This window comes from Crocodylus siamensis, chromosome 3 (assembly GCF_052110815.1).
Source record: "Crocodylus siamensis isolate JL-2025a chromosome 3, ASM5211081v1, whole genome shotgun sequence".
Taxonomy (NCBI): domain Eukaryota; kingdom Metazoa; phylum Chordata; order Crocodylia; family Crocodylidae; genus Crocodylus; species Crocodylus siamensis.
In genome coordinates, this window is record NC_143397.1 from 218,142,148 (window position 1) to 218,422,211 (window position 280,064).

General features: G+C 44.1%; 5 protein-coding genes and 1 long non-coding RNA gene across 15 annotated transcripts; 3 read left to right on the plus strand and 3 right to left on the minus strand.

Annotated features, from left to right (window-relative positions):
• Positions 1 to 8,870: 8,870 nt before the first annotated feature.
• On the minus strand, positions 8,871 to 10,745 carry LOC149869461 (uncharacterized). 2 transcript variants are annotated; one of them, XR_016441476.1, is made up of 2 exons: positions 10,627 to 10,745; positions 8,871 to 10,519 (listed from the first exon to the last, which is right to left on the minus strand). It is a non-coding gene; the product is annotated as an uncharacterized LOC149869461 (long non-coding RNA). The 2 variants fall into 2 exon arrangements; XR_016441477.1 differs by having other exon boundaries at positions 10,623 to 10,741.
• Positions 10,746 to 11,097: 352 nt separating this feature from the next.
• LOC149869462 (neural-cadherin-like) lies at positions 11,098 to 94,954 on the plus strand. The gene is made up of 33 exons (XM_090040363.1): positions 11,098 to 11,435; positions 28,953 to 29,147; positions 31,351 to 31,576; positions 33,877 to 34,081; positions 36,002 to 36,113; positions 40,168 to 40,417; positions 41,142 to 41,284; positions 42,202 to 42,374; positions 42,751 to 42,919; positions 43,635 to 43,805; positions 48,340 to 48,512; positions 48,643 to 48,810; positions 50,843 to 51,092; positions 55,330 to 55,457; positions 56,980 to 57,166; positions 57,316 to 57,459; positions 58,939 to 59,222; positions 60,613 to 62,230; positions 63,625 to 63,718; positions 64,955 to 65,139; positions 70,430 to 70,662; positions 72,023 to 72,300; positions 75,822 to 76,036; positions 76,420 to 76,547; positions 77,952 to 78,079; positions 78,206 to 78,323; positions 78,413 to 78,593; positions 85,819 to 85,985; positions 86,242 to 86,506; positions 88,523 to 88,703; positions 90,085 to 90,338; positions 91,587 to 91,741; positions 93,639 to 94,954. Exons 1-33 carry the CDS (start codon positions 11,102 to 11,104, stop codon positions 94,038 to 94,040), a joined length of 7,914 nt encoding a protein of 2,637 aa, XP_089896489.1. The 5' UTR covers positions 11,098 to 11,101; the 3' UTR covers positions 94,041 to 94,954.
• A 1,151-nt stretch (positions 94,955 to 96,105) lies between these two features.
• INTS8 (integrator complex subunit 8) lies at positions 96,106 to 145,460 on the plus strand. 2 transcript variants are annotated; one of them, XM_090040364.1, is made up of 27 exons: positions 96,106 to 96,293; positions 99,297 to 99,471; positions 101,058 to 101,198; positions 102,447 to 102,518; positions 104,355 to 104,406; positions 105,391 to 105,573; positions 106,814 to 106,921; positions 109,987 to 110,142; positions 110,686 to 110,786; positions 111,365 to 111,506; positions 112,568 to 112,638; positions 113,634 to 113,809; positions 114,755 to 114,888; positions 116,392 to 116,502; positions 117,918 to 118,119; positions 119,265 to 119,386; positions 120,470 to 120,654; positions 122,236 to 122,269; positions 123,375 to 123,431; positions 123,536 to 123,597; positions 132,494 to 132,612; positions 136,189 to 136,292; positions 140,272 to 140,322; positions 144,315 to 144,388; positions 144,470 to 144,534; positions 144,906 to 144,949; positions 145,192 to 145,460. In XM_090040364.1, exons 1-27 carry the CDS (start codon positions 96,164 to 96,166, stop codon positions 145,306 to 145,308), a joined length of 2,988 nt encoding a protein of 995 aa, XP_089896490.1. In that variant the 5' UTR covers positions 96,106 to 96,163; the 3' UTR covers positions 145,309 to 145,460. The 2 variants fall into 2 exon arrangements, with proteins under 2 accessions (XP_089896490.1, XP_089896491.1); XM_090040365.1 differs by having other exon boundaries at positions 144,447 to 144,534; positions 145,192 to 145,286.
• A 146-nt stretch (positions 145,461 to 145,606) lies between these two features.
• Positions 145,607 to 167,769, minus strand: CCNE2 (cyclin E2). Of its 3 annotated transcripts, none has more exons than XM_090040367.1 (12): positions 167,656 to 167,769; positions 165,927 to 165,958; positions 165,702 to 165,822; positions 165,443 to 165,502; positions 163,565 to 163,716; positions 159,636 to 159,771; positions 157,174 to 157,320; positions 155,898 to 155,993; positions 154,638 to 154,772; positions 152,857 to 152,968; positions 150,887 to 151,041; positions 145,607 to 146,897 (listed from the first exon to the last, which is right to left on the minus strand). In XM_090040367.1, the coding sequence occupies exons 2-12, from the start codon at positions 165,938 to 165,940 to the stop codon at positions 146,796 to 146,798; spliced, it is 1,230 nt and encodes a 409-aa protein (XP_089896493.1). In that variant the 5' UTR covers positions 165,941 to 165,958; positions 167,656 to 167,769; the 3' UTR covers positions 145,607 to 146,795. The 3 variants fall into 3 exon arrangements, with proteins under 3 accessions (XP_089896493.1, XP_089896495.1, XP_089896492.1); XM_090040369.1 differs by lacking the exon at positions 167,656 to 167,769 and adding an exon at positions 167,498 to 167,565 and having other exon boundaries at positions 165,443 to 165,499; positions 165,927 to 165,962; XM_090040366.1 differs by lacking the exon at positions 167,656 to 167,769 and adding an exon at positions 167,498 to 167,565 and having other exon boundaries at positions 165,927 to 165,962.
• Positions 167,770 to 178,137: 10,368 nt separating this feature from the next.
• TP53INP1 (tumor protein p53 inducible nuclear protein 1) lies at positions 178,138 to 197,946 on the minus strand. 2 transcript variants are annotated; one of them, XM_090040371.1, is made up of 5 exons: positions 197,799 to 197,917; positions 189,841 to 190,032; positions 189,333 to 189,616; positions 188,492 to 188,837; positions 178,138 to 181,504 (listed from the first exon to the last, which is right to left on the minus strand). In XM_090040371.1, exons 3-5 carry the CDS (start codon positions 189,442 to 189,444, stop codon positions 181,255 to 181,257), a joined length of 708 nt encoding a protein of 235 aa, XP_089896497.1. In that variant the 5' UTR covers positions 189,445 to 189,616; positions 189,841 to 190,032; positions 197,799 to 197,917; the 3' UTR covers positions 178,138 to 181,254. The 2 variants fall into 2 exon arrangements, with proteins under 2 accessions (XP_089896497.1, XP_089896496.1); XM_090040370.1 differs by lacking the exon at positions 189,841 to 190,032 and having other exon boundaries at positions 197,799 to 197,946.
• A 31,975-nt stretch (positions 197,947 to 229,921) lies between these two features.
• NDUFAF6 (NADH:ubiquinone oxidoreductase complex assembly factor 6) lies at positions 229,922 to 256,403 on the plus strand. 5 transcript variants are annotated; one of them, XM_090040372.1, is made up of 9 exons: positions 229,922 to 230,080; positions 235,271 to 235,370; positions 237,935 to 238,057; positions 241,871 to 241,927; positions 243,839 to 243,941; positions 246,845 to 246,978; positions 248,588 to 248,689; positions 255,810 to 255,866; positions 256,256 to 256,403. In XM_090040372.1, exons 1-9 carry the CDS (start codon positions 229,935 to 229,937, stop codon positions 256,382 to 256,384), a joined length of 951 nt encoding a protein of 316 aa, XP_089896498.1. In that variant the 5' UTR covers positions 229,922 to 229,934; the 3' UTR covers positions 256,385 to 256,403. The 5 variants fall into 5 exon arrangements, with proteins under 5 accessions (XP_089896498.1, XP_089896499.1, XP_089896501.1 ...); XM_090040373.1 differs by having other exon boundaries at positions 229,941 to 230,080; positions 235,271 to 235,374; XM_090040376.1 differs by lacking the exon at positions 229,922 to 230,080 and adding an exon at positions 231,193 to 231,238.
• Positions 256,404 to 280,064: the final 23,661 nt, after the last annotated feature.

The window sequence follows — 280,064 nt, forward strand, 5'->3', positions numbered from 1 at the left end:
TCCACTGAGGCACCTGTAGTTACTGATGCCCTAACCAAGATCTTCTTTCAGCTGGGTTTTCCCTCTGAGATCCTGACTGACAGGGGTGGGAACTTCCTGGCAGAAGTGATGAAGTTCCTGTGGGAGTGCTGTGGGGTGAAACACCTCAAGACCACAGCCTGCCACCCTCAGACAGATGGGCTTGTAGAAAGGTTCAATGGGACATTGAAAGGTATGCTAAAGGCCTATGTGGACTCTAGCCCCAATGACTGGGATGAGAAACTTCCATATTTGTTCTTTGCCTACCAGGATGTACCCCAGGAGTCCACTGGGTTCTCGCCCTTTGAGTTGAAGTTCAGAAGGTGAGTTAGAAGTCCTCTTGATTTGGTGAGAGAAGAGTGGGAAGGGAAAATCTCTTCCACTAAGACCTCTGGTAGAATATGTGCTCAGCTTTCATCAGAAGCCTAACTGACAAGATGAAGGTGGCGCGAGACTCCCTGGCCCAGGCCCAGGAGAAGCAAAGTGCCTGGTATGATGAAAAGGCTCACTTATGTACTTTTGAACGAGGTGATAAGGTCGTGGTTTTCCTGCCACTGAAGATAGACAAGCTGTAAGCAGCTTGGGAAGGTCCTCATGTCATCCTGGACAAGTTGGACAATGTGACCTACATAGTGGCCAGGAGTGAGAAAAAGCCTAAGATAGTTCATGTGAACATGCTTAAACCGTACTTTAATAGAAGTGATGCGGTATTCTGGATTTCCTCAGTAGAAGGATCACCTGAGGACCCAGAGGAGCCAGTCATATATGGTGACTGGGATGGAGAGGCAGGAATAGAGGAACTCCACCTGCCAGATCATCTGCCCTCCCAGGACAAGGACAAGCTGCTCGCAGCACTCAAAGACTTTGAGACGGTGTTCTCTGACAAACCAGGTAAAATGAACCTGGCGGTACAGCGATGGCTGCCCACGTCTATAGAGTGTATCCAATCCAGACTGTACCCAGTTAATGAGAAGGTGAGGCAAGAAATAACGCGAGAGATCACAGAGATGAAAGGGTTAGGGGTAATCCAGCCTTCAATGAATCCCTGGGCCAGCCCAGTGGTACTCGTCCAGAAGCAGGATAGGTCCATCCGGTTATATGTGGACTACCAGAAGCTGAATGTGATTACCAACCCTGGCGCTTACCCTATGCCCAGGACAGACTCTTTACTTGATCGCCTGGGCCCAGCCAAGGTTATTTCTACTCTCCATCTATCCAAAGGATTTTGGCAAATGGCACTGGATCTGAATGCCATAACCAAGTCTGCCTTTACTGCACCTGTGGGACTATATGAGTTTACAGTTTTACTTCTCGGTATGTGCAACTCTCCCACATCTTTTTGAAGACTGATTTAATAACCTGTTATGAAGGTGTGAGCAGTTTGGCATGGCATACATGGATGACATCGCCATCGTCAGTCAGGACTTTGAATTGCACCTGATTCATCTGATGCATCTGACCACTGTTAGGCAAGATCAAACAAGCTGGTCTTAGTGTGAAAGCCAAAAAGTGCCAGCGGGCACTATCTGAAGTGGTATATTTGGAACATCGTGTGGGTGGAGGGTCATATTGCTCCCTTAGGGGACAAGATTGAAGCCATTAGAGACTGGCCTCCACAGACCAAGAAACAAGTCAGAGCCTTCCTTGGCCTGGCTGGAAATTACAGGCGGTTTGTCCCTGGATTTGCAGCGACGGCAGCTTCCCTACATGAGCTGACCAAGAAGGGCAGCCCTGATCCAGTGGTCTGGAAGCAGGGGTGTCAGGAAGCATTTGAAACCCTAAAGGCTGCCCTGAGCAAACAAAAGATCCTGAAAGCACTGGTCCATGATAAACCCTTCTACATAGGTACCGATGCCTCCAACTCAGAACTAGGAGCTGTACTCTTACAAGAGCACCAAGAGACACAGCACCCTATGGTGTACCTAAGCCGGAAGTTAATCCCTCAGGAGTGGAACCTGTCATCTATCAAGAAGGAGTGTTTGGCAATCATTTGGGCGCTGAACAAGCTGAGGCCCTATTTGTGGGGGCACCAGTTCACCATCCTATCAGACTATACCCCACTGCAATGGTTGCAGACAATGCAGAACACCAATGCCAAGGTTCAGCTATGGGCCTGGCAGCTACAGGAGTTCAACTTCACCATCGAACACATCAAGGGAAGCCAGAATGTGATACCAGATGCCCTGTCATGAAAGGACTTTGGGTAGTGGGTCGGATGGACTCAGACCCACCTGAGAGAGCTCTGGCATTGGAACTCCCCAATGTGCTTTCATGTTCTACATGTATTATTGTTATGACTAGTCTTATGTGTTGTGTAATCTCGCTTTAGGTGTGAAAGGTGACCCAAACGAAACACGCTTATACCCATAGCTCTGTAAAGCCATATGTGCAAGGTTTTAAGGGGGTGAGGGAGAGTGTGGCAAAGGCTACCTGTTTCTCCCCCAAAATTCTGCTCTGTGACAATTTGGTTAAGATAGGCCCTACAGAGGGTACACACTTTACTCTATTTCTTTAGGTAACCTGAGCTGGATATATTCCTGAGGGAGGGGGGAAACCTGGTCCCTCTGCCTACATGACTGGCACCGGGGGGCTTGGGCTCCCTGGGGAGCTAGAGACTGTCAGTCTGCCCAGCAACCAGTGATGCATTTCAAATTGGTTGGCTGACAGCCAACAGGTGCTGGCCTCTGTAGGACCAGGCAAATGAGGTCAGAAGGGCTATATAAGTTAAGGACTGCCCGGGAGGAGGGGGCAGCAGCCATGAGGAAGACTCAGAGAGAGAAGAGCTGGACCATCTGAAACTTGCGCGCGCTGTCTCTCTGGCTCGCTCACAACTTGTGATCAAGGAACTGCCTGCCTCCAAAGGGAATCTCCACCTGCCTCTGGATGATACCTGTGAGTAAGCTACCTGACATCTAACTATGTATATAGCTTGCAGTAACTCAGATGCGTGATCAAAGGCTGCCCCAGCCACTCAATTTGCTTTTTTGGGATTTGTCTGATATTACTGTAACCTGTACCGTATTCCAACCCTACCCCTTGTAAGCAGTAAAGTTCTCCTTTGTACCTAGTGTGGGAGACTTATTGGCAGTGGGTCTACATTATGCCTTGGGGTCCCCTTGGTTCAGCTGACTAAGGGAGACCACTACTTGTGCTTCTGACTGAGGGAAGCATCCCAAGTTCTTGAAGTGAATCAAGTACCCTCGAGGGCTACTAGGCCTGTGTTTCCCAGGGTGCACAGAGTCAGAATCAAGCCCATTCCTAGGTGGTGGCAGTGTTGTCCCCAGGCTAGAGGGTGTGCTCCAGGAAGGAGCTCGGACCAGGGAGGCACTCGGAGTCTGGAAGGTGGTTGGGTGCAGTGAGGTGGGTGACTCAATGCAGGAGCGCCCCCTACTGGCCTGCCACAGGAAGGAGGTGAATTATGAAAAGTTTTCAACTTTGTACTTTGAGAAATTAAACATCTTACTATTAATGTTTTAATTCTTGTTCACATTTAGTGGTAGTATACATGGCATAATGAACATAGCTCCTCATGCGCAGGTATTTAACAGGAAATCTAAAAGGAACTATTTGTTCTATTCATTACTATTTGTTTTGACTGTCTTCTATGACTGATTTCTCTCAATATATGTATTTAGTAGTTTCTTCTCCTCTGGTAGTATTTTCATAGGTGCAAAAAAAAAGAGTTAAAGCCAATGAACATAGCTTACTTGAGACAAACTTTTACTTCTGCTTTCAAGACCTCAAATCAGGAAGGAACTTTCTTAGCTCATGGTAACATAACCTGCTTGTTCTGATGTTACAGTATTAAATTGTTTTTTGTATTTTCATTTTGTTCTTTGCTTGCACAATATTTTTCAAGCAAGTTAAAAGACTGTATACAGTACTTCAAACATTTGCCTCTCTTGGGGAAGAATAGTACTCCTTTACAGCATTTGAGTAGTATCCAGCCTATCAGCAGTGGATTCATAAATCACAGTGCCTGTGACTAGCTATGTTGAGAAATTGATAATAAATATAAAGTTTACCAGCAAAGTAAAAGATGCTTCATATCAAATTGCTGAAGAAAAAGAAATTCAAGAATGAAGGAACCTGAACTACTACTCTAATTGAAGTACTGAACGAAAACATTTTGCTTCAGCTAATCTACTTGTTTTATTCAATCTTTATCTGTAAAAATTATATTTGATTCCTGCTATTGTGTTTATAGGGCACTACTAGTACAATGAGGGCATCTGAAATCAGATTGTGATTTGTAGGATTTTACTATATTTTTATATGAAACTTGGAATCAATTAAATTTAATCTGGATTTCTAGAAATGCTTTCACACTAAATGGTCAGAAAAGGTTAATAGTAGTACCATAAGGGGCGGTGAGAAGTAGCAGCTATGCTGCTAGCCTGGCTATTCCTGGCACATTTTGTGCTTGTTTAGCTGGACTGAAATTTGAGCTTAATGGAGGAAGTATCTTTGCATACTTGCACACACCTTTATTTAAAGGTCATATTCAACCGGGGGGGGGGGAGTGGGCAACGGAGTCCCCCAGGGCTCGGTCCTTGGGCCTGCGCTGTTCAATTTCTTCATCAGCAATTTGGACGATGGGGTGAAAAGGAACCTGTTTAAATTTGCTGATGATACCAAAATTTGGGGTGAGGTGAGCATGCTAGTAGGGAGGGAAAGATTGCAGCAAGATCTGGATAGGTTACAGGAGTGGGCTAACATAAACAGGATGCGTTTCAATACTGACAAGTGCAGGGTGCTGCACTTAGGCAGTAGAAACCAGCAGCACACTTATAGAATGGGAAACTCCCTTCTTGAGAGCGCGGAGGCAGAAAGGGATCTTGGAGTCATTATTGACTCCAAGATGAACATGGGCCAACAATGCGAGGTCGCGGTTGGCAGGGCTAACCAGACCTTGTCGTGCATCCACAGGTGCATCTCAAGCAGGGCCAAGGAGGTGATCCTCCCCCTCTATGCCATGCTGGTCAGGCCACAGCTGGAGTACTGTGTCCAGTTCTGTGCGCCCCACTTCAGGAGGGATGTGGACAACATTGAAAGGAGGGCCACCCGCATGATCTGGGGACAGCAGGGCAGACCCTACAATGAAAGACTGCGGGACCTAAACCTGTTCAGCCTTCACAAGAGAAGGCTGAAGGGGGACCGGGTGACTGTCTATAAACTCACTAGGGGGGACCAGAAGGGTTTGGGGGAGACACTGTTTCCCCTAGCGCCCCCTGGCATAACAAGGAATAATGGACACAAATTATTGGAGAGTAGGTTTAGATTAGACATCCGCAAGAACTACTTCACAGTCAGCGTGGCTAGGAGCTGGAACCAACTTCCAAGGGAAGTGGTGCTGGCTCCTACCCTGGGGGTCTTTAAGAAGAGGCTTGATGCCTACCTGGCTGGACTCATTTGAGTCCAGGTTTTCTCCTGCCCAGGCGGAGGGATGGACTTGAAGATCTACAAGGTCCCTTCTGACCCTACTTGTATGATTCTATGATTAAGGCTGCAGCCCTTCTGTACTCTGTTCTTAACTCTGATTTAAAGTATAATGTTGCATTCTGGTGCATTAGTGTATGATAACTGAGACATATTTGTGTCAATCAAAGTCACCGATTGTGTTATAAAAGCCATTGCTGCATCCTCTTGTTTCCAGAATTTTGTCTTTTCATCCTAATTTCCTAGTTCTTTCACTGCTTTATAATCTAAAGCAGTGATTCTCAACCAGGGTGATCAGCACCCTGAGATGTCTTGAGACCCTTTCAAGGGTTCCGCAGGATGCCACACAGTGTTAGTATTGTTGGGTTACGTCCGCATGAGAATGGACATTTGATTCCCCGGGACAACTAGCGGTGCTGCACCTTGTGCTGCCACTACTTGTCCCTGGGGAATGTTTGTGCCACGCGCCCTCTGGCATGTGGCAGGTTACCCCAGGTTGGGTCGGAGAGACTGGAGCCAGCACTAGGCTGGCCTCAGCAGCCTTGCCTGGGGGCCTCCTGGGGCTGCAGCAGTGACAATCCTGTGACTCGGAGCCTGGCTGGCAGTCAGAGCAGCCAGGCTTTGCTTTTGAGTGGTGCGTGTTGCCCCCTCATGTGCTGCTCTGTTGGGTTTTTTGGGCAGGTTTGTTTTTGATCCCTGGATATCCAGGGGGGCCAAAAAAAAGACCCCCGTACTGCTCCCTTGCAGCATGGAGAAAAGCTGAATGTGCTTGAAAATATGATTCACAAGCATGAAAATATGATTCACAAGATAAACCCAGAGATTTCAACGAGGAATCCATAGTGTTAAAAACATTCTGACCTGTTGTGGTCTTCTCTGTTTTTTGCAACAGAAGAATTGCTCTTATTTTTCCATAGTCAAAAAAAGAGTGAAAACTAAGAGCTTGTATTTTCTCAGGAGTGCCTTGACTCTAAAATGCTTGAGAACCACTGATCTAAAGCATACTTCATGTACTATATGACTGCAAGTAACTTAGATAGCAAGGTGACAGAAACTTTAGCATTACTGTACTAGTTAGAAAAAAAAGGAAGTTTTTCTGTCTGAATCTAAAGGCTTATTTTAAAAAGGATCATTAAACCTAGAGAATGCCACTGAACTGTACAGCTGGCCTGTCCAGCAGTCCTGATTGTACCATTGGTCTCAAGACACAGGGCTATTCAGTGGGATGATTTCGGAGCCTCTTTTTGTTCCAGAGTCTTTAACCTCAAATTCAAAAGTCTGTAGAAAAGGTAAGTATTCTTCAGAAAGTTCAGAAAGTTAATGGGATTTTGAAGTGTATGCTGCTTCCTTGGTTGTGAAGCTGGCTTTGGGTTTGGATTTTTTTTTAAGTTTGTAACTGCCAGTGAAATTCCAGTTTGTTTTACACAGTTTTTTATTGTGTTCTGAACTGTGTCATTGTGAATATAGACATTATCTGTGTTTAATGTTTCTCTTTTGCTTTGTCTGTGAGCCTTCCAGTGCTCTTATGATATAGAATATAATTAGTATTTTGATTTTACTGATGGTACTAGTAGAAATAAGTTGCCTGAGGCTTGCTAAAGAGCTCAGCAAGAGAGAAAACCCAAGAATCTTGACTGTTAGTTTTCTGCAGTTCACATTTAAATCCTTGCTAAAATCATTAGCTTTATTTAATTTTTCTAACTTAGTAGGGCCTGAGAATGTGTAGAAAAATAAAATGTCATCATTCCTTCATATTACTAGACTAGAAGTCAAAGTAAAAAAGGTTTAGAAATAGTTTGTGGTTCCTCCGCTTTTTTGTATCTTTAAAATTTTGCTGCTATCTCATTCCTCATTAGATCTTAAGAATTGGTTACTACTTCCACTTGTTTGAACAATCTGACAATTGCTTGTTCTTCTAAGCAAAGTTTGATGTCTGTCCCAGCCACCTGCAAAGTATTTGGGATTGAGAGTGTGGTCGGGGGTAAAAAGGTAAGAAAAGTTTATTGACTTAACAAAAACACAACTACGCGTAGTAACAAGACAAACAATGACAGACCAGAACAATTTGCATCAGCAACTTATTGGCAAGTCCCCTCTGATGCCAGATGCACAGCAAGTTTCTCTTTCCACAAAGTGCAGCAAAGTCAGGCGTCCCTGATCAGCACTGTCCGAGAGGTACCGGGAAGGACCCTGGAATTCAGTCCTTGGCCTCCTTGAGGTCCACGGGCTCACTGATCCAGGCCAACAGCTAACTAATCCTTTCACAGAGCTGTATCTTTCTTCAGAATTATTTCTGGATATTCTGGCCAATTTATAGCTTATGAAGGGTACTGATAATGTCCAGCCACTCAGATTCTTTTTACTGCAACTGTCTTTTGACTGACCAATAACAGTACAAGCCTTGCATTCTTTTGATAAGGTAATTTTAACTGCACCACAGGGCCTTGCTACTTCAAGGCTTTGCTAAATTTACTAGGCCTTACTTTATACAAGGCCTCCCTACATCTTAAACTTTAATTAGGCTTTTAGCAGCGACACATAGCTTAATATCTAAACAAATACAGAAAAACAGTCTAATCTTCATAGAGCCTTTATCACACAGACATAATTTCAGCTGTCACAATGTCTACTCTAGACATTGGTACAATGATAGCTGGCAGCAAACAGCTGCCTATCTTAATATTCTTCTAGTTACACTAACAAACATTTGAAAAGAAAGAGGGAGGATGTGTTACTGGAAAGAACTCAGTTTAGCCAGCTGTTTGTTGGTGGTTTGTCAAAATGTGTAACTAACTTACTATTCACATCCAGTGTCTGACGAGATTTTTTTTTTTGTGGCTAGTCACTATCAACTTTGAAAAACCTTGCCATGACAGCGTTACAATGATGATAAATTTAGTAATTTTTTAATAGTTGGAAGTGATTGGCATTGCACCTTCAGTTTAAAACTCTATCGATTATGTCTTTTAATCAGCCCAATGATTCATGGTTCAAACATGATTGAGCCAGCAGTATTTGGTTTCCCAAGTCCAAAAGCTGTTCACTATTTTAAATGGTGATAACTAGACATGGATTTTTTTTCCATCTGTTATCATTGGAGGTATACAACCCCAACATTTGGACTCTTCCCTGCTCAACACCTATATTTAGATTCTGTAGGCTTCAGCCACATGCTTATTCCATCCAGTAAAGAACAGTGATATGGGTGCACATTGTGATCTAAAAAGGCCCCACTGAACTTCAGCTCTTGTACCCAATAATACTTCTCCAGTTCACCAACCTTTTCTTTAGGTTAGAGATTTTCATATAGAGTCAAGGACACATTAAGGTTAGCTCCCTGGAAAGCACCTTTTCCTAAAGCAAAAAGTGAAAACTATCAAACTTTTGTCTGTTCCTGTGGGAGAAATACAAAGTACCTTGGGGAATGAAATTTTAAATAATAGAGGTGTTTGGGACAGCATATTCTAACGATATATGGTTCTCAAAGACATCGGGTCAGGGGTTGGATCCGTAATGCAAAATTCCCAATGAAATTTGTAGAGGGGACTTTAGAGGCCCGTCTACACATTACATTTTCTGTGTTAATCATGACATAAATGGCCAGGGTGCAATACATGCACCCAATTTAAGGCACCATAAAATAGCAATTCAGCCAAAAAATATTGCACAGAAAGAAAATTTGTTTATGGCTGGTTTGTGTGGTTCTTTACATTAAATAGCTTATTGTCCAGCCTGGCTCCAGGACAGTGCTGGGTTGTGGTCCACTGTTTAGACTTTCTGATGCAGAGGAAACCCAGAATCATGGTCCTGGGCTCCCCTTTGCTGGCAAGTAGAAAGGGCACAATTGGGAACTGATTCCTGATTCCACATTAGTGCTTGCTGCCATGCATGTGTGGCATGACAGGAGGCATGATGACATCTCATAGCACCTGAATGTGTGTCAGGGACCTAAATATCCTCTTACAGTACTGGTAATTGTTTTGACTAAGACATTGAAATGCTAATTAGCTAAACTAAAGCTTGCTTGCTATGGATTTCGATTCTCTCTCTTACAGAACAATAAAGTGATATGTTATAAGTATAAAAATGAAAGAACCATACTAATTTTTCCCCAAATATTACTTGCTTTCCAAAAGACCACAGACAACACCAGCTACTTCCTGCAGCAAGAGTTATGTAAGTATTTTATTTAACATCATTTGCTTACTGTATTATAAATCCATAGTAGTCAAATACTCTAGTCAGTATTTGATTACATAATTGCCATTTGCTGGTTCAGACCATAGGTCTGTGTAGCTCAGTCCTGTGGCAGAGAGCAGATGTTGAAAGGGAACTGGGTATGAATAGGGGCGTTTTTCCCCACTGTTTCTCTCATTTGCAGCCTGCTGCATTTAAGGTCTAGGAAGTTCTGATTCAAAGGCCATACCCCTAACTCCCAGGCTCAATAGCTACTTATGCTTCATCTGATCGGTCTGAATCTGGCTTAACTGTCAGCTTCCTCAACATCTGGAGCAGCTTCCTCAACAAGTTCCACACCTAAATTACAGGTTGTGTGAATAAACTTCCTTTTGTTGAAGGCAAGCTTCTTTGGGCAGACGTGATGACTTGTATTAAACCAGCTGAGTAGTTAGAAAAAAGTTCTTAGCAAGCTTTTGGGAACAAGCATCCTTCTTCAGCCATAGGGAGTCTCTGCTGTTCTGATCTCTCCAAGGAATAAAAGAAGCTGGTGCAGCGGATGAGCAGGGGGTGGGAAAGGCCTGTCAGCATTTGCTTGCCCGCTTCTTGAGCTTCACTCTGCCCTGCTGGCTTCTCTCACAGAGCTGTGTGGCTCACCTGTACCCTTCTGGCTACACCGTCGGCCCAGTGCATCGCTGTCCAACCCAAGGTGCAGAAAGCGATGGGTGCAGAGCAGATCTCCTGCAGAGAGGCCAAGGGACCTGGGCTTGTGTAGACTGAAGAGAGGAAGGATCTAATAGCAGCCTTCAGCTACCTGGTTGCAAAGGATGGAGCTGGACTGTTCTCAGTGGTGGCAGATGACAGAACAAGGAGCCGTGGTCTCAAGCTGCAAGGGAAGTTTAGGTTAGAGATCAGGGAAAACTTTCTTACTAGGAGGGTCCTTAGCCCAACACAGCTACAACCAAAAATCCTTTTGTCGAAGGCACTACCTACTCTCTTTGCGTGGCCCCTAGTTCTTGTCTTGAGGGACAGTAAATAAATCCCTCCTGCTTTTCTTTTTCCCCCTTAGGATTTTGTAAGTTCTTCCCGTGTGCGCTCTCGAGCCTCTTTTCTACAACTGCAAAGAGGTTTCTCCCTGCAACCCTCTCCCCTCCGCACCCCTGCTCGGCCTTGCCGCCCTTCTCTGGACCTTCCCTGCTTCTGCCCTTGCTGGGGCAGCTCCTCTCCCCTCCTCTCTCGCAGACCACTGCTCCTTTGGAGACTTCCCCTGCAGCTGCCCCCGGACCAGACAGCGGGACAGCAGGTCCCGCCGCACCCCCGCCCGAGGAGCGCTGTGGAGGCGTTGCCGGCGGTGGGCGTGGCCAAGGGCCCGCCCCGAGCGCTGATTGGGCGGCTGGGCCGCGGCCGCACGTGGAGGCGGAGCGCAGAGCAGAGCTGTGAGCCCGGGCTGGCGGGGCGCTGCGCGGGGATGGGGATGGGGATGGGGCGGCTGCGCTGCTCCCGCGCCCGGCGGCTGCTGGCGCTGGCGCTGGCGCTGATGCAGCTGCGCGGGGCGGCGGGCCGGGCGCTGCTGGGCGGCGGGCGGGTGTCCTACACGGCGCGGGCTGGGGCCCGGCGCGGCGACGCCGTGTTCACCGTGCCTGACACCCGCTACCGCGACGCCGGCGCCTGGTTCGAGGTGGCGGCGCCCGCCGCGGCCCTGGGCGTGGAGCGCGGCTCCGGCCGCCTCCACCTCACCCGCGAGCTCCCGCCGGGCGGCAGCGCCGAGGTGCTGGTGCGGGTCCGCCGCCGCGGCGGGACAGGTAAGGGAAGGGGCCGGGGCCTGGGCCTGGGCCCCCGCCGCCGCGGGCCCGGGGTGCCGAGGGACCTGGGCTTGCTGTGTCCGAGAAGACTGAGGGGCTCTGATAGCAGCCTTCAGCTACCTGCAGGGGGTTGCAAAGGATGGAGCTGGTCTGCTGGCAGTGGTGGCAGATGACAAGACCCGGCGCGGTGGTCTCATGTTGCAGCCAGGGAAGTTTACGTTAGAGATGAGGGAAAACTTTCTGATTAGGAGGATAATAAAGCACCAGAATAAGTTACCCAGAGGGGTTGTGGACTTTCCATCCCTGAAGGTATTTAAGCCCCTTGGCTTGGCTGATCGAGTTGGGGCTGGTCCAGCTCCATTCAGCCCTTGCAGTCTGTGCCTCTGTGATGAAAATCCTTGCCTCAGAATTAGTTGAGGGGAGGCTAAACTTTTTAAGTTATTTCACTAGAAATTGGAAGCGGAGGTGTGCACTCTTTGGCTAGAGCTTTCACAGATGTTGATGTTTTTTGCCCAGGGTCCCAAGGGTTCCACCTCAAATGAAGTATGACATGTTACAAAAGTAACAACCAAATGCAAATCTACTGAAGTACGCATCAGACTATGTTGCCTATTAACACAATGCAATGGTGTATATGGGGAGGGGCGATAGCTTCAACTAGAGATTGTTCTTTATACAAACATTCAGCTCAGCTGTGGAATGCCATTTGCCACAGCATAAATATCACTATGTATTTCTGAAACTACTTGAAGCAGGTGGTCTAAAACCAAGTCTAAAATTTCTCGTCAATCTAGATAGAAGGTTGAAAAGCCAAATTTTTGTTAGTGTGCGTGTTTGGTTGTAATGAAAGCTGAAACGATATTTTACAAAATTATTTGCACAGCTATGATCTGTAATATGTGGTACCCTTAATGTTATTTCTATCACATTCTGTGTGTTGATAATATATTGACAAGACAGGAGCCTCGGGGAGAAAGAAAGAAATTCAATAATTAAATAGGACAAGGTCATTTACACACTCCTATTTGGGACTACTACTAATTGTCAACTATTATGCAGAATTGCAAATGAAAATATTCTTCACAGATGCTGTTACACCATCAAGATATCTGATTTTATACTTTTCCAAAAAAATAAAGATTTTTTTTTTTTTTATAGTATCGGAATCATGTAGTTGTGATGGGCCAGGAAATATACAAGTGGCAAAGATTTTTATGGGTGATTTCTTAGATCAGCTGCATTGTTGGAATAGCTTTAGCTAAGCTTTTGAATGTGGCATGCTTTGCTTCAGATTTAATTTTTTTTCCTTTAATTTTTTCATATGTTATATTTTTAAAGCAATACTTTTGTACTTTAGATGGAAAAATTAATAAACATTTGCTCCATTTATCTATTTTGCTTTGGTTTTTATTGTAATATACTTCCAGCATATGATAATCCTTAAAGTTTTGTTCAGTAAAATTAATTAAACCAGTTGCAAGAACAAAGTATGTAATGAGTAATTGAAACCAGCTGTGATTAATAATTATAATCTATATCAGTGTAGCACCGAGCAGCCTTCATCATGGATCAGGACATCAGGACATTTTTGTGGTATCCTCTACCAAAAAAAAAGAGAGAGAGATTCCCCCTCATCCCCACCCCCACAAAAAAAATCCCAAAACAACCAAGCAGACAACAGAACAGGGAGAATATAACCGGGATGGGGAAAAGACAATCTATTCGCTGATCATGAATCGAAATTCCATTCCTAGGATCTGACAAAGCTGGTTGTTGCCTATGAAAATTCCTGCTTCCGAACCAGTTATTTAGTCTCCTAGGTGGCACCTTGCTCTATCTTTTGCTTGTCTTCAGACTTAACATAATTAACCACCTCTGTACTTGTGAGTGAAGTGTCTGATAGTTAAAATATAGTAAGGACTGAGTATTTTTGACTCATCAGAAATAAGCCTGTTTTTTTTTTTTAAAGAGTATTTTTCTAAACTTACATTTAAGAAAGAACAGGGTAGAGTATATGTTAAAGTGATGGTTGGGAGCTCCTGTTACGCTCTTTCTGACACAATTCAGTGATCTCTAGAGTACCGGCATCAAGCACTACATGTATATGTCGCAGGCTGTGGTTTGAAGTTGGGTTCTTTGGATTCTTTCTCTAAATGTGCCAAAATGCTCCCTTTCTCTTCCAATGTGAGGTTTTAGAACAAGATAAGATTATCTTAATTCGAAAATTAGAAACCTGAACAGGATAACTGATAACCAGAACAAAGGTCCTACCAAACATGCTCTTTCTTCCTAGAACCAGACTGGTTCAGACCATATGTAAATACCACTATGATGATGCCTTCAAACTCAGGTGTTGACAGAGGGAGTTTTGATCAGCCTAAGCCACTTTAGTAGCCATAGGTCATTAGATTGAACAGGAAGTCTCAGGATTAAGGTTAATGGGATATCCTGCATGTATAAGTCTTTGGAAGAGCCTGATTGTAAAGAATTATGGGCATACAAGACCTGTTTTTACCGCATACAGGCAGTAGCCATCTGGTAAAATTGTAGTCTCCCAGAAAAGTAGAAAAAAAAGTTTATAGGAGGAAAACTTGAACCTTTATCTAGTAGAAAAGTGTTGCATAGTGTGCAACAAGTTTTTCATAGATTTCATAGACATTAGGGCTGGAAGGGACCTCGGGAGATCATCGAGTCCAGACCCTGCCCAAAGGGCAGGAAGTCAGCTGGGGTCATAGGATCCCAGCAAGATAAGCATCCAATTTACTCTTGAAGGTGTTCAATGTAGGTGCTTGAACCACCTCCGCCGGCAGACTGTTCCAGACCTTGGGGGCTCGGACAGTAAAGAAATTCTTCCTTATGTCCAGCCTGAAACGTCCAGCCTGAAACGGTCTTGCAGGAGTTTGCGACCGTTCGACCTAGTCATCCCTTGGGGCGCTCTGGTGAACAAACGTTCCCCCAGATCCTGGTGGTCACCCCTGATAAACTTATAGGTGGCCATCAGATCACCCCTGAGCCTACGCTTTTCCAGGCTAAAGAGTCCCATGGCTCTCAGCCTATCTTCGTAAGATCTGTTTTCCTGACCTCTGATCATGCACGTGGCTCTCCTCTAGACTCTCTCAAGCTTCTTCACATCCTTTTTGGAGAAGTTCTGTTTATCTAAATATTTTCTCTGCCAAACTGAGTTTAAAAATAACAGGAGAGAAAAAGATCCTTACAGCATTTTTTTTTTTTAATCCTCAATGGCATTTTTAAATAGATGGTCTTGAAGCTGTCTCTCCAAAGCTCTGAATTGTCATGGCTACAACAGCGGAAGGTCACCTAAGATCAGTTTCAAATCTTGGGCTCTGAGAAGAACTCAGTATGTGTATGTGACTTCTGTGTTTCGATCTGTCATCTTAAAGGCATTGTGGAACTGTTTTGCCACAGAACATGTAAAATTAGCTGGTATTAATGTCCCCATTTGTGATATTTTATACCTGTTCTGCATGTGAGTTTAGGATTTACTTTATTGTGTTTCTAGATAGAAGGTTAGTTATACACTTACAGAACTGGAGGCCTGAGGTTCATACTTGTATCTTTACAATAGGAAATTATTTAGTTTAAATGCACTTGAGTAAATGGGCAGTTGGCTAATTGATCATTTGCTTGTACAGATACTTAATTGGTATGTATAATTGCAGTACACAAGGATGTAGGAGCATATTTATGCTCTCTTTGAATGTGGACCTTGATGAGTCTTTGTCCTTGAAATTTGGTCCTTAATGGAAGGGAAGCTTGGTCACAGTTTTCATGTTTCAGGCTTGCTTTGTAAGTTTTCTGCCACTAGAGTATTTAACACTCCTCAGCAGCAGGGACTCATTTTTGGTTGTCTTTTCTTTAAGTAATGGCATGACACAACCCTTCTTATTATCTGAAAATTAATGAGACTTCAGTAGGCAGTAATAAAATCATAGGGCTGGCATTAATACGTATTGTTACATAAACAGCAACTGCTCCTAACTAGTATGTAACATTGTAAAAGAAAGGCTGTAAAATAAGTTCTGGGCTGGCTGGACAGTGTTTGAGTGAAAGCTTAAATGGCTGCATTAATCTGAAAAATCACTTACATATAAAGTCCACATTGGATGGACTGATGGCAATGATATGTTTTTCCTCAGGATTCTGCTTACCCACCTTCATGCAGGATTCCAATAGAATCAATGAGTCAGAAGGGACCTAGACAGATCATGTAGTCCAACCCCCCCGCCATGGGCAGGAAGGAGCACTGGGAGTGGCAGGGGTCATAAGACCTCAGCCAGGTGCCTGTCCAGTCTCCTCTTGAAGAACTCCAGGGAAGGTGAGAGCACCTCCTCTCTGGGATGCCTATTCCAGGCTCTGGACACCCTTACAGTGAAGTAGTTCTTCCTAATATCTAACCTAAAGCTATCCTCCCTCAGCTTGTGGCTATTGTTCCTGGTGACTCCAAGGGGGGCCCTGGTGAACACACTTTCCCCGTAGTCCCTGCTGGTGGCCCCTGATAAGGTTGCAGGCAGCCACAAGATCCCCCTCAGTCTCCTCTTGCAGAGACTGAAGAGATTCAGGTCCCTCAGCCACTCTTCGTAGGGCTGGCCACGGAGGCCTCCAACCATACAAGTGGCCTCCTCCGGACCCTCTCCAGGTTCTCCATGTCCTTGAAGTGTGGCACCCAGAACTGGACACAGTACTCCAGCTGCGGCCTAACCAGCATCGCATAGAGGGGGAGCAAGACCTCTCTGGACCTGTTAGCGATGCCCCTGTTGATGCAGGACAGGGTGCGGTTGGCTCTGCCTATTGCTTCATCGCATTGGTGACTCATATCCATCCTGGAGTCAGGATTGACTCCAAGATCCCTCTCCGCCTCTGTGCTGCTGAGAGGGTCAGCCCCTAACCTATAATCATAATGCTGGTTCCCTCTCCCCAGGTGCAGCACCCTGCACTTGTCTTTGTTGAACCACATCCTGTTCAGATCTGCTCACTTCTCCAACCTATCCAGGTCTGCCTGGATGCGGTCCCTGCCTGCCGGTGTATTCACTTTACCCCCCAGCTTGGTGTCATCAGCGAACTTGAACAGGGTGCTCTCCACACCCTCGTCCAGGTCACTAATGAAGATATTGAATAGCACCAGCCCAAGGACCGAGCGGACTCCACTGCCCACACCCTCCCAGGTCGACAGACCCATCCACCACCACCCTCTGGGTGTGCCCCTGAAGCCAGTTTGCCACCAATGTGACTGTGCATTCGTCAGTGCTGTAGTCCCTCAGCTTGCCCACCAGAATTGAGTGGGACACTGTGTCGAAGGCCTTCTGGAAGTCCAAGAAGATGACATCGACTTCCTTCTTCCTGTCTAAGCTCTTTGTTACCTGGTCATAGAAAGAGACCAGGTTAGTCAGGCAGGATCGGCCTGGCATGAACCCATGCTGGTTACCCCTCAACATCACTTCCCCTGCAGGGCTCTCACAGATGTGGCCCTTGATCATTTTTTCACAGACCTTCCCCAGGATAGAAGTGAGGCTGACTGGCCTGTTGTTGCCAGGCTCTTTCTTCCTCCCCTTCTTGAAAATAGGTACATGGCCCTTTTCCAGTCCTCAGGGACTTGGTCCAAGCACCAGGAGTCCTCGAACAGCCGTGCCGATGGCTCCAGAATGACACCAGCCAATTCCCTCAGCACCCGCAGATGAAGGTTATCCGGGTCCGCTGACTTGGACACATCTAAGCCCTCCAGGTAATCCTTAACTAGGTCTGAACTAACAGTCGGGGACTCGCACCCTTCCTGGGCCTCTCTGTGCTGTCACCCAAGAGCACCCCATTGTCAGCAGACAGGAACGTGGAGACAAAGAACTTGTTGAAGAGTTCTGCCTTCTCTCGTGCGTCCGCCACCAACTGCCCTGCCCTGCCCTGCCCTGCCTCGTATGAGTCCAATGTTACCCCGAGACTTCTTCTTGCTACCTATATACTTGAAGAAGGACTTTTTGTTATCCTTAATCCCAGAAGCTAATCTAAGATCTAGTGCTGCTTTAGCCTTCCTTACCAAATCCCTACAAGCTCGGGTCAGGGAGGTGTACTCCTCCTTTGTCCCTGCCCCCTGCTTCCACCACCAGTATGTTTTTTTCTTTGCCCTCAGGCCAGCCTGGATATCCGCCCTCAGCCATGAAGGTTTCTTGGACCCTTTTCCCGCCTTCCTGCACAGAGGAATTGTGTCCTGCTGCGCCCAAAGGATAGCCTTCTTGAGGAAGGACCACATTTCCTGGACCCCCATACTAGCTACCCCCTGGGCTCCGAGTGCCTCCCTGACTACTGCCCTGAGCACGTCAAAGTTAGCTTTCCTGAAGTCAAGCATTTGCGCTGTGCTAGTTACCCTCCCCACCTTTCTCTGAATAGCAAACTGGATCATTTCATGATCACTGTCCCCTAGCCGCACCTCTCCCACCAAGTCGTCCCCAGAGGCTAACACGAGATCCAGTATGGCGTTTCCCCTAGTGGGGACGAGTACCTCCTGCATGAGGTGTAGGTCCTGTACACACGTCAGGAAACTTTGTGAGTGGCTAGACCTGGCTGACTGCTCCTCCCAGTTGATGTTGTTGAGGAGTTTGTGGTCCCTTGCAGCGCTATTCCCAAAGGCACAGAATCGCTGTCTGTCTCAAAATGTATTCAGCATGCTGGGCACCCTGAGCGAACTCAGAGGCCCTGAATAAAACTGTTAGAGGCATTTTATGGTTTACAGACAAGATGCGCGCGCAGGTGGGAATTTTCCACTGTGAAAGAAAACAAGATATCAGGTCAGTTTGAGAGACCCTTAATTGGTTCAAACTGGTTTTTGGGTATGTGCTTGTTTTTGAAACGCTAACTAATCCTTGATTGCTTCAGACTTTAAGACGACTAAGGTTTAGTCATTCCAGAGTCTTATCAGGCTGTGTTCGTGAAATGCTGAGTCTTGCTTTGTAGTTGATTTCTACAGTATTATCTATGATCTTGTTAGAAAATTTCTACAGTGTCAGGGTAATTCATATCACCATCCCTTGCACGCACGGCCTTCCTAAGCTTCCTGGAAAATTCCAGATCCAGCTCTTCCTCCTGATGTGGTGGCCTGTAGTAAACCCCTACCATCAGATCCCTCTCCCCCCGCCCTCCTTGAAGTTTGACCCACAGGGTCTCAGTTAAGCCTTCCTCTGGTCCCATTTGGAAGGTAGAACTGGTATACTGTTCCCTAACATAGAGCGCAACCCCCCACACACCTTTTTTCCCTTTCCTATCTCTTCTAAACAACCTATAGCCCTCTATGTCTACTGCCCAGTCAAAAGTTTCATCCCACCATGTCTCCACTAGGCCAGCCAGGTTGATTTTACTACTTGCAAGCAGGAGAGCAAGCTTCATAGATTTCATAGACATTAGGGCTGGAAGGGACCTTGGGAGATCGAGTCCAGCCCCCTGCCCAAAGGGCAGGAAGTCAGCTGGGGTCATAGGATCCCAGCAAGATAAGCATCCAATTTACTCTTGAAGGTGTTCACTGTAGGTGCTTGAACCACCTCCGATGGCAGACTGTTCCAGACCTTGGGGGCTCAGACAGTAAAGAAATTCTTCCTTATGTCCAGCCTGAAACGGTCTTGCAGGAGTTTGTGACCGTTCGACCTCGTCATCCCTTGGGGCGCTCTGGTGAACAGAGCGCCTCCTGCTCGTCATCCCTTGGGGCGCTCTGGTGAACAAGCTCCTCCTGCTTGTTCCCCATGCTTCTTGCATTAGTGAAGAGACACCTTAATCCTCCCGAGAGAGCCCCGGGCCCCTTTCTGAGAGACAGCTGTTCCCTTGGTATATACCTGAGCTCTTACCTGGGCAGGTCCTATACCTGGTTGAGTTTTCTCTCACTCCTGTGGATCCCCATTGTCCTGGAAATAACTTAAAGCAGTATGTAGTCATTGCTAGTTGCTGGCAGCGGAGCAATATGAATGTATTGTAAATAATACTTAAATAGGAGTTTCACATCATGGTATTCTTAATTTAATAGAAAGAAATAAGATATGGAATGCTAAGCTATTATGGTTATAGAAATGAAATCACACTACCATGCTGAGTTTTGCCAAAAAGCAAGATGCTCAGTATAAATGTACTAATGAGGCTTAAGGCTTATTATAGCTATTGTATCTTAATTCCAAATGCACTTTTTTAACACCTGAGATTTGTGTTTGTATATCCCTGCTTTACCAGGACAGACCTGAGCTATAAATGGGAGATTGTACGATTTTTTCTCAGGACACTGATATGTTCTGTTCTTTCTATTCCATTAATCAAAACATGGGAGTTTACTAAAGTTTTGGTAACGTTGGAGTGATACTATAGCTGTGAAGGTCCAGGAAATATGCAAGGATTTTTATATGCAATATCTTTATTGTATGGCTGTCCAACTTCTAAGCTGTTGGGGGCTGAATGCCCTAGAGGCCATACTAGCAGGGAATGCTCACCCATGGGCCACACCTAAGTGAGTCATAGGCCATCTGGGTGATGCAAAAAAATTGCGGTCCGTTTCTTGGAGGCTCGCAAAGTATCACAGACACACATACATTAGATGGCACAAAAGGTGTATTTGCAAATAGGGTCAGAGCAGAGTCAAAAACTCAGATTACTCTGAACCCACCAAGGAATTTTGCAGGCTGTATTTATCTTTTTCCTCCTGGGCACGTGTGCAGAAACAGGAACTCTTACAGCTCACTTCCGTTTCATACAAGCATACATGTGGTTACATCACTACATCCATCACATGTATATTATAATTAACTACTTAAGTATGCAGGGCGGAGAGGTAAATATGCATCAACTAATTAAGCATGCTCAGAGAGTACTATAGGTCACCAAGAGTTTAACCACACCCCCCTTTCAAGGACACAGTCAGTTGAATTCCAGCTTCTGTAATCTGCATGAGAAAGGTTAGGGAGAAGCTGGGGGAGAGTCTGCGATTTAAGAAAAACTGTGGCAAGGCTGGCCAAGGAAAAGAGTCCTTGGCAGTGTTTCTTTCTTATTAGGTGCGAGATGCAAGCTGTGCATTTCTAACAATACTCCATTTCTAACATGGGCTTCTTACTATATGGATGCCCCGCACCACAAGCTGTAGTGAATCGGCCCAGCTCCCCTGCTCTCCCCCCACTGCTGTACCATGCATTCTTGCCCCCTACCCCGACTGCTGTACAGTGTGCCCAACTCCTGCTCCTCCAGCATTGTTGCTGAACTGTGAGCTTGCTCCAAGCTCATCTTCAGCTCCCCAGGTCATGCTGCGTTGCACTTTCTCTGCCTCCTGAGGGGTGGGTGCAGACACCAAAAGCCAGAGGGAGGGAAAGCCCAGAGCCTCCAACTGCTGTTGCATCTGGAGCAATGAGGGAGTGGCTGTAGGGTGGGAGCTGAGGGCTGCAATTTAATCCCTCATGAGCTGCATGTGACCTGCAGGCTGCCAGTTGAATAGGACTGTTTTATTGAACAAACTGCATGGTTAAGAAAGATTTTGATATAAGGTCTATATTATATTTGGCTTGTCTAAGTGAATGATAGTGGCATTTGTTTAGGGTTTCATGGCAAATTGATTCAGGACAGAAGTTAATATGCAGTCCTTCAAGAAAAATGCAGGTATTGCAGAAGCAACCCACAAAACACATCTGGAAGGAAAGCTTAATCTTTAAAAATCATTTTTAGGATTATTAAATAGTAATTCAAAAATGTCTCTTGATTTTAAAGATATGTACCAAAAAAGTTGATAATTGAGCATGAGGATTTTAGAAGTCAAGTCAGTAGTGTTCCCTCCCAGGCTCTGAATACTCTTAAATTGTATTAATTGCAGAGGCATAGCAAAACAGCTGGGTGCCCAGAGCAGCAAGACACATGGGGGAAACAGCAGCTTCCAGTCGCTGTCATGCCTCCAGTGTCACTGCTTGGCTGCAATGACAGCTGACATTTTTCCACACACCTTCTTCCCCCAAGTCAGTGTCCAGGGCAGGTGCCCCAGTCTCACCACCCTATTTATGCTATTGTAAAAATTTAGTGCACTATCCCTAGGAATGGTCAGCCATGCTGTCTAAATACAACCACAAAAAATCCTTTATTTAACATTTGCGATACCCACTGGAATGTGTATAAATTTACTTAAAAAAACACAGGTTGAAACCACCTGCGTTACTTAAACAACAACAAACATGCTGACTGGAGCACTGAGAATCTGCTTTCATCTTCATAACCAGTACTATAAGAGGACTGATTTCCTGTACTTTGATTCAGTATTGGTCTGTTCATGCTGAGCCTCTTCCATTTTCTTTCTTCTCTCAAATAAGCATTTACTACTCTCTCTTCATAACAAGCTAAAAGTATTACTGAGACTTTCTTATGTATAACTCCTAGAAAGGGATGAACAATAAGCAGATTCTCCACTGAGCTGGACAAGCTGTTATGCTAAGACCCCTAGCAGGTATTAATATAATGGCCAGGTTGGGATCTGATGCAATGTCTGTGTCCTCTGTTTCACTAGGACAGGAGTGTCAAACTCATTTGGCCCCAGGGACTGCATGGGCTGGATTGGTCCCATGGCCCCTACATGTTGGATGTATCCAGCACATGCAGCACCTGCTCCAGCCGATCTGGGATTGCACTCCATGCAGTCAGCGTCCTGAATGCAGAGCCAGTCTGGGGCACACCACATGCACTGTGTGAATCATCTCTGAGACCCAGGGCAGCACTGGGGACCAAACGATGGGGTTCTGTGGGCCAGATCATCTTTGACACCCCTGCAGTAGGCCAACCAGTGATCTCCTTCATGTCTATATAAGCTGCTCATACCAAGTCCCATGGTATTTAAGGCTGTTACGGATGTTTGAAAATTGAATGCAACCTAAACTTAAATAAATGATCTAGTAGTTTTGACCAATGTTAGATTAATATTTTTTCCTTTTTATATACACACAGTAATTTTCTCTTGGCTTTGAAGATTACTTCAGGGAAAGAAAGCACCAGCTGAGTTTGCAAAATTACTTTGATAAATTGCATAGCATAATTAATTTAAAGTAGCTCTATAACAAAAACATTTCCTATATATATAGGAAACAGAAATAATTTATTAACCAGTTTGGCAGGTCAGGTGATTCTGGCCAGTTAATTTTTGTACCTACTTTTAGAAACGGATATTAATTTAAAATAAGTTTAGGTCCTGAAAGTGTCTGTATTAGTCTCGATTGCCATAATCCCATCAAGATTAATGCTATCTTTATTTTCATCCTGATCTGCCAAAATTTTGAGGGAGACGTGAAGTTTCAAAAGCATGTTCACATCTACCAGTTTAGTTCTAATCTGTAGTAAGAAAAAATAACTTTTATCAGTTTCCCTTACTTTTTTTAAAGAAGGAAGATAAATAATTAAAGTTACATTTGGATATGTAATTGATTTGAACCCGCACTATTAACTGCTTGCATTTAAAAATCCAGTCCATTGTATGCAGACTCTAAAACTAGAATTTTTCTGTTGGCCTTTCATTTAGTATAGCTGTTATATGGAAGAGTTTAGTCATGCTGGAAGTATCTGCTTTAAGCTGCTGAGGTTTTGTGAGCTGTAACTGTTTAAAATATAGCTGACTTAATAATAAATTGATGCCATTGAAATAATTTCTAATTATTTTTGTTCTACCTGAACTCTAGTCAGTATTTATGTAACGCTGAAGTTATTTGTGCTTTAGTTCTTTACAGGAAAATGAGCTTCAAGCAAGACTGCACTCAAGTATAGCCTGTTCTTTCCCTGTGTGCCCTGTGCACATTTTTGTTTGAAAATCAATGTAATTTCTTTCAGTGGAAACATTCTGATGCAAGAAGAGAAATCAGCCCCTTAATTTCCTTTTTTTCTATTATTCATATTGTTACTCTTAATAAAAATTGTATCATACAAATATAAAGCAAAGAGTTTTATCCTGTCAGTGAACTTGTTTCACCGGATGATTGATAGTGACAACAATAATGAGTTGGAACATCAGTGGGCAAAACTATTTTGATTTGGTTCAAGGTTACTGTTGTGTCAGTTGCACAAAATAAAGCACAGTATCGATTTCACTGTTTTGACCCATTAACGATTTTGCTCTTCTAACAGTGGAGAAACTGGTGCGCCACTGCAGAAGTGTATACATCAGTATAACTGTTTTTGTTTTATTGAAACAAACTCAACCATTTGGTAAAGTAGCTGCTGTACATCTGTAATAGAATCCTAAGCATATTTGATTAAATTGCATATTACTGAAAGAGCCCTCAGTTTACAAATGCCACAGTGCTATTTCCAGATAACTTGCCAAACAAGGAGCAGAACAGTTGTGACTTGACTGATTTACTTGCTTCTGAAGTCTTAAAATGTTTGCTTTAAATGTTGCTTCTGTCTACCTCTGACCTTTCATAGTAGGCTTCTAATCCATTCAGTCTAAACTAGAATGGGATGCTTCATGGCTGTATGGATGGCTTAGGATCTTAACCACTTTTTCAGGTTGGTACAGATTGCTTACCAATAGAGAGAAAATAAATCTCTCTCTTTTAGATGTTGAACATGTTGACTGCAAGGTTTGGAGGAGAAAGCCTCAACCATAGAGAAGAGAAATCCCATAGCAGAGATTTGTTGTTTCTTCTGCCATACTTCACCCTTCTAACCTCCTCCTTCCTTTCCTACACAACAGTGTGCGCACTTGTGTATGCACACACAGAGTTAATTCCTTCTTTTGCAGGATATCACCAAAAAATCTTGCATTCTTTGGAAATTAATTCTTTAAAAATAACCTGTAAGCTGTCTGCAACGACTGATATTGAGTTGTAGAAGATAAAAAAATATATATTTTTTCTGAATTGAAATGAAATTCAAATCAGAATTTTTTTCCTTGTCTTCAGTTTTATTGAAGAGGGGAGATAAAACATTTTTTAAAAAATCATTGTCTCAGAGAATATCTAATGTTGTTGGAAGCCAAAATTACATTTTGCGCAGCAGTAGTGAAAACATAATTCATTAATATTTGTATACTGAAAGCTTTGCAAATTGCATTTTGTTAGCTGTAGTCTGCAATATCCGTTTAGTGTGTGTTAAAATAGAACTGATATTTTTACAAGATCCGTTTGTTTTACCATGATTGCTGGTATTGCTAACTGCTGAAAAGCAGCATGTTTTATTTTTCTTCATGTTTTATAATGAAGGGAGACCATTAAAATAATAGTTTTTAATAGCATACTTAACCTGGAAACAAAGCACATGTGATATTTAGATTGGTACTACCTTATTAGGGGTGTGAAAACAGGCTGTATTCGATTTGGATTCAGATTCGGCCTGAATCGGGGACAGTGATCCTATCCATTGATTCAGATCACTGTCCCGATTCGATTCGGCCAACACTGTGATGCTGGGGTGGATGGAGTGTCCCACAGGAGCACGGGGGGGGCCCCGCATGCTCGGTAGTGAACCTGGAAGTAGACCGGAAATACTCCATTTCCAGGTCCACCTCCGAGCACACTGGAGGGCCTCCCCGTACCCCTCCAGCTCCGTGATTGGCTGTGGGGGGACCCCGGGTGCCCGCCCAGACCCAGGAGGCACCAGTAGCTGAGCCAGGGATGGGGTTCAGCGTGCTCCCTGGCCGACCCAGAAGTGGACCAGAAGTGCTTCTGGTTCACTTCCAGGTCTGCTGCCAAGCATGCTGGGGAGCCCTCTGCACTCCTGTGGGATGCTGCATTGGCCCTGCCATCACAGTATTCATGAGCTGCCTGGTACCTTGAGGTATGTAGAAAAAACATTTAAAACTGTGTCTATATCTGAATTGCCAAATCTTTCTGAATCTCTCCAAATCAACTTGGAGGGTTGAATCTCCGCTGAATCGAATCAGGGACTGAAGCTTCGCACAGCCCTATAGCTTATGTTTTGTGATTAGGGACCTACTGAATTTGGGGTGGCTTCTCTTTGGTTTTCACAGTCTGAGCATGGTGCCTGCCACCATTTTCATGGTCCGAGTGTGGCAGCTTCTCTCCCCGCCACCCTCTGATTGGCTGAGAGGTCCTGGAAGTCATGCCCATCCTCAGAGATTGACAGGTGGTACAGAAAAGTCTGCCTCTGTCTGTGTACAAGGCCCCTGAAGGAATACTGTCTTGCATGGTCCATTGCTGAATTGTATTCCTTTAGTAGGAAAGAAGTTAACTGGCAGGTGAAAAGGTCTTATCAAATCTTCAATTCAAATTTAGCTTGTGTATTATTTATGAGCAGCCTTTAATGGTTGGCAAGGTTCTCTGGATGAATGTAGCAGGTAAATAGTGGAGAGGTACCTGCGGAGTTGGATGTCAGGCAGGTTATAGACATTGGATTTATGACACACTATGTTTAGTCCATTGTTTTTTGTATCCAGGAGGTTGATGAAGTGAAGTTCATAGGCTCATCTGTGCAAAGTGTTTTGTAAATTCCCTTTGAGGATCAGGACTCAGAGATTGGAGAGAGAGTGGTTTTCTTGTGAGAAATGGTAATTAGGTATTCTTGTCTTTAATAGATTTCCAATATGTGGGCATTTCACAATTTACCTGCTGCATTCATCCCATCCCTCCCCCCCTCCAACCTGTCTCTCACCCACTGACTCCTCAATTTACATTTTTACTGACTGGCTTTCCTGCATACATACCAACCTCTGGGGTCTTTACTATTCATTCCATCCAGAAAGAGCACACACTAGCTGCAGATGCTTCCGCAGCCCTATGAAGGGTTTTTAAACCTGAAAGCTTGCTAATAAAAAAAAAAAAATGTCAACTATTTAGTTGGTCTAATAAAAGATAACAGATTTACCCAAAGAACCTTGTCTACCTATGTCCTTAGACATGGCTGCAACCTATATTTCTTTAATGGTTGGCTCTTCAGTGACCTCAGTGAATTGTGTTACTAGTGAGCAGGTATCATCTGCCTGCAAACGCACAACTATACTGAGAATGTTTGGCAACTTCATCAAGGCAAAATGTGCATGGAAATTGCCCCTCCAAAACACTGGCCTTCATTCTGGTGATGGCAGAGTATACGGAAGCTTTCATTGCTTCCTGAACCACATTTGCTCAGTGGACGTTTTGACATTGTAGGGTGGTAAATTTGCTATGCATGACTAAACTTGCTGACAACTTGAGAGTGAGAATCTGCAGAATGAGAGAATCTACAACTCATCCTGAAGATAAGGCCATTTAAAACATTCAGTCATTTAAAGTATGCACACCAAGGGCTTATGCTGGGCAATGCTTAATTGTTCTAAGTTAATCATAGAATTAAGATTAAATGAATTAAGGTTTTATGATGCAGGGAAAATGCTTAATTAGATGTTAATAAAAATATTCTGTTCTGAAAATGATTATTTTAGGAATAGAGAACACAGTGCTAAATTTACAGATGACAGAACCGGGGAAGTAAGATTCATTTTACAAAGGCTCAGGGTAAATAGGAGGACTAGGTTATGAATGGCAAATAAAATCAGTGACAAAAGGTGCTACAGAAACAGGAGGAAAAAAGCACACAGCTGGCAAAAAAACAGCTTCACTGTAGGGCTGCCGAAAAGAATTGGGGACCTAGGGCATGGTGCAGTTAGTGTCTCATACAAGAAAAAAAAGCAGTTTTGGGTTGCAAATAGTGCTTCTGTTGATACAGGATATGACAGTACCACTCTGCACTTAATTAAGCATCATTTGGCATGCTCTATCCAGTTTTGGGTACTATATTATAAGGAGGAGGTAGAGAAACTGGAGAAGGTCCAAAGGAGACAACAAAGATGACAAAGGAGTTGGAAAGCAACACCATACAAGAAAAGGCTGAAGAAACTGTACTCTGGATCCTATTCTCCCTATTAAATAAATCAGTTTAAGAATCTGTATGATTCTATTAATCCTGCCTGAGTCCTTGAAATACAGTTAATGCGAAAAGTAGATGCATCTTCCTTCTGTTTGTTGCTTCTTGTGACTGATCTTTGATTGTGTGTTGCAAAGACAGGCATGTTTTGAGGGTTCCCCCTCTCCCCCCACCACGTTCTTGAGCAAAGTAGAACAAAATCATACTTGGGTATGTACTAGAGGTGCACCAATACATCAGCTCATGTCATCAGCACTGATAAAAGGAATGTTGACATTATTGGCAATCAGCCTTTTTTGGCTGATGTGGCCAATAATGTCACTGATAAATGCCGTGTGCATGTGCGCAGCTACAGCATGCATACAGCCAGCCTGGCAGCATGGAGATCAGCATCTGGCTGGTAAGTCTGTTTGGGGTGGGGAGGGTGGTGGGAGGGAAAGGGCATGGTAGGGAGGGGTGGCGGGAGGGAAAGGTCATGGGGGGGTAAATAGATTCCCTTTCAGTGAGGGAGTGGGGCTGGAGCAGGCGCTGCCCAGCTGGGGAGGGGCACAGGATGGAGCCGCAAGAGGCTTGTCCAGGGGGTGCAGGGAGTGGGGGGCAAATGTTGCTTTGTTCATCCCCAGAGGAGCCATGGGGATCTGCACAGGACGAGGGCAGGCTGCTGCTGTGGACTGGGGCTGGGCTCTTCCTGGTGGGGGGTTTGGGCTGGGGCTGCAGTCAGGGTGGGTGACAGCAGTGCTGCCAGCGGAGGAAATGTGGGGGGAGGGGGGCTATGGTAAATTCTGGGGTGGCCATAACACACCCTGTGCACAGCCCTGGCCCAGCCCCCCCCACACTAGAAAGAGCCTGCAGCAGCAGCCTGCCTTTGCCCCATGCATAGATCCAGGGGCACATGCTTCTTATGGCTCCCCTGGGGGTACGTGCAGTGTTGGGACCCAACCCCCCTTCCCCTGTGCCTCTCCCCCTCCCCCAGCATGAGCCGTGTGGCTCTGTCCCAAACCCCAGCTTGGCAGCAGCTGCTCCAGGCCCCCATCGCAGGAGCCTGGATCTGTTCCTCCCCATGCCCCTTCCCCTCCCAACAGACTTACCAGCTGGACACTGTTTTCCAAGCTGCTAAGGTGCATATCAGTAATTGGATAGCTATCGGCTGATATGGCTTGTTAATAATCGGCCATCAGTATTGGCCGAAAAAATCTTTACACCCCTAGTACCTACTAGGTGGAACAGGATCTGGCCCTAGGTGTGTGTTAGCTAGGAAAAGGAGACTAAGTAGAAGATATAGCAGTTTTCAAATGGTCTTAAAGGCTACCATGAAGAAGATGGTTTTCCCTTTCTGCAGATGGCAGTACATGAAGCTTTCACTGAAATCATTTTGGTCAAAAAACTTTACTTGATCCTAGAAGAATACATACCAATACTCTACTTCTTGTGATGTAGCTATCTGGTATAATTTAATGGGTTACATGTATCGGTAAATTTATTAATTAACTTAAAATCCAACTGCCAAAATATCCATGTCTCTGCTGGGGCATTGCCTGTACTTTCAGATGTGCACAATAGCCTTTTGTTTTTATCTGTAAACCTTTAAATGCCTGGCTAAATTCTTGAAACTCATCTTAGATATGACATCTGATACTGTTTTCATCGATGTATGTTTTGCAGAAGATGACTGGTATTTGTGTCATGTGACAATTCTTTCCCCAAAAGAAGAACTTCTAACTTGGGGTATGTACCCATATCCCTATTTAGCACGTGTTGATCCTGATGCTCGAAAAGGTACTCTGATTTACCAGCTTGCTGCCTATTACACTAACAAAGAAAACTCCAGTACTGCGATAACTTATACACTTATTGCAGGTAAATCTCTTTTCAAACACCTAGAAAGTCTGCGTGATTATGAGCGGGTTTTTTTTAACTATCCAATTTTATCATGTAGTTAAGGCTTTACTCTTGAAAATCTATTACCTAGATTGATGCGGGGGGCGGGGAACCTTTTTGGCAGGCATATCAGAAATTAAGCCCTGCACCTTCCCCAGGTACCACTCTAATCTGCTTCCCTCCCAAACTGCTGCTCTGCTTTCTGTTCTCTGCCCTATATACCACTGTGCTACGTCCCTCCCTGTTCAGCCACATCTCGCACAGAGGCTACCCATACAGCTTGTGGTATGCCTGGTATGGTTGCTTGGTAAAAGTCAGAGGTAATGAATACAGTGCAAGTGAAACAAGCCTGTAGAAACAAGTCTTTCAGTTACATATACCCATTTGGGTTGCTTGGTTTAGATTTTAAGTTTATTATGATCAGTATTGAATTATTAGATTCTTACCCATCCTCTTTTCCCCTGTGCCCTTTCTTAAATATAGAGGGTAATTCACAGTCTTTCTTGAAAGTGTCACACTAATCCTACTTCCACTTAAAAAAAATATCCAAACATAACTGATTTTGTGTTTGTAGGATTAGAAAAGGGTAGATGAAAATAATTGGTCTGGTGTATATAACCTTAAAATCTCTAGGAAGAACAGCTTGTAAAAGGGCATTCCTTTGGCACATATTCAAAAGAAAGGACTATAAAACCTATGCCTTTTTAAAATTTTGTCATGGTTTGTATTTGTGGCAGAATTAGCAACACATTCTTCTGACTAATAGCTATACAAGCATATTTGTTATATAGAAGGTCCAAATCTTTTTGTAAAAGTAAAACTGATAAATACAGTTCTTGTAAAGTTGCCCACTTGCACTAAGATTCCCAAATGCACAGAACATGCACAGTAATGAGTAGTGCAAGTTTTCCCCATTGTATTTTGTGACATCATATATAGAAATAGCATTTTAGATAAATTGTCAGGCCACTTCCCTTCCTTTTCCCTTTCGGCTGAGGCTGTAAGGAAAGCTGTCAGTTCTACTGTATGTCAGGTAGTTTATACAAAATTCTGGCAAAAAGAAGAGGGAATCCAAAACTGAAGACTTGTCTACAAGGGAAACTGTTTGTGAAACCAGTCATAGGGCAAAATTAAAGTGCAGTAGCTGCTCTGAACTAGTTTCCCGTGCAAATGGTTTTGTGTTCCACTGACGACTCATCTACACAGGGGGTGTTTTGCATGTGTTCCGGGAATGGGTGCTTTAATTAGAGTGGCGCTAAGAGCCACTGTTATTAAAGCACCCACAGCATCTCGTGTATCAGTGTCCCAACGCTTCAGAAAAGCGCCGCCACCGCCATAACTAAAGCTCGTTGAACAAGCTTTTGTTAAAACGCCCCTGCCGCCATTTTGAAGCATGGGGACGCTGATACTGGAGACATGGAGGCTGGCTGGAGCGCGATAAGCAGGCTTGATTAATTGGAGTAGCCCCCTGGCTTGTATAGCCACACTGGGGTTCTAAGGTAATCTAATTCATCTTAAGTAAAAGCGTAAATTTTAAAGTGGGTCTAATTAAGCTGCATGGACACTCTTCATAATCAAAGCAACTACAACTTGATTTACTTTGCAAATGAAGTAAACTAAATTGAATTATGGCCACTTTAATTCTGACGAGAGCATCCACACAGAGGATTTATGCGAGTTGACAAGAGGGATTTTAGCTGTCTTTGCTGTGCTTTTTAAAAACACAGGAAAGTAAACAAATTGGCAAATAAAATAGAAATGGAGGCTGTTAAAAGTGCTTGAACTTTGTATTAGGTCAATTATCCTTCTCAGAACTGAAAATAATCTTTCCGAAAATGAGTGGAAAAAGTCTTCCTGATATGTACCAATTTAATATTGTCCTGTAATGCCATAAGCCTGAAGGCTGCTGAGATGTTCAGGCCAGCTCATCTGAGAACTAAAGTTAAACCCTTGATATTTTTGTAGCATTTCACAGTGCAGAGAAACTTGGCTATTGGTACCAGGTCTCCTGTCCTCTCATGAGGTAATGTGTATTAACTATGCGTCTCAAAAGTACAGATAAGTGAAAAGTGTAATAATGGATATGGATGTAAGCAAAGGCTTGAGTGAGGCTGAAATGTGAAGATGTAAATAGACTTACTGTGAAGTCTCCTTCAGAATGGCTTTGTGTATTTATTGATAGGTGGAGAAGACCGATTTGAAGTGGAAATGGACACAGGTTTTATAAGGACCACTGGTTTACCTTTAACTTGGAACAAGGAATACGTGGTCACTGTGCAGGCCACTGACGAATTTGGCAACACAAGCTCTTATGCCTCCATTTCCATCCTGGCTGGCTGCAGACCTCCCCAATTTACTAATGTGTCCTATACTGTGTTTGTTCCTGAAAATACTCCAATGGGAGAAAAGTAAGTGGAAGATGAGGGTGGGTAGATAGCAGCTGTCTGAGAGAAGCTCTGTGGAACGTCATACAGAGACTCTTGTTTCTCATTCAGAGAGGATTGTATTTACATGTTTCTATCTTGCATTATGAAAAGAGATGCTGCTTTTGAAATAGAGGAGCATTGTAGCCTAGTGGATGAACAGCTTGGTTGGGAAAAGGAAGGGCGGAAATCCAAGCTCTGGCATTGATCTGTCTGAGATAAAGAACTTAATATTTTACTCTTGCACCCACCCCTGTTGTCTCTCTAAAAGGTACATAGACTTCATTGATTTTATAGACATTAGGGCTGGAAGGGACCTCGGGAGATCATCGAGTCCAGTCCCCCTCCCGAGCGGCAGGAAGTTAGCTGGGGTTATAGGATCCCAGCAAGATAAGCGTCCAAATTTCTCTTGAAGGCATTCAGTGTAGGTGCTTGAACCACCTCCGGTGGCAGGCTAGTCCAGACTTTGGGGGCTTGGACAGTGAAGAAATTCTTCAGTAGGTCCAGCCTGAAACTGTCTTGTAGGAGTTTATAACCATTCAAAATTGTCATCCCTTGGGGCACTTTGGTGAACAATGGTTGCCCCAGATCCTGGTGAACACCCCTTATAAACTTATAGGTGACCATCAGATCACCCCTGAGCCTGCGCTTTTCCAGGCTAAAGAGCCCCATAGCTCTCAGCCTGTCATCGTAAGGTCTGTTTTCCTGACCTCTGATCATGCATGTGGCTCTTCTCTGCACTCTCTCAAGCTTCTCCACACCCTTTTTGAACTGAGGAGCCCAAAACTGGATGCAGTACTCCAGCTGTGGCCTCACCAAGGCTGAGTACAACAAGAGAATGATGTCCTGGGATTTGCTTGAGAAGCATCTATGGATGCAAGCCAGCGTTTTGCTCACTATACTAACTGCAGCATCACATTGAAGGCTCATATTCATCTTGTGGTCAATCATGACCCCCAAGTCCTTTTCATCAGTAGTGCTAGCCAGTGTAGCACTACCCAGCCTATAAGGATGCTGCAGGTTTTTCCTCCCAAGGTGGAGAACCTTGCATTTTTCAGTGTTAAACACCATCAGGCTTTTGATGCAACAGGCACAACAAAAGCTATCTGATAGAACCTTTCAAGAGGAATGGAAGTATATTTTCTCTAATGATGAAGGCATGGAAAAAAATTTATGTAGGCAGCTGGCTGGCGGCGTTCCTGCTGAAATGATTACTTGGATGAAACTATGATCTTGCTGTGTTGTACAATGGGTTAAATGCTCATTGCTTTGAATAGGAATCTTCTTCACCTAAATAAACACCTGAAAATGCTTTTAACTGTTCAAAAAATGGGCTACATTGCAAGTTGACAGTTTCCTCTTTATGCTTCTTTAATTACAAAGCTTCTGAATGATGAAAATAGTCTTTTGAATGGGTATTATGTCTGAACTGAAACCGCTGAGTCTCTAGGGTAGTCCTCCATTGCCTACAGAGTAGCTTTGCAAAGCAACAGCAGGTGACACCAACAAGATGGGTCAGTTTTATTGTTGCCTTTCTAAAGTGTGTGAGCAGCATGGGACTATAAAACTTTGATCAGTAGAAGGGTGGGATGTTGGAGTTATTTTGCAGGGTAAGAGAACTCAGAATAGGCTAAGAAGTCAGTACGACCTATTATTCACTCCCTTCAGGAAGTTCTGAATGAGAAGATGTGCCATTTTTCCTTTTCCCGAACCTTAGAGAGTGGGAGTTTCACATATGTGGTTGTCCTAGCATGCAGGCTGATGTGCAAGACAGAGCCTCCAAAAAGGGCATGACAATGGTGTGCTATTGGAAATCTTAGCTTCTTCCCAAAAGATAAGGGGAAGGAAACAGAGAGCTGGATTTCCTACTAAGCCACTGTCCCATTGGCAAAGTTCTCTCACGTCACCCCAGGCCAACCTCTTTTTCCCTCCTCCCCAGCTTTCTTTCATATCTGTCACTGGCTAGCTGGTATCTGATAAGTCTTTTAAGATTGACTTGCAAAGAAAAGTGGAATTAAATATATTTAATTCATCAGACTGATAAATGAGGCAGAAATAACAGCTCTCTGCAAGTATTAACTGGTGGAAAGTGCTTATGAGGGAGAGGGTGTTATGAAGCTGGGCAGTAGGGAGCAATGAGTTGAAATAAAGAAAAAGTAAACTTATCTTGAAGCTGTTAGCAGATAGCTGGGCTAAATTGTATAATAAATTGCTCTTTCTCCAACTTCTGATTCTCTCAGTGAAACAAAAAATAACTTGTTTAATGGTTGTTCTGTTCTTTACAGCATAGCTGTCATTGAAGCTATTTCTTTCCAGAGCCAGTCTCTTTCATACACACTGCTGATGAATCCTAGTGGTCTGTTCAGCCTGAACCAGGAGAGTGGAGAGCTTGGCTTGATTCATACAGTGGACTATGAAAGCGAGCACCATCTCTATCATTTATTAGTGAAGGCAATGGAAGTTGAGAGTATGCTTAGCAGTGTAACTGAGGTATGATGCATCACTGCATGTCATGTTTGCCATTTCCTCAGTCTCTATTACTGCACTTAGTGATGTGATATTCATGATCAGTGTTGACATGAAATCATGTGTAGCCAGAGAGAGAATGCCATTAAGTTCTAAGTGCTACCCTGGGGCTTGGACCTGAGTTCAGCTTCTGACTTTGGAAAATAATTCCTGTGTTAACTGTCTTTGCTGTGCTTTTTAAAAACACAGGAAAATAAGGGTAATGATTCTTCTATACATCACAAGAGTGTTTTGAGGAAAAATTTATTAGTGTGTGTGAGGTAGTCATTACACTGATGAAAGCAATAAGCCCCTAGATAGGTATGAAAGCTAAGACGCATTTCTGTGGTACCTTTTGAACTGCCACTTGCAGAAATATTGCTGAGTAGATATAAATATGTATGTGACAAAACATGCAGAATTTTTTCTAGGTTCATTATGACTCAAAATACAAACATTTTTCTGTACTTAAGGGTTCAAAATAAAACCCAATAATTAATGTACTTAGATGTATGCACTTTTTAAAAAAAAGCCAGAATATTACCTTGATTTTTTTTTCTGTGAAACTAGGACATTTTTCTAAATAGAGGTACAGCAGTACATCGGTCCCACATTGGATTGGCACTGATATAAGGAAAATTGACTGCATCGGCAATCGGCTTTTTTTTGGCTGATATGACTGATAATGTCACTGATAAATGCCCCGTGCATGCACAGCCGAAGTGCAGCATGCAGGTGGCCATGAGCACAGCCCGGCAGCATGGAGAGCAGCCAGGTCTGGCTGATAAGTCTGTTGTGAGGAAAGGGGCCGGGGCGGGGGGAGGGGGAAACGATGACACACATCAAGGGTTCAGCGGTGAGGAAAGAGGGAGTAGGGCTGGGGCAGAGGAAGGCACTGCACAGCTGGAGTGGAGCGGGGGATGGAGCCGTGAGTAACTTGTCCAGGGAGGTGTAGGAGGCGTGGTTCCTGCTGCTGCATGCACCCCGGGAGGGCATGGGGGGTGTGCCCCCAGATCTCTGCAGGGGACAAGGGTGGGCTGCTGCTGCAGGCTGGGGACAGGGCAGTGCCGGGCTCTTTCCGGTGCAGGGGTAGGGTCAGGGCTTTGCTCAGGGTGACAATGGCACTGGGAGGGGGGCTATGGCAAATTTTGAGATGGCTGCAGTCTGCCATCGTAGCCCTCTCCCAGCACTGCTGCCTCCCAGCCCAGCCTATCCCCCTGCTGGGAAGAGCCCTCTACCTCCTTGGCCCCAGTATGCAGCAGCAGGAGCCGCTCCCCTTTGTCCCCCAACCCCCGGATGAGCTGCTTGCAGCTCCATCCCCTGCTCTGCCATTGCTGTGCCAGCCCCGCTCCCTCCCTCATCATGGGGGCCTCAATCTGCCCTTTCCCTCTCCCTTAGCCCCTTCCTCCACCACAAACTTACCAGCTGGACACCACTTTCCAAACTGCCCAGCTGCATTTCAGAATTGGATTGGTATTGGCCAATAAGGTTCATCAAAAATCGGCCATTGGTATTGGCCCCAAAATTTTTCTATCGGTGCACCCCTAGTTTTAACGTATCCTGTTTTGATCCTGGGTAAGGAGAATGCCTCTCTCCAAAAGCGGACTGGGTTTGAGAAGCATCATATCAGAAAAAAACCTTGGACACTGAGTCTTGTATATTCTAAATGTTTACCTGTCCTGCATTATCTCAAGGGTAGCGTGCTGTAGTTCTAAAACAGGAAGGAAAACATTGTATAGAATGGCATAGAGTGTGCCATCTTAAGTAGTAAGAGCCAGTGTGTCAAAATGTTCATATTTTAGATAGCAAGTAGCCAGTCCTGGGCCATTGTTGAGGTACAGGCTGTCATTTTCTGTTAGTTTTTTTTCTTTTGTGTGTTCATGATTATTTCTTTCTGTGTCACAGGTTATGGTTTACATTGCTGATTACAATGACTGTTTTCCAGTATTCCATGACTCCATTTATATCGGAAACAATGTTCTTGAAACCATCCCTGTTGGCACATCTTTGCTGCAAGGTGATCATGTCTCCTCTACCTCTTTCTCCTTTGTCACAAGCTTAGGCTGCAGTCAGCTATTTGATGTGTTCAGGATTTTACCATGTGAAAGCTCTCTTTCACCACTTTTATAACAGATGGTTCCATTGTCAGAGAAGCAAGGCTGTTGACCATGATCCTTTTTCTAGAGCTGGAGAATGGTCTCCTGAGATTCTGGAACCAAGACCCTTGAGTGATTTGAAAATGAGGACTGAGATCTTGAAATAGATACGATATTTTATGGAGAGTTGGTGTTGTGGGTGGAGAACAGATAAACGTGCTTATGGTAACTTGTATTGACAAGGAGGTATTCTGGGGCATTTTCTGCTAATCATAGTTTTTGAGGGCTGACAGTTTTATTCCTAGTTATTTTAGGCCAGCCAGGGAGGTGATGGACCTATATAACCAAAGTTTGATTGTTGTCCATCAGCATCAAGGTACAGTACCCTAAGTCAGGGATCAGCACTGTTTTTGGGCAGAGTGACAAAAACATCTGCAGCCCCAACTTGTAAGATGTTGGCATGGCAGGGGTGGACAGCAGGGGAGCCACAAGGATCCCGATCCTTGTTGCAGCAGTGCAGCCGCAGCTCCTTCCCCACCCTGAAGTCTGTACACCAAGCAAAATGCATTTGCATGCCATGCTCTAGCACCTACCCCTGCCCAAAGTGGCTGTAGATGGTGGTATCGTGTCACCAACTTCTGTGCAAGAGTTTAGTATCTGTGAGGAATTCAGAAGCACTGCTAAAATGCAGATTGGATTAACCAACTGAATATTTTTTGCCTTCAGCTATAGGAGACCCTAGTTATGAAATCCTCTTTGTACCAAAAAGCACGGCCTGTGTTTTTTTGTGTTGGGCTTCAACTAGATCCTCATCCATGAACTGTCTGGGGGTCTGGGTTGCTGACAATGGTGTTGTGTTTTGGGAAAGATGAGCAGAGAGCTGTGAGTTTTCTGTGTTTCTTAGAGGCTCCATGTTTCTTAAGACAGCATGGCAGTATCTGATGCTGTTGTCTTGATTTTTATTAAGATACACAAATCGTGGGAGTTGAGCTATTTGTCTTGGGGAAGGAAGTCTTTTAAAGAGCAGATCGCAATATTACAGGCTGTTGTGTGGTAAACATTGATCTGGAGGTGTTATTCCACTCTTGTTATTCCAGTCAGCTAGCAGTTTAATTTTAAAGTACAGGCAGTCCTCAGACTTACAATGCAGTTTTCAGGAACCATTTGTGTTGTAAGTCAAAAGGTTGCAACTCAGAACCAACTTTCCCATAGGAACAATGTTACAAATAGGGGATTGGTTCCTTTACCTCTCTGGACACAGCTGCATCCAGCTAGTAAGTCTGTTGTGGCGGGGGGCAGATCAGCGTCCTGCAGCAAGGGATGGATTGGGGCTGGGGCTGGGGCAAGTTGCCCAGCCGGGGAAGAGGGGATGCAGGGAGGGGATGGGGCAGCTGCTGCTGCTACGTGCCATGGGTGCGGGAGGGTGTGCGTGGGGGGGTGCCCCGGATCTGTGTGGGGCAGCTGGGGCTAGGGCTATGCTAGGCTGCACTCCAAGCAGAAGGTGCTGGGAGTGGGGACTCTGCCCTCCCCCCGCTTGCCCAGCTGGGGCGGAGGGGTCTGGGATGCAGGCACTGCACTGCCTCAGACAAGTGGCATGCAGCAGTGGGGGCCACTCCAGCCTCTGAGGCAGTCCACTCACCTGCCATACCTTTGTTGTTTCTAGGCAGGAGTTGCCCATTTTTAATGCCTTGATACCAAGGGCATTATACATAGCTCCAGCTTCCACTCTAAGCTTGAGCCAGTTGAGAGCCCTAGGTCAATCCACAAGCAGCTGACCCTTTCACTCAAAAGCCACTCCACCCCACCCCCAGGCCCCTCTGTAAATCATTTGTCTCACATGTAGCTTGCTTAGAGCCCCAGAAATCTAGTATAAAGCAACCCTTTATTTCACTGAGCCCCTCCACAGACCTCTCCCCAGAATCAGCTTCACTCCCAGGGTTTTTCCAGGCCTTTCCTTAGTCACCCATACTTTCAGCGGTTCTATTCAGGGGGCTTATCTAGTCTGTAGGCCCACAAAGTCTAAACCCCTTCTGTTTAGGCTGACCTGTGTCTTCTCTGGGCCCATGTCTACCCAGCCTCTCTCAATAAGCCATCCTGGCCTTTCTTTGGGGCCTCTGTATACATGGTCCCTTACTATAGGCTGGCCTTTCCCCAGCTCCAGGCCTTTAGCTCCCTCCTAAGGGATCTGTATCTCCCCTGGCTCCCTAGGAACCTCCTCTTTCCCCATAGTTCCTACCCTAGCTCGCAGATGTTCTGGGAGCAGCAGTACTCAGGCCAGGTGATGGTTCATCCTTTGGCTTTCCAGTTGCAACTGGCAGCCCTGCTCTCGTCTTGGCCATGACTACCCAGCCCTATGCCAGTCAGGCAGGTCTCCTCCTAGGTGCCATGTGACCACCTGATTGGGTCTGCTCCCACCTGCAGGCTGGTCTGCAGCCTGCTGAAGCCCTTAAAGTAGCAGGCACCCAAAGGTGCACTGCCGCACAAAGTTATGTTTATTATTACATTAAATGTATATTGGCAGTGTCCTTGTACTTAAGGAAATTGTTTTCTTTTAGCACTAACACCATAGTTCATAAATGTTGACTCACATGTACTGCTCAGTATTTGTATTTCAGTTTGACTTCTAGGTTTTTCTGAGCTCATAAAATGTTTGAATTTGCAACCCTAGGGAAGTGGTCAGCAACCTACGGTCACTGAAACCTTTGAATCCAGCCCAAAGATGGGGGCTTTGGCAGTGGGGGGGATGCCTATTGCCAGCACTCTTCCAGTGCTACTTAGGGGACAGGTAGTGGTGAAAGCAAGGTCCTGCCACCCATCTATCTCCAACCTGGAATGAGTCATTGTGGCCTACAGCCACAATGGAAATGGAAAAGATTGCCTCCCCCTGTCCTAGGGGATTGTTTAAATCTAAGCCATCGGTCTTCATTAATAGAAACCGTTGATATCCATAATTAATTTTTTAAGCTATTTCCAAAGAAAAGTAAAAAAGCACACATGCTGAGGTCATGGTAGCACCCTTTTTTAAATGAAATGGAATGCTCCTGACTGAACATCTTACAAAAGAATGGAAGTGAAAATATATTGCTGCACATGGCACCTTGGCATTTCACAGGCTCTCAGCATTCATTTTTCAACTTTACTTTTCCCTTTTGTATTTTGGGTGAGTAGACCTCTTAATTACTGGTCATTGTTCCATCATAAGTTATTGCTGCATTAGTTTGACCAAGTTCCATGTGCATATTTGCACATTTGTATAATGACATTTCGGGTATTATGGCGGAATATTTACTTTTGAGATTAAAGTAGTCAGTTCTGTCAGTTTCTTTCATGAGTTGGTTTAAATTGATACCAACTCAATATGGTGTGATGTGAACCTTGTTTGTTTGGTGAGAAATCACATAATAGTTAAAAGATGAGTTTCATCTCCTGGAAGTGACTTGATGCAGTTATGTAGACTCCAGCTCCTTGTCTCTGAACAGATGGAGCATTGAATATGCTGAATAAATGCTTGGTGGGGAAGAATGTTTAATTACTCCTTGTTACTTGAAAAGGCAAGTAATTAAAGTCCTTTTAGTGGTAACCTTGCTTGGAGCCAATTAAATTGACAGATACCTCCAGAGCGCAGGGGGTACACTGTTTATGGCTGATATTGTTCAAATCACTTGTGTAGTGATTGTGTGTTAATATCAGTATTGGCCAATTTTGCTGAACTACGCTCTTCGCACTTCTGAAACACTGCTCCCAGGCAAATTCAAACTCCTGTAAATCAAGATGTTTTCTAGCTTTGTTTGTTTGCCTTCCAGTCTTGTGTTGCATTATCAAACTTTGCTAACAAAGCGGTTTTTTTCATTCGGACAGCTTTTGAGGGTGCTTGTTCACAAGTTCTTATGCAAAGTTTTTGGTGCACACATTGGTGTAATAACCCAGCTTCTGTGAATGTGTCCTCACTATTTTATCTGAAATCCTCTCTTGCAGTTCTTGCAACAGACTGTGATTCTGGCTCCAACTCTGAGATTTCTTACTTTATTCAAAGCGCTGATTTTTCCATCACGCCTCAGGGAGTCATCAGTTCTAAGCAGCGGCTGGACTTTGAACGAGCAAGCCATATGTATGAGTTTGTGGTGATAGCTGTAGACAAAGGGCACCCTCCTCGGACTGGAACTGCATCTGTGCGCATTCAAATGACCAATGTAAATGATGAGGCACCCGTGTTCTCTCAGTCTGTGTAAGAACAGTTCAAGTTCTAGATTATTTTGTATATTGCAGTCATTGTTTAAAAGAAACTGCGGATTGATAAACACCTACTCACATTCCAAGTGCCCTCAAGTTACTGAGAAGTTAGTGGCATGCATTTGTGAATGAGAGCTTAAGGAACTGGGCAGAAACAGTTTGCTTGCTTGCTTAAAAAAAAAGACACTCGCTACTCAGAATATAGACTGTTAGACACTTCTGTTTCCCCTCTACTACTAGATATGTAGAAAAAAAGAAGCTGTATTTAACAAAATGAATGAAAGAGCCAAGTTCCTGGGGAATCTCTTTGTACATTCTAGCTAGTTTCAGTTATATGATAACTGGCTCTGTAAGACAGATTGAAGTGTGGGTTATCTAATACTTTCTCAAAACAAATTTTAATAGAAAAATTGTATAGCAAATTAACTAGATAGAGCTTGTTCTTACATATGAGGTATTAGATAGTAGATTTTTTTTTAACCTCCCCACCCCCAAAAATCCTTGGAAAATGTATGTCAGATTACAATCATAGTGCAAACTGTAAGTCAAAACTAGATTTAAGTGTACAGCCTTTGAATAATTTAGTTTTGACTTACAGTTTGTACTATGACTCCCAAAAAGGTATATAATACCACATTCTTTAAATTAGTTAGTGTGTTAGCAGAAAGCTAGTTCACTTGATAGTACATGTACTTCAGTTGCTTCCTTGCTTCCATCAGTTACAAAACATTCCTCTCAGAAGATGCTGGTCCCAGTACATTAGTGGCTACTGTATGTGCCAAGGATCCTGATGGAGATGGGGTATTTTACCTGATTACTGGTGGCAATGAAGAAGGCAACTTTGAACTGGATAACAAGAAAGGTAGGAAAAGAAGCTTTCAAAGATTTACCTTATCTGAAACTACTGAGACATTGCTTTGTCCATATCAGAAACAACTCTTGTTGTACAGGCAGTCCTTGGACTCGCAACACAATTGGTTCCTGAAAACCATGTCTTAAGTCGAAATGTTGTAACTCGGAACCAATTTTCTCATAAGAATGTTATAAATGGGGGATTGGTTCCTGAACCAAGGCCTGATACCCTATTTTCACCAAAAATACCCCAGAATTTTGTACTTCATCAAATATAGATGAGTAATATAGCTACATGAATATATTTATATTGTAAATAGCAATCATATTGATTTGGAAGGACTTCATTGAGGTGACTTTGCTGAGCATTTAAAAAGGCTCTTGGTTGGACTTTTTGAAGGGTTCTTGCCTGGAGTCTTCTCAGGAGTCTTGGCTGTAGGTTTTTCTGGAGTCTTGCCTGCTTTCTTAAAGAAAGTGTCAAAGGCAGTTTGGACAGATGTTCTCCAAGGAGATGAGTGATGCAGCAAACTTGTTCGCTGACCTGGCGTCGTATCAGATCAAGTGCTGTGAAGTCAAAACTGATGTCATAAAGTTGAAACGGTGTCAATTTATTAATGTTGTAAGTGCAAAATTTTGAGTTACAACATTTTGCAAATCGAGGACTGCCTATATTTCAATGCATAATTATGAGAGGCAAAATAGCAACTTTTTTGTATAGTCTGTAAACTGTACTGGCTTCCTTAATTCAGAACTATTTCTCTCATGTACTAGAGACTACCAAATGCATTGAAATATTTGAGTCACAGGCCAAAGACCAATCCTGCACTTTCAGTCAAAATCCAAATCCACCCCAACACTGAGTGGCACAAAAATGACACCTTCTGGTTATGTCCTAAGTAAAATTGCAGTTTCTTCTCCAATATGTAGGCATCATTAAACTTCGGAGAAATCCTCTGCCCAAACTAAAAGGACCACAATACATATTAAACATCACAGCAATAGATGACAACACTTCTGGGGGGCCTACTCCACTCAGAAGCTTTGCAGAGGTTATTGTAGGAATTAATGATGTTAATAACAACAGGCCTGTTTTCAGAGAGGTAAGCTGCCATCCTGGAAACCTCTTTTTCATTATTGTCACCTATGTAGATGGTTATATGTTAAGTTGGCAGTGTAGCAATCTCGTCCTTGATTCCTTGAAGTGGCTAGTTTTAAAGGGCAATATTTAAGGTATACTAGATCTTCTGTAATGAAATATACCTCTAGTTTTCTGATGTTTTCATCATTTAAATAGCAATAGACTTTTTATAAAAGAGTTGACTTCTCTAACATGCAGAGTAATTCAATTCTATATTCTTCAAAACTGTGCTGAAAAAATAGTGACACTTAATAGGTGATTTCTAAAGCCTTGTTTGTTTTTGGTTTAAATTTTGTATTTGTATAATATGTAAATACAAATATATAAAATATTTTTAGTGCACCTACTACAGTGATAGCACCTGGGTACTAGAAAACCAGCCTCCAGGCACCTTTGTCCTGAAGGTAGCAGCCTATGATGCAGATCTTGGACTTAATGGAGAAGTGAAATATGGGCTCATGCACAGAGATGGAGCTTCACCAGGCTTTAACATTGATCCAGATACAGGTGATCCATTCTCAACTTGTTGCATTAAAGCAGAATACAAATGCTTTTATGTGAGTGTGGGTGCATGCTTTTCTGGTATATTAACAGGGTATTGTTATAACAGTGCATAGAACCATAGACTGTGTTTCCAGACATAGAAACGATATCAGGGACAGTTTGAAATGGATTCTGATGAAATTACACACAGACAAAAGCTATGGCTTTATCAGAATCATAATAATGTCACCTGAGTACCAATCTTCAAAAAAAATCTCATTGGTAGGAAGTTTATGGCAAATGCAACAAATCTTCATGGCAGATCTTTAAGTGACATAATCACCATCTGAAAGAAACAGTATTTCCCTCAAACAACTATGTGGCCAAGCATACACTGACTGAACTGACAGACAAGCCAGGGTTAAGGTTAGGGGGAGGGAAGAGTCATCCTCATTTCCTGGGATGATGGAGAATTTCAGAGTAGTTTTAACTTTATGTTGAGACAAAATTAAGAATAGAAATGGACAATGGGTTGTGTTTGGCAGAGAAGTGTAGGTGCACTTTTCAGTTAGGGTCAGCATTCACCTTTGAATGTTATAAAACTTATTTCTAAACTGCTTAATGTCTCTCCCATATGCAGACTGGGAGTTCAGAATATCATTTTATATATACACACAAATGTTGTGGGTTTTTCCATAGCCATGTACGCTTGACTTACAGAAAGTATTTCTGTTTCTAGGAATTATCACAACCACTCAGAGTTTTGACCGAGAGAAGCAGAGAGAGTATGCACTCTCTGTTACAGCTACAGATCAAGCCCAGGAGCCATTGACTGGTGTGTGTCAGATCACCATCTTCATTGCTGATGTCAATGACAATGACCCCAAATTTGAGAACAGTCACTATCAATGTGAGTGATTTTAACCAAAAACCCTTTATTCTGACACTGGAATATTAATTCTTCACAGATTAAATTAATTTTTTAAAAGTGCTATTGATGAAAAATATTTTTTCATGCTGAAAGTTGCATCCATGTTAAAAGAGATCTTTTTTTTTGGTGAGCATTTTATATATGTGGCTCATTAAGATAAAAATCCTGATCCTGGGATAAAACCTTCAGTGTCCTCTTCTCAAGCATAATGTTAGTAATCCGTACTTTTTCCAAGGGATAGTTATATTCTGTTGTCTGCTGCTGTGCTGCAGCAGACATAGATATTTTTATTGAGGCCAAATTAAAATATAGGGGACAGCCAGACAGGATAACAGAATATGTGCATATCTTTTCTTTCCTAAAATCTTATATCTGGGGAGTCATTTTACTACAAATATCCTTTTCTGCAATACTAATGCCTTGCCAGTTATTCCCCATTTTGTGTCTACATTCATTTTTTCCCTCTTCTGAAATGTAGTCTTCTGCATGTGTCTATTGAATTTCATTTATTTATTTTAGGCTATTTCTCTATTTTATCAAAACCATTTTGAATTCTAATCCTTTTCTCCAGTGTAGTTGCAACCCGTCCCAGTTTGGTTTTGTTTGCAGATTTTTGTAAGTGTACCTTCTATTTCTTTAGGAAAGTAGTTAATGAAAATATTGCTTGAAACTGCAGGTCCTTTTGTTTTCTACACATGTCCTTCCAATTTGACACCTAATCACTGATGATTACTTTTTAAGTATGGTTTTTCCACCAGTTTTACACCCATCTTGTAATGATATGCAAATATGTGGGACTGTAAAAATTCCTTACTACAATCATGTTCTATCATTTCTATTAGGTCAGTTATGCTGTCAAGCATAAAATTGGATGTGTCAAGAATAGGGTATGCCAAACTTAATCCATGTTGGTTGTTTTTCACTTTTTCCCCTAAGTGCTTATAACTTGTTTAATAATTTCCTTTGGTATCCTTCTGAGTCTGAAATTATAATACCCCAGGTTCTCCTCCTGATGCATGTTTGCATCTCCAACTCTTTGGTACATCATCTGTCTTCCGTGAGTGCTGCAAGATTAATTGCTAATGGCCTAGAGATTGAATGACCAGTTGTTTGAGTACCCTTAAGAAATTGATAAAACTAAAAACTGAAGAGTCTGTAATCTGACCGGAAGCCTCTGATGACATGAGAAGCCTTTGAGGGAAGGCTAGAGAATTTATCAACAGGTTTTAGGTGCTTGTGACTAGATGAGTTTGTTAAACCCATTCTAAAAGCATTAGTGTAGACAGGGAAAACTGTGGGCTAACACATGTTAGCTAGCTAGTGTTAGTGGTGAACTATAGATGCTTTTTATTACAGGTGTTAAGAAGTTTATGACAAGTTTTATAAGTATCACTTAAATTGTTGTAACCCAAGCAGTACTCCAAGAGGTACCCCCTCTCCATTTGAAGGGATCAAAGCAGGTGCACAAGCGCTGTGGGAGGTGTAGGGACTGTCCTCCCCCTATGGAGCAGAGTGGGGACTTAACCATATACCTTTTAATGAGAGAACAGTACTGGGAACATAACCAGTATAAACCAGGGGGTAAAAGGGACACTACAACGCCCTGAAGGGGCAAGATTCAACAAAGGTTAGACGCTTACAATCATAGCCATATTCATCCAGCTGACAAAAGATAGGGTTAACAAAATATAAAACACAAACAGTAAAACAAACAGTACTGGTTGGTGAAATATAAAAGTCACAAAATACAAAATGCCAAATGACAAGGAATATAGGGCCTAGGTACCAGGAGGGGGAGAGAACGCACTTTCCACTGCAACAAGAATTTCTCCCTGTTACTTCACTCACCCCAAGTCATCCCAGCTGGGACTTGAACTTGGATGTCCCATGTGGTAGGCAGAAACTACCACACAGTCACCAGTGGTGGTACTGTGCCAAGCTGCTAGGGGTCTTGGCCTTCCAGGAGCCCTGGCCTCAGGTCGAGCTGCCCGGCCTCTGATTGGGGAGCTGGAAGCAGAGCTGGGAACCTCTCAGGTCATTGCTCAGATCCTTGATGGAGCTGGAGAGCCTCTCCTGCTGGCTGCAGCCTCTTGTAGGGGATTCTAGAGCCCAGTGGGGAGCCTCTCCTGCTGGCTGCACACTGCACTGCTGAGGGTCCCACTGCTGCCTGAAGGTCCCACTCCTTCAGGCACTTCTGGGGCAACTGCTCCCATCCCACTGGCCTAGCTCTTTGAAACTCCTTCCTTGTGGTCCCTTGCTGGTCTCCCCTGAGTCAGCTGTGCTGCCCCTTTTATCCTCCTCCAGGTGACCCAAGGGGCCAGTTGGGACACAGGGGAGTGAGTCTCTGGGGCCTGATTGGTGAGGAAGGGGAATCCCAAGTCCTCCAATCATCTTTTACCCCTTCAAAACCCCTGGGTTAAGTCACTGCCAGCTAGCCTGTCACATTGTATTGGCCAAAACCATGCTTAAAAAACCATACATCTTTCCTAAAGTTCCTGCCTCAAACTTCAGCATAATTCAGGCTTGTGCTAGACAAACTTTCCCAATGCCCTCTCATCTCTGACTGAAATACTGAGCCTCTTCAACAAAGATGCCCAATTGTGGTATCTGCTATGGTCGTTCTGATGCAAGAGAAGGGATTGAGGGATTCAGACTTGTTTCATGTGGTTTGAACGCTGTTGAGTTCTGAACACAGTTGAAACACAGCGGTTACATCTGATAAATCCTAGTTCCAATAAAACTCAAAAGGGCATATTATCTCAAAAAGGAACATAGGAATTACTTTACCAGGGCAGACTTAATAAGCTATCTACTCCAGTCAGTCCAAAAGGCAATCTACTCTATTTGTCCTAGCCCAGATGTGTAAAAAAATTTGCCAGAAACTCTAGAATGAACATCTAGGGCGCTGACAGACATGAGGGTGGGGTTAGGGTTAGGGATTGGAGGTGGGAGGGGGTGTGATTGCTTTGCCAGAAGAGACAGCATGTTAGTTCAACCCAACTCCGCAGCATCTGTATAGATCAGGTCCATTACTGGGCCTTTTTGGCACTTTTATTTAAAACTGATTCAATCACTATTAGACAGAAGTACCAAAAAAGCCCCACTAAAGCATCTAATCTGTACAGATGTTGGACAAGCTGGGTTTAACCAATGTGATGCCTCTTCTGAGCATGCAGTGGGCTTGGCACAGAGGGCATGCAGAATTTAAAACGGCATTTGTTTGTTTTGATTTGGCTTGTTTTTGTCTGTAGGCAGCTGAAATATCTACTCATATAAATAGTGAACTTAGGGTGGAAACAGATGCTACCTTTGGAAACCATTTTTATGGTGGCAAAAACTGAAAACAAATAGATGTCAATTCTCTTTGTTACACCACAAATGCCTTTGTGGGAACCATAAAAGGTGGTAATAATTTTTGTCTTTTTTTTCATAGTTGCCATTTATTTGCTCCCTGGGAATTCCTGCCTAACAGTAGGCCTCTCAAGCCCTTGGAGTGCCTACCTGTCTTTCCTTGCTTATAGACATGCACCCCTGGGAATCTCTAGGGTGTGTTTCTGTAAGCAGGGAAATCTGGAGATCTACACTTAGAGGTGCACCCCAGAGATTCCCAAGGGCATGTCTCTGTAAATGGGGAACACAGTGTTTGGCCTGTATGATCAATGGGCAATGCGTGTTTTGCTCAATGAAGTGAATCATCTGTTCTGGGACATGTCCTTGCACCACTGATCCTCTTCATTTGGCAATGTCTGTTTATATCCTTAATGCTCATGAAGGTAAGATGACTGTCTCCAGTGTAGTTCCTGAGGACAGGCAGACCATAAGCAGCTACAGTGCAAGCTTTCCTATCATTCCTTCCCAATGTATTTTACAGTTTTCCTGGGTAGGGCTTGTCAGCAGTAGTGATACAGTAGGCTGATGGCTCTTGTGATGTAGACATGTTTCACTAGAAGTGAACTCATAGGGCACTAAACTCACTGGATTGCAGCCACCCTGGGTGACACCTGTCTGAGCTGGATTTTAGCAGAGGTTCAAAAATGGAAAAAATCATTAGGAATCCATTGAGCCGTTACCTCTCCCAACATCTTTTAATTGTTTAAATAAGAATAGGGCTGTTGCTCTAACTTATTATAGCTTTAACTTCAAAGTTGAAAGGCTTGTGAGGGAGAAATTCAAGCATTTAAGAAATTGTAATTGTCAAATTGTAGTTTTACCTCCCTCTACACAAGATTCTGGTCCCAAATCTTGTGAAAATTGCCTGTTGCTTCTCTTCCCAAAATTCTTTGATTGTAGCAACTAGAGGAACAATTGTATAGAAAATAATCTCTCTCTGCAGTGCTTAAGCCAAAAAGATAGCCAAGTCAGTTAAGGAAAAAATTGTCTGTTTATAAAAATGGTCATTTTGAATGTGCTCCTTCACTTGTGCTAATTTACTATGTTGTGGGTTACAAAAACATCTGCAACAAAGCAATTCTACAAGTCCTGCTCAAAATATTTATTTCTCATTCCTTCATAGATTTCCTCTGGGTGGACACACCAGTGGGTACAAGTTTCTTGCGTGCTGCAGCTCATGATAATGATCAAGGTGTGAACGCTGCTATCACATACTCAGTGTTACACCAACAGCCTGAATACTTCCAGATTAACCCCAGCACAGGCTGGGTATATGTGAACCATTTAATCTCCCAGGTAATGTTTATGTCTTCATCTGGAACCCAGAGTGACATTTTACATCTGGATGAAGTCACAGGGAGCCTGTTGATTTATGCAAATCAGTGTTTAGATTTCCTTACACTCTAATTACAGATTTTTATTGTAGACCTCTCAAATCATCCGGTACATTGTAGCAACAGATGGAGGCAACAGAAGCAGCACAGTGGAGCTGACTGTAACTATCATGGATTTACTCAGCCAGCCACCCCATTGGGAGCAAAGCAGATACTGGGTAACAATCCCAGAGAGCACCACTCGGGACACCAAGATAGTGGTATGCTATGAAACAACCTCTCATGACTACCTCTTCTCTCCCTCTCTCTACAAAAGAGAGATGCACACTCACAGCCTTGTTGCACATGAATTTCAGGTGGCTTCTAGAGCTCTTAACCCCTGAATTTTCCATACATTAACACCTGAAACTATTTTAAGCAAACTTTAGGAAACTTAAATCTTGGTGTGGTGTAACTTTGTCTCTGATCCATGTTACCCAGTTTGTGTTCCATTAACGTGTGACCAGTCTGCAGGGATGTAGTCCTCCAGCATGCCAAGATGCAGCACCCCCTCCCCCATCCTCCTGTTCTGTCTGGAAAAATTTTCCATCCCCTGAACTCTAGTGCCCGGGGGGCAGTTCTAGCATGAAGCCAACTCCTCTTCCCATCCCCAGGGGTACAACCCTATGCAAACAGCCTGCACACAACATGCCTTTAGCCAGGCCACGGGGTACAGACAAGTCCAGCAGTGGGGTCTAAGGAGGGTGGGGAGAGAACAAGGTAGGGAGCTGGATTGCGTCCCCATGAGCTGGGGCTTCCTTCCCAGAGCAGGGGCAGTAGCTCCCATTCCCACCTCCCAGCCACCCCGGGAAACATGACCAGCACCCCCTACACCCGAATCCCAAACTCCGTTTCATTAAAACACAAGACCTTTAGTTTACTTCCTCTGTTTCTTTTTACATTCTTTTTTTTTAACCTTTTATTTTATCCTTCAGTGGCTAACTTCCTTCAGTTCATCACCCTTCCCCCACCCCCATTTCCTTTCCATCTCCCATTTCATTACCCACCCCCACCTCATTAACCATCTGCTACCTCCCAGCTTCATGTTCCCACCCCCTCCCCCAGCCCATCTCTTTCACACCCCCTCCTAGAGTGGGGATAGAAGCCTGTCTTGGCTCACCGGTGCTGTAGTGGCAACTTGGAGCTGTAGCTTGTAGTCAGGCAGGCCCCTGCTTGCCAGCCCTGTACTGGCAAGTCACAGCTGTGCAGGTGAGAGACAGTCCGAGAAGGTTTTTAGCCATAAGGTGCGACTGCCCCAAACTCAAGCTGGCACTAGCACCAGTCAGCAGTTGAGCAGTTCAAAGCGTATTTTGCAACAAGACCCTCATACTTTAGTCTTATCTCAAGTCTGTGGTTCTGTTAGATCTCACAAGCTGTTCACTTGTTTTTTTCTGGATAGAGAAATCTCCCAAGAAAACTGAAGAAATTGTAGAACAAATTGCTCATTTATTCTTCTCTCTCTTTAAATCAGTACCCCACCATCTCGATTGTTCTTGGGGGAAGCATGCATTGAGTAAGATGTGAAATCAAGGCATGGACTGCATTAAAAACCTTAGAACATTTTCACTAAGAGTTAACATCTTAACTCTGTCTTGAGCAAATTTCATCTTGAGTGCATCCATTCTATCTACTTCAAAATTTCCAACTGTTGTTTTAAATCTTGTCTTTAACTCCTGTAGTAGTATCTTTGCTACACTTCAGCATTGGATGAATCATTTTATTTTTAGGTGTGTGACCTTTTGAAAGGAAAGGCACTATATAACGTATATGCATCACCTCTTTAGCAAACAAGTTTCTTTTTTGATGCACGCACAGTGTTTGCTTTTGGCTAAACAGTCTTTTCTGTAAATTGGTCATTTATTAATCTCGTTCCTCTCCATTTTTTATGCATGATAGCCAAGAATTTGGGAGCAGCTTGTTTTATCCAGATAGGCCACAAGCATAGCTGGTTCCTCTGGAGAATCTGTAATAGCCTTCCTTTCAGTTTTCTGAGGGAACTCCTTTAACAGAAGGTGATGGTATTTGTTGGAGTATTTACAGAGCAGAAAAACTTAATGTAGATTACAACTTGAAATTATAACACTGCCCCAAAAAGACACTGCAAAATTTTGCTGAACTCTCCATAACAAAAACAAATTCTTTCCCTGGTCTGTGCCTCTGAACATGCATGTACAGCCCCCTCCCTAAACTGGCATCTTAAAACTCAGAATCATGCATTTCATAAACAAACACTGTGCCTCTTTTTTCCTTCAGACCATCAAAGCCACATCCCCTTTTGGTGATCCAAGGGTTACTTATAATCTGGAGGATGGTCAGGTTCCAGAGACTAACATGCCCATTCGTTTCTACCTGAAACCAGACCAAGGAAATGGAACTGCTTCTCTCCTAGTCTCTGAGCCCCTGGACTTTGAGACAACTACATTTTTCACCCTGAGAGTCAGGGCTCAAAATATAGCAATGATTCCTTTAGCCTCCTTCACCACTGTCTGTGTTAACATCACAGGTAGGTGTCACCAACATATTGTAACTGGAATAGGTGCTTCAGAATGACATCTGCGTAGTTTTAACATAACACCAGGAATTATGGAAAAAAGCATGGACCTAAAAATTGCTTTAAGATTTTTATACTATAAAAAGTGGGTTGTGTGCAGTTGAGAAATAGCCTTTCCATTTCAAGAAATTCCAAAATATAACCATAAAATGAGAAGTATGCTGGTGCAAAACTCGTAATGCTTTATAGTGTGTTTACCTCTACAATAATAGACTCTACAATCTACTCTAAGAAGCACTACAATTCTGTGTATATATAATTTACTAAGGATTCTTTCTAATGCTAGAAGGAGCCTAGTTGTACCCCTGTTTCCATGACAGTTGAGTGCATTCTTGGTAATATTTTATATTTTAGAGAGATGGGAATGACTGGCAGGATTCTGACTTTGGGATTAGGATGCCGAAGTGCATTCCTAGTAAATGTTAGCTGTACATTTAAAAAACATGACTTAAAAATTCCTTTCCTTGAAATCTCAGAAGTATAGTGTTTTATTTTTAATATGAATTTGTGCTTTAATGCAAATAAACACACAAGGTTTTTTATTTAATATTTTGGTCATAATAGTAGAGAAACAGAAAATGTAAAAACAGAACTCCTCAGTGAGACATTGATTTGCAGAAATTGTATGTAGTTGGTGGTGGTTTAAAACAGTTGTGCTCAACCTTTTTCCTCAGCGGCCAGGATGAGCAATGCCCTGTCTGTCCACGGGCTGGTTTGTGCTGGAGGTCCTGATGTGGCACAGGGGCCAGTGTAGAAGGCACCATTGGGCCACACACAGGGGGGGCGAGGGGCAGCCCAACTGCAACCTGGCCCTGCAGGGGAAAGGGGGCATAGCTTATCCCTGCCTGGGGTAGGAGCAAGGGGTGAGGGGAAGGGGAGGGCGAGGCCTGGCCCCAATCCAGCCCTGTTGGGGGAAGGGAGCATGGCCCAGCTCCATGGTGAGGGGCGGTGTGGAAGGGGACATAGCCTGCCCCCAAACTGGGCCTGTGGGGAGAGAAGGGGACATGACCTAGTTCCAGCCCTGCGAAAAGCATGGCTGAGCTCCCCAGTGAAGTGGGGTGTGACTTGGCCCTGCATGGGAGCGGGCATGACTTGCCTCCAAACTGGCCTAGGGGGGAGGGGGGAAGTGGTATGGCCCCAATCCAGATGTGGGAGAGGGGAAGGCGTGTGGCCCAGCTGCCACTGGCTTGGCAGGGCTTGGGGTTTGGCAGTTCAGCTGGGGTAGAGGGTGACTGTATTAATGGCCACTGCTCTCCTGCCTCCAAATTTCTCACCACATGGGGAGCCCCATAGGATGGAGTTTAAGCTCCCCTGGTTTAAAATATGCTGCATTGTAAACTCACTTTTCTCTCAGTGATGTCGGTGGTGAGGCTTCCACCAACTTCACTATGAGTGAAGCCGGGTGACTGTGGCAAGTTCTTGAAATTGATGCCACTACATATATTACCGTACTGAGAAACTAATGGCATAAGTAGAATTCAGTAACAGTCTAAGTCCTGATTCTGACCTTCTTTGTGGCATAAGCAATTATTTCTGATTTGAACTGACTTATGATCAAAATGTGAGTGAACTGGGTATCCTGTGAAAACCTTTTATTTCTGCATTTCCTGAGTGTTGAGGGATGGTCATGCAATAGTAACCATAATGTGAGTTTCTGTACATTGTGTCTCTGTTTTAATTTCTGCATATTCACATCTTATTTCTTAACCAATTTTGCTATTTCCTAATTGCATAGTGGAAGAGCATTTTTAGCTCTGAAACTTTTCTATAATATGCCACAACAGACACCTACTTATTTATATAGTGGTAGCTTCTAAAATCAAGGTAGGCCTCATTGTACATAATGAAGAAATTTTCTGTCCCCGAAGATTATGGTCTAACTACCAAAACTTATATTAATGAATAACATTATTACATAGTCATATTAATAGTATTGTAATAAAGATTAGTGAATTTTGCCCAGAAGCAAACTCATATTTCAATATTTTATCATCCATGTAAGATACACTTTGGATGGTGTAAATGCAGGTGAGATATAACTACCTGAGCACTCCTTGTGAAATTACAGCCATTTATTTATCCATATACAAAAAAAAATCTTTAGGGCAGATGTACTTTTATGCACCACTCTCACACAGCAAATGACTGGTGCTTTGGCTAAAACTGTAGAAGAAAACTCACTTTGAGTTAACACCTGGGAAATCATCTGCCATTATGGAAAGCTTTACAGAAAATTATGAATACATTACGTTTTGGAAGCTTGCAGCATCAACACACACAACTGGAAACAAGTCCTGATCATGCAAACATGAATGTGTTGAAACCAAATATCAATTTTAATAATAAAGTTAAATGTGTTTTAAGTGTTTGCGGGGTTAGATACTACAATATTTGTCCTCTTCAATTATAGAAAGAGACTACAAATAAAGTTTCTTATTATTTTACTTGCTCTTGTTGCATATAATTCCAAAGATTACTTTAATAAAGTTTTCTCCTATGTGTAAATAGTTTATATTTTCTATTTGGTCTGTTGTCATTGAACTTCACAATATGTTTCAGTAAGCTTCTCTGACATGTTATGGGGGAACTGGGAAAACATTTTAATTGAAAAAATATGGTTGTAAAACTGAATTGGCAGGGAGTTCAGGAGAAAAGTGGAGCACCTGAAACTATTTGTAACTTGTATTTTGAAAAAGATTATATTTCAGGTTGACATTGTCCTGTTAACCTAAGAACATCATCTATTTTAGGTCCTAAAATACTGCGAGTCTCTCCAGTAACACCTACATTGGCAGGCATGCTGAGACACTGATCCTGTAAGATTAGGACTGGCCTATATGCTCACATCCATGAAAACACAGCATCAATTAAAAAACAATTACTTTTGGTGGAAGGCTGTGTATAGGTTAGCCCTTACTTGTATGTTTACCCCTAGTACCATGAATAGTCTTATGGACTTCAGTAGATAATAATCAAGAAGTATATAAATCTTTGTAGGACCGGGACTGAGAGACTGCCACCACTTGGTATCTAGTCCTGTGTGAAGCGACAAATATTTGCTTCAGATTTGGATGATTTGGAGGGACAGTCATTTGATTCAGAGATTCGAATCACTGACCCAATTTGATTCAGCTGAATTGGATCTGAAGATTCAGTGCCGCTTTAGAGATTTGGCCATAGGCTAAACAGGCAACAGTCCTTACCATGCTGGACACAGCTGCTGCCACCTGGTAAATCTGTTTTGGTGGGGGGAGGGGGAAGAGAAGGGATGTGGGGGGTGCGGGTCAATGCCCCCACAGTGGGGGAGGGGCTGGGGCTGGGGCTGGGGCTGGGACAAGCTGCCCAACCAGGGCTGGGGAGGTGCAGGACTCGGGGAGGTGGGGGTTATAGGATGTGGGCATGGCAGTGTTGGGAGCAGGGGCTATGCCCTGCTGCTGCTTGCCCAGATTGGGGGTGCAGGGTGCACGATGCAGGTGCAGCTAACTCCGGGCAGAAGGGGGCAAGCAGCAGCAGGGCATAGCCCCCACTCTCAGTGCTGCCGAGCCCAAGTCCCACTCCCCCCACCCCCCCGGCCTCAGCTGGGCAGCTTGTCCCAGCCCCAATCCCTCCCTCACTGTGGGGGAGTTGATCTGCCCCACCATGCCCCTTTCCTCTCCCCTCTGCGCACCACAACAGACAACAGCTAGAGGTACTGTGTCCAGCATCCTTGAGGACTGCTGCCTGTTTAGACTATGAGCAAATCCCTGAATCCAGCCGAATCTTTTCTGAATTGATTCAGAGGCTTCTGATTCAATTCAGACTTTTTAATTGGTCTCCCAATTTGATTCCAATTCTGAGATTTGGCTGCCGAATTGGGACAAATGTTCTCCAAATCGAATCGGCTACCAAAGCTTCGCACATCCCTGCTGGTATCAGTGGGTTAATTGCTTATTAGCTTAAATACTCTGGTATCATATCTGAAATTGCATCATTAAGACTTCCAGAAACCTCACAATCACCAAATGCTTTTATTATCTGCTTTGAGAATGGGAAGGCTGAGATCAGGATTGCATCATAGCAGAAGCTACATGATATTTTTTCCCCCGATCAAGTGAAAAAATTTTTTTTTTAAACAAACTTAAAATTTTTATATTATTTTGAATGTATGGTAATACTGTTCAGACCATAATGAGAGAATCTTTCTCTGCAGATGTTAATGATAATGTTCCATTCTTCACATCTTCTACCTATGAGGTGTTTGTACCTGAAGGAGCAAATATTGGCACATCAGTTGCACAGGTTTTAGCTACTGACTTGGATTCTGGGCTGCATGGACAGGTTTGACTTTGTACTTTTTTGTTCTGATATTACAGAAAGGTTTTCCTGTTATACTGATCATAGAGCATGAGTAGCAGATAAGGCAGTAATGAACCGCAGGTATAACCTCACTTCCAGTTTTTACCTTATCAGAGGCTTCATCTGATTTGTATAAAAGAGGATGCATACTGCTTCCCTAGTTCAGAGAAAAGATGCAGCCTGCCTGATGCTTTAGTTCCTGAACCAAGCAATCAGTCTTCATCCAGTGACATGATGAAGCTGCCTTTTGTGCTCTTCAGCCAGCCCCCACCATTTTAATAGCAAGAATAACTGGGACACACTTTTATTCTCTTGGGGTGCCTATACATGTGCTTGGGGGTGAGGAGGACGGGGATGTTTTCATTAGAGCAGGTCCCAGAGAGGCACTTTGTAATTAAAACACCACAGCATCATGTGTATCAAGCCCCCACACATTTAAAAATGGCCACCGGATGCTTTAACTAAAGCTAATTCAATAAGCTTTAGTTAAAGTGCCACAGTGGCCATTTTTAAACCTGCAGGGGCTTATACACATGATGCTGTGGCAATTCTAGAGTGTTCCAGTTAAAGCATGGGGCAGACTCGAATAATTTGTTTGGCCAGCCCTGTCACATATCAACAAACAGCACTGAGTTGTTCCTCTTGTTCTGCCTATTTCCTTGTGCCTTCCACAAAAATCCTTATGCTAGCTCTTGAGAGACAAAGCATTGATTTGTAACCTGCTACCACCTTTGTAACTTTATAAATCTGTTGAAGTGGTCACTGTCAAATATAGCAGTACAGTCTGAGCTGTGATAGCAGGCTCCTTTGGTGGTCAGGAGACTGGCTGGAATTGCACAGTGGTCGCTTAATCCTGAAGGGCCTGAGACCACATGTTTTTAGTTTTTTCCAGCCTTATTTACTGCTACAGCTGTTACACAGATTCTCAGTGTAGCACAGGCAAGGGGCTGAGTGGCTTGATTGTTCAATTATACCTACTGGTGTTCAGAATAAAAAAGCATAAGCCTTAATGAGATGTGAACAGCAGAGCAATGCTGCACCAGCATGAGTTATCAAGGATTCTTAAACCAATTTAAGTAGTGCCTTCAATGTAGAAATCAACTGGATTCAGCAAATGGCTAGTATTATTTGCATGATTTAAATGGCTCTTACCCACACATGTCTTCAGTGACTTCTGTGCTGAACTAATGGGAAAATCGCTCTTTCTGCAGAAAAATTCAACTTTTTGTCAACATACTAAGACTTTTAGGCACAGTGGCTTTGTGTTTGTCATTGTTGTTGAAAATCTATTAATTGATACAATTTGTTTCATCAGATCATAGACATATGTGACCAGGCATGAACCTAGTTATTTTTTTTGCTCTTTTGAATATGAATCTCCTATTCTTATAATGACACACTTCTGCAAGTACTTGGAAAAACCAAATTGGGGAGAGGGGGACCTAGCTCTCATGTACTTGATGCATGGAAAATGTAACCTCACTTAAATATTTCTGAGTTTCAGGTTCATTATTTAATATCGAAAGATGCTAGTGAAGATTACCAGTTCTTCACTATTGATTCTGAGACGGGAGTTATTTCCACCCAAGCAACTTTTGACAGAGAGAAGAGAGGATCTTACTTCATTGAAGTACAGTCTCAGGATTCTTCAGAGTCTGCAAGACCTGGTATTCACAGCCAGCCTAACACAGGTAAAAATCATGGTTTATGTACCAGGTAAGAGGTAGGAAAAACAAGTTACTCTAATTTTGCTATAATTAGATGTTTGTGATAGATTAACATATCTCACATCTAACTCTGTATATCTAGTCTGTCATCCCCGTTTATGTTTCTTTTGCAGATACTACATATGTAAGGATTTTTGTCAGTGATATAAATGACAATGCTCCAGCTTTCCCTTATTCAGTACATGAAATCAGTATAGATGAAGACAAGGATGTTGGATATGCTGTTGTGACAGCAACAGCAAGTGATGCAGATGAAGGTGTAGTAAACTCATCTTTTCAGTGCTTATAATAATACTGTATTAATTATGTAGTTATGCATTGTATAAGACCTTAATACAGGATTCTTTTGTGAATTCATAATTTTTTGTTTTAATGAAGTAATTCAGAAGCTTCCAAGGGGCTGCCAACAGTTGGGAGAGGAGAAGAGCTCTATTTTTTTCAAATATATCAAGAACTCTTAATAATCTACTCAAGTATCTACTACCTAGGCCACCCATGTGCTATAAATCCTTTTATTTTAGAACAAAATAAATTCATCACACTTCTGTTAATACCTATGACCATGTGCCATATGCCCCAGTTAGTTGTACACCCACAGTAGTATAGTACATATCACCCATATCCTTGTTATGGGATAAAACTTGCCCAAAACTGGTGCCAGTTTGAGAGCAGTTATGAAAAAGTTAACACTGGACAGTGTCCCTACCCTGCCCTGCTTCCTGGCAGATGGAGAGAAGCTGTCAGCCACCTCATAGTACAGTGTCTTTCAGGCTTCTGCACCTCCATGCAGTGAAGTGCTGGTGAAGGAAATCAGATTCATAGCTTAAACATCACATATTTTTCATGCTGATTGTTTTTTATTTTTGTAGGAAAAAGGCACATGTGGTATGTGACTAAATATGGTACAGTATTTGAAATGCCTGCAATCTCATCTTGCTGTCTGAAAGTAAATATGGTATTTGAAATACCTGCAGTCTCATCTTGGTGACTGCAAGTAAATCTGGTATTTGGAATATAGTCCTTTCTTTTTCTCAGAGTCTGTCAATAGCTGGTCCTGTCATTTCAGTAATGTGGATAAAAAGAGGTAAACTTAAAACATTGAAAAAAATTTTTTCCTCCTACTGGTAGCATGAGTATGTGTATGTACATGTGCAACACACATACAAATAAAAATTATATCCATATTAAAACATGCTGTGTGAATTTTTTTTACCCTGCCTCAAATGGAAGTGAAATGAATTTTAATACATCTTCGGGTGTGGGGGGGGCAGGATGTAGGATGGCGATGGTTTGTCTTGTTTCAAGTGAAAAGTAGCTTATCTTGTGAAGCACCTAAAATTTGTATCTTTTCCAAGCATTTTGCAACCATCAAAAGCAAATATAGGATTGTAAAAAAGAATCCTTTTTTTTTTAAATATTTTCCTTTAAACCTTACTGGGGGGTTTTGATATTTGAGCACTACCTAGCGGCAAAAATAAATGAAAGAACAGTCACAACAGACGTTTGAGTTCAGTGTAGAAAATATAGTAAACAAAATGGCTTCTAGCATTTAATAACACTTTACATTTTTCAGCAGCGAATGAACAGACTATTTGGTCTACGATTAAGCAATTTCTTTGTTTCATTTTGTTGATTTTAACATGCTTGAAAATTACTCACGTTAACTATGCTCTAAGAGGTAGCATACACTATGGAATTGTATGTAGTAGTAATTACATATTTGCTATTTTGTCTAGGGGCAAATGCCAAAATAAGATACCAGATTACATCAGGGAACACAAAAGGAGCTTTTGATGTAGAACCTGAAGTGGGAACAATATTCATTGCTGAGCATCTTGACTATGAGCAGGAGCAACGCTATGAGCTCCGGCTTGTGGCTTCAGATGGCAAGTGGGAGAACCACACACTCATTGTCATCAATGTAATCAATAATAATGATGAAGCTCCAGTCTTCAGACAGAATGAGTACCATGGCAGTGTCAAGGAGGAACTTTCAGATCTGCCGGTAATGGTCCTCAAGGTAAATCAATTTGCATGTAGAAAATCCTTTTTCCACCTCCTGAAGTCAGCCAAGCTAGAACTACCTACAGCCAGAGCTCAAACAACATCAGCTGCTTTCTTTAGAAATGCATTCATCTCAGTCAACTCTGAAGTGGCACCTTAGAAACTAACTGGTTCAGGAGGCATGAGGTTTCATAGGTGACAGCTTAATTGGTTAGATGCTATGTTTCATTCACTTACAAAGGCTCATGCCTCCCTGAACCACCTAGTCCTCAGGTGTCAACTTGCCCTGACTTCAGACTAACATGGCTAATTTAACTCACTACCTGAAATATTTGTGCCTGTTCAAAAGACAGTATACAACCCCTGACCTACTGGTCAGATGCTGCAGTCAGCAAGGTGGGGCTGCAGGTATTGTACTCCAAATTCTGAGATCCTGCATCTGTCTTTATACAGCTTCCACTCTTGCAAGATGAGAGACCAGCTAAATCAATTGCCTGGAGGATGAGAAGTTTCTTACTTGTATGGGAACTGAGATTCTTAAAGGTGCATATGAACAATACATGTTTTGCAACCTGCTCCTCTGTCCCCTCTGCCTCCGTATCCTGTCCACTTGGACTTCTGTGTTTCGGAAGACCAAGACATTGTTAGTACATTCTGTCATCAGTCTGAGACGCACTAACTCTTAAGAGGGTTGTGCACCACATAGATACTATAGGATAAAATGTTTTTGGGACATGAGTTCTGTGCACCAAGAAAAGAATACACATGGAGCCATCTCAAAGAACTCCAGTTACTGTACAGGTCAATATCTTCTCATTTCTCTTCCCAGCTATGACCCTGGGCCAAATCACTTTCACTTGCTATGTGCTTTGACTTCTCCCTCTGTAAAATGAAAAAGCACACCTACTTCACAGGTGTTGAGGTTTAATTCCTTAGTACGTGTGAAGTTCTTTTCTATCCTAGAGTGCTGCGGGAGACTGGAAGTGCCAAAAATATGTATGTAGTAGTCTCAGGCCTGGGGAGAAAAGGATCTAGGCACTTGCTAACTTTCTCCTGTCTCCTCGTGTATCCCATCTGGTACTGGTTTATTACATACACTTGCTCCATTGTTCTACTACTACTACTGCTACCTAACTTTTCTTGTAGATTTTTGTCCTCCTTCCCCAGTGCACTAATCTGTAGAAAATGTGCACTATCAGTTTACTTCTATAATCCACCCATAATTTTCATGGAAAGGATCCCTGATCACAATGACTCAAACCAATAGATGTTTGCTTTAACAGTTAAATTGCACATTCATGTTCTTTATTAGGCCTGCGTAGTACCAGCTGCCCTCACTGAAGATGCAGTAAGTTTCTATTCTTTCCCTCTCACATACTTGCCATGCATGCTGTGGTTTGTTTTAGGTTTTGGCAACGGACCCTGATCAAGAAGCTGGCCAGAGTGCCCTCTGCTACACTCTGCATGGACAGGGGGCCAACAGCGAGTTCAGTATTAATGAGTACACAGGAGAGATCCATGCCAATAAGAAGCTAGACCGTGAGAAGCAATCCATATGGCACTTTCTTGTTCTTGCTACAGATGAAAATGGGGAGGGTCTGACTGGCTTTACAGATGTTTTCATAGAAGTGAGTGATGTGAATGACAACTCACCTCTTTTCCTTTGCATGTCAGATGGCTGTTTTGTGGGTCATGTTCCTGAAGGCTCCCCAGCAGACACTGCTGTAATGGACATGACTGCTATAGACCTGGATGACCCTAAAATGGGGTTGAATGCAGTGCTAACTTACAGAATTACTCAAAATGTCCAAAATGAAATAAACCTCAACTTGTTTTCAGTCAACCCAGATACTGGCACAATCTATACTGTGCTTGGATCTCTAGACCGGGAGAAGGAAGACAAATACCTTGTGGTAGTTGAAGCAAAAGATGGTGGTGGACTCACTGGGACAGGCACCGCCACCATTTTGGTATCTGATATCAATGACCATGCTCCAGTCTTTACACAAAGGTTGTATGTGGCTTTCGTCTCTGAGAATACAAGTGTCAACACAAAGATCACAGTGGTATCTGCTATGGACAGAGATGAGGGAGAAAATGCTGTGGTGAATTTCAGTATTCTTGATGGAGATGATGATAATAAATTTTCCATAGAGACTGATAAAATCAACAGGCGTGGGACTATTCGATTGAGGAAACAAATAGACTTTGAGAAGCCTTATGAGAAGGTGTTCAATTTGACTCTGAAAGTTGAAGATGTGAACTTCTTCAGCATTGCTTTCTGTGTGGTGTACGTGGAGGATTCCAATGACCATGCACCTGCCTTTTATCCCCAGTTCTATGAAGTGGCTGCTCTGGTTGAGAATGTAGCTCTTGGTACCAGAGTTGTCCAAGTTTCTGCTGTTGATTTAGATTCTGGACTCAATGGAAGGTTCTCTTATCAGTTGTTAAACAGTTCTGACCCAAGTGGCCAATTCTCCATGAATTATGATGGTTGGGTTGTGGTTGAAGGGTTGCTGGATCGTGAGGCCATGCCACAGTACCACCTTGTAGTCACTGCCACTGATATGGGACAGCCTGCACTGACTGGCAGTGCCACTGTCTTTGTGGCTCTGCAGGATGTAAATGACAATGGGCCGGAGTTTGAGGCCCAATACAACCCAGTGATTTGGGAAAACACCGCTCCTCCACAAATTGTCCAAATGAATGAAACTTCCACCTTGTTATATGCTAAAGACAGAGACACTGCAACTAATGGACCACCTTTCTCCTTTCACCTACTCAATGATTTAGGCAACATAGATCTCTTTAACTTGCACGATTTCCACAATGGAAGTGCTTTGCTTACTGCATTGCGTACCTTTGACAGGGAAGAACAGAAAGTGTTTTACCTTCCAATCCTGATCACAGACAGTGGGACCCCACCTATGAGCTCAACCAACACACTAGCAATTAATATTGGAGACCAAAATGATCATCCTCATTCTGCTGGCCATGTGGAATTCCTCATTTACAGCTACAACGGTATTCAATTTTGAAGCTTGTTTCACAGTGTTTCGTTCAGATCAAGAGAAACTGGTGTGAGATGCAGATGTCCTCAGATCCTTCCTACCTTGCACCTGATGGTTCCATAGTATCCCAAATAACTAGTGTATTTGATCAGGGCAGATTTATAAAGTGTTCATAAATAGATAATGCCCTGTATTAGATAACTATGGGGGGGTTGTTTTTTGTTTTTTAATGGGGCCTTACAGTTTGGGTTGATTTGATGTAATATCGGTGGCTGCTGTTTGCCCATAATGCCTCTGTTGTCTTTAGCAATCACCAAGAAACTTTGTTCCTGCTCTGGGAAAGTGGAATATTGAAATATTAGTTTCAATTAATTTGGAAACCTTTTCAGAAACAAAACTGTTCTGTTTTGTCAGCTCTGAAATTTTGTCTTACACCTATTTAAAAAAAAAGATCCATGATGTGCAGCAGAGTAAGGACAGTTTTTTTTCCCTTCATGTTGTCTGTCTTATTTGGATTTTGCAGTAATTGCATACTGTCTTATACGCAAAACATATTTGTCAACTAAATACTGTCACCCAGAGCCAGCCTTAGGGAAAATGGCATCCTCTGCGATCATGTATTTTGGTGCCCCTCCCACAAGTCAGCAGCACTGCTGCAGGCAGGCAGGGGTGCAGGATGCAGTCTGGCAAGGAGGCAGAACATCATGGTGTGCTAGGCAGGTGGTCAGGCAGGCACTGTATATGGCCCCTCTTGAGTCTCAGAGTGCACCCCACTCAAAGGATCTCTCAGAAAGAATTGGTGGAACCTGTGTATCCACCATTCTTACCTACAGGTCCAACTGAGTTTGAATACGTGCAACTTAATTATAGGATTTTGTGACCAGCACTGCATAGAGACCAAAACATTCTTATTAAAACAAATGTACCCTCTAGTAGGAGTGGAGCTCTTAGAGAGAATTTTAAAATAATGCTATCTATATTTTTTTGTATCTTTATAAATTCTTATCATCTCTTGAAGGTAACATATGTAAGTCTAACTTCTTTCAATATCTCTGCGTCCCCACAGGGGTTTTCTGCCTTGGTCTGGTTTTCCAAAAAAACACTCTTTTGAAAAAGGCTTACTTTTACTTCAGAGTTCAATCATTATTCTGATTAACAGACCTTTTCCTGTCTTTCTGAAACCAGTTTTTTTTAGGTTGGCTGGAAACTAAGGCTAAATAATCAACACTAATTGTTCTGACATTGTCCTCTAACGATTTTTTTTAAAGTATTTGCTTGAGGAGACTTATCATATAATATTCCTGGTTGTTTTCTGAGACAACCTCCTGTTGAGATGATAATCAAAAGTATCATATAGCAAACAGCCACATCAACATAGGATATTCAGAAATTATTTAATTATTTCAGGTAACCTACCCACAATAGTGCTGGGCCAGATCAGTGCACCAGATGAAGATGACTGGGATCACAGGACGTATCACTTTGAAGAAAAAACATCAAGGTATTTAAAAAGGCATATAAACTTGATGAAATGAGTTTTAAAATGTTTTTTAAAATGTAAGGTACTAAACTTTTGTTGTTTTTTAAAGAGCAAAAGTGTCACAGTATATTGCTTTCCATTCAGTGTATGTATAATGCTTATATGCAGTTCTCCAAATGCCTTCTCACACTGTGTGTTCCAGTTCAGTCTTTTCTGTTGCTTCCTGGTCCAGCATTTGCAGAGATGAAATGTTCTTCCCTTGAAGAGAAGAGCACTTTTCATAGTTTCAACAAACAGAAGTTGTGCTACATGTTGATGTATTCAGAGAAGTGGAAGATCTTTCATCTTTTCTAGAAGGATAGTGGCTGCAATGTCAAACTGTGGCTGAGAGGAGTAACTTGAATACTACCCAAAATACCTCTGTGGCTTAGGGAGCAGGTTGCTGAAAACAGAGATCAGGATTTTGATTGGCAGCTGTTGACAGCAGATCATACAGGTTTAAGACTAGGGCCTTGAGCTTATGTATGTACCTGATTAACAAGCCAGAATGCTAAATCCCTGATTAAAGTCCTATCCAGTGCTAATATCAGTAGACCACAGAAGAGAAATAATTCACAAATGGCTTTCTCATCTCTTCTTAACTGAAGAAATAATGTTTCAGTGCCACTGCTTGTTTTGTGAAGCTTTTTCTTCACTGGGAGGTTTTGTATTAGGCTTAAGGGGTTTGTACAAACGTACAAGTGTATAGGTGACTTGGACCAGTGCTGTTTAACTGTTTGGATGGAGGTAAAATGTACCTTAGTATAAGGATTTGCACTGATTTGCAAGGAGGTGGTTGTAACTATCTAATTGTGTGCCACCCGGCAAAAAGCAGAGGGTCTGCTTCATCTCATGCCTCTACAACCTTGTAAAACATCTCATGTCTTTTACAACCTTAAAGCAATGATGGATAAATGTATTGGAGTTCTATTCCATTCTGACTCGTCACTCCCCTTCTGTACCAGGAGTGAGTGGGTGGATCTGTTAGTGCAGTAGCTTTGGTATGGGAATTCACTCCAGAACAAAGTGGACCAAATAATCCTGCTCTAGATTTTTTTATTTAATATTTGTATAATTTTTCCATTTGTATAGCCCTGTTGCTCACGGTGGTCAGGCTAATGTAGACAGGTTTTGGAAGTCATAACCTTTGTTCAGAGCAAGCCTATAGGACATTATCTTTCTGTTTACCTTTTCCCCATCTCATAACTTCTACTGCAGGTACTTTATCCTTGATAATAACTCAGGGTTGCTGAGTATTGAAGAAGGTATCCCAGCAGGAACATACAATGTAAGAGTGAAAGTTACTGATGACGTCTGGCCAGATGTGGTCTCAACAGTACAGGTGGTTGTAAATGAGATCAAAGATGAGTGTTTCCATAATGCTGGTTCTATACAAATACAAGGTAAATAATGTAGTGTAATGTCTTTGGCATTTTCACTTGAAATCTGCCGTGTTTGTGTTGATACTGGGTGCTGACAGATGGGCAGCTCCCTGCTGTAACTTATGGCACTTCACAGAAAGTTCTATGAGTTACAATGACCCCCTCCCCAACACCTGACCCAACAGGCATTAGCTGTTTGGGTGGGAGGGGGGAATCAAGCTCCACTTCGGAGCCGATCTAGGGCAGAGAGAGGCTCCCCTCCCCCAGCTCCAGTGCTGTCTGCAGGATGAGAGATGGGGCGCTCCAGTCCACTTGCCTGCCTCCCCCATCTTCAATGAAAGACTACATAGTTTCATAGTAGTTTGGGGTCAGAAGGGACCTGAACAGATCATCTAGTCTGACCCCCCCGCAACTGGTAGGCGCACATGCTGGGATCACACGACCCCAGACAAGTGTTCGTCCAACCTCTTTTTGAATTTACCCAAGGTAGGAGTGAGGACCACTTCCCTAGGAAGTTGGTTCCAGATCCTAGCCACCCTAACAGTGAAATAGTGCCTCCTAATCTCTAACCTGAACCTATTCTCCATCAGCTTCTTACCATTGTTCCTCATCACCCCAGGTGGTGCTGAGGGGAATAGGGCCCTTCCTATTTGCTGCTGATCTCCTCTAACAAGTTTGTAGGCAGCCACCAGATCCCCCTTCAGCTTCCACTTGCTAAGGCAGAATAGATTCAGGTCATAGTTTCATAGTTTGTAGGGTCAGAAGGGACCTGAGCAGATCATCAAGTCCGACCCCCTGCCATGGCAGGAAAGAGTACTGGGGTGTTTGTCTAGCCTCCTCTTAAAGACCCCCAGGGTAGCAGCCAGCACCACTTCTCTTGGAAGTTGGTTCCAGACCCTAGCTGCCCTGACTGTGAAGTAGCACCTCCTGATATCTAGCCTAAATCTACCCTCTGCCAGCTTGTGACTGTTATTTCTTGTCACTCCTGGTAGAGCTCGAGGGAACAGGGACTCCCCCAATGCCTGCTGGTCCCCCCTATCTAGTTTGTAAATGGCCACTAGATCCCCCTCAGCCTTCTCTTGTGGAGGCTGAACAGGTTCAGGTCCCTTAGCCTCTCTTTGTAGGGCCTGCCCTGTTGCCCCCGGATCATGCGGGTGGCCCTCCTCTGGACCCTCTCCATGTTGTCCACATTCCTCTTGAAGTGCGGCGCCCAGAACTGGATGCAGTACTCCAGGTGCAGCCTGACCAGTGCCGCATAGAGGGGGAGGATCACCTCCTCGGACCTGCTTGAGATGCATCTGTGGATGCGTGACAAGGTGCGGTTGGCCTTCCTGACTGCGTCCCTTCACTGTCGGCCCATGTTCATTTTGGCATCAATGATGACTCCAAGATCCTTTTCTGCCTCTGCACTGACAGAGTTCCCCAGTCTGTAGGTATGGTGCTGGTTCTTCCTCCCCAGGTGCAGTATCTTGCACTTGTCAGTGTTGAAACCTGTCAGTCGCTCCTCATAAAATAGGTACTTTACATCAGTCTTTCATCAGTCCCATGGGACGCCCATGCCTGTTATGGGACAGGGAGATCCGGGTGATGGGGATCCCCTACCATCCATAAATGCTGACCTCGTGAAGGAACACCTTGAGAAGCTGGATACCTTCAAGTCAGCCGGCCCTGACAATCTGCACCCCAGGGTACTCAAGGAGCTGGCGAGCGTCATAGCCCAGCCCCTGGCACGGATCTTTGAAAACTCCTGGCACTCTGGGGTAGTGTCCGAAGACTGGAAGAAGGCCAATGTGGTGCCGATCTTTAAGAAAGGGAGGAGAGCGGATCCGGCTAACTACAGGCCCATTAGCCTGACTTCTATCCTGGGGAAGATCTTAGAAAAGTTTATTAAGGAGGCCATCCTTGAGGGACTGGCCCAGGCTAACATCCTAAGGGACAGCCAGCACGGGTTTGTTGCGGGTAGGTCTTGTTTGACCAATCTCATTTCCTTCTATGACCAGGTGACCTATCACCTGGATGAGGGAGAAGAGATTGATGTCATATATCTTGACTTCAAAAAAGCTTTTGATCTGGTCTCCCATGATCACCTCTTGGCCAAACTGGCCAGTTATGGCCTTGGCTCCACCACGATCCACTGGCTGGGAAATTGGCTTCGTGGTCGGACCCAGAGGGTTGTAACTGATGGCAGTCGCTCATCGTGGTGCCCTGTGACCAGTGGGGTCCCTGAAGGCTCTGTCCTGGGACCCATACTGTTCAACATCTTCATTAATGATGTGGACATTGGAGTCAGGAGTGGACTGGCCAAGTTCACCAATGACACCAAACTTTGGGGCAAAGCATCCACGCCAGAAGATAGGCGGGTGATCCAGGCTGACCTGGACAAGCTCAGCAAATGGGCAGATGAGAACCTCATGGTGTTTAACACCGAAAAATGCAAGGTTCTCCACCTTGGGAGGAAAAACCTGCAGCACCCTTATAGGCTCAGCAGTGCTACGTTGGATAGCACTACAGAAGAAAGAGACTTGGGGGTCATCATTGACCACAAGATGAACATGAGCCTGCAATGCGATGCTGTGGCTAATAAAGTGACCAAAACGCTGGCTTGCATCCATAGATGCTTCTCAAGCAAATCCCGGGACGTCATCCTCCCCTTGTACTCGGCCTTGGTGAGGCCGCAGCTGGAGTACTGTGTCCAGTTTTGGGCTCCACAATTCAAAAAGGATGTGGAGAAGCTTGAGAGAGTCCAGAGGAGAGCCACGCGCATGATCAGAGGTCAGGAAAACAGATCTTACGATGATAGGCTGAGAGACATGGGACTCTTTAGCCTGGAAAAGCACAGGCTCAGGGGTGATCTGGTGGCCACCTATAAGTTTATCAGGGGTGACCACCAGGATCTGGGGGAACGTTTGTTCACCAGAGCGCCCCAAGGGATGACTAGGTCGAACGGTCACAAACTCCTGCAGACTGTTTCAGGCTGGACATAAGGAAGAATTTCTTTACTGTCCGAGCCCCCAAGGTCTGGAACAGTCTGCCATTGGAGGTGGTTCAAGCACCTACATTGAACACCTTCAAGAGTAAATTGGATGCTTATCTTGCTGGGATCCTATGACCCCAGCTGACTTCCTGCCCTTTGGGCAGGGGGCTGGACTCGATGATCTCTCGAGGTCCCTTCCAGCCCTGATGTCTATGAAATCTATGAAATCATAAGGCCTGCCCTGTTGCCCTCCAAGCGGGTGGCCCTCCTCTGAACCCTTTCAAGGCAGGCCACATGCTTCTTAAAGTGTGGTGCCCAGAACCTTGGAAAACCCCAGACAAGAGCTCCCTCTCCTCCTTATCCCACTTCCACCCTACGGACAGCCCAGCTCTGCTTTCGTGCAGGGACAAAAATTAGTTAATGAAGGTGCTCTGCTTTGGAATGCCTTCATCTGAACCCTTATTAAATGAAGGGTAATTTGTTGTGCAACTTCTGTCAGAGCGCGGCTGTAGAGTGCTTTCAAAGCGGTGATTGCGTGACAAATATCACCTCTGTCAGCATCCACTAGAAATCTTAAATCCTAATGTTAGGCTTGTCCTCCTTAGCCTTTACTATCCTCTTTACAGAGATTTGAAAATGCATGTTTATGTGTACACTTGCTCTGTCTTCCTCCTTCAGCATGTATTCTATGCAAAACAGGAATTAGAAAACACGGCAGTAAGTGTTAGTCTGACATCAAGGATAAGATGACAAAGTATTTATATGGCAAATAGAATTTATTCAAGCAACTCTCCTCAAACCTCAGCTCCCAAGTGATCAAATGTGTAAAGATTCTAAACTTGTTACTGAGTTAGAGAGAAAGAAATGACAAGTAAAAATATGAGCCTTGTGACAACAGTTCTGATACCAGTATAAAAAATTCTAGAATGAAAAGAAGAAAGGCTTATCTACATGTGTGCTTTACTGACCAAGTCAACTCTGCAGTAAATTTGCTGACGATACCAAAATTTGGGGTGAGGTGAGCACGCTAGTAGGGAGGGAAAAACCGCAGCAAGACCTGGACAGGTTACAGGGGAGGGCTAACAAAAACAGGATGTGTTTCAATACTGACAAGTACAGGGTGCTGCACTTAGGCAGTAGTAACCAGCAGCACACTTATAAGGTGGGAAACTCTCTTCCTGAGAGCACAGAGGCAGAAAGGGATCATTATTGACTCCAAGATGAACATGGGCTGACAATGCGAGGTCACGGTTGGCAGGGCTAACCACACCTTGTCGTGCATCCACAGGCGCATCTCAGGTAGGGCCAAGGAAGTGATCCTCCCCCTCTACGCGACACTGGTCAGGCCACAGCTGGAGTACTGTGTCCAGTTCTGTGCCCCACTTCAGGAGGGATGTGGACAGCATGGAGAGGGTCCAGAGGAGGGCCACCCGCATGATCCGAGGACAACAGGGCAGACCCTACAGTGAGAGACTGCGGGAGCTGAACCTGTTCAGCCTTCACAAGAGAAGGCTGAGGGGGGACCTGGTGACTGTCTATAAACTCACTAGGGGGGACCAGAAGGGTTTGGGGGAGACACTGTCTCCTCTAGCGCCCCCTGGCATAACAAGGAATGACGGCCACAAGTTGTTGGAAGGTAGGTTTAGGTTAGACATCTATGAGAACTACTTCACAGTCAGGGCAGCTAGGAGCTGGACCCAACTTCCAAGGGAAGTGGTGCTGGCTCCTACCCTGGGGTCTTTAAGAGGAGGCTTGATGCCTACCTGGCTAGAGTCATTTGAGCCCAGTTTTTCTCCTGCCCAGGCAGGGGTTGGACTTGAAGATCTACATGGTCCCTTCTGGCCCTACTTCTATGATTCTATGAAGTGTCATATCCACACATGCACCTGGACTAGTAAATTAACTCTTATGGAAAAGTAATTAACTGCAATCAAACACTTGTACAGACAGTGACTGCAGGGCACAAATTGCATCCAGTTGGCCCAGCAAGGTGGGGGCCAAATCTCTGGCTCCTGCCAGCCCATCCACTACCCAGAACCCAGGGCTGGCCCTCAGAGCTCTGCCAGCCTGTGGCTGCTCCACCCTAGTTCTAATTGCTGGCGTCCTGGGTACACGTGTACACACTGTGCCCAGGAGCAGTTAACTCTGCTTCGGAGTTCATTGTGTTGCCTTAATAGCATGTGTAGATGCACCTAGTGTGTCAAAGAAGGTTATAGAATTAGTTATGTAAATATAGCTGTTTTGGATGTCTTCTGCTTCCAGTTCCTAATCACAAGTTAGATTTTTTTTTTTTTAACCTCAAAGATGTAAGTGTTGTATTTTTGCATTTTGTTACAGGTATCACTGCAGAGGACTTTATATCTCAGTATTCTGAGAAAGAGAGTAAATACAACCAGATGAAGAAGCTTCTTTCAGAAATCATCCCGGCCCAACTTGAAAACATCCACATTTTTAGTGTCTTGAATGTCCCAGGTCAAACCCAGGGGGTTGATGTTTGGTTTGCATTTTGTGGGCCATCATATTATAAAGCAGAGAAACTTAATGGTTATGTGGCAGTGTTTAAAGCACAGGTATGTGATTTGTTTCTCTTTTCATGAACTTTTGATTCTTACTGCATCTATTAAAATCTTGTACCTCTTGCCTAGTGTAATGTTTGCTTTGAATCATCAGTGATTTGGGAGGTAGGAAATACCAAGTTGTATGTTGCAATATTTGACTCTCCTAAATTAAATGCATTTCTCTGGGACTTTGGCTAAAAATTTCAAATATGCATGCTTGGAAATTTTGTCTTAAAATCACAATTAGCATCCAACTAGAAATGATCTAATTTTCTGATGTGTAGACTCTAGGAGCAATGTCTAAATATTGGACTCTCATTTAACTGTTAACAGAGATGTCAAAAAATTTGTCTTTCAAGCCAGATCCAGTCAGCAGAGCCCTATGACCTGGCCTGTGGATCTCAAACCAACCTTACCCACTTCATGCAGCATGTGCCAGCCCCTAGCTCTGCTCCATGTGGTGTACAGAACTGAACCATGTGCACATGTGGCACCTGCACCAGACCAGCCCTGCATGCCCAGTTTGTAGCAAATCTGCATTGTGCCCACAAGCTGGCCCTGCATGCCACATGCAGTTCACGTGGCATGTGGGTCTGTGGCTGCGCATGCATTTCACACTGCATACAGTGTGCAGCACCACAGGACCAGATGAGTTTGAGATCTGTGGTTTAACTTTAGGCACATAACATTGAAAAATTTTACTCTTAAACTACTGAATTTCCTATAGGATCTTCAGAATATTCCAATCTTCAGAATATACAGCTGCTTCTACAGAGGCTGTGACATAGTCCAGAAGTGGGGTGTGCATAATTCTTGATGTTTCTCTCTCCTCCCCACCAACTTTTGCCTGGAACGCCAATGTTTAGTCAAACTAACATTGTCATGTTTAATCAAACTAACAAACCATTAACTGGAACGCCAACGTTTAGTCAAACATTTCATCTTTCTCCGATAAGAAAGCAGAATAACCTTGTTCTTTTAGAGAAATGTGACAGTTCTGTTTTTTGTTTTGTTTTTAAAGTGGTTTAAGTATTTACTTAAAGCTCCAGTTATTGCTGCAATTAAACTAAAGTGACTCGGGGCCAGATACCATGCTATGTGTTAGGTGCCAAACTTAGGAGTTGGTGCCTAAATGTAATTCTCTTCTACCTTGTTTGAGTCCCTGAAAAAAACATTAGTGTGTCTACTTTTTTAATATGCTATTGTCTTAGTCTTAAGGCTAAGATAGGAAAAAGCGGCAAGGAGTGGAGGACCCACCTATCTTTTCCATTAATAGTTAAGAGGCAGTTTTCCAAGGCTGTAATTCTGACTTTTAGAAGTACTGAGCTTCTCAGTGAAAAATTATATCAATAAAACAAACTTTCTTTTACAGCTGCAAAACATCTTGAACGTGAACATCACACAGGTTGGTGTAGATGAGTGCAAGACTGCGAATTGCACTCACAGCACTGGCTGTGTCAGCACATATAATTACAGCCGTGTACCCACTATCACTACTGCTGGAAATATCTCGCTGGTGTCTGTTACAGTCCTGACTAGTGCCTTGTGCATCTGTGCTGCTCGGGAGAGCCAGCATCTCTCTTGTTCTGCATACTGGACAAACCCATGTTTTAACGGTGGCACATGTGTGGACACTGACTTGGGTTACAGGTTAGTAAAGTTTTCTATGGCACACACTTCTAAGTCAATTGTAGGAAGGATGTGTGTATTTATATTGTTAAAACGCATATCATTTTGTACTGGCTGCTCTGTTTGCAAGCTCAGAATAAAGCAGGACCATGCCCTAGGGGTCGCCATGATGCCTCTTGGCAGCTGTGTGGTTCCTGCCCCACCCATTTCCCAGAGTACCATCCCTTTTTGTCTTCCCTGCCATGCCTTGATGGAATTGTTTTTCTGTTGTGAAGGGAGGCTGCCCCAGGGTCCCTAAACAACCCTAGCCTGTCTTGACCAGTGAGTCCCACCTGTACCCAGCTAACCCCTAGTCCTGTTCTTCAGTGCCCTATGTGGGGCACCCCTTGGCCCTCTCAGTGCTCCAGGGCACCAGTTGCCTTAAAGGCTATTTGTGGCCACCTTCTGCCCCTACAACCAAGCCCATGCCTTTCAGGTATTATTCTAGATCAGTGGCTTTCAGCCTGTGGTCTGTGGACCCTATGGGGGGCCTCAGATTATTTCTAAGAGGTCTGAAAAGTCTGACTCTGATTAATCCAAAGTATGTAAATGCCATAATTAAAATTCAATGGGATCTGTACCTTCAGTCAAAATTTCCAAAGGTGGTCACACCTACATTTGAAGTTTTTTAGGGATCTGCAAATAAAAATGGTTGAAAACCACTGTCTTAAAGTAACAGGAGTCCTCTGCCTCCCTGTTACAAAACCAAAGACTTCTCACTTTTCTAGAAGGTACTTAAGTTCACTACTGGTCCGTCTCCCCTGCTCCCCTCTCCGGTGTCAAAGTGCAAGAAATGCATATTCTGTGTGATGTAAATGTATTTTATTAGTTGGTGTAATTAATTGCATAGCACGTCAGTGACCAATTCTATTCCTGCTTTTTTTATTTTGTGTGTGTGGTGGGGATGGGAGTGGGGTGACTGATCTTCATCTACAGCATAATGGCAAACTTGGCAGATGAGGAGGTGATACCTGCAAACGTGTGACCATTTTTTCATTGCAGGGAGGCCCAAGATTCTGTGTGCATTTCACACCTGCCTTGCCACTTCTGCCCACCCCACTGACACTTGAATGTAGTCATCCCTACAATGGAAACGCAGCAGCAACTACCCAACAGTTCTTACCTTAATTTCTACTTTGTATATCAGCAGTTCTCAACTTTTTTAGATCCAAGGCACTCCTCCAAAACTTTTCAAAATTTAGCAGAACCCCATTAAGAGCTGATATAAATATATTATAAATATTGTTTTTATTATTAACTAGTATATTATTCATGGATTATATAAATTATAATTAAACCTTATTCACTACTTCAGGCAGCTGGCAGGGAGTGCTTACCTAGTTCTGTCTGACTGAACACATGATATAATTCCAGTGCAGCAGCAGACTCCCTACACATGGCTCCAGGTCACTAATGGAGATTGGGAACCACTGGCCCAATTTCTTCCCTTAGATATCCCAGGACAACTCTGCTTCTCCACTCCCTTCCCTTCCCCCCTCTCCAAACTCCAGTATTGTGGCCCTAATGGACAGAATCCAGGAACACCCAGGTGGCAGCAACAAGGTGCTGAGCTGCATGCACAACAGATGAAAAGTGCTGAGGGGTTAGGAGCAACAGGGACTTGGCAAAAGAACACATGAGGCCTAAGAGAGAAAAGGGAGGCCAGCTGAAGGGGTGCCAGCGTATGGTCACTACCACCACACACCTCAGTTTTCAGGAGGCACGTTAGAGCTGAACCAGCAAGAGCTGCATATTGAAATTCAGGCAAGCGTAGTTTTTTTGCTGCAGCCACCTCTCAGTTCAGCTCTGACCTGCCTTTTGAAAATTGAGGCATGCTTCACAGCTTCACCTGGCAGCAGTGGTGGCAGTGCTGGCATTGTGGCACCCCTGGCAGGTTCTTGCAGCATGCTGGTTGAGGAACACTTTGTTCCATGTTAAACAGAAATTGTAAAAGCCTTGTCTGTGGTACAGTTCTAAACAGGTGCCAGTATACTGTTCATTAAACACAGTTTCATTAAACACAGAATATCTTGCTAAAGGGGAACATAGAGACTCTTCAGAGCTTCCTGCCATTCTCATTCATTCAGCTTTGAGAATTAGTCTGGGGACATTTTTTTCCTCTAATTTTCCATGTCCTCCTTGGTGATGGGTTCTCCCTTTGTCCACTTGTCTCTTCTACTGTAGTTGCTAGAGCATACAGAAATTTGTGAAGTATGAAAGATTCTCTGTTTTTCTCCCAATTAGTCTTGTCCCTTCCTTTACCATTTCTACTTTTCTTCCATCTTCCCACTTGCCATAATCTGTGTTCTCATCATTCTTCATCCCTGCCTAAATCTCTTATACACCATCAAAAAGGCTTTTCCAGACACAGTTTAGTAATATAAATTAGGGGTGCTCAACTTCTGGCCCACAAGCCAAATGCAGCGCGCTGAACCATTGCATCTGGCCCATGGGGCTCCCCGTGGGTCCAGAAATTTGATAGTGGGGGAGTGGTGGCCATTAACCCTTCCCCCTCCCAAACCCCTACATAGCTGATCAGTGTGCTACATGCCCCTCCCCCATGGGACCAGACCAGCCTCCACTTCCAGTTCTGGACTTCCAACCCCTCTCATGGGGCCTAGTCATGCCCCCTTCCCTCCCCACAGGGATAGATTGGGACCAGGCCATGCCCCCTGCAGAGACAAGCGACACACCTTACCCCCTGCAGAGCCGTACCCTCTTCGTTCTCTGTGGGGCCTGGGTTGGGCCAAGCCATGCCCCTTACTCGATCAAGCTCCTTTTTCCTGTAGGGCTGCATTGTAGGTGGCCTGTCCTCTGACCCCCTCTGCATGGCCAGTTGGCACCTGCCATGCCTGCCTTGGGCACCACACTGGAACCACTGACTGGTTCTGACCTGTGGACAGACCAGGCACCTGCCAGTCTGGCTTGCCTGGAAAAAGGTTGAAGACCACTGATATAAACAAAATAGTTTGAAATCCCAGTGGTATTACCAAAATGTAACCGTCATCATCCTAATCACTGTTTCTAAATTGAATCCCTTTTCTATATCCTTTTCCTGGTTTGCCTGTTTAGACCATAAACTGTCCAGAAAAGATAACTGTTTCCATGTATATTAGTATAAAGTTCAACATGTGTGCAGGATTACTGCATTAAACCACTATCATACTAACTAGCCAATCTCTCTTCACTTGATAGTAAACAGTGGTTTTACATATTGGCTTGGTTTAAGAATATTTCAATTAATAAGATTGTTATATGGACAAAATGTGAATTGTTAGCTAAAACTAAATCGCACTTCTAAAATAAGTGAGCAAAGAACATTTTATGATGTGGAAGATATACTAGTAATCACCAGAGACAAGACTGATTATGAATTACCACAATGTAAACAGAGGACTTTTGCTGTGCAATAAGTACTTTTTCTTTCCTAAGGGATGGTATTCCAAGTTTTCATGCTGGGGATGGAAGAAACAAATTCATTTTCTTTTCCTTTCTTTTTACAGATGTAAATGCCCTGCAAATTTCCATGGACCTGAATGTCAGCAGACAAAACATACCTTCAGAGGGCATGGATATGCCTGGTTCCCTCCCATCAAGCCTTGCTTTGACAGCCGTATCTCTTTGGAGTTCATTACCGAAGTGGCAGATGGCCTTCTGTTGTACAATGGACCAGTAGCAAATGTGCAAACTGGAGAAGTGGAGGATTTCATTGCATTAGGTTAAAAATATTTTTGGCTTGGGAGGGGTGTGTGAGAGAGAGAGAAGAACTTAGGCCTTTACTTACTGTACTTGTATTTATAATTTTTGAATGCCTTCTTAAGGAAATATCCTTAGAAAACAATGAAAATGCAAAACAACCAACCAATACTTCAGTTTGTTCATTTTTTATTATTGTTCCTGGCATTAGAAGCTTAATGCTACAGATATTAAAGAAAAATACAGTTTTAGAAGATGCAAGGTATATGGGGCAGTATAATCTGTACCTCATTCAAGGGCGAAAGTTATTTTTAAACTAGTTTGCTAGTTCACTAGGATATTAATAGTGATGTGGTTGGCTTTTGTACAGGAAAAGACTTATTCAGTAACATTATTTCCTTTTAGAGCTCTCTGGTGGTGTCCCATCACTAACTCTGAGTCATGGTTCTGGGGTGCTTTTCCTGCAGCTGTCAAAGAAAGTTAATGTTGCAGATCGTCGCTGGCATAATATAAAAGTTTTAAGCAATGGAAAGGCAAGTGCATATACAACTAAATCCTACAAAACTTGAGTTCAGATATCTGATATATATTCATGAAATATAGAACTCATATATTCAGGACCCCTCCTATAAGCAGCTGGTCTGTCAAGGTACTTTTCTGGTTACCTCATCACCATATTTATCAATGTGCACAATTTCTTAGTTTGGTTTTCCACCCCACTTGTTGTGGAGGGAACATTGTCTTGTGATTAGGGCCTAGGATTGTGGTAATTTGACCAGCCAAGTTCCAGACCTTTTCTCAAGTGGCTGGCCAATGGGTCTTGGATACACGTTTCTTTTGTAATTCTGTAAGTGCCCTTACAGAGCTATAGAAAGCTAGCGTACTTATGTTTAAGCTGTTTGTAGTCCAGTGGATCCACCATAAAAAAGTTCCTGTTTCAAGCAGAAAATACTTTGTAATGCTGCCATTCTGTAACATTACATGCAATATGTGAACAATTTCATGTAGCACTACAGAGGGTCTTTAGGACCTCCTGCATCCCAGTGCTCCAATCTCCTTCCCCCTTCTAAGTGGGGAACAAAGGAGAGCGGCTGGCAGCTATTACAGAGCCATGGCTGCCCTGCTCTGCACCACAGTGACAACAGAAGGTTAGGCTGCCATGACAGCAAGAGCTGGAGGCAGCTGCAGTAGAGAGGCTGCCTCATTGACAGGCTTCTTTGAGGTTGGGAGAATAAAGGAGTGGGCCCCTATTGCCATGCAGCTGGAGAGCTCACCTTTAAGGCAACTTTTGTAGTGCTCCAGCCAGGAGGCTGTGCACGTATGCATACCCTGGTAGCACCTTATTCTGGTAGCGTTACATATTGATATGTCTGTCCAAGCGCTGAAGGCAAATTCCTTAATTTTTCTGATCCACCAGTTCAATTTTTATGGTGCTTATGCAACAAGAAGCAAAATTAAAGAGGCCAAAGATATCATTCCTTCCTCTTTTGTGTAGGAGGAATCTCTGCTAATCGTAGAGATTCCTCCTTACCTGTGGTGCTAGAACTGCCTGTAAGAAAAGTTTGGGGGCATGTCAAGAGCTGCAAATATGGCATAGCCTGAGGGCAGAGAAGAAATGAGATTCCACTCTACTCCATTGCATCATGGTTTTAGTTTTTATGCTGGGGCTGGCAGCTGTGATTTAGTTTCCCTACTTGAGCGCAGTGAAGTATCAAACCTGCTATACCTGATTCCTCCTTTGTAAAATAAGAATACTGATATGTAAGTATTCACCTGTGTCAAGCTTTGAGATCTTCAGGTAAAAACTTGGTTTTATTTAGTAGATTTTCTTGCATTGTTATTTATATTTAATGGCACTGACCTGTTCTGATAGGTGGAGTCAAATCTATAATTTAAAAAAATACAATAATTTTAATGCAATGCAATTTCCATTTTAGAAAGTGCAGCTGATTCTTGACCACTGCATAAATGTTACACTTGAAGACAAGGACAATGATCTTAAGGAAGTCTCTCAGATAGATTCATCAGCCTGTGAAGTTTCAGAAGAGACTCCAGGAACTGCAAGGTAAAAACAGAACAAGCTGGCAATAAAACTGCAGAAAAGAACAAGAAAGTAAATGATCAGATCAGCATGCTCTTGAGTTGTGTACCACTAATTCTTTTTTCTTCCCTATCTCCCCAACAATGGAAGATTTCTCAATGTTCACCAACCCCTACAGCTGGGCGGAGTTAAGAGTTTGTCCCATGATTTACAAAGGCACTTCAAAGGATTTGTTGGCTGTATACGGAATGTCATCATTGACAGCAAGGTCAGGCTGTAAGAAAATAGTTTGGTGGGATAACTTTGCTGACTAAAGCTGCTTCAGGTGGTGGTTCATTCTTTCTTGTCCTTTCTTAGGTTTATGATTTGGAGAATCCTGCGGAGTCTTTAAACAGTGCTCCTGGCTGTGCTCTGACTGATGGAATGTGTCAAAGGGCTGGGGCACTGTCCTGTGGTGTTCATGGCAAGTGTATTGGTGAATGGGAATCATTTACTTGTGACTGTTACCCTGGATATGGTGGGCCAAAATGTGATCAAGGTAGGGCTAGTTTTAGAGAGAAATTAATCCTAAGGGAGATAAATGAATATCTGGGAATAATCAAGACAGATAATGTGATAGATAATTGTCGATGCCAGTGTTAGTTCAGCAAGTCATTCTTTCCCTCTGAGTAATTTAGATTTGCAGAGATTTCTTTGTTGTTGCACAAAGTAAATGTTATGGATAATAGTCTTAGCAGGACTTGCTTTAACTTGTGTGTGACTTGTTCTCAGAGCATTATTTCACTACTTGTGGGAGTAAAAGCTTGAAGAAATTGCATTCTGAACATTTCTTTCTGTGGCTCATGTACACCATTCACTTCAAGTCTGTTTTTTTTCTTTAATTCTAAAACAAAGTGCAATAATTACTGCATGTTTTAAGATCTCACGGTGGCCACAGGAGAGGAGGGATGGGTTCAGTGATTGAAGTGTCAACTTGGACATGCAGGTTCAATTTCCTACTGTCATGTGCTTCCAGTGTAATGTGGGACAAATCATTCCACCATCTTGGCTGTGTCAAGATAAGCGTGGCTGTGCGGTATGTGGCACCGCAGACACGTCTGTGGCACCACATACCACACGTTCAGCTGTTCTCCATACTGCAAAGTAGTAGCTCAGGGAGGGGTGGTTTTTGACTCCAGGAGATCCCAGGGTCAAAAAAAAACATGGAAAAAACCATAAATGGCGCATGTGTGGTGGCAGTATGCACTGCCCAAAACTGGAGCCTGGGTGGCTGGAGCCATGCTCCAGCTGCCGGCCAGGATCCGAGTGGCAGGACTGTTGTTGCTGCAGTGCCAGGAAGCCCCCAGGACCCCAGCTAAGGCTGTTGGCGTCAACCAGTGCTGGCTTCAGTCTCCTCTACCCACCCGGGGTAACTTGCCATGTGCCAGAGGGCGCATAGGACAGGCGTCCCCTGGGGACAAGTAGCAGCAGCACAAGGTGTGCTACTGCTTCTTGCCTTGGGGAAGCAAATGTCCAAGGAGGCCACCCTTGGGTCTGTAAAATGGGAATAATAGCACCTTCCTCCCAGGAATGTTCAGAGAGGGGTATGGGGCTTGTGCAGGAGTTTGTGGGTGGGGTTTGTGGGTGTATTGTGGAGGTATTTGGGGGGGAGTTTGTGAGAGGGTTTGTGTAGGGGTTTAGGGGTGGATTGTGAAGGGGGTTGTGCGAGTGGGGGAGACAGTGGGAGGGGCTGGGGGTGGAGGGGACTCCTCAGGCATGGTGGGTCCCCTGTCTGCCCCCAGCATGGTGCACAGCCCCCTTCCCCTGCCCCTCCACTCCCCCCGTCCTCCACAGCAGCGGTGCCTGTCAGGGCGTTCATAGCCCACTACTGGTAGATCCCCCTGGTGGCACGGCATAGCCCTGGCCACCTGAGACCTCCATCTGTGCTAGATGGAGCTGGCCCAGCCTGGCCTGGCCTGAGGGCACACCTCTTCAGGCAGGACCAGGCTGCTTTTGCTGTCACCTGGGGCCCTCAATACTGCATGCAAGAACCATGCTCCCTCGGGCCAGGCTGGGTCCTGCCTATATGTGCCCCATGTGCTGTCAGGCTGGGCTGGCTCCATGTGGCATAGGCAGCAGTCTCAGGCAGCTGGGGCCATGCCCTGGTGCCGAGGGTCTGTGTCAAAGTACCTTGCATGAGCCAAGATGCAGCACCAAGCTCCCTAGCAAACTGCCTTTAGAAAGAGGCAAAAGGCTATCAGGAGTACTGATCCCTGTCTCCTAAAGATGGACAGAAAACCATCCTTAGAGCTCATTCTTTTTAAACTTTGAAGGTGGAGTCTGCCTAGTGTGCCTGCTCCATAACTCAAAACATATCCCAGGAGACATATCCCAAGTTTCTTAGGCCACTGGCTGGATCGTGGCTTCTGACAGGGTGGATCCAGGCCAGGGAATGAGGCAGTGGCTATGGCCTTGGCTACAGTAGTGGTCATGGTGGCAGTAGCCACCACAGCTACTGTGGAAGGCCGTGGCTACCATGGAGGCAGCAGCAGTGGCCAGCACCATCATCCACCAGAGAGGCAGTGGGGCAAGCAGCTGCAAGCCAGGCCTGGTGTGGCAGGGGTGCAAAGAGGCAGCAGGCTGTTGTCACAGGTGACCAGGGGTGTCTCACTGCCCTTGCTTGCTCCCCTGCTGCTAAGAACCATGTCCACCAGGGCCCCAGGTTCCACAGCAGGCCCTGACGAGCTAGATGAAGCAACTCCATGGGCTGGATCTGGCTTATGGGCTGTACTTTTGACACTTGCCACAGGGAATTGCCTGTGGTTTCTCTTCCTGCATGCAGCCTTAACTTGACATTCACTGGACTAATAGCTTACTTTGATACTTACGATTTTGTTAACATCTGTCTGAAAATGGCTTGCCTCATAGCCAATGCATCAGCTGGGACAGCAGTCTCAAGATATGGCCCACTGGCCAGATCTAGCCTGAAGAGCCATGTTACCTGGCCTGCATGAATGCTTGTGGGGCCAGAAATTTGGCATTGGGAGAATTGGCATTGGCCTGTAGGACTGATTGGACATAAAGTTGGTATTGGCCTGTAGTACTGATTAAGTTTGATAACCTTGAGCTGGGAGAAAAGGAGGGATCCTCATGTGGTCTATCAAAAGGAGAGTAACCCTTACAGCTCACTCAAAGTTGGCAGTTTCTAGCTTCCTTGTCAATCAGGTCATCTTCTCTAAACCACATTCTGTTTTGGATGAGATGAAGCTAAACATGTTAGATGATAGTGCAGTGGCAAGGTGTAGCAGGCTTGGGGGGTCAGACTCCAGTACCAGACACCCACTGGAGTTCAGCTTTGCCTGATGTGCTCTCCAGCCTTCTTGTTTCTCACTTCCCACTCCTTGATGTTAATATGACTACCCTGACGTAGGCTATCTTCAGAGCCTGAAGTAGCTCAGCACAGTCCTTGCGGTTTCTATACCCCCAAACCCAGAGCTCCTTTCCTTTGTGAGGATCTGAGCCAGTCTGAATCCCTAGCCTCAGATTCAGGCTTATATGGCCCCTTTCTCCTCCCCTTTCTGGTATTTTGACCTGGTTCTCTGTTAACAGGGCCTAAGTGCTGCTAACTCCCTACTCAGCAGAGCTTTGACTTTACTAGATGGGAAGCCATTCAGGTGTTCAGACTTTTTGACATGCACTGAAAGGGTTAAGGAACAAGCCACATCCTTCCACAGACTATCCAAGCAGGTCTTGGATAGCAAATTTATTACAATTTACAGGTTTTCACTAGGGCCGAAGCAGTCTCTGAAGCCTATTTACGTGTCATGTCAGTTTTCTAAGTAGAGCAGCATTGGGGAGCCCTATGCACCTGTTTACTGCTCACTACTTCCTGGTTCAAGGGTCCAGCAGACAGATGCTAATTTTGCCAGGGCAGTCTTGCAATCTCTATTTATGAAGGACTATTTGCTTACCTCCAATTGAATGAGCAACTGATTTTGAGTTGCCAAGATTGGCATCTGTATGGACAATTGCTCCAAGTACAGTAACTTGCCCTTTAGTGACTGTCTGACATTATCCACATAGATTTCATGATAGTTTCTTCATCCTTGTTAGTCAGAGGCCTGTTGTCATGGGAATCTTACTGGCAGAGGAACCAAGTGTGGGTTGCATCTACTCTGCCCTCTCTTGCTTCCAGTAGCTGAAGGAATAAAGGTTGACCCCAGCAGACATTGCCTTCCTAAAGAATTCACACCAAAGATGGACTGTCCTAAGAAACACAGGCTTTGCAGTTAGTGTTGGGTATGTAATCATTCTTTAGTTTTCTGCATGAGAACTATCCATGTAATGGAGGAAGAGAGGAAAGTCCATTAACAAGGCAGGTGGCTATCGGCAGGGGAGCCTGTAATGGCAGCACTTGCTCATACGCAAGGAGGGGTGGGAAAGAGCTTGTGTGGCTTTTCCTTCAGAGAATAATCATCTCCCCTTTTTGGGAGGAGGGGAAGGTGGGGGCCATGGGTGGTTTCCCTGAGCACCTCGAGAATACAGTATAAGGGCAATGCTACAGCAACTTTGGTCTGTAGCATTGTCCTAACCCATAGATAGATACCACTGTTATAATGCATTGACCCAGGGTGTTGAGTAGGAATAAAACTTTAACTTTGCATTCAGCTTACAGAATTCAAGGGACCTGAATCTCTTCAGTCTCCTCAAGAGGAGACTGAGGGGGGAACTTGTGGCTGCCTACAACCTTATCGGGGCCAGCAGCAGGGACTCGGGGAAAGTGTGTTCACCAGGGCCCCCCTTGGAGTCACCAGGAACAATGGCCACAAGCTGAGGGAGGATAGCTTTAGGTTAGATATTAGGAAGAACTACTTCACTGTAAGGGTGGTCAGAGCCTGGAATAGGCTTCCCAGAGAGGTGGTGCTCTCACCTTCCCTGGATATCTTCAAGAGGAGACTGGACAGGCACCTGGCTGGGGTCTTATAACCCCTGCCACCCCCAGTGTTCCTTCCTGCCCATGGTGGGGGGTCAGACTCAATGATCTGTCTAGGTCCCTTCTGACTCATTGATTCTATGATTCTAAGAGCAGGGAGTACATCTAGCACAGGCATGGGAAAAATGGTGGATCCAGCCAGCAGCCAAACTCCATTTCCCAGCAGCCCCTGCCCGTGTCACTGGGGGCAATTTTTCCATGGAGATCCCAGCAGTGGCCCTGTGACAGTATGGGTCCAGGGTTTCTGTGGAGACTTGCCCCAGCAGCACTGGCAAGGTGTAAGGCTGGATGGGGAGCTGCTCGGGGGTCAGGGCTGGGATCTTGCAGGTGGTGACAGCATGGTCTGGATCCAGGACAGATCCATGATCTGCTGCCTTCATGCCCCTGCCTGGGGCAGATCACAGCTCTGCTCCAGCTCCAGACCACACTCACTGTTGCAAGATCCCAGTCCAGGAGCAGCTCCTCACCCAGCTGCACGCCCTACCAGCGGTGCTATGGCCTGTCTCCATGGAAGCCCTGGTCCCATTCTCCCCATGGAAACCAGCCACAGCGTCACAAGCAGGGGCTGATGGGAAATAGTCTGCCACAGGCCCGATCCAGTCTGCAGGCTGGACTTTGCCCAACCCTGCTCTAGCACCTCCTCAGTGCAGTCCCATTGGTTTACAGGCATTGCAGTACAAATCTGGCAGGTGACCACCTACACAAGCCAGCAAGATCCTATCACTGGGAAGCTGCCCAAGACTATGAGAGAGAAATAGCCATTCTGGAGAAGTTTTCAGAAGCTTCCACTGCTGCAATTACTCTGTGCTTGCATAAAGGTGCCATTCAAGTTTTTAACCAAGCTTAAAATTACAGGCTATGCTTAAATCTTCTTCCTCTGTCCCTTCCTTAAACCCTGCTCTGTTGGGCTTCTGTGCTGTGATACGCGTACCATTTAGAGATCCTGCTGTGGCACAGCTGGCTCCCTAATTGGTCATTTTGCTGTGATGGGACTTAAAGTAGAAAACCTGTCTCCTTTCTCTCCTCCCCTCATGGAAAAACAAAACAAGAAAAGATTAAAAATTCAGGATCAGTTTTGCTTTAACATAAAATAAAATAATATTGCAAGTTTAAAATTACAGACCTACTGTGTACCAATTTACTTAATATGACAAATTAATTCTGTGATTAAGTCCTGCCAAAAACAAATAAACATAGATGAACTCACAAAGGATAGGGGTTAAATTAGTGCTTGGTGAATTATAGTGCCAGCATTTGTCTGATTTAATGATGCTTGCTCTGAACAATCCAAGGTGGAACTTCCATCTGATTTTTTTTTTTCTGTTTAATTAATCTTAAACAGAGGTCCAAGAAGTAACTGAGAGCACTACATTAACATTTCTTCTAGTTAATGATGAAGAAATTGCCCAAGTTGCCTCCTACTAATGTCAGACTTGTTTTTGATTTGCTTTGGTTAAAATAGTAGAGTAATGATGGGTGGGCAAGCAAGACACAAACTTTGGGCACTGCATAAGTTGGGGGTCACTGAGGGAGGACTTCCTGTATTTGCTATTACCTCTTTTTGAAAATCTGTGTTTGTACACAGCATCTCGTGCCCTGGCAGTCAACATTTATTTAGAACTAAAATGTTTGTGTTTGGGATTAATTAACCTGCAACACTCTACAGTGAAGGTACTTAAGGGAATACTAATGTAACCCAGGCAGTACTCCAAGAGGTACCCCCTCTCCAACTGAAGGGATCAAAGCAGGTGCACAAGTGCTGTGGGAGGTGTAGGGACTCTCCTTCTCTATAGAGCAGAGCCAGACTACCAATGGGGACTTAACCATGTACCTTTTAATACTGGGAACATAACAGGCATAAATTAGAGGGTATAGTGCACACTACAATGCCCCAAGGGGGCATGATTCAACAGAGGTTAGACACTTACAATCACTGACAAAAAACACAGTTAACAAAGTATAAAACACAAACAGCAGAACAAACAATACGGGTTGGTGAAATATAAAAAAGGCACAAAATGCAAAATGTCGAATGACAAGGAAATATAGGGCCTTGGTACCTGGAGGGGGAGAAAAACACAATGACTCCTTTCTACTGCAAGAAAACTTGGTTCTTGTTATCTCACTCACCCCAAGTCACCTCAGCTGGGACTTGAACACAGGTCTGCCACATAGTAGGCAGGAACACTGCTACACAGCCACCACAACTGGCAGGTTGCTAGGGGTCTTGACTTTCCCAGAGCCCCCATCTCACATCAAGCTGCCCAGCCTCTGATTGGAGGAGCTGGAAGCAGAGCTGGGAACCTCTCCGGTCGCTGCTCAGATCCTTCCTGGAGCAGGGGCAGCCTGTCCTGCTGGCTGCAGCCTCTCGTAGGGGATTCTGGAGCCCAGTAGGGAGCCTCTCCTGCCGGCCGCACGCCGCGCTGCTGAGGGTCCCACTGCTGCCTGCAGGTCCTGCTCTTTCAGGCTCTTCCGGGCACTGCTCCTGCCCTGCTGGCTCAACTCTTGCCAGTTCTTTGAAGCTCCTTCCTTGTTGTTCCTCACTGGTCTCTCCCAGGAGTCAGCCCATGCTGCCCCTTTTATCCCCCTCCAGGTGACCCAAGGGGCCAATCGGGACACGGGGGGAGGAAGGGGGGTGTGTCTCTGGGGCCTGATTGGTGTGGAAAGGGAATCCCAAGTCCTCCAATCATCTTTTGCCCTTTCAAAACCCCTGGGCTAGGTCACTGCCAGCTAGCCCGTCACACTAAGTATTAAGATGATTAAATTACTATTTTTCATGTGTTGCACGTAGTTCTCCCAGAGTGGGCATTTGGACGGAACAGCTGGATTCATTATGATCTGAAAAACACTCTTAGCGCCCACACCACCCAGATCCAGCTCATGGTGCGTACCCGGATTGCCTTCAGCACCCTTCTCAGCATGGCATCCACAGATGGGAATGGATACATTAGACTGGAGGTAAACTATCAAAAAGCCATTCTGACTGCTGTTAATTTGCCATGTAACACAGTGATTGTGCAGGTGCATTTTCTGTATATTTAAAGGTGCCTGTTCCTCAAAGATGAACATTTTCTCTGAGGACTGATTCTTACACAGCTGGAGCAGTACTATTTGGCAGGGTTAGAGAGCACTTTACACTGACTAGGATTTAGGGTTTTTTATGTAATGCTCAGGCACTTCTGGTGTAAGCATGTGCATGTCTTTGTGTCTGCAGATGGTGGATGGACATTTCGGTGTTAACTTCAACTTGGGGGACAAAGAACGCTCTCTGAGGCTGAACACATTACACATAAACAATGGCCAGTGGGTTTTGCTGACCATGGAGCGCTATAACAATGAGTTTACCTTGCGTGTTAACAATGGTGGAGGGGATCATGAAGTAACTGCATTTGTTGGTACAGACAAGTGGTTTCAGATGGATCTGGCAAGAGTTGTGCTAGGAAACCGCCTTCCTAACCACTCAGAAAGTGATTTCCAAGGTAGGTGACATGGAAATTTAAAGAGAAATTTAAAACCACAGAAATGACATTCTGAGGACATTCTGTCATTGGAGACCATAAAACCACAGACTAGAGCATCTATGAAATGTAGGATCTGAGCCTATGGCAGGAAATTCAGAGTTAATGTTCTACCCTTTTATGGATGTAAATTTTGATTTGTGACATCTTCCAGTGTTGATGTTCACAAAATACAAGTCAGGAATACGTATGTTCCAAGCTACTCCCAAAGTCTTGAAGGAGGATCATCCAGAGGCCTTCACACCACCTCAGCCCCCAGTCCTAAGGGAAAAGCAAATAGAAGTATAACCTGGGTGGTTCTCCAAGAGGTACACCCTCTCCAGTTGAAGGGATCAAAGCAGGTGCACAAGTGCTGTGGGAGGTGTAGGGACTCTCCTTCCCCTATAGAGCAGAGCCAGACCACCAATGGGGACTTAAGTATATACCTTTTAATGAGAGAACAGTACTGGGAACATAACCAGTATAAACCAGGGGGTAAAGGGGACACTACAATGCCCTGAGGGGGCAGGATTTAACAAAGGTTAGATGCTTACAATCACAGATATATTCATCCAGTTGACAAAAGACAGGGTTAACAAAATAGAAAACACAAACAGCAGAACAAACAATACTGGTTGGTGAAATATAAAAGGCACAAAATATGAAATGTCAAATGACAAGAAATATAGAGCCCAGGTACCTGGAGGGGGGGAAAGGGGGAAACAATGGCCCCTTTCCACTGCAACAAGAATTTCTCTGTTACTTCACTCACTCCAAATCACCCCAGCTGGGAACTTGAACTTGGATGTCCCATGTGGTAGGCAGAAACTCTACCACACAGTCACCACTGGCGGCACTAGTTCAGCCTACTAGGGGTCTTGGCCTTCCAGGAGCCTTGGCCTCGTATTGAGCTGCCCAGCCTTTGATTGGAGGAGCTGGAAGCAGAGCTGGGAACCTCTCAGGTCGCTGCTCAGATCCTTGCTGGAGCTGGAGAGCCGCTCCTGCTGGCTGTAGCCTCTCATAGGCAATCCTGGAGCCCAGCGGGGAGCCTCTCCTGCAGGCCACAAGCCACGCTGCTGAGGGTCCAACTGCTGCCTGCAGGTCCCACTCCTTCTGGCTCTTCTGGGACAACTGCTCCCACCCCGCTGGCCCAGCTCTTTGAAACTCCTTCCTTGTGGTCCCTTGCTGGTCTCCCCTGAATCAGCTGTGCTGCCCCTTTTATCCTCCTCCAGGTGACCCAAGGAGCCAATCGGGGGACATGGAGGGTGAGTCTCTGGGGCCTGATTGGTGAGGAAAGGGAATCCCAAGTCCTCCAATCATCTTTTACCCTTTCAAAACCCCTGGGCTAAGTCACTACCAGCTAGCCCGTCACAGATGCATCCAAATATTTTTTGCCTAGTGTGAGGGGAAAGTTTGTTCAAGGGTTCATCACAGGGTTGGGCTAAGCCCAGTGAGAATTTCAGTGTATTGAGCTTCTGGCAGAGTAGAGAAAAATCACTGCCCCTTGGGGTGGTTTCCCCCTTCGCACCTGACTCGGACTGTAGCAGAGTGGAAAAAGGGGGGACTTAGTCAAGGCTCTTGCTTTGCAACAGATGGCCTCCAAGCTCCACGGGAGACTCAGTATGATGTCATGAAGGGCCAGCAAGCAAGAGGGCACAAAGGAACATGCCCTTGGAGGAGGGCATCTTAAGGTAAAACATTAGGCTATTTCCCTTGTATCCTGGGGGCTGGAGTGGCACAAGAGCTAAGGCATGTGGTTGACAGCTCAAGTTTGAGGCTATAGCAGAAGCACTTGTGGCTCAGCCTTGTCAGATTCCAACAAATCTGCAAATTCTGCTAAAATACCTTGTCACACAAGCACACGGGAAAGGGATCATATCCTGAGGTCAGGATCCTGAATATCTTGCAGATCACAGTTAATTTTGTAATATCCTCATGCTTTGAGGGAGTTTTTGTCTAACATGATGTTTCTCTTTGTGTTCTTCTGCTGCAATGTAGGCTGCCTTTGTGATGCCCAGTTGAATGGTTATCCTCTTCTTGTCCATGGCAAAAGTACAGAGTTTGGCTTAATTCTGAAGCGCCGAGGTGTCACCGTTGGTTGTCATTCCAATGCCTGCAGTACTCAGCCCTGTTACAGTCCTTTGCATTGTGTAGATTTGTGGAGAAAGTATGAGTGCAGGTATATTCAGTATTTTCCACTACCAGTGTGGGGTGGTTTTCTTGGGATCCAGTCTTTATCTACCGAAGGCTAAGCAGACTGCAGCGATCAATGAAACTTCTTGCTGCTGCTACTGTAGCTTTTGGCCAGGGAAAGCATCCCAAGAACCAGTTCTGTTCCTCTCTTTGTGTGTCTGTCTGGACCAAACTTTATTTCCCACTAAATCCTTTGGCATCTTATGTTTGTAAGTACAATAAGATTTCTGTGGCATTTCAAACAGCATTCAACAGACCAAATAGTGAGAAGGAAATGAAAGGCCTTTTGAGTAAAATGTGGTTTGGAGAAGTTTTGTTCCTTATTCCCATACAGTAATGAGAATTAGTAACAACTGGTCATATGCTGAAAGCACATTTCCTACATGGGCTGGCTTATACCCTGGAGTCACTTAAAATCAGAGAAAACTGGATCATGCCTTTGAGGAGAAACTGTTAGATTACTTGTAGATCCAAATACAGAGGTCTTAAAAGGAGCTTTTACTAAACATAAAACCAGTAGAAGTGTCCATTACAGTTAAAATGTTTCCTGTAGTTCAGCTGATTAGGTTGGGGAAGGCATGGGGAAATCAGTCACCTTCAGCATTTAGGGGCCCCCAAACCAGTCTTTGCTTTTAAAGGGTTTTGTGAGGACAAGTCCAAAACTTCCTCCTGTGTTCAATTCATGTCTGTGGCAGACATCCCAAGGGTCTCTCCCAAGCTTAGGAATCATGTGGCAATTAGCCTACCTTCTGCTGCCAAAAAAGGGGAGGAGTCTCTGCTGTTAAGAATTATCTTTCCATTTTTGTATCGGAAGATAAGGAACACAAGTGTACCAAATGCTTTTCCTACCCAAGTTAGGTCCCAGAAAGACCAGTGACTGGTTGGGGATGAGAATCCTCCACCCAGAATGCCCAAGTCACTACTGTTGCTGTCACAAGTGTGTTTACCCTTCGTTGAATCCTGCCAGCTTCCTCTCTGTAGATTCCATACTTTTGGAAGAAAGGAAACTATCACACTTTTCCTGCTATAGTTGGTCTTGTTTGGAATCTGAGATGCTTCCCTTTTTTATGGAAAAGCTCTTGGAGGTATCTGCCTAACTTTTTTGCATTTTCCTTGGGTGCTATGACAGTGCTGTGAAGCAAAATGGGGCAGACTAGCCTAGGCAATACCTAGAATACCCATTGTGTTCATGTCTTTCAGTGACATGGTCTTCTGATTTATTTTAAAAGCCTTTATTATTTGTTTTGAAGAAACAACTGAAAGCAGCATGTGGAATTGAGGAACACTTAGTGCACAGCATTTACAAAGCAGAACACAATTCTTGGCCCCACTGCCACTTATAAGAACCTTTAACTTTCATCATGCAGGTGCCCGGCGGGCAAAGTACAGGTTACAGATAACCTTACGGGGCTCAAACGCTGTGCCGCTTCACCCTGTGGGCACTGGACCTGTAGGAATGGGGGAACCTGTGTGGCACAGTCCCAAGACAAAGCTGTCTGTCGATGTCCTGAGGGTTACAAAGGACGATGGTGTGAAATCAGCCAAGTGAAAGCAGGAAGACCAGTGGGACTCAGTTCTGGCTCAATCCTGGCAATCAGCATGTGTCTCCTTGTCTTCTTAGGTAGGAAATAAAGTATTTTTCTCCTAATCCTAAGCTGTATTGCAATCCTGAAACAGTAGCATGTCACTTCAGTAATAATGAATGGAGGGTACCAGTTTTGTGGGGAAAAATCTGTGGTCTGTCCACCAGGGCCGCAGAATAGGCATCCTCATTCAGATTCAAGCTGCTCCCTCCACCACTCCCTGCTCTACACATACACTCCTCCCTTCAAACACACAGCCTTCCTCTGTGAAAACTGCACTTCATTTAAGCTTCCTATCAGAGAGGTCTAGGCAGAAAGTTCCCAGTGGGTCCTGACTGACTTCTGTGGAATGAACTTTTCTTCAGTATCTAGTCCTATTTACTCTGGTCATGTGTATGCATCCCCTGTGGACGCTCCTTTCGGCAGGCATTTCTCTCTTCTGCTCCATCTTCTAGGTTGTTCCTAATCACCCCATCTTGCCCTCTACAGTGATATGAAGTCTATATATTAAGCCCATAGTAATCAAAAGCTTAAATTGGTGAAGGTCTTGGAAACCACTACAGTGACATCCATACTGTATTGGCTGGAGGAAGGTTATGTTCTCACTTATTTCTGACCCTAGCAAAAGATTGAAGGATTGCTCGGATCTGGGCTCTTACAGGTTGCTGCACCTTGCACGTTCTTCCTTCAGAGGGGATAGTAAATAGTCTCTTCTCCTTATTTCTGTGTTAGTTCAGGAATAGCTGATGTTCAAATGGTTTTAAAGCAGATTGAAGGAGAACTTTTGGATCTAGGACTATGAAAATAACTAAATTCTACTTTAAATTCCATTGCTTAACTTCTTCCTTAAAGTTAGTATTACCTTCCATACTAGCAATGAAAAAGTTACACATCTCAGAAAAGTAATGACTCGAATGATAGTACACTTGTAATCTTCATTAAAACAGTGTTTTACTTACTTTGGGTATCTTATTTACTTAGGACTGGTGAAAGGCCAGAGATTGGCCAAAATGCCTTCTATTTAAATGTCCTAATGGATTCCTGTAGGTAAGTTAAATACCCTTGTAATGAAGTTTATGATGTAAGATACAGTATAAATGATTCATTACCTTCCAGAAGAGCATACTTTTGTTTTAATTAGATACTGGGGATAAAACAATGCATTTTTATCTGGGAATGCAGTCGTCATATTAAAATGCTAACCAATTTCATCACATTATTTTCATATTGAATTAGGTTTCACAGAAAGGCATATGCCACATAACAAATATCTGTATATATTCCAGCTCTGTTGGTCTCCTATACAGTGTGGAGTCAATGGGGGACATCAGGGTTTCGGAAGGGAGGAATTTACCACATTCGTGAAACTCATGAAAGCTGGGAGGATGTTAGAGAAAATGCCTTCAATTATAATGAGGAAGGAGATGGAGAACATGACCAGGTATTGAACAACATTGCTAACATATTTAAAACAGCTAGCTAGCCATGCCCAAATGGCTATCTTGTCTGCCCTTCAGATAAATGGTATCTTGAAAAAGCAAGGAATTATCATTTCAAATGCCTGGGGAGTTTTCAAATGTGTGTTGTGGATTAAAGTATCCAGGTGGTGTTGCTTAAATAAACCTTGTTCTTCTTTGCTACCCAAAAGCTGTTTCTCATGTCATATATTTTTATTAGATTTTAATCTCCTTAAGGCAGGCTCACTGTGTATTAAAGTACATGGCACTTGCAGTATAAGAACTTGTGAAGTAGGAGGGGAAGTGAAGAGGGTGCTTCTTGCACCACACGTGGGTACTAACAAAAAAAGAAACGGCATTTATTTGGATTGTGCTTTAGGATCCTAGGGAAAAAATGACTTCATTCGGATGAAAAGAATTCATAGGTAAATATGACATGGAATGATTTATGAGTTTATATGGTTTTGCCCTTTTTTTTTTTCCTTTCACAGATGAACCTTTTGGGTGACTTCATACTTAAGTGGGACTTTCTAGAGACTATATCAAAGTAACTGAGCAGTTCCTTTTTTGGTAGAAGCTGATTAAATTTACTTGTTAGGCAACAACCCTAAATCAAGGCCAGTTGTTTACAAATGTGAAGCCTGTTAGGATGGTCTTGAGTATGGATACATGTAACACTTAACAGTTTTTAAATTCATCTTAAACCTGAAATGGACAGACCTGTTAGATTGGTTTAAAGCTACCTGGAATAGTTCAAAATTTTTACCTGGAAAATCAAGTGCTATTTTGAACCTGCTGTGAACTATTTTGACCTACTGTCAGTGTCAACCTGTTCAGTGTTATATGTGGGTACCAGGTATTCTATGACAGGGGGCTAGTTGGTCCTCCACGCATACCACGCTGCATCGTTTCTCCTCCCATCACCTGTCACTGCTGCAACTGGCTCTTCTGATATTCAGCCATAACTACTCAGCTACTTCATAGTGTATGCATCTATGCGTCTGCCTGTGGCCCTACAACACCATTATACCTGTGCCATCACATAGTACTTTCTTAATGACAGTGCAGTAACAGACCATACTGCATTGTGCCTACAGTGCATAGTTATTTTTAGCTTCTATGTTGTCATAGCAACGTGCTACACTGAGGGAGTACATTGCTACTGCAACATAGCTGTGGTATGGCATGTGCCCCCTAAAGCTTTGTTGCCATAGTGCACTAGAGGAAAATGTAGTGCGTTTTATATTTGTGAGAGTTATTCTAAACTAGTACTAAAAAATATCAGTTCCAAAAAAACAGAAATTGGTGAGTTCATTGGGGTGTAGAACTTTCCACAGCAGCCCCCTCTCTGCCACATGTGATGTCAAATGTTCCCTTAATTTTGTTCTTCCCATCTCATTCAAAGCCTTGCTTCACAGCCACTATCCGTTTAAGTGTGGAGAACCAGGTGGGGGAAATCCCATTGCTGTCCACAATGCTTGTTATCAAGAATCTTTAGTACATTTAAATGTATCCTAGAGGTACACACCTACCTATATCATTATTTGGGGCCTGAAATATCTTTAACCTTTTTCGTTGTGACTTGGCATAGATGCTCCATTGTATCACATGTGACTTGTTCTTTTGAGACTTGGCAGCTTGGAGGTGAATGAATGAATTTACTTGTAATATGTTTTATAAAGCATGCAGCCTTTGCCCAACTACTCTGAGTAGTTAAAGGAATTTTGTCCAGTTTGAAGGCATAACCCTTTTCAAGCTGTCTTTTTCTTTTCTTCAGCTTACCTTAAATTTCATTTGTGGGTTTAAAGAAATGCCATGGTTTGCTACATAGGGTGTCTGCTTTTATATTTCTCTTAATATGTGCATTACCTTTTTTTTCAGAATACTTATGATATAGCTGAATTACAGAAACCTCTGCAAAACAGCCCCCAGTTCTCCTCAGGAACTGATGCTCCACATTTCAGAACCCATACTGGTCCAGAGAAACATTCACTTCCAGAACGACCACATCGAAAACAATCTTATTCTGCAAGTGCCAGTATTCCAGACCTCAGGGAATACATCTCTCAAATAGTGTGGGATGCAGATCACAACCTAGACAGTCTTCCAGCAGACACTGTTCATTTTTACTGCTTAGAGGGGCAGTGTTCTCTAGCAGGGAGCCTTAGTTCCTTAGACTCCACTAATGTTGATGAAGATCTAAATTATGATTACATCCAAAAGTGGGGAACAAAGTTTGACAAGTTGAAAGAACTCTATAAGCTCTCAAATCAGCGCTCATAGATGGAAACAGGAACCCCTTGCACTGCTGTGAAATGAACTTTACTCAGTATTTTACAAGATACCAAAGTGTTTCAAATCCAGTTAAATACCTTATTGACACAAGCCCTTAGTACACAATGAATATAATATGAATTGCTCACCCTTCCCATCAGTGATAATCTGAACACAGACTCTCTTTACATGAACTGTATAAATCACTATTGAAAGGTAGAAATGTGAAGGTTTTTAATATGTGAGCTTTCTTAAAAATATTGAAACATAGGACTTCCATAGCACAGGAATAGCTTTTTATGAAACACCTTTTTTATTATGTAGGCTGAAATGAATTACTATAATTTAAATGCTTGCATGCAGGACACTTATTTTATTCCCCCTAATATTAAACTGATTCCTACCAAGTTGATCCTCACAGGTGGAGGAGCCTCTTTTTACATAAAACTATTTATTTTGGGATGTAAAATCATAGCTAGATTCAGAAGTGTTAAATAAAAACATTGTTTCTTTTGTCAGTAATTGTCTCCTGTTCTTACTTATCTCCTACAGCGCACACCTGTGCATATCCCTTTACCTTTTTTTTTAAATAGTACATTGCCTGCTTTTACACTGGCAGTACTCTTGTACACGTTGTAATGTAAAACCTTCAGTGTGGCAGCCCCTTCCTTCCTTTTAAAAAAAAAATCTGATATTGGGTACATTTAAAGAAAACAAAGATAAACTTTTTGCAGTACATCTAACCTTCCCTTGTTGTCTCATGTGCTTGAAATGCAGTAAAAGATCTGCATGATTCTCTTATTGGTAAATTCTGGCCTGGGAAAGAAGCTTACTTAGCAGCATCACTTCTGGGCTTTTTTGTAGGCTAAGATAGAGATTAATTTTGGTTCAAATGGGCCTGGCTACCCATTCTAATGAAAGTTGGATAGAAACCAGCTCTAGAGTTGTTACATGTTTTCAAGCACTAACTTTACAGCTGGTTGGCTCTTTAAAGCTGGGTAGTCACATTTATCATGTGGTAATTACTGAGACCTGTTGCTGGTCTAAACTTATTGCAGGATTGGCCAGTTTGCATAGGCCAAATAAGTTTGCAACTTATTGCAGAGGCAACTGGGGGGGCTTGTGCCCTTCCTGACAGGGCCGTCCCCTGCTGCCGCCAAAGGCTTCTGCGGGTGCTCGCGAGCTCTGTCCCTGCCACCAGCTTCTGCGGGTGCTCCCCCAGACTCGGGAGGCACCAGTTGCCCATGGTTACTTTTGTGATATGGGCAACCCCCACTTAACGTGGTTTTGCTTCATGCCATTTTGCTATAGTGCTCATTTTAAATGTATACCTGCTTCCACTTTGCACTCAGTGAGTTCCATTACAGCATGGTGTGGGTGGGGGAGAAGTGGCCATGGCAGTGATGAGAAGTGGCAAGTGGGCACAAGGGTGCATGCAGGGTGCTGCTGGTGCCCTGGGACCAAGGTCCGGGGCAGGATCACAGACCGGGCTACCACATGGCTGAACTGGAGGTACCCAAAACTCTGTGTATTTACATTAAATCCTATGGGGGAAATGGGTTTTGCTTCGCGCGGTCCCGCTTAATGCCTAGTTTTCCGGAACCAATTCCGAGTGCGGAGCGGGGCTGCCTCATGCCCGTCTATGCACCATGCGGCAGGGGCGCCTGATGCGCAGGTGTACGTCTACACGAACGATACTCGATGCAGACCAGGTCCGATGCTGCCGCCCCCTCACGCCCGCCGTGGTTTCACTGTCCTGTGCCTGTAGACGAAGATTGTTTCCCCTTGGAGGAGGCCAGGAACCCATCAAGACAAAAATCTGCGCTGCTCCTTCCGCGTGGAAGCAGGAACGACTCCACTTGCTCCTGGCCCCTTGCTGAAAACGCTTCTCGGGCGCAGCCGCTGCCCTCAGCGCTAGAAAAGGGGCGGGGCCGCTCCGAGCCCCGCCGCCTGGCTCCCAGAGGGACCAATCAGACAGGCGGAGCTAAGCAGCTACCCCACCCCCTCACCGGCTTCCCCGTAAATGGCCAATCACAGGATGGCTGGGCCGGGCTGAGCGGAGACCCCGCCCCTTTAGGGGCAGCGAGGGCGCCGGTGGCCATCTTAGGTGCAGGCGTTGGGCCTGGCGGAGGATGAGTGCTGAGGCGGCAGACCGGGAGGCGGCCACGTCGAGCCGGCCGTGCACCCCGCCGCAGACCTCCTGGTTCGAGTTCCTGCTGGAGGAGGGCCTGCTGGAGACGCATCTGCGCAAGGCCGCGCCCGGTCAGTCCCGCTTCACCCGCCCGCCCGGCCTCCCCGCTGCGGGCCCGGCGCGAGCCCTGGCCGCGGGTCCCGGGCTTGTCGGCTCTGGTCGGTTCCGGCGTTTACGGGCACCTGGCACTCTTCCCTCCCGAGCGGGGCTTTCACGTAACCAGATGCTGGGGGTTGCGCGAGCCCGGGTGCAGCCCCCGCATAGGAAAGGAGAAGTAGCGAGGGGCAGCGAGGCTGCCTGGGGCGTGCGGGGCTTCCCTGCCGGGTCGCAGGCTCAGTTTACAAAAGAGGCTTGAGGGGGCGTGAGAGGGATTGAGGGTGAAGAGAAAGCCAGCCGGGATTTATTTAAACTGGCTCTTGCACCGCAAGAACAAGTGTTCACTGAAGGAAACCAGCAGGTAGCAAGTTAAAACTAACCAAAGGAAGCTGTTCATCCAGCGGGGCAGTGGAGGGTGGCAGATGCTGGAGAAGCTGACAGCTTAGCTAGACTTAAAAAGGAGATTGGGCAAATTCTGGGAAGAAAATGACATTGGCTATTGAGCCTGGGAAGTAGCGAGGCGGCCTCTGAACTAAGATTTCATAGTGCTGGAGGCTTCAAGTGAGAGACGAGCAGCGGGGAAACCCTGGTGGTGCCCAGTTCGTTTGCCCTTTCTGCTGCTGTGTGACACAGGAAAATGGGCCTGTTGTCTGAGCCAGTCAATGGCAGTTCTCATGAACGACGTGTGCCCCTGGCAGCTGGGGGGACACTGCGGGAGTGTGGGGGCAGTAAACAGGGAGCTCCTGCAGACGCCACCGGTGAAGTCAGCTGTGATGGGGGTCAGCGCCAACCAGGTGTTGACAACCACCCACAGACACCGCCAGCAGCGTCCAGCGGTGATAGCTGACCTGCCCACAGACACCACTGGCAGTATCGGCAGCAGGGGGATGGCAAGTGGTGACTGTCGGCAACACCTTTTTGTGTGCACGTGCACCCGTGTGAACGCCCTATGTGTCGCTATTGGCAGTTCTTATGTAATAAATGTCTGGGAGGCACCATCAGTTTCCCTTTTAAATACTTTTCTGGCATCGTAAAACCCCACAGTTGTCTGAGGAACTTTGGTAAGTTTATACATAAAATATTTTAGTTTAAGATCTTGCTTGTGTCAAGAACTTGTGTCCTCTTAAACATATAGTGCTGAAATAATCTCTGTTTTAGAATGAGGAAAACATGTTTTCCTGGGATGTTAGCACAACGGAGATTGCAGTAAGAAAGTTCCCTGGAGGTCTCTGAAGGAGACTAAGTTGATTGTACTTTAATTTTTTTTAAGTTAAACATTGGAGGTGTTCAGGAAGGGGCTGGACAGCCACTGGTTGGGGATGATATAGGTGTGGCTATGCCTGTTTTCTACCATTGGTATTTTTCCTGCTTCTGGGCATTGCTGGTTGCTCCCACTCCCACACCCTCCCCCCTTTTTTCTTGATGTACATGTCAGGGTGTTTTTAAGCTTTTTCAGAGGCATTGGGTGTTGTCTACAGCTAAGACTGGGCACTTTGACTGGGGTGTGCCGATTCTCCTGCTAGGATGGAAGCTGGAGGTTCCAGCCTAGAGAGCCTTCCCCTCTGCTCCGGGTCAGACCAGTTGCCATTTTGGGGGTCAGGAAGGAATTTTACCTCATGGTCAGACTGGTATGAATTGGAGTTTTTGCCTCACTCTGTAACACGGGGCATGGCCCTTTGCCCAGGACCTCTTGAGCATATAGTGATAACATTTTATAAAAGCAGGACATGAGCTGTCAGGGTTCCCCTGCTTTACCCGTGGTAGGTTAGAGAGTTAGGTTTACGTGCGTCAAAATTGAGGGGAGTCTTATGCAGAGTTTAGATCATGGTTGTAGAGGTGCACTGATACATCGGCCAAATTATTGCATCAGTACCGATTATAAAGAAAACTGGCTCTATCGGTTATTGGGAGGATGGGGCCAATAATTTGGCTGATAAATGCCCATGCTGCACTCGGGCAGCAAGGAACACAGTATGGAAAGGTGCCTCCAGCTGGTAAGTCCATGTGGTGCGAGGGGAGGGGAGGGGAGGGGAGGGGCATGGCGGTGAGGGGGGGGGACAGGGGAAAGCACTGCTTAGAGAGGGCCAGGGGGGCAGAGCCATGGCTTGTGTGTTGGGGCAGCTCCTGCTGCTGCTTGCATCCGGGGTGGGGAGGGCGTGTGCCCCCCAGATCTGTGCGGCAGGCTCTTCGTGGCAGGGGCTGGGCTCGGAGCAGGCACCGGCAGCACTGGGATGATGCTGCATCCACCCCAGATTTCACTGCCACTTTGCTCCCAGTGTCACCATTGTGAGGTGCAGCCCTGGCTCTTCTTGGTGCGTGGGTGGAGGCAGGGCACTGAGCTGGGGCTGTACCAGGCAGCTGGCAGCAGCAACGCTGGGAGTGGAGCAGTGGTGAAATTTGGGGGGGATGCAGCATCCTCCCAGCGCCATAGGTGCCTGTTCCGACCCCAGCCCCTGCCAAGAATAGTCCCACGCATCCCTGGCTATAGCCCACCCCACCACACATCTGGAAGCACATATGCCTGCCCTCCCCGCCCCCCAAAAAATCTAGCGGTGCACCCCTAGATGGTTGGATAGGGATCTGCCTCAGACAGGGGTTTGGACTAGATGACTTCCCTTCCAGCCCTATTCTCTATGACCTTAAATTCTATAGCTATGATATAGAAGCTTTAATAAGAGCTTGAAGGCATTCACTTCTGTTCAAAATCAATATTTAATCCGTTTCTTTCCCTGCTGTTACCTGACTGAGGATAGACTGTGGGCTCAAACTACGTGGAAATGTTCTCATTTGGTGGCTCAGTTCAGTACAAAACTCTACTCAATTAGATGAAGGCTTCAAGAAAAAAATACTACCAAAAAGCCTGCTTTCTGTACATCATTCACAGATGAAATTTCAGTATGCTGTATTTTGTGTCTTTCTCTAAAAATGAAGTTTAAAAAATGGTTGTTTTTGTTGTGGTTTTTTTTTCTGTTTTTTAGATCCATCCCCTGTTCAACTGATTATCCAGTTCTTGGAACAAGCTTCCAAACCTTCACTGAATGAACAGAACCAGGTTCAGCCGCCCCCTGATAACAAGAGAAACCGTATTTTAAAACTTCTTGCGCTTAAAGTTGCTGCACATTTAAAATGGGACTTGGATATACTAGAGAGAAGGTACTGCCTGTACATTTCAAGCTGAAGTATTACACTGACACTGGTTTAGCCTTTTGGCCCTGCAAACCAAGCAAATAGTGTGGACTGGTCTGTGGGTCAAAAGTGAGGTCAGTGCATGGGTTTGAGCCCTGCTCTGCCTGGGTCTGGTTCTGTAGGACTGATGTAATGCACAAGGCCATGGTGTCTGGCAATTTGGTCTAGAAATTTAGCAGCAGCGGAGTAGAAATTAACACTACCACTGGTCTGCCATCAAACTTTTGAGGCTGTGGGGACCCTGGTGAGCCTCATGATGCTGCACTGTGGGCCAGATATGGCCCATGGGATGAGAGTTGAGCGCTCTTGAACTGACATAACGGTGCAAATTTTTCTATATTTTAACATGCTGGTGATGGGCTCTACCCTTTGTTTCACCTGTGTCTTGTTTTAAAGTGCTTCAGAGGAGAGGTGTCTGAGTTGATTCCAGTATAGCGGTTTTATCTTTTGTGAGCATGTAAAATACAAGCCTTGATGAAAAAAAACCTATGTCTGTAAAGAGGATGAATATAGTGCCTTTAAAATGAATTAACATTGCTCTCTTTTTAAATAATCGCTAGCAAAACTGTTGTATCAAGATGTGCATGTGATTTATCTAAGTAACTTTTCAGTCTTATTCTTGAAAACCTTTTTCTTTCTCCACCTTACCTTTGTTTCATTTGTCTTCTACTGAACTGTAAGCTTTCCAGAGTTTTTAAATTCTCATAATTTTTAGTTCTGAAGAATCCAATAATTTAACTGAAAAAGTCTAAGACCCGCATTCTTTGGAAAGCTGCATAGAAACTTACTACATTTAAATGTAATTTGGAGCATATAATTTTCTTCAGAACCAATTTTATGAAGCGGGGTGGGTGCTCTTACGTATGTATTTTTAGTTATTCTCTTTTCTCACTAATCTCTGGTGCTTGAATGCTTGCTTACGTATTTTTCTAAATGTGCAGTCAGAGTAAGTTGCTTCAGTCCTCTCCTAAAGGACAGTGTATTCTTTAATATATTTATCAGAAATCTGAGAGTTGATGAGCAGGAAGTGGTCAGTTATTTGGACATCAGACTTTCTGTAAGGCAAAGTTGGAATTGCAGCTACCTTTAAAATCCTAGAGCAGTGTTTCCCAACCTTTTCCAGCCCAAGTCACACTTACATCAATAAAGTTTTTCCGCAGCACACCTTTTAAGGCATTCCCCATCCTCATACCTATTGAGCTCATTGCTGTGGCATACCTATTGAGCTCATTGCCGTGGCAAAATTCCATGGCACAAAAGTATGCTGTCAGAAATGAACAGGTGTGCCTTGGCACACTGGTTGGGAAACGCTATCCTAGAGTGCTGCTTTCCTGTCTTCTCAAGATAACTATACTGTTTCAGAAGACTGAAACTTCAGTTGTAATAATGTCTATTGTCATTCAGTTGCATATCTTTCAGGTTGTCTTGAATCGGGAGCAACCCCTTTGTCTTTAATGTGTATTAGTATGTGCAGTTGCTTAGGATACAAACTAGAAGCAAAACTTTTACGTGACTTGTACGATCCTATTTTTTTGTCCCCTCCTTTTTTTCAGCTTGTCAGTTCCTGTGCTGAATATGCTGCTGAATGAACTTCTGTGCATTAGCAAAGTTCCTCCAGGAACTAAACATGTAGACGTGGACCTGTCCAGCTTACCCCCAACCACTGCAATGGCTATACTGCTGTACAACAGATGGTAAACTACCTTTCTTGGTTAGGTTACTGTGATAGCTCTAGTATAAATGGAAATATTTGCTTAATTATTAGGACTTTAATAGTGGTACCAGATTAGGTGTTAAAAGAAAAGCTGAACTTGTTTGTTCTGATGGGTATCCCAATATATAGTGTTGGCTAAAAATTTTAAAACTTTACCTTTCACTTTTATGTTATATATTCAGATGAGAGAGAAACTTGACATCATCTGTAACTGTAAATATAAAGGTAAATGTATAGCCTGTGTCCAGCTGGTAAGTCTGTTGTGGGGGCAAGGGGTGGTGGGAAGGAAGGGTTGTTGGGGTGGGGGGCATAGATCAAGACCCCTGTGGTGAGAGAGGGAGTGGAGAAGTGGCTGGGGCAGGCACTGCCCATCTGGGATGGAGCCATGGCTTGTTCGGGGGGCACAGGGAGGGAGGGTGGCTCCTGCCACTGTGCACACCTCAGGAGGGTGTGAGGGGGCATGCACCCCCAGATCTGTGCGCGGGGTGAGGGCAGACTGCCATGACGAACTGATGTTAGGCCAGGGCTGCGCTTGGGACAGTGGCACTGGGAGTGGGGCTACAGTGAATTTTGGGGGTGGCTGCAAACCACCCCCTCCTGCCTGTAGCTCTCCTCCCAGTGCGGCCCTGGCCCCAGCCTGCAGCAGCAGCCTACCCTCACTTTGCAAACAGATCTGGGGGATACAACCCCCCCCCCAATGCCTTCTTGAGGTGCATGCAGCAGTGGGAGCCACCTTCCATCCCCGTGCCTCCCAAACAAGCCACAGCATTGCCCCATGCCCTGCCCCAGCCCCACTCGCTCCCTTACCACTGGGGCTCCCGCACCATGCCCCTTCCCTCCCCCATCCTTTACCCCACAACAGACTTACCAGCCAGATGCTTCTCTCTGCGTTCCTGGCTACCTGCATGCTGTGCTGCAGCTGTATGCATGCATGGGGCACATACCAGTGATGTTATTGGCTATATCAGCCAAAAAAAAGCCAATTGCTGATGCTATCAATTTTCTTTATATCGGTGTCAGTCTATGGGACCCATGCACCTCTACATAGAAATGATGATTGCGCCTGAATTAAATGTCTTAATTTGCCCTACCATTCAGAGCGTGTACAAATTTGTTGAGTTTTTAGAAAAACAAAAATTCATAAGTATTTTTAAGCTGTGCATATATCATGCTAATGAGACCAGGTAGTGATTTTTCACTTAACTTTTTATTTTTTATTTTTCTTTAGGGCTATAAGGACCATTGTCCAAAGCAGTTTTCCTGTAAAACTAGTGAAACCTGGTCCACCTCAATTAAACATGTAAGTCAGCAAGTAATCTTTTGAGTGTTATTGTCATCACATTGAGCATTGTATGGCTTAGAAACTGAATATTCATCTTGACTAAGTCACATTATGATCTGCACCTCTTTAAAACTGTTAACATACTCATAGGTTCGTAGATTGTAGAGTCAGAAGGAATCACAAAGGATCATCGTGTCCGACCCCCTACCCCTAGCAGGAAAGAGGACTGAGGTCAAATGATGCCAGCTCGGTGACTATCATGTCTCCTCTTGAAGACCTCCAAGTTAGGTGATAGTACCACTGCTCTTGGAAGCCCATTCCAGATTCTGGCCACCCTTACTGTAAAACAGTTCTTCCTAATGTCTAACCTGAATCTGCTCTCCACTAGTTTGCACCCATTATTCATAGTTACTCCTAGGGGTGGTCTGGTAAATAGTGCACCTCATAGTTATTGCTGAAAGCATAAAATAAATTCACTCAGAATAAGTCTTAAATAAAACTATTTTTGGTGTCAGATATATTTTAAGTATCACAATATGCATAGCTTTATAATAAGTTTGATAAAATATGAAAGTAGGAATTTCTTTGGCCAGAAGGCATAATCTTTAGTCTTGTTTATGTTGGGTATTTTTTTTTCAAGTCCTGGATTTATCCTAAGTTGGATAAATGTTTTGAGTTATGCTGTTCCAGCCTCTATGACTGAACTATGGGATCCTTCCTCTGCCAGGGTGGAATTCTTTTAAAATGTATTTTGTACAATACTTCATTGTACAGTGTTTTATAGTTTAAGTATCAGAATCCAAGTTGCTTTGAGCAAGCTGTTGTTTTGTTTTTTTAAACTACCTCCTGTAAATCCCTGTGTATGTGTTCCTAAAATATTTTGTCAGATGTATTCACAGTATAACTTTTAGACTTCCCGCATTTTTCCCTGTTTGTTAAAAGAGTTCCCTAAGTTAATTCTTAAGAAAGATGAGTAAGTCTCTGGAGCTATCTGCTCTTATCTGACACCTAGGTGGGCCCTACATTAGAAGTTTCTGAATGGAAAAACAAACTGTTAATATACCTGTGATTCTAAAATTACCAGAAATAATTGGGCTTTTAATGAATCATGAAGGGGTGACATTTAATTTCTTCAGGGTTTGGTTTGTAGTGGGACATTTACGATTGATAAAAATATTTTATAGGTGTACATATAGATTTTTTACTCTGAATTTCCACATATTAGGGCCTATTCTTAACCTGATCTCTCTCTTTCATATTGTACTAAAGAGAATATTAAACTTAAGTGAATCTGTGAAATTATTCTTGTAGTTATAGTAAGATGGAGTGCTAAGGTTCTGGCCCTTGACAGATGTGCTGTTTGGAGCTTTCTAAAATGCTTTACAATATTCCACACAGCAAACATACAGACATTCACAGCTGAATTACTTCAGAAATGGCTAAAGTGCCTCAGAAATGATCCTCAAAAATGAAGAACATCTTTGAAACACTTCCTGAAGCAGCTCTCTGCTCCAGCAGAGTGTAACATGGGGTTGCTTGGTCCTCCAGAATCCCACGGTGCTTTACTCTGTTCTCCCCCTGCGTTGCCAGAGGATTGAACAACCTACTAGTATGTCCCTTGGCTTGAGACACCACTGCTGCAACAGTTTTTGAAGCACAATGGTAGGGGAGCATGGAGGCTGGCCATAAGGCCGTATGTCACTGGAGCACTTCAAGTGTATGTCTGTCCAGGACTGCTGAAAGTTTTGCCACAAGGGTAGAATCCAGTGCCTATGCACTGTCTTACTGACTGGGGCTAGAACTTGTTACTTTACCATCAGGATTTTGACTTGCCATCTCAAAATTATTTTCTAGAATGAACCAGATACAACAGGAAAAGGAACTAACAGAAAATATTTTGAAAGTGGTGAGTATTTTTCTTTTAATTTTTGTTTAGATTTTGGATATAGATGTGAGTAGACAGAAGGATTTAACCCTCTGATATGCATTATAATATATATGCAGTGTGCTAACTTCACTTTTTTTTATTAAACATCACATGGTTAAAAGCACATTCACTTTTGTCATTGTTTCCTTTTTTTGCTTTTATAATTTATATTGGTATCTCTCTTCTTTGGGAAATGTAAGAAATTTGCATTTCATAATAGAAACACATTTTTGTTAGTGTATTTTTGGCATCACACAGATTGAGTAGACATCTGGGCAATAAACTATTTGAAGAGGGAAATTACATTCTTATATACAAGACAAAAAACTTTGCATTAGTATGTTGAACTTCTTCCTATAATTGTTTTCATTATTTCCTTCAAGGGTGCAAAATTCATGTAAAACTTCTATAAACTTTCTTAGAATTTAGGAGAAAAACAAATGCTGTAATTTTAAAAATTCAAATGGAAAAAGTTTTCTAGATAAAATATTTATCTAGGTTCTAATAGTCCAGTCACATTAATAACTTGTTAATGAACTGGAAATTAAAGTGGTAGGACTAAAACCAGGAAGTGAAACTAACATAAAAGAAATGGGTAAGGTTTTTTTTTTTTTTCCCCCCACAGTGCTTACTGAATGACACCTAAAAATTTAACAGCATCTGTGTGAAAAAGTAAAGAACTACTCCTTTGTTCTGTGCACCAAAAAGTATCAGTGACTTAAATGAAAGTTTTGAATGCACAAGGAGTGTACCATCAGAATCTACCTATTATTCAGTCTGGTATCTTTTAAGGCCTAAAGTTTACTCGGGCATTGCAGAATGTAGCCAATGGTGATGATTTGTGATTACATTTTAGGAAGATAATGCAAGTAAGGGATGTGTGCACTTTTCATAGGTAATTTTAAACCCAATAGGAAAGCTTAAAATAGAGAATTATTTGTGTGTGTATTTGATCTGTTGTAGTTGAAAGAGCAGGCTGCTGATTCCATCCTAGTACTTGAAGCAGCACTTAAATTAAACAAAGATCTGTATGTCCACACTATAAGAACTCTGGATTTATTAGCCATGGAGCCTGGTATGGTGAATGGGGAAACCGAGAGTTCCACAGCTGGTTTGAAAATCAGTGCTGAAGAAATACAGTGCCAGGTATGTGGCATGTTTCAACCTATAACACTTCTACTATATTTTTTTCTTACAAAATGTCACAAGAGTATCATTTTGCTGCATGTTATTCTTCTGTTGAGATTTCTTTTGTCCCTTGTTTAATCCATATACAATTATTACTTGAATTTCTTTTTAAATAAAACACATTGAATTTTTTTTTTTTTTTTTTTTTTTTTTTTTTTTTTTTTTACTACTTGTACTGTTGCTCGTGGGTTCCTTCAGAAACTCTGATTGCTCTTGTAAGAAAAGAAAAGGGGATCATCCTTGATACCAATACAGGCATACCTCGTTTTATTGCGCTTCGCTTTATTGCGCTTTGCAGATATTGCATGTTTTACAAATTGAAGGTTTGTGGCAACCCTGCGTCGAACAAGTCTATCGGTGCCATTTTTCCAACAGCATTTGCTCACTTCGGGTCTCGGTGTCACATTTTGGTAATTTTCTCAATATTTCAAACTTTTTCATTATTATTATATTTTTTTATGGTGATCTGTGATCTTTAAGAGGACTGACTCCAATTTTGAAAGAAGTTCTACTGTGGGTAAAATGCTATCAAACAGCATCGTATGCTACAGAGAAATCTTTCGTGAAAGGAAGAGTCAATTGATGCGGTAAACTTCATTGTTGTCTTATTTTAAAAAACTGCCACAGCCACCCCAGCCTTCAGCAACCACCACCCTGACCAGTCAGCAGCCATCAACATCGAGGCAAGACCCTCCACCAGCAAAAAGATTACGATTCGCTGAAGGCTCAGATGATGGTTAGCATTTTTTAACAATAAAGTATTTTTTAATTAAGGTATGTACATTTTTTTTTTTTTTTTAGACATCATGCTATTTCACACTTAATATACTACAGTATAGTGTAAACATAACTTTTATATGCACTGGGAAACCAAAAAAATTTGTGTGACTCGCTTTATTGCAATATTCACTTCATTGCGGTGGTCTGGAACCAAACCCGCAATATCTCCGAGGTATGCCTGTATAGGAAATTATCAGTCCTACTACTTTTGCTACCAGACATGCTGGAAGTTTAACATTCTCTGCTGCAAATGGAGGATGCAGAATTTTCCTACTACATAAATCAAGCAACTGGGAATAATTTAAAATACCTTTGTAAATAACAATAAATATTCTAGTTTGTTAAATTGAAATGTATTTTGTAAGAGTTCTAAATTGTTTATAATGCCTGTTATCTTTTTTAAAAATTATTATTTCAGGTCTGTTATGATTTGGGTGCAGTCTACTTTCAACAGGGTTCTACAAATTCAACCATTTATGAAAATGCCAAGGAAAAATTCTTTAGAACCAAAGAATTGATTTCAAAGGTAAGTTTGCTTATACGCTGTGATCAAATATTATGTATCTAGAAGTTAAAACTTCTTGAAAGCCAGCACACCAAACGTAATCTTTAGTTAGTTATTGTGGGCAGATGACCTCTAAAACACAGCCATCACAATATTTAAACTCTCTTTTCAGCAGTGCTTCTCATTTTCTTAAAGCTAAGCAAATGGTCTCCCAGATGTAAGCCCTTCAGTATTCACTTGCTCAAAGACTATAAAAATGAGCACTATGTAAATACCTGCAGAGACTTTCCTCCTCATTCCCACTATAAATGCATACAATCATGTACTTGACTAAAGAATCAGTGGCATGTTGTTTGCCTGCTGATAAATGATTTTGAGTGTCTACAGTGTCATATAGAATTACCTAAGCTAGCTTTTTGAGGGAGGTGAGAAACTGATTATGTGCTTAGTACAGAAGAAACACTATGATTATGAGTCTGTACTGCTTTTGGCACCCGTGGTATCATGACTTTCTGCATGGATTTCATTGTGCTGTGTAGACATACCCTGAGATTACTTTACTTTTCCAAATGTTGGTCATTTTCTGGGTGAACAGAAGATTAAACATCTTTCCGATTCTAGTACTTTGTTCCCTGCTGCAGTAAGCTTCTGGCTTTTTTAAACTCAAAAATCAAACAATATATTTCTTTAGAGGGTGCTTCTTCAAAATGAGCATGTGTAAGCCAAAAGAAAAGTCCAGATATTTTCTTCTATCAAGTCTGACTTCTCTATAAAATAGAGTAGTTTTGCTTGTTGATTTACTCTTCTTTAGAATATAACCTCTATCTAGCTGTGTGTGATTGCACATATTGAGTGAACCCTGAGCTTATGGGGGAAAATAGATGACCTGCAGAATGATCTGATTTAGCAATGAACAGTAATACAGTGTAACCTCATAAATCCAGAATTATCAAAAATCTGCCCCCCTCCTCCCCCCCGTTCCAGGACTAGCCACTGCTTCCCCCTGCCCTCCCAAATCTTGAGGACGAAGCTTGCTGCCGCTGCGATTCACCACGCTGCACTGCCGTTCCACGTGTGGCCGTTGCTCCAGGACTGACCATCTCTATCCCCCTCCCCTGCTCCACGACCAGCCACTGAGCTGGTTTAAAAAATCCAGTATTTTCAAATTTCCAGCAAGTGTTTGGTCCTGAGTGTGCTGGATTTTTGAGGTTATACCAGGGGTTGTCAACTTTGGGTGGTACTTTGAAAGATCCCAAGGGGTGCACATTGGTGAGTGGGAACAGAGTGCTGCCATCCCGCGCTACCGCCTCTCAGGAACTGGACTGGCCAAAGAAGCTCCGATCAGCTGGCCAGACATGGGGGAGAAGTTTGCATGTGATGGCCGCCGCCGTACCCCACACTGCCTCTCTGTGCCGTCACCCCTCACCCCCGTTCTGCACCTGGCTCTTGCTTCTCTTCTCCCCACCCTGCCACCCCTGCTCCTCGACCAGCCGCTGGGGGTACACTGCTCAAAAAAAGGTTGAAAACCCCTGGGTTATATTGTACTGTAACTGTATTGTCCAGTGGGAGCTGTTTGCTGAAGATTTCTTCTCAATTCAAAATAATTCCTTGTTGTAAGCTCCAGTGAAGGTTTTAAAATGTTTTGTTTTACTGGCTTTTATTAGGATAAGTCCTGTGCTTTCCCAGTTCCCATTATGTCTGTTAGTGGACAAAAAATATCCTCTTAGTCTGTCTGCCTGCAGCACCAAATATTCTGAGGATTGTTTGGTGTTTTGCATATTGCAGCTGAAAAGGTGACAGGGAATTCATAAGCAAATGTCCATCTTATCTGAACCCTTCTGTTTTGTTTGGAGTGTTGAATTAATTCTGGAAAAAGATCGTAACATCTTGGGAACAGAGTTTTGGATCTTTTTTTTCAGTATGTTGCTGTATAAGTTCTTTATACTCGCATCGTTTAATCCTACGTTCTCCAGATGCCTGCCTGTCAAGCAAACGTGTCTTCAAAAAGAAATAGGAATGTTTTTTTGGTCATGTTAGGTGGGCCTAGTTAAAGTAACTCTGACATGTTTGGCATTCATAGGGACATACGAAACTATCACTGGAAGGACTTTCTGGGTCACTGAATCCAGTTCCTACTATGACATAACCTTTCATGTAATTTTTCTTTTTTTTTTTTTTTAAAAAAAAAAAGGAGAAACAGGTTGTTAAATACTTTTGAATGTGTTCAGCTACTATCTCTTGCCTATTTTATTCAGAAGTTGTATTTAACACAGACAGTGTACGCATGAGCTCGCCCTCTGGTAGTAACTTGGCTATGTAGCACATTCTGTATTGTGTTACTGACCCAATATGTTAGTCTATATACATAAGAAAGATAAACAAAAAGAGGAAATGTGTGAGATCTGGCTTTGTTACTTTCATAGATATTGGAGTTCTTGCAGTTTTCATTTTTTTTAAAATTTTAATGTATAAACATAGGGTACCATTAATTTAGGATGTGAATTATGTATGAGTACAGTAATACAAAATACCCATTCTGCTATTGAATGTTTATCAGTTGTTGTTAATTTAAATTTGGCCCAAATTTTAATATGGTAAGTTCAGTATTTCTTTGGGTCTTATTTTTTTAAGTTTCCATATTTACAATGGGGAGGCCAACCTTTTTGGCAGCAATACCACAAATTGGCCCCACACCCTCCCTAAGTGCCACTCTAAATTCCCTTTTCCTGCCTGATCTGCTGCTCTGCTTTCTACTCCCCACCTGATCTGCTGCTGTGCTGCCTGTCCTCTCACTGATCTGCTATGTGCCCATGCCATTCGTGGCACCGCTGCTGAAGGCTGGCCATCCCTCTTCCAAAAACTCTTCTCTGTAAACATGAATGCAAATATGAAATAAAGTGAAACCTACCTTCTGTTGTCTAAGCTTGGAGTAAAGTTTAAATGGATACAAATTTAACTGAAACTTTGGAAGTCTTTCCTTTTCAGTGGTTATCAGTAGAAATGTGTGGGGCTCAACACTACTTGGGATTAAGCCCATAATTCATTAAGACAAAGTAGCTAAAACATGATGCACTTTTATTTTACAGATTTCTTCTTCTTCACTTCATTGCACCATAGATGAGAAGAGGTTAGCTGGGTACTGTCAAGCTTGTGGAGTTCTTACAGCATCTTCTGATAATGCATCACAGCAGTCAACTCCTTACAGTCAAATCCATAGCTGTATGAAATCTGGCAACTATCAGGTAGAATACTAGAAAATCACCTTGGAGTTTTATGAATGCACATTCAATAAGCTGAAATGGTGAATTCAGCTGTGGAGCTTTTTTGAGAACGAGTTGACTACTATGTGTAACCCTATTTTTTTTTTTTATTGATGTAAATTTTATATTGACATCTATTGGCTTTGAGTAATCCAAAAAAGCCCCAGCCAGTTAATGCCTAAGATTTGTTAGGGTAATAAAAGAAACAGTACACAAGACTACTAATAATGGGGTGGTTTGCAAAAAAGATGCATAGGTTTTCTTCCAGATCCTGTGCCTCACTTGGTTGCGGAAAGAGGAACTTCAGTTCTGCGTGCTTTCATTTCTTCAGCTGTACAACATGTATGACTTCTTCTTCCTTATTAGTTAGTTAAAGCACAACTCTTTCGTAGTCTTTCTGAAGTCTTACATGGGCACGAATTACTTGTACAAATGTTTGACTACTTAGTAGGTAGACATTAGGTATGCAAAAATATGCATCCGCTTATTTTTGAGAGAGTACTCTAATTGTGTGTTATATTCCAGGAGCTAGTGAAGATCTTCCTTGAAGATAACTTAACTCTCAGTTTACCTATTCAGTTCAGACACTCAGTGCTGAGAGAACTCTTCCAAAAAGCTCAACAAGGGTAAGACATTCTCACTTGAATGAAATATCATTGCTTTTTAGTTTCAGTGTATTAGTTATGTCTGAAATCATTTGACGTAATTAGCTGGGAGAAAGGTCATGATTTGATTTTCTTTTAAACTGAAATTCTGTTGCAAAATCAACTCTGTGTACATATATCACTATGATCATAAAGGACAGAATTCCTCATCCCTGTTACATTTTTGTATGTGAGGACATCAGTGGAAAGGGAAAAAGGAATAGCTATTGTAACAGCAGAATTGTCACACCTATTTTCTTCCCCCTTCATTAATTGTAACTAGTCTGTAAAGGCCTTGTAAAAATTTTCCTCAAAGCTGCAGCCAGGGTTGAACCCAACTAGGCAAACCATTTAAAAACAGTGGTACTAGAGGAGATGTGGCACTTTTCAGGAATTTTGACAGCAGTCTTAATCTGACTGAGGTCCAGATTACTACTCGGAATACAAATACTCTCTGAGTGGAGTTGGAGAGTTCTGTGCTTAAAATATCAGATCTCACCGGGAACCCTACCTTCATATGTCTCAAAGTTCTGTAATCTTTCCCTATTTCGTTTATGCAGGAATGATGCTCTGGATGAAATTTGTTTTAAAGTCTGTGCATGCAACACTGTTTGTGATGTAATGCAGGGTCGAATGATTGACATTCAGTTCAACCAGCTGTTCCTTAAACCCAACAAAGAAAAAATAGATTTTCTTCTTGAGGTAAGAAATGATTGACTTTGGCCTGCAAATAACTGGTAACCTAAAAGTCTGCTTTGTGCATTATTATTTTTGCAAGAAACACCCTAAGATTTCTAAATTTAGAAAAAACTATTCTTTCCTCTATTTTTGAGCTTTCTTTGTGCATTTTGAGAGCACTTTTTGTGTAAACAGTTTCACTTCTATCACATACACAAGGGCAATTTAAAGTGCATTTCTTGAGACATAACATTGGAGCTGCTGATATTTCCAGTAGGTGGTGGCATGTGTGTTTTTCCTTCAGTTAATTTGTGGGGTATTTTTCTTCTTTTAAATTTTACAGAATTATCCTGGATAATAGGCCCAGAAAGAGCAGTTGTGGGAAGAAGGTATCTCGTCCTCCAAAACCTCTTCAGTAGGCTATGGGGAGAGAAGGAACAGATGGGGAGAACAGTTCAGGTTTCTCCCACTGGTCTTTTAATAGGGTGAAAACAGAAGTAGAGAGATGGCTGAGACTGGGTTTCTTTCTGTACTGTTCTGTAGGACTCAAACAGGAACAGCCAGGATATCTTTCCTCTGACAAACTTTTGTAATAAGCCATGTAAAATATCCCCTAGGTCCAGCTTGCCATCTGCTAAAGTGGATGAAGAGAACAACAAGGACTTGACCCATAGGGGTGGAGAAAATTGTGGGAGTTGAGGGACCTGTCGGCTTCCCAATAAGGCCAGTTGGAAGCTGAGAAGAAATATAGCTGGAGATCACTCTCAACCTCTCCTTCTATCCTTACTGAGGAGCTGACTTTTCATCTCCTGAGCCAGTAGAGATTAGTGAGGGTGCAAGGTGAAATAATCTCTTTCCTTTTTATACGCAGGATTAAATACTAGTTCTCATCTTCTGTGATTTTTTTTTTTTTTCCTCCTGTATTTACTGTATTTGGAGGGTGGCTATACTAGCTGGTTTTCTTCCCCCAGATGAGTGGCATTTGTATATAGTGATCAAAACTTGTGGAAAATGTACAAAATGTGTAACCAGTTGAAAAAGGCATTCCTATTGAAGCTTAATGATTTAATTCTCATTCTTCCTAGGTGTGTTCAAGGTCAATACATTTAGAACATGCTTCAGAATCTTCACAAAGAAAAATGGCAGCTTTTCTCAGGTAAGTACCTGGCATTAGACTACTTGGCCTTTACAGCGCCTAGCTTGTAAAACAGAATGTTTAACTCTTCATGAATTAGCCAAGAAACTAGATTTTTTTTTTCCATCCATCTCTTGCATACCTCTCAAAATCATTTTCCCCTACTCTCCTCCTCCTTCCCATCCTTATTTTCTCACTACTTTTTTCAAAGTTCTGAGTCCCATCCTTTCTGGCCAAATAAACTTGGATGTGGCCCATTCCAGAAATCATGAATGTAGTTTTGCAACACCTACCAGAGTTATTACAGGGAAATGCCCTACACTGCTCCCTTGAAGGCTGCATAGGTTTCTTCCTTAGCCTGTTAAGACATTGCTGCAGCCAAAACAAAAGATGAATCAAATTCTCTATCAACTTATTGCGCAACTGCTGGGTCTGCCCAAAAGCTATGCATGTTAAATCCTATTAAAAAAATCAGAAACATTCCACACATCTCCATCAAATATTAGCTCCCAAAGGAAACTGAGTTCTTGACCCAGAAGAACAGCAGTTAGCAGGCACAGTACATTTCAAGGCAGGAATTCTTTGGATGTGGTGGAATTAACCAAGCTAATTTAAGTAGAAGCTGGGATTAATACATCTACTGTAAACACATTTGTGCTAGCTGAAGAATTGGGTGACGTACATTCTGTTCCTGTCTGCACTGCAAACCGTCCAAGAGAGATGTTGGATAAGTATGTTGTGGTGTTACTGCCTTGATTCCCTATCAACTACAAATATCAAGATGATGTTCAGGAGATAGACTTATTAATATCTCTGCAGTGATTGAATGGGTCCATGGAAAGCCCTGTAAATAAATGACCAATTAGTACATTTTCCACAAAATTGAATCTCATTCAAATCTTTACCTGCAGGTGAAGCAAATATAGACAGTTACTAAAAATGTCATATGCAAGCAGTAAAAATAAGAACTTTATACTAGTTGACCTTCTAATGGATATCTTTTTAAACTTGCTCAGGAATTTGTGTTTGGGTTTGGAGGATCTTCAGCTTGTCTTTATGATTTCTTCTCATGAGCTCTTCATAACGCTCCTGAAAGATGATGAACGGAAGCTGCTCATTGACCAGATGAGGAAAAGGTCCCCTCGAATCAATCTGTGCACCAAACCTGTGACTTCATTTTATGATATCCCAGGTCAGTTTCATAGAGTTCTAATAAAGGAGCACACAGTTGGAAGGGACCTCTTTAATCATAGAGTGCCTTCTTCTCGATCGCAGGCACTTTGTCTTGTAGTTCCCTTTGTTAACTTATTAAGCTCCATCTTAAAAACAGTTAGGTTTTTTTTTTTCTACTACTTTGGTTGGAATGCTGTTCCAGAGCCACTTCTCTAATGATTAGGACCTTCTGATCTCCTGCATAAATTTACTTCTGGCTGACTTTTTTTTGTAGCGCTTTTGTGGTAGGTGGGTAGTCTGTGAACTTAAATGTTTCTTCTCTTTCCCTGGTATTTGCTGTTGATAACTATATTAAAGGAGCAATTGCATCATACTGCTGTCAGTTTCTGTTTTGCTAAACATACCAAGCTCTTCTGGTCCCATGTGTGATAGGTTTGCCATTTCCCTCATCAGTCTCACCACTGTCTGGTGTTTTGGCACTGATACTTTTCTGTCTTTTCTAAAAGTACCTCTCCTGATTATGTAATAGGATCATAGCAGCTTTTTAACAGCTACTGTGGCCAGGTAGTGTAGCAAGAGTCACCTTCTCCTTAGGTGTTCTCAGCTGATGAGCTCCTAGTGAATAAAGTTTTATTGTTGTTTCCATGTGCATGACATTCTTCAGTTTCATTCCAGGGTAGTACACACAGAGTCTTTGGCTTGGGAGGGAAAAATGGGAAGCCCTGGCTTATGGGACATTGTAGGGAGCCATTTTATTTGAAGGGTGATAGGGAAGTGACATGGAAAGGTGAAGAAGGGAAATAGAGAAAAATAAGGAGCCCCTGGTGTGAACTAGATGCTCGGTTCACAGGAGAAGCAAAACATGGGATCCCCGAGTGGATTGTGTTCTTAAATTTTGTCTGTGTGCCAAAGGACTTGTATAACAGGTAAATAAAACTGCAGAACTCCCCATCTTTCATGCTAGCATCAGCAAGTGTCAGTATTGGCCAGCTGGAACATCAGCTTATATTATCAATGGATCCTTGGAGGATTCGTCAGATTTTAATTGAGTTACATGGCATGACTTCGGAACGCCAGTTCTGGACGGTTTCTTGCAAGGTAATGTACTTCATGACAGCTGAGAGGACACAGTAAGCTCCTTTTATGGGGTAATGTAATTAGTAATTGGAGGAGGGGGGACTAGCTGTCATAATTATTGAGTTCTCATTGTTGCTCTGCTACAAACGTGCAGTTTGATCTTACGTAACTTGTTTGACTTCCATGTCCATCTTCCCTGTCTTCATGATGATGTTGATAAGGCATGCATCTAAGAACTCATATTGTTAAAAAATTCTCTAAGTTCAGAGAATTATTGCATTTCCCCTCTCCCCCTCCACATTATGCTTGTTACTTGCCTCGCTGAATTAGAATTTTTTTTCAGTATGTAACTGGCTGTAAGATGTAGTCTTTAGTGTTGGTACCAGGTTTTCTGTTGTTGCTTTAAGCATGATGCCTAAAGAAATACCAATTTGTATGCTCTTGGCTTAAATTCCTGAAATTTACTAATAGTCATTAGTAAAAGAATGGGGGCCATCTACTGGAATTAGCAGCATGTAGTTAACTTGTGGAACTTGTTGCCACAGACGGATGCAGAGGCAGATAGTATAACCTTATTCAAAAAAGGGGTTAGAGCAGTGGTTCTCAACCTTTTTATACTTGAGGCACCTCTCATTGGACTCGAGGCACAGACATGATCTCCTCCATAACTTGTGAATTGAGCACACCCATTTTCAAAAGCTAATTTATAGATTACAGTGCTTACTTCCTTGTGGAGGAGCCTGGCAATAGAAATGGGGGCTCATCCAGGCAGAGAAAAGCGTGAGCCTGCAGTTATCTGCTTAGTTTATCTGTTTATCTTGTGACACCTCACTTACATTCTTGTATCTCACAGCACCCTTCAAAAGATCTGGCAATACCCCAGGGTGCCCTGGCACCCTGGCTGAGAATCGCTGGGTTAAACAGCTTTATGGAGGATGGGTCAATCGAGAGCTATTAAATGGAATAGTCAGGGGTGTTTCCTCTGATTATCCCTAAACCAGTTATGGTTGATGCCAAGGACGGTATGACAGGGAATGGATTACATTAGATATGCCGTGTACATATACTCTCCCTCCTAAAGCATCTACTATTTGCCACCGTGGGAGCCAGGGTACTTGGGTAGATGGACCATTGGTCTAAGCCAGTATGGCATTTTTATGTTATATAAAGAGTTTCCTAAACTGTCAAGCTAACCTGAAGAGTTAAGGGCATTTTTCTTTTGAGCTCTTAAATATTCTGTTGAAGCTTCATGTAGGGAATGTAGGGATTCCTTATATATTTTCTTGTGGTAACTACTACTAATGCATCTACTTGTATGGGAAATCCCCTGCAAATTTATCTGTATAATGATATTTTTTCTGGATGCAAAGACTAATTTATTTTTTTTAAAAAATCCCAAATGTGTATGTTGAGCTGGAACTTGGTTGTGGCTTTCAGTAAGAATGTCACTAACATTTATAAGTGGCCTGATAGTTCCAAAAAGTCTTCCTGTTTTGAGTTACGTTTAACACATTTTTCTCTTAGTGGGAAGTACCAAATGTTTATGGCAACGTTATCTTAGGAATTAAGGACAATTTGACCAGAGATTTGGTTTACATCCTGATGGCAAAAGGGTTACACTGCAGTGCAATTAAGGTGAGCAAATCATATAGGCACTAATAAGTGCATGTTTTGATGGTTAAGGATAAAAATCATTGTCCCATAAGAACATCCTATTTTCCGGTGAGAGCTGGTTGCAGTATACTTGTTAAGCTGTTCTTTGCTTGAATATTTTACAGTACAGCAATGTATTTTATCTAATAAACACTGAAAATGGCGCTGTGCTTGGGTGCAATAAGCCTGCAATTTATCCTTTTGTAACCCACAAGAGGAAACGGAATGCTATTTTAAAGGGATATAGCTATACTGTTGTAGTAGGTTTCGGTGTAATTAGAGGGCTTTATTGTACAGGACACTTAGTACATGTTAAATCTGTGCAGTGTTAAAGTTAGAATGTGTTCTGACCAGTCACATGGTAATGTTTATTGCCATCTCTAACATGCACTGCTTACTGATCGTTGGTCCAAGTCCTGGGACCCTGTGGGGCTGTGGGCACCCAGCTTTCAACTTGATCCTAGAGGAACTTGACAAGTGAAAGAACCAGGATCCTTCCTCGTGACCTTTGTGGCTGACCTCATCCCACCTGGACTAGAGGCTTAGTACAGCAGAGGGATTCCTGGTTGATGTCACATATGAGTGAGGGCCAGAAATTGCTCATATTATCTCCCTGAAGCAGCCCAACAAGAGTTGAGCTCATATTACTTAATACAGTGTGGAGATGCGCCTCATGGGAAAAGTCATAACTTCGCTACAATACAAGTGGACTTAGCACACATTCTGCTGCTTGAACATACAGCTACTCTTGTGTTAAGTGCATTTAACAAGCTAAGAATAACTTGAAACATAGTCCTGAGCAAGCCATTTAGTATTACTTTGTCTTCCTACCTCAATAATAAAATAGAAGCAATACTCAACTTACTGGAAAGTTGTAAGGAAGAGTAAATTCATTTATGTGAAGTCTTGCTTTAGACTTACCAAAATATATTAATGATTAATGCAGTAATGTACCTAAGTTTGTTTTATGCCACAGTGCTACAGCTAGCCAAGCCTTTGGCTGTCTGTTTTACCAAATGCGTATTAGATGAAAAAACTGTTCATTGCCTTAAAGCCCCTGGCTAATGAACAACAGGATTAGAGAGCCCTAGAATGTGCCTTGAGTTTGTTTGTTTTTTTGGTACATCTTTCTGTGTAAACTTTGTTTTGCTTGAACAACTCTAGAATTCTGGTAATTTACACTGTATCACATTGATCTGAAGCTTGTTGACAATATGCAAAGGTTATGTTAAGCAATGCCAACAACCCACAACTGGCATTACATGAGCGCCAAACATTGAATCGCTAAGCAATATTTCAGTGCTCTTTTTTATGTAAACTTCATATACATTTCTTCACATAAATATGACTAAGTAGAAGTAATGATGTGTTTCTCAGTTGCTATGTTTTTATTACAGGATTTTGTCCATGCAAAGCAGCTTTTTGCTGCTTGCCTGGAGCTCGTGACAGAGTTTTCTCCAAAGCTGCGTCAGGTCATGCTGAATGAAATGCTGCTCTTGGACATTTACACTCATGAAGCAGGAGCAGGAATTTCTGGAGAACGTCCTCCCTCTGATCTGATAAGCAGAGTCCGAGGATATTTGGAAATGAGAGTACCTGGTAAGAATATTGTTGATCAGTCTCTCAGGAGGGGCTGGGGTACCGGCACACAGTAGACTGCCCAAAGGTTGCAAGTTTGAGGCTATAGCAGAAGCATTCACGGCACAGACTGTGGGGTACAGCATGGAGCTGCAGCTTGTGCAGGGAGGGGGAGAGGCATTGCCTGCCATTTGTTGCCTGCACCCCAGGAGGGCATGGGGGGTGCCCCCAGATCTGCATACAGGGTGCAGGCGAGCTGCAGGTGCGGGCTGGGGCCAAACTGGGTTCTTCCCACTGGGGGCTGAGCCGAGCTATGCTTGGGGCAGGGTGGGTAGCACTACAAGGAGGGGGAGCTAATACAAATTTTATGGTAGCTGCAGCTTTATCTTGGCTAAGTTTGATAGTGTGTGAGAGTTGAGGGAGAAACTACCTCTCCAGAAGGCAGGATGAAGCAAAAGACCAAGTCTGAAAAAGGTACTGTTGTTCTGTACTGTTAGCAAGAACCACTTTGGCAAATGACTGCTGAAAATGGTTGGCTATCATCTGACTCCTGTGAGCCTGACTTTTAAGTACTGGTTATCCAGACCTACAACTGAGGTTGCTGGTGCTCATGTTTGCTACTATAAAATAGATTCTGAGTACAGGCATACCTCGTTTTATTGCGCTTCGCTTTATTGCACTTCGCAGATATTGCGTTTTTTACAAATTTGAAGGTTTGTGGCAACCCTGCGTCGAGCAAGTCTATCGGCACCGTTTTTCCATCGGTTAGCATTTTTTAGCAATAAAGTATTTTTTAATTAAGGTATGTACATTTTTTTTTTTAGACATAATGCTATTGCACACTTAATAGACTACAGTATAGTGTAAACATAACTTTTATATGCACTGGGAAACCAAAAAATTCGTGTGACTGGCTTTATTGTGATATTCACTTTATTGCGGTGGTCTGGAACCGAACCCGCAATATCTCCGAGGTATGCCTGTAGTTTTATCCATAGAATTCCTGGTGTTAATGGTAATTAATTCCATGTTTTCCCAGCCACTTGTCATTTTATGCTGAGGGTTTGAGGGAGGGCAGCAGGGAGAAAGGGGCAGTGAGTGGGGGGATGGAATTAATTCAGTGTTAAAAGTCAGTGGGTTAACTTTTAAAAATATATATCTTCTAGATATTCCCCTTCGCCAGGTCATAGCAGAAGAATGTGTTGCCTTCTTGTTAAACTGGAGAGAGAATGAATACTTAACAATGCAAGTTCCTTTACCTCTGGTCCAGACTAATCCTTATGTGAAGGTAATTGATATTCGATCTTAAAGGGGTAAAGTGCCAAAATCTGAGTTTAATTTTTTTAAGGACCCTGTTTTTGCAAAGGCATGTCATTACCTCATTTCTTTCCTGTTTAGTTCTAACTTTAATTATGAATAAAGGAGACCTTCCAATAAACCAAATGTGTTGACATGTAGTACATGTTAAATGTATGGTACAGTTTGGTTGAGGTTCAGTAAGATTAGCCCCAAAGCTGTAAGAATAACTGAGACGAGAGACACAGCTTATAACCCACCTTACCTGGTAACTTGCTAGCAAGCTGGTTTCATGGTTATCTAACATGTGAGACATTAACGATGATCAGTTGGTTCCCTGTAGTTACAGTTGAAGCACAAATTATTTAAGTGGTACACGCAGGGAGTGTGAAGAGTTAAGAATCAGGCCTTAATTCTGTAATGTGTTTAGGGCATTTAGTTTACCTAGTGTAGGTCTCAATTTTTTGCAGTTTTTTTTAGTCATTTGACAGAGTTAAATACTGCCATGCAGTTCAAATGTATTCCATTTGAAGTTTCAAGTTTTAAGTCTATTTGGGTTTTGCAGCAACATTACATGTACTTAAAGTTAGGTTATTAAATTGGAGCAAGATGCTCACATTGTATTCTGTGCTGAAAATTTTTGCTCTGGTCCGATCTGTCCGCTCTGCAGTTCCTCTTCATATTTCTAACCTTGGTTTTTAACTTCAGATTGTGCCTTCTGATTGTTCCATATAGCAGGGATAGTGAAATGCAGCCTGTAGTATTGCAGTGTGACAGGAAAGTGTGTTTGTATCAAGAATGAAGTGTTGTTTACTGGGAACTTCAGTTTTCCTAGGATGCACTACATTATTAAAAATAAAGGTGTTAATAGTCTGATCCCTTTTACTCATGCTTGGTATAGCCTGTAGTAACTTTGCAACTTTGCTAGTTGCAAAGTTTAGTTCCCCGTTTGCTTATGAAGTACGAAGTAAGGCCTAATTAGGTCTTTAACACAAATCTCAAAAGTCCCTATTACACCTTGTTAAAATGCAGAGGAGCTCTAACCCCAGTACTTTTTTTGTTTCATCTTACATAGTTAGGACAGCTCTTGGCTGCTACATGCAAAGAACTTCCAGGGCCCAAGGAAAGTAGACGGACAGCTAAAGACCTTTGGGAAGTGGTTGTGCAGATCTGCAGTGTATCTAACCAGCACAAGCGAGGCAATGATGGTAGAGTAAGCTTAATCAAGCACAGAGAATCTACATTGGGCATTATGTATAGGTAAGTGTCCATGGATTGTTCATCTGGTTAATACCACCAGGCCATTACAACTAATCCAGTTGCTGAATGCAGGCAATTCCTGATTGGAAGACAATTCCAAATATGGAATTGAAAGACTGATTTAAAAAAAAAAAATCATCTTTGCATCTCTCAACTGCTCTTGGCAACTTCTAGGTATTGGCATTAATATGGCTTTATTGATTGTTGAATTAAGACTATTCTCAGAAAATAGACTTCAGTGGAGCGAAGAATCACCTTGTCAGTAAAAAAAACTTTTTGTTGGCTTCAGTAGGTTTCACCATTAGTCAACAAACATCTTCGAATCCAAGGGTTGGCAACCCCCAGCAAGTGTGCCAGAGTGTGACACGTGAAAGCATTTTGCTTGGTGCACGTGCCTTGGGGCAGGCCAGATCTGTGCTGCCACAACAAGGATCAGACTCTTTGCAGCTGCCCTGCCATCTACCCAGAGGCCTACGTACTCACTGCCAGCAGCAAGCCTGGCCAGGGCTCCTTGGTGCAGGGGCTTGCTGTTTCCTGGCTGCCTGCCACAGCCAGCCTGGGCTCTGCTCAGTCCTTTGCCACCTGCCATGGAGCCCAGGCTGCTTGCAACAGGCAGTGTGGAGGCTGCAAGCTGCTGCACCCAGTCAGTCTTGTTACTGGTGGTGGGTACAAGTGTCTCTGGGTGGATGGTGGGGAAAGGGCCACAGCTGTGCTGCTGCTGCTGCTGTAACAAAGATCAGGCCCCTTGCAGCTACCCTGCCATCCGCGCCAGCATTTTGTAAGTCAAGGTTGGGGTGTTTTTGGTACTGTGGCCCAAAACTGTTGCTAACCCCTGTTCTAATCTAGTTAATGCAGAGGTATCACCACTTTTCCCAACTTGAGAGGCTTTTGCAGCTAGTATGAAGTTCAAGGTTGCTTCGAGCTTCTGCTGCTCATTGGGGCCTCTAACTTAGGTCAGCCCCTCCATGTTAGAGCTTTGGAATGGTGGCACTTTAAGAACTCCGGGAACTGTTCTTTGGTAACACTTATACTAATTTAATTTATATCTAAAAAGCAGGTTGCTTTGCCTTTTTGTGCAGTTTTGGAATACATAGGCTTGCCCTTTCTTTTAAGTAGCTTTGGTGACATAATTTCTTGAAGCCAGAAGGACAGAGCCTAGTTATATTCTGAGACACTGAACCTGATATGATTATTCTTCTAATTCAGACAGTTAGGGTGGTAGCTGTGCTTTTCATGAAGATTACATGACAAGCTTTACTGGTTGAGAATTTTTTTTCCAGTAGTATAAGGGGCTACAGAGTACCTTTGTCTATGCAAGGCACCTTCTTCTCACCCTCTGTACAAATAAAAATGAGAAAAATAACTAAATAGTAGTATAACTAAAAACAAAAAAGACATTTGTGAAACTTTTAAAATGGAACAGCTCAATAGTTGTATTGGAATAGAACGTGTATGCTGAATATGCAGAGCTGTAACTGAAAATGTTCCCACCTGTAGAGTCAATCAGGCTAATTGCCTGTGTTCTTTCTAATGGATGATATTATTCTGATTCCTTATGTATGTGTTTGTATCTTTCTTTAGGAGTGAATTACTCTCTTTTATCAAAAAGCTACGGGTAAGTTAAATCATGAGCTTTAAAATCTGTTGTTTTAGTATTATATTTCACTGGACTTCATTAACCATGAAACTGTGGAAATGTAGATGCTTTGTATGGCATGTGATTTAATTAGAGATTTGCCTTGCTAGCCAGTACAAGTTGTGCTGAATTACTTTCTTGTAACTCCACCAGCTTCTAATGTTAGGGATTTTTGGATGGTGACACACAATGTGTTTACCTTGGGGCTTTTACTCCACAATTAAGTTTATACTGGTGTTCACAGCAGGCCCATGACCAGCTCACTAGAGGAAGCTGCCTGGTCATCACTGTCACTATGCCCTGCCAGTAGGAGCAGGGTAATAAAGAGCTTATTTTGTCCTGTGTAAATGGCTATCCTGGGAATGCATTGATTAGAGCTGCAAGCACATACCTGATATACTCCAGTGCACTGATACTCTTTCCTGTGGGTAACTTTATCCTGGAGCAGGGTGACTTACTCTGTTGCAAGGTTGTATGTCATGTGTCTGCTCCACTTTTGCCCACAGTAAAAGTAAATTAGTCAAGATGTGTCACATGTCTTTAGGTTTTGGTCACAGCAGGTTTTTGATAAGCTTGTACCCTAGGTACTGCATGAATCTTCTATTCTTACAAATACAGTTGAGTGAACTTGCTTTTTTCTTCCTTTCAAACCAACTTCCTCTTTCCCTTGAAGGCCTCTATGTGCTGTGTTGTGCAACACAATCTAAGCAGTTTTTGGGGTGAGAAGGTAGCTGCTGTTTGGATTACAGTGAAAACATGCACACATCAGAAGGAAATGTGTTTTATTAATTGAGAACCACAGTTTAGAGACAAATCAGCCAGAGGAGAGGCAAATATACATGATGGCCTAAAATAAAGTTTGTTTACTCAACTACTCAGGATAACATTCCCTTACTTAATGTCTTTCCACACAGCTGTTGTGAACAATTTTCTGTGTTGCAAGAGTCCTAACAAAATTATATAAAAGCCCTATGAATGTAGGAATTTTGGCAGTTCCAGAGGTTGAGGAGAAAATGGACTGTTGTGTATTTTTGTAAGTTTGTTTGTTTCTTTCTCTTTTTTTCTCTCTCTTGGTCTCTCATAGGAACCACTGGTTTTGACTACGATATTGTCCCTGTTTGTCAAGCTTCATAATGTTCGGGTGAGTATAGTATCATTACCATCGTTGTCATCCTTCCTTTTTTTTTTTTTTTTAAGTATGTGCTTGCATCTGTAACCTCTGTTGTACTGTCTTTCTCCTCTTAGGAAGACATTGTGAACGATATTGCAGCAGAGCATATTTCTATTTGGCCATCATCTATTCCCAAGTAAGATTAACTCAAGAACAATATTTTCAAATGATAAATTTGTATAGTTGATCTAATTCCAGCTATTGTACGTTAATACCTTCTGTTATGAGAAGGTGTTACTGACTCTGATGTCTGATGGGGAGCTTGGATTGTGTGTTTTTTTGTGGGGGGGGAGTTATTTTGGTTGGTTGGTTTGTTTGTTTGTTTTTGTTGGGTGTTTTTTTTTTTTTTTGCTTGCAGCTATTTACATCCCTGCTAGAGGTACAAGATACTGAGATTTGTTCGTTATAAAAAAGGAAACTGTTTTTATTTAATCATTTGGTTTGATGTCAGCTCTATGAAATGTTAAGAGTTATCTTGCCAAAATATGGCAAGTGGCAGAGAGGGTAGGGTAAATAATATTGTTAAATATCTATGTAATGTCACCTCTTGAAATAAGCTTGGATTAAATGTATGGTTTAGCTTTTGTTTTGTTAACCTCAGATACCTTATTTCCAGTAAGGTTATCTTCACTGCATAGTTATAATTTTTAAGCTCTTACAGAAGAATAATTAACACCTGGTAGCAACTGTGAAAGGCAGGGTCGGTAGGTGACATCACTCACGGGCAAGGATATGGTGTTCAGCATGCTGGTCTATCTCAGTAAAAACTATACTGCCTCCTAGGATTTTGCAGCAAGGTAGTTGACATGCATTCATTATCCTATGGTGAAAACACCCACCTCTGCCATTTAACGGAAGCATGCCCTATTTTTGTTGCCAGGTCAGAGTCTTCTAAAAGGTAGTCCTGGTGAGAGTGCTTAGGTAGATAAATCACTGAAAGCCACCACATTACATTGATGTGCCCTGAGCAGGGTCAGAAAATACTTATTTATGTCTTATTATGATACAGTGAAACCACCAGTTAGGCACCAGTGCCTTGTTCTGCTAGGCATTGCACACACAAAGGCATACCCTCAGTGCTAGAGGGCTTCATCGTAGAGCAGGTACTCATGTGGACCATTTTAATCTAGACCAGCCATAGGCGTTTTAATTCTCTCGCTATTACTGGTGGAATTTCATAGATTTCAGGGACATTAGGGCTGGAAGAGACCTCAAAGATCATTCAGTGCAGCCTCCTGCCCCAGGGGCAGGAAGTCGGCTGTGGCCAAAGGATCCCAGCAAGATAAGCATCCAAGCATTTCTTGAATGAGTCCAGAGTAGGTGCCTGCACCACTTCTGGAGGGAGCCTATTCCAGGTCTTGGGGACTCAGACAGTAAAGAAAATTTTGTTATGTCCAGCCTAAAATGGTCTTGGAGGAGTTTATGACTGTTGGTCCTTGTTTTCCGTGGGGCACTCTGGTGAACAGACGTTCTCTCAGGTCTTATGTACTTACAAGCAGCTACCAGGTCCCCCCTGAGCCTGTGCTTTTCCAGGTTGAGGAGAGCCATGGCTCTCAGCCTCTCATAATAAAGTCTATTCTCGTTCCCTCTGATCATGTGCGTGCCTCTTCTCTGGACTCTCCCAAGCTTCTTCGCATCCTCTTGAATTGTGGAGCCCAGAATTGGATGCAGTACTCCAGCTGCTGCCTCATCAAGGCCAAGTACAGAGGGAGGATGACATCTTGAGAGTGACATCCTGAGATTTGAGAAGCATCTATGGATGCAAGCCAGAGTTTTGTTTGCTTGTTCATCTTGTGGTCAGTCACGACCCCCAAGTCTTTCAGCAGTGGTGCTAGTAAGCGTAGCACTGCCAAGCCTATAAGTATGCTGCAGGTTTTTTTCCCCAAGGTGGAGTACCTCACATTTATTGGTATTGAACGTCATCTGGTTTGTATTACTAAGTTTATCCAAGTCAGCCTGGATCCCTAGCCCATCCTCAGGTGTGGATGCTATGCCCCAAAGTTTAATGTCATCAGCAAACTTAGCCACAAATATCTGTATTGTTGATAAAGGTGTTAAAGAGACCCAGTCCAAGGACAGAGCCTTGGGGGACACCACTGGTCATGGAGCGCCATAATGATTTGCTACCATCAACCACTACTGCCTGGGTCTGACCTCGGAGCCAGTTTCCCAACCGTCGGACTGTGGTGTAACTGAGGCCACAGTTGGCCATTTTTTCCATGAGGAGGTCATGAGACACCAGATCAAAGGCTTTTTTAAAGTCCAGATATATGACATCAATCTCTTCTCCCTTGTCCAGGTGATACATAACCTGGTCATAGAGGGAGATGAGATTGGTCAGGGAAGACCTACCCACAACAAACCCGTGCTGGCTATCCCTCAGGATGTTGCCCTCAGCCAGCTTATCCAGTAGGGTGTCTTTGATAATTTTCTCCAGAATCTTACTGGGGATTGAGGTCAAGCTGGCTGGCCTGTAATTCCCAGGATCTACTTTCTGCCCTTTCTTGAAGATGGGTACCACATTGGCCTTCTTCCAGTCTTCAGATACTTCACCTGAGCACCATGAGTTTTCAAATATTTTTGCCAATAGTTGGGCTATGACACTTACCAGCTCCTTTAGTACTCTAAGGTAAAATCTGTCAGGACCAGCTGACTTGAGAGGCTGGATACCTTCAAGGTGATCCTTCACTAGGATCAACACCGATGCTGGGCATAAATATGCCGTCACCCTGGCCATCCCACATCTTGCTAGGCAGGGCGGTCCCATTGGACTGATGAAAGACTGGTGCGAAGTACCCATTGAACAGATTGGCTCTTTCCTGGGTGTCGGTTATCGGCTGTCCTATTTGGTTCAGCACGGGTCCAATGGTACCCTTGTTTTTTTCCCCCACTCCCTACATATCTGAAAAGGGACTTTTTATTATCCTTGATATGTGAAGCCAGATGGAGCTCGTTTGCAGCTTTGGCTTTCCTGATCTGCCCCCTGCAGGTACGGACCAGAGCTGAGTACTCCTCCTTGGTGGTAGTTCCAGCCTTCCATCCTTTATAAGTCTCTCCCTTGAGGCGTAGGTCCTCAAATTCCCTGCTGAGCCAAGGGGGGGTGCTGTGCCCTTTTGCTACCCTTCCTCCGAGATGGGATGGCCGTATCTTATGCTGTCAGAATCGCTCCCTTGAGGAGCAACCACTCTTCTTGGGCGGCTCTTCCTGTCGAGTCATGGTCCCTCAGAGCCTCAACAGTGAGCCTCCTGAACTTGTCAAAGTCAGCTTTCCTGAAGCTGAGGATTTCTGTATTGCTGACTGGCTTGCCAGCATTGAGATGGATAGTAAAGGTGATCAGCTTGTGGTCACTGTCACCCAGCTTTCCATAAATTCTTAGGTCACTGACCAGAACATCCCCTTTGGCCAGTACCAGGTCCAGCAATGCTTTACCTGTTGTCAGCCCATAGACTTCTTGAGTCAGGTAGAGTGCGTCCACACACGAGGATGCTTTGTGACTGATCATATTTGGCCAAGTGCTCTTCCCATGAGATTTCATATATTTCAAAGACAGGGCTGGAAGGAACCTCGGAAGATCATCAAGTCCAGACCCCCGCCCAAAGGGCAGGAAGTCAGCTGGGGTCATAGGATCCCAGCAAGGTAAGTATCCAGTTTACTCTTGAAGGTGTTCAACATAGGTGCTTGAACCACCTCCGATGGCAGGCTGTTCCAGACCTTGGGGGCTCGGACAGTAAAGAAATTCTTCCTTATGTCCAGCCTGAAACGGTCTTGCAGGAGTTTGTGACCGTTCGACCTCGTCATCCCTTGGGGCGCTCTGGTGAATAGATGTTCCCCCAGATCCTGGTGGTCACCCCTGATAAACTTATAGGTGGCCATCACATCACCTCTGAGCCTATGCTTTTCCAGGCTAAAGAGCCCCATGGCTCTCACCCTGTCGTCGTAAGGTGTTTTCCTGACCGCTGATCATGCGCGTGGCTCTTCTCTGGACTCTCTCAAGCTTCTCCACATCCTTTTTGAATTGTGAAGCCCAAAACTGGACGCAGTACTCCAGCTGCAGCCTCACCAAGGCTGAGTACAAGGGGAGAATGACATCCCGGGATTTGCTTGAGAAGCAAGCCAGCGTTTTGGTCGCTTTACTAACCGCAGCATCACATTGCAGGCTCACGTTCATCTTGTGGTCAATGATGACTCCCAAGTCTCTTTCTTCCATAGTGCTAGCCAGCGTAGCACTGCCAAGCCTATAAGGATGCTGCAGATTTTTCTTCCCCAGGTGGAGAACCTTGCATTTTTTGGTGTTAAACACCATCAGGTTCTCATCCGCCCATTTGCTGAGCCTGTCAATGTCAGTCTGCATCACCTGCCTGTTTTCAGGTGTGGATGCTTTGCCCCAAAGTTTGGTGTCATTGGCGAACTTGGCCAGTCCGCTTCCGACTCCAATGTCCACATCATTAATGAAGATGTTGAACCATATGCGTCCAAGAACAGGACCTTGGAGGGACCCCACTGGTCACAAGACACCATGATGATTGACTTCCATCAGTTACTACCCTCTGGGTTGGACCATGGAACCAATTTCCCAGCCAGCGGATCGGGGTGGACCCAAGGCCACAACTGGCCAGTTTCACCAAGAGGTGATCATGGGATACCAGATCGAAGGCTTTTTTGAAGTCAAGGTATATGACGTCAATCTCTTCTCCCTTGTCCAGGTGATAGGTCACCTGGTCATAGAAGGAAATGAGATTGGTCAAGCAAGACCTACCTGCAGCAAACCCATGCTGGCTATCCCTTAGGATGTTGGCGTCAGCCAGTCCATTAAGGATGGCATTTTTAATAAATTTTCTAAAATCTTCCCCAGGATAGAAGTCTGGCTGATGGACCTATAGTTAGCTGGATCCACTTTCCTCCCTTTCTTGAAGATAAACACCACATTGGCCTTCTTCCAGTCTTCGGGCACTACACCAGACTACCAGGAGTTTTCAAAGATCCGTGCCAGAGGCTAGACTATGATGCTCGCCAGCTCCTTGAGTACCCTGGGGTGTAGATTGTCAGGGCCGGCTGACTTGAAGGTATCCAGCTTCTCAAGGTGTTCCTTCACGAGGTCAGCGTTAATGGAGGGCAAGGGATCTCCCTCACCCGGACCGCCCAGTCCCATGGGACTGATGAAAGACCGACGCAAAGTACCCATTTAATAGGTTGTTTTTTTCCTGGGCATCAGTTGTCAGTTGCCCCATCTGGTCCAATGTTGCCCTTGCTTTTCCTCTGACTCCCCACATATCTGAAAAAGGACTTTTTATTGCCCTTGATGCTCAAAGCTAGTTGCAGCCTTGGCTTTTCTGGTTTGCTCCCTGCAGGACCGGACCAGTGCAGAATAATCCTCCTTGGAGGTGAATCCCATCCTCCATCCTTTGTAGGCCTTTCTTTTTAGCCTCAGGAGGTCTGCTAGATCCCGGGTAGTTAAAGTCTCCCATGACAACCACGCACTGAGAGCATCCAGCCTTAGCCAGCTCCCTGGCAAATTCCTGGTCCAGCTCTTGTCTCTGGTTGGGAGGTCTGTAGTAGATTCCTACCATTAAGGCCTCCGTTGTCACATTCCCCATGTATCTTAACCCAGAGAGATTCCAGTCATCCTTCCTGAGCGCAAATGTCAATTTGCAGGGATGTGTAGCTCTCCTTGACGTACAGAGCTACACTCTCACCTCTTTTATCTGTACGATCTCACCTGTAGAGGGTATAGCCATCTATACAAGTGGCCCAGTCATAGGTGGAGTCCCACCAGGTCTGCGTTATCTGTGTGAGGTCACAGTCATTCTTGTTTATTAGGAGCACCAGTTCCTTCTGTTGTATTCCCCAAGTTCCTGGCATTGGTGTGCAGGCAGGTAAGTGTCCCACTGGGGGGCCCCTGCCTTCCCTACAGATGGTTCCAGGGCTAGAGTAGAGGTGTGTTCCCTTAAGTGCCTTAGCCTGCTGGATTTAGAAAGATTGCCCAGTGGGCTTGCAGTGGTACTAATCCCCACATCCCCTGGCAGGCTTAGTTTAAAGCCTGGTCAAGCAGGTCAGCCACTCTGGCTAAGAAGAGCCTCTTCCCCAGTAGAGTGAGGTAGAAGCGATCTCTCACCAGCAGATCACTGCCTCTCTCACCAAAGGGCAGACTGATCATGGAAGTCAGAGCCTTCACAATGACACCAGCGTCACAGTCTTTGGTTGACTGCCTCAACCCGTCTCTTTCCTTCTCAGCCCGTGACCTACAACTGGGACGAGCGAGGAAAAGGCCACCTGCACCCCAGTCCCCTAAGCGTCACTCCCAGAGCCCTGTAGTCTCTCATGACCCGCCTGGGATTGCTCTGAGCCGTGTCATTCGTGCCCACATGGATAAGGAGCATAGGGTAGCAGTTGGACAGCCAGATGTCCTTTCTATGTCCTTGATGTTGCCCCCCCCCCAGGAAGTACCAGACCTCCCGGGCTAGGAGGCCAGGGTGGCAGGTTGCTCCCTCAGTTCCCCTCAGGAGGGAGTCTCCCACAACGACCACTCTGCGTTTTGTCTTAGGGAAAGTAGGGGTGGGTGATCCTCCCTTGCCTGCAGGAGCTGGCATCTCTGCAGGCTCTACTGGGGCTACAAGAGGTTCGTACCTGTTGCAAAGTCCCAGCAGGGCGGGGACCTTTGTGTGGTGGGCCTTGAGGCCCTTGACCACTTTGGTCCAACTCCCTGGCTGGACAGTGTGGGAGATCCCCGAGTCCTCCCTTGTCCTGGAAGGTGACCTTGTCCTCTCTCCGCCTCCAGGGGGTGAAGGGCCTGGCAGTAGGAGTCTATTTCCTGCTTACCATCCCTGATGGCACTCAGTCTCTGGACTGCAGCCTGGAGCTCCTCTGTCTGGTGCCGCAGAGACTCCAAAGTGGAGCAAACCTCGCAAGGGGAGGTGGCCATGCTCCCAGTCCTGTGAGCCTAGAAAGGTGCCAGGCAGCCCCCCACAGCCAAAAGCCAAGAGCTCAGTCTGTGTGGAGCCCAGAACCATGGGCTCCATCTGGATGGAGACCTCTGAGGTGCCGGAGGGGAAGCCGCAGACTCCGAGGGGATCTTCGGGGTGCGGCGTGTGTCCATCCGCATTGTGCTACTGGTAGGCCGGCTACTGATGGGACTACCTTCCCTGGGGCTCACTGGCAGGGCCTCGGGTCCTCCTGCACACCCTTCTATGCAAACTCATGCACCGGACCCAGAAGAGCGTGCCTGTTCGTGCATCCTGTTCATGAGGCTCCGGTCGTACGGCTCCCTGGGAGGCTGGGTGAAGTAGGAGCCAGGCAAGGGTGGGGCCTGACCCTCCTCAGGTCCACTCAGCTGCCTCCCTGCTGGGCTACATCCCTCCTACCATGGGCCCCTGCTTAAGTGCCGGCAGGTTGGGGCCTGTTGGGGGTCCTGGGGTCTCTTGGGGGTGGGGGGGTCCCGGGTCCTTGGGCTTACGGGGATGCAACAGGCTTTCACCTGTCTGTCTCGCACTGGAGCCGGGACCCAAGTGTACGACTGTGTTTCCTCAATTTTTAAGAAAAATGACCAGATTTACTCAAGTATAAGACAAGATTTTTTCCTCCAGTCAGCAGTGAGGGGGAAGCCCCTCATATTTGCATGCGAAGCAGAAGGGGGAACAGGCAGCTGCTGCTGCTCTGACTCCTGACCCTGAGTTCAGGTCAGGGCCAGAGTCATATCCACTGTAGTCTTCTGCCCCTTCTCTGCTTTCCTTCTGCAGCTTCTGCTCCCCGCTCCATCCCTCCCCCTTACTCAGATGCAGCTTGTCTCCTGCACTGCTGGGGCTAGGGTCTCTCATGGGCACAGTGCATATGGAAACACCTTCCCCTGACCCAGCCAGTCGTCAGCATCAACACTGCTGCATGGCCAGGCAAGGGCTGAGCTTCCATATGTGCTTTGGGATGGAGCAGGAGAGAGGAAGGAGCAGAGACGGGGAGCAGTGAGGGGGTAGAAACTGGGGTGGAGGGGGGAGAAGGGAAGAGGCAGAGACTGGAAGGGGCACAGGCTATATGCAGCTGGGAGTAGGAGGTACATGTAGCAAGGGGGCAGGAAAGCTACGGGGGGGAAAAATGTGGGTGAAAGAGAGCAAGGGAACTACCTGACCCCTCCCATCCCACCGCTATAGCAGTACAAGGGTGGGATTTGAGACATCTCTTCAATACTTAGAGTCTACACCTGGAACATCATAGCAAATGTATACATTTTGCATAAATATAATCTAATAATTGGGATGTTTTCTTGTATTCAGGGTTATTTTATGTTTGAACAAATGCAGGATTATTTACACTATCTAGGGACAAGCAAACTGACCCACACAGACTCCTTCCTAAGTCAGCAGCAAATCAGATCTTGCCACAAATAGTTCCTTGTTGCTGCTCCTTTTTGATGAAGGCTGTTGAACTGTGATTGATGGCTGCTGTATATTGGCATGTGAAAATCATTGGGCCCAGGTGTGGTGCAGTGATTCAAAGGATGTCTCCAAACAGTAAAGGCAGGTTTGTTCACCTGGGGCAGTGAGAGGTTTAATCCCTCTCATGGAATCCCTTCAAGCTCCACTAGCAGAGGCTGTTGAAGAGATGCACTTAAGTCTTTGCATATTCCCATTCCCAGTTTGGGGCACTTTCTGCCTCAGGAGGTTGTCATCTGGGACTGCTCAGACAGGTCTTGGGTGAATCTGAAGCAGTATTGATTTAAAATGCATCTTGTCCAGCTTCTTACAATGAGACCCGAGACAAGGACCAGCCAGCCCTGTTGGAGGCTCTTGTGATGTCAGTCACAGATGCTGCTCTATATTTTTGTCCTAAATCTGTACTTGATGTACCTGCCATGGCTCATTACAGCAGGTGAATAGGGTAACATAAAGTTAACACTTAAACTGGGGTAAATCTTTTATTGTGGTTCCTTTTTATCTTTCAGTTTTATTGATATGTAACATAAATTTGTTTTTAAAATGAGATTTGAAACTAGGTTGTTTTGTTTAAATGCAGTATTAATATGATCCATATACTTCTTTCTGTAGCCTCCAATCAGTGGATTTTGAAGCGGTAGCTGTTACAGTAAAAGAGCTGGTCAATTATGCACTGACTATAAATGCAAACAACCACTTCTGGCTAATTATCCAGGCAGATATTTATTTTGGTAAGTGCATCTGACATCCCTTTAGGCAGCAGGTATGGGCATGTACATGTGCACTGTGCTTTTGCCTTTAGACTTACTTGTCCATGTGTGTCTTGAACAAAGTCTGGAGGGGAGTGAAACTTTACTGATCTGTTTATCAAAAGAAACTTATACAGAGCTTTTCCAAACAGTGAGGTCTTTGGATGCAGTCATAAAAGTGGTTTGGCATGAACAAACCCTGATTCTCCTCTCCTATCCCTGTCCTGTGCTCCATTGAAGAGAGTGAGACTTCATGAATGGATTATTCAGACTTTTACCTAAGATTGGAGAGAGGGTGGGGGAGCAGTATAATACAAACAGATGTAATTTTAGTTGCAGATCTTCAATACTAGGGAAACCCCAGGTGAACCAGTTGTTAATGTTTCCACCTGTCTGTAGAAATGCGTAAACATTTGTATTCAGGTGTCATAGAAAATAAACATAGTTCTTCTGAGGCCAGGTGCATAGTAGGCTCATAGTGAGTAACTCCCTGCCTAGTCTGACATATGGCTTTAAGAATGACTTTTGTGACCCCAGTTAGCCTGCTGTTTGCCAGCTAGATTGTGATAGGAGGAGTGGAAGACAAAATTCTTGAAATTCTTCTTTGGAAGCTAGGGCAGTGCTCCTGGCTGCCCAGAATGGGAGTAGTTAGGAGGGCATCAGTCGTGTGTCATTCTAGAACCAGTGTCCTAATCTGTTAAGCAACATGGTACTCGGCTTCAGTGGTTCTTATTTGGCTACGGCATTACCAGACCAGAGAGGATTTAGTGTATTATGGATCCTGGGTGCTCCCTGAAGTGAATGAGCACTGCTGTTAGAGGTTCAGCTATTAGCTGAAATAGCCTGGCTGCATGTGGTCCAGAGGCTTAGAAGGGAAAGCTGCCTTGACACTACTCCTCTCATCCCTTTTTGGCTTGGTGCTTATCCTGCCTTCTCAGCAGGCTGCTGGGCATAAGATTTGGGCCATAAGGCAATTCTGACTTCTATGGTGGTATTTAAGGAGATCACAAATTTCCCCTGCACTTTCATTTGGGTAGAGCACTTAACTACTTGTCCTTGGTTATTGTGTTGTGTTAAGCAGTTATTGCATTTTGGAGTTGAATGGAGTGTTCTTGCTGGAGTTCATATGATCACATGCAGCTTTGTGGGAAAAGTCTGTGTGTGCTATTGAGGGAGAGAGCAAGCTTCAACTTGCAGTGTTATCCCTGAATTCCCTGAGGGAAGAACAGTCCCCCAAGATCTGTCCTGCGCCTGTGGGTGACAAGGTCCCTGCAGAGCAAAGCCACCAGGAGGGAGTTACAGATGTAGCCTTTTGCTTCTGGTACCCCATAGTATTGTAGTGCTGAACTCCGAGTCATTCTGCTGCCCAGTGGAATCCTTGCCCAAGTCCTCAAGATGAGTATGTGGTGCTAAACATCTAAGAACAAGATCCTGAGAAGCCAGCAGGATGATCGGGGGCCAGTTAAGCTACCTAGGAAGAAATGTTGACAAGGTTGAGCTTTATGAAGGTCATTCCCCCTGCTTGGAATTCTCTGCCACGAATCCTCATCCAGCCCTTTCCCACCAAAAAACCCAGATGTGGACTCTCTTGCTAATAACCCAGTAGTAAGGGCACTCAGCTGGGAGGTAGGAGACTAGTTTTCAAATCCCCATTCTGATATGGAGCAGAGCTGTGAACCCCAACATTCCACATCTCACCAGAGTGTCTCATTGCCCAACTTTTCTCATATTGTACAGCACCAAAGGGTCTCTCCTGTTGAAAGGTATTCCACTTTCTGGAATATTCATTGGACCAGAGATGTCTTCTAGAATCTAGTAGTTTGGGATGTGGGATCTCAGAGCTCTGCTCCAGTATTTATCTAGTTATACAAAGGAAGAATGCTTCATCAGGATGACTCAGAGGTTCATCCCAGATGCCCTGATGGGATAGTGTTCTAATCACCACGCTACAGTATTGAGAAACCTTGATTTAAATCTTTACTCAGTGCACAGAGTGGGGATTCAAATCTGGGTCAAGTCAGGGCTAGAGCATGGGGTAGACCTAGGGCTGTTACTTAATAAATAATGAATGTAAATGTTATGCTGTCCAACCCCCCGATCTTCCTCCCCTCATCCTAATCTTATCTCCAGTTATCTGTTGTATAAGGCCTGATCAGGTAGGTGTTGCTAATGGATTGTATCCCCACATGAAGGCAGAGTCCTACTGGTGGGTGGTGTCAGGATCATGTGGTTGTTCACATGCCTACTGGCAGAAACGTGGCTGAATCTTGAAAATGCCAAAGTACCTACAACTGAGCAAGGGTGTGTTTGCATTTCTCTTCCTTCTAAGTCCCAAATCACAAGTAGCTGAGGAATTCTTTGGAAGCTAGGGCAATGCCCTTAGCTGCTCAAAACTGGGGTAGTCAGGAGGGTGGCTGTGTGTCATCCTAGAACCAGTGTCGCAGTCTGTTAGGTGAGTAAATAACATTGTGGAACAGCGATGGGAGATCTAAATTTATTAATTCAGCTGCAGTGTTTTGCACTTTTTGTCTCTGCTGTTCTGCACTTTTGCAGCAGACTGATTAGTTTGAACTGAATTAGTGCAGGGAGATGCTTGTAAGATTTTCTTGAAGCTCTTGTGTGGGAGGCATCATTGAAGGCATACATACATTCTTTACTGTGAACAGGTTACCAGAGTCCAAAAGCAGTAGCCTGATTTCCAGCTTTATATTCTTGTTTTCACCCCTGTACCTGAGCTGCCACTTGACTTGCTCTGGATGCTGTAAAGCTTATCCAAGGGCACCAGCCTGCCATGCAGCTTCTAACTTCTTTGCTAAGTCTCACTGCTTTATTCCATGTGCCTGGATGTAGCTAGTGGTAAAAAGCAAAATGTTTGAGTTCTGGATCTATGGTGACATTTCCTGGCTGGCCTTCCAGTTCAGGGAGCAGCATGTTGTGCTTTCAATTTGGAAGCCCAGGGCGTGGCAGAGGAGTCACTTAGTAAAGCAGGTAAGTTTCCCTGATGTTGGCAGACAAAGAGGTTAGAACTGAACTGATCTTTTTGATCTCCCAAAGCCCATCAGAACAAGTGCGTGAAAATGCCTTTGTTTGCTGGTGGGCTGGGCAGCACCTGGCTACTAGTATGCTGACCATGCTCCCAGGCTGTGCCTCTGGCATGCTATGCTGCTCCCTGCAGACCAGTGATACTAATCAGTCCACTTGCAGCAGTGCATGAACATGGCTGTCCTGCTGCCAGTTGAAGAGGCAGCCTGCATGACAGCCTAGCGTGCTTATGGATGCAGCTGCTAGACCCAGGAAGTTTTCCCATGGAGAGACAGCCTACCTCACAGGTGCATCAGGTCCTCAGAACAGCGTGTCTTGCCACATGCAGCCCTGTGGTTCATACTTTGATACATCAATAAAACAAATCCTCTTCCAAGTAGAATTAATTTACAGTAAACTTTGGTTTGTCACCATTTGTCTATGTGAATAATCTTCTAAACCCTGCAAGTCATTACGTTGAAATTACTAGATTTCATTTCTGATTTTACTCTGGTTCTCTTTTTTTCCCCACTATAGCAACAAATCAGTATTCAGCGGCTCTACATTATTACCTTCAGGCAGGAGCAGTGTGCTCCGATTTCTTCAATAAAATGGTACCACCTGATGTATTCACAGACCAGGTGAATTTATGTTTGGATTTAGATGCTTACTATGTTAAAACATCATGTACAGCTGGACACTGCTAGGAGATGGGGTCTCGCCTGATCACTAGAGGTGCATTGATACAGCAGTCCATATCGTATGAGCACTGATAAAAGGAAAATTAACATTATTGGTACTCTCCTTTTTTTTTTGGCTGACATGACCAATGTTAAATGCTGCTTACATGCACAGTCACAGCATGCATGCAGCCTGCCCAGCACCTTTGAGAGCAGCATCTGGCTGGTAAGTCTGTTGTGGGGGGTGGGCCTGTGAGGGAAAGGGGGGAGGCAGATTGAGGCCCCTGTGGTGAGGGAGGAAGTGGGGCTGAGGCGTGGTATGAAGCCATGAGCAGCTCCTCCGGGAGGCACAGTGGGGGCACATGGCTCCCCGCAATCTGGGCATGGAGCAAGGGGGTGCTGCTGCTACAGGCTGGGGTTGAAGGCAGTGTCAGGCTCTTCCTGGTGTTGGGGGCTGGGCCAGGTATGCACTTGGAGTGGGTAGTGGTGGTGCTGGGAGGGGGGCTACCACCCCATAGCCCCACCTCCTGCCACCACCCAGCCTGAGCATAGCCCCAGCCCAGCCACACACCCCCACCCCCATCGCCACCTAGGAAGAGCCTGCACCGCCTGCAGCAGCAGCCTGTCCTCTCCCTGCGTACAGATCTGGGGGGTTCGTGGCCCCCCGTGACTCCCCCAGGGGTGCGTGCAGCAGCAGGAGCTGCCTATGCCAGAACTAGCTACTCATGGCTCCATCCCAGCCCCTCATCCTTCCTCACCACAGGGACCTCGATCTTCCCCCCTCCCCCTGCAACAAACTTACCACCCAGATGCTGCTCTCCAAGCTGCCAGGCTGCATATCGGCAGTCAGATCAGTATCAGCCAATATGACTCATTAATAATTGGCTATTGGTATCAGCCCGAAGAATCTTTATCAGTGCATCCATACTGACTACGTAAGTTGTTGTAGTTTAGTCAGGAATCTTAGGTTTAGTCTGAGATGATCCTGCCTTGAGCAGGAGCTAGACTAGATGACCTTGTGAGGTCGCTTCCAGCTCTGCTTTCCTATGATCCATCATACGCAGATTGTGTGAATGTGTCTGTACATGTATCTTTTGAAATAGCTAACTGTAACTGTCTTAATTAACATAGACCAATCTATTTCCTCTGCTGTTTGAAGCTCAGAAGTCCCCTCAGCACAGACACTTTTTTTTGTTGAGTACAAGTCAAAGGAGGAGTCAGCATTAAGACTCCTGATGGAGAAAGTATTGAATGATCTTGGATTTGTATGTCCCTGAGTAGAATTTTGAGAATAGTTAAGCGAACCTTAACCATATGTAGATGTGTTATGTTTAAATAAAGTGTGAACCAAGATCTAGTGGTGATGGGATCTCTTCTGTAGCTGCTTAATCCTGAGTGTGGATTGTATATATCAGTGGTTCTCAACCTTTTAAGACTCAAGGCACCCTTGGATAACTTCTCAAAATGTAGTGGCACCCCATTTAAAGACTAATTAATTTCTTAAAGTGCTTACCTTCCTGCACCTTCTGGTACCTTTAAAGAGATTGCAAGGATGCCCTGCCCACCCTGCCATCCCATGAGAGCAAAGTGGGTGGGGAGCTTCAGGGGGATGGGTATTAGACCCCTGAAGGAGGCAGAAGGTGGTACCAGTGGCCACTGGTGACAGGGACAGAACTCTTCTGTGTCTGCACTTTCCATGGTCTGCCCCCTACATGCACTTTGGGGACTTCAGTGCCAGTGCCTAGAGCCACCACTTGCAGCCTCTCCCATCAGCCCTGAGAGCACAGGAGGAACAGAGGAAGGAGCTGGGCTGAGCAAGGAGCATGCTGCTCAGAGCATAAGGGTGGTTTATGCAGGAGTTGTGCTGCTCACCACATGTCTCCTCTTTCAGGGGTGCACTACGGTACCCTGGTTGAGAATCGCTGGAGTAAATAGGTGTATGGGGAAAAGTTGATTCCCTGGAACTGAGCTCCATGTTACAGTTGGCTGCTGCCTTTTGGCACAATTAGATTTTTCATCTCGCTGGGGAGTGCTCAGGTGAACAAAGGTGTCCTTCCGCCTGGCCTAAATGTGTTGAATTTAAGGAACCTTTACTGGTGACCTTTGGGGAAGGTGTTCCAAAGCCAAGGTCTTCTCAGCACAAAGGCCCCATAGCATTTCACCTGCATTATATTTATTGTAGCAAATAGTTACCCTTTCTATGGTGTACCTGGAAAAAAAGTTGAGTCTGCTTTGGCTATGTAAGAAGGATCTTTTTCATTCAGTGCCATAGAAAATTCTTGTGAAATGCTGAATCCCGTGTCTATTAGGGCTGTGTGACATTTTGCCTGCAGTTTCATTTCAACTTGTTTTGAGCTCAAAACAGCTAAATCAAAACAAAGAGCTTGGAAACAGCCTCGAAATGAAACAAGGCAAGTTGAAATGTTTTGAAATCTTCAAAATGTTTCGAGTTTCGAAGCTCAAGCTGGGCTTGCCTGCAGGGAAACGAACTAAAGGAAGGAGAGGGAGGGGGAAGGGTGGGGGCAGGAGTACTCTCATTATTGACTGTCATCCTTTCCTGAGGTCCCTTCCAACTCAGTGCTCTGGGGGAGGGGTGGAAAAACTGCATAAAAGGCAGCATTGTTTGAACTGCCCTGCTTTCAGCCTTGGTGTCAGTTGAGTGAGGGCACACCTTAACACACACACACAGTCACCCACCCATGTCATGAGTTTTGCCTGCCAGCAGCCAGAGGTGCAGGGCCCCAGAAGCCCCTGCACCTGTCTCCTTGAAACTTGGCAGGCTTCGTGGCCTCAGCAGGAGCTACTGTTCCTGCAAGTTTCATCCAAATCGGGCCAGAAATGACAGTTACAGGCTGTTTCGAGATTCTCTATTATAGCCTATGGGCAAAACGTTGAAACAGCAAAAATGTTTCAACTAAACGAAATGGAATAGCGGTTTTGAATAGAAACAAAATGCTGTTCTGTTGTAATGTCGAAACAGAACGATGCCGTTTTGCAAAGCCCTCTTGTCTATGCAGCGTCAGCCTGGTCTCCTCTGTTGACTTGTCTTTAGTGTTCCAGTATTTCAGATGTTAATCATAAGACTGTTTATAGAATTGTGATAAGGAGCACTGGGGGAACTGCCTGTCAGTCACTGTAGTCAGTAGAACAGTGATTCTTGGCCAGGGTTCTGCAGCACCCTGAGGTGCCTTGAGATCCTTTTAACGGTGCCCATGATTTGCACACTGTTAGGTGTGCAAACACCTACACATAACTTGCAAGATAAACACAGATTTCAAATAAGGAATTCATAGCATCATATATGTTCTGACCCGTTATGGTCTTACCCAGTTCTTTGCAACAGAAGAATTGCTCTCTTATTTTTCTGCAATCAAAGAACATGTGAAAACTAAGCTGGCATTTTCTGAGGGATGCCTTGAGTCTAAAAAGGTTGAGAACCACTGCAGTGGGAGATCATGGCTTTGCCATGACCCACCTGGACCTAAAGGAGAGTGATTAAATTTTTCCCTGGTTTGGAGATTTAGAAGCCAGCTGGGTTCATACATGTATTGAGACAAGCAAATAGCTAACTTTAGTTTAAGGGTATGGGGGAGGGGGGTAGACAGGGAGCCAGGGCTAGGTTATCACAGTCCTGTTATCACTTCTACAACAGAAAAGCCATGTTTTTCACATCACTTTATGTGAGATTAGGTTGAAGGGTTCCATGGATCTAAGGAGTAACCCATTTTGGGGCAGGGACCTTCTAAAATATGGCTAGGATGTTTTGATGCACTGCAGAGCAAGTACTCAGTATACGAAGGGAGGGGGGTGCATCTTGCAGATAATATATGCTGTTCTCCAGTTCTTCAAGGATACGTTGTCATTATGTGCTTAATGTAAACATCAGATTCTGGGAGATACGTCATAATTGTCCTCTGCATTTTTTTTTTTTGTACCTTAGGTGATAAAAAGAATGATAAAATGCTGCTCTTTGCTCAACTGCCATACCCAGGTAAGAGAGTAATCAGGCACCAGCCTCATATAGACCTATTCATTTTTAAGTCAAACATTTTGACAAGGAGAGAGCAAACTTTGACTTCAAAATCAAGGTGTCAACGTAAAAGCTGCTCTGGGTTCATAATTCTGCAATGAGAATGTAGTGGTAGAGCCTCCAAAGGAGCAGTAAAAACGCTGATGTTGACTGAAGCTTACTGAGAAAAAATACCCTGCCCAGTTTTTATGTTCTTTTGTTTAAATTCAGAGCTCCTTATACTCCCAGTTCCTCAAAAAAACCAAAACAAAAAGCAAAAAAACCCCACCACTCCCTCCCCTCAAAGAACAAGGGCTGATATAGAAACTAAGTACAACATGTTCCACTTGTGCATACATGTTCTTACTGTGTAAAGGCTTAATTAACTGAACTGCGTAACAGTCATAGTGTCACTGCCAACTTGTTGCTGTTGCTTATCTGTGGAAAAAGCTACCATATACCCACTTCTCTTTTTCCCCAAAATCAACTGGGGAAAATGGGGGTACAGCTATGTGAGGGAAGAAGCCTCCTTTTCAGGAAATTTGGCGGCGCAGAGTGGTGGCAGTGGCAATTTTAATGCTGCCACCACTCTCTCCCCAGCCCCTACCACTGGATCAGAACTGTGTGAATGATTGATCTGCAGCTGCACTCAGTGCACTGGGTCTAACCCAGCTTACAGCTCAGGGCCCGGCATGTGGCTCCACAGCCAGTGATTGAAGTCTGGGACCCAGTACAGCCTTGGAGCCTCTAAGCTGGATTAGGCCAGCCCTGCTACATGGCATGTTGAATCAGGTGCATAGTATCCCAGCCTTGGAGACCCTAGACTCTGGGCAGTCCAAAAATAACTGTGTCATTTATAGTCGACGGGAGCCAATCGTCTCGGTGCACTGTGACCAGTGGGATCCCACAAGGCTCTGTCCTAGGGCCTGTACCATTTAGCATCTTCATCAATGACGTGGGCATTGGTGTCAGAAGCAGACTGGCCAAGTTTGCTGATGACACCAAACTTGCTGACGACACCATTCTTAACAGACTGGCTGACAGCAACATCCTGAGGGATAATAGCCAGCATGGGTTTGTTGCAGGTAGGTCTTGCTTGACCAATCTCATTTCCTTTTATGACCAGGTGACCTATCACCTGGACAAGGGAGAAGAGATTGATGTCATATATCTTGACTTCAAGTTTGCCAATGATACCAAACTCTGGGGTAAAGCATCCACACCTGAGACAGGAGGGTGATTGATCCAGGCAGATCTTGACAGGGTTATGAAATGGGCAGAGGAGAACCTGAAGGTGGTCAACACCGAAAAATGCAAGGACCTCCTCTGTGGGAGGAAAAACCTGAAGCATGCTTATAGGCTGGGTAGTGCTACACTGGTTAGCACTACAGATGAAAGGGACTTGGGGGTCATGGTTGACCACAAGATGAACATGAGCCTTCAATGTGATACTGTGGCTAGTAAAGCAAGCAGAACACTGGCTCGCATCCATAGATGCTTCTCAAGCAAGTCCCAGGACTTCATTCTCCTGTTGTACGTGGCCTTGGCGAGGCCGCAGCTGGAGTACTGCATCCAGTTTTGGACTCCACAATTCAAAAGGGATGTGGAGAAGCTTGAGAGAGTCCAGAGGAGAGCCACACGCATGATCAGAGGTCAGGATAACAGACCTTATGAAGAGAGGCTGAGAGCCAGGGGACTCTTCAGCCTGGAAAAGTGCAGGCTCAGGGGTGATCTATAAGTTTATCAGGGGTGCTCACCAAGATCTGGGGGAAGGTCTGTTCATCAGAGCATTTCAAGGGATGACGAGGTCGAATGGTCACAAACTCCTCCGTGGCCGTTTTAGGCTGGACATAAGAAAGAACTTCTTCACAGTCCGAGCCCCCAGGGTTTGGAATAGACTGCCAGTGGAGGCGGTTCAAGCACCCACTTTGAATGCCTTCAAGATGCATTTGGATGTTTATCTTGCTGGGATCCTATGATCCCTGCTGACTTCCTGCCCCTGGGGCAGGTGTCTGGATTCGATTATCCTCCAGGGTCCTTTCCAGCCAAAATGTCTATGGAAATCTAGTCAGGGGGTGTGTTTATAGTTGAGAAAATATAATATGTGCTACACCTGCTTTGCTTGAAGTACATGGTATTATTCAGCCCTGCTGTCTGCTATCTAACGTAACTTTACTCCAGCTCACTGCCTAGAGATGGTGAAGGGGAAGCAGCTGTCAGAGGACTGTTATTAGAATCTGGAGCTAATCTTAGGGTTGCATGAATAAGGAGCACTGTTTACATTGCCAGATAAGTGCCTATTTTAGGTAAGTAGGCAGACATTTTGGGTAGATGTGTGTGAAACGAGGTTCTTGTCTCACTCAGACAAGGTTCTTTAGGGTGATTGCTGATTCTGTGGATATGTATGTTGGTCCCTGAGTTTCTTTTATGTGGTGGTTTGTATTTTACCTTTCTGGATGATCATAATGTCTAAAAAGGAAATGTTGGTGCTGATTGATTTCCATCACAGATTCAGTAATCACCCCTCTCAGACTATCCAGAATGGTAAAATAAAAACCACCATATACAAGAAACCCAGCAATCAACTTAAACACACCAAGAAAGCTGTAATATACAGCCTTGGATACCACTGAACCTTCACTGAGGAGAATAGCGAGGTGACAGTTGCAGGTAATCTCAAAAGGGCTTTCACCCAATAAGGACACTTCTCCAGTGAGAAAGATCATATATTTGAAAGAGCCACCTAGTTATCACGTAATTACTGCAGTACAGAAAGAAAATCCCCACAAATCGCATATCATTGGTTTTGACAAATCATCCTTCTCTGGAACACGCACCAAAAAAATCTGTCAAAGACAAAAATACTCAATCACCTGTGGGTGCACACTTCTCACAAGACTGTTCTCTCTCTCTAATCTCTCAGTTCTGATCCTTAAAGAGAATTTACAAAACACCTTTTACAGAGGAGCTTATGAACTCTACTTCAGCAACCTACTGGATGCAAAAAAATAATGAACTAAATGCAGCCATTGGATTTATGGCACATTATAACCTGCCTGATATCTGATAAACCTAGGTAACTTACCTGCGTTTTACCTGCTGCATTCTTCTACCACCAGTTCACTATTTCCCTTTCACTACCCCCAACCTTCTTACACCTATTGTCTTCTACCCCTCTGATTCTCACTGCCACACATTTGAATTTTCACGGAGCTGCGTTTTGGCTTCTGTTCTGTCCAGATCTCACAGTCTGTATGCATGAAGAAGGGTATTTGTGCCCAAAAGTGTGCAACGGACAATTTAATTGGTCTAGTAAAAGATACCACAGCTGCTCAAAGAACCTTGTCTGCCTATGTCCTTAGACCAACATGGCTACAACCAACAACCCTACTTTGGTAAGTGCATAGCCTCTTTTCAGCCCCAAGGCTATGCACGTAACCAGAACAGTAGAGAGGTAGTTCTTGCCAGAGTTGACTCTCTGCACTTGGCAGTCCAGTTTGGTCAGTGACATGTTAGGGATTTGGGCCAGGTCTGTCCCATAAGTGTCTTACTAAAAGGGAAGGAATTGTCAGCCAGACTAAGGATAGGAACCCACTAGTCTCAGATTCTTAGAGAAGGCAAATTACCACTTCCGGTGGTGGGAGAACTGTTCTGTGATTAAATCAACCCTCTCTGGTTAGAGAAGTTCCATATTCCCTTCCCGAGTTCAAGTTTAAAAAAACTTTTGTGTAAAAATTTATTTTAATTAATTAATAAATAAATAAATAAATAAATAAATAAATAAATAAAGTTGTGCCCTGTTGTGGTCTTAGAGTAATTCTTCTGTTGCAAAGAACTCAGTTACTGTCCTGTAGTAAAAGGGAAAAAAGTGAAAACTTAGGAGCTGGCATTGCCTGAGGGGGTGCCTCAAACCCAAGGGATACCTCGAGTCTAATAAGGTTAAGAATTATTGGACTAAATGTTCTCTCTTACAGGTAGCAATTTTATGCCAGTTCCTCAGAGAAATAGACTATAAAACAGCATTTAAAGCATTACAGGAACAAAATAGGTAAGCATTTTATTTACTAAAATATGCACTTAGTATCTTTACACTTTATAACATGGAGGTATTTGATATTCTGCTTTTCAGCCATGATGCCATGGATTCCTACTACGAGTACATCTGGGATGTCACCATTTTGGAATATTTGACATGTATCCTTTGGATTAGAAAGAATTGATACAAAGCAGCTGATAGGGATATGTAGATTTTTAAAAAAAAATACTGCTTTATCATTGGCACATGACTGGTTGTGAATTTCATATTAACAAGCTGAAAATGAGTGTCACTTCACTCTTCAGGGGTCCAAATGATGGGGGTGAAAGAAGATCTTTTTAAGAAACATGCAGTGTGGTATGACTGACTTGTCTGGGAAAGGTTTGCTTTCCTGAAAATACTTGTAACCTAAATCTAATACAAAGTTGTCCTTGCATTTTGATTGGGTATTTTGGAAATTGGCTCTAGGAACTACCCTAGCTGGGATGCATGTATCCACAAGTACTTCCTTTTCTTGACTCTCCTTCAGATCTCCACCATAAGAGAGGAGAGACAGACAAGAGACAGATAGCAGTAAGTTCAAGCTATTCTTGTTGTGGTTGAGGTGCTGTCTTCACCCAAATGCATAGTAGAGGACTAAAAACATGTAAAAGCAAGTATCCCATGGGTGTGTAGTTATAGCAGAGTTCACTTTTGTAGTTGAGTAGTGATGACTAAGGTGATAATGCAGACTGTCATATAATGTGATATCCTGCTTTGAAATCAGCATTACTAGCAAAAGTTCATTCTTGGTCCTCTCTCATTTGTTTTTAAAGATTAAAGCTATTGGCCAGACAGAACTGAATGCTAGCAATCCAGAGGAAGTATTACAACTTGCTGCACAGAGACGAAAAAAGAAGTTTCTTCAAGCAATGGCAAAACTTTACTTTTAATCTAATGCTAAAAGAATAAGAGGGTGTAGAATGGAAAACTTCAACACTTTTATTTTTTACTCATTTAAGAGTATTTAAAATTTTTATACAATATTTACAGACTGTGCTCTTTCCTTTTTAGATATGAAATCTTACAATAAAAACCCTTATTTTACAAAACTATACAGAAGGTTGAAAACTTAGTTAATTTCACAATGCTTTTTTTTTTTTAAAACAATTTATTTGAAGAAGCAATGAAGTTGGGTAAGGCAATATTAGATCTTAATACAACTTAAGTGTTCATAGAAGCAATTTTGCACACCATGGCAGTAAGTATAGCTTTACACACTAGGAAGTGTTTTGTTTGGTCTACATCAACTTTGTAGTTGATCCACTACTGGACCCCTACTGTGGTTGTCATTATTCCTCCATTTTGAGAAACTCCTTTGCTAGATACTGTCCCTTTTTTATAGAACAAAAGTTAAGCACCTCATGAGCTGAGGTAGTTGAATATTTAAAAGGAGCATACAGTAGTTAATGCTGTTTAAACACTGATAAGACATAACTCTACAGTACATAGTATTTTTCTTCCCAATACTTGTATTTTCCAAGTGGTTGCAGAATATTAATGAGCCAGGTATACTCTTTATATACCTACTCCAGTTCTAACTAAATGTCTATGTTTGAGTCAGTCTTGCTGTCATCAAGTAGATTTTTTTCCTTCAAGAACTATTCCAGTTAAAGTTATTTCAGCAGCAATATTTTTAGCTGTACATTTACCTGAGGTCAAAGATAGATGGGAGCTTGAAAACTAAAATTTGCTAGAGCCATCTTTTCAATCTGCCAATTTACTGGTTTGATCCAAGTGTCGCAATGCATTTAGAATCAGTTATGCATTCAGTCTTTGCACTAAGTAAATTCCACATGGCCCCTGACCCATGTAATCCCTAACCAGTAGGGATCAGACAAACTGGTAGATTTATACCACACACCAAGGGAAAAAAAAAATGGTATTAGTTGAGTTTCTACTTGATCTCTGCTATTTCAAGCGTATCACCATTAGGTAATATGTACAAGCTGCTGTTCCCATCATCCAAAATAACCTTATGGCTATCCCCCATGAAAGTGAATCTGACATGTAAACTGAGTAGGCAGGACTTTTGAAAATGGCTTATTGGACAACAAAAATGAGTTGATGAAATCCATAATTAAACAAATTCATCGTTTAAAATAAGTTCAACTTGGAACACTACTACTGTAATATCAGTTTAGATCAGCAGGGATCTAGTCCAGCACCCTGTGTGGCAGAGGCATGGCTGGTTTAACAGTTCAGAAAAGCTGCAGTTTGTAGAACAGATTTCCATCCGTTGGTTCAACTTGTCTTTTACTACCATACACATCATGAGTGGCAGGATAGAGTAGCAGGTTAGATTCAGGTTTAGTGTAGGCTTGTACTGAAGCAGTTCTGCTTCTGAAGTTGTTCACATTGTAGGTTATTTCTATAGGCTTCACTTCTTTTCTGTGCTTTTGGGGGGTGTTATTATTCCTCCTGTAGACACTGGGGATAGCTGTCCTAGTGCTGTAGAAGCCTCTCCACTATTAACTTCATCCTGTATAGTCAAAGAGAGGACATGAATCAGCAATGGAGTAAGTATCATCTTAAATAAGCCTTAATACTTATGCCAAATTCTTAATTCAGGGTCTTTTTTTTCCCTACTTGTCCTTAAGTTGCTGAAGCAAAGTTTCTTCAAAAAAGAAGTGAGTCATCTTGATCATTTAAGTTTTAATATCTCTTAGTATGAATAAGTGGTTGAAAATGGTCAACACCTGCATGGCACTTATTTCTAGCATTCTAGGTTAAGAGCTGCCCATGCACTTGCTGCAGTCTGAATGAGGCAGGCTCCCTAGCCAGGTGGGAGTCCATGATAACCACTAGGGAGCAGTTTATACCGACTGACTTGCTGCATCACCATGGTAACAGGTAAATAAGGCTTGAAGGGATGTTATGAAGACACTTAGTTCAGCCCCAGGTCCAAGCCATTCTGCTCTTGGAGGGGGGGGGGAGGAATCTTCAGGAATGAAGGTGTCACAGCCCCTTGGTAGCCTCTTCCAATGCACAAATTACCTTCGTAATGAGATGGTTTATTTCAGATCCAACCTAAACTTGTCCAGCTGCAATTTAAGACCATTGTTCTTTGTCCCATTTGCAGCAGCCACCACAAGCAGTCTATCACAGGGGTTGGAAATGTGTTTGGGTCAAGTGCTGAAAAACCACTTAACCTGGGCTTAGATGGTGGCATACCAGGCAGGGGAGCTGCAAGAGACCTATCTGTGTGGTAGTACAGGCCCTGGCCCCTTGCTCCACTGCATGCCTCAAGACACATGTGCAGCTACTTTTCAGCAGTGAGCTTGGCCAGGACTTGGGATTTTGGTGCAGCCACTTGCAGCTGCTGTTGTGAGCAGCCTGGGCTTTTTATACCAGGCAGCTGCAAGCAGCTGCACTAGGGGCCACAGCCCTAGCCTGGCTCATTGCCAGCAGGGGCTGCACATAAGCTTAGGAGGAGCAGGGAAAGGGCTGTGCTGCCCCCAGTCTCTTCATTGTGGGCAGAGGCACATGTGCAACCACCCCAGTGCAGTTATTTGCAGCGGGTCTCACCTGCTGTGAGCAACCCAGGCTGTGGCAGCAGTGGCTGCACCATGTATATCTCAGGGATACATGGCAGGGAAGAGGCATGGGGGCAGAACATCCCAGTGCACCAGTTACAGCCTCCCAGCAGCCTGCCACATCCAGCCCAGACTCTGGGCAGCTACTGCCTGCTACAGAGTCTTGTCTCCTTGCTGTGAGCTGCCTGCTCTCCATGGCTGGCAGGAGCTGCCCAGAGCCTAGGCTGGCTGTGGCATACCAAGCAAAGTGGCCATGCTGTGGCACATGTGCCAGGTGCTGCTGACCCCTAGTCTATCACTATCCTTTGTGTAACCACCTTCCAGGTAGTTGAAGACTTATCAAATTTCTTCCTAGCTTTTTTGTGCAAGTAATTCTGTTCCCCAAAATTCAAGTTTCCCAAACCTCTAAGCATGTGTTGCTTTTGCTGAACTCTATCCAATTTGTCCACATCTTTCTTGAAGTGTAGTGCCCCAAACTGGGCAGTAATCCAGGTGAGCTCTGAGTGGGTAGCAGTGGGGGAGGGAGGAAAGAGTTCCCTTAACTTTTAAGGTGATGCTTTATTAATGCAACCCAGCTATTAGCTTTTTTGGCAAAAACAAACACCGTCTCTTATTCAGTTTATGACCCACTAGGTCTTTTTTGTAGTACCACAGCCTAGCTAGTCATTCCCTAACATGTACTTATACATGTGATTTTTCTGTTTCCCAGTGTAGGACTTTCCTCTTTTCCTTACTGAATCCTCAGTTAATTTCACATCATTTCTCATTTAGCAAGGTCATCCTAACATCACACTCCAAAGTGTCTACAACTCTACCCATCTTTAAGTGTGCACTCAAAGAATGTGGGGGACTGAATTAAGAAGATATGAAGGAGCATCACATCCAGGACAAGCCCTGGGAAATCCTACTTAATACCTCCTCCCAACTAGATACAGTGCTCCAACTAGTTATGTAAGCATGTTGCAGTACTTTCATGTAGACCAACAGTTCCCAATCTGTGGTACATATTAATAGATTTATTATAATTACTTGATATTATCAAAATTTGTTGGTGGTACTTAAGGTTGTATTGTTTTAAATTGGTGGTGTGTCTGTCAGAGTTTGGGAACTGCTGATGTGGTCTCCAAGCTTTTTTTGATCGCACACCCTTATCAGTAAAAAATTTGAGCACACACCCCCTTCTTAGCAGTGGACATAGGCCTTCTGAAAGTCCAGGAAGACTTTGACACCATCTCTCACCCTGTTCTCATTAAGAAACTGGGGGACTGTGGTGTTGACACCCACACAGTCAATTGGGTCACCAACTGGCTGGAGAGCTACACCCAGAGTGGGGGTGGATGGGTCGTTTTTGGCCTGGAGGGATGCGAGCAGTGAGGTTTGCAGGGCTCGGTTATCAGACCTGCACTGTTCAACATCTTCATCAGTGACTTGGACGAGGGGGTAAAAAGCACCCTGTTCAAATTTGCTGATGACACTAAGATGTGGGGGGCATGTGGGCACATTAGAAGGAAGGAATAGGCTACAACCAGACCTAGACAGGTTACAGGGGTGGGCAGATGAGAATAGGATGGGTTTTAACACCAACAAAGTGATGCACCTGGGGAAGAACCACCAGCACCATGCCTACAGGTTAGGGAACTCCCTTCTTGTCAGTACAGAGGCAGAAAAGGATCTTGGAGTCATCATCGACTCCAAGATGAACATGGGCCGGCAGTGTGGGGATGCAGTTAGGAAGGCCAACCGCACCTTCTCATGCATCCACAGATGCATCTCAGGCAGGTCCAAGGAGGTGATCCTCCCCCTCTACGCTGCACTGGTCAGGCCACAGCTAGAGTATTGCATCCAGTTCTGGGCACACTTCAAGAGGGATGTGGACAACATGGAGAGGGTCCAAAGGAGGGCCCCCTCGCATGATCAGCAGCAGGGCAGGCCCTATGAGGAGGCTACAGGACCTGAACCTGTTCAGCCTCCACAAGAAAAGGCTGAGGGGGGGACCTAGTGGCCTGTTACAAACTAGTCAGGGGGGACCAGCAGACACTGGGGAAGTCCCTGTTCCCCCAAGCACTACCAGGAGTGACCAGGAATAACGGTCACAAGCTGGCAGAGGGTAGATTCAAACTAGACATCAGGAGGCACTACTTCACTGTCAGGGCAGCTAGGGTCTGGAACCAACTTCCAAGAGAAGTGGTGCTGGCTCCTACCCTGGGGGTCTTTAAGAGGAGGCTGGATGAACACCTTGCTGGGGTCATTTGACCCCAGTACTCTTTCCTGCTGTGGCAGGGGGTCAGACTAGATTATCTACTCAGGTCCCTTCTGACCCTAGAAAACTATGAAACCCCCAATATATGTATACTTATAAATAAGTTTGGAGACCACTGTACACTGTACCTCCATTGTGGAACTCCCACTCTTCCCTCAGGATGCCTTGCATACCACACGTGACCATCTGACATATGGACCAAGTGAGGGTGCCAGTGTTGATCCATATATTAAATATTAGTAAAGCTTAATTTCTCTCATTTATTTTTTATCTTAAAAAAAAGTAGTTCTAATATTTTCTTCCTGCACCCCACTTTGGAGACCACTGATGTATACAGTATTCCCTTAGCTTACTAAAAGAAATGGCATGGAAACAGTGTCAAATGCCTGACTGAAATTCCCTCCCCCTGCATAAAGTGCAAGAAGGGCCTAGCGTGCATTTTTCCAAGTTCTTGGTATATGCAGATTTTCACAGAATGCAGCAAAACCAGGATGTTTCTTTTTTGGTTGTTGAGCTGTAGCTATAGCTATAGCCAATGGACTCCCCAATCCAGAGCAGTGACAAGAAAGATGTGCCCATGTAATCATTGCAAGATTTCCATCAGTTCCAGGGAAAACAGTGAGGTTTAGCTGCAGTAGCCCAACTACCAAAACAAAGCCAACATACAATACATACCAGCATGTCCAAGTAAGTTGTATGGGTTTGAATATTATGTCCATCTTCTACTGCAACCTTCTTAAAATTCTTAAGTTTCACTGGGGCTTTTCTTGCCACTCTAAAGAAAGGGACCATCCACGCAACACATTCTGAAATACCATCCCAATCTAAACCTAAAGGGCAAGGAAAAAATTATATTACACACAATAGACCTGCACACATGTCAGCTTGCATATATCTGAACTGTACATCTGTCCTCTTCATCTACTATTCTGACAAGACAGACCTGTCAGCTGCGTGACTGAATTCTTTTTTTCCCCCCCTTGTGGATACCCCTAATTATTCATGCAGCAGCCCTCTGCACTTTTTTTTAGGGTCATGAGGGTCAACACATGGAATGATTTGGTTGCAAAAATAAGAGCCAATTTTTTTTGTAGGTTAAACACAAGCAGCAATGGATAGCTATGACCAACATACAGTATAGGCATACATCTTAAAAGGCAGCTATACTGCATATTTTGTGACCACTAAGCTGGATTTTTCCCCCACCCCAAAAGCTGTAAGTTTTTCCATCTGCCTACAATGACTGACTATATATTGCATATATTAGCAACTTTGCACATGCATACAGCTTAGTGGCTCTTACCATCTATCTATATGGAACTACAGCAGCACAGAAAAGCATGTTTTAAGATTTGTTTAAAGACATTCTTAATCTGCTAAAGGAACAGGCAGAAAACAGTAAATAGAAAAAAAAAACAAACAACCACACAGGGCTCCTGAGAAACTCCAGTGAATAAGAGCAGAGGTCTAAGAGACCTCTACTCTTACTATTGGAGGTCTCACCACTTCCATTAGCAAAAAAAGTTGTGTTCAACAGATGTCAAAATAGCATAGATAACCACTACACCTTTAATTATTTGGGGTGGGGTGGGGGAAAATGCACACAGGTCTTAAAGCAGAGTAGGGATAAGTTCTCAGCCTGGAACATCCACTGAGTTACCTCACTTTGCCATCACCCGGATCATTCACTTCACAGCCAACATGACAGGACAGTTTGATTTTAGAGGGAGTTTCATTTTTAGAGTAGCCAAGTGTTGACTAGCTTGGACCAATTGTCAAATGATAGATTCTTTCTGATAATATTGTAAGTTTTGCCTAATATTTACCATCTTAGCCTTCTATTGATTAGACATCAGGATCTCAAAAATGTTGTTACCCTCCCTGCCCCACTCAAGTTCCCTTGCTATTGCCTCCCATACCAGCCAGCCTTCCCCCCCAAAGATACTAAAAAAAACAAACAAACAAACCTGCATATTAAAAAGGCTGTGGGGTTAACTGGCCCACCCCCCATTATTTTATTAGCATCTGAATTGAATGATTTTTCATACCATCACCCTACTTTCTACAACTTCTAACTTGTCCTCCCCTGTACTATAGGACAATATTCTGGGTTGTCTGCTTTAGAAGAGAGATTTACATTTTATCATGTACTGCTATTGACAGCCAAGGAAGACTGAATGGAAACAGGTTAACACCTATAAGAACTAAAAGTAGAAAAAATGGTAAGAACTAGAGCTAGATCATGAATTGCTAGGTGACATGACACTAGTTGCAAAGGCATGTAACTAGCAATATCAAGAGCACCTAAAACTGTTTCCCCCCCCCCCAAATATTTTGTGCTTTTGTGAATCTGGTTGTTTGTTTAAAAAAGTCTGGAAAAGATAAAAATATTTGCTCCCTACAGTTTTACTGGGGCTGCAAATATGGAAGTTGACCCAAGATAGTACAAAAACTGAACACATCTCTCTCTCATTCAGAGAAGTGTGTGGGGGGGAGGGGTACATGAGCATGAACTGTTTTTAAAGCCTATCAATTCTAATAGCCTTAGTTCAATTTGCTAGAAAACTGTACTGTTCCAAAAGTTTAAAAAGTTAATTGTAACCACATGAGCCTTTAGGAGCCGTCATAGCCACCGTCTACTTTACCTGAAGCTTTCTTAACTACTTCAATTGAGGTATAGTGACAGAGTGCAGCAGCAGCCAGTGTCCTATACTGGAAGTCCAGAGAATTGACATCTAGAATACATAGGTCTAACAGCTGTGGAAACAATAAGGTTACAAGGTTTGTTATAAACAGAGAAAGATTCCCAGAAACATAGGATGAAGCCTACCACTACAAAGATACACTGTACCATGGTTATTATATTCAAACATGCACAAGCCAGTTAAAAAGTTAACCATCATGAAACTTTCAAAAGGAAACTTTAACCTTGTGTTACAGACTAATGAACAAAAAAGATACAGGAATACAAAGTTGCATTTGTTAAAAGTCAGTTTTCACATCAATTTTGGTTACCCTTGGAAGCTTCCTGCACATACACAATATATAGACAGCATCAAAATAAGGATCGCTCTGAATTGGGGTGCAGTCATTTACTGGTCTGCTTACAGACTGATGAGAGCCATCCAAGACTATTTTGTGTACTCCTACAACAGAGTGTAGAAGTCCAGGGAGGTATAAAATCATAAATGCAAGCATATGGCAATTAAGTCATCCCCATCCATAATTAAACAGATACTTCATACCGACTGCTAGCTAGAATTGTTTTTACAGTGAACTGGCTTTTTCCTCAGTTAACATCTTGGCTGGATAAGCCATCATAGGCCTGAAAAGAAGAGTCCATAGGATCCAAATGATTTCAGGTGTCAAGATCTTTTCCCAGAATTCAATCTTATTTTCATATACCAAATTTGTTTACCTTTTTATTTCTGACACTGCTGACAATTATCAGTGCATTCCTGAAGACTGGAACAACACCATGAATGTTTTTCGTACTAAATTTTACTTTTATTTATTGGTATGTAGCTTGAGTTAATATCTTCAAAACCTTTGCCACCCAAGAAGCATGCTTTGTGTTACACTCTAGTCCTATGCACCCAACACTAAATAGATACCTATTGTTTAGTCCTACAGCATGGATTCCATAACTAGTTATGGAAAGAGTAGTGCAAGATAGTTAAAATCATCCAAGGAAGAAAAAAAGCCCACCATAGCAATTCTCAACCTTTCTAGACTCAAGGCATCCCTTGCACAATGCCAGTTCTTATTTTTCACTTGTTTTTGGCTACAGAAAGATAAAGCAGTTCTATTGAAAGAAACCACAAGATAGGCCACAACAGGTCAGAATTTTTTTGGAACTATGGATTCTTATTTGCAAGATAAACCCAGAGATTTCAAGTCATATTTGCAATGCACACCTTAAAATGCTACTGTTGTATATAGCATTCCATGGCACCCTTGAAAGGCTCTTAAGGCACCCCAGGGTGTCATGGTACCCTTGCTGAGAATTACTATTATAAATATTTAGCAGACTGTTGGTATTCAACCAATATTAAGGTTTTAACCCCCTCACACACACGCTTTTACATTGTAACATTAATTTATTTTATAAGGCTTAATATGTTCTTGGAGATCTTGACATGGGGCTGTTATAACGCCAACTGCCCAGGGCCCCGCGCTTTGGGAGGCACCAAGGAGCAGCTGTGGCAACTTCACACTGCCACCAGCTTCATGTCCCACCACTTGGCATCCCTCCCCCCCAAATCCAGCACACCTGACACTCCCCGCCCTCTGAATCTGCTGCTGGCTTCCTCATGTCCAGGGATGGGGCCCTGCACCCTGCTTGGTTAGTCTTTGACGCATCAAATACACTTCTGTCCCCACAAAGGAACACTAATAATGTGCACTAAATGAGACGACTACCAACCTGTGCTATCTGAATGAATTTTTCCTGAGAATACTGAGGTAGCAGCACTTTTGGAACATCTTTCAGAGCATCCACTTGAAGATAAAGATTCAGCCAGGAAACGATGGTCACTGGACACAGTTCCCATTTTAAAGCCTGCAAATAAACAACATTTAATTGCCCTAGAACTAAGAGCATAAAGCATTCTTGCCCCACAAAAATACAGCTCCAGATGTTCTGCATCTGGTTCCCCATTTCCCATTCAATTTAGTTACCTCCCTCCCCATTTAAGTTAGACCCAACTGCCATGTACGATGTCTCAAAATGCCATCCAAGATCCCACACATAACTTCTATTTAAAAAGAACCAGATCTCCTCTCCTACTCCTCCCTTCACCATTACCAAGCAGATGATAATCCTTATGCACAAGATGCCCACAAGAGGCAAAATATGCTCTCCACCAAGATATCCTAGTTCATTCACAGAGTGGAGCAGGGAAGAGTTGATTTATGTCCATAGTGGTTTCTGAAGTTTTAAAAGCTTGATTCCATTCAGTGAAGAACCAAACATCTCTGCAAAACAGGATTCTGCCGAGGCCAGGCAAAGACCCTTTTACAGACCTGGGGCATGTCATGATAAGCACACATGTTAAGGGCCACACATTTCCCGTGAGACAAACAGTGGCATACATTTGCCTCTGCACATGCCCCAGCACATAGCAGTTACCTGGGTGGGACAGAGGAGGCTGGGGCCAGTACCTGGAGTCTTTGGAGCCTCCCAGGGCAGTCAAAGCCAACCTAGCCAGGATCCCTTTCTGGCAGCACACACTGCTGCCATGTGCACCACACTGCTTTAGGGGCATTTTTTTTGACACCAGGATCTCTTATTATCAGAAAGCTACAAACAAATTAACCATGCCATGCTGCAGACGAACAGTGCAAATGGGTTCACATGTGCTACTGCTTTGAGGCACTGCAAACTGCATGTGAGCCCCTGTTGGGACATGCCCCTATAGTCAAAAGAGTTATTTTTGTGGTTGTAGAGTAGCAAGCCAGGGTTATGGGTCACTTGTTAAAGACTTACCAAGGGCTCAGAAACTCAACCTTTTCTTGCAGAAGACAAAAATGAAGGGTTTCTGCAAAAGTGAGCATCTTAAAATGAGCCCCTCACCCAATGGCAGATGCTAAACTTAAAGTACTTTTTGCTTGTATTAGGATAAAGTCATGAAATACGTTGCTAAAATACAGCCATCACACAACCAACTTGAGAGACTGATGTTACCTTCAATATAATGAGTTCCATTCTTATGATATCATCTTCACTGCAAGCACCATCAGTAACATAGGCAAATTCTTGTATTTTAGGAGCATAGATTTCCTTTTTATAGGAAAAAAAGATTGTAAACATTACAACAGTTCTGGATTCTGCAAAAAAACTGTAAAAAGGCATTTCACAATTTTTCCCCCACTATTAGGGATAACAACTTATCTTTCAAACAAAATAGTTCTTCAGCTATTTCTTATGATAAAAACAAACTACTTTGTTTTTTTTCCTATGACTAATGCAAATTGGAACCTACATGCAGAAATGGGTAGAGTAGATATTCCAGATTCCATACATGTTTTATTTAGAGGGGAAATGTTGGCCAAAGGATTTGAATTGTTTCCTACTTATACTATTTTCATATTCTATAACCCTCACTTCATAGGATCATCCTAAATGTAGGGCTGGAAGAGATATCACAACATCTTCTAGTCCAGCCCCCTGCACAAGGCAGGGTCATCCTTGACTAAAACATCCTAGAAAGTAGACAGACACTTGGCTATTTAAACAGCTATAACAGATCAATAAAGCTGTTGTGAGTTACACCAATTACCATCCCATTTTTTAAGGCTTACTCTCTACTACATTGTCAATAACATTCTCTCAGCAATATTATGGCAGAAACCTAGACAAAAGCCAGGTCACATCTGCCCTACAAAGTCTTGCTCATACAAATTACACTGGTAAGAGTGAAAGTCAGACTCTAAACCAACAAAATTCCGGATATAAATTCAGCTATGTTGATGAAGAAAGCTTACATGGTTTAAGCTGTGTCACACATGTGGTTTCTCCACCAGAGGACTGACAATTTTATGGGTGTGCACAGACAGTAGTTATACCTGGGAAGGTGGGGGGCAGAATGGATGATCCGCTGGTTCATCTGCCTGCCCCAGTCATACTCATACATAAGCGAAGCAGTGATTTACCCAAACAAGACAGGTGGTAAAATATATTGTGGTAAGTGGGAGTTAAAAACCACAAAACAGCAGTTAGGATTCAGCTGAATCATGGTAAGCCCTCCCTTTAAGCAGTACAATTATTTTTTCTGTCTTCACACAGGCTTTACTTGTATTACTACTAGGTTCAAAACATTCTGAAGTCTTATGTTGATAACTCCCCTCCCTCCAAAAAGATTATAAAAGTTCTAATAAAAAAAAAAGAAAGGAAAAACAAACAAAAAACCCCCAAACATTATTCCAACCAGCAATACAGAACTCCACAAACAGCAACTCACCTCAAGTTTGGAAGCAATGAATAATGAGGTAATTCCTATAAGCTGAAGCATGTTCTTATTGATATTTTTTTGTGTCAACATGAATCTATCAAAAAAGTCTTGAGCCAGGTAAAAGGTTTCCCTGTGAAGTGCATACACTTCACAGACCTAGGAACAAAAAGCCCAACACAAATTTTAGTTCAAACACTTTTCTGAAAAGCTTGATGATTTCTTCCCGGCATTATGCTTTCTAACACATTTAAATGGTCAGTGATCTTTGTCCTTGACGTGCTGAAGGTAGCCATGTTTACAATATACTAGATTTGAGGGGGGATGACAGTCAATCACTACAGGAGTTCAAGCAGTACATTTCCCTGGGTTCCACAAGGTCTGAATGCTGCTTAAAATGAAAAAAGCAAAAGCCAAAACTAAACAATACTGGTTTTAGATCTAGTTTGCCTTCAAATTTAAGTTTATGTAGAGCTACTCACATTTTCCTACAGGAATTTTTCTGTCCAAATAATAAGTTATTTAGCCCTAAATATTGTTCAACTCTCCTCTTGAGTGACATATTTTAACTAAACTCATGTAAAACCCCTCCTGAAGAAACAATTCCTTTAAAAGCATCCAAGCTAAGTTGGATAGGTAATATTCAGTGGGACATGAAAGGGAGTAACTTGTAGATTTAACATTTACTGCTGTACAAGCCAAGGAGCTTGCTTACTACTGCTTCCACAGTTTCTGCAATACAGTGACTTTGTAAGAAGAGCCACAAGTTAGCAGTATGGGTTCTGGGGTGAGGGGCAATAAGCCACTTTTCTGCATCACATTCTGCACATCCACCCACAAAGGCTCTGTATGTACTCACCCACTCAGCCCCCCACTAAGTTTCCTGCCATTGCCAATAATGGCAGGAGGATGAAGTTTAGGCAAGATACAGAGGACTACCATAACTCTAGCCAGGATATGGAGCACTGCTGGAGCAGTGGTATTCAGCTGAGGTGTTAAATCAAGTTGGGTAACCTCTTAGCAATAGCCAATACAACAGTAGCCAAAAATAAGCCAGTTCAGAGATGGAGAACTGTATATTGGGAATGAATGGTCAAGTCATATAATTTGCATCACTTTATGTTCAGGCTGTCTAACTTCTTTCCTCCAAGTGTTTCAACACTTGCCAGCAGTGTAAGTCCCCCGATGGTAACACTGGAGTTCAGACATAAATAAGGGTACTGATGGCTACCAACTCTAATAGCTCCCTGCCTGGGGCATTTAACAGCATGGAATTTACCAACATGCAGTCACTGCTCCATCAGTGCAACTCAAGATCTACTATTGGCAGCAACAGCAAGACAGCCTTAACAAAAAGGGTCTTGCAAAATAGCCAGCCATGACAGCAGTCTACCATGCAGCCCACAAGCTTCCCACTGGATCTGGAACTTTGACAGCAGGGGAATGGTGGCAGTGTTGAACTGCCATGGCTGTGTACAGAGACTTAGAAACTCAACTCCCTTCCAAAATGGATTTTTAATATAGATGGCAGGGGGGGGGGAAAATAGCCACATCTGTTCAAACTGCATTTTGTTAGCTTCCCAAGCTGCAGCAATTAGCACTTACACCGCATCCCCACTGCCAAAGTTTCCCAACCCATGGGCAGCTCTACAGGCTATATTTGTGGCCCCATGTACTGGATCTGCATGGTGCATCCCACACACCCCTGCACAAAGTTGGGCTGGTGTGCAGGGTTGTTCAAGTGACGGGAGCCAGCACACCAGATCTCAACTCAGACCAACCATATGGGCCCAACTCCATGCTGGATCTGGCTCACAGACCAGCTCCATACCACTCATCCAGCCTGCAGGGACCAGAAGGCTGAGTACTAATATTCCAAGAAGGATTTCCCACACAAATAATCTTTCACATGGTTTGGCTGCCACCATGGAGCAAGTCAAAACTGTCCTAAACATGGCACAAACGGAACTGACAAAATGCATTTTGAACAACATGACACCCACCAATGCCAAATCAATTTCAGAGGTGAGTTGAGGTAAGTTTTTCTACACAGATGTCAGCATAAATAGGCCTTTAAATACAAACTGGGATCTTTAAGGCCTAGTAGACACTACAGCAATCAGTTTGCAAAATGGTACCATAACATTACTCCCCACAGCTTTGATGCACTTTAGGGACTTGGTTATGGTTGCGTGTGTGTGCTGCAGCATGGTGCCTTAGAACAATGATGTAATGTTGAAAAAGTTACTTTTGCACTACTTTAACAATTAGCATGGTCATCAACTGTAGCATGTCCCTGGACACAAACTATTCATGGGAGATCACACAAGACTACTGCCGCTTAATTTTTGCAAAATGTGCGCACCATTTACATTTATAGCATATTCTATTAGTGATACTCTTTAAACTATTTTTTCTGCCATTACACCAAACTGTTTAACAGCCATAACATAACATAACTTTGAAAAACACACCTCCAAGAGCCAGTCCAGGAGTATTGACCTCATGTGTGGTTGCAAGTTAGCATGTAGTGACGCAAAGTGTTTGCAATGGGCATATTTGTTCTCCTTCTTCAGAATATTGAGCCATACATCTTTGGAGTTTCCCCAGCTATGGAATACAAGTCACAGGAAGCTTTGAGAAATCATTTCTTGATGTAAAGTACACAAACATGCTTTATTCAAAATATTAGCTTATGGGAGCATCTACACATTGCCCTACAGTCATGTTGTTTAGTACTTCCTTTTGGAAGAACTAGAGCACAGCACAGCACAGCAACCACCCATACTGTGCTGTACACAAGGTGCTGTTACTTTTAGCAGCTACTTTGCCACAATGGCGTGCTATAAACAGGAGCACACCGCTACAGCAAAGTAGCTGCTGGTCACATGAACATACCCATGGACTCTACGTTACCAGAATGCATCAATACAGCAACATAACATCATGGGTAGATGTACCCTACATGCAGTAAGATTTCATAGTTTCATAGTAGGGTCAGAAGGGACCTAAGCAGATCATCAAGTCCGACCCCCTGCCGTGGCAGGGAAGAGTACTGGGGTCAAACGAGCCCAGCAAGGTGACTGTCAAGCCTTGTCTTAAAGACCCCCAGGGTAGGAGCCAGCACCACTTCTCTTGGAAGTTGGGTCCAGATCCTAGCCACCCTGACAGTGAAGTAGCCCCTCCTGATGTCCAATCTGCATTTTCCCTCTACCAGCTTGTGACCATTATTCCTGGTCACTCCTGGTAGTGCTCAGGGAAGTAAGGACTCCCCAATGCCTGCTGGTCCCCTCTGACTAATTTGTAACAGGCCACTAGATCCCCCTTCAGCCTTCTCTTGTGGAGGCTGAACAGGTTCAGGTCCCATAGCCTCCTCATAGGGCCTGCCCTGCTGCCCCCTGATCATGCAAGTGGCCCTCCTCTGGACCCTCTCCATGTTGTGCACATCCCTCTTGAAGCACAGCGCCCAGAAATGGACACAGTATTCCAGCTGCAGCCTGACCAGTGTCGCATAGAGGGGGAGGACCTGCCCGAGATGCATCTGCGGATGCATGACAAGGTGCAGTTGGCCTTCCTGACTGTATCCCCACACTGCCAGCCCATGTTCATCTTGGCATCAATGACAACTCCAAGATCCTTTTCTGCCTCTGCACTGAGAAGGGAATTCCCCAGCCTGTAGATGCTGGTTCTTCCCCTCCCCAGGTGCATCACCTTGCACTTGTCAGTGTTGAAACCCATCCTGTTCTCATCCGCCCACCCCTGTAACCTGTCTAGGTCCGATTGCAGCCTATTCCTTCCTCCTAATGTGTCCACATCCCCCCACATCTTAGTGTCATTGGCAAATTTGAACAGGGTGCTTTTTACCCCCTCATCCAAGTCACTGATGAAGATGTTGAACAGTGCGGGCCCAAGGATGGAGCCCTGCGGAACCCCCCTGCCCACATTCCTCCAGGTCAAAAATGACCCGTTCACCACCATTCTGGGGGTGGCCCTCCTGCCAGTTGGCAGCCCAATTGACTGTGTCGGTGTCGATACCACAGCCCCACAGTTTCTTAATGAGAACAGGGTGAGAGACAGTGTCAAAGGCCTTCCGAAAGTCCAGAAAGACTATGTCTACTGTTACCCCTGCACCTAAGGATTTGGCGACCTGGTTGTAGAAGGCCACTAGGTTGGTCTGACAGGACCTGCCTCCAATGAACCCGTGTTTGTTGCCCCCAAGCATAATCTCCCTTGCTGGCCCCTCGTGGACATGTGCCAGAATAACTCTCTCAAAAAAGCTTACCCAGGATCAAGGTAAGACTAACTGGCCTATAGTTCCCCAGGTCCTCCGTCCTCCCTTTTTTGAAGATGGGAACCACATTGGCCCTCTTCCAGTCCTCTGGCACCACACCAGAGCACCATGAGTGCTTATAAAGCAGTGCCGGAGTCCCGCAATGACTTCAGCTAATTCCCTCAGCACTCTGGGGTGGGGACCGTCTGGACCAGCTGATTTAAATATATCCAGTCCCTCCAGAAGTTCCCTGACTAAATCCTCCCTGACCCATGGCCTAGATGCGCCTCCTCAAGGGCTGATCTGGTCCCTGCTCAGGAAATGGAGGCAAAGAAGTCATTAAATAGGTTAGTTTTGTCATCTGGTGTGATGACCAAATTTCATAGCATGCCTTCCTGGGGCCCCATGTTACCCCATACCTTCTTTTTGCCCCCCATGTATTTAAAAAAGGACTTCTTATTGTCCTTGATCTGGGAAGCTACCCCAGTTCCATCTTTGCCTTGGCCTTCCTGACTGCCCCCCTGCATCCCCGAGCAACCACAGTATAATTCTCCCTGGTGTTGGCCCCTCCCTTCCATTGGGTGTGCAACTCCCTTTTAGCTAGAAGACATTCCTGGGTGCTTTTGGTGAGCCATGGGGGCTTTTGTGCCCTCCTGCTCCCTTTGATCCATGTTGGGATTACCTCCCTTTGGGCTTGGAGGATCGGCTCCTTAAGGAGCGACCACTCTTCTTGGACACCTGGCTCCCCTCCCCTCTAGAGCCTCAGTGCTTCCAACTATTCTCCTTAGCTCATTAAAGTCTGCCCTCCTGAAAACAAGGGCTGCTTTTAAGAAAAAGGAAAATTAAGTAGGTGGCAAAAAATATTTTGGGTAAGAAATATTCTGAGCAGTGTAATACAGGCACACTGTTCAGTTGCTTAAAAAAAAAAAAAAAAGTCACAGAAAGATGCATTCAATAAATATCTTATTTTTAGAATTAAAAAAAAAAAAAAAGTAAGTAAGTATGGGTGGAAGGGGCCTCAGAAGGTTATTTAGTCCAAGCCCATGATTAAAGCAGGATCATACTTATCTAAACTATCCTAGACAGGTTTTCAAGAACAGATTTGAAGAAAAAAAACAACTTTGAAACAAACATTCCCAACATGAATATCAGACAGTAGCTGAAGCATCAAAAACACCCTTTTATTTGTTACAGGTGAAGCAGAGGGATGAGGGTACTCTCAGTGTCCTGTCACTGTAAGGACAGGAAGTAATTGATTATAATACATTCAAGCAATCCAAGGATGGCTAACAATCTTAATTTACCCAAGTTCAGGGTTTGAAAAACACTTAAGAATTAAGTAGTGTTAGAGTGATATTGCAGCCATGCTGATCCAAGGAAATGCGAGAGGAAAGGATTTTTGTGGGTGACCTCTATTGGATAACTGCATGTTGGGATAGACTTACAGAAGTTTGTGCAATGCAGTCCTTAAAAAAGAAAAAAGAGCAGCACTGAATTTGAAAGCGTCTCCTCCCCAGCCATACGTTGGTCCAATATAAGATAACCACCCAAAATCCTTCTCTCAGGAAGTAGAGAGTTTTTCCACCAGAGAATGCAGCCATCTAAACCACCAATTTCATTTAACTTATTAGGGTTTTATATAGCTTGTCACAGGATCACTAAGAAAGCCCCTCAGCCATTGATCACATCTTAATTGATGTCTTCGGTTTCAGCGTCTATGCCAAAACAGTAGTAGAGTAAGAGCAACAGGACTAGTCAGTTTCACTGCAACATGGAAAATTCAAAGTAGCAGCAGCCAAATCACGTTCAGTTTCACAAATGAGAATCTATTGCACTCAAGTTTTTCTAGATGCATAGTTCTAGTAGTGCGCTCACTTATTTGCTATATTAAAAGCGTGCAAGTTACCAGATGAATCTTACCATTAACCTTAAGTGGTCTTTGGTATTAAGCCACAAGAGAATGGCTCTTATTAGGAACACTGATGTTAAGAAAAAAAAATTTAAAAATCCAGTGTCTGTTTTAAGGGTCACGTGAAGAACAGGAGGTTTAACCCAATACTGTGCAACATTATAATAGGTTTCACAATGTTGATTTACCCCCAATTCATAAGCAGTAATACATAAATAACTTACTTAAGTTCAGGCAGAGGGGATGGATTTATGAAGAGGTTTCTGAACCTATATTTTTTGAATCTGGAGAAGTCAGTGGTTACTGTATCTTTGTGAGGCGTTTCAATAATTATGCAGGGGGAGATGCCTCCAGTTATCGTGGGCGACCAACAGCTCTGAAAAATAAGAGACCTTTTAGGTGCTGACTTCAAATGCCTAGCTTGCTTCCAAGACAAGATGCAGGAGTAGCAGAGATTATATTTTTATTCAATAATTTTCTATTAGTCCTATTGCATGATAACCAGTTTATCCTTCAGCATCCTTCTACACACTAGAATGTAAAAGCACAAGACAAGTTTACTGAATCTTCAGAACTAAAAGCTGATTAATTCAAGCGTTCCAGGACACTGGATTAACTTGTTGAAAGATTAAAAACAAAAATAGTGACTTCCTAATCAAGATGGAGACAGGATATGTGCAATTCTAATAAATCAAAAGCAAGCTGGCTTTGGAGAGGGAATAATTTGTTACACGTGGTACATGAATCAACTACTCCATTGACTGAATCAGTTTAAAACTGTAATATTCACAACAGTTGCATTAATAAAGTTGTAATGGATACCATGGCCTGCTAATCCTCCTCCCAGATGAACGATAGATAGGAGGAAAGAAAAAAAAAAAAGGAAAGAGCCAGCTACCCCATTTCCTATTATCCTCTGGCTAGGGAACATGGAGGGGAAAAATAACTAGTGCCAAGTTCCAAGGCCATATATCCACTGGGAACAGCAATTATAGACCAACTCCTCAGCCTGCCAAGCAAGGCCCAAGTATGGGATGAAAAACAGCAATAACTCCAAAGGAGGGGGAACAAAGTAATTCATGCAGAAAACCTTGAGGTGAACTGAGATTCATGTCTTAATTGTTTAAGTAAAACTTGCCAGTGATTATTTCCTTCTTGTGTAAAAGACATTTTTCAAGTGTATGGAACACACTCAAAATGTTTCAGTAAAACATATCCCTTAAAAATGAGGGACATAAAATTGTGGTTACTCTGTCAGCGAGCAACTTGATTTCTCCCCAACTCCATCCCACAAACATGCATCAAGCTCCACTGACCCACCCTAGGAAAGTTTATTCTGCAAAATAGTGTCTGGGGTCTGTCTATGCGTACATCCTTCACATACAATAGCCTGTTAAACAAAGTTATTTCCTTTGGCTACAACTTCCATATTTAGTAGCACCTACTATCCCAGGGTCTCAGGACATTGCACTACCATCAGACAGTTTAGCTTCACAGCACTCCTTTAAGTTCAGCGTTACTCTCTTTGCTTTCATCAGACAGATTCTGACTTTCCCAAGATTGTAGTCAGACCTTGTCTACATGAAGAGGCTTGTTGTACTAGTTTAACAGGAGATCTGCATTTTAATCCACTTGAAATTAAACTGCTCCACATTTTATTTGGTTTTTATTTCAGGTTAAACTGATGCTTAACCAGACTGCAGCAAAAACAAACTTCATTTAAAATAGAAACAGCTCTTATCTGCCTAACAAAATGGATTCACCCTTTATGAGAAATCAGTGCAACTTTCTTGTTTAGATCAGGCCTTAGGACTTTGCTGTTCCAGAAAAAACTCATTGTGTAGATTTAGAGTCTAGACATTACCTTTTAAATTCAAACCTTAAATTTATTTGGAATAGATTTAATGTGCAGATAAAAACATCCGTGGTAAAGTTCAGAATAAAACCCAGGAGCCTTGTGCTTTAACCACTGTGCTCTTCACTGCTAAATGGCAGAATCTTCCTCCAACCCAACAACCATTTACATTAGCCTTTTTGTGGGCGGGGTGGTTGCTGACTCCCACACCTAGCTCCAGTCTATTTTGTATGTAGGAATGCCTTACCTTAATTTCATATTGATGCTTCTTAGTGACTTTTTCATCTTCTTTTTTCTGAAGATCCTGCTGAGAAGAGAATAGTCAGTTGATTAGCACCCAGCCATTACAGCTTCATATACAGTAAGGGACAGTTTTCCCACCGTTCTTGAAATGCTTCCTAACTCCATCTTCTACTAGATGAAGTAAAAGCTCTTCCTCCCTGCCATAGTCCACACAAGGCAATCATGCTCATTTCCAGGGACTAAAAATGAATCCACCTGCTCACCTCTGCCACTTTCCGTTTCTTGGTCTGGAGAGACTCTGGTGCCTGCAGCTCTTGAGGAAACTCTTCCCGACACGGTGGTGGCGGCGGCTGCTGCTGCTGCTGTTTGGCTTGTAGGCGGCTACTGTAGGGGGAAAGAAGAGATACAGAAGACATGGATTGCAGCAAGAGAACTGCTGCTGGGAAACAAACCCAATTAATTTGGTTACTATAAAATGACAAAGTTACCTGCGTCTTGACATCTTTGGATTGTGGATTCCCTGCCTGGAATGAGGAAAAGACCTTTACTTCATAGGCACAAAAGAAACAGTAGGACAAACCAGAATGCCAGACTCAAGGTCTAACCAGCGAGATGTCTATGTTTCCCCATCCTCCACACTGCCTTCCCCACCATGATGCATTAGAGGATGAATATTTTACTAGAGAACACATGCTCAAGTCCACACAGGCAGCTCCTATCATTCCATGGCCATATAAATCATATAAAGCAGCCAGAAACCTCAGTGCTCAGTGAGGGTCATGCATGGAGCACCTTGTCAGTGTCATAGCAAGGCAAGGGTGAGTGAGGCTACCACCCCAGGTGCTGAAGTGAAGGGGCACCCATAGGCACTGCCCAGCTAGGGTGGGGTGCAGGACAGAGCTGTGAGCAGCTCATTTTCAGGGGGATGTGGTAATGGGGGAAAAAAAAGAGACAGCTCTTACTGCTGCATGCACTCTTGGGTAAGCATGGGATGGAGTTGGGGGGGGGGGGGGAGAGAAGAGGGGGCACGTGCCTCTTGGATCTGTGCGCCTGCATGGGCAAGCTGCCAAACTGTGTTGCCACAGTACTGCACCCCCACCACCCAACACGGCTTCCACTCAATGAGATGCCTGGTGCCAGGGCACGGTTGGCCCTGGCACTGCTGAGGTGCTGCCCGCACAAGCTCAGGACCTGGCCCAGGTCTCCAGAGGAGCAGCGAGTGCTAGGGGGACACCGACCGGGAATGTGACTGGGGAGGAGGCATGTGTAGAGCAGAGCGCTGCAGAGACATGGGGGAGGGGGGGACTCCCTGTGCCCGGATCACTGGTGCAGGCAGCATCTGCCCCCGTTCCTACGCGGGCTGGCCCAGCCGGCACCCCGGCGATGCAGGTCCCCGCCCCGGCCGGCCCCGCGCTCTGCGCCGCCGCGGGAAGCTGGGGCCGCCCGAGCGCGGGTTCCTTCCGCGCCAATTCGCAGAGCGCGGGGAGACGGCGGCGCCTGTGGGGCCGGGCGGGGGGAGGGGGGTGCGCAGCGCCGGCCGCCCCGACCCCGGGCAGCGCCCCCACGCCTGGGCACGCGGCTCCCCCCGCCCGCCCGGCCGGCCAGCGGCCCCATCCCGTTGTCGCGGGGGGGCAGGGAGGGCCCGCGGCTGCCTGGGCGCGACTTGCCGGCACCTCCCGCCTTCCCGCGCCCCGCCGCTCCCGCGCTCCCTGCGCCGCCTCGGGGCAGCCGCGACCCATCCCCGCCCGCGGGGGTGCCCCCCGCGCGGCTCCCCCCACCTGCAGCGCGGGACACCCACCCCCGGTCACGGGAGCGGGGCCGCCCGCCCGCCCGCCCACCCTGCTCCCATCGCCACCCCCACCGGGACACGACGGGGGCAGAGACCCGGACTGGAGTGGTGGGGGGGATGGGGGGCGCCGGGACCGACCGCCCCGCGCCTCTCTCCGAAAAGGCGCTTGAGCAGCTGCTGCCCGCACCTGCCTGCCCCGTCCCGTCCCCGTCCTCATCCGCGCCCCCATCGCTGTCCCCGGCCCGCGCGAACCCCCCGCCACCGCCGCACCTCAGCCCGCGCTGCCGGGTCCGCGCTGCTCAGCTGGCGCCGGCGCCAAGCCCCTATATATGGTGCCGCCCGGGCCCCGCGCATGCGCGCCCATGCCCGCCGCTCAGCGCCCGCCCGCCCCGGCTGTCATTGGGCCCCGCCTCGCCCCCCCCGGGCACTTGCACTGGCGTTTCCTCCTCCAGGGCGCCCCGACAGCCGCCTCGGCGCCCCGCGCGCCCCGGTCTGGGCTGCCCGCTGGCCGAGCCGGACAGCGCCGGGAGTCCCCCGCCACTCAGGCCGGGCCGGGGGAGGGGCCGGCAGGGGGTCCCGCCCCGAGGCGGGGCGTGCGGGCGGCGGAGCCAATGGCGCGGGGCGTGCGGGCAGCGCAGCCAATGGAGCGGGGCGGCAGCCGGCAGCGTGGCGCGGAGGCAGAATGTAAACACGGCGGAGCCGGCAGACCCGGCCCCGCTCTCCAGGCCTGTGGCGCCCGCGGGGGAGCTGAAAGCCGCCGCATTCCCCGGTTGACTCAAGCAGCACTGGCCGCTCCCAGCAGCTCGGTTCGCTCCCTGCCTCCGAACAACCCTCACCTCTCGCAGGATTTAACTCACTGCATCGGACAGCCCCCGGGACACCGGCTGCCGCTGGAAAAGCTGTAGCTGAACAGGGCAGGAGAGGAGAGGGGCTTTGCACAGGCACAGCACGGGGCTGACGGCCATAGCCGTAGTACGGGTTTCCCTCGCGTTTTGCACCTACCTAACTCGCACGGGCGTGAAGGGAGCTCACTTGACAGTGTCACACACGGGGATACAGTCCAAGACCTCGGCTGTGCTGACCCCCACACCCATTTCTACCACTTTAACAAGACAATGTTGGTGCTCACGAACAGCAGACAGTGCACATGAGCAGAGGCCATCCGAGCAGGATGCAGGGCCCAGGGCAAAGAAGCCTGTGCAGGCCCCAGGCCAAGACTCGAGGAAGTCAGCAGCACATTTAGGGGGGTGCCAGGCAGCAGCCATGAAGCTGATGGCAGCACGGAGTTGCCCCCACCACTCTGCTCGGCTCGGCCGGGCCCCACAAAGCACTGGGTGGGTGGGATGGGCCTGCACACAAGCATAGGGTGGGAGTGAATGTTTAGTTGGTGTGAAGAGAGGGTGGTGAAGGGTCTTCAGTGTCAGACCCCACATCACTGGTAGGACATGCAGGCAGGGTAATATCCATAGGAGATAAGCTAGCCGGATGCTTGGAAGCCATAACGGGGATGGCAACTACAGAAACACATCGCAGACAACTAACAAGGAGCACAGATCTGCACAGGAGACTACATTTTGGTGCACATCACTCCCACAATGCACTGCACAAAGCAGCTGACTGCAGGTTTCCACCACACCGATCACATAAGAGTGAATTTACCTAGTATATAATTCATTTTTGGTGTGAAAAGGGTCATTGCATAAGAGTGAATTCCCACATACAGAACCTGCATAAAGCAAGGGAAACCTGTTTTAGGAGTGTCGCCAACTGATCGAGGGACATCACACTTGGAGTCCTGTGTCCAAGTCTAGGCCCCTCCCTGCAGAAAGCATGTGGACAAATTGGAGAGAGTCCAGTGGAGAGAGTTGGGACACATGACTCCCGAGGAGAGGCTGAGGGAACTGGGCTTATTTAGTCTGGAAAAGAAAAGCCGGTGGGCGGGAAGGAGGTTAATAGCAGCCTTCAACTACCTGAAGGGTGGTTCCAAAGAGGATGGAGCTGAACTGACCTCAGTGAAGGCAGATGACAGAACAAGGAGCAATGGTCTCAAGTTGCAGCAAGGAGAGTTTAGATTAGATATTAAGTAAACCTCTCTCAGGAGGAGGGCAGTAAAGCACTGGAACAGGCTATCCTCCCTCCTTAAACATTTTTAAGACCCCCGGGTACACAAAGCCTTGGTGGGTGACATTAAAGTAGCGCACCATCCTGCTTTGAGCAGGCAGTTGGAGTAGATGACTGCCTGAGGTTCCTTCCAACCCTAATTTTATATGATTGTATGGCAGCAACTGCACTCTATGCTTCAGGCCTGCTTCGGCTCCTTTAGTTCTCAGTTGCCCCAAATCTTCATTCTTTGACACTGACAAAGTGCATGACACTTGATGGGAACCCAGGGCATTATCTGAAGCTTCCAGTCATCACAACAACTATCACTTTTGTATAAAAATCAACTTTGAGTTTGGAGGTCAAGTTTCTTCTGAGTGACACACAGTTCCTCTTATTCTGAATAGTAGCTAAGAGTCTCCAAATATTTCATAAAACATCTACAAAATGTTTCCAAAAAAGGCTTCCAGATTTCAAGATCCACACAATGGTGCATGGAAGCTGCCATGGTTCCCCTCCCTTTACCTGTGGCAGGTTAGAATATTATGTCTGTGTTGAGTCAGGATTAATGGTATTTTTGCATAGCGTTTAGATCATGGATTGCATAGGATGGCTTGGGTAGGGATGATCCTGCCTCAAGCAGGGAGTTGGACTAGATTTCTGGAGGTCCCTTCCAGGCCTACTTCTACATCTCTGAAGACTTGGGAACGTAATGAACACCATGAAAGCAAAGCTTGATCACTTTATACAGGAAATAGATGCCCAAAATTGAAGATATGCAACCTTAGTTATATCTAAGAACAGGTTACATTTTTTCCAATATTCAATGCCCTGTTCTTTTTCCAACTTCTGTATCTCAGACTTTTTTCCCAGCCAATATTTCTACCAGTTTGAAATCCGTTTTAAAATAGGCTTTGTTAAGCCAGGTCTAATTCCAGTGAAGGTATTCTCCACTGATTTACAACTCCCTTCATTTGGTGGTTTAATGTAAACAAGTCATAAATCTGTTCAGGTGGATCACACCAGTTAACTAAAACAACTCATAATTTTATTTAATAAGTGCAAGCTGTGTGTGCAGACAAGACTTTAGGCACCCACTTCCTATATATTTTTTCTTCCCCTCCCCTATCTCCTCCTAAACTTTGGCCTCCTATTTCTGTTTCTGCACTCTCTCTTCCCTAGTGAAACATCACATACCAAATAGTAAACAAAATTTGGAAAGAATTCAGAAATCAAATTATATCCAGTTTTGTGCATTTCTCTGTACTACTTTGCCATTTCAAAGCAGAATAAAAATATATCAGGGTATCAAGAATTCAGTTGATAAAGAATTAAAATGTTACAATAGCTTGCCAAATAGATTATTCAACATACTGTAAGCTTTTTAAGGCAAGGCAGTCTGTGAGTACAATGTCTATGTGATGGGGCCTTGATTTCCCCACAAGACTACAATATGGCATGCCATAGTACCAAAGGAGTATCCAGGGTCCACATCTTCCTCAGTTCTGCAAAACTGGCTATTATAAACAAACTGCATTTCTAATTTTTATTGTTAACAAAAAGCCTCCCAAATGAGGACCAAAGGAAAAAGGAAAAAACATCTGAACCAATCTTTGTGAACTGTGAATTGTCCATTTAATTTCAAGAGGGTTAATTCTGAAAGCAAGAGATAATAAATAACTAAGTTCCACCTTAGTTAACTTCTTCACTAGTTATCATTTAAAAGCAGCCTTCAATTTATGCATTTATCATAGGGAGGTACACATAGACACTGGCCTATCTAGCCATAAATGCAATAGTGTGATGTTAGCATAATTTAACTTTTGCCAGTCAGCATATTAAAGTCTACTATAGACAAGGCACGTTGCTACTAGTTTAAACCCAGGCAGTGCCTCATCTACAGCAGACTTTCAAAATGCATGAATTAGCTGCCTGTTGTCCTAGTTAGCTAACATCTAACTTTCAATCCTAGTCTAGATGAGGTCATAGTAAGGCTACTGGTTTCTGTTAAACCCCTAATTTCCCAACAAAACCTCCCTTGAATTGATTTGCCTTATTTCTCCTCCCAAAAGTTTCAGGTCTCTTTTGCCCTGACAGCAATGAGAAGGAAATAAAGATGCAACCTTTTCCCTAAAAAGGTCACCTGCCTCGTTTGCTATGCTTAAAGCTTCCTCCCCTACCTCAACCTTTTCCAGGTGCCAAAAACATGAATATCAAATCTAGTATCCCTCCTATACTGCAACATCAACTTCAAAGTGCTTTGCTGTCAACACTGACTTCTGCAATGTACTGGCAATTGAAAAGTGTGAGAGCCTTGTCAATTGAAAAGTACTCCAAAACTTAAATTTAGATTGAATTTATCATCCCACACAGCCAAGGAAAAGAGTATCTGAAAGACCATAGTAATTTTTATGTGAATTAATCAAAACTTCTATTTTGCATGGACCTCCTGAAATTTCAGCATGTCATAGAATTCTGCCCAGCAGTGAAAAGCATTTAGATCCTTATCCATACAGTTTAAGGCTAGCAGGCTGAATAGGACACAAGGTCCTGCTACAATGACAGTAAGTCCTTCCTAGTGCTCAGGCCTTAGCTCCATTAAGAAAAAATAAAATGTTCTTTTATGCCTTATATTATCATGCAATAACTAATGTGGTAAAAATTCTTAGCACAGACAGGGCAGTTGTAGTTGTAATCCAGTTAATGGGCTGACGTACCATATTAATGCAGTAAAATTAAAACAGTGTTTTCCGTGCTAAGGTTTTATCCCATTAGCTAAAACATGATAGATAATTTCATAGATTTCATAGACATTAGGACTGGTAGGGACCTCGGGAGATCGAGTCCAGCCCCCTGCCCAAAGGGCAGGAAGTCAGCTGGGGTCATAGGATCCCAGCAAGATAAGCATCCAATTTGCTCTTGAAGGTGTTCAATGTAGGTGCTTGAACCACCTCCGATGGCAGACTGTTCCAGACCTTGGGGGCTCGGACAGTAAAGAAATTCTTCCTTATGTCCAGCCTGAAACGGTCTTGCAGGAGTTTGTGACCGTTCGACCTCATCATCCCTTGGGGCGCTCTGGTGAACAGATGTTCCCCCAGATCCTGGTGGTCACCCCGATAAACTTATAGGTGGCCATCAGATCACCCCTGAGCCTGCGCTTTTCCAGGCTAAAAAGTCCCATGTCTCTCAGCCTATCATCGTAAGATCTGTTTTCCTGACCTCTGATCATGCGCGTGGCTCTCCTCTGGACTCTCTCAAGCTTCTCCACATCCTTTTTGAATTGTGGAGCCCAAAACTGGACGCAGTACTCCAGCTGCGGCCTCACCAAGGCCGAGTACAAGGGGAGAATGACGTCCCAGGATTTGCTCGAGAAGCATCTATGGATGCAAGCCAGCGTTTTGGTTGCTTTACTAGCCACAGCATTGCATTGCAGGCTCATGTTCATCTTGTGGTCAATGATGACCCCCAAGTCTCTTTCTTCTGTAGTGCTATCCAACATAGCACTGCTGAGCCTATAAAGATGCTGCAGGTTTTTCCTCCCAAGGTGGAGAACCTTGCATTTTTCGGTGTTAAACACCATCAGGTTCTTGTCTGCCCATTTGCTGAGCTTGTCCAGGTCAGCCTGGATCACCCACCTATCTTCTGGCATGGATGCTTTGCCCCAAAGTTTGGTGTCATTGGCGAACTTGGCCAGTCCACTCCTGACTCCAATGTCCACATCATTAATGAAGATATTGAACAGTATGGGTCCAAGGACAGAGCCTTGAGGGACCCCAGTGGTCACAGTGCACAGCTGTGGCTCCTCTGAATGAAGCCAGCACCCATGAAGAAAGCAACTATTTCCTGACTCTAGCAGAGTGATTCCTCTACTATCTCTGCACTGAGAAGCAACACCCAGGGTGACAGAGGGTATTAACCCTCTGCCTGCCTAACAGCGTGTAGGATCTTGCACTTAAATCACCTGCTGAAGTTTCACTGAGACTCATTTAGAAATGATGGGCCTAGTTTTCTTCAAACTTACCGATACACATTCACCTCTGGATACCAGCAAATATGCAAAACATTTCAGTTCAAGAAATAATCATGGGAAATAGAAATTTTAAAAAGTACAGAGTGCTCCTCCTGCCAAAAGTATTTTGCATATATTCTCCAACCCTTACAACACCTCTTAAGAGTACATAAGATATTAATCCTATTCATAGAGAATTGAGGCAGTTAGGAGACTTCCTGCTGCACTGGATCTCATTAGTGGTAATGTCATTGATCCTCTCAGGTAGATAAAATACAAGGCAGAAACTGCTTCTGAAGACAAGGAAGATTTAGAAAATGCTGCCTGGTCTTTAGCTGCAGAACAGTTAAACTTTAGTCCCCATGTTCCACTGCTATGGATAACCTACTTACCACTAACTAAAGTCTCCTTGGTGATGCACAGGGGGTGCATGTACACCCTCCGAGCTTGGTGGTACACCCCCTGGAAAAAGTGCCACTAATGCTACCGGCGGTCACTGGGCAGTTGCCGCTTGCCACCCCCCGCCCTCACCCCCCCACTGCCAACACTGCCAGCAAGGGTTGGAAGGGATTTTAGGAGGTCATCTAGTCCAACCCCCTGCTCCAAGCAGAACCATCCCCAACTAGATCATCCCAGCCATAGCTTTGTCTAGCCCAGTCTTAAAAACCTCCAAGGATGGAGATACCACCACCTCTCCGAGTAACGTGTTCCAGTGTTTTATTACCCTCCTAGTGAGAAAATTCTTCCTAATATCTAACCTAAACGTCCTTTGCTGCAACTTGAGACCATCGCTTCTTGTTGTCATCTGTCATGACTAAGAACAGTCTAGCTCCCTCCTCTTTCAAACCACCCTTCAAGTAGTTAAAGGCTGCTAATGACTTTCAGTTTTGCAATTTGCTATTTTGGTTCTGGAGTTGATTTCAAGTGACACTTTAAAAATGCAGTCATTTTTTAACTGTGCTCAGTAATAATATTACAGCTACACCAAGAATTCAGTGCAGGTGACCCATGATGGGCCTGTTCTGCCCACTTTGGTCCTCTCTTGTCTGTTACAAATCCCACTTTCCCAGCCCCCTGGCATTTGACCATATCCCCTTTTTCATATACCACAAGCCCTTAGCAACCAAAGATGCCCACCTGCTCTCTTTCCCCCTTTCAAAAGATTTCTGAAGAGACCAGCTACACAGAATTTGTGACTCTTTCAGCAATCACCTGAATTTTTGCTCATACCCACTGCCTGGGACTGTTCACAGCATGTGTATGACAATATGATGTCATGGCTATGGAGAATGTTGTCTTGTGGTTAGAGCTCAGGTCTGCAAGTCAGGTGTTTTATGGGGCATTCCTTGCTGCTTTACCCTGAGCAGTCACACACTCTCTCCCCCTCATTTTCCCCCGTTCATAACATAGGGATACAGCTACCTGACTTACAAGGATGTCTGAGGAGTAATTGGTATTTGTACAAAACTTTAAACACATCAAGAGACATTTAAATATTATTTATATAGTGCCAGTTCCATGTGCAGCCCTTCCAGATAAAAAGGATACTGTCCTGAGGAATTTACAATCTAAATAAAACAGCATACAACAAACCATGAGGGTTGTAGAGAGCCAAAGAGCGAGAACAAAAGCTGAGGGACAGAATGGGAAAAACTGCATTGTTACAAAATTAGTTTTGCATTTGTTCATGACTAGGCTGAACAGATAGCGTTCAGTATTGCAATAAGTTATGGACTACAAGCCATAGCTTTGCCAAGAGGAGGAAAAGAAAAAAAAAAAAGAGCATTATTTTCTGTTCTGTATTATTATTGATGTTTGGTAGGAAGAACAGTAGCCATATGGTTACTGATGCAAACTAGGTGTTAAATCTGTCATATAAAATTACTATTAACATGTCATAGAGATGAACTGGTAAAGTTCATACAGTGCCCTCATGATAGGTGTTTTTTGTTTGTTTTTATCTACTACAGCAGCTTCAGAAGTAAATAAATACCTCAGTGATGCTAATTCAGAAAGACCAGAGGTAACATATTGGTTGCAGTCAAGAATGGAAAATATAACCCCTTTCCCCACAGTGAGTGGGTCTTCAAAAGAGTTTTCCATATGTTTGCCAGCAGTAGAAACGGAATTGTGCTAGCTTAAATAGATGTTAAGGCTACCGGAGTTCTAGTCTGGACCCATATCTGTCATCTTGTACTGCACAAAAATGGCTTCAACTGATAGAATTGAGTCAGTTGCAATGGAGGAACTTAAAATACATGTAGAGCTCAGGAATTTTAACCATAACTCAGAGGAGATCTACACAACATAATGGCGAAGTGGCAAATGACCATTTCATGTCAGCACCCCCACCACTGGAACAGCACTAGTGCTAGACAAGCCAAGAGGTTTTCAAATAACCTCAGCATTCTCTAGCTTCAAGAAATTGTCAAGAAGAGAAAGTCCTTCTAGCATTAGTAACATGGTGATCCTAGGGTCCTCCTGCATTGACTTGGAGTCATGTTTATATCACTAGCTACTACACCAATACTAAACAAACCTGCAATGTAGAAGTACTGCACCACTATTTTAAACTGCATACATTTCCAACTGGAGTAAGTCGCTGCTTACACAACCTGCAGGACACTCATATCAGAGGAACCGGGGCAGCTGTATTGCAAAGCATCTAGGAGGCAACCAGAGTTGGGCTCTTGTTTGCTTCTAGGACTACGCTCTAGGGAGTGCCAGTACAACTGTAGCCCTGGTTACAGGATCCACGCAGAACCTGTCCACACTGGCATAGCTACACTTCATTTTTATACTAGCAATCCCTCTAAACAAAGACATGGCTTACAGGAGGTTCTCCACCCCACTCTGCACTTCTTACTTCCCCAAATGGAATAAGCTATACATTCAAGCAATTTTCCTAGTATAACTGTATCTAAATTAGAGAGATTTTGCTGCCAAAATTATACAGGCTAGGGATGTTCCCCCCCCACTTCCCCAGCAGTTCTCAAACTTGTTAGACTCAAGGCACCCCTTGAAAAACACCAGATTTTAGTTTTCCTTTGTTTTTTTGACTACAGAAAAATTGTAGACCATTTCTTTTGTCGTAAGGAACTCAGAAAGGACACAGCAGGTCAGAATATTTTTGCCATTATGGATTCCTGTTTGAAATCTCTGGATTTATCATGAGAATAATTTTTGTACCCCTAACAGTGCTAATATTAGAGTGGCACTTCACAGCATCAATGAAAGTACCTTGAGGCACTCCAGGGTGCTGTGACATCCTGGTTGCAAGTCACTGCCCTAATCAATATAGTTATGTCAACAAGAGTATAAAGCAAGCCTACCACTAACACATGTAGCTGTGATGAACAAAGACAAAGCACCTCAGAAAAGTTGGGATGATGCCCTTCTCTTAATCAGTGGTACACCTACACTAGGAGCATTTCCTGGTATGCCTATCCCAGTATGTTACTATACCTGAAGAGCAGTCAAGATGAGTCCTGAGACCTTCTAGCAACAGAGTGAAGTCATTTCTCACGAGTGAAGCAAGTTGTGCTGATCAGAGTGCAGTTTTGCTGGTATAACTCCATCCTCAGTTAAAATGGCTGCTGGCACAGCTGTGTCAGCAATTACCCCTCTGACTGTCACAGACATCCATTGTATACATGTATCCCAGCTTACCAGCAAACAAAACTAAGATTATTATACACTGTGAAAGTTTTGTATACAACCCCATTCTACAAAATATTAAATGACTGCATCAGGGGAACAGCATTGCATCAGCATGTTTGATCCTATAACAACTTTTATATTACAACTCCTCCCTCCTCCCCCCAAGAAAACCCTTGGTTGCCATTTGTAATCTTACAGGATGAAGGACAAAGCTAGCTATGATTAGGAATTGGTACTAGAGGCCAAAACAAACTGCAAGAAACCCTGTACTTTTACCTGGAGAATTGAGTAGCTGCAGGTCTGTCTAGAGCCAAATTTAAAATGTAAAGCATCTACAATTAAATCAGCATTGTTCAAAATGAAAACAGTGATACTGAGAAATGAGTGGTGTCCACAATAGTAATGCACTTAGTCGTGGTGCTAGGTCTTTTTGGATAGGGCAGGAAAGGGAAGGGTGCCATATCCTATAGCTGCATACAGACATCACACAGACAGGCATCCCCCCAGCACTTTGTTTTAAAAACTCTATACACTCCTGCACCAAGCCCAGTGCATGCCCAGAAGCAGTATAGTGTTAGCTGGACCTGGCTCACCCAACTTGTCTACAGATTTGGATCTTTAGTGGAGCTTTTTTGGTCCTCATCTAATAGTTGATTAAGTCAGTGGCAAATGCCAAAAAGCACTGCTGAAGCACCCAGCTCCACAGCATCTGTATAGACTGAGTCAAACTAACATGCTGCTTCTTTAGGTAAAGCATGGGGCCTGTTTGGGTTTTTTTAAACATCCTATGTTGTTTTGTACTTGAGCAAGCTGAGCCACTCTACACGTTCTCTCTCAACAAACCGTGGAAGAAAAGCTTCCTGGACACCATGGAGGAACTGCAAGGCAGCCCCTGGGGGCTATGTAGAGTTGATATTCTGTTTGAAAATGTGAACAGCGAGGGCAGATTTCTACTCTGGTGGACAGCTTGCTATGAAAAGAAAGAACTAGGTTATTTAAAGAAAATGACACTGCTGTGGACACTATGCTGCCCTGGAATGGTGAGAATTAGTACTATAAGAGACCTTGTTTTATATCATGTCAAAACACCCGTGTTCAGACACTTGGAGCTGTATGGAACAAAGAACAGATTCAGACCAGCCATTTTTAATAGGCCATTTTATTGATATTTAAGATCATATGTTTCTCCATAATGTGCAAGATGCACTATAAAAAAAAATACAGGAGGTTGCGTTAGTAAATATACATTGTTTAAGCAATGCTACATTTTGGCAGAGTGCTGTATTTTGTTGTTTTTCAACTTGTATTAAAAACTTAAAACTCAGAGCCAGACAATCTTTGATATCAAAAAAGGATTGCTACAGGTAGAGAAAGTGGCTCTCAAAAGCAGCTGCCATATATGCATAGACCGATTACAGTATTTATCTTAAGTGAAATGTCCCTTTTGAATCTTCAAGTTTGCTGTGTAGAATTACACCTACCAAGGCACAGTTTTGTTTAGAATGCAGGTCTGTCTATTGACCGATACATGTGAAAATACAGTTTCTGTAAGATTCATGAATCAGTATCTGAGACAGTGCAAGGCCTCCATTTTTTTTTTTTTTTAATAACAAAACTTAATACAGTTCAGAAGCCATGTAGCTCACGTATTATCAGAACAAAAACACCACACACACACACAACTGCCCAACAGCTCCAAACAAAAAACACCAGCGCTAACAAGTATTCAGGACAAAAAAAATTAAGCTCCAGATGCAGTATTGTGCATCTTGCACAACAGCATGGTTTCCAATAGTAAGAAGAAAAAAAAAGACTAAAAAAATCCCCCCCAAACAAACAAAAAACCACCAAGAAGCACAGCTTTTGTGCAACACAACTGTTTATATCCTGAAAGATATAGGTTTTTATCACTAGAAAATTATCCAGTAATGTAATATAAAAAAGATGAGTCTCTCCCAGTTTTAGGAGCAGTCTAAAGTTGCATTTACTTGCCAACTAAAAAAAAAAAAAAAAAAAAGTGGTGACTCGTGTAGGAGCCATACACTTTCACAACCCCCCTGAAAATTAAACCCTTCCAATTCAGAGGGGGTGAAAATTCCATCTTCCTTCATTTTACTTTAGGAAAATTAAAGCTGAAGGAAAGTAGTTATTTATGAAAAAGTGGAGGGGGTATAATCCAAAGCCAACCATGGATTTTCCAGAACTGAAGAGTTCAAGATGGGGAGGAAGAAGATTAAAAAGAATGGAGATAAGGACTTGGAGTGACAAAAAAAAAAAAAGAGAGATAGGCAGACAGGTTAAATTGTGTTAGTAAACAGATGAGAATGAAGTTGGTTACCCAGATAAATAAAGCCAAAGTATTAAGACCAGGAAATGATCACTGGATAAAGACAGATATGCATCACAAAAAGCCATGCACAAAGTATACATACACCCCATTTTGAAAATTGGAATTTAGCCAGTTTGAGTCCGTTCAACATACCCCAGTAACAAGACTGGAATACTCAGAAAAGCAAGAGTGTGCACTTAATTGCACATTCAACTGCCACATACAACTAAACTGATAGAAAATAGAATATCTGAAGTGAAGTTAGGAGTCAAGAATGCTACTGATACTAAAAATTATACTCCACAAGGAGTACCAATACATCAAGGCTAGTACAGAGCACTGGATTTTTGCATCAGTAAAACAAAGGTTTGGCCATAATTAAAAAGAACACTTCACAGGTTTGGATTCCTAAATCAATTTGGCAAGATCAGAGACACTCTAGAAACACCTGCACATGCATTTCCTGCATCACTGAGCTGCTTCTACAGGATTTCAGATGGAAGACACTGTTGAATATAACATTAGCATCGTTATGCCCCAAGCCATAACCATAAATCAAGCCCTAGTAACAGAAGACAGTGACCAGGGTCTTCATCTCCTCCAGGATGTTTATTAATGCTTTCTACTTTTCTTCTCCTGCCTCTAGTTTAATTCATATTTAGTTAAGGTTTCCACTCCCTTGGTTTAATGTCGTATGAGCAAGGAGGCATCCACCATTAATGCTGCTCCTACACCTCTCGTTTGATATGCCATATTAACACAGCATGTAATCCTGAAAGACCAGTAGTGTTTGCACGCCAAGCCCTATATTTCCAGTGAGCCATTCCAGACTTTAATCCTTCAGCTAAGAAAAGTATTAGATTGGGTATAATTTCTCACCTGGAAATAGGATTTTCTTCCAGTAGATTTTTAGCAGAATGTATTGTCAGTTAGAGGCCACCTAATAATTAGGTCAGATCAGGAGAAGCCATCCATGCTCACCATGTACCAGAATAGGTTTCACACTTGTAAATCAACTGTGGATAAAACTATTGGAACAGTCCACTTAACCCTTTCCCTTTTAAGGAGGCACAGGATTAAATTTTACTCCAGTTTAGTTTCATGTTTGCTTTGGGTAATGCATCAATAATGCACTTTTTAAAAAGGTAAAAAGAAAAAGATTGGAAAGAGCTGGATAAGTGAAATACTAACTGATTTTATGGATTAGGTGCCCAAATTTAGTAACCATACAATCAGTTTTGTTGCGTTTTTACTCTACTCTTTAAAGCATGGCATCTAGACCTGTAACATGTCACCCTACTGCAGTGGGTGCTGAACTCTTCTTGTGTTTATATGAAGTACCTAAAACTTAAAATTAGGCTGTATGCTTAACGCACATAGAGACAATCTATTGTAGATTTAATCTACAGGAGTTACCCTTCTCTTTAAAGGGAAGCTCAGCACACCAATTTCAAATCCATCGGCTAACTATACCAATATTTTTGTTAGAATACAACAAATATACTGAACATACAGACAGACATACAGGCTGTCAAGTGTTGGTCATTTAAAATGCAGCCAAGATTATAACTCCATTTTGAATTTTAAAAAAGTGACTGAGGAGATGCACTGTCTATCTTGGTTACATTTTTCCTTAAACATACCAATTAAAACCCATCTATACATCATAGTATAGTTAAACACATCAGATGAACTTTTGTACTGATAGGTTGCCAAAACACCAATATTTAACATAACCATTTAGGACTTTAAGCAAGTCATGTGACAACACAACATATGCAAGCGTGGTTTCAGAACTAACATAACACTAGTTATGATTGCATTCAAACAATTAGTGATCAGCTTCACATTGACCACACCTTCATTATCTATTTTAAAAAAAAAAAGCACTCTAAGAAACAATTAACCAACAGATTAAAATAAGACCCCTCAGTAATTGTACTGACGCTGGCAAGGCTGGTGAACAAACAATCCGTTGTGCTTGATTTGCCGAGAGTGGCAATCCCTGGTAAGATTTTGGCGACGGAAACTGTTTCTGTTGAGATAGTGCCTTTCATTATGTTCTTTTACCCACTGGGTACGACGAAAGCTCTTGGTTTGTTCCAAAAAACTTGAGTGAGCAGCAACAGCTGTAACATAGCAACGGATATGCTGTCCCACTTCAGTTTGTGCCTCCATTCTGGAAAGTCACAAAAGGAGATGTCACTTATAGTTCAGGTAACATTTTGAAATTATGGTAAAATTAGGAGCAAGTATTTCCCTTATGTGTATAGACAGAGGTTTGCAGCCAGCATTTCAAGGGGTGTCTAGGGTCCCTTTTATACTACAAGTTTTCCACTGTATTTCTTTTCTATTCACCAACTCTCCCTGCCTAAAGTGGGAGAAATATTCTCTCTACCCTCATTCATTTCTGATGGGAAGTATTGGCTTGCTTTGTATTTTTGATGCATTATATAATGTTTAATACAATGCACCAGAAAGAAACCACATGTATTTTACTACCATCAAGGGACTTAAGAAATATTTTGCTAGATGAAGTCACAGGTAATGTCAAACTTGAGCAAAGGTAGTTTGAACTGTGTAGAAACAGAAGTGCTCAAGTTAGGGAGTGCTCTTCTGGATTTGCTTGCATGGCTAGCAAACCAAATAAGGTGTTCACATGTACAAAACCAGGGGAATCAAACTGCCTAACCCAGTGGGGGCCAACCTTTTTTGGCTAGTGTGCCACGTTAGCCCTGCATCCTCCAAGTGCCACTCTGATCCCCTTCCTCTGCCTGATCTGCTGCACTGCTTCCTACCATTTGCTCCCCTTTGCTTCCTGATCTGATGCTTTACCTGCTGCTTTGCTGCCTGTCCTCTCCCCAATCTGTTGTGTGGCCCACACAGAGGCTGCCTGTACTACCTGTAGTATGCATGCTAGCATAACTCATGAAAGTTGGATCAGAAGTCAGATTCTAACTTGAAGAGGAGAATCACCAGCCTACACAAGTATGCTGAGAGAGGAAGTAAAACATTTCCTTTGCCCTAGAAGGTGACACAGGCAATTTTACGTTACGCCAACAGGCACTGATGAGAGAGCATCTCAGAATGGAGGAGCAATCCTTTGGTTGTCCAACATCATGTACCAGAGGTTAGGTCTCATATGGGACCACAAGTGCCCGGAAAAGCCTGGTAACAGAACTCTGCTCTATATTCCTGACCTGCCTCATCCCCCTTCCTGCACACACAGCTGGAACAAGGGCCAGGGTCCCCGACTCCCAGCAGCAGGGAGTTCTTTTGCAATGAATGCAACAGATTAAAGCAAGCTATTAGGAATCAGAACAGACAGCATGTCTCTCACTCACCCCAGTCTTTTTTTGTGCAGTATAAAACAAGAAAGAGGAAGCCATTAGAAGTCCAGATGACCTCACCCAAGCTTGCATGTGGGCTGCTGCAGTTAGAAAACTACCATTTGCTGAATATGTAAAATCATTTACAGGGTTGGCAAGATCAGATCTGGACCTCTACCTAGAGGCACTATGAAGGGAAGCTCTAGAAATAGTGGCACAAATGCTTTTGTTATGGCAATACAACAACTGCAACAGCCTATACATCACTAGCTAAACTGTGTATGCCTGGAGCATAGTTTTTTTACCTCATGTCACCAGCCAGAACAGCACGTTAAGAGCTTACTAATACATGCACTATTGCAGTTTATTAAGGAAAATGAGACTAACAACAGATTGCAGATATTTATGCAACATTTTTATTTGAAAACTATTTAGTAGTAGAAAGGAAGATTTCTAAAGGGAAGAAAGATTTATGATTTTTTTTAAACCACATTCCCTATAGTGTTGTGGGGCTCCTCCTTCTATTACTCAGATATCCACAGAGCAGTAGCTTGTGAACAGAGCAGTTTGCAATTATAAACAAGATGAAAAGAGCAGTTCTAAAGTAGCCAGAGGTCTACATCTTTTTACTGAATGGAAGCTGGGACTTCAGCAGTTATTTGGACACTTAAAGCATGCAGCAGGTCTTTGGGAGCATAGCTGCTTAGTTCTTTTGAAGGCATGTCAATACAGTCCATATGCATCTTTTACAGCAGTTGTGCCCACCCTACTGTTATACATTCTACACTGCATTGTAGTAGTCCATAATGATTAAAAAGTAGCACTAAAGGGTTTGGAAAACTGTTCTGCAACAGACTTCCATGCAAGGCCCTATGGACTTCAGCAACTTCTAGAACTGGGCCCTTAAGTATTTCTACTACCTTTTTAAAATTGTAATTCTTCTATCCTTAACAGGGTTCTCTGGCATAGTTTGAGCAGCACTTGGTAGAATGGGCCAATTAAAACTTAGTTTGCTACAAACGTTAGTCCTAAAATTGGTACAGTTTTGGCAGGCAAGACTATATAGGATGCAGTGTTGCTAGCAGACTGATGAAACAAACAAACAACAAAAAAAGCACCGTCCCAAAAGGAATAGTACTTACTGTGCCAGTGTGCGTTAAGCAGCTTTTCCTGGCCCTACAATGTTAAATGGCCAACCATTAAACCAGCAGAGATTTCAAAATTACTTCTGAATTATTGTACCATCAACAAAAATACAATAAAATGCTCAACTACATTCATCAGCTTAACAGCCTGAAAGCATGGCACTTTGTGGAGTCTGTTTACCCAGATAACTCCTAAATGCTAGAGACCTTGATGTAGTTCAGGGGTAGGCAACATTTTTTGGCCAAAGTGCCAAAAAAACCCCACAATGTCTACCTTGGAAAGTGCCAGAGTGCCAACATGCTGGAGCCCGGAGCAGCTGTTTGCAGCCTCCCAGCTGCAGCCAGCCCACAGAGTCTGTTTGCAGCCTACCAGCTGCCTGCTGGGAACAGCCTGGGCTCTCTGGCTGGCAGTGGTGCGCCAAGCAAAATGGCCTTGCGTGCCATGCTCAGCACGTGTGCTGGGGGTTGCTGACTCCTGATGTAGTTTGTACAAAATAATGACTTTATGCCAGGTCTTTAGCTGAAAGCATAGGTCTACTGAATTCAGTAATACAATGCTCACTTAAGTAGCTGAGGATCAGTTGTTTGAAGTTTCATCAAACATCAAATGAAACACTGCATATTGCAAGGTGTTTCATACCCTCATTCCAGAGTCATCAACACAAATTGGTATATCCATTCAGAAGGAAAAAAAAAAGAAAGAGGAAAAGGTCAAATGCAGGCCCTGCTGAATTGCACCATCCTAACCCAGACTTTCCTATGCCCTTTTTGAAGCCATTTGTAATACTGCTTGTAAGCATCTAGGAGCATCAGCAGCAAGTGTGCTCAGGTCAGATTATACCATGCTTATTTCCATGGTATTGGGGCACCTTGTAATTGCTTTACAGGTTCTTCTGAATGATTTTCAGGAGCTCCTGGGTACCCACAGCCTCTTTGACTTCAGCTACACCACTGGTACCTCACTAGAAAGAGACAAACCAGACTTTTCGGACACATCCAGACCAGGGTGGCCATGTGGTTTGCAGCACTACAGATGGGTTTCATAGATTTTTAGGGTCTTGCAGCACCACACCCTGCATGTTGAGGCATTCCCATGCTGCTACCTTGCAGCAAGGTGTTTGGGGTTTTTTGTTGTTGTTTTGTTTGGTTTTTTTTACCCCAAGAGATCCCGAGGTTTAAAAAAAAAAAAAAATCTACATGGGGAAAAGAGTGGGGTGGTGCATGTGGCTGTAATGTGTCATTCAAAAATGGAGCTGGGCCCACTGGAGCCACACTCTGGCTACTGGCCAGGCCCCAAACTGCAGGAGCGCCATAGCAGCAGTTTTCCCAGCCCCCAGGACCCAAGGTAAGGTTGCTGGGGCCAGCACAGTTAACCCTACCCTACCTGGGTTAACTTGCCACATGCCAGAGGGTGCGTGGCATGGGCGTTCCCTGAGGACAAGTAGCAGTGGCACAATGTGCTGCTGCTTCTTGTCCCCAGGAAACCAAACGTGCACTCTAGACATCCAGACAAGTGCAGACTTTCAGTGTTGATCCACTGCTTCTATAGTGGACACCGACTGAAGTCACCTGCTTTCTTCAAGTAGTGTATGCATAAAAGTTACATAGCAACTGAAGTCAGTAGCATTCAGAAAGTATTTAGTCTAATCTATTTCATGATATGCTAGGGTTCATATTTTACAAATCAAAAGCACCAATCCTGTGATGCATCTGTTAGCAGCCTTTTATCTCTCTTCACCCTCAAACACCATGCAAACTTTGACTACACAGTCATTCAGTTTCTCCTGGGACAATGCAGACAACAGCAAAAATAGTCACTGGGCAACAAATAACCCAGGAACAGCTAGGGTTAAGAACTGCTTCTGGGAGACTCTCTCAGGAGACAATGTCTGCACACTTTCTCTGTGCTTAACCTCTCCTAGGAACCATGAGGAGTAGAGCTGGGGGAAAGGCTCAACTGCCTTCAAGACCAGGGTCACTGATCTGGAAGAAGTAGAGGGAGCAGTTGTTCCTGCCCGTCCCACAGACCTGGAGGGAAGGGGAAGAACAACTGCCAGCTGCTCCCTGCCTGCTTCTCAAAACTGGGGTTCCCATTGTGAGAAGCAGTAGGGCTTTTCCATGCCTCTCCCTCTGACCGTCTGCTGGGCAGCAGGGCCAAGCTCAGGAAACACTGCCCGTCTACTTCCTCATGCCTCCTCTACTCAGTTAAGTGGCAGGGAAGAGGGCAGGCTGTCAATTAATGGCCCCCTTAAGGGCAGGGGCAGCCCAAGGAGTTGCCCACTAGTGCTCCCTGGTTGGAGAGCTTCCCTGCCAACATCTGTGCACAGCCTAAATAGAAACAGGTGCCACAGCAAGTCAGCAGCTGAAAAGACGACTGAAAGCAGAGAGGCAAATCTATGAAGGAAGGCCTCACTGCAAAGCAAAGTTAGGAGGACATGGTGGCAACACAGGTGAATGAAGCCTATTAGTGTGCTGTAGTAAAAGCCAGGCAGCTGAATTTAAATTAAGCAAGGCAAGCCAAAGTTATGGATGCCCCAGAGAGGCCAGAGGCCACCACACAAGAACCCGATAAAGTCCACAAGATGGCAAATGATTTACATTGTTGAGTCCGTATGTGGTGTTGCTCAGTACTGATGTGGCCAAGAGAAAAGGGGCCAGATGGGTGCAGAGTGTTGGGAGCAGATCAGAAGACAGTGCCACTTACCGTCTTTTAGGCAGATTTGGGGGAAAAGCTTCAAGCAAAAAAACAACCCCAAAACAAACAAAAACCCCACACCACACACATGCTTGTGAATTTTTCTTTATCCCTCCAAAGGCTGAGACTGGTTCATCACAGATACTGAAACCAAAGCAGCAGAGCATATACTGGTAGCATACCTAGTCTCTACCTCAGGAAAATTCAGGAAGATGATATCAGGTGGTAAAATCTTGGCCCCAGTGTTTTGAGTATAGCAAGTGTGAATGATTGATTAAATACAGCTTTCTTTTGTCAGAGTTAGTCACATTTGCAAAAAGCCCTTCCCCCCACCACATACAATACTGTCTGTAAGTGAATCTTAAGTCATTCAAGCTAATTCTGAGCCTTTCCAGGAACAAGCCTGTCAGACTGGGTGCTATACTGGCCACCTACTGGTAGAGAGGTGGCCTTGGAAGGATTACATATACAAATGAATATGCTGCTTTGTGTCTTGATCTGGGTTAAAACCCAGGACAAAATCAGAACTGCCTCAAATGAAGCGTCTCTGCAGCCCAATGCTGAACACTTACACCACTTAATTTACAGTTAGGGCTGCCAGGCTATGGAATGGGTTCCTAAGGGAGGTGGTGCTCTCCCCTACCTTGGGGGTATTCAAGAGGAGGCTGGACAGGCACCTGGCTGAGGATTATGATCCCAGCACTCGTTCTTGCCCAGCACAGGGGGTTGGGACTTGATGATCTGTTTAGGTCCCTTCTGACCCTAGAAGGTATGAAACAAGCACCGTACAAGTTGTACTTCTCAACTCCACTTTTTCAGGACAATGTATTACTTCAAAGCCACCTTTGGTCACAGAAAGTACTGGGATGTAACACCCACTTCTTAGCCACCAGATTTAACTCTATCAGACTGCTGTTTTCTGAGCTTGAAGGACGACCTTCAGGGGAAGCATTTTATTTTGTTAGCAGGGGGACTGCATCAGTCAAGGCCTATCTTCACATGCAAGACAGGGACTTTCACATGGCAGAGATAGCAAAGCTGCAGCTGTGCCAGACCAAAGTGCACTGTCACCTAGGGGGACTAGACTGAAAGACAGAAGCAGCCAACAATTGAACACAAAACTGTTTGTTTTTGTCAGGCTAGACACTTTCTGACCACCCCTCTAATCACTTGCCAATTGCCATTTTTATTTCTAAAAGGACAGACCAAGTTTGGACAAATTTCTGGACCAGCTAGGACCCGACAGTTGTGTATAAAGTGGGAAATGAGAGGTGATAAAGAAGGGGAGCAGGGTGGAGTGGGAAAGGGGGTGAGAGAGAGAGAGAAAAAAAGTGAGCTATGGCTTCTATTACCAGGCAATCACTGCATTTCAAAACACAAGTCTTCAGTAATTCTGCATAGTCAGGTCAGCCTGTTTAAATTAAAAAATCCTCCTGACAAACTTCTGGCTATTACAGGTAATAAGTTGTTAGAAAGAGGTTCTGTTATTTTATTTATTTATTTTCCTTTGGGGGTATAGAGGGAAAGGTTGCTTATGGAATATTTGGCTCTAGATGAGCTTCACCACTCTGCCAAACTCCTTGGACAAGCTACTGTATTTACCCTGTTTATGCAGCTGAGACCATTCTCCTCTCAGTGCTTAGTGGACACAGACTAATACTGGTGAAGAGTGGCATTATTTTGCTTACTAAAGTTTGAGAGAGTTAATTGCAAAACAGGAGTGGATGGTGCACAGAAACATTTACCCCAACACACCTGACTGTCCATTTTTAGTATGGCACTTTACACAGTTTTCAGATCAGCCATGAATCTAGGGTTGTCATCACAACAGATGGCATTATTTATGCTTCATTAATTTGCCTGAGGCCAAAGCTTCTAATCCATTCTTACCTGGTTTCACCTTGCTAAGCTCAAATATTTTCTTTTAATGAACTTTATGGCAACAAGCAGTAATTCAAGCCCTACATATTATACTGGTAATAAAGAAACAGACTTACCTAGGACTACCCTGATTGTGAAATTCCTCATCCCCACAACTGGCTTCATCAAGACTGTGGCAGGTATTACGAATGGCATAAACAGACATGCTGGGATGCTCTATTAGAAGGTTCTCCATAGGACTTGTTTCCACCTTTATAGTGGTTAATCCACCTGCTGTAAAGCACGGGGGAGGGGTAATAAACCAACTCTCCTCCATGGGACATGATTCGAACTGGATAAAGCAAGACTCACTGGCATCAGCCAAACACTCTAAAGAAGTTGGTAAACAAGAGAAAACTGGTGTGGTGTCAGAAGCTGATGTTTCGCTGATGTCCTCTTCTGTTGAGAAATTAGTGCAAGTGTCTAGCGGAGGTTGGCCATCATTCAGGTTGTCACATGATTAGGATGAAGCCACCATATATCAACAATTGCAGGAGACAAAGATCACCAAGTCCATGTGGAGCAAGAACAGGGTGAGAGAGAGAACCACAGATATCATTAGTTTGAACACAGATATATTTCACAAATAAGAAAGAGTGGGTGGGAAGTTTCCCCTAATAGTTTGATTCAGATATAGAAACAAAAATTAAACAAATACAAAGACTCTTGCCAGAATAAGCAATACCGAATTGTGAAATAAATGGTCAAACAAGTGATTCTACTGAAGTCTTAACTGGCTATGTATGCTTGTGACACTGATGTCAGTTTCCCTATGCACCTAACAAGTTAAAAAGCTACTACACAATATCTATGTTAAACTAAAAAAATATATACATCTTTTGAAGCCACTGGTTTCTTTATGCACAAGTACAATAAACAACCTTTATAGCTGGAAGATGTGTTTAACAGGTATCTTACCTATAAAGTCAACTAGAATCCATTCCTCATCTTCTTTCTCACTGAACTCTGGCTCTTGACTGGACAAATTATTGATCTCTCCAACAAGCATATTATTCAGCCTCTGGAACATTACTAAGGCAAAAATTAAACTTTGGCTAGTTAGTCTTTGTATCCAAGATTCAAGACACAGCTTGCACTGTGCTAGCAGAGTGGCACAGATAGAAGACTAAAGTGCATAGATGCTTTATCAGCTTAAGTACAGAACATGGAGAGTCATGACTTGTAAACAGATTATACAACACCTGCAAAGAAGAAAAAAAAGTAGGTCTTAATATTGAAGCAAGTAACATATTCATAACTGACAAGTTACATACAAGTCCAGTTCCTGGCAGATGTGAGACAAAAAAAAGTCTACATCTGCCATGAGAAAATACAGGCTGCTTCATTGGCCCTTAGATTCCCCTCCCCCGACCACCCCAATCCCCCTACACAGGTAGATAAGAGCCCTAAAGGGCAGTTTTCTTACAGTGTTGTCAAGAGCTTATTGTGGGTTCTGCCCCATGCATAGGACTGTCTGTGCAGCTCCGGATCCCAACTCTGGGAATGCAAGGGAGAGAAGGGCCAGCCAGAGAAGCCTCTAGGGCCCTTGGTGATCTCTTGCTAAAGGCTCCTCAGGATTAGTTCTACTTATGACATCCCCAAGGACTTTTCCAATCCTCTGCATAAAGACAGGTTGGGAGGAAGAAAGGCTCAGAAGGAATTTTTACAGACTGGACCTATATCATCTTTAGGTAAGTAATCCAAACAGTGGAGCATACAACCCCTTCCATCTAATTACCTAGATGGTATATGGTGTAGCACAAGTAGTTAATGAAGACTCTGGATCAGGGGTGTGCAGTTATTTGGGCTGGAGGGCCACAAGGATAGCCCCACCCCTTGACAGGCATCCCATTCCCTGGCAGCCACCTTAGAACCAGAAGTCCTACCCCCTAACCTTTGCCCCTAGAAGTACTTCTTTTGACAGGGGGGCTTGTCATCTTGGAACGGGGGGGGGGGGATGGGGGGGGGTGTTTCCACTGTATTCTATAAAACAAAAAGCCAAGCATCTACTATACAACATGCATTAAATTTGATTTCAACAAATTTCTGTTCCGATTTGTGTTTGCATAGTGTACAAGGGCTGTTTAAAAAGTATTGAGATGGATAATATTTTATTTACAGGGGTTTCAGCTTAAATCTCCTTTGAAGTATGCTCTTTCTGCAGCTACATACTTCTCCCAATGTTTCTGTCATTGCTAGAAGCACCTCCGATAAGCAATTTGAAGAATAGCTAAAAGCTGCTCAGTTGCATTTTGTTTTATAGTTTCCACATCACAAAGTCTCCCTTTCAAGGTTTTCTTTAATTGAGGGAAGAGAAAAAGAGGTCTCATGGGACCATATCAGGTAAATATGGAGGCTGCAGCACTCTTGGGATATGGTGTTTAGCTGAAATTTGCTTTACAAGCTGTGCTGAGCGGGCAGGCATGTTGTTGTGGTAAACCATCCAAGAGTCGGACACCCACTTTTCTGGTAATTTCATCCCCAAATTGCCAGTTAGAATTGAATGACATGAACCAACAGACGTTCCAGGTTCTTCTGCTCTCTCAGATAGCCAATCGCCTATCACTTGGAACCAAACTGCAAACTCCTGCCACACTGTCTTCATTTCATGATGTTGAAGGGTATCTGGAATGCCTATCACTTTCAATCAATGATCGTCCTTCTTTAAACTAATGATACCATTCAAAAACTCTTGCATGGCTCAGTGTCATCACCAAATGCTACTTTAAGTTATGCAAATGTTTCATTTGCCATTTTCCAATTTTCATGCAAAATTTAATGCACACACATTGTTCTGGACACTAAACATAACGAAAGGGGACGTGAGACACAAACAATCTTACTTCAGACGCATGGCCACCAAAATCTGGGGAAACACCATGAGCTGCAAGCCTGTCCAGAGGAGTCCCAACATGCCCAGACATGTTCAAAGCCACACCACCCAATACTCTGTACCACAAGTTTAGTCTCAATACTTTAACAGACCTTGTACACATAGGTGATGGCATAACAACTTAAAATGAAGTCTTACTTTTGTAAAGGGGCAGGGAAGAAATGGGTGAGTGGCTCCAGGTAGGGTGTAGGTGTGGGGGGGGGGGGGCGGCAAATGTGCATGGCAGGGGGGTGGGGAGAGTGGCTGGAGGGTGCGAGTGCATATGTATGGCAGTTTGAGGGGGTGTGTGCAAATGGGGACCCCGCCTAGAAACACCCCCCTCCCTCATGGCAAGGCTTCAGGGCGGTGTGCAATCTGTAGCTGCTGCTTGTGGCAGGGGCTTTCACAGCCCGCAGCAGGCAGAGACTCCCAGTGGTGTGCCGTCCTGGCAACCCCCCAGACTACATGTGGCCATGCTGCTGGCAGGGAGAGAGGTGAAGCAAGCCTAGCACCACAGAGCATCCTGCCAGCCTGGGCTCTACACTACCGCTGCCTCAATCTAGGCCCCTGCCAGCCCTGGCTCTGGGGCACCAGTGCAGACCCTGTGTTCCCACCCACCTGCTCACCGCCACTTCCCAACCCCTCCCACTTGCTGCCGCTGCGCTTCCCCTGCTGGTTCCCTCCCTTCCCACCCACCACCGGTTCCTCCAGCAGCACAGCCAGGATTACAGAATGCAGCACCAGCTAGCCCAGTTCCCAGCTGGCTCCTGTTGCGCCATGCTGTCCCAGCCAGGAACCATGTGGTGCAGGCCAGGCTGGCTCTGGCACCATGCAGTTCCCAGCTTCGTGGCCCTGGACCATGAATGCAGTAGGAGCCAGCCCAGCCCAGTTGGCACCACATGGTTCCCAGCTGCATGTCTGCTATTGCACAGCACAACAGGAGCCAGCTGGGATCCATGGGGGCTGGCCAAGCTGGCTCCTACTTGCATTCTGCAGTCTAAGCCATGCAGCTGGGAACTGCATGGTGCTGGCTGGGCCAGGCTAGCTCCTGCTGCACTGGCAACTTTTTGCACCCCCTGCCCATTTTTATCTGAGTTCTGACTCTTGGATGGAGGGTAGACTAGGGAACAGCCCCATGATTGCCAGGCCAGAAGCCTCTGCTAGCTGGTTGCAGGCTGGGGGAGTGGAGCCTTGCTGCTACTATCACCACTGGGACCTGCTGCCAGCACCTCATCAGCTTTTAGACCAGCAACCACGGGCTAGACAGAATGGTCTGGCAGGTCAGATCTGTCCCATGGGCCATATTTTACCCAACCCTGCTCTGGATACATCACTGATTAGAGGGAAAAAAAAAAAAAAAAATTAGCTGCCTTTTAATGTTGCTTTTAACAAAATACGTGTCCTATTGAAAAGTTCAGACTAAAAGTAGTTCATTTGAGCTTAGAATAGGTATTATAGAGCTGTTAAAAAAGCCAACAAATGCGTTTTTTTTCCAGTTTTAATGTTCAGAAAGATACTGAAATTCCACAAGTCACCCCAACCAACCAGAGGTTTCAGGTGTGCTCACTACACAGCAAGCCAACACTGGAACCCCCCCCACATATTTTATCATCAGTAATGTTTAGATGTTTGAGCTGCAAGTCAAGGACATCAATTATATTTGCATGTGATGCCTAGACACCCTATATTGCCACACAGGGTGTATTTATACATGGGATAACACTTGCATAATTACTTCCTCTTTTCCAGGAACTCCTTTGTTTTCCCATGATGGATTAAGCAAGTTAGTCATTACAGACAACAGTATGAGTTTCTCTCTTCAGATAGCTTAAGAAACATGCAACATGTAACAAATTACACATTTTAAGTTTTTGATGACCCTCTCCCCCACCATCTTTTATTCAGTAACGGAGTGTCAGGTGTCACAGGCTGGCCCATGATGCCCACATGTTAGCATAAAAGGTTCTCATTTGAAGATCTCTCATGCCGTCCCTCCTGTTTGAGAAAAAAGCCTTAAGACATCTGCAGATACAGAATTATTTTTTAAGCCCCTCCCTGATGCCTTAAACAAGGTAAAAAATCCTGCTTATGTGCTACCACCACTGCCAAAAACACTGCCTAACGTGGTCTCATTGTTTCCTTGTGCTTTTCCCCTCAATCTGTGCCTACCTATCAGTAGTTGCACATCTGACTTTTAATTGTGAGGTCCTTGGAGCAGAAAGTGTCATTTTGTACTTCTCTAGATCCTAGCAGAATGGTTCTCAACCCCGTTAGACTCAAGACACTGGTCAGAAAATGCTTGCTCTTCAAAATTTCACTGTTTTTTTTTTTTTTACACTACAGAAAAATACAGCAATTTTTCTGCTGCAGAAAAACCTCAAAAGGTAAGAAAGTCTTTAAAACTACTGATTTCCATTTGGTTTTCTAGGTTTGATCTTATAAGTCATGTTGTCACACTCAAGAGGGATAGCATTGTATGGCACCCTTTCAAGGGTGTCCCGGGAACGCAGGAGTATTAGGTCACCCTGGTTGAGAAACACTGACTTATCATTATGGAGTCCTGATCCCTGGACTAGGATTTCTAGGCACTCCAAACAATATTTAAAATTTTTCTAATCAGCAGACTACAGTTTTTGCAAAGATGCCTTTCTGTGCATACCAGGTAGTTTAAGAACAACAAAACCCCCCAATCTTCTGCTTTTTTTTTTTTTTTGTCATTGGAATTTTCTCTCCCATTTCTTATGTCACTTGGAAATTGGTTTGGTTTAATCCAGGAGTGACCATTTATTTGGACTGGAAGGCCACTTAAGGAGTTTTGGTGAGCTGTAGTGGGCTAGCTCAGCACTTGGTTCTCCCCCTCCCCGCAACAGTTTAAAGCTCCTGAAGTGGCTCTGCCTCACGCTAAGCTGGGCAGATGGGATGGGGCTGCAGGCAGGCAGGGAGAGGCATCTGGGAGCAGAACGGGCAGGTGGAGCCAAGAAATCAGGACTGCTGGACAGAACAGCCCAGCACTGAGGCCTGGGGCAGAACCACAATCTGCTCCCAACTCATCCTTGTGATGGGTTCCAGTTCCACCAGCATGTGGGGAGAGGATTTTTTTGCTCTGACACTGCCTGGCAATCCTAGGATCTCCATGGAGACTGGCCTGGGACCCATGTGGACAGGGCGCACTCAGCCGGGTAGAGGGGGTGAGGCCATGGGGAGGCAAGAAGCAGAGTTCAGAAATAGGATGGGTGGGTAGACTGGCGACATGTATGGGGTGCACAAGGGTGCCTGCCATCTGCCAGCATTCAGTGATGTCTGTGGGTGGTCACCGACCCCGGTCGGCGCTCACCACCCTCTTGTTGCCAACAGCTTACTGCTGCTGCGCTCCTGCCACTGCTATGCCCCCTGAGCACGCATCGTTTATGGGCATGGGGGGCCAAGACCAGGATTGGGATTGCGGGGCCTTAACAGCACAGGGATGGGGCCTGGGGCTGAGTCACAATCTGCTCCCCCCCCCACACCCTTGCCTGCAGAATTGGCACCGATCACAGGGACATGCAGGCAACAGATCACAGCTCTGCCGTGGGCTCTGGCTCCGTGCTGTCACTGCCCAGAGATCCTGGGATGTCTATGGAGACTGGCCTGGGAGCCACATGGGCAGGGTGCACTCAACCAGATGGAGGGGATATGGCCATGGGCAGGTGGGGAGCAGAGTCTGGGAAACGGCCCAGGCAGAGCCACAATCCACTCCCTACACATCCCCGCCTGCAAAACCCATGCCCATCACAGGAACATGCGCCCAGTGGATCAGGGGTCTGTCCTGTGCCCTGGCCCTACATGGTCACTGCCCCAAAAATCCTGATCCCAGCTCTGGCCCCACCCACAGGCCATCTCATCTGCTCAGGTAAGCTTCTCCTGCCCAGTCTCCATGGAGACTCCATCCACCCGCTCCATTTGGCATGCCCATCAGTGGGAGAAGGGCCCAGGCAGCAGGGTTGGGTCCAAGTGATGGAGACTGGCAGCATCAGCTGGAAAGAGCTGCTGCTGCTGCAGGGGCTGCCAGGAAGCAAGTCTGATCACTGCACCATCCCAGCCCTGCCATGCAGATGGAGGCAGCAGGACTAGCTGCTGGTGCCATGGCCTGGGCTTCTCCCACCCATGCCTGGGCTGGGTAGGGCAGGGCTGAAGGATCTGACAGGACAGACAAAAAACCCTTAGTAAACTAGATCCAGCCCATGGGCCATATTCTGACCACCCCCATTTTAATACTGCATAGTACTGGTGTCCCTAGTTGACTCCATTTTTACCACACAGTGAAGTTGCCAGAGACTGGGAAATAATCAAGAACCATTGGCAGATGAGATACTTATGGAAAAATTGATATCGTGGTTAAGACAAGGGGGTGCACTGGGATCAATGCTAGTTGGTTTGTTGTACAATTCCAAGTGTGTTAAAAGATGAAGTGAAAATTATAAACAGCAATCAGAGATATGCACAGCAAGACATCACACTACAGTCTACCCAATTCTTTTCTGTTAGATTTGGCTCCTCAGCTTTTTGGTCTCATGATAAATCACAAGTATTTAGTGAAGTTCACAGCTACCACCAGGAGGCTCCAAAAAGCTAGATTTGATGAGGATCAAGAAAGGTAGATTTCAGATACCAGAGAGAGTCATGTGGAAAAACAAAAGAGAGGAATGAAAAACAGAAAATGGAATGAAATTCAAATGGTACATAGTGAAAGGGTAGCACCAAGAAGTTCTACTAATGAGCCATGGGCACTTCAGTTGGAAACAAAGAAAGAAAGAGACTCAAAATACATTAGAAAATCATAAGGTAACTGTGAACCACAGTGATGGAGCCATGAAAAAGACCCATGCAAAGGGTATCAAAGGCTCAACAGGCCAGGTGAGGGGCATGGGGCTGGGCTACAGGCCAAGCCAGGTCCACATAGGCCCACGCACTAGATCCAGGACCAGTCCAGGACACCAGGCCATAGGCAGTGGAGGTCAATCATGACCAGACACCACCACAGGCTGGATAAGGCTCCATAGGCTGATGGGCTGCATCTTTGACACCTCTGACCTATGCAATCCTAGAATGTGGCATTTGCAGTAGAGACAGAAGCATTAATAAAACCAGTTTACAAAGCACTGGGGAAAAAAACCCCTTCATCTATCTATACTACTGCATCCCTTTCCAATCACCCAGGGTCAAGAAAAATATAATTAAACAATTGGCACCAGCACAGAAGAGGGCTACTGAACTGATCATTCCGTTTTAACCAGATGAGATTCGTTAGCAGAATAAAGACATGGAGGGGATCCAATTGCTCTCTACCCCTACTGCTGTACTTGAAAACATCAGGGAGGAAGAGCTGAAGCACAAGGCAGGCACAAAGACAAATGAGCTGTGCTGGCCATGAATAGATCAAATTTAGATGTTAAAGGAGGAGTGAATAGACTTCCTATAGGAAGTTGCAGCAAGAAACTCAGTTGTTTTCAGGATGGAGCAAGGCAGATTTACACAAGAGCTTACAGGATTGTCTGCAATGATTTAGGGATCTAAAACAGAAAGGAGTTTCTTCATTCACCCTCAACAACTTTTAGTAAGTGAACTTTAAAGTGCAGACTTTACTCAGAGCATTTAATCTGCAACTGATTTGTCTAGAGGAAAACCCCCCATAAACCCTGGACAACTGCCAATAAGGAAAGACAACTGTTTTTTTCCACTCCCCCCTCCGCCAAAAAAAGAAACTGACCAGACCACAAACGGTGCCTGATTATAATATTTGCATCAAGTCCCTTGTAGCTCCAATTCTGAAAGAACATTAACATATTGGGCCCCAAGCATCAACAGCACAAGTGCCAGATCTCACCCAGTGTCTGTAAAAATAATGCTCCATCTTGCTTTGCATGCTCATGGAGTAGCACTTTGTTTTCACCCCACACCACCTCGGGTTCCTGCCCCGAGCCCACCCCTACTGTTCCAGCTTGATCTACAAGATGTTCGCAGGCCGGGGAAGGTCGGGGTTAGAGGCCGCCCTTCCCGCCCCCAGGCTGGGAGCTGCCGGCCGCCGGGCCCCCAGGCAGGTGCGTCGGTGGCTCCAGACCCGACGGGGAGCAGCGCGCCCCCGCACCTCTCGGGTCCGCCGCCGGCGCTTTGTTCCGCCGGGCCGAGCCGGGGAGGGGGCGCCAGAAGATCCCGCGTGGGCGGCTGCATTTCCCCGGCTCCCTCAGCAGCTGGCGGCAGCCGGGACCTCGGGTCCCGCACGGGCCTCAGGAGTGCGGCAGGTGCGGGGCATAGGCCAGGACGGGATCCCCACCGCGCCGGGGGAGTCGCCTGCGCGCAGCGGGGAAAACAGGACGCTGCAACCCGACACCCGCCGCCCCACCCCGGACCGGACAAAGGGGGCCGGCGCGGCCCGGGAAGAGGAAGCGCAGGGCACAAAAAGCGCGGGGTGGTGTCCAGCCGGGGCTGCCCCTTCCCCGCGGACGCGCCGCTTCCCCGGGCCGGGCGCCACTCACCGTCCGGCGGGGCGGGGCGGCGCCGGGCGCTGAGGTAGGTGCGGGAGGCAGCGAGGGGTCCCGAGGCCGCGGCCGCCGCCTGGGCTGCGCTCGGCTCCGGCGGAGCCTTTTGTTGTGATCGAGCCCGGCCAACAGCTGATCCGCCCCGCCCCGCCCCCGCCCGCCGCAGCCAATGGGGCCGCGCTCAGCGCCGCGCCGTGCCCCGACTGGCTGTCACTAACGCACGTGACCCCGCCAAGGCCTGGGCGGCCCGGCAACAAAAGCGGAGGGGAGTAGGGGGGAAAGAGGACGGGAGCTGGAGGAAGGGGTGGGGGGAAGGGATGGAAGGAGCGAAGCGCGGCTGACTGACAGGAGAGGCTCCCAAGCCCCGGCCGTGGGCTCGTAGGAGCAGCTCGGAGCGGTGAGGGAAGAAGAGGGTCTGCTGCCACTCCCTGCGGGGACAGAGGGTAGAGCTAGGGGCACCGGCCTGTGACGGCTCAGATCAAAGGTAGCGTCTTCTTAACGTGGCAGGGGAAACACCATATATGTGTCGGAGAAGGCAGTTTTCCTGATCTGCATGGCAGGTCAGGAAACCGTGGTTCAGCACCTACCCACCGTGGTGCAGTGGCTTTAAACCCAGTTCATGGAAATGGGAGCCTTGCTTGTTCCTGGGGCCAAGCAAAACGTAGGGGCATCCAAACCTCAGACCTCTGGGCTTGGGCCTGCACATAAGATGCCCCTTTGTGAAGAAAAACCTGCAGCATCCTTACAGGCTACGCTGGCTACCACTGCAGGTGAAACTGACTTGGGGGTCATGAGTGACCACAAGATGGGTTCATCAGTGGCAGGTCTTGTCAGACCAACCTGGTGGCCTTTTACGATCAGGTCACCAAATCATTAGACGCAGGGGTTGCTGTGGATGTAGTCTTTTTGGACTTCCGGAAGGCTTTCGACACTGTCTCTCACCCTGTCCTCATCAAAAAGCTGGGAGACTGTGGTGTCGATGCCCACACGGTCAAATGGGTCGCCAACTGGTTGGAGGGCCGCACCCAGAGGGTGGTAGTGGATGGGTTCTTCTCGACCTGGAAGGATGTGGGCAGTGGGGTTCCGCAGGGCTCGGTCCTCGGGCCTGCATTGTTCAACATCTTCATCAGTGACTTGGATGAGGGGGTAGAAAGCACCCTGTTCAAGTTTGCTGATGACACTAAGATGTGGGGGGATGCGGGTGCACTAGAAGGGTGCAATAGGCTACAAACTGACCTTGACAGGTTGCAACGGTGGGCGGATGAGAATAGGATGGGGTTTAACACTGATAAGTGCAAGGTGTTGCACATGGGGAGGAAGAACCGGCACCACACTTACAGGTTGGGGAACTCCCCTCTTGCCAGCACGGAGACGGAAAAGGATCTTGGAGTCGTCATTGACTCCACGATGAACATGGGCCGGCAGTGTGGGGAGGCAGTCAAGAAGGCCAATCGTACCCTGTCATGCATCCACAGATGCATCTCGAGCAGGTCCAGGGAGGTGATCCTCCCCCTCTATGCGGCACTGGTCAGGCTGCAGCTGGAGTACTGCGTCCAGTTCTGGGCGCCACACTTCAAGAGGGACGTGGACAATATGGAAAGAGTTCAGAGGAGGGCCACTCGTATGATCAGGGGTCAGCAGGGCAGGCCTTATGAGGATAGGCTACGGGACCTGAACCTGTTTAGCCTCCACAAGAGAAGGTTAAGGGGGGACCTTGTGGCCTGCTACAAACTGGTCAGGGGGGATCAGCAGGTATTGGGGGAGTCCCTGTTCCCCCGTGCGCTGCCAGGAGTGACCAGGAATAACGGTCACAAACTGGCGGAGGGTAAGTTTAGATTAGATATTAGGAGGCGCTACTTCACAGTCAGGGCGGCTAGGGCCTGGAACCAGCTTCCAGGGGAAGTGGTGCAGGCTCCTAGCCTGGGGATTTTTAAAAGGAAGTTAGATGAGCACCTTGCCGGGGTCATCTGACCCCGGTGCTCTTTCCTGCTAAGGCAGGGGGTCGGACTAGATGATCTACCTAGGTCCCTTCCGACTCTAGCTACTATGAAACTATGAAACTATGAACATGAGCCTTCAATGTAATGATGCAGCTAGTAAAGCAAGCAAAATGCTGGCCTGCATTCACAGGTGCTTCTCAAATCCCAGGATTTCATTCTTAAATCTGAGGCCGCAGCTGGAGTACCGCGTCCAGTTTTGGGCTCCTCAATTCAAAAAGGATGTGGAGAAGCTTGAGAGTCCAGAGAAGAGCCACGCGCATGATCAGAGGTCAGGAAAACAGACCTTACAGCGACAGGCTGAGAGCCATGGGGCTCTTTAGCCTGGAAAAGTGCAGGCTCAGGGGTGATCTGATGGCCACCTATAAGTTTATCGGGGTGACCACCAGGATCTGGGGGAACATTTGTTCACCAGAGCGCCCCAAGAGATGACGAGATTAAACGGTTATAAGCTCCTGCAAGACCATTTCAGGACATAAGGAAGAATTTCTTTACTGTCCGAGCCCCCGAAGTCTGGAATAGCCCGCCATCGGAGGTGGTTGAAGCACCTACTTTGAACGCCTTCAGGAGAAAATTGTATGCTTATCTTGCTGGGATCCTATGACCCCCAGCTGACTTCAGCCCCTTACCCCAGGGGCAGGGACTCGATGATCTTCCAAGGTCCCTTCCAGCCCTAATGTCTATGAAATCTATGAAAGGTTTTAGAAACATCTGAAGTCCCAGGTGCAGGCAGAGGATGTTCGCTGGTAGTAGGGCCACTTATGGTTCTGGACTCTTGGATTTGGAATTAGTTTTGGCTAATTTGGCCCCAGATGCAAATGATATATTAAAAAAAAATCAAACCCAAAAAACTGGAGCTTCCTGCCTACATATTGTACCATTTACAAAACATCCTCCCTAGCATCACTAGCTTCTCAGCCTCTTGTTGGCTCAGATCAAGCATAGTCCTATGCTTACTTGGCAAGGCAAACACTGACCACGGAGGCGGTCTTCCTAGTTGCACCCGGAGAAGACCGTTCTCCTGGCACGGGCATAGTACTTGCGAAAGTAATGTAGTAAATCTCCCACTTAGCTGGAGTGGGAAGGTCTTGGCTTTATGCCCACTTACCTGGCAGGGGAAACACCATGTATCTGGGTCCATGAAGGCAGTTTTCCCTTAGAGCCCAGGGATAACTGTTCTTCTGACATGGTTCAGTACCTGCCGAGGTGTTGGGGGCTTAAAACCCATTTTATGGAAATGGGAGGCTTCTCCCTAGCTTGCTCCTGCAGCCGTATGGCTGCAGGCAGGCAAAACTTGGGGGCATCTGAACACCAAACCCCCAGGCTTGGGCCTGCATGTAGGATGCCTAGCAAAAGACATTGGAAATATCTGAAGCCCCAGATGGGGGTGGAGGATGTTTGCCGCTAGAAGGGCCGCTTATGATTCTGGACTGACTCACGGATTTGGAATTTGATATGGCGAATTTGGCTTGGAATATGGAAAAGTTCCTTGTCTGTGCTGGAAACTTCTGGGATGAGTTTTGCAAATGCCACAAGGCACATGGGCTAGAAGCTGATTTGCATTTCCTCCGTATTCTTTGTTTTGGGGGGTTGCCTTATGGCCTGGCCTAATAAACGGCACAAGCTGTTTGGAGGGAGTTCTGAGGTTTTGTGGTGGGTATCAATGTTTGTTTATGGGTAGTGGTTTCCCTGTACTTCAAACAGCCTGTCCCTGGGCAAAGTGTCAGTTAGGCCTTTTGATGGGGCCATCAAGGAAGAACTATATGTCTCCCTTAGGGAGGCCGCTAGGGACACATCAGTTGAATTTGGGGGACAACTAAAGTGAAAAGACGGATGGGAATGAGGTAGCAGGTTTGAAACAAGTGCTCCAAGTGGGGGGACAGTAAGCAGAGTAGAAATGCCAGTCAGGAAATTATGCCAAGAGAAGGGTGGAGAGGCTCATTCTGTAAAAGGCCCACACACGTAAAAGCAGGAGAATTTGGAGTCTGATTCATCTCCCCTGGTGGGGTTAACTGAGTGATACTGTTGTACGTGATCAGTCCTTTGGCCCAGGGAGCAGGAGTGAGGAGAGGAAGGTGTACCTCTGGGTAAAGGTTCTTGAAGCAAACCTCAGCCATGCACAGCGTTTAGGTTCTCTGCAGATTCCTCATTGAGCACTGTTACAAAACTTTAAAAAGTGAAAGGAAAGTCTCAATAAAAAAAGTTAAGTCTAGAATTAATGTTGAGCAGAAATAACACTGCTTTTAGAAAATCCTCTGTAAGAATGGAATTCTTTCAATATTACATATTTTTAAAAATCTAGTTAGCCGAAGTTAAAGTTTGGCTTAAAAAAACCCAACCAACCAAATGTGCTAGAAAGCATGAAAAGAGACAGTTTAGGGCCTATTCACATAACCACAACCCTGTCTCATCCCAGTACTCATGTGCCACCCTTCCTTCCTGATGTATCCTTTTCTTTATACTTGTTTGTAAGAAGTAGTGTTTGTTTATTATACCTTTCCTGAACTTTTTTTATTTTAATTTTCATAAGTCTGTGATGAGTAGCTGCAAACACTTTATATTTTGGGGGAGAAAAAGCTGTACTTATTCTCTGTGTTGAAAATATCAAATATGACCTTCACAGAATTGGTTCTATAATATGCATTTCCAATGCTAAGCATGATACTTTGTCAGTAAACTGACCTTTAGCTTTTTGCTGAAGATTCAATAACTGGGCCAAAAATGTTAGTACCATAGTAGTAGTTGTGTTATCCTTTGTTCCAACTCACCTCTTATGAACACTAGTATAAACTAAATTTCACTAAAGTCAATGGAGTTACAACAGTGTGAACCAATGTGAGTGTAATCTTGTGTTTTTGTTGTTATTTTTACACTGAGTGACAGTGAAGTTTGGGGAAGTAGAGAATGCTGTCCTTTCATGATCACTTCTGATTCAGGAAGAGAGAGTCTTCCTGTGCACCATGTTGGACTTTGAAAAATGCAGGAACTAGTGATAACACTGAAGGTGCAGTCTGGTTTAAATTATTCTGTCACATATAAACATTGTGACCTCAATTCTGCAGTGAACTCATTGCGCACACTGGGCTCAAGCCCTTTTGCAGCAAGGAATTCAAGTAAGACACATTCTTAATGTGAGGAATTACAGTTTAATTTTTGAGGTATGCAGGAGGAGGCAGGTGAGGCAATCCAGGACAAATCTGTCACGTTTGAAAAAGCAGAATTGGGCACACCCAACAAAGACCTCCAATTATAGCATAAGCAACACACTTAATAAGAGAGAGCAACGGGCGTATATGCATGGATTGTTCAGAGTGTAGCTGATTAAATGTGCACTTAGCTGACTTGTAAAGTGCACAGATTCAAGAAAATCTGTAATCCAGTCAAGTCTGTTATAGAGACTTTTGTTTTCCTTGAGAAAAACAAGAAATTAAAGAAAATCAAAGAAATTAAAAGGAAAGGCAGTAAGTGTTAATGCAGTGTTGGGTTGAAGAATAAGGAGAGACTCAAATCCTTCAAGGAATGGATTCTTCATGTGAGAATACTGCCACACGCATGTGAAGAATATTGAAGTAAATGGGGTAACATGAGTACAGAGGTGCTCCCACATGCGGCTCATTGCAAGACCAAGGCTTTAGATATGGTAGCTCATGCAATGGGCAAAGTACATTGTTTTTAATAAACAGTAGCAACATATTCTATAATAGAGCTTGTGTAACATAAGGAGTTACTCTTGGTGGAGGCTAACCCAACTTTTGATATTTCCTGATTCTGGGCTCTTGATCTTGTCACCTTTAAGTTTTACCAATACCCTTTTTGTTCAAATGTTTCCCTTATAGGCATAAACAAAACTTGTGTGTAAAAGAAAAGCCAAAAAATATTATTCCAGACAAAGAGCTAAGAAGTGTTCTCTTACAGCTGGAAGTGGGCTTGGGGGAGTCTGGTCAATGTGTGACTTGATTGACAGATTTTGTATAGCATTTACGGTTTGAAAATGTGTCTGTGTAAACTTCGTCTGTCTGGTATTTCAGGACACACTTCCAGGCTGCACTAGTCCTTCCAGAATTGTGAGATCAACTTTTTGCTTTTTTTATGTTTTTTGCTTTGATTTTAAGTGTCTGTATAAAGGATTATTTCCATCTTGCCAAATTACCCAGGAGGTATAATTTACTCATTTTATGTTACGCTGTACTTTCAACATTAGTACTCTTTAAGAAACGTAAGCAAAAGCCAATTGATTACTTTGTATTTTAAAACAGTGGTGTGAAGATGAAGGGACAAGGAGGATAGTAATTGGCAACAATACTTGTCTGTAGATTAAAGATACATGAGCTATACCCGTAAACAAATTAAATGAAAAATCTGTTAGGGTTTTTCCATAATGGAGAATTACACTCTTTTAGAACATACAAATTAAGGCTATGTACATATTCACTATAGATAAGACTTGTCATGTTCAGCATGACTTCAGTTGGGTTACCTAGGGTCAAGCAAAAGCCAGCCAACACAATATTAAAAGTGATAGACCCTGTCTATACTAAGTGTTATAGTGAGTCATGTATGCAGATCAAGTAAGTTGTGTTCTGGTGTGAGGTACTTTTCGAGTATAGACAAGCCCTAAAAAGGTTCATGATGTGTTTATTAGGTAGTTTCATGAAGTAGTAAGAAGGGCCAGTGCACTAACCACTAGTCTTCTATAAATGGTAGTCTCTCCTTAGCTGTAGCCACGGATGTTGTAGTTTAGGCTGAACTCAGTGCTTTACTACTAGAGCCTTAGTAGGCACACCAGATCAAAGTCTTTGGGAGGCGTAGGTGCTGCTTGATCAAGTTTCTGGATCCCAGTGTAGCTTAGGCAAGAGCTACATGCCTAGCCAACTGGACTGAGACAGCTCTGGATAGAAGCTTCTGCTAAAGGCAGAAATTCAGAGACCTAGTGAGTTTTGGCACCCCCAGGATTAGGCATGTGTTGTACAAGGGGATTTCAACTGTGATTTTGGATTTAGGTGCCTGAAGTCCACCTACATCCTGTTTTAGTCCTTTATTGGCCCAGTCCTATATCTATGATCCAGAGTTAATTGAAATTACTAGGAGTTTTTCTGTTGGTTCTAACAGTCACTGGATCAGGTCTCAGGGAGCAAGAGATGCATAATTTCCATGTTTGCTTTAGGTTGTTCTGCAAATGAATGTCTCTTACAAATAGAAGAGATCATGGTCTTGTTTTTCACGGTTCATAAAAGCTGAATCCAGGACTGGCTCCTCCCTTCCTTATAAAGATTGAACTTTGTGACTTACCTTGGGGAATTTTATTTTAAGTTAAAATAATTTGAAGAAATCACTGGAGCAAAGGAAAAAGCCTTGTCTTGCAAAGCTGTGTATGATTGCTTGACTACAAATTAGTTTTATTGGTGGAAATAAGCAGACAGTCCACTTGAGTTTTGTATGTACCCAGGGACAAATTAGTAGCATGGCTGTTGATGTGATTCTGAAACACTAAGTGCACTTCTCTGCTCTTATATGTATAATAAAAATAATACTTGTCTGGGGCTCTGACATCCCATATTTTTTTAAAACCTTAATGATTTCCAAGATCTGAAGCATCCCATGTTTTATAAATGTTACCTGGCATATTCCATGTATATAGATAATGCTAAAATAGTACAGCAGCACTTATGCAGAATGTGTGTGCCCATTAAGCACACTCCTCCTGATCTGACCCTACTGTTAGATCTAAAAATTACAATGAATGCACCAAGCCTACAAAAAAAGAGATCCTATGTGTACTGTGTTTTGGAGAGGCCCTATTCCTGATTAAGTGATAGGTAAGAACACAGGTATATCTATACATTAGGAAATATGAACAACAATGGAAGGAGGAGTTCTAAACTGAATCTGGGCAAACACAAAATGCAAAACATTTTTGCCTGATCTTTGGAGAGTAGAATTTATTTCATACAAGGACAAATAATACCACTCTCCTCTCCCACCCCTCCACCCCCTGCAAAAAAACCCTCTTTCCTTATATGTATTAAAACCATTGTAAGGTATTAATTAATTATGTTTAGAAATGAATTGGTAAGTCATGAGCAGTAAGAAACTGGCATATTAATGCAGGAATGTCCTTGGAGTGCCACTAATACCTCCAAATCATTAATCTTCTTCCACGGATCTGCCAGTGGTTTTACACTTAGTGCTGTCGTAACAGGAAGATGGGGATGATGGCATTGGGATGACGGGGCATGTCACGCATTCAATGTATGCCACCCTAGAAACCTACCACAAAGACATTCAACATTTTATGTAGAATGTCTGTGCCTGGTTTGCCATTTTATTGGCTGAACATGTGTTGTATTGCTATTTATGACATGATTTACATATTATGTCATAAATGTAATTTGTGCCAGGACCTAATAGTTTGAAGCTACAAATCTCTAATACCCACTAAAATCATTATTCAATATCACAGGTATCTTCAGTAGGACTTATTACAGTAGGAAGTACTATGCGGAGTGCTATGAATTTGCATAGTTCCTCATGCAAAGTCCACTGAGGCCAGTGAAAAGATTCCCATTGCCTTCAGTGAGATATGGATCAGGCTGAAGGTATACAAAGGGCTGGAGGTTAATCTAAATTCAAAAAATTTTTTTAAATTAAAAATTCAAATAATTCAAAAGATTTCAACCACCCCTGTCACAAAGATGGAGGTTGGAGGGAGGTGGACCCGATAGAAAATATGAACAGGAATAGCTCTAAGCTTCAAATTATTTCAGCTTCATATTTAAATTAGTATGAAAATGTCAAGTAACTGCTTTGAAAACAAACTATTTTCCATCTTAGATTCAAGCATCAGTCTAAATTAGCATTATTAGTTCCATTTGTCCTCCTCTTTCATGGACCTTAACTAAAACAAAAGTTTTAGTTAGTAACAAGGCTGGTTTAAAACTATAAAACAGATAATATAACACAAGAGTTTATACCCAATTTTCTAAATATCCAGATACATTTTTGGCCACAGTCAAGTTTTTCCATCTTTTCAGTAAAAACAGGTGTTAGAGGCTGGATATATCATTGGATTGCTGGAACATTTACATTACCAGATGCTACATTACATTAGCAGGTAGCCTGGCAGTTTTCAGAACCAAATCATGAAAGGGCAGCAAGCATAGCATCAAAAGAGTGCAGGGCAGACAAAGTCCTTGAAACTTTTAGTAATTGTAACAATTCACCAGCTATTCAAAACAAAATAGCAGTAGATTTTGTTGCTTCTGAAACATCTGTGATGTCAAGACATGTGAATCAAGATTTATTTTCAGTTTCGGCCATTTCAGAAAGAAGCTTTTCATTGTCCATCACCTGGCAGAGGTTGGTTTGTTTTTAAAAGAAACCACAACCGAGCAATTTTTAAAGTCTTTATACATTATAAAGGCAGAATGAAGTGAAAATAGGCATAATGTTATCTTTAGCCTTTCTAGTGCAGGAAACGTTTATCATCCATAAATTGGAAAAATGTAAGAGGTAGTACTTATCCAGACACCACTGACTACCTGTGTTCTTTCCTTCCATAGTACCAAAATAAGCCACTTAAGACTAGACCACAGATTCTCAACCTTTTAAAACTTGAGGCACCCCTCTATAGCTTTTTGGAATTTACTGTCAACCCTTTAAAGGTATGTCATACACTGCTTACCTTTTTGTAACCTGTGCTACACTTAAAAAGATCTCATGGGCTGGTAGGGTGAGGAGCAGCCAGGGCAGAGCACCCCTGAGAACATGGGAGGGTGGGGGATGGTACTGATACTGGCAAATGCTGCTCAGCTGGGCATTGTGGAGCTTAAGGGCCATTGTGGGTCATTAGACCCCTGAAGGAGGGAGAAGGAGGTGACAGTGTATGCCTGGTGCTGAGGCTGGTGTCAATTGTCAGGGGAGGGGCAGGACCCTGCTGTGTCCTGCTCTTTCCACTGTCTTCCCCCTTCCTGCCCCAGTTGCTTTTCTGAGGACTTGACTGCCAGTGACTGGAGCCACCATTTTCTGTAGCCCCACCCAACACTTCCACGAACACAGGAGGAATAGAGAAATGAAACAGGTTGAAAAAACTTAGTCCCATGTCTGCCTGCCCACCTGCAGCACAGTATGCTACTCAGAGCACAGTGGCAGCTACTGGCAGGTCAGGGGCTATGCTTTTCAGCCTGGCTTGTTCCCCGACTCTTGCCATGCTTCTTGAGAGGGGGGGCTGTGGGAAATAGTGTGCCTGGGGGCCACTTGTCAGTGGGATCCTGGGACAGATACAAGGTGCCTGGTGTGTAGAGCAGCCAGCGCTTACTTCATTTCACAGGGACCAAATGCTGCAGCACCCTTCAAAGCTGGGCTGTCCAACTTCTAGGTGACCAGAGGGTTGTACCCCATCAAGCCACATGAGTGAGGGTTGCGTGCCATGCCTGCCACAATAGTGTGGGCTGCAGGCAACGTCCTCCCCTACTGCACTGCACATACAGCTGTTCCCCCCCTCCCCCCTCACTGGTACACCACACTTGGGTCCCCCACTGAAGCACTACACCGTGTATATGGATGAGTGACCCCAGCCCCCACAGCTCACTGCATCGCAACCTCCTCCATCACCACCCCATGGACAGGCACAGAAAGTGGAAGCCGGGAGAAGACAGCTGCTGCTACAAGTGGAGTGATAGGGTGGAGTAGTAGCCAAGTGGCAGCCATGGGGCTGCAGATTAACTCCTTGTGGGGTTGCATACAGCTCTGCTTCAGAGGGCCTCACATTGAGAATCACTAACGTAGACTGTACATATATTTATAACCTGTGCAAACTTAATTTCACTAGCTTGATTCCAGCAATGATGTTTCAACTGTCAGTGTAAGGCTGGAGAGTAGAGGGCAATCTAATGGGTGGTGTTTTACAGGTTTACAATAGAACTTAGACAGGAAGGACAGACAAGAGATGCATTGTTTTTGGCTAAGTAGGAGTTGTCACTTGTTTCAAAAACCTTTAGGCTAGGGGTGGACAAAATACAGCCCATGGGTCAGATGCAGCCTGCAAGGCTATTCTATCCGGCCCGCGGGGCCCTAAAAATTTTAGAAAATTAATATTTCTTTGCCCTTGGTTCCTGTCAAAAATGGACAGGAACCAAGGGCAGTAGGACCCAGGGGAAGCCCCGGCAGGACCCACCCGGCCCCATCTCCCCCAGCTGGAAGCCCTAGCCAGGGCTTCTGGCTTGGGACCAGTGGCTGCCCCACACTGGAACCGCAGGTAAGGGGGAAGTAGACCAGGGAAAAGTGGCTCGGGGAAAAGCTGAGCACGGAGGGGTGTGGTGGGGGGGAGTGGCCCTTCCTCTGCCCCATGGCCAGTGCCCTGCGCTGCAGCTGCTTGCAGCCTGTGTGGGGTTGCCTGCGCCTGCTCCGTACAGCCCTGCACAGACTGTGAGCGGCTGCAGCAGGGAGCACCGGTCACAAGGTGGGGGAGGGGCCGCTCTCAGCTCCAGCTTCTTCTGGGCCGGTGAGCAAGGGGTTGGGGCTGTGCGCTGCTTCCTGCCTGTACCGCAGGGCTGGGGGGCACTGGGAGTGAGTGGGTGGGGAGCCAGCAGGAGCACAGGGCCCACATCAGTGTCCCAGGGCCAGTGGGGCACAGAGCAGGGTGGCAGGGGTTCGGGGTCCTGGCCAGCAGGGGCTGTATGGATCCATGCCAGCTTCCCCCTCTCCCTGCTGGTGCAGCCCAGCCCAGCTCCACAGACTCCTGCCAGCCTGTGCCCCGCTTTGGGCCCACCGGTGCTGGCCCTGGGACATTGGTCCCAAGATGGTGACCAGGGGGCAGGGCAACTGTCAAGGGGCAGGGCTACCCATGTGGCCCTCAACAGCCTGCCAAAAACTGGGTAAGTGGCCCTCTGCTGGAAATAATTGCCTGCCCTGATTTAGGCATTTGTTAAACATTTTCCATTGGAATTCCCTGTCCTCCATTCACAGTCGCCTCTTGTACTGGTAAAAGTCCAGCATAATTTCACTATCCTCTTGCCTGAATCCGTCTTGTCTCTCAGCAGTCTGTTTTCTCTCTCTACATGAAGAGAGCCCGAATTCAAAACTCTGTATACAACAAAGAATAATTCTCTCTTGGCCTTTTTCTTCCTTGATCAGAAGACTGACCACCTTTCCAGAACTGTGAATCCAGACTGGCCCATTGTGGTAAAATGTTCTTACCATTCCAGGGGGAAATGGCTTGAAAGTATTTGAATATGGGCCTGGAATTGAAATATTTTATAATATCCCTAGATGATTTAAAGGATGGATAGGCCATTACTCCTGCCCTGGGGATCTTTAAGAAGAGGCTTGATAACTACCTGGCTGGACTCATTTGAGTCCAGTCTTTTCTTCTGCCCAGGCGGGGGGTCGGACTTGAAGATCTACAAGGTCCTTTCTGACCCTACTTCTATGATATGATACTACGATTACTACGGTCTTCCATTTCTTGTTTCATTCCAGTGTTTGTTCTAGGGCACTGGTCAACCACAGTAGATGTGAAGTCAAAGGTATTAGAGCCACAGCAATGGAAAGTCACACCAGACCCAGATCAAGCAATATGACCTTTTAGGTAGGTCATATTTAAAGCCACAATCTTTTCATTCCACTATTTGGTTTCTTATAATTAGTTTGTTTTTTAATTATTTTTGTCTATCAATGCTTTTTTAAAGTGAGGTCATTAGAAAAAAGCATACTTAACAGTGTTCTAAATGACCTGGAACTGAAAAGTGGTGATGAGACAATGATGATGCACAGAAAAAGTTCCTTCTTTAAAAATGTTGCTCTCTTTAAAATGGAGAACTCCTTCAAGACTCAAATCATCTCAATCTTTCAACAGTCTCATACGTTTTGTGGACTGTAAAGCCATGGATCCTGATTCTCAGCTGTGCTTTCTTTAAGCTACTTAAGTCTTTAATGAATTCTGAGCCCAGCAATTGTGGCAGTCCCAGTGGTTGAAAAAAAAATCAGATATCTCTGGGAGAAAAATCAAGGATGTCTGCTACAATGGAGCTTGGTATTATCATCATGATGGGGCAAAAAAAAGTGCCTCTGCTTTCTGTATTTAATTGTATGTAGTTATGCCACAGAAACCACCAGCTATGGTCTTCCATACTCTGAGCATTCTTTGTCTCCTCCAGGAGCAATACCTACCTCTGTGAGAAAGTAGATGTGACACTGAGGACTGGGGGGAAAAAAGGTATCTTCAGGGCTTGTCTGCAGAGGGGAGTTATCATGAAGTAAACAAGCATGTGAACTTTCAGCACACTAGCTACTCCACACAACTCTTATGTGGACAAGCCTAGTACACTATAAGTGCAAGGTAGCTTACACTATGTTTAATTTAAATTTCCTTTTCTGCTACTCAGCTGAAGTGGGAATTCAAGAGAGAAGAGCTCCCACAATCAACATGAGTGGTTCAGTTTGCAAGCCAACAAGGGCAAAAGGTTTTTCTAGAAGTTCAAAGAACAGAAGTTAATATAGGAAAGCTAATCAAGAAAGCAAGCAATTTATTCCAGTAAATTTTCCTACAGCCTCAGTGTTTCAGATTATAACAAATCCAATCAGTACTTTCTTCTGTTCTTTGCTGGCTGATCAGAACTGAAGGGTTTTTGAAATTTTGTTTTGGTTACAAATATTGGAGTTTTTCTCGGATTTCAAGTGTTTAGTGACATGTTTCCTCTTTCTCAGGTCATACACAGCAGATGCCAGCTCTGTGCCAACTGAGCTGCTGCTGAGAGAATAAATATTGTGGGAGGTCTTGTCTGTTGTGCAAAGTAGTTAATGAAATCCAGGTACAAGAGCCAGTGAGTCATCAATACTTACAGAGTCCTTGCAGCTGCAAACCTTCTGTTGCTTAATTTTTTAATAGTTTATTTTCAGTTACTTTGCCTGTTTGAAAATTGATTTAAATAAGCAAGATCTCAGAAAGCAAAATCTGAAAAAATCACAGTTAGTTAAACCTTTTAGGCAAGTTAGATCATGTGAATGGCATGTAACAACTACATCTGGAAAGTAAGTTTTCAGAACAAGTTATAGCTTCCCTGTGCAATATTAAAGCTATCAAATGACCTATTAAAACTTATCAGTAAGGAAGTATTGTCTAAGCAGGACAGAAGACAGGAAGTCTCAGCTGCTGACTTTCAGTGTGGCTTTGTGTAAATTACTCAACTTTCTGCTTTTGTTACTTCATCTGTACATTTAGAATAATACCTATTTTCCAGAGACATTGAAAGACTGAACTGTTTGCACTTAATATTTTTCAGTGGAAACAGTCAACTTTTCAAAAGATAAGCTATTATTAATACTTTAAAAAAAGCTCTTCAGTAATCTTAGCTGCAATAGCAATTAGTAGAATGTCCCCTCACCCATCTGACAAATAATCTGCTCTAGTATCAGACTGCTTGAGGGCAATATTTATTTGAATGATGTAGGGATTGTTAATCTCTGGCTCAGAGTGGTGCTGCCCAGATGTGGGGGATGGTAAGGTTACCCTGTTTCAGAGGTTACCCTGTCCACACTGGAATAATAAAACAAAAATTTCCAGGTTTCAGCCTGAGCAGCTAATGTCTTAAAATATAGCTTATTTTTGCTTGAACTAGTGTTTTAAAGTGTGATAACTAAAACATTTTAGAAGGACCCCTTTTATTCTAGTTGGGTAGATCAGTGGTGAGAAATTTTGACAAGGCCTTTTAGGACCTCCCAAGGTTTTTAGGAAACATGGTTGTGACAGGGGCAGAAATTTATTGCGAGAAAACTGACAGCTCAAGAAAGGAGTTATATAATACGTACTTAAACTGAAAGAGTGTCTTTCTCTGTGCCTGAATTATTAGTCAAATGTCAGTGCTTGAATAATTAGTAGTGTAATGAGATGTCATTTCCAGAATTGCAAGGACAGCAAACACAACTGTCCCATTTGCAGGACAAACTGAGCTCTAAATGGTGCAATAGGTCAAAGTGTTAAACATGCACCAAAAGATCTGGAATGGGATAAGTGAATGGTCCATGTGTAGACTTAATGAGAGCATGCTGTACCAGGGCTGCAGACTATTATTGGAGCAAAGCTGCAGGTTTTTAGATCTCAGAGAGGGTGAGGTATGTTGGAAATAACATGAAAGAAATATCAGTCAGTATTCTGATGGCAGGTTCAAGTTAAAAATAATGTTTAAAAAGCAAAAAAAACCCCCAAATGTTCTTCACTGTGCAACTAAACAATACCTGGTATTATTCAAATTGTTTTTTTCTCCTTTTTTTCTTCTTTTTGTTTTGGATGTAACCATTTATGCTGTTTGCTTATGTTTCCCATTTCCTCTTGGAAACTGAAAAGGGACTGGTTCCCTTAATTCCAGGTTCTTCTGCCACTGTAGTGTAGCACAGCTCTAGTTTGTCAAGTTGTATGACAGTATGCTTAAAATGAGCTTTGATAAAAATCAGTGATCCTTTTCAGTAAAGTAAGAATTAAATACCTATTGCTATTTTGTTTAACACTTGAGAGACTTTGCACCACACATGTGGTTCTTCATTTTGATGGTGGAAATCAAACAGAGGCTATCATGGAAAATTTCAAAGCAGTCTCACCAGGCACACTCATTTTTGCTCTATTCTGCTGGGGGAAGGATGGGGGGGAGCTAAAGACCATTTTTCATCTTATTCCTGCAACAGTCCTTTCAGATACTTGATCCTAGTATTAGATGCATCAGCAGGAACTTATGTCTACAGAGAGTCTGTCTGAAGTTAACTGAAGCTCTGCATAGATTTCAAAAGTATTCCATTAAAGACTGGATTGGAGCTCTTAGAAAGATTACTTGGATAATGAAGACCTCATCTTGCCTCCAGAGATACTAGTGCGGACTGTTTCCACTAATTTCAGTGGCAGCAAGATCAAATCTTAAACACAGTAGAACGGGATAAATGAATACTACTTAACTAACACTACCCGCTCCATATATTTTGGGAGATCAACAAATATTTGCCTGTACTTCTGCCTCTCTAATTTTGGTTATTACAAGGGAATTGTCTTAAAATTATTTTTATTTCTTAGTTATCCTTGTTAAAACATATTAAAGTGCTTGGCTCCAATTAAGCATCTTATGAAAATGATGAAGTATATTTATTATAATTTATAATTTGCTAAATGTGGCAGGCATTCTGGCTTTTTCTCCCTATTGCCATAGCAATACACATCTGTGAAGAGTAGCTCTTTTAATTGTGTCCTTTAGTCTTACATAGTGCTTTACAGATATGCTTATCTGAGGCTTGGATGAAGAAGAACCTTATGCTCAGAACACTATAGCTATTTTGAATTTCCGTGCATTAGCACAGGGCAGCAGAGTGTGCATAGAAGTGTCCACATCTGCTCATTTCTCAGATAACCAGAGACACAATGAGTGCCTAAGGACTTTTGATATTCATCTCTGGTATAGGAAACACCTCCAACCTATGTGACATTTACTATATATTGTGTTACTTTGCATGAAGAATGGATTTAAGTGGCTAGCCCAAAACTTGTGCCAGATTAATGATTGATATTTTACAGCTATAAACTGATTTCCGAGTAAAGTCTATTCATAAACTGTTTTGGTGTAAAACTCAATATTAGTTCAAGGAGATAAATTTTTGATTGACATCTCTGGAGCAGTTTGAAGTCTACAGGGATGGATACATAGAAACTTTCTAGACAATGAAAGTGCCTTTCTTGTGTGAAAACAAACAGGCAAACAAAACAAAAGCTATTTTAGTCTCCACATAAAATGAAAATGTCTTTGTTAATCAGTCACTTGTGTTGCAACCTCTATTCCTCTACATCTTTACAACCCAAGTTATTATGTGTAAATAATGAACCAATTTTGTCAAAACTCAAGCTACAGCTGGAAGCTGTTAAATATTATGAGTTACTATTTTGTGACATTGCATTACAATATCACTATGTTGCATTGCCATGTTACTGTGATGATGTAAGTCACTTTTTGAGTTAGCTAAAGATGTGGTATTATAGTGTAATTTGGCTGCAATATCTGTTGGTTGAAACTTCCTGGAACCAAGGAACTGGGATGTGTACAGTGTTATTGCTGTATTCTAATCAGGGCAAATATGGCCACGCAGTAATACTTCAGAACTATATATATAGTGCCCTTAGTTCCAAGGAAGTCAAAGTGCTTTACAAAGCTGTATACTAACCTGTAGTGATCTTCATCCTCCAATTCAATGCAGTCATATCTAGGATGGGATAGAGGTTATAATTTAAAGCTATAATTCAAACTAGAGGAGGAATGTAAGTATTCTAAACAGAATGCAATCAGAGGACTCTAGGATTAACACTTATACTCAGTGGTATGACTGGGGAAGTTTCCTCATGCACCAGCTTGGAAGGAAGGGGGTGGGGAAAAAAAAATCTGCCACTGCAGCTATGTGATTGCACTGTTGGCACTGTTGGCACTGTTGATTGCATATGGCAGCTGCCCACCCACATCATTGTGCCTGTTTTTATTCTTGTATCTTGTTATTTTTAATAATCACAAGTGGTCAAGATCTTAGTTTTACATTCTTTTCTAAATTGATTGTCATTATTTATTGTACATGAAAATATAACTGAGTGGGGGATTCAATAGACGTAATGGTGGTGGGAAAGCTGGCCATAGTCTGGGGAGAGCAGAAGGCTCTCTGGGATTCCAAGTTTAAGATGAACACTAACTGGAAGTGATCATGTAGCTTTTCATTTCAAATATTTGTAGTTTTGTAATTCCTTAATGAAATCTCTTGAATCCTCTCAGGGTTCAAATTCCATACTTTGAAATTCAAAGCAATAGAATGAATGTGCAAACATGGCATCTGAAAACATTTACCCAAGGAAAACTGTTACTTTCCAGGTGCAGGTGGTACAAAACCAGCCAAATAAAACTAAGCAATAGATGCAAAATCTCTGATCTAACACACACAAGTAATTTGAAAGCAAAGCTCAGAGGGTATATTCTTTAGACATTTAGGATAATTTAAAATCTGAAGTTTTGACCAGAATGCCTCCTCTCATCTTACCTATAGCAGAACTACCATTGTGCCAAATTAATAATCTCCATTTTTGTCTTTGAGCTCCTAGAATAGGAATTTTGGGTGTCTCAAGAAATTAAACTTCCCTGTATGGGGTAAGAGATAGGAAAGTTAGTCTTTATAGTCAGTGTTTGACTGCTAGTGATAGGTATATTTAAGAACGTTGTTAGCATACGTTTTAAAAAAATGTTCATTTTACAATAGGCAGTTATTTGTCCATAAAACTGCTAAATGCTCAAGTCTTTGATCAGGAATTATATGTGTAACTAAATATTTAGTAACTGATCAAAACACTGAAATATACTGCTTCCTTTTTGTTAAGAAGGGAGCAAGGATGAGGCAATATAAGAGGAATTTCCTGCTTAATGTTTCTCATACAAGTGCTGACCTGCATCAGAATTAAAGCTCTGCCATACTGATGCAGAAAGGACTCAAAACCCCATGGCCTTGAGTCATCAATCTTCCACCATTAAGTTTCTTTTTCTTTTAAGACTCCCAATAATTCTTTTGTTTCAACAACCAGAGAGTCACCATAAATCACCTTTTACTTCTTTATTGTTTTCTTCTCTGCCTCGTTGTCATCAGTCTGGTTTTCCCTGCAACTTTTTTCACTATGGTAGCTCTTTTCAATTAACAAGACCATATGTAATGCTTAAAATGGAACTAAGGATTGTCCTTAAAGCAATTTGTAAGAGGGATTTAAAAAATGCTTTAGAATCCAATGTCTACTGAAAACTAGAGTTGGAAATGGTGAAGTAACAGGACATGTCATCTTCTCAGACGATGGTGTTTATAAGTAATAACTCTAACTGGCTGACACAGGGGCATCTTTCAGAATGTACATCTATATACTAGATAGTATATTGAATTTTATAGTTAAAAATTATTCCTAGAGGCAATCACTTCATTTTCAATACCTGTTTAACTCTGTCCCAGACCCATGTTTGTGTAGCATTCATTCAGCCAAGGAAAGCTAGAAAGGAGTTCCTTCAAGGATCAAGAATGTTGCCTGTAAATTAGCAAATTTAATCAATCTCTGAATGATTGAATGTAGACTTGCCTTTGACAATAGTTGTTAAGTTCTGAACTTTCTGACCCAGGCCCAGCTCTAAGTGAGGGGGAACAACAGTAGGGGACAAGACTTTTTCTTTAAGGAGTGGGTATAGAAGAGGGAAAAATGACAAGTGGTGTAAGGAAGTGTGCGTACACCGTTAATTTTATTTAATAAATCGCTGAATGATAGGAGACACTCCTTCCCTGTTACAGCTGAGCCTGTTGTCTGTGTGGTACTCCCAGCTTCTGATGGTCTGGAGAGTAAAAAGAATCAGACTTGAGAATCAATTTCACAACTTTTTCAGGGAAGGGCAGGGCTTACCATTTGACCAGTTCCCCAGGTATATTGAGATAAGTTTATTTCTTTCATTAGACAGCCAGAAACTTAATCTATTCCATGGCATCATTGCTGATAATGTGATATTCCTATATGGCAGGTTGCCTAAACATTTTAAAACACTTCACATGAGGCCTTGCAGAATACTTGGATCAAGATTCATACTAACATGTTATTGAGAGGTTAACAGAGATTAAATGACTTGACCAAAGTCATACAGTGGGTCAGTAGCAGACCTGGGAGCAGTTCCTCAGCCCTGTGCTCTAAGTACTCAAAAGTGCATTCTTTTAGTAGTGCCTAAAATGAGACAGGGTAATGTGGCGGTCTCTAGGGAAAAAACAAAACAAATAACCCTAACAAGATCCCTGGGCCTAGATGTTCGTTACCACTTCCATCTTCTGTGGCTGATCCCCCACACCCAGATTCCTCAAGCCAAGTCTGAGTAATGGTGTACACGCACCTCCTTACACCACTTGCCATTTTTCCCTTTTCTACACCCACTCCTTAAAGAAAAAGTCCTGTCCCCTACTGTTGTTCCCCCTCATTTAGACCTGGGCCTGGGTCAGAAAGTTCAGAACTTAATAACTATTGTCAAAGACAAGTCAACATTCACTCAGCTTCCTCTTTTTCTCCCCAGGAGCTTCTGCAGGCTAATTCTACAAGCAGGAGAACTGGCAATTTCTGAAAGGCCAGGGGCCAATTCTTACTGGACAGGAAAGCAGCAATGGTGCCTCTCTACCAAAAAAAAAAGAGGGCTTTCTAGTTTACATACTCCAGGCTAGAGAGTGCTCGAAGTGTTTATCCAGTCAGTGCAGATGAAGGTGGGTCAGTTGGCAAGATCACCTGTAGGCTTTTTTTTTTTAAAAACAATGTTGATAACAAGTGCAGCATAAAAAATACACACAGCAACAGAGTTCACAACAAGCAAGTTTGTGTCCAACACAGTAGCAGTTTATCTAAATAATGCATACTTAGTGAATTCCATGCAAAGCTTTGCTCTTTTTGGATGAGTTAGTTTCAGTTTGTCACTCCAGGCAGCAATATGGAAAAAAAGGGTTTGCTTCATTGATACTTTTGTCCAGGGGCAGCCAAAATGGTGTCATCCCCTTACAGTTATGCCAAGTTTTGAGGATGACTTTCCAAAAACTGGGGCCTAATTTTTATGAAGAGCTCATCATTCACATTCAGAGCTAGGTTTTCAAATGAGCTTTGCTTACATTTACGCCTCAAAACAAATGTCCAGGCTTTCAAAAGACATCAAAATGGTACCTGTTGGGGGTTGAGCTGTTTTGAAAATCCCTCCACTTTATGTTGAGTCTAAATGAGAGATGGGCTCTATTAAAACCCAGTTCTGATTGTGGTTGTGATTTGAAAGCCTGGCCTTGTGTTCTTTTGAATATTTGGTCCTAAATACTCAGTTCAGGTTTTATTTTGGAAAGTACTTGCTAACCCATTTGCTAGTGTCCTAGTCTAATTTTATTCTGCGCAAAGCATTCTAACCATTCACCACCCAAAGAATGTGCATGACTAGAGGACAGGAGAGCAGGCCTTATGAGGAGAGGCTGAGAGACATGGGACTCTTTAGCCTAGAGAAAAATAGGCTCAGGGAATTTGGTGGCTGCCTGTAAGGGATGTGCATCAGGAGCCGAGAGAAAGTTCGTTCACCAGGGCACCCCAAGGGAAGACAAGCCGATCACCGACCCCAGAAGCACTGGCAGCAAAACCAGAAGTGCTGCCAACAGTTCTCACAAGGGAAACCAGCTAGCAGAGCTGATCTGAGCAGGGCGTGGGGTCTGGGGCAAATCAGCCCATGTGGGGCCCTGTCCCTGCTCTGATCTCCCCGGATGTGAAAAAGCTGCCTCTGCCATTGGTGGCAGTGGCATCAGCAGTGGGGGACGGATAGCGAGCAGCTGGATGCAGAGCCACATCTCCACTGCAGCTCTGCCCAGCTCTGCAGGGCCCCCCAAAGCACGGGGCCCAGGGCAGTTGCCCCAGTTCACACCCCCTAGGGACAGCCTTGCCAGCCAGTGCTCCCCACTCCCTGTCTGGTGATGGCCAGTCTCGGGGGGAGGGAAGAAGGAGACATGAGGGGGGGGCACATGCTCTCTCTGCCCTCCCTATGCATCGCCTATATCTAACAGTCACAAACTCCAGGAAGACTATTTTACGCTGGACATAATTAAAAAAACTTCTTTACTGTCTGTGTTCCCAGAGCCTGGAATAGACTTCCCCCAGCTGTGGTGCAAGCACCTATTCCAGACACTTTCAAGAAACACTTGGATGCCTATCTTGCTGGGATCACTTCACCCCAGCTGACTTCCTGCCCTTTGGGTAGGGAGCTGGACCCAATGATCTTGCAAGGTCCCTTCCAGCCGTTGTGTCTGTGAAATATATTAAACTGTTCTTAAATTCAATCTATAACACAGTTTATTCATGTGGTGTGTCACGGAGTGGGGTCCTAGGGGTGGCCATGATCTCCCCTAGTGTCCTTTTACTATGCCAAGTTTGCCTCAAAGCACCCTCAGGTCTCACCCACCACGTCTTTGATGTTAAGGTATAATAGGGAGGCTGCTTATCCATCCTCTTGGACACAGTTTTCTGTTGTACCCTGGCCCTGTTCTGTAATGGGCGTCTCAGTGCATCCCAGCCTTATGGGCTATGCATGGCTCCAACCATCCTTTTACCACACCCCAAGCCTTGCTGATGTACTGGATGTTGTTCAGTCTTACGCTCTCTTCGCCTCTCTGGACGCTCTGCAGCCCCTTGGTGCGCAACCGTGCCTCTCTGGGCACGCCAAGTTGCTCACCCCCGACACTGCACCCGTTTGGTGCTCGGGGTTGGCACACTCCCAAACGTCACACCCTTTTGGTGCTCGGGGTTGGCACACTCCCAGTATTGCCTTTCATCGGTTGCTGTCCGCTGCTCTGGGGCTTTTCTCGCTGCCCACGGCTCTGGGGCTGGGATCTCCACGCTGCCGTGGGTCCCGTATGAGGCCTCCTCCAACCTCTAATAGCCTCATCCAAACCACTGGTTTTTATACTGCAAGAAACAAAACACAAGCGCCTGGGCTATAACATTATTCCCATCACACCCAGGGTGCTCTATTCCTCCCCCCAGTCTCAGAGCTGTACCTACAGTCTGGCCACTCCCCTCTGCTTGCTCTGGGAGAGCTCCTTCCCCCATGGCTGCTGGCAGGGAACTGCCCTCCTGGCCTCAGCCCTGGGGTTTATATGTGGGCCAGGCCCTGCCCCTTCTGGCCAGCGGGCCTCTGGAAGGTGTGGGCCACTAGCTCCCTCTGGTGGCCCTGGTAACCAGCAGCTGGGGCTCTGCACTCACTCCTAGGGCTATCTCCCTAGCAGTTTCCACTCTAAGGAGCCCCTGCCCCTAAGTGCTCTGCGACACACCTCCCCTCTTTATAGGAGCAGAGCACCAAAGTGCTCTGCAACACCACGATCATTTGCAGTTCACTAAAATGCTTCAAAATAGATGTTTCAGAATAGAGGACCAGAAAGAAAAATACACTCCCTCAGTTTTTAAATTAAAACTTTGTTAATTAAAGATGACTGAATAACTACCCAGTTACATCTATTGGGGAATAACAGGCAAGATGACTTTAAGCAATTGAAGTCTTTCTCTTGTTGATTGGTCTTTGAATCAGGCCTAAAATTCAGTTAAGACAAGGATGTTGCAATCTTGTACCAAAAAGTTTGTATTTGCTCTGGAGTAAATTGGACAAGAAGGCCTATGAATGAAGTGAAATGAAATCACATGAGGGAACAGAGGCCTAACCAGCAATTTCAGCACCCTGGGCAGAAATACTGTTCAGAGTGCTAGGATATGGAGCGCTGAGAGGTGCTGCTGGTGCCCCTTTCTTCTGCCCTAGCTATGCTAATATGAGGGAAGGCTTCTGTAATGACAGGTTTGTCATTTACTAGCTTATCTCAACCTAACTGATGATGAGATAATCTGGCACTGGAGTTATTGAAAATTAGGCCATTAATTTTTATGAAAATCTTTATCGACATTTCAGTTGTCAAAGCAAATTAATTTCACAGTTGCAGATTTGCTAGTCTTAGGAAAGAGGAAGTACATGGAACATTTCAAATTCTAAATGCAACCTAATTTTGAACATTAGGTCTTCTATCAGGATGTAGCAAACCCCTCAGTTTTTCTTTTTTTAAAATTTAAAAATACACTCCCCTTCCCCTAACCATTTCTGACTTTTTCTCTGCCCTCTCTGTCCCTTATAAGTGATTACAAGTATTACTAGGTAAGCTAAGTTCTTGTATGCTATTATTGTAATAAGCCCCTTTTTATATTGTAAATAGTGTTCTGTTATGTTTGTATTGATTTTTACTGTTTTATATTGTATTATAGTGGATTCCTATTATTTTTGCATTGATTTTTATTGTTTCATATTAATACTGTATGGTTTAGGCCTGTGTCTGTAAAGTAATGTCAAGTAATGTTAAGCCTCCATCTTGTGTCCTCTGCCCGGGTGTAACCTATGACTCATGCCTAACCAGTCTCATGTAAATTGGTTCCTGAATGAATGGGAAGGAATGAGGGTGCTTGAGATACAATGGTAGCAGGCCTCTACTGAATAATCAACTCAAGGACTGGAACATTAGCTCAATGACTAGACCATTGCCTTCCATTGACTCACCCAGGAACCATGGACCCACCATTTGAAAGACAAAGATCCTACAGAGATCAGCCAACCCATTATTGCAACACAGACACCTGGAACTGTACATTCTCGCCTGGAGTGCACGTGCTCAGTACACCAGGGCTGACCCTTGCCTGGGCATGCCCCTGTCACTAGGCTCACACAAGGTCTGCCCCTATAAAAAGGGGTAGTGAATACGGACCCAGTGGGAGACCCTCTCCATCTGGACCAGCACTATGCCACACCACCTATCCACCCAGAGGCCCTGCTGGTGACCCCCTCTGCATAACAACTTACTGGAGAAGACCCTGACTGGCCATTGAGTATCAACTCACAGCCCAGGATAGGTAGCTATCACCTACCTTCCTTCCCCAAGCAAAGGACCTGGACTCTGTCCCTACACACCTAAACTTCAATCCCTCCACCAAGCCCTTTTCTCTCCTGCTACTATTGTGTGTGTGTATGTAGGAACCAATAACTTCATGGGGCTGTGTAGTGTGTTGTCTGTTTAATAAATGTGTTATTTTGAAACCATGAGTTGGGTTTTTGTCTTATTGACCTCCTGACCCTCCTGCTTGATTTCCCAGCTATCTCCCAGCTTTCTGCCTCTGTTTCCTGGCTGTCTCCTCCTTGCCACTGGGCTTTTTCCCTCATTTCCATTCTAGCACCAGATGACCCTGAGTAACCCTGGAGCACATTAACCCTAAGTAACCACAAGCCCCAGTGACCTTAAGTAACCCTGGGGCTGCTTGACCTTAAGTAACCCCAGCTTTCCCTCCAGTCTGCTGGTTCTAATCCCAGCCCTGGTACTTTCACTTTCTTATTTTTCCCTCTCTCATCTTATCATAGAATCATAGGGCTGGAAGGGACCCCGAAGAATCATTGGGTCCAGCCCCCTGCATGAGCAGGAAAGACATCTGGGGTCAGATGACCCCAGACAGGTGACCTGTCCAGTCTTCTCTTGAAGACCTCTAGGGTAGATGATTGCACCACCTCTGGGGGGAGCTTGTTCCATAGTCTGGACACCCTAGTTGTAAAGAAGTTTTTCCTAATGTTCAGCCTGAAACTATCTTCCAGGAAGTTTGTGGCCATTGTTTCTAGTTTTCCCCCAGGGCGCCCTGGTGAACAGTTGTTCACCTGAGCCCCTGATGTATGCCTCTGATATAGCAGTAAGCTGCAATCAGGTCCCCTCTCAGCCTTCTTTTCTTTAGGCTGAAGAGTCCTGAGATCCCTCAGCCTCTCCTCATATGGCTTGCCATGCAAGTCCCTGATCATACGGGTGGCCCTTCTCTGGACCCTCTCGAGCTTTAGCATGTCCTTGTTGAAGTGCAGTGCCCAGAACTGGATGCAATACTCCAGCTGTGGCCACACCAATGTTGAGTAAAGTGGGAGAATCACTTCTTTGGATTTACTGGAGATGCATCAATTGATGCATGCCAGAGTTTTATTGGCCCTAGTGGCTACTGCATTGCATTGCTGGCTCATATTCATGCTGGGGTCTATTGTTACCCCCAGATCCTTTCATTTGTAGTGCTGGTCAGGTTAGCGATGCCCAGCCTGTAGGTGTGCTGGGGGTTCTTTCTTCCCAGATGCAGCACTTTGCATTTCTCTACTGTTGAACCTCATCTGGTTCTGTTCTGCCCAACATGCCAGCCTGTCTAGGTCTGCTTGTATCTGCAGCCTATCTGTGGGTGTGTCTGCACAACCCCATATCTTGGTGTTGTCTGTGAACTTGGCCAATGGGCTTTTCACCCCTCATCCAGGTCATTGATGAAGATATTGAACAGCACTGGGCCAAGTACCGACCCCTGGGGTATGCCACTGCCCACATCTTGCCAGGATGACACTGATCCATTCATTTGGACTCTCTGTGTCCTACCCTGCAACCAGTTTCACACCCACTTGACAGTCCCACAGTTGAGCCCAATATCTTCCAGTTTTCTGATCAGTACCTTGTGGGATACCAGGTCAAAGGCTTTCTGGAAGTCGAGGTATATGATGTCAACCGCTTTTCTCTCTCAGGTGATGAGTCACCTGATCATAGAAAGAAATGAGGTTGGTCAGACAAGACCTGCCCACAATGAAGCCATGCTGGCTGTCATTCAGTATCATGCCTTCTGCAAATCTGTCACATACAAGCTTCTTTGATGAATGTTTCTAGGATTTTCCCTGGAATAGAAGTTAAGCTAATTGGCCTATAGTTTCCCAGGTCTTCATGCTTCCCCTTCTTGAAGATGGGCACAACACTGGCCCTCTTCCATTCCTCTGGGATTTCTCCAGAGGCCCATGATTTTTTAAAGACCTTTGCCAGGGGCTCTGTGATTACTTCAGCCAACTCTTGCAGCACTCTTGGGTGGAGTTCATCTGGTCCTGCTGATTTATATACATCTAATTTCTTTAATTGATCATACACCAGTTCTATGGCAATGGTGGGAATGGTGTCAATCCCTGCCCTGCTCATTCTGTGCCCTACCTGGCATATTGTTCCCTTTGGTCTTGTGAAAGACCAAGGCAAAGTAGTCATTTAGGAGTTCCGTTTTTTCCTGAGTGGTAGTGACCAGGTATCCTGAGGCACTGAGCAGCAGCCCCACACTCCCATTAGTTTTCCTTTTACTCCCTATGTAGCTAAAGAAGGACTTCTTGTTGTCCTTGATTCTTATAGCTAGTTTTCGTTCGGTTTCTGCCTTAGCTTGTCCCTAATCTGGTTTCTACAAGTGAGGGTCACTGTCAAGTAGTCTTCCTTAGAGGCTGCCCCAAGTTTCCATTGTTTGTATGCCTCCTTCCTGCATTTCTGGAATCAAAAGTGAATGTCTGTTCACTTACTTATTAGTTCAATTTATGCAGCTTAGACTAATTTGCAAAGATTGAATCAATTCAGTCTTGGGCTTTTTGACTGTCTGTACTTAGTATGGGTGCTTAGAAAACTTTCTATAGCCACGGGCAGGCAGCCAGAAACAAAATTAGGGTAATTCTTAGACTGTGTCAAGTGGAGCTTGGGGCACATCAAATCTTACTGTCATTTTGTCTAGCTGAATAATATTTTGGAAATCATTAATTATTTTTATTATGTAAACTGATAAGAGGGTGTAGACAGGCAATGGGAATGTACAGCAAGTGACTCAACAGGTTTCCATTTCAAATCAAACCAAATCAGAAGCAACTGAAAGTTAGCAGTATCTGATAACTGTTTGATGGCCTACATACCATGAATTGATAGTCATGCTCCACTTCTTTGTGGACAAGTATCTACAGTACAAAAACTGTCAGATGGCCAGCTTCTGAGAGTATCTGATATTTTAACAACTCCTACTGACTGCAGTGGATTGTGCCCATACAGTAAAATCTACTTAATTCACCACTCCAAGGGGAATGCAAACAGTGGCAAATTATCCAGTAGTAACAAATTGGTGGGGAGGGTACCAGCAGGGAATCAGGATAATAATAGACTAAACAATAGTGGAAAATGATCCCATACGTAAATTAACCGGTTTATGGTATTTGGCAGAATCAACCTTGAGAACAGACACAGAGAATGGTGCTAATTTTGCTTAAAGTTGTGAAGTGAAAAAAATAATGATAGGAAGAAATCTATGAAACAACATGAACTCATAGCTGTACTGGCAAAATGACAAGACTAATTAGATACAGCAGGAACAAAGTGACATTCATTTATTCCTCCATCTTTTGTAAATTTCTACTAGTATATTTGAGAATCTAAGATTTCTACTTTGCAATTAAAGAATTAAATATTTGAGTTATATGAAATAAACTAAGTGTTAATGTATCCAATAACTTTTAATCATATGTATTCATATGTTATTGTACAACATGAGTGAAAGTAATGCAGTTAATCATTTTTGTCAGCACACTCCCATAAGTCAAGCTTCAGTGAAGATTTTTGTTTAAATATTTTCAGTAAGAAAATCAGGTTACTAACAACATAGCTGCACACTTTAGAATGAAGCTGGGCAGAATATAGTTTTCTCATCACATAAAGACATTGCAGTTTCAGAATGTTTGCCTGCAGAAGCCACCAATGGCGGCGGTGGCAGGGTGGGGCGAGGGAGGGACCACCTGCAGAAGCCAGTGTTGGGCCTGTATGGCACTGTCCACAGGGCCTCCCAAAACATGGGGCCCAGGGCAGTCACCCAGATTCCCACCCCCGCCACCCCAGGATGGCCCTGGCCATAGGAGTTAATACAGTTATCACACACTCCCCACTGTTGAAATGCATCCCCAGTGGAGCTCTGTCTCTTGGATTTTGGTGCCAGGCCATGCAGGCCAGACTTAGCCAATGTCTAACATGCCTGCATTAAAGCAGCATTTATCAACCTGTGGGTCATGACCCAAAAATGGGTCACAAGAATATATGAAAGAGTCGCAAGCAAACTTTAAAAATGGATCAACAAACTTTAAAAACAGATTCTCCTTTAAGGGAGAAAAATGTGTGAAACTGTGGTTTTCCCTTGCAGGCTGGCAGAGATCCAGCCTGCGAGGGGCTGTTTGGGAGCTGCCCATGCCCTACACATGCTCCCACCATCTGCTTGGGGTGCAGTGGGTCAGGAGTGAGGGGTGCTGGGTTGGGACTGGCCATTGGTGTTTAGAAATGGGTCCTGGTACAAAAACAGTTGAGAACCACTGCATAAGAGGATTCTGTGGGATTATTTACACTGTGGTCTCATTGAAACCTCACCCACCTGCTCCTGGTCTGAGTATATTAACAAAGAAACAAAGTGATGAGGATGTCCCAAGGCATGATGCCAGCATGGGGCTTAAGACTTGTGTTGCTGCCAGGCTGAAGAGGGGCAGTTTAGAGCACCCATCCTGGTCCATTTCTGGGGCTGACTGTCCATGGAGTGGGAGTAGCATCACCACCTTTTCAAAATGCAAATGCAGGACACATGAAGTCAGCAGCCAGGTTGGGGAGTCATGTAGCGCCGCCCTGCTGACCACCCCAAGCCTGTTGCGGGGAGCACATCCCCCCCACTGTCACTGTTGCTGCTGCCGGGCTTGGGGAATAGGTTGCCTGCAGCCCCTGCACCACCCACCTGAGTGTGCACAGAACAATAGGGTAGGTGGGTGGTAGGATCCCCCCCGCCCGGCATCACAGGGGTAGGGGAAGGGGCAGGTGTCTGGTGCACAGGGGATAGGTCATGCCACAGGCCCTGCCCCAGGGTGTGCCCGCCATGCCTGGGTGGCTCCGTCCCCAGTTACTGCTGCCTTTGTGTCCTGCTGGCCGCAGCTGGCTGGTGTTCACTCCCTCCATCACCATCTTCCTACTGAACAGTGGAATCAAGGACAAATGCTGTCCTGAAGCCATTTAGCCTGGGACCAGGACTTGATATTTACATTTCAGGACTGTCCCGCACAATTAGGGTGGTCACCTTAAGTGAGAGTGACTGAATGAGGCTTATTCTTTCAGTGCTCTGTAGACATACTCAAAATCTGATAAAATATTTTTAGTAAGGAGAAATTTGCAAGTCCAACTCAACTTTGTCAGAGGTATTAAACAAAGAAGGAGCTCTTTGGCGACAGGCTATCATAGGAACTTACTGTGTTTCTTTAGAAGTCCCTCATTCCTAATTATGCTTTGAACTATTCAGAAGAGGGGTTCTTAATCCCTGGCCTGAGAGACAGATTTGGCCCACGAAGCCATGCCTTCTAGCCTGCAGGGCTCCCCACAGGTCTGAAAATTTGGCAATGTGGGAGCAGTAGTAGCACTAGTTGCTGTTTTCCTGCTGCTAAATTTCCAGACCTGTGGGGACCCTATGGGTGGCTAGTGTGGGCTGGCAATGGGCCTGGCCCAGGTGCCTGGGGCATGGGGTGGCACAGGACCTGATCTGGGCATGCAGTGCCCAATCTGAACAATACAAGACCAGATCTGGGTGCATGGGACCCAATCCAGGCAGCTCAAGGCAGAATCCAGGCACACAGCTTTGTGGCATGAGGTGTGATCCAGGTATGTGAGGCCCACTCTGGGTGGTAGAGGCTGGATTCAGGAGTGTGGGATCCAGCCCCTGAACCAGCCCCATGCCACTCATCCAGCCCACAGGACTGAAAGGCTAAGCACCGCCGATTTGGAATAAATATAATTTGCTGAGAAAATAAATCAAATCATTATTTGTGTTCTAGTGAAAGTGCTAACTTGTTAGTATTGACATAGACTTGAAAAAGCTTTTTCAGCAGTAGTACATGATCTGCAGTCTAACAGGAAATACTGTACAAAAAATGACACAAAATTCCATACTTTTTTTTATAAGTAACTTTAATTGGTTTATTGGTGTTGATACATCTTGAGAGTAACAACAATTCAGCTTATATAACATTGCTTTCAGAATAATACTCTTGAGATTTGAAGTATACTGATGTAATTCTTGTCCCAAGCGCACACAGCAGCAGAAGGGCTGGGTTAAGTTATCTAGGGGTTCCTTCTGACAGTGTAACTATCACCAACTTCAGCTGCCACCCAGAAACATAGGAAAACTAAATTCACTTCCCCCTAGGTGCCCTTTTTAAAGGCAATACTTCTTGACTCAGAAACCTTGAATACAAGGGTTTAAAATATTGTGGTGCTGGGTCTGTCTGTGGGCCTGACTGTGCCCAAGATTGGCATGTAGGGTTGGTATGAGTGCAATTTGGAGTGCCACACGGATTCTGTGAACCAGATCCAGATCCAGCTGTGGGGTGACCCTACAGTGGCTTTGCCACATGCCAACGCAGTGTAGCACACAGGATCATATCATCCAGCCTGTGAGGTTCCCCATGGATCTGGAGGTTTGGCAGCAAGGGAGCAGCACTTAACATCGCTACCGCTCCCCAGGAGAGACCCATGGCCTCTCAGGTCAGATATGATCTGTGGGCTGGGGGTTGAGTATCATCAGTTTAAAACACAGAGAATGTTATGGGGAGAGATGGAAGAAGGAATATACTTAAGCAAGCCAGTAATTAATAAAAAAACCCAGTATCTTTTAGATGAGACAACAGCAATCTCCCATGATGTCCTGACAACAGTTTTCCTCTTGCGGTTGAGTTGGGCCAATAAGGGGATGCGTTCTAAAAAGAGAATTTTCTGGGAGAAGCAGTTTTAGGAGAAATAGTTTTTCTCCTTCACTGCACTCCACTCAGTTTGTCATCAATGGTTGGCAGATCATAATATCCCTCACGGACAAGTCATCTGGGCTGCTCCACGGTTTTATCACTTCTCCAGAGCCTCCTCCCTGCACTCCCCATCCGCAGCTGCAGCGAGCCCTGGGACCTGGGCAACCTCATCCTGGCCCCAGCTGAGCTTGTGCTCTACCTGACCAGGAAGGAGGCTCGGGCCAGGGGGACCCCCAAGGACTGCAGGGCTGTTCTCCTGTCCCTTGTCCCGTCATGTCCCCAGGTAGTTTCACTGGGCAGTGTCCACTGGCTCCTTGGACTTATTCAAGGGCCTGTGGGCACTGTCCAGTGTGGACTGCTCAGTGTCCCCCTTGGGTGCCCCCATTTCATACCTATGACCCTCAGTCCTGTCCCTGTTTTGTCTTTCAGTCGTCCCAAGTGATTGTGGATGTGCCCTTGGGGCTTATACCCCTACTTGTTGGGCTTCAGCCAACGTCCCCAAGAGGTCTGGGGCACAGCGGGGCTGCTGAGAGGGCCAGTGAGCAGGGCACGACCAAGGTTTCCCCCGTTTGTTTTTCTCCCACTTGCAGCCTCCAGCATTTAAGGTCTAGGAGGTTTCGATTCAGAGGCTGAGCCCCTCACTCCCGGGCTCAGTAGCTCTCGATGCCCCTTTTCCACCAGAAATGCCCCCGGCCCCCTTTTTAAATCGAGCTTGAACACGAGTGCCGGCCGACCAGGGCTGCGCCACGTCCTCTGCGCCACCCGTGAGCCCCGGGTCCCGGAGGCCGCAACAACTCAGCGTCTCCCACCTCAACTCCCCGCCGAGCCGCACAGGCCCCTGGTCGCCTCCGGCGGGTGTGACGCGCACGTGCCCCGCTGCGGCTCCTCCCCCGGCCGGCCGGGGCGGCGCTGTCCCCCGCAGCATGGCGGCCGCCGCCCTGGGCCTGTCCCGCAGGCTCCGCGCCGGCCCCGCGCCCGGCGCCCGCCTCCAGCTGCTGTGGGCGGCGCGGCGCGGCGGGGCCGGGCGCGGGGCGGCGGCGGCGCTGCCCTACTGCGCCGAGCTGCTGCGGTGAGTGCGAGCCGGGCCCAGGCCCGCCCCCTGCTCCGGCGCGCGGGCGGCGGCGCTTCACTTCCAACTCGCGCGGGGCCGGGGCTGGCGAGGGCCCGTGGGACAGCGGGTGGCGGGGAGCACGAGGGCCCAGCGCAGCGCAGGGCGGGCCGAGCGCCTCCACCGCGGGCAGGTGGCAGGGTCCGTCCCCCGCCAGGTCACTGTTGCGCTGAGCTGGGCTCGGGGATGGAGCTGCGTTGTCGCCCCAGAGGCCAGGAAGGAAGTGGGTGATCTGGGGGCCACCTATAAGTTTATCACGGTGCTGACCAGGATCTGTTCACCAGAGCCCCCCAAGGGATGACAAGGTCAAACGGTCACAAACTCGTGCCCGAGCTCCTGGAACTCCGGCCTGGGGATCGGGCCCCTTGCTGGACATGAGGAAGAACTTCTTTGCTGTCGGAGCCCCCAAGGTCTGGAATAGGCTGCCGCCGGAGGTGGTTCAGGCACCTGCTCCGAATGCTTTCAAGAGACATTTGGATGTTTATTGTGCTGGGATCCTGTGACACAAGCTGACTTCCTGCCCTTTGGGCAGGGGGGCCGGACTCGACGATCTTCCAAGGTCCCTTCCAGCCCAAATGTCTGTGAAATCTATGGAAGAGCTCTTCAAATGCTGTAGCCCCCTTTCCCCCTGGCAGGTGGATGGGCAGCACCTCATCCAACCATGGGCTGGACGGTGGTTCGTATTGAGCGCCCAGGCCCAGCACAGCAGCACCATCTGCCCATGTGCAAGGCAGGAAACCAGCACGAGCCTGGCCCCCAACTCGGCCCCAGAGGAGTCGAGGGGGCACCGCCTGGCCCTGGCTAGGCATGCGGAGCTGGGTTTTGGGGATTTGGCAAGGGAGAGGGTGGCTATGTTATTGGCTGCCGCTCCCCCGCTGCCACTTTTCCTGATCCCCAGGGAGCCCTGCAGGTCAGAGGTTGAGGTGTACCAATACATTGGTCCCATATCAGAACAGCACAAATATAAGAAAAATCGACAGTATCGGCAGTCTGCCTTTTTTTGGCTGATGTGGCTGATAATGTGACCGATAAATTTCCCATGCATGTACACAGCCACAGCACAGCACACAGGTGGCCAGGAGCACAGCATGCAGCATGGAGAGCAGCCGGGTCTGGCTGGTAAGTCTGTTGTGAGGGAAAGGGGGTACAGATCAAGACCCAAGCAGTGAGGGGGGCTGGGGAGGGAGCAGGAGTTGCACAGTTGGGGTGGGGCAGGGACGGAGCTGTGAGTAGCTCATTTGGGGGTGTGGGGAGGATGGGCAGCTCTCGCTGCTCTGCACACCCCAGGAGGCATGGGGGGTGTGCCCCCACTTCTGCATGTGGGGCGAGGGTGGGTTGCTGCTGTAGGGTGGGGCTGGGGTGGTGCTGAGCTCTTCCCAGCAGGGGGGTTGGACCCGTGCTCAACTCAGGGTGGGCGGCCGCAGTGTTGGGAGGGGATACAAGGGAGGGGTTGCACTGCCCCTACTCCTTCTCCCAGCGCTGCCACCCCCAGTGCAGCCCAGCCCCCTGCCAAGAAAAGCCCAGTGCCACCCTGCCCCAGCCCACAGAGGCAGCCCACCCCTGCGCAGCACACAGATTTGGGGGCACCCCCCCCCATGAACTCCCAGGGTACGCGCAGTGGCAGGAGCCGTGCCCCCGGATGAGCTGCTCGCAACTATGCCCTGCGCTCTGCCTTGGCTGTGCAGCACCTGCCCCAGCCCCCTCCCTCCCTTACCAATCTGCCCCCCACCCTTCTTTCCCCCTTTACCCCTTCCTCCACAACAGACTTACCAGCTGGATACTGCTCTCCAAGCTGCCTGGCTGCATATTGGAAATTGGATCGGTATCAGCCGATAAGGCTTGTTAAAAATCTGCCATCGGTATCGGCCAAAAAAATGTCTATCAGTGCGCCCCTAGTCAGAAGCGATGGTTCTGTGGACCATATTTGGCCAGCAGGCTGCAGGTTGGGCACTCCTGTTGTAGTGCATCTAGTTTCTCCTCCTTGGCTGTCTCACAGCTGCTTTCCTTTGGAAACCATGACATGCAAGGGTTTTTGCACTGTCTTTATGTGTGAAAGAAACTGGTTACCAGATTTTAGTGTCAATTCACGTCACTTCACTTGCAGGAAGAACCACTTGAAATAAAGTACTAGGGCAGAAAGTTCAAGCAAGCATCTGGACCTGAAGTGAAGCAGGTGTTTCTTTATTTAAAAAAATCTCCCCCAACCTCTCCCCCCATTTTCAGTAACAGGGTTGTCTGAGTTCTCTCTTGCCAATTTTCTGAGAAGGAAATTTCAGCTTGGTTATTACAGTGTTCAGTAGCCCATTAGTAGCTTCCCCAGCTTGAGGAGCCCAAAATAAAAATGGAGGGGCAGTTAAGTCTCAGGTTGCAGCCAAAGAAAGTGTTTTTCACAACTTGTATTTGTTTGCTCTAATGGAACAAAATAGTCTTTTCCGGACTCTCACTTGAAATACGTAAAGGTAAGAGCACAGTGCTGATAAGGGGGAAGAGAGGAGGATCTTGGAGGAGGGGTTGCTCAGAAAGGGAATATATGAGAGTTTTAATTGTTGCCCAAAGTGCCACTTAAAGAGTGGCAGGCCTCTTCAGATGCTTTAAGCTTGCACTAGTGTAAAAAGCTAGTGTCAGCTGTCTGCACTTCATGATCCAATTTCTGCCCGGGGCTTTGGGACAGATGTGTAACTTACCAGGAAAGGTCACCTTTTCATTAAAAAAAAAAAAAGTTCAAAAGGTGCTGTTAAGCAAGTTGAGAGGGCAGCTGGACTTCTGGGAACAGCAAGGAAAGCAAAAGGATTCAAATTGTTTAGGGAGCCTTTTCATTTCTAGAAGGGGAGATGAAGGTTAGACAAAGGTTATAGACAAGTGAATTCAGATTAGCAGGCCAAAGGCTATGAGATATAAATATCTTTTTATGCTATCTTCATCGTTTATTTTGAGCTACTGGCTTCTGAGCCATAGTGAAAGGATTCATTGTATAAGATTTGCAAAACTGTTCTTCTTTTTTTCTTTGTTAAATTAAATTAAATGTAAAATTAAAGGAACCGTACTCTAATTAGTCATAAACTGCTCCAGAATAGCCTGTTACTGAATTTCTCAGGTCATTGTAAGAGAGGCCTTAGTGATCTGACATGTACATCAGTAGCCTCCTAATATACATCCTGTCATGGCATGTTGCTAAAACTAAGATGTCCTTTCTCCAAAATGATAATTACTTCCTGATGTTAAATCACCGTTAACGAAAATAAGAAAGAGTTGTTTGACTAAAATTACCTTTCCCTCTAACAATTTTCATGCTCTTGCTTCTATGTTGATGCCAGCTCCATGGCTCTCCAATCATTATCATGTTTTTCAGGACATTTCCTGGATGGATTTGTAATTTGAAAAAATACAGTTAAAAGATCTTTCCAAACTTCTGTATAATACTCAAAAAAGAATACGTGGATCCCATTTTTTAAAAACATATTTTTATTTTTCTGCTCACCTTTGAAATCAGTCCTCAGTTTGAGAGGTGGTAGGATACTGTAACACACATGATAAAGCCCTTACATTTTATCCTCAGGCAGGGCATCTTTCTTCAGATGCTAAGAAATGAGGCAGAACTTGATTAAAAGCAGTGAGAACATTTAAAATTAAGACAGTGGGTGTCACTGAAACTATTGAAACTTTGTTCACCCCTGTAGTGAAATCCAGAAAGAGGGCTGTCAGCTTAAAAATGGCATTTCTGCTGGAACAATTTTTAACTTCCTTCTTGCTTCAAGCAAAACCTAAGCTTAATAGGGCTGAAAGTTATTGGAGGGAGGAAAAAAAATCTGTTTTTCCAACTGGGTACTTTATGTAGTTGTTTATCCTTTGTCACTTTGTTTCCTCTGTTAGTTAGTGAAACTTTCACATAGGAACAAAAGGGGAGAATAATTTAGAAGAGGAAAATGTGACTACAAAACTGCAGACACTGGCAAGGGTGGATGCACTAGCATGTACTTCATTTTTTAAACACAAATTACAGAAGAGCCTTCAAGTTACTGGTATTTCTTTAAAATGTCTTAAATGAATAAGATTTGTTTTTAGCTATGAAATGTACTTTTAAGCCCTCTAAAGTTAAGAGGAATCTTTGTTTAGCTTCATTGGGCTTTCAGTAAGGTTTTAAGATGGGTTGAGAAAGTAGCTGTCCAAATCACTTTTGGAACACTCTTCTAAAAACACTCAAAAATTGCTTGCTGCTATTTTTACCCAAACAATTTGACTCTGAAAATATAATTTTCTTTTTTGCCAGACACTAAAATAACCTGAATGACAATGGCTTGCCAAATTATTTTTGTTAAGGCTTTCTATGAAACGAATATATAAATATAACTAAAAACAGAGGAAAAAAATCAGTGCTTTGTATGACTGAGTAAATTTAGGTTGTGCCTAATAATCTCTCAGTGTTAGAGGCTGGGCTTTTGAATGTCAGATTTCATTCTAATACGGATGTAACTGATTTTTAAGCTGTTGGAAAATAGACAAAGTATTAAAAATGGCAACTTACTTATCTAGGCTGTTTTGAGTACTGCTTTTAGTAAGAATTGCTTTGTTGGCTTCTGCATTTTCAGATAAAGGTTTGTACACTGTAGTTGTTTCTAATTTAATGGCACAGCCAAGTGGCAAAGAAGTGTAGATGCCTCTAGATCAGCAGCGAGAACTCTGCATCTGGGAACCTTTATACTGTCGTGTTGCCAACAGATGAGAATTCTGCTGGTTAAGCAAGTGTTCTTCTGCCAGCTTCCAAAGAAAGTGTTGTGAGATGCATTAACTCTGAGTGTGGTTTCATGATTAGAAAATGAGACTAGAAATTGGGAGGTCTGGATTTTGTTTCCAGCACTGCCACAGAATTGCTTTCTGACTTTGTACAAATACATTAAGATTTGATCCTGAAAGATCTGTAGCTCCTCCTTCTGGTGCAGAGGATGTTCAAATGATATACACCTTCACCCAGGGGAGTGAATACAGTGTGGTGTTTTTAAGGTTTGTTTTTTAAATAAAAGCAAATTTGGCCAATCCTAGTTGAAGAAACTGCTGCCTGTTATTTTAGAAAGAATTGAGTGCTATCCAGTTGAATCCCCAATTTACATACAGTTATACACTCAATGTGTAATTCTTTTCATTTGTCATTTATAGGAAACGTGACTATGAAGGGTTTCTGTGTTCTCTGCTGTTGCCTGCAGAATCCCGCACTTCTGCTTTTGCACTGAGAGCCTTTAATGTGGAACTGGCTCAGGCAGGTATTGAAATATGTTTGTGCAGGATTGAAATAGAAAGTAAGAAGTTCAAGACTCTTAAACTGTACTACAGAGAAGTGTTATATACTGTGATTAAAGTTTCATGTTGCAAAGAGTAGTGACCAAATACTCCAACATAAACCTCCAACTCTAAATGCCCCTGGAGAGAGACTGTGGGTGCTTGGAATTTGTGCTTGGTTTTGAACTGTGCAGCTGCCTCTGATCTGTAAAGGGTTAAACCAGAAATCTTGAGGATAGGTTTGTTCCCAGCTTGGCAGAGACTAAGTAACAACAAATCTGCCAGGAGAGAAGTTTGCAATTAAATAAATAATAAAAAAGAGTGATTGTAGTCTCTCTGCAATGTAGCCAGAGCCCACAAGAGTGAGTAATGCTTGCCAGAAAGACCCAACTAGAAAAGCCAAGGGGATGTGTTGATTAAGTACAATTCCATGTTGGGCTTTACTGCCAGGTCTCTTGGCAAATGGATGGTAGAATTTAATGCTGCCCTTGCTCAAATAGAAGTGGGAACCTTGCCTGTTCTGTGAGGTTGATGTCCCTCTGGGCTGAGTGGCAGACTTCTGTGTCAGCAGAAGCAGAACTGGGCCAGGACAAAAATTTTGTAGATTTGAAATCCAGATCCAGATTTTATGGCTTAACCTCATCTCGTGTAATAAGGAGAAAAATTTAGGAATCAGAAGAATGACATGTTGAACCCTTGAAATGTATATTTTGTATCAGGCTGTGGGGCAGGCAACTATTTTGGGTGGAGTTTTGGCAGGCTATCGAGGGCCATGTGAAAGGCAGCCAGGGGCAGATAAATATTAATTTTCTAAATTTTTTTGGGGCCCCACAGGTTAGATAGAATGGCCTGGCAGGCTGCATCCACCCAGTGGGCCACATTTTGCCTACCCCTGGGCTACAAGCATATAAAACAGGGGAGTTGGGTGTGCTGCTTTTGAGTGCACATCATCTGGCCCTTTGTGTTTCATATATCAAGTGTTTCCTGTGTGCTCCTGTCCTACAGTAAATGGAGCTAACTGGAACAAAATGGCTGCTAATTTGCCATGGTTTAGTTTCCACTTAATGGATAAACACTTGAAATAGCTGTAAGAAATCAGCTTAAAAATACTAAATCTTTTCCTGTTGGCTCAGCATAATTTCACTTGTCTGTAATCTCAGTGATTGAAACAACACACAAATCTAAGAATTGGTAAAATAAATACAGGTGTAATACACTTGTCTTTTGAAATTAGTATTTAATAGCTTGTTCCGGTTATTTGAGTTTTTTTACATGTGATCTGGTGTTTTGTTAGAGTGACTAAACTGAAATGTAAATTAAAAGGTTGCTTTAATGTACAGAAAAATTTGGGCAATACGTTAGCTCCACTTTGTGAAATATTTCTGTTTCTTTAAGACACTGGCTTTGGGGAACAACTTATCTTTAACAATAATTAGTAGTTATTAAGCTTATTAGAGCACCACACAGCTAGTGAGAGACTGATAATGCCTGTTTAAAAAAAGTCAAATGCTATAACATTAAACTGTAGCATATCCTCTTGAACTGCTTAAACTTAAAATCAGCATTGTCAGGAAATTTAGCTTATAAAACACCTGGAGAAATATTTAAAAATAACACAGCTCACAAGCACTTGGCATGCTCTGTTCAGGGGCAAAATCCCATCTTTGTTGTTTTACGCACTGGGTTTTGACACTGGCTTTAGAGGGGCCAGGACTTAATTCCTCCGTCTTGAAAGCTTCCACTTGCAGCTTCAGTTCATTTTCATGGGCTTGAAAATAAGGCTATGTTTAGCTAAATGTCTGCAGTTCCTATGGTGGAGATCAAATCAGCATCTTTGGGTAGGCATTTAGAATCTTACAGATGTAGGCTTGTAGGAGCTGAGTGGCAAATGATTTAACATTCTGCTTTACATATCAACACACACAATTGAAATCTGGCATTGCAGGTTGGCTGGCAGTCTTGTTGATAGGGAATGTCAGTATCAAATTTGTTTTCTTCAGCAGTTGAGATTTGGCCCCAATTATGAAAGCCTTCAATGCTTTAGTGGCTTCCCACTGGAGTTGTGAAAAAGCACATTTATACATCAGAAAAATTATATGGAACATATTGGGGATTTTTTTCTCCCACGTTTTGCATATATTTAGACTCATTTTGTTGGGGAAAATGACTCTTCTAAATGCAGTGTTTCCAAGGAGGGGCCTTGGGCATTGTTATAGTATAGGTATTGTATGGTAACACCTAAGTGTGCTCCATGGCACAGCAGATTTAGCAGTCAGTAAGTGTAGTAGATATGACTTGGAAGATGTTTAAAGACCAATTTTACAGAAAACCAACCACCATCTTTACTGAATTATTTTTCTCAAAATTCTTTGTCTGTTTCTTTTTGTAATAAGATAAATTCCTCCAGGAGGCAAAGATTTTTGTAATATTTTTATTGGACCCACTGTTTACTTGGAACAGCAGTTGGACAAGTTTTTGGGCATAGAGTGCCCTTGCTAAGGTCTGAACAGAAGACTAAAATTTCACATTATACTTGTTTTCCAGATTAAAGATTCTATAACACAGAAGACTACAGGTTTGATGCGAATGCAGTTTTGGAGGAAAGCTGTGGAAGATATATACTGTGATAACCCACCTCATCAACCGGTTGCTATAGAACTATGGAAAGTAAGATATGTGTTCCATTTCCAACAATCAACTTCAATTATTCTTTTCTTTTAAAATGTTTGCAGTTTTATATGCATTTTGTTGCCTTATAGCCCTGTTTTGTATTATACAGATAATGGGTAATAGGGGTGGGTGGGATACTGAGAACAGTTTAGAAGCCAAACAGGCAAGGTTGGACACTGATGAAGCTGATACCTAGGGAGGAGTTACTAGGAAAGTGTAACTGTTAGTTGGAACACTGTTGATTAGAGAATTTGACTTCTAGCCACTGAAGGACAAAATAGTTAGTGATGAGTATAAAATTGGTACAAGCTAGAGTTTTTAAATTAAGTTGCCTGAGCCAGTCCTTTCTAAAAGGAGATTAGGAGCTGAAGGGAGACAAATTAGTTTGAGCATAGAGACTAATACAGAAAGTAGAACATGTGAAGAAAAATACAAGAGGCCCACATGCTTAACAGCTACAACTATAATGTGCAATATGTGGCTTTTCAAAGTTGTGACTCCCTGATGAGCTGGGTAGGGGATAATGGACCTTGCCTAAAGCATCATTTCTGCTTTGTATGCTGAGTTATGTGGAAAGTTGTGGTGTGAGTTTGCCTATTGACTTTCATACACCTTCTCCAAGACACCTCCTGTGCAACTTTATGCTAGCACTAGAACTCTGTACACCAGCATACCTGCAGTTTAGCACATTCACTGGCTGTAACTGGGGGCATAAAAATCTGTTAATCAAACCTGTTCACTGTAGTTGGGACCCCACTATTTCAGAGGGTAGATGAATGCCTGTACCTCACATAGGTGTAACAGATCTTTACTGGATGCTGTCATGCTTCTGTGTAGCTCTGACTTCCAGCTGGGACAGGTTGTTGTTTTAGGACCAGAGGCTGATCCCTAAGAGAGATCACAGGGTAACTGTATCAAGATCTCTAAGCTGAGAGACCAGGAAAGAGGCTGCCAGTGACCTTGGCTCTGATGAGGCGCTCTATGCCTCTTCCCATCCAGGGGACATAACCTCTCTAGATCCAAGCAGCTAATGAGGCAGTGGAAAGCCTCATTTGCCTAGGGAAAGTCAGGTTACTGATAATCCAGTAAATGTCGCTGCAGAAAAATGGGCACTGTATCTTGGACTCTCCATCCAAGGAGCCGCTCACCTCTGACATACCTGGAAGCCGAGAGAATAGGGAAACATGCTGGAAGTGGAGTTGCCACACTACAAGTCTTGTTAGAGAAACGGATTGCACATCTGCAGTCTGCTTTGTCTCTTGGGATGGATCAGAGCACTTTCAAAATCTCATACTTGTGATTTTTGGCGTTGCTGGGTTGATGGCCCCTTCTTGTATATGTTTCCTTCAGGGTTACAACCAAGCCCGTGTTTCTGTCTATCAACAGTCGCATTTAAATTATACTTATAATCATATTTCAGTGACAGAAAGTGCTTTCTTAAGAAGGAGAAACCACTGGCAGTGCTAAGAAATAAAACAAAGACAAATTTCTGCTCGTCTCTCCTGTAACAGATCCAGTGCAATTCTTGGATGCCTTGGACTCAAATGAAATACATGTGCGTTAGTCACAGCAAAGCTCGAACACAGTGGTTCTCAACTTTTTTTAGACTCGAAGCACACCTCATTAAACTTAGACACCCCTCGGAAAATGCCAGTTCTTAGTGTTAACTAATTTTTTGACTACAGAAAAAGAATAGAGCAGTTTTTCTGTTGCAGACAGCTCAAAAGACCACAATAGGTCAGAATGTTTTTAATGCTATGGATTCTTATTTGAAATCTCTTGTTTATCTTGTGAATCGTGTTTTCAGACCTAACAGTGCTAACATTGTGTGTCATCCTGGGGCACCCTTGACAGTATCTCAAGTATCTGAAAGTATCTCAAGGCACCATTTTAACACATTTAAAATGGTGCAGGAAATCACTCTCAATCACAGCTGGGAGCCGCACTTCTGTCTGTACCCAAAATGCCAAGAGTTAGAGCACCCCCCAGCCCAACAGATGTTTACCTGTTGGGTCATGGGGAATGAATCTGCCTGCACTGAACCCTTCCTGAACTGCCCCTCTGCCCAGCCCCATCCCTGACCCTTCCTGTTAAAATGAAAGCTGGTGGACATATTAGACTTTAGTAATAGATGGTAGATTCATAGTTCCACTAGGGCAGAGTAGGGGCCTTTGTAAAGGTTAATATTTTGTATTGGTAACCTTCTATGATAGTCTGTATGCACCTTTTTGCCTCTTATTTGCTTTCTGTCGCTGTTCCAGTACATGGCAGACTGCCCAGGAACAAGCAAGTTTTCTTTGTTTGCCCAAAGAAGTCTTTGTCTTTCCAGGAAGGGACTTCCTCTAGCAAAGCCTCACTCTTTTTTTCCTTTCCAAAGCTTCCCTTCTGTGTGAACTGAGTAGCTTCAGTGGTTTTGAACGTGTACAAATGTGGTCTTCCTAACTCTCTTCATTGTTGGGGTGTGACCTGTATAAAAAAGGGGTTTCTTTTGTGAGTAAGTCTCACAAATGTCACATTGATAAAAATATATACATGATGCACATATGAGTAGGCCTGCTGTCAGTCATCCTGCTGCTCTTTCCAAATTGCAAATCAATTTGGGAATGTAGTAGAGGACGGAACTCTCCAACAAGAGCTGCTCTCATTCCTGGCTTCTCTGGAAGTTAGCAAATGCATGAAACATTCCAAACAGATTTGATTTTCAAACAAGCCAGTGAACCAGATCGTCAAAAGATTAAAAGCATTTCGTGAAAGCTCCATCTGCTCTGGTGAAGGGTAGGAATATTGAGGCAAATGGACAGTGTCATTGGATTATGCTGTCATGGTGCACTCTTCCTAATTCCTGAATTTGTGACTTTACCTCCTATATGTCTGCACACACCAGGGATGATTCTACTCTTGCATGTCTCGGTCTTCATAGAAAGTAATTGCTGAAAAAGACAGGTGGTTAGACAGATAAAATCACTAGTGCAGGCAGTACAGAAAGAATAGTTTGAAAAAGCAGTCCAAGTTCATGGATAGCCCTCAGACCTGGTATTATAGACCAATTGAAGGAACTTCCTTAGTTAATGGAATTGCTAGGCTTTTGATAGCCATTTGGCATATGATTTCCAGCTTTTCACTGCATTTTAGCATATGTATTGGCAGCAAGTGGCAGTGTTGTGAGCTCCCACATGCCGGCTGTGCTGACATAGCAGTTCTGGTAGCTGTGATGTCTGGGGTTGGACAACTACTGGCACTGATGCAACAGCTCTGGCAGCCATGGCCTGAAGCCTTGCAGAGTGGCTGCAGTCCACTAACTCATTTGAGTGTGACACCTCTGATACATAGTACACACACATTTGTTCTGAAGATTCACATGTAAATTTTTTTTTCTTTATTGCATATCTTAAGAAATGATACTCTCTTTTTCAAAGAGAACAAAGTTTTTTGTAAACATTTTGTGGGATTGTAATGAGTAAAATGTGGAGACTTTAAATTACATTTTAAAATAAGTATTTATGCTTTCTCTTTCATTTGCCTAATAGGTTTGATTTTCAGATTCTACTTTATTTCAGCAGTTGTAGGAAGGAGAGACTTCAGTTGAAACGTTTTAGAATGGAGGAGCAGTTTTCTTTAAACTTTTCCATGGACCTGTCACTGCCTTATTTTTCCCTCTTGACTTTACTTAATCAATACTGTGCAAACCAAATCTGACTCTTACTAACCAAAAAAAATCATTTTTATAAAACAAAAATTTGAAAATTATGACAAGTTGTGATTAAGGGTGTAATTTTCTAAATGGTAACAGAGGTTTCTGATCATTTCCAGGCTGTCAAAAAACATCAGTTGACTAAAATGTGGCTTATGAAGATCATTGATGAACGAGTAAGTAATTCTCATCTGTGTCTATTTGAAGTTTTTCTGTCCTATTTGATTTTTGTTAATCGTATGTATCTAACCAAAATAGTTCTTCTTTTCTTTTCTGCATACTAGTATTCAACTCTTTCAGTAGTAGGGCCCTCTACCCATTACATATGATAGAATACTTGGTTAATTGCACAATAAATTTATACCAGCCACATATGCAAAATAATTATCATGTGATAAAAATGACTATCCAGATACAAAAAGAGCCAACTAGTCTATAAGATTAGTGTTTGAAAAGTGTAACAGCTCTATGGCTGGTTTCTATCCATCTTTAATGTGAATGTGTAGTAGGGCTTTATTTGCCCTCTGCCATGGCATCCTATACTTTCTTAAATTTCTCCCTTGGTTTAAAAAAGGCCACTCCTCACAACTCCATTTTAATATATCACCTGTCTTTTTGGCCAGCATGGGAGGACAAAACACCATGTTTTGCTTTAAAAAATAGCATTCATGAAAGGATGGAGTTGACAGCTCTGGAAACTATTGATTTCTTTTTTTTGTACAATATCACTGTGTGGTTTCCAAGGCCACCATGTAATTAAGTCTCAGTCTTCACCTGGAGTGATTACCTCTAGGGTACCAAGGTGTTAAGTTGTGCTTAGACTTTGTGTCAGCCCTAGAGAGTTTTGCCCTAGAAATTAGACAGTCAGTCCATATACACTGTAGGATTCCAAGAGATACAATTTCACGAAACTCTTGAGAAGTCGAAGTTAAAAACTCTTTTTAGATAGTTTTTAAAAATCATTATTTTACTGTATACTTATACCTTCTTACTGTCTGCTCATATCCAGTTGGCTTTTAGAAATTAATATAGAACATTTTTGTATAGTTTTGTACTAAGGCAAGATGCAGACTCAGCTCAAATGTCAGGATTTCAGATTACATATATCTTGGTATTCACCTGACTATCATTTTTACTGGAGTACCTGAGCAGCTAATAATCTTGAATGTTTTTATTCCCAGAATTCATAGGAGAGGAAGGGAAGAACTATATTTCCTATAGGACATACAGGGCATATCTACACGTGACGCTACATTGCTGCAGCAATGCATTATGGCAAAGTAGCATCCAGGAGTAACTACACATGACCAGCAGCTACTTTACCATAGCGGCGAGCTCCCCTGCGATAGTATGCCACTACAACGAAGTAGCCGCTAAAGATAACTGTGTGCCGTGTATACAGTACAGTATAGGCAGTTACTGTGCCATGCTTTAGTACTTCGAAAAGGAAGTACTAAAGCACGGTACAGTAACAATATCACTGTAGGGCAACGTGTAGACATGCCCATTGGGAACTAAGGCACATGGAGACAAGTGATTGGCACAAGGTCGCACAGGGAGCCTGTAGTGAATCAGGCAATTGAATCCTGTTTTCATGTCCCATCCTTGTGTCTTAATCATTGGTGTGTACCTGCTGTGAAAGCATTTTAAACATCACAGCAGAGGACCATTCTCTCATCTGTAGTATTATCTCAATGAGATGGAAACCTCAGTTACTGATACAGTTAGTGTAAATATGCTGTATAGTATCTTCATAGAACTAAGGTTAAGATTCTGAGGCAACTTTGCATAAATAATTATAGCTGTTTTCTTGTTACTTCAGCATTGCAGAAGGGGAATTTAAATCCACAGAAATTGTGGTTGCTATATTAACTGTATCTGGTTGTGATCAGACATGTTGTTAAACATGTACTTTAATGTTATAACTGCATGTATATGTGTATCCTCTTTACACTCCCTTGTGTACATTACCTTTGTTACCTACATAGTAATGAGGGGCTATGTTGATTTGCTTATTGAATCAAATGGCCTATACTTACACTGGAATATAGATTCATCCTCATTCATGTTCCATGGTCCAACTACAGGAAAAAAATTTGGATGATAGAGCATATCGTAACATCCAAGAGCTTGAAACATATGCTGAGAACACTCAGAGCGCTCTCTTATATCTCACATTGGAAATGTTGGGTATGTGCTTCCTTATTTTTACTAAGAGTTTATCAGCTCCACTATTATTGCTTCTACATTTATGAAATAATGGTGGACTTTTGTAAGTGCTGAGCATTTAGCTTGATTCTGCGTTTACTAAACCCAAAGGTTTGCTGTAGTAGAAGCACGATTTGGCCATGTCCACATGAGCAGGGGCATGTTTGCAGCAGTATTTGTGCTGCTACAAACAAATTTGTGCCACTACTTTGTGCTGCAGTGCATTCTCCTGCTCATGTGGTTTGCAGCGGGACACATTGTCCTGCTGCTTCACGTACTGCAGGGGGGCTGGCTGGGGTACAGGGTCCTCAGTGCAGGGTAGACAGCAGGCAGCCCCTATGCTGACACACCCTGTGCCCCAGCCAGCTGGGAAGTGGCACATGGAGACAGGATCAAGCAGCACAGGGCGTACTCCATATTTGTCCTGGCACACTGCACTTTGATGTGCTTTGGGTCCTCCTTTCTTTTCTTTTCTTTAGGATTTTTTTTGTATGCTATTGGGAAATCCCCCAAGTTTTGCCCCCGCGCTGTAAATTAACAGTGTGGGGCATGATTTAATGTGCAACATGTGCAGTTGTGGCATGGCAAGTAGGTTTGTGTTGCCACAAACTGCATGTGCCTGCACATCTGGATCCTTTAGTGCTTTGCAAAATTTGTCCTTTAATCTTTGAAATTGAAATTGAATTTAGTGCAGACAGCATAAACTTGCATATCTTACTTAAATGTAACTGCAGTAAGTATGAACATAAATTAAACTCCGAAGTGTAGGCTAACTGCATAGTCTCTTAGTCATTGAAACAGAAGTGTAGTTATTTAAAAAAGGAAAAGGCAGTGAAGATTGCAAGGGCTTTGTGGTTTAGACTGTGTCTGTCTGTATATTGCTGAACACAGTGGGCCTTTGTGTAAATAGGAAGCAAAGTGAGGACTACCCAGATAGTTCTTGAATCCTGAACTGTTAGGACCTATACTTCTAGTACTGCTAGTAAGAGTCTTCCCCATGTTTTGGGAAAAGATCTTCCTGATAGTCTGACTTTCTTATTTTAATTAGATCATATTTTAGAGAATTCTAGATTGTTCATGTTGGTCTTGGAATTCCTTCCTTCCTCTCCCCTGCCTTTACCAGCTATGTTATTTCAGGTGAATTTGACAGAAGTAGAAGCCCAGCCTTCTCCCTTAGGACTCAGGGTCTCTCCCTCCCAAATCCAGATATGTAGCAATTACAATAATAAAATAATTATGAATTTGAGCGAGACTTCATTGAAAACAGGTGTATCTAAATTAGACTAGTTACTTTAGTACCTTTTATATAATTTTGCAATGTTACATTGTAGGGAAGTTTCTCCCCACTGGATTCTATCCAGTTTCTGTGCCCTTTTAAAGTGAATATTCTTGCTTCATGTTGTTATTAATCTTGCACTATTTCTACTGTTTAGCCAGAATTATCTGAATTTAAATCCTGTCCACCAGAGTGTGTGCAACCCCCCTCCTTTCCCTTCCAAGTTTGGCTTTATCTATGAATAATAGAAATGTGCTCTTTAGTCCAATCTCCAAATTCTTAATGAAAATTTCAAACAGTATTGGACCCAAAGCAGATCTCTGTTGGATCCCACTTGAAATGCCCTCTTAATTTGACACTGAGGCATTGAAAATTATTCCGTAAGGTCCTTTCGCGTTCCCCTTCCCCCCTGCAACTGCTTGTACACCCATGTTATAGTAATTCCATCTAGACTAGAGGTTTGCAATCTAAAGTGCAGGGTCCAGATTGGTTTGTAAAGGTGGTGGTGGGAGGAGTCATGGAGCAGTGGCAGCTGCCAGGTCACAAGCAGTGGCCTGCCTTCAAACTTACCTTTCTTAATTTGGCTAACCACTGCTATAAGGTTGCCAGCCCCTGAGCTAGAGCATATTTCCGTAGTTTGTTTATGAGACCTGAAAGATGGGGCTGTCGGAAGCCCTACTAAAATTAATGTATACCTCATATACTGCTTCCTTACTATCTGCTAGGCTGCTTATCCCAGGAAAGAGGGAAATTAGAATGGTTTGATAGAATTTGTAACAAAGTTATGAACTTGTTGGCTTTTTCTGATTACCTTGTTATCCTTTATTGTTTTAAAAATTATCCATCAATTTGTTCCCATAGTTTTCAGGTATCAAAGTTAATCCAACTTGTCTGTAATTCCATGGATCTTCTTTTTTCTCCTTGTTAACTGCATCTTTCCACAAAGCCACTTTAATGGGTTAAAGCAAGGGTTGACAACCTTTTCAGGCTGTAGCCTGGATTGACCCAGTTCAGGTCAGAGGCAGTCCAGTGCCGTAGGTTGCCAGTCCTCTAACCCAGGGGCTATTTAAAATGTTGGTCCTGCCCTGAATTGATTCTGTGCCTTAGTATTGTTGCTGGTCAGGAATCTTTCGTCCAGATGATTTTCTGGTAGGAAATGGAATGTCCAAAAACTCAAAACATTCTCTGAAAAGTTGTCTTTGATCATAGGCACTGCCTGCAGTAGGGATTCTTTAGTTTTGTGGCTGTACTGGTTCATTAGGGTAAGCTACCCCAACACAAGTCAGCTTCTGTGCTGGTGTATGGGGGTTGTACTAGGGGTTTGAACATGTGCAGCTGTGTTGGACCAGCAGTGCTAATGCAAAAAGTCAAATGTAACTAGTGTTAAGAGATTTCATTCCAGAATTAAAAAATCATTGTGCTACTTCAGAACTTTCACTTCTGAGGTATTCACAAATTGCTTCAAGACCTAATACTGTTTAAGATTTAGGTTTACCTTGCCCTAAGGAAAAAACAATTGTGCAACTTTCAGAAGACTCATTACTATATTAACTAATGGTGGGGCAGCCCGAGTGCATGTAATTTATAACTTTTATGTCTGCAAACACAGGTGTGAGGGACATCCATGCAGATCATGCAGCCAGTCACATTGGGAAAGCACAGGGTATAGTTACCTGCTTGCGAGCAACTCCATATCACATCAGCAGAAGAAAGGTTTTTCTCCCTATGGACATTTGCATGTTGGTAAGAAAATACTGACTGGAAACAACCAATATACTGCTTCTAACCTATACTTCTCAGTTCTTGATACAAGAACATGTTATTAGATTACAGAATCATTGAAAAGTAGGTCTGGAAGGAACCTCAGGAGGCCAACTAGTTCAACACCCTGCTTCAGGCAAGATCATTTTTGTCTAAACCATCCTAGATGGGTGTCTATTTAATCTGCTCTTAAAAACTTCCAAGGTTGGAGATATCACAACCCCTCTAGTGTACCTGTTGTTTAATTACGTTCATAGAGAGATTTCTTCCTAAATCAGAAAGTAAGTGTCAATCTCCTGCTTCCTTTTAGTAGGAGAATATTCACTTCCTGTGCCTTAGTCTCCCTACCAGGTGCCCTCTGCCATAGACCTGGTATTTGTCCTTTTGCTTTATTTATTTTGGGAGGTAAGATTAGAGTGATTTATTTATGTGTTTATTTTAGCTCTTTTGGGTTTTTTTTCTTAAATCCAGTAGCAGTTTTGCTAAAAGATTTGATTTCCACCCTTGCCCTTAGGGTCCAGGCAAGTATGGAAGAAGGTACTCCCCAGCCAAGGAATTAAATCTTACACCAGTTATTCCCTTCTCTTCCCCCCCCCCCATGGGTGCCACCAAATTAAGGGCTTTATTTCTTTGCTCAGAGTGGCATTTGATGGCAGTGGGTTAGCACACCCTGCCTTCACCCCAGCTCCTTTGCCTGCTCTGCTCTGCTCTGCCAGAGTCCATAGTAGCCAAAACCCTAGAGCCCTTGCCCTCTGGCTTTGTCCTCTGGCTCCTTCCCCTGCTCCACACAGCTGGAGCCTATAGCTGCCGGAGTTGCAGAATAGCAGTGACCATATCAGCATCTCCTGCTTCTGTTCTGGCATCTCCCCAATTAGTGTCTGAGGTTTGTGTCCTGCTTACTCACCCCTAATTATGCCACTGAGTGACAGAAAGTTGCAGAAACAAAAAGTAACCTGGCAGCTATCAGAATTTTCTGGTTCCACTTGAATCCATGTTTCTGTGTTCCCATGTTCAAACATAGCAGAATTGTGTAGTAAGGACAGTGTTGAAAAAACTTGTTAGCTAACATGATGCTGAACATGTCCTGATCTGCATTAAGCAGGGACTCTTGGTCAGCGTTGTCAGTTAGCACAGTTTCATATAACTGTTCAAACATGATAACATTTTGTAATACATGCTCAACTATATGGCAGTATCTTGCTTCATGAAACAGACCCTCTTTTTCCCCAGTAACCATCCCTGATATTTTTCTTTCTTTATTCTGCCTAGCCTCTTGTAGTCTGTCTTTTTAACTTGGCCTACAAGTAACTGATTACAGATTTCCAAAACTTAAATTCTAGCTCAGTTATCCGTACTCACTAGAAGATATTTAGAGATCCAGTTCAAAGACTCAGTTGACACCCTTCCTTCCCTAGAGTTTGCCTCCCATTGACTAACTTTAAAAAACATGTAATAAACATTTAGGGTATTTTATATGGGTTGGTAATCTGGTTGCCAGATTTTTGTGTTTTTCTTAAACTTTTGTTAAGATGAAATGTGAGATTTGTGGTGTTTTGTTTTTTTGTCCCCCCCGCCCCCCCCTTGCTCTCAGCATGGTGTTTCACAAGAGGATTTCATAAGATGCCATCAAGAGAAAAATGTGAGAGATGTAATTTATGACATTGCCAGTCAGGCACACGTCCATCTAGAACACGTGAGCTTCCTCTCTTTGTTAATATCATAATCTGTGTTAATTTTCTGGAGTGTTTTCATAATGTGGTTTTGGATGGTGTGTCTCATTGGGTACACATAATTCCGAAGATTTTAAAAACACTTTGCCTTTCCAGTTGGAGTTGATCTGTGATGTTTACTGTCTAAGCTAACTCAGCCCTTGTTAACTTTGCTAACATGCTCATGATTATTTCTGAGGAGTGCAGCCTTGTGCTTTGACATTTATGGTACAGAATAAAAGGCATAAAAATGAACTAAAAACTTGCTTTAAAACTCACAACATTAACTCTGAATGGGTGCTGTCAGAGGACATGCAGGGCAGGTTTTCTGAATGAGTGCTGTCAGAGAACATGCAGGGCAGGTTTTCCCCATTGAGTTCAAACTGTGCAAAAGGACTAACTGAAGTCTTGTTGTGAGAGACACCCTGGACTTAGGCACTCTTTGAAGCTGCTAAGTGTCTGTGAAGCATGCCAGACATTCTTGGCCAAAGCAGTACTTCAAAAGCAACCTTGAAGAAGAAAAAATTGTTGCATTTTGAGCCACTTCTGAAATATCTGCACTCTCTAGCAGTCATCCAGCATCTCATAGTTTTCTGCTGCTCTCCCCTAGCCTCTGAGGTGGTTGGGGGGAGAGACTAGGGTAGACAGCCACTCAGCACTTCTCTGTGTACTCAGCTGTCCTCTGGAAACTCTGGAGACCAGAGGCTGGGGTATACAGGGAGTCCTGCTCTTCAGCCCTAACTGAAGATCAGTGCCACTATATGCTTTTGCAGATTTGATGCACATTGATATGCCAGAGGGCACATGCATCTGCACAGCACTATAGACTCAAATTCTGCAATGGGCTGCAAGAGTGTGTCTGCACAGATCCCATTCCAGGATCAGCACTATAGATGGCATCTGTGCAGGAACTGCACCATGAATTTGTAGTGTAGGTGCAACAGCTGCCAGGAATACAAAATATTTTGCATTTTACTGCCAAACACTTTTTTCCTGAAAAAGTGTGATACCATACACTGAGCTATACAGGGACTCTTTCATGGATTGCTTTTCCCTCAAGCCAACCTGATTAGAATAACTGTCAAACAAGCATTATAAAAGATTTTTTTTCACAGGGATCAGTTAATCTGTGTAGATCAAGGTCAGGCAGTTATTTGGGCTCAGGAGCCATATAGGGAGTTTTGGTGAGTTATTGCAGACTTGGGTGAGCCCACTGCTCCCCGCACTGTAACAACTCACCAAAACTCCCTATGTGGGATTTTGCTGTGGGTGGGCCCGGAGTGGTGTTCAGGAGTGGGATGGTCAGGCAAGGCTAGGATCATGGGGTGAAGTTGCAGGGTGTTGACAACATGGGGCTGGGGCCTGGGACAGAGTTGTGATCTGCTCCCTAGCTGCCTCTGCCCTGTGAGGGGGTGCAGGAGGTGTGTGTGTTGAGGGGGAGCACTGCCTGGGTGCTAGGGCCTGGGAGCTGGCCAGGGCTGAGGGGAGGGGGCAGGGGGCACATGCAGCACAACTTATCCGGGTGATGCAGTCTGCAGTTGCCCCCATGGCATTCTGCATGGGGATGAGCCCTGCCCACTCCCACCCGGGACAGCTTGTACCATGCTGCACCACTGCTTGTCTGGCATGGGTGGCTGAGTGAGTGGAAGGCAGCCAAGAGCTGGAGTCGCACATGCTGGGACAGGAGCTGTCTGGCTGAAGCTTCATTTCTGCCTGGATCAGTGCGGCAGGGGCAGGAGCAGGAGAAAGAGCTGCTGCTGGAGGCAAAGGGAGCCAAGCAGCACCCAGGTGGCTACAGCCATATTGGGAGCAGCAGCCCTGCTGGTAAACTTTGCGCATTGGCCCAGACTGGGGCCTGTGGGTGTGGGCAGGAGCACAGCATGGGCTGCCCCCAGTCGGACTCAGTGCAGTGTGGAGTGCCGCAGGGGCATATGTGGGCCTGATCCAAACAATTGGTGGGCTGTATCTAGCCCGCAGGCTGTATTTTTCCCACCCTGGTGTAAATTCTAATGTAGGATCTACACAGAGACCTATTTTTTTTTCTTCTCCGTTTGTTTATCTCCATCATTTGGGGAGGTCATATAGCAAAATCAGCCCAGTTGGGGTGCCTGGGGACAGCTGATTCTGAGTACCCCTGCTGAGATGCACAGTTCTGCAGTTAACATGTTAACAACTGTGGTGGTTGCAACTGATAATAAGGATGATGCTATAGATCAGTCAGCCCTTCAAGAAACCTGGGTGAGGGGGAGGGTCTGTGCTGTCTGGGACAGAAAAATTGCTGTTCCAGACTGGAACCAGGGGCATAGCCAGTCTATTATTCCCTCCTACCCTGCTTCCAGTCCCCTCAACTCCAATCAGACTGTGCACCTGAAAGGATCCCAGCAGAAGACTGTAGGGACCCTGTCAACCTAGTATCCTTCTGTGCTTCTCCCTGCTACCTCAACTTAGCCCCACAGGCCTGTGTATCCTAATACACCCATGCCCTCCTTGTCCCCATTGCCCCAGATCAGTCAGATCAATTTAACCCACATGGTCAGTTGTGCCCATCAAGTCTGGGACTGGGCCAGAAACATCACTGTGAGGAGGGTGCTTCCCCGATGCAGAGTTGTTCACTAGGGTGGTGGTGTGGACATGTTCTAATTCTTGGGATTTCTGGGACAGCTGGGTGGGCAGCTGTCTGCACTGGGCCCTGGGTTTTGTGCTCATGCCCATATAAACAAAGCTGTCCTTAGGGGTGTGTGGGGCTCGGGGCATATCAGCCTGTGCAGGGCTGGGGTGCAGAGGGGGAGTGGAGGTGGGCAACTGCCTGCAGAAGCTGGCGGTGGCAGCGGCAGGGCCTGTACGGCACTGTCTGTGGGTCTCCCAGAGTGCGGGGCCTGATTCTCTCTCCCCAGGCATGGCCCTGCATATGAAAATGGCTGGTAGTGGAGCATGTGGGCAGTGAGCATGGTGACTAACAGGCATGGGATGAGAGGCTGGGGGGAGAAGGGGTCCTTGTGCCCCTGTGACCCACCCTTTAGGACACTGCAGGATTTCTTGGAAATCAGCTGAGCTTCTCTGAGAGACGGTGAATGGTGTCAGCTCCAGCTGGGTGCCAGCAAGGCAATCCAGGCTGGCCCAGCCCACAAGGTAGTGAGCAGAACGGCTGTCTTGGGGAATATCCCAGTTGGGACATCTAGAGCTCTGCTGCAGAACTCAGAAGATAAAGGCGGTTCCTTCAGAGCACCCAAATGGGGAGGACCTGTGAGTGCTGTACATGGCTCTTGAGGGAGGATAGCATTTGGTGGTTAAAGCAGGAGAGGCCTACTGGGAGACAGGATACTGGTTTATTTCCCTGGCAGTGGAGTTTAGTGGTTAGAGAGAAGGACTGAATTTAGGATTCCTGGATTCTGTCCCCCTGCTTAGAGAGGACTGTGGAAGCCAGTATATGCTTATTTTGCCACATATAAAAATAAAATACAGTGAACATGCTTATAAAAGTATGTTGGAACACCAAACAAGGAGGCATTAGATTTTTCTAAGCCAAGTAGTTGGAAAATACTTGGGAAAATGTCTTGCCATTTTTCTTTCAAAATCTTTCTCAAAAGTGGCTGAAGTATTGTTTTAGCTGAAACTTTCCAAAATATAAAATAAAAAGGGTGGTGTGGAGGGAAGGAGGGAAAACACTTTGCTTAAGGAAGATATTAAGGAGAATAAATTGCAACTCTTAGTTTGGCAAATATATACATGCAGCTGAAAACATAGACAGGGTTCACTATAACCTAATATCAATAAATAAGAAATTGCAGCTCCAGGAACAATCCCCTTAAAAAATATCAGGTGCAAGGATGCATTCAGCAAGGCAAAGCTATTGATGGGATTGCTCTTGATGTTTGTGAATATTTTCATCTGTCACTCTTGATGTTATCTCTAAGAAGACCTATGTACAGCATGGCCAATGCAAGTAAAGAGATAGATGCCACTAGAACAAATATAAATGACAAGAAATAACTGAATATTATATAAGGGCAAAGGAATGTATTTGAGCAAGGAAAATTAATTTTAAAATGATCACATGTAAATAATATATTTAAAAATGACTGTTCAAATACAATTGTACACATAACTTTGCTCTACAATTCTTGTTTAATATCTGGATCGATTCCTTTTTAAAAATCTGAAACTAAAAAATTAGTAATTGTCAGCCAGGGCACTGAGGTACCCAGGGGTGCTGCAAGTTCCTTTGGAGGGTGCCCTGGGATGTGAGGTGATCAGCAAGGTGGGAGGAGATAAAAGTGGGGTTTGGCTCAGTCCTTGGCCAGTCCTCTGGCCCTGCTACCCAGCCCCTGTGCAAGGAGGTAAGCACTGTAATGAAATAGTTTTGGATGGGGTGCCACTCAGTTATGGAGGGGTGACTTCTGTCTGTCGAGAGGTGCCTTGAGTCTAGAAAGGTTGAAACATAGCATTTTACTTTTTTCTGAATGATGGTGGTGGTTAATACATGCTCTTATCCTCTGGTTTTGAATACAAAAATATTTTTATATGCTGACTAAACAAAAATCCATTACAAAAATTCCTATTAGGGTTTTTGTAGTTACTTACTCTACAGTGTCTGGTTCTGGGTATGACTGTAAACTGTACCCGACTGGAGGGCCTGGTGGCAATGTGGTGGGGCTATTTGTAGTGGGGTAGCTCTTATAAAATATCAAGATGTAGCAACCCTCAGAGTAAGGTGAGTATAGGGCACCTTAAAACCTTAGCCTGCACTACCTTGTAGGTACTCCTTGGTTGGAGAAAGGCTAAGGGACATCAACCTGACAGAAATGTGCCCTCACTGAGGTATTAGATCTTACTAATAAATAAGTGGCAGAAGCTACAACCATTGAGGAACTGAACATCTGGACTTGGTCTGGCCTTTGGATTCTGCCTCGGTGGTCTGAAGTGGGGATGGTAGGTCTTAGGCACTCGCTACTCCTCCATACACTTGGTTAGGCTTATGCATTGAAGGTCTTGGTGTGATGGTCATAGGGCTCTGTACAAGCAGATTCATCAGGCTCCTGGCTAGGCCTCTTACATGTACACCATGATCCAGAGGATCAACAGTTGCCTACTCTATTGTCATAATTCATTACAATTTGACATAACTATACAGCTGGTCCAATAAAAGATATAGGCACAAAAGTCTTTGTCTCATTTTTTTCTGGACCATTATGGCTACAGCATCACCACAACTCTTCTGCTTTTAATAGCAGTGGCACTTTGAGGTCAGTAGGACTCCTGTGAAAATAAAGTGAGGGTTTAACTTGTATAGTGCTTTTACAATGTTAAAAGTTGTATCAGTGGCAATTAATCCATATGATGCTTCCTTTGAGGAAGGTGATGAGTGGGTATTATCATGATTTGGCACCTGGGGGAAACTATATTACAAAAGGGTGAACTTGGGAATATGTACAAAGATAATCCTCTAGACAGAATAGCTAACTTGCTGTCTGGTACATTTGTCGTGCTGTGCTATATGAGGTTTGGAGGTCAGATAGTTCCAAAAGAGAACGTAGCAGGTAGAGTAACTGATCACTCAGTTCCTCCAGGAACTTGGGCCAGTGACCAGTAGAGGGCAAAATAAGCTAGTGATGACAAATTTATGTAAGAGTATTGTGAGTAAAACACCCAGTGAGAACTATCAAAGCTATGATGAAGACGAGTGTCATTTCTACAGCAGCTATTGCCTGGACAGTCCTTTCTAAAAATATAAATTCTACTCAAAACCTTGATATTTTCCATCTTTTAGAAGTAGCATTTACTTTGACATTTGAAAGATGGCATTTGGTTCAACTTCTGTTTGGTGTAGTGTAACTAACTGTCAGTAGTGCAAGCTTATCTTGAGTTTGGAATTTTTTTTCCTTTTTTCCCTGGTTTATGCCTGATTGTAGACATAACTACATCCAGTCAGAGTGTAGGAGGTTTAATTAAAGTTGAGCTAAAAAGCAGAATGAATTCTTCTTTATTATCTGCTTTATGTCATCTGACACATTAAAATAAAATATTATGCTCTTTGGAAGGAACTGAGATTTAGCTATTATATCAGTTAAGGGCTGTGAAAGCTGCCATTCAAGCTTCAGCCTGTTTTTATATCTTTTTCGTATTCTACATATCCAGTCTTCCAGAGGGCTGTGAGGAAAAGGAAAAAGAAAACAAAAAGCCACAATCCTCTCTTCCCAAGGAAACAAACCACTGCTTCCCTCCCTAGGAAATTCAAGGATTGATGTTTGTAGTGTTTTTAAAGAGGCAGGGGTGTAGGTTGTAGCTGTGTTAGTCTAAGGACATAGGCAGACAAGGTTTTTTGGGTGAATCTTATATTTAAAGAGGCAGGCACTTTCAGGAAATTGTTGATGCTGTATTTATAAATGGAGTCATATTAAAGTTCACAATATTTTTTTTCTTTTCCAATTTATCTTTTAGGATATGTCTACATAGCAAAAAGCAATGCTGTCTAGAGATACCTAGCTAGCTCTGAACAAGTAGCTTGAGTATTGGAAGCAGTTTAGCAGCGTTAGTATGCTGTTTCACCCAAACTAACATACCTGTCTGTTGAGAAGCGCTATATAATTGCCTACACAGTGCCATGCCAGTGATGTTGTACCTGGTATTATAATTAGTGAAAGTTAACTTGGGTATCTGCAAGGCACTACATTGTCATGTATGTATGCTCTTAGATGCAACTAAATATACCTGTCTGTGCATCTTGGGGGTTCTGCCCCGCCTCCACCTCCCAGCTATAGCTGAAGCTTAGGTGCCAAACCTTCAGTTTGGTCCACTGTCTCAGACGCCTCCACAGGAATTGGAAAGGGCCAGGAAGGATCGCGTGGTCTGTTGAAAGCCATAAGAATTATAAAAAGCTTTCACAACAGTTCGTTTTTGGTTTGCAATTGTTTTTATATATTCTAAAAAGAGAACTGCCTCCTTCTGTGTTCTGAAAAGTTATACTTGTCCTTGCTGTACATTCAAATATGAACTACTGAGGCTTATGATAAATCATGGCAGCTTTGGCCATAAAATATGGTATTTGAGGTTTAGTTTGAAATAATTAACTACACTCTGCTCAGTATTTTTCCTCTCTCCTTTCAGGCCCGATCCTTCAGTAGAAATGTTCCTGGTAAAGCACTTCCTGCCTTTCTCTGTACAGTAAGTATGGCAATACAGTTTAAGTGATAGATTCATTTTTGTGACAATTAATTTATGACTAGAACAATGAAATACTAAATACAGTATTGTGGATGATTTCTATTTAATTGGAGTTGTGCATGCTTCATACCTCTGAAAATTGTGACATCTTTCTAGGAGCTTACTAGAGATGTAAGGTTCTGAATATAGATCCTTGACTGTAGATGCTGATAAGTAGATTTAATTCCAATTTTTAAAAATGGTAGTTTTCTCCAAAGTTGTTTTTTTCCATATATTCATAAACTGTCAGGAATGTTTTGATGTTTAGAATGCAGTTTCATTTGTTATTCTTTGTACATGCTCTGCTGTTTGTGCACATCAGACTAAACCCTTTTTTTCCCCCTCTCTAGGTTGCATTAGAGGATTATTTACATAAAATACAAAAAGTAGATTTCAACGTATTCCATCCAAGCTTACATAAGAAGAGTGTATTACTACCACTGCATTTGTATATTAGATCTTGGAAAAAAACATATTAAAAATGTACTGAGCACATGATACTGATTGCTGCTGTTTTTCTTTCTTTCTTTCTGCAAACAGGGTTTCATTGGAAATAACAAATTTGCCCAAGGTGTAGTTGTGAGCTTGGTGACAGTAAAACAAACTAACAAAAAACAACCTAGTATTTTTGGTAATAAATTAGGCAGCTATCTACCACATACTCGTGTGCCAGGTTACATGAACTGTTCTAAGGTTAATTTTCTAGTTTCTTTGTAATAAACACACTTCAGTAATATTTACTTGGAATCAAAGCTTTCTTGGGCCAAACTCCCATTAATTTATTATTTATTCCTGGCATGTCCACAGTCTTCTAGGTTCTATGCCAACATAAAAGGAGGCATAATCTCAAAATGAATTGCAATAGATACTCTGGAATTCAGATAAGCAACAGTATTTAGTACTTTATAAAACACACAGGGTCTTGTAGTTTCTAATGATATTCCTTAGTTAAATAAATCTAATCAAATCCATTTGGGTATAGTAAAGTTCTGTGTCTGGCAGAAAAATGTAAAAGCCTTTTTGGTTAATTGAAATTGTACAATTTTAAATGTTACTTTGATATAACATTGAAAGCAGATCCCACCCTTCAGTTCTGACTCATTAGCTGAACATCAGGATTGGATCTTGAACTAAATCAGGAAAAGAGCTCTTTTGTTACACTTGTGGGTGAAAGAATCCTCAAACATCACTATCTTCCCCATTCTCATTAAGCAACTGGGGGACTGTGGTGTTGACACCTACACAGTCAACTGGGCTGCCAACTGGCTGGAGGGCCGCACCCAGAGAGTGGTGGTAGATGGGTCATTTTTGACCTGGAGGGATGTGGGCAGCGGGATCCCGCAGGGCTCGGTCCTGGGGCCCGCACTGTTCAACATCTTCATCAGTGACTTGGACGAGGGGGTAAAAAGACCCTGTTCAAGTTTGCTGATGACACCTAAGATGTGGGGGGATGTGGGCATGTAAGAAGGGAGGAATAGGCTACAATCAGACCTAGACAGGTTACAGGGGTGGGCGAATGAGAATAGGATGGGATTCAACACTGACAAGTACAAGGTGCTGCACTTGGGGAGGAAGAACCAGCAGCGTACCTACAGGCTGGGGAACTCCCTTCTCGTCAGTACAGAGGCAGAAAAGGATCTTGGAGTCATCATTGATGCCAAGATGAACATGGGCTGGCAGTGTGGGGATGCAGTCAGAAAGGCCAACCGCACCTTGTCATGCATCCACAGATGCATCTCAGGCAGGTCCAAGGAGGTGATCCTCCCCCTCTATGTGACACTGGTCAGGCTGCACCTGGAGTACTGCGTCCAGTTCTGAGTGCTGCACTTCAAAAGGGATGTGGACAACATGGAGAGGGTCCAGAGGAGGGCCACTTGCATGGTCAGGGGGCATCAGGGCAGGCCCTACGAGGAGAGGCTAAGGGACCTGAACCTATTTAGCCTCCACAAGAGAAGGCTGAGCGGGGATCTAGTGGCCTGCTACAAACTAGTCCAGCAGGCATTGGGGGAGTCCCTGTTCCCCCGAGCACCACCAGGAGTAACTAGAAATAACGGTCACAAGCTGGCAGCGGATAAATTCAGATTAGCTATCAGGAGGTGCTACTTCACACTGTCAGGGTGGCTAGGATCTGGAACCAACTTCCAAGCGAAGTGGTGCTGACTCCTACCCTGGGGGTCTTTAAGACAAGGCTTGACAATCACCTTGCTGGAGTTGTTTGACCCCAGTACTCTTTCCTGCCATGGCAGGGGGTTGGACTCGATGATCTGTTCAGGTCCGTTCCGACCCTGCTAACTATGAAACTCAAGTCAGACCTCCTACTTACCTCTTCTATTAATTTGGCACTGTCTTAGAGGATTCATTTTTCTCCTTGCCACTGTTCTGTAAGCTTGTCTCATCACCTTTAGTAAGATCTTTGACAGTCCCATATGATAGTCTCATAAGCATTGAAAATTAAATTAGTATTGTACACATGTACAATATTGCTTTTTGTATGCCATGTACCTCCACTAATTCTCCATGCCTTTATCTCCTCTCTCTCTCTGACTGTAATCACTTTATCTAGTTTCCTTAAGTCTTTGTTCCTCAGCTGCTTAGTACCCAATATAGACCTGCTCCTGATATGTGGGGAACATTCACAGTTCTTGCTCTTTGATGGAATTACTCCATATATCAGAGGGAATTGTTAGTTGTTCAGTATCTCTTAGTATTGGACCCCAACCGTCTGATATTTCTGGTAATTTCTTTATTTAGTAAAATAGTGCTTTCTAACATCCATTTATACCTTACACAAATTCTGGTCTCCTTTGCCATCCTTCTTGTCTTGTTAAATAGCATTTTTGCATACAGGATTTTTTTTTTCCTCTTTCTAAAATCAGGATTAATCTCCCCAGATGCTTGGTTGTATAACAGCATCCTGTATTTTAGTGTACAGTGCTACATAATGAATTTCTAAGAATTAGATCCTTGGCTATTTCAATCACAAGATCAGTTACTGTGGAGCAGATTTGGCAAGTGTAACATAAAGCATTTAACCGAAAGGAGAACTGAAGCTGTGCTTCTTACTGTGGTTATTTATTTATTTATTTTTTCAATGATGCAGGTGTTCATCAACCCTGTAGTCCCCTGTTTCTGAATGAGAAATCTCTCTTCAGCAGTTCACTTCAGGACTTTCTTTTGGCTCTGTATTCTGTGTTATTAGAAATGCAATAATTAAAGTTGGCTTGAAAGTAAAAAAGGGGTCTGGATATCAGACTGATATGTAAGACTACACTGAGTTCTTGCAGTGAGGACTAAAGTAGTATCTTAAAGGTCCTGCACTGTGGTGGTCATTCTTCTACTCCACAGCTGTAGTCACCAGTGTCCTTGAATCTGCCACCACAGGGCTTCCTGCCAATTTAAAAGCACGGGCTAGCTGCACATTCACACTATTTGTTTTGTACAGAGCATCTCAAATATCTTTCTGCAACTGATCCATGGTCTTGTGCTCAGTATGCTGAGTCAGGAAATAGAAGCAGCCCATCCCTTTCATTAAAATAAGTCACTCTTGTTAAGTTGACTTGTGGTAGGAATCTTGGTACAGTAACTTAGTGGTGAAAAGAATCGGAAATGAAAAATCCTTCACTAGAGTCAATATGTAAATTGCTAAAATGTGACTTGGCTTCCATACCATAAAGTCGGTGCCTTGCTGGAGCTGTAGCAGATGTTGATTGTTGTTGCTATGGAAAAAATCGAAAGAAAAGCTGATCTGTTTCAGTGTAGGAAATTAATCATAGCTGCTGACAGATGTGGAAAAACCCCCCCAAAAGCCAGCACGTTAGTTCAACCCAGCTCTGCAGCATCTGTATGGAGTGGATGCTTCGGTGGGGTTTTTTGGCACTTTTATCTAAAGCTGATTCATTCAGCTTTAGATAGGTGCTAAAAAAGCTCTGCTATCGCACCTAATCTATACAGACGTTGGGTGAGCTGGGTCCAACTAATGTGATGCCTCTTCTGGGCATGTGCTGGGCTTGGCATGGGGGCATGCCAAGTTTAAAATAAAGCACCTTTTTTAACATCTGTGAGCAGCCCATATGTACTGGGCAGTAAGCTCCCACAACCAGCATGCTAATCAATTAATTAACAAACAGGATATGAATTAAATAAATTAACATTACAGTTCTCTGATCACATGGAGTTGCCACAGAGAGAAAAGCAACATCCTGAATCCACAAACAGCAGGAGACTGTTAATCAATTAATGTAGTCTTTAGGGAACTAGTCTCTCTCTTGATGTACACATATAATCCTCATTTTGGGAATGATATGTGTACACGGAGTTGAGAATTTGCCCTAAAACAATTTAAATAAACCAGGAAAGCCAAGGCTGCAACTGAACTCCAACTAGCTTCAGGCATCAAGGACAACAAAAAGTCCTTTTTCAGATATGTGGGGAGCCGGAGGAAAAGCAAGGGCAATGTTGGACCCCTGCTAAACCAGATGGGGCAACTGACGCCCAGGAAAAAGCCAACCTATTAAATAGGTACTTTGCGTCAGTCTTTCATCAATCACACGGGATGCCCATGCCTGCTATGGGACAGAGAAATCTGGGTGAGGGGGATCCCTTACCCTCCATCAATGCTGACCTCGTGAAGGAACACGTTGAGAAGCTGGATACCTTCAAGTCAGCTGGCCCTGACAATCTGCACCCCAGGGTACTCAAGGAGCTGGCGAGCGTCATAGCCCAGCCCCTGGCACGGATCTTTGAAAACTCCTGGCGCTCTGGGGTAGTGCCCGAAGACTGGAAGAAGGCCAATGTGGTGCCGATCTTCAAGAAAGGGAGGAGAGTGGATCCGGCGAACTACAGGCCCATTAGCCTGACTTCTATCCTGGGGAAGATCTTAGAAAAGTTTATTAAGGAGGCCATCCTTGAGGGACTAGCCCAGGCTAACATTCTAAGGGACAGCCAGCACGGGTTTGTTGCAGGTAGGTCTTGTTTGACCAATCTCATTTCCTTCTATGACTGGGTGACCTATCACCCGGACAAGGGAGAAGAGATTGATGTCATATATCTTGACTTCAAAAAAGCTTTTGATCTGGTATCCCATGATCACCTCTTGGCCAAACTGCCTAGTTGTGGCTTTGGCTCCACCACGATCCGCTGGCTGGAAAATTGGCTTCGTGGTCGGACCCAGAGGGTTGTGATTGATGGCAGTCACTCATCATGGTGCCCTGTGACCAGTGGGGTCCCTCAAGGCTCTGTCCTGGGACCCATACTGTTCAACATATTCATTAACGATGTGGACATTGGAGTCAGGAGTGGACTGGCCAAGTTTGCCGATGACACCAAACTTTGGGGTAAAGCATCCACGCCAGAAGATAGGCGGGTGATCCAGGCTGACCTGGACAAGCTCAGCAAATGGGCAGACGAGAACCTCATGGTGTTTAACACCGAAAAATGCAAGGTTCTCCACCTTGGGAGGAAAAACCTGCAGCACCCTTATAGGCTCAGCAGTGCTACGTTGGTTAGCACTACAGAAGAAAAAGACTTGGGGGTCATCATTGACCACAAGATGAACATGAGCCTGCAATGCAATGCTGCCGCTAGTAAAGCGACCAAAATGCTGGCGTGCATCCATAGATGCTTCTCGAGCAAATCCCGGGACGTCATTCGACCCTTGTACTCGGCCTTGGTGAGGCCGCAGCTGGAGTACTGCGTCCAGTTTTGGGCTCCACAATTCAAAAAGGATGTGGAGAAGCTTGAGAGAGTCCAGAGGAGAGCCACGCGCATGATCAGAGGTCAGGAAAACAGATCTTACGATGACAGGCTGAGAGACATGGGACTCTTTAGCCTGGAAAAGCGCAGGCTCAGGGGTGATCTGATGGCCACCTATAAGTTTATCAGGGGTGACCACCAGGATCTGGGGGAACGTCTGTTCACCAGAGCGCCCCAAGGGATGACGAGGTCGAACGGTCACAAACTCCTGCAAGACCGTTTCAGGCTGGACATAAGGAAGAATTTCTTTCCTGTCCGAGCCCCCAAGGTCTGGAACAGCCTGCCAGCGGAGGTGGTTCAAGCACCTACATTGAACACCTTCAAGAGTAAATTGGATGCTTATCTTGCTGGGATCCTATGACCCCGGCTGACTTCCTCCCCTTTGGGCAGGGGGCTGGACTCGATCTCCCGAGGTCCCTTCCAGCCCTAATGTCTATGAAATCTATGAAATACTCTTAATTTCAATACAGACCTTAAGTTGCAAATTTCCTACCTAGTAATCATAGTTTTATTGCTGGCAATCATTGTCATGAAAATTGCTAAATTGGTAACTTTTGGAAATTTCTTATATAACTAATGCCACATCTTTTTATGTCTTCATCCTATTTTTAGTCTTGTTTTGGATCTCTGACACACATTTTTCTCATTCTCATGTGCTATGAGATGTGAACAGTTCATTCAGGGTTGCTGCTTTAGTAGGCTAATTGAGAAAGTTTATAAAACATGGCTACGGCAGATAGGCTGTTAATTGCTATTTGTGCTTTTGAAACCTCTTCCAATTTTTACTGCCACTGATTGGCAAAAACTTATTACTGTCTTGTCATAAAATTTACTTTTGATAGTGAAAAGGACTGGTACAAAACTGTTAGGTTTCAGTGGTTGCAAGAATTAATATGTTGATCATATAATTAAATTTTAGAGGACCCAGTCATGCAAGGTGCAAAGAAGCAGGTGCTAAAAATGCACTGGGACTGAATGATATTAGTAAATTTAAGCAAAAAATCTCCCTGTGTATTTTATGTAAAATGTCTGGGTTGTCATCATTTAGAAAACTAGCTGTCTACCTCTGCTTTCAGCAAGTCTTTTTCATCAAGAATGTACGTACCTCTTGAAAGTGTGTTTGGTTTCTCTGTTTGTTTTTAAGTTCTTGACAAAAAACAGTTTTCATACTTTTTTTCTTTCATAGCTGCCTTTTGAACCATGTTGCACTTTGTGGCAATGTTCTTCATTTTTATATAATTTTTCATTAGACAGTTTTGCATACTGTTGCATTCATTTTGATCAGTCACTCCATCTGTTTTTTCATAAACTATCCTTAAAAGTGAATTACAAAGCTAATTTACCAAATACTAGCAGCATTAATAAAATGCCCATTGCATGGTATGGGACTGAGGGTTGGTTGATAGTACAGTGAAATGCTGTTAGAATAAAAAAAGAAGGAAAAGAAAAAAAACAACCCCCTACATCTTACTGGTGTTCATTCTTTTTGACTGTTGTTTTGTGGCTAATTGTGAAGGATGTCTTACGGTATTTTTTAGCATAAATTGTACAAAATTTTCCTGTGTTGTATTTGCCTGAGTGATTTTGGTAAGTTTGTAGGAACTCTTCCTCTGATTTGAAGAGCACTGGTTTTTGAAAGCACCAATAATTTTTTGAGAGGAGAAGTGGGGAAAAGTACTGGTTTAGCAGCAGTGGTGATATTGACATACATAGAAAACATGGCTTGTGTCCTAAGGATTATATAATCTAAATTAGATAGTGTATATATCCCAGGCGCTCTCCGTTCAATATTAAGGAACTAAGTCTCTCAACAGCTGTCAGAGACAGATGTTCATCTCTATTTTACAGATGTGGCAACCAAACCACAAAGCTCTGTTATTTGCTTATGATCATACAAGAAGGCTATACTGTAACAAAGATGAGTTCTTCTGGTATCTAGCCATGTACTTTAACTCCACATCCCACAAGACATGTTAAAGCAGGGGCAGGCAATTATTTTGGGTAAAGGGCCGCTTACTCAGTTTTGGCAAGCCATCGAGGGCTGCATGACAGGCAGCCCAGGGCACATAAATATTAATTTTCTAAATTTTTAGGGGCCCCATGGACTGGATAGAATAGCCTGGCGGGCTGCATTTTGCCCACCCCTGTGTTAAAGGGTAATGATATGCCCTGCTTCATTACACATGCACATAAAATCTCAAAATGTTAAAGTTGCAAGCTTAAACTCTTAGAATTAGGAGATTCTGGAATTAAGTTTGTACAAATCTTAATTTAGTTATCTTGTGTATGCATTATGATAGTCTTCAATTATTAATTTCTCATGGGATTTTACTGCACTGTTCAACAGTGAATTCAAGTACTTCACAACTGTCTGTTACTTGATCTTCACAACGTTGTTGTGAGATATTACCCCTAGATTCCCCTTGCTGCCAGATTGTTGCCCATGTTCTGGCTTAATGGCCTAGATAAAATCACTTGGTGGACTGTAGGTTGCTGACCTCTAGCTTATAAATGATATCTACTACTGGCCATTCATTGATGTCTGTTTACTTAGCTAGTCCATTTGCAGAGTTGAGGGTGATTGGCAATAACCTGCCTTCTCCCTCCATAAGAAACCTAGCACCTGAGATTATTGAATGCACCTAATTATTTATTTTCATTCTTGTGTGTTTTCTGTGGTGCTAAGTATTTACAATCATAGAAAATTAGGGTTGGAAGGGACCTCAGGAGGTCATCTAGTACAACACCCTGCTTAAAGCAGGACCAGCCCCAACTAGATCACTAGTCAAGGCTTTGTCTAGCCAGGTCTTAATCTCTAAGGAGGTTTTTCTCCGCAACCTTTCTGGGTAACCTGTTCCAGTGTTTCACCACCCTCCTAGTGAGAAGGTCGTTCCTAATATCTAACTGAAACTTTCCTTGCTGGAACTTGAGTCCATTGCTCCTTGTTCTGTCATCTGCCACCACTGAGTCTAGCTCCATCCTCTCTCGACCCTCCGTCCCCTTTCAGGTAGTTGAAGACTGCTATTAAATCCCCTCTCAGTCTTATCTTTTTTAGGCTAAATAAGCCCAGTTCCCTCAACCTCTCCTCAGAAGTCATGTACCCCAGCCCCTGAACCATTTTTGTTGCCCTCCACTGAACTCTCTCCAATCTGTCTGCACCCTTGCTGTAGTGGGGGGCCCGAAACTGGACACAGCACTCCAGATGTGGCCTCACCAGTGCTGAATAGAGGGGAATAATCACTTTCCTTGACCTACTGGCAACAGTCCTACCAATGCAGCCCAATATGCCATTAGCCTTCTTAGCAACAAGGGCATGCTATTGGCTCATATTCAGCTTATTGTCCACTGTAACCCCCAGGTCTTTTTCTACAGAGGTACTGTTTAGCCAGTCGCTCTCCAGCCTGTACTGGTGCATGGAATTGTTCTGTCCTTTGCACTTGTCCTTATTGAACCTTATGAGATTTCTTTTGGTCCAGTCCTCCAATTTGTCTAGGTGTCTCTAAATCCTAGCCCTACACTTCAGTGTATCTACTACTCCCCTCAGCTTAGTGTCATTTGCAGACTTGCTGACGATGTACTCTGTGCCATCTTCCAGGTCGTTGATGAAGATATTGAACAAAACCAACTCCAGGACCGACCCCTGGTATACCAGCTGCCAACTAGACCAGTGGTTCTCAACCTTTTTCACACTGGGACCCATTAGCATAGATTCATAGATTGTAAGGCCGGAAGGGTCCAGCCCCCTGCACCAAGCAGGAAAGATAACTGGGGGTTAGGTGACCCCAGTAAGGTGACTGTCTGGTCTCCTCTTGAAGATTACCAGGGTAGGTGATTGCACCACCTCTGGAGGGAGCTTATTCCACAGTCTGGACACCCTGTCTGTGAAGAAGTTTTTATCTAATTTTGAGCTTGAATTGATCTTCCAGGAGTTTGTGGCCAGTACTCCTGGTTTTCCCCTCAGGTGCCCTGGTGAACAGGTGCTCACTGAGCCCTTGACATACTCCCCTAGTGTAGCGTAGTGGTAAGCTGCTACCAGGCCCTCTCTCAATCTTCTATTCTTCAGGCTGAAGAGTTCCAGATCCCTCAGCCTTTCCTCATATGGCTTGCATTTTAAGACTGATCATATGGGTGGTTCTTCTTTGGACTCTCTCAAGCTTGTCAACATCCTTGTTAAAGTGTGGTGCCCAGAACTGGACACAGTACTCCAGCTGTGGTCTCACCAGTAGAGCGGAAAAATCACTTCCTTGGTTTTGCTGGAGATGCATCAATCAATGCATGACAGAGTATTATTTGCCCTACTGGCTACGGCATTGCACTGCCAGCTCATATTTATAGCCTATCTAGGTCCGCCTATATCTGTAACCTATCTTCAAGCGTGACCACGCTGTCCCATAACTTTGTGTCTTCCACGAACTTGGCCAGTGACCTCTTCACCCCCACATCCAAATTGTTAATAAAGGTGTTGAAAAGAACTGGACCGAGCACTGACCCCTGCGGGACCCCTGCATAACTATCAGCTTGTTGTGACCCACACCCTCCCGGTCCCTGACCCACAAAAGTATCTTTCTCTCTTCCCCTCTTCCCCCACCTTTCCCCTCCAGCTGCTGCATCCAGCCCCTTTGCTTCCTCTCCCTCTTGCTTTACGCTGCCCTGCTGTGTGCATATTATGCTCCCCCGCTCCCCTGCTGTGTGCTGGCTGCAGCTCCATGCAGCCTTGCAGCATTACCTTCAGACTTCCCCACAACCCTTTAAAATCTTGCCACCCACTTTTGGCTGATGACCCATGGGTTGAGAAATGTTGAACTAGACACTGAGCCATTGATTACTACCTCTGAGCTCAAATATCTAGCCAGTTTACTACCCTCTGAGTCTGATGATCCAGCCAGTCACAAACATAAAACAATTCATATAGGAAATCCTGTACTGTGCAGGACCAGGGTCCACCTATTCCTGGATCCTGCCTTTTATAGTGATTGGTAACCAGATGCTTCACAACAAGGTGCAAGAACCCCTGAAGTAGATCATATGGCATAACCAACCCATAGACTTTCTCTGTACCCTCGTAGGTTTGAAACTGTCTTAAATTCTGAAGCATAAAGGCTTTACACCTTCTTGAATCTCTTTTACCCTATTGTTTGATCCTTTTTAAAAACAATCCCATCCTTAAAGAGCTCCGTCTTTTGCTCGGTTTATGGATACTTACAATACATTTCCCAAGGATTTTTCTTCCTGTCCTTCCATCTTGAATATCTCCCAGCTTTTTCTTTTAGTTCTAAATCACACATTAATTTAATGAGGTATCCCCTAGTATCCTTAAATCCCTTGAAGCTGACCCTTAAGAACTATAATAATATCCACAATTACATGAAAATGAATTAAAATATTAAAGGAGATAATACTTCATGTTTTTGGCTGTAAACTGGCTGCATACATCTGGGATTAGGGAGATACTTCCTTTGTAGACAGATTATCCATTATCCAGTGATTTCTTGCATCTTCCTCCAGAGCATGTGGTAAATGCTACCAGTGGAGAAATAATATTAACATACATAGGCATTGATCTGGTCTTACAGTCCAGTTCTCAAATTCTAGTATCTCTGGATCATTGCAGGTTTACACAAAGTCTTAAATACAAGAAAAATCTGTATTACTGTTTTTGGGGCGAGGAATACACATATACAGTGTGTGTGTCAGCTCCTTACCCCAGCACAGTAATGCAGATTGTGGATTCACTAGCCTCCAAATTCACACAGGATACAGCTACTGGTGTACATCCCTAATGCAGAATCAAGGAAACAGGTGACCCATTTACTGCATTGGTGCAGCTGGGCTGAGGATTACTCAGGCCTGTGTACATGACTTGAGGTACACAAGACATTGGTGCAGGCTGCGTGCTGTGAATTGGGCCCTTATTAATTTAAAAATTACAAAAAGAGAAACTTTAAAAAATGTATCAAAAATAGATTACAAAAATGTCATTGAAATTCATTTCAAATCTCTTCCCACAAGCCTGGAAGTTGCCTAAAAATAGAAGTCCTGCTCTGGTGTTGCACAATATCCACAGCTCATTTTAAAGTGTGTGTAGGCATAATGTGACCAGTCAGCGCATTTTTCTTTAATTTAACTCTAATTGCTTTATCTTTTTATTAAATTTAGTCATAATTCATCAGCTTGGATGTAAAGTAACACAATTTTTCTTAAGTAGCTAATGAATTTTGCCTATGTAGTTGTAAGATTCACTAGCTTTAATAGGTCTTGACATCTCTGTTAACAAACATGGCACATATGCAGATATTATTTTCCCCTGCCTACAGCTAGATTCAAAATGAGGTTTATTATACTTGCAGCTCTGTCATGCAGACATCCCAATGTCAACTTTATCCTGATATGTATCCATTACATGGAGCTTTGGCAATATTCAATAAGGAGACTTTTAAAGTAAATCAGAAGTCTCAGATCTCTGGCCATTGTGAAGGAATGTGCAGTGTAATCTAGGAGGAGGTGGGATACAAAAATGGAACTTTGTCAGGCTAGTCTCCTAGAGTATTTTATAGCAGCTTGACAATTGTCAATAACACAGATGCCAAAATAGCCACAAATCACCAAGAGAGCATGAAATCATTTTCCTTTGGCCTCGTCCCCATGCTGTCAAGAGAGAATATGACAGTGACAGTCTATGCTAGTAACTGTCCCATGACCAGTTACATCAGGGTTAATGTCAACATCTCACAGTGGGTTGCAAAGCAGTTACTTTGTCAAAGTGCATATCTAAATATTCAGATAGAGTAACTGTCCTGTATTACCAAAGCCAGCGTATTCAAACACTATATCTTCACAGATGACTGTAGAATCATCTTACGTGTACCAGGAGGGAGGCCCTAATCACTATACTGTAGGCTATTCTAGGTAGGCTAGTAAAATATGTAGGATATTGTAAGTCATTGTATACTCCTATGTTGAAGCAGTCCACCGTGCTTCCAAGAATTAAAGATTCTTTGAGCAAGATTGAGAGAATAACTCTGTAACCCACTGATAAGAGCACTGATATGGTAGGCAATCCTGGGTTCTGAACCATGCTCTAGGAATGGGATTTAGATGACACCTAAATACATTTCAAAAGGTAGGCTCTATTCCTTCTCAGGATGCTTTCAGAAAATATTATTGCAGGGCTGAACATTTGCAGCGGTCTTTCCTTGCCACACAGTGATTAAGAGTAGTCAAGTGGTGTTAGTACTGCATAAGCAAAGGGAAAAATACAAAACCAGAATAGAATCCACAAGAATATTTTGCTGCTTGTATCTTCCTGCTGCCAGGAGAAGGAATAACACCCAAATTATATCTGCCAATATACTCTTTTTTTAATCTTTTATTAGAGGTGCACCGATATATTGGTCCTTATCGTAAAATTGGCACTGATAAAAGGAAAACTGACATTTTTGGCAATTGGCTTTTTTTGGCCAGTGCGACTGATAATGTCACCAACAAATGTTGCGTACATGTGCACAGCTGCAGCATGCACATGGCCAGGAATGCAGCTCAGCAGCTTGGAGACCAGTGTCCTTCCAGTAAGTCTGTGGGGAAAAAAGGGTGTCGGGGGTAGATCGAGGCCCCCATGATGAGGGAGGGAGGGAGTGGAGCTAGGACAGGGGTAGGGACAGGTACAGCCCAGCTGGGTGAAGGTGCAGGATGGAGCTGCAGGTGGCTTATCCCGGGGGCACAGGAGGGTGGGGAGTAGAGGTGTGCGAAGTGGGCCCTATTCGATTTGGATTCATATTTGGCCCGAATCAGGAACAGTGATTCGATTAGTTGATTTGGATAACTGTCCCTGATTCAATTCGGCCGAATTCAAATCTGGAGATTCAATGCTGATTCGGAGAATCAGCGATTCGGACATAGATGCAGCTTTAAAAGTTTTTTCTACATACTGTGAAGTAGCAGGCACGGTTTGTGATTGCTGCGATGCTGGAGCACATGGATCGTCCCACAGGAGTGCAGGGCGGCCTTCCACGTGCTTGGCAGTGGATCAGAAGTACTTCTGGTCCACTTCTGGGTCTGCCAGGGAGCATGCTGCCCCACCCCCCAGCTTGGTGATTCAGAGAGATTAAAGGTCCTCTGATTTGATTGGGATTTGGAAATTCTGCCACCAAATCGAACTTCGCACAGCCCTAGTGGGGAGGGGGGCAGCTCCCCATGCTTTGTGCACCCGTAGGAGAGGCATGTGGGGCATGTGCCTCCCAGATTTGTGTGCAGTGTGAGGGCAGGCTGCCTGCTGCAGGATTGGGGCAGGGGGCTGTGCCGGCCTCTTCACAGCAGGGGGGCTGGGCTGGGCCTGCGCTTGGGGTGGGTGGGGGTGGGCAGGCAGTGGGGGGCCTATGGTGAATTTTGGGGTGGGTACAGCCCACCCTGTAGTGTCCCCTCCCAGTGCTACCATTGCCTGTCCTGCCCCCTGCCCACTCTATGTGCACCCCCAGCCCCCCTCACTGGGAAGAGGCAGGTGCAGCCCCCGGCCCTGACCTTCAGCAGGCGACCGCCTTCACTCTGCACACAAATCCAAGGGGCACATGTCCCCCATGCCTCCCCTGGTGGTGCATGCAGTGTGGAGAGCCACTCACCTTCCCACCACCCTGCATCCCCTGTACGAGCTGCCTGTGGCTCTGTTCCACTCCCAGAGTCAAATTCACTACCCCAGCTGGGCAGTGCCTACCCCTGCCCTGCCCAGACCCACTCCGTCCGTCACCACTGGGGCCTCAGTCTGCCCCTATGTCCCTTCCCCCCACCCACAGACTTACTGGCCTGATGCTGCTCTCCAAGCTGTTGGGCTACATATCAGCAATTGAACTGATATAGCTGGTTAATAATCAGCCATCGGTATCAGCCATAAAAATCTTTATCAGTGCACCCCTATTTCATTTTTCGTTAAACTAGTACATACTACAATTAAAATTCTTGTTCACTGCAGAAAAAAAATCAGCCTACACAAAGATAAACAAATTGACTGGAGTCCCTAATTTTTTCTACAGCACTTTTCAAAGCCGGACTTATACTGTGAAAAATCAGTAGGATTTGTACACTTGCAAACCTTATATGGTTTCTGGCTATGTATTGTAAGTAGAAGTGCACTGATGCATTGGTTTGATATCAGATGGGCACTGATATAAAGAAAATAGACTATACTGGAAATCAGCCTGATGTGGCCAGTAATTTGGCTGATAAATGCCTGTGCCTGTATGCAGCCGCAGTGCAGCACGCAGGCAGCAAGAAGCACAGCTGGCAATGTGGAGAGCTGCGTGCAGCTGGTAAGTCAGTTGTGGTGAAAGGGGAGGGGGAAGGAAGTGCCTTGGGGGGGGCAGGATCAATGCCCCTATGGTGAGAGAGGAGTGGGGATGAGGTAGGTGTTGCCCACCCAGGTTGAAGCGGGGGCGCAGTTCGTCTGGGGGCGCAGGGAGTGGTGGTGGGGCAGCTCCTGCGCTGTTACGCGCCGCTGGTTTATGAGCAGCTCCTGCTGCTGCTCCTACCTCCTTGCCTGCCCTGCCCCACCCCACCCGCGTAGATCTGTGGGCACTCTGCACCCTCAATTCCTTCCCAGATGAGCGGCAGGAACTGCTGGGTGAGCAGATGAGCCACTCCTGGACCAGCGGCATGCTGGGGAGGGGAGCCGCCGTTCCCCTTCCATGCCCCCCAGACAAGCTGTGGCTCTGTCCCGCCCTGCCTTGGCTGGGCGGTGCCTGCCCCAGCCTCAGCCCAAGCCCCACTTCTCCCCCACCACACCCCTTCCCTCCCCACTCAGCTTTCATCACAACAGACTTATCAGCCGCACACAGCTGTATCAGAAATAGAATTGGTATCGGCCGATACGCCCCCTTAAAAATTAGCTTTGGTATTGGCCCCCAAAATCTCTATTGGTGCACCCATAATTGTAAGCATTTATGACTTCTGGAAAAACAAAAACATATAAGCGATTTTTTTTTTTCCAAGACAGCCTTGAATAATTTATATCTACATAAACATACCAGCTTAATTGCTAATAAAGTATAAATTTAATAGATTTCATAGACATTTGGGCTGTAAGGGACCTCATAAAATCATTGGGTCCAGCCCCCTGCCCAAGGGTCAGATCACCCCAGCAAGGTAAACATCCAAGCGTTTCTTAAAGGTATCCAGAATAGGTGCTTGCCCCACTTCTGTGGGCAGTCTATTCCAGACTCTGGAGACTCGGACAGTAAAAAAGGTTTTCCTTATGTCCAGTCTAAAATGGTCTTCAAGCAGTTTGTGACCATTAGACGTTGTTTTCTCTTGGGGTCCCCTGGTGAACAGGTGTTCTCACAGTTCCTGATGCACACAAGTCAAAGGCTTTTTCTGAAATTTAAATATATGACATCAACCTCTTCTCCTTTGTCCAGGTGATGTGTCACCTAGTCGTAGAAGGAAATGAAGTTTGTCAGGCAAGATCTACCCTCAGTGTAGCCATGTTGGCTATCTCTCAGAAGCTATCTATCAGAAAGTGATGCATCACTTTCTCACCTCGCCAGATTCCCAGTTCACACAGTACAGATTAATTTGAGAACTGAAGTTAAAATAAAGATTTGAAAAGAAAACTCACATTCACTATGATTTTTCACAATTCGCTATGATTCACTCACAAGTTCAGCAGCACTACCTAGCCATAGTAAACAAGGAGTTGATTCCCATTTGGCTTTCTATTCTCCCCTCTCTTTAGAAAAAATGTTGGAGGAATTAAAATGGCTGCTTGAGAAATAGAGGGGGAATCTCATTTGGATAGAAAATTAGATCCTATATCTAGTCAAATGACTAGAATGAACTCAGAGAGACTGGGTTTTTATGTTGATGTGATTCTTGTTACAAACATTATTCCTAAGGAAGACCTCGCTGCTAGTGAGTTTCTTTTATGATAAAGTATATTGTAATCTTCCATACAGAAAATTATAATTTTGCTTCATCGTTATGGTGAGTGATCCTCCTATTCAAACTCAGAGTAAAGGAAAATGGAATACTGTATTTAATCATAAATTGCTGCAAGTATCTGCAAAAATATTTGTCAGCAAGTATTTGTCAGCATTTAATCCTTACATTTAAAAATGAATGCTTCCTTTTTGTTAATTTAGTCAGAAGAGTTTTCTACCAGAAAATGACTAAAGAATTAGCTTTTAGGGGTGGGGTTCTTCCTAAAACTTGCTGTTTCATATGGTGGTAGATACAGTACAGACACTGGAGTAGGAAGGCATTATACATTACAGAATCTTGATCTGAATTCTGATGTCACATCTTGGTTGGTTGAAGACAATCAAAAGTGTGCTATTTGTATTTTTTTAAATATTTAAGACTTCTAAACATAAATCCTGTATGTGTAAGTAGGCTCAGCAAAAAACGTTGCTCATTCAGCCTAAACACAAGTCTTCATTTGAACCAGGTTCTGTAATAGAATAAATTTAAAGCAACCTTAACTTTGGGAAAGTGTTCTCAGATACTTCATTTGGAGGCCCCACTTTGTCTATTTAGATCTGGAGTTTTGGTTCTATCCATTATAGAAATAAGGCTATTGGAAACTGTGGTTTAGATTTAGCATCAGTTCAAAGTTGCTTAGGTCTATAGGGGTGTAGGTTGTAGCTGTGTTGGTCTAAGGACATAGGCAGGCAAGGTTCTTTGGGTGAATCTGATATCTAGGTAATTTTAATGTAGCTAACATTTTGCAAAAAATTAGGTCTGTCAATCGCAAGTAATGCATGCAATTAGCACATTAATTTGTTTTTGTGTTAATTTTTTTTAACTTGCATTATTGCTTCTGGTGTTGGGGGAAAAGCAACCCCTCCCTGTCTCTGCTACGTGCCTGCCTGTGCACCCCCCATGAACAGACTCAGCAGCTGGATGCGTCTAAGTGTATGGAGGGCAGAATTGGAGGGACAGGTCTTGGGGACTATCTAGGGTTTGTGTACATGTCTGTACATCCAAAATATAATAAATTGGGGTTCTATTATTGTTTAACTGCGTATGATTAAAATTGTGACTAATCGCAACGATTTTTTAATCTCATGATTAATTGCAAGTAATTTTTTTAATCATTTGACAGCCCTACAAAAATACATACATAAAAATATACATATTTTAGCACTTTGCAGGACATAAAGTGATTTGCCTAAATTAAATATTTTTAAAAAATTACTTAAACTTTCAGGCCAGGTTTTTTACTAGACAAATTCAAGAAAAAAAGGAAGTAGGTAAGTTTTTCCATATACCACACATCCTGATGAATATTTTATGATCATTTAAAAGTTGTCAATTTCATGTTGTTCAATAACGACTTTCAAATTAGTAACACAATATGTACTGATATTACGGATAATTAAAATTCAAAGAAAAAAAATTTTAAGTGATATTTTTAAAGGGATTTTTGCAGACTCCCCTTATCTCATATGAAGATGACATTTAAAATATGTACCACAACTGATCCATTCTGTATAAACTAAATGGTAGTTCTGTCTGAAAATTCACTTTTAAAATGGCATTATAAGACTCCACGATCATCACTCAGTGATTTTTCTTAGCAAATGTGATCAAGTTGCAGTGTTTTTTCTAACTAATCCTGCCCTCAAAAAATATAAGTTTAACCCTCCTGAAGTTAGTAAGAGTTTCAACTTCATTAACAGCAACATTTTACCCAGGGAGTCAAGTTGAGTTACATACTTGTCATGTGTCATCAGCAACAACAGTTCCTATAGTTCAAATTTGACCCTCAGCTACACCTACGTATACCTTTCAATGAGCTTGCATGTGTGAACTTGATTAGAAGTAATCCATTCTATTAATATCTAGACAAGAGCAGAATATAGAACTTATTCAGCTATGGTGGCTCATCTACTGATAACAGAGATAAAAGAAAGTAAAAACTTTAACTAGATCCTTAACTGATGTAACGTGGTATAGCTCCACTGAAGCTGTTGAAACTATGCTGATGTACAGCAGCTAAATATTTTGCCCTGAATTTCTGACACTAAAGCCAAATGAGATGGTTCTGTAGATATGCAGGAAGCTGATCTGTTAAGAAAGGTGGTGTCATTTTACATAGTCTGATGTTAGACTTGATAGTTTACGTCTTGAGAACAATGTGTTCTGTTTCAGGCTTTTTTTTAATATAAGCAAACCGAAGGTCCTCAGGAAGGAACAACGACAGTAGTAGGAGTGGAAAAATAACTCCCAGGTTTTAAGGAGATCAACAGAAAAAAACTGAATGGGAGGTGACTATATTTGTAAACTGAATGTGATGTCTGCCTGACTGCCCCCTCTCCAATCTGCCATGTGCCATGCACAGAGGCTGCCCGTGCCACTTGTGGCACCCATGAAACAGGTTGGCCATCCTTGCTCCAGACCATGAGGTACTTAGGTACTCTATGGAAAGTACTCCAGCCTACTGAATGGCAGCAGTTTGTGTCCCTTGTACATTCTGACCATGAAGAAAATGATGACAAGACCATTTAGCCAACAGAACCCAAACAGAGAAAACCTCATGCAGCATAACATGCTAGATTTGATGATGTAGGTCTTAGTCCTATGTGTTATGTTCTACTGGGGTCAGGGAAGGAATTATTCCTAAAGCTAACCTCCAATCCCCTGAAAAAACAAACAAACAAAAAACCACCTTCACATCTGGAACAGTGGCTTTGTAAACATGAATAATAGTAATAGCCAGGGATCCGGGTTTTCTGTTTTCTGTGGAAAAATGCATATTTTCTCAAAATTGGGAAACCTTGGGTTTTCCCTTGCAGGCTGGCAGAGTTTTAGCCTGCAAGGGGTGGGGGGAGTAGGGGGCACCATGTGCATGTGTGTGCACACACATGCATGTAGCAGCCAGACTGTGGTGGAGAGCAGCTCCCTGCAGGTCAGCCTATGGGAGTGGGAGGTGGGGGAGGGGAGCACAAGCGATGCGTCAGAGGTGGAGGGGCACAGATAATGTGCCCCCCCAGATTTCTGTGCCCACAGTGAGGCACGGCGCTGCAGTGAGAAGCAGAAGGGGAGGGAGCGCTGTGCCGCCATGGCCACCAAGGTGAAGTGCCCCCTGCCCCGCCAGCAGCAGTCAGGTGCACAACTCCACGTTGCTGCCCCTGTTTCCTTCCCCACAAAGTGTTGCTTGTGTCCACACCCTGCCTTCCCTGCACACCCACCCCCTTCTTCACATACTGGGGGCTGGGGGGGAAGTGGGGTTGGGAGTGAGGGGCACGAGCAGGGCTGTGGGAGCTGTGGGTTGGGAGTAAGGGACACCAGCATGGGCAATGGCAGGGCACCCATATATCAGGGTTGTTCAAAACCACAAAGCAGCAGGTGGGACAGCTGCAGCTGGACTCATGTCCTGATGAATGAAAGGGGTGGGGAGAGCTCTGATTTTCCATGATCAAAAATCCAAAATCAAACACTAAAATATACAGGTATTTAGAATTTTATTATAATGATTGAGGCACTGGTAGGCTTCCAAATTGCTTTAAAATTGTAAATATATCAATAAAGCATCTGGTATCCCATGATCACCTCTTGGCCAAACTGGCCAGTTGTGGCCTTGGCTCCACCACGATCCGCTGGCTGGGAAATTGGCTTCGTGGTTGGACCCAGAGGGTTGTAATTGATGGCAGTCACTCATCGTGGTGCCCTGTGACCAGTGGGGTCCCTCAAGGCTCTGTCCTGGGACCCATACTGTTCAACATCTTCATTAATGATGTGGACATTGGAGTCAGGAGTGGACTGGCCAAGTTCACCAATGACACCAAACTTTGGGGCAAAGCATCCACGCCAGAAGATAGGTGGGTGATCCAGGCTGACCTGGACAAGCTCAGCAAATGGGCAGACGAGAACCTCATGGTGTTTAACACCGAAAAATGCAAGGTTCTCCACCTTGGGAGGAAAAACCTGCAGCACCCTTATAGGCTCAGCAGTGCTACGTTGGTTAGCACTACAGAAGAAAAAGACTTGGGGGTCATCATTGACCACAAGATGAACATGAGCCTGCAATGCGATGCTGCCGCTAGTAAAGCGACCAAAATGCTGGCTTGCATCCATAGATGCTTCTCGAGCAAATCCTGGGACGTCATTCTCCCCTTGTACTCAGCCTTGGTAAGCCCGCCGCTGGAGTACTGTGTCCAGTTTTGGGCTTCACAATTCAAAAAGGATGTGGAGAAGCTTGAGAGAGTCCAGAGGAGAGCCATGCGCATGATCAGAGGTCAGGAAAACAGATCTTACGATGATAGGCTGAGAGACATGGGACTCTTTAGCCTGGAAAAGCGCAGGCTCAGGGGTGATCTGATGGCCACCTATAAGTTTATCAGGGGTGACCACCAGGATCTGGGGGAATGTCTGTTCACCAGAGCGCCCCAAGGGATGACGAGGTCGAACGGTCACAAACTCCTGCAAGACCGTTTCAGGCTGGACATAAGGAAGAATTTCTTTACTGTCCGAGCCCCCAAGGTCTGGAACGGTCTGCCGGCGGAGGTGGTTCAAGCACCTACATTGAACACCTTCAAGAGTAAATTGGATGCTTATCTTGCTGGGATCCTATGACCCCAGCTGACTTCCTGCCCTTTGGGCAGGGGGCTGGACTCGATGATCTCCCGAGGTCCCTTCCAGCCCTGATGTCTATGAAATCTATGAAACTTGGGGTTTTTTATTGCAGAATTTGGGATTTTTTTAAACAGAGAAAACCAGGATCCTTGGTCATAACACTGAAACCAGGAACTTTAATGGACTAATCATTCCCTTTTAACTTCTCTCCATTTAATTTTGTAATTTGAAATGATCATAGGTTATGGATTTGGGGCTGTTTCCTTTTGCCATTCAAATTAGCTGAACATGACATCTAGATAATTTAAACCTCACTATCTTCAGCTGAATGAAACTTAATGGTTCAAACTGTTGGTGCAGTTTATTTCACAAGCACAAACTTGCACATGCTGACGTGTCATGAGGCTGTGACACAGAAGTCATACCTTTGTATATCATCATTATATCACAGGAAAAATATCAAGTCTGTACACTTTTCACAGGCAACAAAAGCAATTTCAAGACCCATGAAATTTCACACTGCTTAGACACATACCTTAGTAAAACTGGTGTGGTTCTAAACTTATCCAAATAGATGATAAACCTGAAGATAATGAATACATCCCCTAGAATAATAAAGGTTGAAAAATATTTCACAAAATTGAAATGGCAATTTAAAATAGGAATATGGGGCAATCCTTTAGGAAACAGGATTTTATTATTTGTGTAGTATTTTTGGTATACAGGATACTGTACAATAGATCAGTGTTTCTTAGCTGTTTCAGGTTGGCAAGGCCTTACTCAAAAGTCAAAAATCTTCATGACCTCCTGAAACGTATTGTAAAAGCAAAAGGTTTATAACATTTATAACAATGATAATTCTTCTGATGAATACTTCTTGCTTTGAATGGTAAAGGTGTGCAAGGAGTAGGGGAACGACATACTGCTTACTTCTAATGCATAACAGAATTTTCAACACCTTCTGATCACTTTTGTAGGCACTGCAACCCACCACCTGAGAAAACACTGCAAAAGATCATGGTTTTGCAACCAGGTGGTGAAACTACTTTCCAGACCAGTCACCTTGATCCAGCCTAAATGAGAGCAGCATGTTATATGGAAAAAGTTTAGAGAACTATGTATATAGATGAAGTGTCTGGTACAGTTACCAGATCCTGGATCTGAGGATCTTACAATCCAAAAGGCCTAGCTAGTACAGCACAAAATGTGAGTTCTTCTCTGTCTGATTACCTCAGGAAAAGGGGTTCTTTAGAAGTTTTCTTGGAGAGGGAATGAGCTTCACATTCATTAGATGGAAAACTATTCTGGGTGGCACCATGCCATAGAAACCTCAGTCAAAAATGGGCAAAACAGAAAAGATTTGTTGAAAGGCAATCTTGTGGAGGGTATGAGGGCATAACATCTTGGAAGATAGTACAAATGCTTACATTTAACAAGACAGCTGACGGGGGAGGATCTGGGGGAGAGCATTGGTGCACTTGCACCCCACTTTGATTACTGCTCCAGCCAAAGTTTAAAACCACCTGCCTGGCAGTGGCAGCAGCATTTCTAGTCAGGCAGCGCTGAGGGAGTCAATTGACTTCATGGCGCATTATAATCTACCGGATCATTTCTAAGCTCTTCAATCCACAGCTGTTACCAGCTCTCTTCTTTTTAATGGTCTTCATGTTCCACTTATCAAGCTCTCCTTTGTTCTGCAATTCTGTTCTTTCCACAGTCCTGCAGATTGTATTCAACTCACTCCATATCCAGTTAAGATATATTTGTTTTTGCTTCTAATTGAAATGGAATCATACAGCCTTAGACCCTTAGTGTCTTAATAATGCTTGTAGTCTATTTCTAACGGGAGAAAAATTGTGTTATATGTGATGATGCACCTTGCCATCTGCACCCCCCTATTCAAAATCCTAGAGCTTGCCATGGAAACTGCCATAAGACATGCAGGAAAGAGGGTGAGGCGAGGAATGGATGCCCAGAAAGTTTCAACCACGATAATCCATTTCTCTTGAGCTGTTGGAAGTGATCGAAGCCGTCCCCTATGGCTGTATCAGCCACTTGGGGCTCAGCTCCAGCAGGCCTTTTGATGATATGCTATTCCAGAACATGCGCCAAAGCCAACGGAGTAGACGTAGAAGCCCCTGCTTGAGGAGGATGGCCACTAAGGGCACATCCATGACCGCTTGGGACAACCAAGACAAAACAGGGATGGGGGTGAGGGTCACAGGTTCAAAACGAGTGCAGCCAGTGGGAGACATGGAGCAGAGCACACCAGACAGTGCCCACAGGCCCCTGAACCAGTTGAAGGAGCCAGTGGACACTGCCCGGAGAACAGAGGAGGGACAGGAAAGCAAGGTGATACTTCCCCTCTGTGCAGCACTGGTCAGGCTACAGCTGGAGTACTGCATCCAGTTCTGGGCACCGCACTTCAAGAGGGATGCAGATCACCTTGAGAGGGTCCAGAGGGCCACTTGTATGGTTAGGGGCCTGCAGGAAAGATCCTATGAGAGACTGTGGGACCTGAATCTCTTCAGCCTCCACAAGAGACAGCTGAGAGGGGATCTTGTGGCTGCCTACAAGTTCCTTGGGAAGGGCAGCAAGGAATAGGGAATACTCAGTTTGCCAGGCACCCCTTGGGGTTACTAGGAATAACAGCCACAAATTGATGGGGAGCAGATTTAATTAGACATTAGGAAAAAATTCCTCATGGGGCGGGTTGCCAAAATCTGGACTAGATGCCCAAGGGAGGTGGTGCTTCACCAAGAGCTTGGGGGTCTTGAAGACGACGCTGCACAAGCACCTAGCAGGGAGTGTCTGACCCCTATGCTCTTTGCTGCCCAGGCCAGGGGTCAG

What these genes read in the sequence shown, in the direction of transcription:
- TP53INP1 (XM_090040370.1), bottom strand. Translation starts at nt 189,444, where the DNA reads ATGTTCCAGAGGCTGAATAATATGCTTGTTGGAGAGATCAATAATTTG. An exon ending in GATTCTAGTTGACTTTATAG is followed by an intron (nt 188,838 to 189,332) that starts GTAAGATACCTG and finishes AACCTCCGCTAG; the next exon opens with ACACTTGCACTAATTTCTCA. An exon ending in CACAATCAGGGTAGTCCTAG is followed by an intron (nt 181,505 to 188,491) that starts GTAAGTCTGTTT and finishes GTGACTTTCCAG; the next exon opens with AATGGAGGCACAAACTGAAG.
- INTS8 (XM_090040364.1), top strand. Translation starts at nt 96,164, where the DNA reads ATGAGTGCTGAGGCGGCAGACCGGGAGGCGGCCACGTCGAGCCGGCCG. An exon ending in CCAAAGAATTGATTTCAAAG is followed by an intron (nt 106,922 to 109,986) that starts GTAAGTTTGCTT and finishes TTTATTTTACAG; the next exon opens with ATTTCTTCTTCTTCACTTCA. An exon ending in TGGCCATCATCTATTCCCAA is followed by an intron (nt 123,598 to 132,493) that starts GTAAGATTAACT and finishes TTCTTTCTGTAG; the next exon opens with CCTCCAATCAGTGGATTTTG.
- NDUFAF6 (XM_090040372.1), top strand. Translation starts at nt 229,935, where the DNA reads ATGGCGGCCGCCGCCCTGGGCCTGTCCCGCAGGCTCCGCGCCGGCCCC. An exon ending in TGAAGATCATTGATGAACGA is followed by an intron (nt 241,928 to 243,838) that starts GTAAGTAATTCT and finishes GTCCAACTACAG; the next exon opens with GAAAAAAATTTGGATGATAG. An exon ending in TCTCACATTGGAAATGTTGG is followed by an intron (nt 243,942 to 246,844) that starts GTATGTGCTTCC and finishes CTGCAAACACAG; the next exon opens with GTGTGAGGGACATCCATGCA.
- LOC149869462 (XM_090040363.1), top strand. Translation starts at nt 11,102, where the DNA reads ATGGGGATGGGGATGGGGCGGCTGCGCTGCTCCCGCGCCCGGCGGCTG. An exon ending in ATTCTGGGCTGCATGGACAG is followed by an intron (nt 55,458 to 56,979) that starts GTTTGACTTTGT and finishes TCTGAGTTTCAG; the next exon opens with GTTCATTATTTAATATCGAA. An exon ending in TGGCAGTGTTTAAAGCACAG is followed by an intron (nt 70,663 to 72,022) that starts GTATGTGATTTG and finishes TTTCTTTTACAG; the next exon opens with CTGCAAAACATCTTGAACGT.
- CCNE2 (XM_090040367.1), bottom strand. An exon ending in AGCATCAATATGAAATTAAG is followed by an intron (nt 163,717 to 165,442) that starts GTAAGGCATTCC and finishes CTTATTTTTCAG; the next exon opens with AGCTGTTGGTCGCCCACGAT. An exon ending in TGGAACTCATTATATTGAAG is followed by an intron (nt 154,773 to 155,897) that starts GTAACATCAGTC and finishes GTTTATTTGCAG; the next exon opens with GCTTTAAAATGGGAACTGTG.